We start from the raw sequence: 288,358 nt of genomic DNA, 5'->3' as shown, positions 1-288,358 counted from the left end.
GACTAATAGAGTTTTGCCAAGAAAATGCACTGGTCATAACAAACACCCTCTTCCAACAACACAAGAGAAGACTCTATACATGGACATCACCAGATGGTCAACACTGAAATCAGATTGATTATATTCTTTGCAGCCAAAGATGGAGAAGCTCTATATAGTCAGCAAAAACAAGACCAGAAGCTGATTGTGGCTCAGACCATGAACTCCTTATTGCCAAATTCAGACTTAAATTGAAGAAAGTAGGGAAAACCACTAGACCAGTAAGGTATGACCTAAATCAAATCCCTTATGATTATACAGTGGAAGTGAGAAATAGATTTAAGGGCCTAGATCTGATAGATAGAGTGCCTGATGAACTATGGAATGAGGTTCGTGACATTGTGCAGGAGACAGGGATCAAGACCATTCCCATGGAAAAGATAGTTAAATAGTGGACATTTATCAATAGGCCTGTGGTCATATCCCGATAAACATAATGGAATTTACAATTTTGCTCTGTTACAGAGATAATTAGCATATTCTTTTAGGCGATGGGAGAGTCCAAGTACAAGTCCTGAGGCTCTTTTATCTGGGGGGGGGGGGGTCTGGTTTTCCATTGGTATGCCATTTCTATACAGAGCGGGCACAAAGTTCAGAGTCCATTGGGAGGGTGAACATGCGTGTAGCCTAATGTTCGCAGCCTGGCCTAAGATGGAGTCCAGCTCTGTCTGTTTCCTCCTTCAGGTTGAAGTCCCAAGCAGGGTTTTGGCTGGGTTCGAGTCCCAGCCACGTGGGTTCAAGTCCCAAGCAGAGTTTTGGCTGGGTTTGAGTCCCAGCCATGTGAGTACGAGTCCCATACTGGGTTTTGGCTGGGTTTGAGTCCAAACCATGTGGGTTCAAGTCCCAATCTGTGGTAAATGGTTTCAGGCTGAGGCACTGGAGGGTCACCCTGTTGCCTAGAAGTCATTGCAATCTTTTAATTATTAGAATATGCTTGGGTCCATTGATTAAAAAAAATACTGATGTGGCTACAGATAGAGTAAGTTACAGGGGAGAGACAGGTGTCAGAGAGGCCAGTTCAGAATTGCTGCTTTAATCCAAGCAGGATGATGAAGCCTGAAATAAGAGAGAAGCAGAGGGAAAAGTAGGGGGAGGACTCCAAAGACCCCTGAGGGCCAGGCTGTGGGAAGCCCCTGCCTTGGGAGAGAGCAGTCTAAGACACCGCCTCTGACCCGGGAGGACTGGTTGCTGTGTCTTATTTACGGAGGTACGCAAGGTGGCAGTTCAGAGTGGAGGAAGAAACTGACTTTGTAACCCTTGGAATTTGAAGATGTATAGGACACCAAAGGGAGCTGCCTGGAGTCCCGGAGGAAGGTGGCTCCTGCAGAGACCCTGTTTGGGTGCCATCATGGGGGCAGTCATCCCTGAAAGGTGGAGCGTAAACCAGAGAGGGTGCCCCAAGCAGAGGGCAGGACGTGGGGGTATAGACAGAAGAGAGTTGAGGTCACGAGGCCAAAGAGCTCATCTAGGGAGAGAGCACGGAGGGAGCAGACAGAAGGTAGGCAAAGAGGAAGGAGGCAGCCGAGAAGTCCCAGGGAAGATGTGGTCAAGAGAAAGAGGTCCAGGAAGCTAAGGTCAGAAAGTGTCCTTTGGGCTGGGCCCCAAGAGGGTGCCTGGTCCTCCCAAGGAAGAGTGCTGGAGGCCCTGCAGGGTCTGGCAGCAACTCTTCTCCATTCTTGGTGGAAATTAGTTCCTATAAAGGACCAAGGAAGGGAAGGATACTGAAATGAAAGGTGTGGCTGATGAGTAGGAGTAGGCCAATTATGGAGTAGGGCCCAGGAGGCGGGTGGGAGGGGCTCCTGGCCCCAGGGAAAGGTGTTGTTTTAGAGAAGGATTCTAGCTTCCCTTGGGCCTTGAGGGTGGAGAGCCAGGGCCTAAGGCTGTTGTAAATGAGAAAGTAGAATGCCCTGGGGGAGGGTCTGTTTTTCTCCAGGAAGTAGAAGGTGGGGTGACTGTGGAAGGGGAAGGGTGAGGAGCCTCCTGGGAGAAGAGACTCGGAACAGATGCTGGAGAGGTGGGAACGCGAGCTCCTGGGGGACTTCCTAGGCAGCTGCTGAGGGTGGAACAGTTGGAGATCCCCGACCTGTGTCATCACAAGATTTCTCCCCAGTGTGGTCAACCTCTGGGATGTAGGAGACGGGAGAGCTGACTGGGGGCCTGAACTGCCAGCCCTCCTCCATCAGGCTCAGAGGCCTCCTGGTCCCTGTGTGGTTGGGGACCTGAGGGCTGACCCCCGAGTTGGCGGATGAAGCTTCGCAGGCTCTTGGGAAGACAAATGCTGGGTCTTTTGACTCAGGTCTCTGAGCCCCACAGGCAGTAGAGGCATAAGTTGCCTTGAGCATGAAAACATTGGCCTAAATGCCAAGCAAGGCCTGGCAGGGGAGGAAGCCCTTAGGATCCCTCTTCAGAAATCTGGCTGAAAGTTCTGGAAAGCATCTCGAGGCCTCAGGGATGCCCCAGAAGATAGAAGCAGGCCGGGTTGGTCAAGGGAACCTGGTCATCTTCACAGCCTCATAGCAGACACCCCAGGCCTCTGGGCTCCGGCAGGCTTGAGCACTGGACTTCAGGCTGTGAATTGTTCTCCTGGCAAAGAGAGGTGCCCACTGGTCCTCTGGGAAGCTTCCTTGGGTGCAGCCCTGGTCCCCCCACTGTGGACCTACCTTCAGTGGACAAGCCTTCTGGGGATCACAGTGTGTGCCTGACATTCCGTTTGGCCTCTCAGTAATCCTATCGACCTGGTAACCAACTCCCTGCATTAAACTCCTGTTTTCATTTTTGGCTGCGCCTCACAGCTTGCTTGCAGGCTCTTAGTTCCCAGACCAGGGACGGAACCCAGGCCCTTGGCAGTGAAAGCACAGTCCTAATCACTGGACTGCCAGGGAGTTCCCAAACTCCTTCTGTTTTAAATACCTGATGTGGACTTTCGTGGTGATCCAGTGGTGAAGAATATGCCATGCAATATTGGGGTTTGATCACTGGTTGGGGAAATAAGACTCCACATGCTGTGGGGCAACTAATCCCAAGTGCTCTAGAGCCCACATGATGCAAGGAAGATCCCGTGTGCTGCAACTAAAGCAGCCAGATAAATATTTAAAAATAAGTAAATATCTGATGTGACTTTTCTTTGCTGGTTGGAGCCTAATGGAGGCATTTGGCTTCTGGAGACCAGGAACTGGGAACTGGCACTAACCCTTCTGAAGATCAGCAGACTTCCTCCAAGGGCCTGGGAGACCCTCACATTCACATGAAGCCCATTGTGGTTGGGTGCGTCAGAAGAGTCCAGAACTGCCCACGGATGCCCAGAGTGGGAGCCTCAGGGCAGACAGGGGCAGTGGGTACTGGGGGCTGGCCAGGCCACGGCAGTGCGGCTGTGCCAGGCCACAAGCCGAAGAGGTGGCCCACAGCTACTCAAGTACCTCTGGGGCTCTGGGCTGGTGTCAGAAGCTGGTCAAAGTCTCCACTGTGAAAATTCAGGGAAAAGAACTAAAATGATGCCTCTAGGGGGTATGGTAGCCTCCCACCTCTCCCCCACCCAGTCCCTCCTCTATCAAGGGGTATAGTGCTCTGGGCCATAGATAACCCCAGCCGGCCAGGGCAGGTGGGATCGCTCTCAGGTGGAACTGCCACCAAAAACCCAGCCAAAGTGAAAGTGAAAGTGTTGGTCACTCAGTTGTGTCCAGCTCTTTGTGACCCCATTGACTGTAACCCACCAGGCTCTTCCGTCCATGGGATTTCCCAGGCAAGAATACTGGAGTCAGTTGCCAGTTCCTTCAGAGGATCTTCCCAACTCAGGGATCTTCCCAACCCAGGGATTGAACCCAGGTCTCCCACATTGCTGGCAGACGCTTTACCATCTGAGCTACCAAGGAAGCCCAAAAAACCAGCCAAAGGCAGCATTTAAGAAAGCATCTATCAAAATATGAAAGGCCATCCTCTTTGACCCAACTGTCCTACAATTAAGTATTCTACAAGTGTAATTTGCACATGTGCAAAATGAAGTATGTAGGAAGGTTTATTGGCCTTCCCTGGTGATCCAGTGATTATAACTTTGTGCAGGGGGCATGGGTTCCATCTCTAGTCAGGGAACTAAGATCTCACATGCTACATGGAGTGCCAAAAAAAAAAAGTATTAATAAAAGAGGAGACTTCCCTGGTGGTCCAGTGGTTACGAATCTGCCTTGCAATGCAGGGGACGTAGGTTTGATCCCTGGTCAGGGAACTGGTACCTGTGTGCCACTAACTAGAGAAAGCCCATGAGCCACAACAAAATAAATGATTAAAAAAATTTTTTAAGATTATTTACTGTTAAACTTATAATAACAAAACATAGGAAACAACCCTAAATGTCCAGCATGGAGACTGGTTAAATAAATGACCCTTCCACTCAAGGAACACTCTGTAGCTATTGAGAAGAACGAGGCAGCTCTGCATGCATTGATGCGGAATGAGTTAGGACATAAACTTAGTTACTGAAGAAGAAAGGAGAGTTCAGCACAGTGTATATAGTATGACTGCATTTGTATGAAATATAATACATATATCTAATTGTAAACACACTGGTGAATCTGAAAGGATAGAGAGACTGCTGCTGGCCCTGTCCTAGGACAGAGTGGCTAGAGGACAGGGAGGGAGGAGACAGTTCATTGTGTATTTTCTTGAACTTTCTGAACTTTGTGCCATTGGTGTGCTTTAAAACTCAACAAATAATTCACTTTTATAAAACTAAAAAATAAAAAAGGCAGATTTGGAAACAAACCTCCTACACCCCTGCCTTTACTCTGCACAGGTACTGTGGTCCTGGTTACGGGTTGGAGATGAGGGGTTGGGAGGACTCTGCTGGCCACAGAATAAAGCTGGAGGTAACTAAAGAGCCTCTTGATGAAGGTGAAAGAGGAGAATGAAAAAGCTGGCTTGAAACTCAGCATTAAGACAACTAAGATCATGGCAACCAGTCCCATCATTTCATGGCAAATAGATGGGGAGCAAGTGGAAACAGTGACAGATTTTCTTTTCTTAGGTTCCAAAATCACTGTGGGTGGTAACTGCAGCCATGAAAATAAAAGATGCTTGCTCCTTGGAAGGAAAGCTATGACCAAACTAGACAGCATATTAAAAAGCAGAGACATTACTTTGCCAATAAAGGTCCATCTAGTCAAAGCTATGGTTTTTCTAGTAGTCATGTATGGATATGCGAGTTGGACTATAAAGAGAGCTGAGCACTGAAGAATTGATGCTTTTGAACTGTGGTGTTGGAGAAGACTCTTGAGAGTCCCTTGGACTACAAGGAGATCCAACCAGTCCATCCTAAAGGAAATCAGTCCTGAATATTCACTGGAAGGGCTGATGCTGAAGCTGAAACTCCAATACTTTGGCCACCTGATGTGAAGAACTGACTCATTTGAAAAGACCCTGATGCTGGGAAAAATTGAAGGTGAGAGGAGAAGGGGATGACAGAGGATGAGATGGTTGGATGGCATCACCTACTCAATGGATGTGAGTTTGAGTAAACTCCAGGAGTTGGCAATGGACAGGGAGGCCTGGCATGCTGCAGTCCATTGGGTAGCAAAGAGTTGGAAACGACTGAGCGACTGAACTGAACTGAGACAGCATATTAAAAAGCAGACATCATGTTGCTGACCAGGACCAACTTAGAGAGCATATTAAAAAGCAGAGACATCACTTTGCTGAAAAAGGTCCATATAGTCAAAGCTATGGTTTTCCCAGTAGTCACGTATGGATGTGAGAGTTGGACCATAAAGAAGGCTGAGCACTGAAGAATTGATGCTTTTGAATTGTGGTGCTAGAGAAGACTCTTGAGAGTCCCTTACACTGTAAGGAGATCAAACCAGTCAATCCTAAAGGACATCAACCCTGAATATTCCTTGGAAGGACTGATACGAAAGCTGAAGTTCAAATACTTTGTCCACCTGCGAAGAACCAACTCATCAGAAAAGACCCCGATGCTGGGAAAGTTTGAAGGGAAAAAGAGAAGGGGACGGCAGAGGATGAGATAGGTAAGATAGCATCACTGACTCAATGAACATGAATTTGAGCAAACTCCGGGAGATGGAAGACAGAGAAGCTTGGTTGTGCTATAGTCCATGGGGTGGTAAAGATTCAGACACGACTTAGTGACTGAACAATGAGAAGCTTTAATTACACATCTGAGCATTTGGGTAGCCACCTGTTTCCCTTCCAGACTCTCAGACTCAGGTCGCTTGAGGATGTGGATTGAACCAACTCTGCCTTATTCCTAGTACATGAGCATACCCTTGCAAAAGGGAACAGGCATTCCTGCCTTCATTTAATAGATGAAAAATAGGGAGGCAGAAATCCACACAGTGAAGAAGCAACATTTCATTTCATTCTCCCACCCACTGCATGTCAGGGAGGTTCACATCTTACCATTTCTACTCCTGCAAAGTCTTGTGCATTTGCTAGGGACATCATTTCATTCTAAACAATATTCTGTTCTTCCTTGTTATGACTGTAGGCAATTTACTTCATTTGATGTTTATATACTTTTATTTTTAAAATTTTAGATGCTCTAGTTTTTTGCTTAAATTTCAGCTTTGAGGTATAATTGACATACAATATTTTAAGATATTTAAAGTGTACATTGTAGTGATTTGATAGATCTATATACTGTGAAAGGATTTCCCAAGTAGTTAATTAACACATCCAACACCTCACATTTTTATCCTTTTTGTGTGTGTGAGAATATTTAAGTTGTACTATTTTAGCAAATTTCAGTTATACTATACAGTGTTATAACTGAAATTTGCTAAAATAGTACAACTTAAATATTTAAGGCAATGGCACCCCATTCCAGTACTCTTGCCTGGAAAATCCCATGGACGGAGGAGCCTGGTAGGCTGCAGTCCATGGGGTCGCTAAGAGTCGGACACGACTGAGCGACTTCACTTTCACTTTTCACTTTCATGCATTGGAGAAGGAAATGGCAACCCACTCCAGTCTTCTTGCCTGGAGAATCCCAGGGACGGGGGAGCCTGGTCGGTTGCCGTCTATGGGTCACACAGAGTTGGACACGACTGAAGCGACGCAGCAGCAGCAGCTGCAGCATACAGTGTTATCAATCATAGTCACCATGTTTTACATGAGGTCCTCAGACCTTATTCATCTTTTCGAAAAATTCATTATTATTATTATTTTTTTGGCTGCAGTGGGTCTTCATTGCTGCATCCGAGCTTTCTCCAGTTGTAGCAGGCTAGCGCTACTCTTCATTGTGGTGCACTGGCTTCTCATCGTAGTGGCTTCTGTTGTTGCACAGGCTCTAAGTGTGAGGGCTTCAGTAGTTGCAGCATGTGGGCTCAGTCATCGTGGTGCATGAACTTAGGTGCTCCTCGGCACGTGGAATCTTCCCAAACTAAGGATCAAACTGTCTCCAACACTGGCAGGTGGATTCCTATCCACTGTACCACCAGGGAAGTCCAGACCTTATTCATCTTATAACTGAAAGTTAGTACCCTTTTACCAACTTCTCCCCATAGCCTCCACCTCCTAGCTATTGCAATAGTGTTTTAATGAACATGAGAGTGCAGATATCTTTCAGCAATACTATTTTAATATTTTGAGGAACCTCCATATTATTTTCCATAGTGGCTGCAACAATTTACATTCCATTAATTTTAAATCAATCTTCTGGCATTTAAGAAAGTGTTCCCTCCTTTTCTCCAGCCAGTTGATGCCTTGTAAATGCCCATCTGGGGTTCCCTGGTAGCTTAGCTGGTAAAGAATCTGCCTGCAATACAGGAGACCCTTGTTTGATTCCTGGGTTGGGAAGATTCCCTGGAGAAGGGATAGGTTACCCACTCCAGTACTCATGGGCTTCCCTGGTGGCTCAGAAGGTAAAGAATCCATCTGCAATGTGGGAGACCTGGGTTTGATCCCTGGGTTGGGAAGATCCCCTGGAGGGCATGGCAACCCACTCCAGTAGTCTTGCCTGGAGAACCCCCATGGATAGAGGATCCTGGTGGCTACAGTCCATGGGGTCCCAAAGAGGTCAGACACGACTGAGTGACTAAGCACCTGCACAACTGCCCATCCAGCCTCCGATTCTTCCCAAAGAAGACAGCAGCAGACAGGAATTATCCTAATTTTCATGCCCATACTCCATTCACTGAATGGACACTTATTAATGTCCATTTTATGCACTTTTATGCACTGGGAACTGTCTGGACACTTAAGAGGCATTAAGCCATCTGCATCAGTTACACAGGTACACTTACCTTTAGCGTCAAATTGGTCTGGACCAAGGGGAAGCCCCTTGGTTTGACAATCCTCAGTCAGTCTTGTCTTCTCGTGGTTCTTTCCTGAGCTTCCAAGTCCCCCTTTACTGGCTCCTTTCCCATAGGCTATAAGCCACGGAGAAACTTGTGACTACTCCCTCTCCCAGGGGCACTTCCCACAGGGGCCTTACAACTTCTCTATCCACAGCAGTGTGGCTGCTATCCATCACACTTGCCAAAACCTCTGATATCTTTTAGTACCAAATCCAGTAGACCCTCTCAGGCCTTACCTTATTTGACTTTTCTGGAGGCACTGGACACTGTTCTTTGCTTCCCTTTTTCTTAAATTCTTTCTTCCCTTGGCTTCCAAAATTCCCCTTTCCTATCTTGGCTTCTGACTCCGGGCCTTTTCCCACCACTGGACCTGGGTCTGCCCAGCCTTCTCCTCTCATTCCGTCTGCTATTCTAGGCTGGTCCCTTCTGTCATCTGTCTGCAGCCAGGCGGCCACCTTCTCAGAGCCAATTGCCTAAAGTGACTGGTATTTCTCATGCACGCAGCATGTCCAACACTGAATTCAGGAGCTTCCCCCCAAACCTGCAGCCCTGTTGGCGTCACTCCACTTACATACACACATTCAACAGATAATGGCAATAAATGATCCTTTATCCCTCTCCATGAAGTGAAGTGAAAGTCGCTCAGTTGTGTCCGACTCTTTGCGACCCCATGGACTATACAGTCCACGGAATTCTCCAGGCCGGAATACTGGAGTGGGTAGCCTTTCCCTTCTCCACGGGATCTTCCCAACCCAGGCATCAAACCCAGGTCTCCTGCATTGCAGGCAGATTCTTTACCAGCTGAGCCACAAGGGAAGCACAAGAATACTGGAATGGGTAGCCAATCCCTTCTCCAGTGGATCTTCTTGACCCAGGAATCGAACTGGGGTCTCCTTCACTGCAGGTGGATTCTTTACCAACTGAACTATCATGGAAGCCCATAATTCAAGTCACCAAGTCTGTTAATAATAACACTAACTAGTATTGAGGGCTTATTATACATCTCATTTAATACTTGTTACAACCCCAAAGTCAGGTGCTATTAATATCCCCATTTTATAAAGAAACTGGGATGACAGAGTAGGGTCTATTTCAATCCTAGTTCCAGGATTCCCTGGTGGTCCAGTGGCTGACTCCACGCTCTCAATGCAGAGGGCCCAGGTTTGATCCCTGGTCAGGGTACTAGATCCCCCTGCCACAAATAAAGTTTGCATGCTGCAACTAAGACCTTATGCAGGTCAGGAAGCAACAGTTAGAACTGGACATGGAACAACCGACTGGTTCCAAATAGGAAAAGGAGTTCGTCAAGGCTGTGTATTGTCACCCTGCTTATTTAACTTCTATGCAGAGTACATCATGAGAAACGCTGGGCTGGAAGAAGCACAAGCTGGAATCAAGATTGCTGGGAGAAATATCAATAACCTCAGATATGCAGATGACACCACCCTTATGGCAGAAAGTGAAGAGGAACTAAAAAGCCTCTTGATGAAAGTGAAAGAGGAGAGTGAAACAGTTGGCTTAAAGCACAACATTCAGAAAACGAAGATCATGGCATCCGGACCCACCACTTCATGGGAAATAGATGGGGAAACAGTGGAAACAGTGTCAGACTTTATTTTTCTGGGCTCCAAAATCACTGCAGATGGTGACTGTAGCCATGAAATTAAAAGACGCTTACTCCTTGGAAGGAAAGTTATGACCAACCTAGATAGCATATTGAAAAGCAGAGACATTACTTTGCCAACAAAGGTCCGACTAGTCAAGGCTATGGTTTTTCCAGTGGTCATGTATGGATGTGAGAGTTGGACTGTGAAGAAAGCTGAGCGCCGAAGAATTGATGCTTTTGAACTGTGGTGTTGGAGGAGACTCTTGAGAGTCCCTTGGACTGCAAGGAGATCCAACCAGTCCATTCTGAAGGAGATTAGCCCTGGGATTTCTTTGGAAGCTGCTAAGCTGCTAAGTCACTTCAGTTGTGTCCGACTCTGTGTGACCCCATAGACGGCAGCCCACCAGGCTCCCCCGTCCCTGGGACTCTCCAGGCAAGAACACTGGAGTAGGCTGCCATTTCCTTCTCCAATGGGTGAAAGTGAAAAGTGAAAGTCAAGTTGCTCAGTCATGTCTGACTCTTAGCGACCCCATGAATCGCAGCAAGCCAGGCCTCCCTGTCCATCACCAACTCCCGGAGTTCACTCAGACTCACGTCCATCAAGTCAGTGATGCCATCCAGCCATCTCATCCTCTGTCGTCCCCTTCTCCTCCTGCCCCCAATCCCTCCCAGCTTCAGAGTCTTTTCCAATGAGTCAACTCTTCGCATGAGGTGGCCAAAGTACTGGAGTTTCAGCTTTAGCATCATTTCTTCCAAAGAAATCCCAGGGCTGATCTCCACTTTCATCAAGAGGCTTTTTAGTTCCTCTTCACTTTCTGCCATAAGGGTGGTGTCATCTGCATATCTGAGGTTATTGATATTTCTCCCAGCAATCTTGATTCCAGCTTGTGCTTCTTCCAGCCCAGCATTTCTCATGATGTACTCTGCACAGAAGTTAAATAAGCAGGGTGACAATAAACAGCCTTGACATACTCCTTTTCCTATTTGGAACCAGTCTGTTGTTCCATGTCCAGTTCTACCTGTTGCTTCCTGACCTGCATATAGGTTTCTCAAGAGGCAGGTCAGGTGGTCTGGTATGCCCATCTCTTGAAGAATTTTCCACAGTTTATTGTGATCCACACAGTTAAAGGCTTTGGCACAGTCAATAAAGCAGAAATAGATGTTTTTCTGGAACTCTCTTGCTTTTTCCATGATCCAGCGGATGTTGGCAATTTGATCTCTGGTTCCTCTGCCTTTTCTAAAACCAGCTTGAACATCTGGAAGTTCATGGTTCACATATTGCTGAAGCCTGGCTTGGAGAATTTTGAGCATTACTTTACTAGTGTGTGAGATGAGTGCAATTGTGCGGTAGTTTGAGCATTCTATTTATTAATAGATATTATTTATTTTATGTTAATAGGTATTTATTTAATAAATACGTAAAAATATTAAAATTTATTTGGTTTACTGTGAGCAGCACACAAACAATATTTAATCTCAAGAAACCTCTAGTACTAGGAATTGTTCACAGTAGGAACCACCCTGGTGGTCACAGGATATTATAACTGCGGGCTGAGGAGAAGAACTTGTCAGGCCAGCCACAAACCAGAGCCTTTGACTACGTAAAAGTGGTCAAATAAATGCTCAAAAAAAATAAATTCTGGTTTCTAGCTATGTGACCCTGGACAAGTTAATCTATCTCTTTGCCTCAGTTTCTGTAAAACAGTGGTAATTTATTTTTAGAGGTATAAAGAACTGGAATAGTGCTTAGAAATTCATAATTATTATAGAAGTATCAGCGATTACTTTTTTTTTTTTTTAATCTCAGGCTGACTCCAAAGCAAAGCACTTGAACACTCATATACTCAGACTTTCTCCAGTGCTCCCTTTACCTAAATACTTCATTCATTCAACAAATTTTCACCACTACTTGTATCAAGCAATGCTTAAGGCACCAGGAATACAGCAGAGAACAAAGGTTGTATTCTTTGAGGCTGGGGAAAGAGCAAATGGGCAGTAAACAGACAAAAAATGCTAGGTAGTGGTTAAGAACCTGCCTCCATTAGGGTGGTGTGGTAGGAAGCCTCTGCGTGGCACTTTTCACTGGAGGGTGGGGGAAGGCCTCTTAAGAGGTGATATAAGCTGAGATCTGAACTGACAAGTCAGCCATGCCAATATTTCTATAACTCATCCTTGTCACTTGAGCATGTTCCCTGCTTATCTCCCTAGCCTCTTCCCATGAGTGTCCAAAGCTTGCTCTGTGCCAAACTGCTTGCAAACACTGGGGTTTTATTCTACCACGCCTTGGCTTATGCTGTTTTTTCTGTCCCTAGTCACCCAGTACGTGTCCACTTGGCTCCATCCCAGAGTTCAAAATGAAAACCTCCTTAGGATGCTCACCAGATATCAGAAAGCAGGGTGCAGACCAGAGCATGGGCCCGTCTCCTCCCTGATCAGACAGCCCCAGTGGGTAGCTGTGGGCTTCCTATTCACTTAGTCACAGGAGTGTTTTAGTAAGAACTGCAAAATAATTTGATGGCTCAGAGAATCCCCATCAGCCCTTGTTAAAATACAAAACCCTGGGCCCAGCCCCACATCTCCTTAATTAGGAACCCCAGAGGTGATTCTGAACATTAGTTCATTTGGGGAAACATCGTCATAGCTGAAGATACCTTGGTTTTGTTTCAGGTACCAGATGCCAGATATAACTTACTACCTGGGCAGCTCTAAACTGAAGAAAGTGCTCTGGGTTGTTTTACACCAATTAAGTTTTGCCAATGATCCATCTGAACAACTGGCAAAAGCACAACGCAAAGGCAATCTTCTATTCCGTCCAGGGAACCTTCCTTTAGACTCTTTTGACTAACTCCTGGACCATCTGACACTGACTTAGCAGCCAACGTTTTTAAAAAGGAGGTGCTTTAGTTCCAAATAACAAAGAGGGAACTTTTAAGTGGTCAAAGGCCCTGCTTTGTGGTTGGCCTGACCAAGTTCTCCTCAGCCCGCAGTTATCCCGTGACCACCAGGGTGTTGCCTACTGTGAAAAATACCTAGCACATGAGGTTTCTTGAGATTAAATATTATTTGTGCGCTGCTCACTGTAAACCTCACATACTAGATTGTCTGTATCAGCAGTTCTCAGGAGGCAGTTTCTGAGATGGGGCACCGGGGGAATCATCAGCAGACAGGGGTACTTTCTGGCGCGGTTCATTAGCAGGGGGAACTAAGGTGGGCGCTCAACGTGGTGGAGTCTGAATTCCCGAAAGTCTTGGGCTCTTTAGAGAGGAAACCGGACAAACTCTTTTCTGCACTGCCTCCAGGAGGCTTTGTGTAGAATGTGGGCCGGGGCCGCCCGTGAAGCCTCTCAGGAAACCCAAGCCCTCCGAGGCAGACAACACCCTCCCTGACTGAAAAATCAGAGACAACTGGTATCCACCGCCCGGGAGTTAAGGAACACGCGGCGCCAAAATGTCCGTCCCAAAGCGCAGGCGCCGAGAGCGCGGGCCGTGGATGGGCACTCCGGATACCGCGCGCCAATAGCCCAATCAGAGCTGGCTTTGCACAAAGCGAGTCCCGCCCCAGGCCGCCGCCACGAATCCCCTCCCCCTTCCTTGGCCGCGTCGGCCCGCCCACTCCGGCCCGCGCCCCGCCCCGCGCCGTTCTCAGCTAGAGGCTCGCGATTGGCTCATGAGAGGGACGCGAAATCTGGTTGGTCGAGGCGGAGTCACGAGGGTGCCGTCGTCGCCTTTCCAGAGGCGATTACTGGGCAGGCTCAGTCTTTCGCCTCAGTCTCGAGCGCTAGCTGGCAGCCAAGCGTACGCGCTCAGGGATTAGCGGCCGCCATCGACGGTGCTTAGGTTCCTCTGGACTCGTCTGCGCCACTCGCTCGCCACACACTCCGCCGTCATAAGCCGCCATCATGGTAAAGCTCGCAAAGGTAAGAGGCCTTGCCCGCGCGAGCACGGACATCAAGGCCCGTTTTTCGAGGAGCGCGCGCCCTGCGCCGCCAGGAGGAGGGCCTGCGCGCCGTCCCGGGCGCGTTCGAGGGCGCCATGCTGTGGGAAGTCTCGCGCGATTAGCTGGGAGGTCTCGCGTTTTTAGCTGCTTCGTAGCGAAGTGAAGAGCTTCGGCAGGTGCCGCGCTGGTAGTGAATGCGGCGGGGAAGGACTTCAGGGCTGGGAGCGGGGAGGGGGAGAAGGGCCTCGGACTGATGAGGCGAAACTCCTGCGACGGGCCGGAGCGGGGCCCCGCCTCCTGACGCACGTGCCACGGCGCGGGGCTCGCCACGTGGGCCGTGCCGTGTAGGGCCGGCGGCCTGCGGAGGGACCTGGCCTTGTGGGGAGGGCGGCGGTGCACCTCGTCTCCGGTCCCGGTCCAGCGGGGTGGGTGGACGGGAGCGGGGCGGGTGGACGGGAGCGGGGCGGGTGGACGGGAGCGGGGCTCCGGTAGGAGGCCCTGCCGCATGCTTTCTGCGCCAGGCTGCGCGCACGTGGTGGCCTGCGACTTGTCCCACGTGGCCGTTCCAGGGCTGAAAGGGGCGGGGTTGGTAACCTGGGAAAGGAAGTCTTAATAGAAGACTACGGGTTAGACGTGTTTGTTTTTTTTTTTTTAAACCTGCCTTCAGAATAGGGTGGTGGGATTTGGTGCCACAGTTTACCTCAAAGGCTTTTTCATGGTGGTTTTCCTCACGTGAAGGGCCTCGAATTGTTGGCAGTTACATTGGTCCAGTTGTAGTCCGCATTGAGAAACGGTGCGGTGAAGCAAGGTTCGATTCGGGTTGGAGGTGTAATTTTTAAAAAGGGGTGTGCTTAAAGAACGTAGCAAGAAAAGAGTAGCCTTTTTATCCAAAGCAGAAGTTTTTTTTTTTTTTTTTTAAAGAACTTGAGAGAAAATACGTAGGAAATTGAGTGCTAAGTCGCTTTGGTCGTATCCATTTCTTTGCGACTCCATGGACTGTAGCCCGTCAGGCTTCTCTGTCCATGGAATTCTCTAGGCAAGAATACTGGAGTGGGTTGCCATACCCTCCAGGGGATCTTCCCGATCCAGGGTTTGAACCTCCGTCTCTTATGTTTCCTACAGCCGGGTTCTTTTATCACTAGCGCCACCTGGGAAGCCCTGTGTTAACATTGGTATGAAGGATAATTTTTATGTAAATTGTAGTTAACAGTATGAAGAGGGAGTTCTAAGGGACATTAGTGCCGTTTTGCTATGAAGAATGGCTTGAAATGAGGGAGGGTGTAATGTGTCACGTCTGTTTTAGGCCGGTAAAAATCAAGGTGACTCCAAGAAAATGGCTCCTCCCCCAAAGGAGGTAGAAGAAGATAGTGAAGATGAGGAAATGTCAGAAGATGAAGACGATGAGAGCAGTGGAGAAGAGGTAATTGTATATAGTTCAATGTTGAATTGCCTTAAACTACAAAATGGAGACTTAAAGCAGGTGGTATTGGATGTCTGAAAATATTGGCAGAAAAACCAGGATTCTGTTAATTCACATAGGACCTGTTGTAATGGTCGAGCATTTCACAAAGTTGTATTGACCTGTCATGATGGCACAAGAATATTTGAATGAACTTGAGAGCAAAGATCTGTAGGTGTGTGTATGTGCATGCACATGCGTGCACACCTTCTGCAGGGCTTGGTGTGATATATTGTAGTAAATCACTAGTTTTCCACTTTCAACATGTTAATTCCACATACCAGATAAACAGTGAGTTCTACATACCAGATAAACAGGGTGGACAGTTAACTGTCCTGCGAATGGCAGCTCTGAGCATTATATTCAGGTCTGAGGTTAGCCTTATCAGATTCTTCTAGCTTCCCAGTAGGATCAGTTGGTCTCTGTTACCCTGTATGAGTTTGATAATACTAATCACTGTTACAGTGGTGTGGATTGAGAGTTGCCGCCTTTCATTGTATTAGCACTTATTTAGAACTCCCAGCTACTGTTGATTCACTGTAAAGAAGACTCATTGCTTTATTTGTTCATATTTCTTATTTAGAATTTAATGAAGGTTTTATTTTGGCACATGTTACCTGATAAAACCAATAGTTAACAAAAAGTAGTTTTGAGTCTAACTTTAAATATAGACAAGTGATGGTTTTTATCAAGCTAATGTGGTCTTTACTAACTTTGCCACTATTGATTATCCCACTGGCCTTTTTTGATGTTCATTTTCTCTTTGGTTCTAAGAATGAGCATTCATTGAACTTCCTACCTCCACCCACTGTGAGAGCCCCAAATGACTTAATAACATTTAACAGGTTGTCTTCTCTATGTGTTAAGGCTTTATGTGTCAAGTCATAATCCTTAAAGCAGTGTATAAAGAGCCAACTCAGTGGAAAAGACCCTGATGCTGGGAAAGGTTGATGGCAAAAGGAGAATAGGGCAGACAGAAGAGGATGAGATGGTTAGGTAACATCACTGACCCAGTGGACGTGGATTTGAGCAAACTCCAGGAGATGGTGAGGACAGGGACGGCTGGCTGCAGTCCAGAGTTGGATGTGATTTAGTGACTGAACAACAGTTATTTTCAGATGTGAAAACTATAGAGGCTTAAAATTAAGTTTTAAAACTTTGTCTAAGCCCATGCAGTGGCATCTAGTCTATTTTCAGGGTCTGTGTTAGAGTTTCATGCAAGATTAAGACTGTGACTTCAAGTGTACAGAACATGTTAATTTGACCCTACCTTTTAACTTGTTCACATCTGGTGCATGTGGTGGTGAACTGAGGCAGTGCTAGAGTTGAGCATTCATTTATAGGACAACTCTTTGAGTTTGAAAACAAGCTTATGTTGTTTTTTGTTTATTCTTAAAGGTTGTTATCCCTCAGAAAAAAGGCAAGAAGGCTGCCACAACTCCAGCAAAGAAGATGGTGGTTTCCCCAACAAAAAAGGTTGCAGTTGCCACACCAGCAAAGAAAGCAGTTGTCACCCCTGGCAAAAAGGCAGCAGCTATGCCAGCCAAGAAGACAGTTACACCTGCCAAAGCAGTGGTTACACCTGGCAAAAAGGGAGCCACCCCAGGCAAAGCAGTGGTAGCAACCTCTGGTAAGAAGGGAGCAGCCACCCCAGGCAAGGGAGCAAAGAACGGCAAGAATGCCAAGAAGGAAGACAGTGATGAAGAAGATGAAGATGACAGTGAAGAGGAAGACGATGATGATGAAGAGGAGGATGAGCCAGCAGTGAGGAAGGCAGCTGCTGCTTTTGGTGCTGCTCCTGCCACAGATGATGAGGATGACGAGGATGACGATGATGACGACGATGAGGAGGAGGAGGAGGATGAGGAGGATGAGGAGGACGAAGATGGTAAGGCATTGTATTGGTAGTTCCTGGACTCCTGTTTGCAAGGTACATTAGGGATGAGGTGCGGGTGGTAGAACTACATATTACTGAAAACCTGGGGGGTTAGATAAGAATCATCCCAGGGATTCTCTGGGCTGATTGTGATGCACTAGATTGGGACCCATGAAAGATTGCCTGCTTGTGTTGCTGAGTCCTTTCTATGCTTTGCAACCCCACAGACTATAGCTGCTCCTGAGTAAAATGCTTCAAACAGCTTATTCTGTGTTTTACTTATCATAGCTCTAAGCACAGTGGCATGAATAAGATTACATTTATTTTCCTTTAGGTCTTCATGAACTGGGATAGAACTCAGTTTTTGACTAGGTGGTTTCTCTTTCAGACTCTGAAGAAGAACCTATGGAGATTGTACCAGCCAAAGGAAAGAAAGCTCCAGTAAAAGCTGTTCCTGTGAAGGCTAAGAGCACTGCTGAAGATGAAGATGAAGAGGATGATGATGATGATGATGATGAAGAGGAGGAGGAAGAGGATGACGATGATGAAGACGATGACGACGATGAGGAGGAAGAGGAGGAGGAGGAAGAGGAGGAAGAGGAAGAAGGTAATGAGTTGGATTCTCAAGTACATTGATATGAGTTTTGTTTAAAAGGAGGTACTTGAGTATGTGTGGATGACGCTTGTGGATGACATAGATTGTTTGAACTCTTGTCCAGAGCCTGTCAAAGAAGCACCTGGAAAACGAAAGAAGGAAATGGCCAAACAAAAAGCAGCTCCTGAAGCCAAGAAACAAAAAGTGGAAGGTAACTTAGAGAATTGGGGGATTGGGAAATGATACCACATAGCACAAGTGATGAACAATAAAGGGACTTAATACTGAAACCTGATGTTATATTTCAATGTGCTGATGTGCTGTGTACAGAAATAATTTGATTAATATTTAAGTATACTGGAAAATTGACTAATTTGAGAAAATTTTTGTATAGGCACAGAACCAACTACATCTTTCAATCTCTTTGTTGGAAATCTGAACTTCAATAAATCTGCTCCTGAATTGAAAACGGGTATCAGTGATCTTTTTGCTAAAAATGATCTTGCTGTTGTTGATGTCAGAATTGGTGTGTCTAGGTAAGTATAGGGGGCCTGTGTCATAACATCACACATTGTTTGTGGGTCTGCTATTGCTTTTTCCTTTCAATTTTAGGACCGTAGCTCATTATTCTTAAACAAGAATATCTAAAAGTCTTCAAAAATTAGATATTATTGAATTAAATAATCTGATTATCAAATTGTGAAACCCCCAAATTGAAATTTTCATAATTCCCCTTAATTTTTGATATTACACAAACTAAACATTTCTTAGACCTGAAAAGCCATAATAGTGAATGCTTTTAAACAGGATTCTCTTAGTGCTTAAATAGGTTCTTTTATCATGTGCTATTAGTTGTTAAGCAGCAGTGTAGCTAATGAAGATCTCAGAGATGAACTTGCATCATTAGGTCTTGATACTTATAGACCTTGTTCTGTAGCCCCATCTTAAAGGGCTTAACTTAATTTTGTTAATAGTACAGGTGCTTCTTAATCTTGGTTTGCACTATTATGTTAGTGTTACTGCTTGTCCAGAGTACTTGGTAGTTGTGACTTTTGTGGGTTTGTCCCACCACCTCCTGACCTGTAATTTTTAAAATTTTTGTCTCTTCACTTTAAAGGAAGTTTGGCTATGTGGATTTTGAATCTGCCGAAGACCTGGAAAAAGCCTTGGAACTCACTGGTTTAAAAGTCTTTGGCAATGAAATTAAACTAGAAAAACCAAAGGGAAAAGACAGTAAGAAAGGTATGTAAAGCTTTAGGTAACGCTGATACTGATAGCTTGTTCATAGCTATGTATCTAATGTAGACAAGCTGGGGTAAGTAGTTTAACCTTTTTCTTTTGGCTTCCTCATATGTTGAAGATTAAATGAATTTGAATGTTAAATGTTTACATCAGTGCTTGGCAGTGCTTGCTAGACTTAAAAAATAATTGGTTCAGTATATCTAAATTAATAGTCTTTTCCTCACTGGACTAGAGCAGATCTCTTAACTACTCTCTCTGCATCTTTTACCCTTTTCTAGACACTTGTCACTTTTCAAGTGTGTGTTCATCACCTTTTTATTTGGGGCACCTGCATTGTATACCTTATGAAATCCTAGTTCCCTGACCAGGAATCAAACCGTGCCCCATGCAGCAGTGGAAGCACAAGAGCCCCAACCATTGGACCATGAGGGAATTATCTACAGTATTTTTTCCCATAGTCTGTTAAGTTAAAACATACTGAACACTTTATATACATAGCATATGATATTTAGCTCTCTTTTTAAGTGTTCAGCACATAGTTAGCTGTCAGCTGTGAAAACAGTTTGTTTTTCCATTGCTGTATCTCCATAATATATAATAGAGTGCCTTTTACATTATGAAATCTAAAAATTATAATTTTTTTGGTTGTGCCCTGTTGCAAGCAGGGTCTTAATTCCCCAACCAAGGATCAAACCTGTGCTCCTGCATTAGGAGCTCAGTCTTCACCACTGGACTACCAGAAAAGTCCATAAAAATTTTAGCAAGAACTTGTACATTGGTCAGTCTTTGATCTTTGGGACAAGAAGGGTCTTTTAAGCCATTCAGTTCATTTTTATGTTTTTTTTTTTTAAATCTAGATCGAGATGCAAGAACACTTCTGGCTAAAAATCTGCCTTACAAAGTTACTCAGGATGAATTAAAAGAAGTGTTTGAAGATGCTGTGGAGATCAGATTAGTCAGCAAGGATGGAAAGAGTAAAGGGTATGTTTTGTGTCTACTGAAATATTTCATTAAAATTAATGCACTTTAATTTATAGAAGAAATGTTTATTTAACGTTCCTATGTTTGTGATTTTGGGCAAATTATTCTATAACCTCAGTTTCCTATCTGTACAGTGAGGATAATGTACCTAATTCAGAATAATTTTATTATAAACTAACATAAAAGTACTACCTAAGGCCTAGCTTTCTAGAAGTATCGGGTAAGCTTTCTGTAGTGGGAGGAAAGTTTTAGTTGAAAAGTGGAAAATGGCAGAAACCTTGACCATTTCAATTAGTATAAAACGGCATTTTTATTTTACTTGTCTGAAATAGTCATATTGCTGAGATTAAGAGAGAATTAATATGGTTTTTAAAACCAAGTGAGTTCTTTACTTTTTTTCCCCCTATTGTAGGATTGCTTATATTGAATTTAAGACAGAAGCTGATGCAGAAAAAACCTTGGAAGAAAAGCAGGGAACAGAGATAGATGGGCGATCCATTTCTCTGTACTACACCGGAGAGAAAGGTCAAAGTCAAGACCATAGAGGTGGAAAGAACAGCACTTGGAGTGGTAAGAATTTTAAGTTTCCTTCTGGGTTCTGAAATTTAGGAGAGAAAAGAAATCCTTTGCATCTTTGTACTTTATATAGTGGATAAACTGGATGTATATCAGCATGCTATACGTCTATTTGTAATTGTCTTGAATGAGAGCTATATGAAATATTTGTGCTAGAACATAGATAAATCTAGCTTCCTTTGTATGTTTTATACTGTAAAGAACTTAGATTGTGTGCATTTAAATTAGAATATTGTTCTAGGAAGACACAGGGCTATAGTCAGCTTGCACATCTGCACAGTAGGAATGGAAGGAACCAGCATGTAAGTACTTAACAGGTATTTGATGTTGAGTAGCAAGTAGGATGGAGAAGGCAATGGCACCCCACTCCAGTACTCTTGCCTGGAAAATCCCATGGACAGAGGAGCTTGGTAGGCTGTAATCCATGGGATCGCGAAGAGTTGGACATGACTGAGCAACTTTCACTTCACTTTCATGCATTGGAGAAGGAAATGGCAACCCACTCCAGTGTTCTTGCCTGGAGAATTCCAGGGACAGGGGAGCCTGCTGGGCTGCTTGTCTATGGGGTTGCACAGTCGGACATAACTGAAGCGACTTAGCAGCAGCAAGTAGGATTCCACCTATATTAACATTGGTGTGTTACCTCTCTGAAGCACAGAAGTTCTTGGAGAACACGGTACAACTGTGACTTAAGTTGGGATGTACTGCTTCAGAGTCTTAACTTGACATCTCTTTATTTATAGGTGAATCAAAAACCCTGGTTTTAAGCAATCTCTCCTATAGTGCAACGGAAGAAACTCTTCAGGAAGTATTTGAGAAGGCAACTCATATCAAGGTGCCCCAGAACCAAAATGGCAAATCTAAAGGGTAAAGTATATTTATGTCACCAGTTAACAGGCTTTTTAAGAGTTGTCTTGTGGAAGTGAAATCATGTTCTCACATTTAGCAGAAGCTGCATTGTTTAAGGATTTGCTTGAGGAAAAAGGCTTGGTGGCAGCAGCAGAGTCATGTGCTTAGTAACTTACTCTAAGTATTGACTTAATCCTCAGGTATGCATTTATAGAATTTGCTTCATTTGAAGATGCTAAAGAAGCTTTAAATTCATGTAATAAAAGGGAAATTGAGGGCAGAGCCATCAGACTGGAGTTGCAAGGACCCAGGGGATCACCTAATGCAAGAAGCCGTAAGTCACTTTGTTAACAGGAATTTGTGGTTGGGTCCTGAGATCTACAGAAGAACATTTGCTTCTTTCTGTTGCTGCTGAGTAAATGATACTGGATATGATGACTGATTATCTGAGAAGTAACTGATGAAATCTCAAGAAAATTCCTCTAGATAGTCAAGTTCTGATCCAGCTAAGTCAACACTGAGCAGCACATTGCCCTGTGGTTCACTGTCTTGTGTTTATAGCTGCCTATTTTAGGACTGCTGTCACTTATTTGGGTTGCTGCTGCTTCTGTTTTCCATAAAAAGATTCTTAACTGCTCTGGTGATCAGTGTAAACATTATGTGGAATTTGGTCCAAACCGTTTGCTGAATTAAGCATTAATTGACCCAAGTTGCTTTAACCTGCTTTTTCTCATATAGACACTCTTAAGTTGAAAGGCTAGCATTTGCTAAGGGAAGCATTCTTAGCCAGTAGTCAGATGCTAGACTGTAACGTAAATCCAGTGTTTTCATGGATTGTGACTGATACAGTTTTTATTTTTATTTCCCAGAGCCATCCAAAACTCTCTTTGTCAAAGGTCTCTCTGAGGATACCACAGAAGAGACGTTAAAAGAGTCGTTTGATGGCTCTATTCGAGCAAGGATAGTCACTGACCGGGAGACTGGATCCTCCAAAGGGTAAGAGGCAGGAAATGTGCGGCTCTCCCACCTTGAGTCTTCTCACTGAGCTCCTTTCTGTCAATCAGTGACAGTTGAGGATTCGCACGAGAAGAAGAGATAATTCACGGAGCTAGCGTTGTTGCCTTCTGTCTTCACAGAGGCCTATTCAGCTGTTTTGTGAGACATTCTGTTTCAGCTTTCTGTAGGGAAGTGCTCTCACCTGGGTCTTCTCAGTTTAAGGCTTATGGGATCGCTATGAAACATGTGAGATTAAACTTGGCATATGTGTGCTTTATAACAGGCAATTTCATTTGGTGTTTTAGGTTTGGTTTTGTAGACTTCAACAGCGAGGAAGATGCCAAAGCTGCCAAGGAGGCCATGGAAGATGGTGAAATCGATGGAAACAAAGTCACTTTGGACTGGGCCAAACCTAAGGGTGAAGGTGGCTTTGGTGGCCGAGGAGGAGGCAGAGGTGGCTTTGGAGGCCGAGGTGGTGGCAGAGGTGGCCGAGGTGGCTTTGGTGGCAGAGGCCGGGGAGGCTTTGGAGGTAAGAAGCGTGGAGGGCCACCCTGCTGTGTTCACTGGTTTACGTGGCCATGCACTTCCCAACCTGCAGATCCATGTTTCCGCATCAGTCCCCAAGTCCTTACTCACCCTGCTGGGGAGGGATGACTGGCTTTTAGAGCCTGTTTAATGATGCCTTGCTTTTCTGCAGGGCGAGGAGGCTTCCGAGGAGGCAGAGGAGGAGGAGGAGACCACAAGCCACAAGGAAAGAAGACGAAGTTTGAATAGTTTCTTCTATCCCTTCTCTCCCTCTTCCATTTGAAAGAAAGGACTCTGGGGTTTTTACTCTGTTAACTGATCAATGACAGAGCCTTCTGAGGACATTCCAAGACAGTATACAGCTCTGTGGTCTACTTGGAAATCCGTATAGATAACATTTCAAGGGAGGTAACCCTGTTGGTGTTGACTGGATATTCGTATAAACTTTTTAAAGAGTGATAGAGCTAACCCTTATCTGTAAGTTTTGAATTTATATTGTTTCTTCCCATGTACAAAACCATTTTTTTCCTACAGAGTTTGTTTTTTTGTTTTTTTGTTTTTTTTTTTTTGCGTTGGGGGGTGTAAAGGAAAGCAGAACGTTTTATCATGATTTTTGCTTCAGCAATTTTGGGACAGATTAAAAGTCCTAGAACTCTGGTGCCAGCCTTGTACTTCCTGTCTTAGAGTGTTTCTCCTGGAATATCACTGAGAGTAGAGCATGGTGGAGCCAAGTTCTACCATTCCATATCTGTTCCACCCCTGATGAAGATGTTTCTGCTTTGGTTTTGAGTGTCCCAGCCATAAGTTTTGGTGAAATGGCTACTGAAGTAACAACTGCAGCCTTGTGTGTCTTCATATGAAAGCCTGCTATGATCTTATCCCAATTACAAAAAGTCCTGAGGGTCAGGTGTCCTGAAAAAGTGCTCTGGAAAGAGGGCTAGGAACGCTTTGGTTGAGCCTCTTAGATAAGCATACAAGAGCAGTGCCTGATGAGAATTCTTCTGGGGTGAATGGGCCAAAATGAAAGCTTCCAACAACTTTGGTTAAAACTGACAAGAAAGGCCTTCAGTTTTGCACTGGGTTAATTCAGACATTGTGCAAGTATTCCCTGCCCACCCCACTTCCAAATAAAGGTCACATGAGAGACCTAGGTCAAGGGATTAACATTTTAGTTGAAAAACAGTGCCCTAGGTGATAGAAAGAATGAAAGATACTAGTGGAATAGAAGGCCAGCTGAAAGATAGAAACCAGGGGTCACCAACCTTGTTAGGAACCGGGCTGAAAATAGGTGATCCAGTGCCATCACAGAATTACCAGCTGAGCTCTGCCTCCAGTCAGGTCAGCAGTGGCATAAATAAAGTCACTTGAATCACCCCCAACCTGTCCCCACCCCATGGGGAAAAACTACCAGTCCTTGGTGCAGATTTCTGGTTCTGAGTTGCTGGTGGAGTGAGGGTGTCTAAACCTTGACATGTGATGCACCATGTCTCGGTCACTCTGGTACACTCTTTGTGACCCATGGACAGTAGCCTACTAGGCAGCTCTAGTATTACAGGCAAGGATGGATACTAGAATGAGTTGCCATTTCCTACTCCAGGGAATTTTCCCAACCCAGGATTGAACCTTAGTCTCACATCTCCATGGCAGGTGGATTCTTTATTAGTGTCACTTCACTATCTGCCAAGTCTGTTGTACAACAGGTCAGGATAAATACCTACTTTGAAGCAGGGAAGATTGAAAATTTGGTTCTGCTAGAAAGAAAAGCCAGCATAGGGACATCATCTGATTAACGAAACCTAAAAACTAAAATGAACCCTTTGTGACCTATATTTTCTAGGTTTAAAAGATCTAATTAGTTGGAGCCATTTGTGCTAGTGCATGCTGGCTGAGTCACTTCAGTCGTGTCAGACCCTGTGACCCCATGGACTGTAGCCCACCAGGCTCGTCTGTCCATGGGATTATCCAGGCAAGAATGCTAGAGTGGGTTGCCATTTCCTACTCCATGGGAAATGCAGAGATCAAACCTCCATCTTCTGTGTCTCCAGCATTGGGAGGTGAATACTTTACCACTGAGCCATCTGGGATGGCTCATGTTGTCTGTTACCTCTTGAAGCAAACGTGTAGAATTTTTGACTGGACATGTGGAAATTTGCATCAATGGCAGCTCAGTCTGTCACAAACTGGACATTTAGGAAGGGCCTGTATGATTGGTCTCTAGGTCTCCAGGGCCTTTTCCATTATCCAGCAGCTGTCTCTTGTGGGTACCACCCCTGACTGCTTATTAGCTCAACTTTAGACAAGTTTCTGGGTTTAAACCTGAAGGTGTAATAAACAACTTGGCCATCTAGAAACATGAATTAGCATTTGCTGGCTTGCTAACCCACTAGCAGCTAATGCTGCTTATGCTGTATCCATGGTGTGCCAGGCTTTGATCTCAGTGTCTCTAACCTGCTGTGGGTCAGGATGAGCAGAAAAACAGTTCTTTAATCCTGACTGTTCTTCCTTCCCGTCAAGGGAAGGAGATTGTCAAGCACTATATACTACAGTTATTCCAGTCAGGGACGTTATGGTGATTTCCACTGGGATGAAGATGAAGGGTGGTTACCCTGTAGCACTTGGATTTAGGGAGTCCAACAAACCGCTTAATCCTAGGCCTTCTCAGCGCCTGTCTGGTCTCTTGGTGAGGGTTTTGCAGCCATTTTAGAAAAGCAGCTCCCTACAGCAAATGGTTGTCACCACTTTGATCACTCTTCCAGTAGGTGGCAGCACACCCCCAAAGATGTGGACACCTGACAGGGAGGAGTCGGGGGGGAAGCCTTAAGTTTAGTTTCAGGTCAATGCGTCTTCCAATTCAGTTTAAGTAGTGGTGGTGTTAGTCATTCAGCCGTGTCCAACTCTTTGTGACCCCATGGACTATAGCCCTCCAGGCTCCTCTAGCCACAGGATTTCCCAGATAAGAATACTGGAGTGGGTTGCTATTTCCTTCTCCAGAGGATCTTCCTGATCCAGGGACCGAACCCGCGTCTCCTGCGTTGATAAAGTGAAATTGCTCAGTGGTGTCTGACTCTGCGACCCCATGGACTGTAGCCTACTACGCTCCTCCGTCTATGGGATTTTCCAGGCAAGAGTACTGAAGTGGGTTGCCATTTCCTTCTCCAGAGGATCTTCCTAACCCAGGGATTGAACCCAGGTCTCCCACACTGTAGGCAGACGCTTTGTTGTCTGAGCCACCAGGGAAGTCCAAGAAGTCCTTCATCGGTAGGTGGATTCTTTACCACTGAACCACTAGAGAAACCCCGGGCTTAGGAATCTGCAGAAAGTCCACTCAGCACAGGAGTGCTATGGAATCCCCACAAAAAAGTGGATACTAATTGGGCCCAAGAACTAAATTTTGTTGAATGGTTGTTCTATGCTGTTTATCTCTCTGAGTTGTCACTTACCCATACTTGGCCCACTAATAACTTCATTGTAACTCAGTCTTTGTCTCCCCTCAGCCTTAAAAAGTGCAAAGCTTTTCTCATCCAAAAAGAGTTTGTCTCTTCACCCTACCTCCCTGCCTAGCTGTTCCCTCTAAACTTTACTGCCAAACTTCAAGAAGGGTCACACTGCTGCTTCCCACTTCTTTGCCTCCAGTAGGGTGGCTGCTGTCCCCACACCAGCATTGAGTTCGTTAATGGGTTCTCATGACCAAAGGCTGTAAATCCAGTGGTTGGTCTTCCCTTCAGTTATGGCTTCCCTGCAGCATCTGACAATTCCTTTCTGTTTGAAACTTCCTTTTCTCCCACTTAAGAAAGGGGTGGTGGCTCTAACAGTAGACCAGTGTGAAGAGGGACAAGAACAAATACCCCTGGGAGTAGAACCTCTCAGAATTTTACCCAATTAATATGCGTGAGCTAGTGGCTGTTCCTCCATGTCAGGTAACCCCGTAATTAGAGGAGAAAGACTTAATGATCCTTCTACTTGGAAATGTGAAAAGAACACTTGTATAACTGCTGACTTCTGAGTGGAGGGACTTGGTTTTATTTACTGTCCTGTCTCATGGCCCTAGGATAGTCTGTGACACATGCTAGGTCCTCAGTAGATAATGAATGAAGAAATCCTAGAGAAACGTCTTCCCTCAACTGCAGGAAACCTATGGCAGCAGCAGGAAGGAGTCTCTAAGGCCAGGAATTCTTAACATATATTTTTGAAGTTCTTAATCTTTTTGTGTTGGAAATTCTTGGGTAAAGCCTTTGAAAAGTTTTCAGAATAATGTTTCCCATTAAAAAAAAAAGGATTATAAGGGAAATAAGTATACTGAAAAAAGTTTTCAAAATATTAATATACATAATTTGTGATAGAATTATGTGTTCACTAATGCATTAGGTAGGTGTGCGTGCATGCTAAGTCGCTTCAGTCGTGTCCAACTCTGTGCCACCCTATGGACTGTAACCCACCAGGCTCCTCTGTCCATGGGATTCTCCAAGCAAGAATACTGGAGTGGGTTGCCATTTTCTTTTCCAGGGGATTTTCCCAACCCAGGTTCGAACCTGGGTCTCCTACATTGCAGGCAGATTCTTTACCATCTGAGCCACCAGGAAAGCCCCAGGTAAGATGTATTTACATTTAAAATACAGTTCCTGTTGCATGCGTGCTCAGTCCTGTTTGACTCTCTGTGACCCCCCCCCCCCGCCAGACTCCTCTGTCCATGGGATTTTCCAGGCAAGAATGCTGGAGTGGGTTGCCATTTCCTCCCCCAGGGGATCTTCCTGCCCAGGGAGTGAACCTGTGTCTCTTGCATCTCTTGCATTGGCAGGCGGATTCTTTACCATTGCACCACCTGAGAAGCCCAAAATATAGTTAGGGAGTTTGGTTCTGGTGATGGTGGAGTGGCTTTTAACAGATTAACCCTCCTGTTGGGAATTATAAACTTGATAAAATATAAAAATCAACTTCTGAGGTGTTGAAGACCAAACAATAGAAGCTGAGACAGGTACCATCCTTGAAAGAAGCTAAAGACACTGGGGGAGATACATGTTTAACCAGCTTTTCCCTTGAGGATATGCCCCCCCACCCCCTACGGATTGGCATGAATCTTTGGACATAGACTTTAAGCAGAAAGGGAGTCTTACTAAACTGAGAAGTCAGGTTGGAGCAAACATGAATCTGGCAACCTACCTGAAGATAAGAGATAACTAATTGCCTTCAAATTCTTGATTGAGTCCCATATTTATGAGCAGCGCAAGACTCTCATGTTGTTGCTGTTCAATTCCTCAGTTGTGTCCGACTCTTTGTGATCCCATGGACTACAGCACGCCAGGCTTCCCTGTCCTTCACAGTCTCCCGGAGCTTGCTCAAACTCATGTCCGTTGAATTGGTGATGCCATCCAGCCATCTCATCCTGTGTCATCCCCTTCCTCTCCTGCCTTCAATCTTTCACAGCATCAAGGTCTTTTCCAGTTAGTTCTTCTCATCAGGTGGCCAAAGTACTGAAACTTCAGCTTCAGCATCAGTCCTTCCAGTTGATTTTCAGGGTTGATTTCCTTTAGGATTGACTGGTTAGATCTCCTTGCAGTCCAAGGGACTCTCAAGAGTCTTCTCCAACACAACAGTTCAAAAGCATCAATTCTTCAGTCTTCTTTATGGTCTAACTCACATCCATACACATCTACTGGAAAAACCATAGCTTTGACTAGACGGACCTTTGTCGGGAAAGTGATGTCTCTGCTTTTAAATATACTGTCTAGGTTTGTCATAGCTTTTCTTCCAAGCTAATTTCATGGCTGCAGTCACTATCCACAGTGATTTTAGAGCCCCAGAAAATAAAGTCTGTCGTTTCCGTTTTTTCCCCATCTTTTTGCCATGAAGTGATGGGGCTGGACACCATGATCTTTGTTTTTTTAATGTTGAGTTTTAAGTCAGCTTTTTCACTCTCCTCCCAGGGGAAAACAGGAAAGGTGAGAAAGAGCTGGCTATAGATTCCAGCAGATACCTGGTGCTGGAGGGAAGTTTGGAGTTCAAATTTTTCCCAGTTAGAAGGGTTTGATAAACACTTCAAGTGTTTCTTTGAAACTCAGAAGGGTCATACATTAGACATACAGAATAGCACATTCCAGGCCTAAGGACTAAGGACTAGGACTAAGGGCAAAATACGAAACTGAAGTAGACTCACCCTAACAAAGAGTAAAACCTAAAACAATCAGTGGGGGAGTCTGCTGGGAATTTAACTGCATACTAGAACAAAATCTAACAGTGTTCAGGGGAAGATAACAATCCAGACTCTGCAATATGTCATTCATATTGTCCAGTAAGCAAAAAGATTAATAGACGTGCAATGAACCATGACTGTCCACAATCAAGGGAAAAAGGCAAACAACTCATGTTGAAATTTGTAAGCAAGCACTTTAATCATTGTAAACATGTTAAAGAATCTACAGGAAAAGATAAGTATATTGAATGAAGAAATGAGGAATTTCTGGAGAGAATGGAAACTCTGAGAACTGAATGGAAATCCTAGAAGTGAAAGTACTATGTTAAAAATTTAGCTAGAAAGGCTTAGTAGCAGGAAAAAGGATCCATAAGGATCCAAAAGGATTGGTCTAGAAAATAGACCAATAGCAGTATAGAGTTCAAAACATGCTACTCCTAAATATGATATCAAAAGATATTAAATATTTCAAGCTGAAGGAACTTGAGAAACAGCAAGTGCATGAAGGATTTTTGGAGTGTCCCCTGAAGCAGCTCATAAAACCCTCATATGAAAGTACCCTTGTTATACCCAGAAGAAGGACTTCCCTGGTGGCTCTGATGGTAAAGCGTCTGCCTACAATGCGGGAGACCCAGGTTCAATCCCTGGGTTGGGAAGATCTCCTGGAGAAGGAAATGGCAACCCACTCCAGTATTCTTGCCTGGAAAATCCCATGGATGGAAGAGCCTGGTAGGCTACAGTCCACGGGGTCGCAGAGTCCGGACACGACTGGAAGACAGAGGGACACCAAAAGGGAATTTTAAGGAATAGGCCTGCTGTTTTCCCCGTTTACTACACTCAGTTTATATCCTTTTTTTTTTTTTTTTGGTCCTTATTTTTCCACAACTCTCTATTATTCATCAAACCTAACATAAAAATACTCAGGTTTAACCACTTCTTCAAGTCTTCATTTCCTTATAAAGGCTTCCATGTCTCGTAAGACTTACATAAATCTGTCTGCTTTTCTCTTTTTATTTATTTGGCTACATCAGGTCTTTGTTGGTGGTGCACAGGTTTGCTCTGTGTTATGTGGGATCTCAGTTTACCCCACCAGGGACTGAACGCAAGTCCCCTGCATAAGAAGGCAGATTCTTAACCATTGGATCACCAGGGAAGGTCTGCTTTTCTTTCTGTCTCGTTAAATTTTTTAATTGCAGGATAATTGCTTTACAAAATTTTGTTGTTTTCTGCCAAACCTTAACATGAATCAGCCATCAGATCAGATCAGATCAGATCAGTCGCTCAGTCGTGTCCGACTCCTTGCAACCCCATGAATTGCAGCACGCCAGGCCTCCCTGTCCATCACCAACTCACAGAGTTCACTCAAACTCACGTCCACCAAGTCAGTGATGCCATCCAGCCATCTCATCCTCTGTCGTCCCCTTCTCCTCCTGCCCCCAATCCCTCCCAGCATCAGAGTCTTTTCCAATGAGTCAACTCTTCGCATGAGGTGGCCAAAGTACTGGAGTTTCAGCTTTAGCATCATTCCTTCCAAAGAAATCCCAGGGCTGATCTCCCTCAGAATGGACTGGTTGGATCTCCTTGCAGTCCAAGGGACTCCCAAGAGTCTTCTCCAACACCACAGTTCAAAAGCATCAATTCTTCGGCACTCAGCCTTCTTCACAGTCCAACTCTCACATCCATACATGACCACAGGAAAAACCATAGCCTTGACTAGACGGACCTTTGTTGGCAAAGTAATGTCTCTAGCATAATGAATATGCTATCTAGGTTGGTCATAACTTTCCTTCCAAGGAGCAAGGGTCTTTTAATTTCATGGCTGCAGTCACCATCTGCAGTGATTTTGGAGCCCAAAAAAATAAAGTCTGACACTGTTTCCACTGTTTCCCCATCTATTTCCCATGAAGTGTTGAACCTCCTTCCTATGTCCCTTCCCACCCCACCCCTCTAGGTTGATACAGAGCCCCTGTTTGAGTTTCCTGAGCCATACAGCAAATTCCCATTGGCTATCTATTTTACATATGATGATGTAAATTTCCGTGTTACTCTTTCCATACATCTCACCCTCTCCTCCCCTCTCCCCATGTCCATAAGTCCATTCTCTATCTCTGTTTCTCCATTGCTGCCCTCCCTGTAAATAAGTTCTTCAGTACCATTCTCCTAGATTCAGTATATATGTGTTAGAATACAATATTTGTCTTTCTCTTTCTGGCTTCCCTTGTGGTTCAGCTGGTAAAGAATCCACCTGCTTTTCTCTTTTTAAATCTTTTTTTTTTTTAATCTATTGTTACAGGGCTCTAGCCAAGAACTTAGACATATAAAGGAAAAAGATACTTTTCCTCCCCAACATGATCCAAACTAAAGGTCTAAGAGAAAAAGATGAGAGAAAAAGAAACAGAGCCTCAATGGCAATATCAAATTGTCTGTCATATGTGGAATTGAGTCCAAGAAGGAGAGGAAAGAAGGAATAGGCACAAATAAATCTCTTAGAAAAATAATGGCAGAAAAATATCTAAATTGATGAAAAACAACCTACAGAGCCAAGAAGAAAGTCACACACACCTCAGCATAGCATAACTGAGTTGTTGAAAAACAAAATAAACTTTTAAACAAAGCCAGGCAAAAGAATGAAGGCTAAGCCTCGCAGGAAAATGACAAGATAATGGATGATAGTGTTAAAGGAAAAGTATCAATCTAGAATTCTGTATCTACAAAGTGTTTTTCAAAAATAAAGGGAAATAAGTCATTTTCAAACAACTGAAGCCGAGAGAGCTCATCAGTAAGTATACTTGAGTTTCGAGAAATGCTGAAGAAAGTTTTTCATGCTGAAGGGGAATGATGTCAAATGGAAAGCTGGGTCCTCCAGAAGAAATAAAGAGCACCAGAAATGCTACATAATACCCTTTGAAAGGTCTAAAGCAAAAACCTAACACATACTTGCTGGGGTTTATAATATATGTAAAAGTAAAATACATGACAAAAGTAGCACAAACTAAGGAAGTGGGTCCATGAAGTTGTATGATTTTGAGATCCTTGTATTAGACTTAAGCTAGTATAAAGTTAATTCAGGGTAAACAGTGATAAATTAAAAATACATAGTGTATGTTTAACCCTGGTTGTTCAGTGGCTCAGTAGTGTCCAACTCTTTGCGACCCCCTGAACTGCAGGACGCTACGCTAGGCTTCCCTGTCCTTCACTCTTTCCTGGACCTTGCTCAAACTCATGTCTATCGAGTCAGTGATGCCATCCAACCATCTCATCCTCTGTCACTCCCTCTCATCCTACCCTGAATCTTTCCCAGCTTTGGGGTCTTTTCCAATGAGTCAGCTCTTCACATCAAGTGGCCAAAGTATTGGAGCTTCAGCATCAGTCCTTCCAGTGAATATTCAGGGTTGATTTCCTTTAGGATCAACTGGCTTGATCTCCTTGCTGTCCAAGGGACTCTCAAAAGTCTTCGCCAGAACCACAAATTGAATGCATCAATTCTTTGGTGCTCAGTCTTCTTTATGGCTTTATAGTCCAACTCTCACATCCATACATGACTACTAGAAAAACCATAGCTTTAACTCTACAGACCTTTGTCGGGCAAGTGATGTTTCTGCTTTTTAATATGGCATTTAGTTTTGTCATAGCTTTCCTTCCAAAGAGCAAGTGTATTTTAATTTTGTGGCTGCAGTCATCATTCTCAGTGATTTTGGAGCCCAAGAAAATAAAATCTGTCACTATTTCCACATATCCCTCATCTATTTGCATGAAGTGATGGGACTGGATGCCATGACCTTAGTTTTTTTAATGTTGAGTTTAAGTCAGTTTTTCACTCTCCTCTTTCACCCTCAACAGGTTCTTTAGTTTCTCTTCACTTTCAGCCATTAGAATGGTATCATCTGCATATCTGAGTTTATTGATATTTCTCCCAGAAATCTTGATTCCAGCTTGTGATTTATCCAGCCAGGCATTTTACATGAGGTACTCTGCATATAAGTTTAAAACAAGCAGGGTGACAATATAGAGCCTTGTCATACTCCTTTCCCCAACTAGGCCATTGTTCCATGTCCGATCCTAACTGTTGCTTCTTGGCCTGTGTACAGGTTTCTCAGGAGACAGGTAAGGTGGTCTGGTATTTCCACCTCTTGAAGAATTTTCCACAATTTGTTGTGATCCACACAGTCAAAGGCTTTGGCATAGTCTATAAAGCAGAAGTAGATGTTTTTTTTTGAACTATCTTGCTTTTTCTATGATCCAACAGATGTTAGCAATTTGATCTCTGGTTCCTCTGCCTTTTCTAAAACCAGCTTGAACATCTGGAAGTTCTCAGTTCACGAAGTGTTGAAGCCTGGTTGGAGAATTTTGAGCATTACTTTGTTAGTGTGTGAGATGAGTGCAATTGTGCGATAGTTTGAACATTCTTTGGCATTGCCTTTCTTTGGGATTGGAATAAAAACCTTTTCCAGTCCTGTGGCCATTGCTGAGTTTTCCAAATTTGCTGGCATACTGAGTGCAGCACTTTCACAGCATTATCTTTTAGGATTTGAAATAGCTGGAATTCCATCACCTCTACTAGCTTTGTTCGTAGTAATGCTTCCTAAGGCCCACTTGACTTCACATTCCAGGATGTCTGACTCTAGGTGAGTGATCACACCATCATGATTATCCGGGTCATTAAGATCTTTTTTGTATAGTTCTGTGTGTTCTTGCCACCTTTTCTTAATCTCTTCAGCTTATGTTAGATACTTACTGTTTCTGCCCTTTACTGTGCCCATCTTTGCTTGAAATGTTCCCTTAGTATCTAATATTCTTGAAAAGATCTCTAGTCTTTCCCATCCTATTGTTTTCCTCTATTTCTTTGCATTGTTCACTTAAGAAGGTTTTCTTATTTCTCCTTGCTATTCTCTGGAACTCTGCATTCAGTATATTTTCCCCTTTCTCCTTTGCGTTTCACTTCTCTTCTTTTTTCAGCTACTTGTAAAGCCTCCTCAGACAGCCACTCTATCTTCTCACATTTCTTTTTCTTGGACCTCCCTGGTGGCTCAGATGGTAATCCCCAGAGCAACCATTAAATGAAATCATACAAAGAGGGATAGCTGAAGACTCAATACAGAATATAGAATACTAATTCCAAGTGGCAAAATGTGAAAAAATAACCTAAAATAAGATAGAAGAACAAGGGTTAGATGGGACAGTAGAAAGCAAGTGTCTTGAACAGATATTTTAAGAAAGAAGCTATCTGGTTAGGAAAAAAACACATGAAAAAGTGGTCAACATTCACCGTCATCAGAGAAATACAAAACTGCAACAAGATACCACTACACACCCAGCAGTGGGGCCATAGTTAAAACTACTGACAATGCTAAATGTGGTCAAGAATATAGAGCTAGAACTCTGAAATTACTGGCAGAATGTACATGTATAGGCACCCTTGTTATTTATTTTGGGGGGGCCATGCCACCTGGCTTGTGGGATCTCAGTTCCCCAACCAGGGATTGAACCCAGGCCTCAGCAGTGAAAATCTGGAATCTTAACCACTGGGTGACCAGGGAACTCCCTAGGTACACCTTGTTTTATTGTGCTTTAATTTTTTTTTTTCTTTTCACTTTTTGGCTGCTTTGCATGGTGTGATATGTGGGATCCCAGCTCCCCAACTGGAACTACCGCAACTCCCGCAGTGGAAGCCAGAGTCTTAACCTCTGAACTTCCATGGAAGTCCCTGTGATCAGTGACCTTTGATGTTACTATTATAATTGTTTTGAGGCATAGTGAACCAGATCTACATAAGACTGCAAATTTAATGTGTGTGTAATCTGGCTGCTTCCCCTGTGGACTGTCCTTCTGTCTTTCCCTCTCCTCGGGCCTCCCTGTTCCCTGGGATGCAATATTGAAATTAGGCCAATTATTAATGATAACCCTACAATGACCTCTAAGTGTTCAAGTGAAAGGAAGAGTCACATGTCCCTCAATTTAAATACAAGACTAGAAATGATTAAGCTTAGTGAGAAAGGCATGTGGAAAGCTCAGACAGGCTGAAAAGTAGGCCTCTGGCACAGAACAGTTAGCCAAGTTGTGAATTGAGAAGAAAAGTTTCTGAAAGAAATTAAAAGTGTGACTCATGGACACATGAGTAATGAGAAAGTGAAGCAGCCTTACTGCTGACATGGAGAATGTCTCAGCGGTCTGGAGAGAAGACCAAATGAGCCACAGCATCCCTTTAAGCCAAAAAGTGAAAGTTGCTCAGTTGTAAACTTTGCGACCCCACGGACTATGGCCTGCCAGGCCCCTGTCCATATAGTTCTCCAGGCAAGAATACTGGAGTGGGGTCTTCCCAATCCAGGGACTGACCCTGAGTCTCTTGCATTGCAGGCAGATTCTTTACCATCTGAGCCACCAGGGAAGCCCTCCCTTAAGCCAAAGCCCAATCCTAATCAAAGCCCCAGCTCTCTTCACTTCTGAGAAGCCTGAAGAAGGTGAGAAAGCTGCAGAAGAACAGTGTGAAGCTGGCAGAGGTTGGTTCCTGAGGTTTAAGGAATGACGGTCTCTCCACAACAGAGAACTGCAAGGTGAAGCAGCAAGTGCTGATGTAGAAGCTGTAGCAAGTTAACTGGGAGATCCAGCGAGGATCCTGAATGGAGGGCTACACTAAACGAAGTCCCTGCTGGGACTTCCCAGGTGGCGCTAGTGGTGAAAAGTCTGTCTAACAGTGCAGGAGACCTGGGTTTGGTTCCTGGATTGGGAAGATCCCCTGGAGAAGGAAATGAAGTGACATAGCACAGCACACCAAACAATGGATTTTCAATGTAGACAAAACAAATTTTTTAAAAAATATACTTTTTTTTTTTATTGTTTGCAGGGTCTTAGCTCCCTGATGAGGGATTGAACCTGAACCCTTGGCAGTGAAAACGCCCAGTCCTAACCACTGGACTGTCAGGGAACACCTTTATAATGGAAGAAGATTCCATATAGGACTTTCAGAGCTGGAGACGAGAAGTCAATGCCTCAGAGGACAGGCAGACTTTCTTGTTAGGGGCTAAAGCAGCTGGTGACTTCAAGATGAAACTGAAGTTCTTTTACCATTTCCAAAACCCTGAGGCCCTTCAGAATTATGCTAAATCTACTCTGTCCATGCTTTATAAATGGAATGACAAAGTCTGGATGATGCACAGTACCTTACAACATGGTTTGCTGAGTATTTTAATCCCACTGCTGAAAACTACTGCCCAGAAAAAAAAAGATTCCTTTCAAAATATTACTGCTCACTGATGATATACCTGGTCACCCAAGAGCACTGATGAAGATGTACAATGAAATTTGTGTTGTTTTCATGCCTGCTGATGCAGCAGCCATTTTTTTTTTGAAAAAATTATTTACTTATTTTTGATTGCACTGGGTTTTCATTGCCACGTGTGGGCTTTCTCTAGTTGCACACGGGCTTCTCATTGCAATGGCTTCTCTTGTGGAGCACAGGCTCTAGGCACACAGGCTTCATCAGTTAAGAGGCACGAGTTTAGCTGCTCTGAAGCATGTGGGATCTTCCCGGACCAGGGATCAAACCCATATCCCCTGCATTGGCAGTCAGCTTCTTATCCATTGTACCACCAGGGAAGTCCCACAGCATCCATTCTGCAACACACGGATTAAGGAGTAATTTCGATTTTCGAGTTTTATTGTTTAAGATATACATTTCATATGCTATAGCTGCCATAGATTGTCATTCCTCTGATGGACCTGGGTAACGTACAGTTGATCCTTGAACAATACAGGGACTGGGGATTCCAACCCTCCTCACAGTCGAAAATCTGTGTAGTGCTATCTCAGTACTTCAGTGGAGGAAGTAACTGTAGATGTGGCGGAAATAGCAAGAGAACTAGAAGTAAAACCTCAGACTTGCCTGGTGGTCCAGTGGTTAAGAATCTGCCTGTCAATGTAGGGACACAGGTTCAATCCCTGGTCTGGGAAGATCCCACATGTCACGGAGCAACTAAGCCTTCGTGCCACAGCTACTGAAACCCATGCTCTAGAGCCCATGTTCTGCAATGAAAAGCCACCATAATAAGAAGCTCCCACACTGCAATTAGAGAGTAGCCTCTGTTTGTCACAGCTAGAGAAAAGCCCGTGTGTGCATGCTAAGTCGCTTCAGTTGTGTCTGACTCTTTTCGACCCCATGGACTCCAAGCTCCTCTGTCCATGGGATTATCCAGGCAAGAATACTGGAGTGGGTTGCCATGTCCTCCTCCAGGGGAGTTTTCCCAACCCAAGGATCAAACCTGCATTTCCTGCAACTCCTGCACTGCAGGTGGATTTTTTACTGCTGAGCCACTGGGGAAGTCTAGAGGAAAACCCACACAGCAACAAAGACCCAGCACAGCCCAAAATAAAAATAAATAAATAAATTTTTTTTTTTTAAAGTGGAGCCTGAAGATGTGACTGAGTTGCTGCAGTCTCATGATAACACTTTAATAGATGGGGAGTTGCTTCTTATGGATGAGCAAAGAAAGTGGTTTCTTGAGATGGAATCTACTCCTGGTAAAGATGCTATGGAGATTGTTGAAATTACAACAAAGGATTTAGGATATGACAGAAACTTGGTTGATAAAGCAGTAGCACGGTCCAGGAGGACTGACTCCAATGTGGAAAGTTTTACCATTGAAAAATGTTATCAAACCGTATCACATGCTACGAGAAATCATTCGTGAAAGGAAGAGTCAATTGATGTGGCACACTTCATTGTTGTCTTATTTTAAGAAATTGCACAACCATCCCACCTTCAGCAACAACCACCAGGCATCAACACAGAGGCGAGACCCTCCACCAGGATAAAGATTACAACTCACTGATGATGGTTATCACAACTTCTATATGCACTGGGAAACCAAAAAAATTCACATGACTTACTTTATTGTGGTATCTGCTTTATCACAGCGATCTGGAACCGAACCTGCAATATCTCCAAGGTGTGCCTATATAGCCATTTTGGAAAGCGCTTGACCGTTTGTTATAAAGTTAAATGTACACCTACACTGGAAGTTTATAATAAGGTGAAGTTAAAGATATACCTATCTGGTGCCTCATCAATTCCACTCCTAAATATTTACTCAGGAGGAAACATAATATATCCACAAAAAAATCTTGTACAAAAATGCTTGCAGCAGCTTTGTTCATAATAGCCAAAAACTGGAAACCACTCAAATGTCCATCAAGAGGAGAATGGATGAATCTACTGTGGTATAATGCAATGGAATGCTCCTCAGCAATAAAAGGGAACAAACGACTTATATACTCAACAACATGGATGACTTAAAAATAGTATATCCAGTGAGAGAAGGCAGAATGAACAAGCAAAACCAATCACTTTTAAATACAAATTGGAACAGTGGTTGCCTCTGGGGTTGGGAGGGGATTGAGTGGAAAGAACCTCAAGGGAATTTCTAGGGTGATGGAAACAGTCTAAATCTTGACTGCGGTGGGGGTTACAGATTGAGCAATTGTCAAAACTCATAAAACTGCACATTATGATTTGTGCATTTTATTGAATGTAAATTATACATTGACTTTTAAAATGTACAAGCAAATTAAAGTTAAATTTTATTTTTTAAAGACATATTGGAGTTAAAGTTGTTATTTAGTTTGAAATAAAGCACTATATTATATAACTACAAGGATATATTGTACAACACAGGAAATACAGCCAGTGTTTAATCTTACCTATAAATGGAGCATAACATTTAAAAATTGTGAATCACTATATTATACACCTGTAACTTATGTAATATTGTACATCAGTTATACTTCAATTAGAAAAGTAAATACATGAACTTAATAAAATTATAGGGTGGGCTTTGACAAGACAATACACACACAATTTTTTACACCCAATTGATTTCAATTTTCTGTTTCAATGGTATGGTGGTGGTTTAGTTGCTGAGTTGTGTCTGACTCTTGCAACACCATGGACTGTAGCCTGCCAGGCTCCTCTGTCCATGGGATTCTCTAGGCAAGAATACTGGAGTGGGTTGCCATTTCCTTCTCCAGTTCAATGGTATAAGTCTTGAAAATCTTCACTTTCAAAGATAAATATCTAAGCTTCCAGGGCTTTCTTTACTAAAAGAAGATAGGCTTTTCTCAAAGAATACCAGCATTCTTCAAGGCTCTTTTAGTTTAACTCTACTTGTCATAAGTATATTTGTTCTAAGAAAAATGAGTTCTTTAGCTAGATCACAATTCAGAAACACACTGTCTCAGAAAGAAAAGATTGTGGATTCGTGGTTCAATTTTGATGCCCTAAAGATTGAAATCTTCCCTGGTTGCTCAGCACCAGGATCAGTGCCGAGAATCAGCACTGCAATACAGGAGACACAGGTTCAATCACTGGGTTGGGAAGATACTCTGGAATTTTTAAATACTCTCACAGTTTTTAAAGGAATGGCAACCCACTCCAGTATTCTTGCCTGGTCAATCTCCTCTGGACAGAGGAGCCTGGCAGGCTATAGTCCATGGAGTAGCAAGAATTAGACAAGACTTAGTGACTAAACAACAACAACAACGACTGAAATAACTTTTGAAAGAAGTATGAACTGTTGCTAGGTGTTGGCAAATTTTTCTATGCAAAGAAGTCGATGTTTTGTGTCTGGTCTCTATCCTAAGAGAGCACTTTTCCAGCCCAGATCATTTGCAAAGGTGGATTTTTAGGAGCATCATAAATGATGACTTTGGGACCTCAGAGAAGTCTCATTCATATGGTTAAATATATCTGCTACTACTGCTAAGTCACTTCAGTCGTGTCCGACTCTGTGCGACCCCATAGATGGCAGCCCACCAGGCTCCACCGTCCCTGGGGAATCCCAGGCAAGAACACTGGAGTGGGTTGCCATTTCCTTCTCCAATGCATGAAAGTGAAAAGTGAAACTGAAGTTGCTCAGTCGTCTGACTCTTCGTGACCCCATGGACTGCAGCCCACCAGGCTCCTCCATCCCTGTCCATGGGATTTTCCAGGCAAGAGTACTGGAGTGGGTTGCCATTGCCTTCTCCTAAATTTAACTAAGTAAGCCAATTCAAGGATAAAATTTTTTTTTGTTCAAAACATTGCCAGAAGTGCCTTTCTTTTTCTTTCAGAAGACAGTAAGACTTCCGCTGTTTGTTTGAATAAAGCACTTGTCCTTTGAAAGCCAGTGAGGAGCATTTTCTGGAGTCTGTTCCCATTTCCTGACAAGCTTTTTGCAAATGGAGTGATTGAGGGACCTGATTCTTCAGAAGTTGCTGACTTTATGAATGTTGACAAAACATCTTTCAGAGACGTCGGAAAAGTCTTTACTGCCTGTGCATTGAGAGATGACGACATGGAGAGTTTCATCACTAAGTCCAAATGAAATCAGCTTTGCAGGAGGTCCATCTGGGCAGAGAATGAAGCTTTTCTTCCCAGGCAAAGTTCTATTTGGCAAAGACCCTTTTTACTGCTTCCAAAATGTCCACAGTCTTTACAGTTTGCAAAAGCCACTCAGAAAGTCAGGATTCTTCGGTACTGCCAGCATGCCAACAGTGAGGCAAACAAGAAGACCCCTCTGTTGGGATTGATGAGGCAGCTCTGTCCTCAAAGATCTGCTTCAAAATGTTGAAAGACATGCCATCTATTCTAAAACGTATCACACCACATGACAGGGTAACTGCTTCCAGTGTTTCCTTCTGATCCAATCCCCAAAGCAGCCTGGTAATTTCTGCACGTGCCACTGGAGTCTAATGTGTCCCTCCGATGGCGTGGGAGATTTTCCTCTGGGCCCCTGGTAAGCAGTTTGGAGGATGCTCCAATAAAAGCTTACTGTGACATAGCAAATCCAAGTGTTGGAAGTGCTCCAGCTTTTCTGAATTGAGTTTTCCTTACATAACCACCACCCCCACCCCAACATCTTTTAATGATTTTCAGGACAGATAGATGTGCCGTGCCCTTTCCATTTTGCTGATCCCATTCTTCCATTCACAAGAATTTTTCAGTACAGGAAACACTGAGGCTTTTGTATCCTGTCATGTTCATTACTAAAAGCGAAACAGTTATGACCGATTCATGCTGATGTATGGAAAAAGCAACGCAATAGTATAAAGCAATTATCCTTCAGTTAAAAATAAATAAAAGTGAAACCAGATAATACATCCTCTGTATTGTACTTCAGTATTACTCCTATAATGTGACTTCTTACAGAGACCTTGCTGGTCTTCTGATGTGTCAGCCTGGCCAAGTGAGAGTCCCCATTTCTTTAGTCAAGCATAAACTGGGTGTTGCAGAGAAGATGTTTGGTAGATGGGCTGAAAGTCCATAGACAGTTGATTTTCAGTCAAGGAGATTATCCTAGATCCTCTGGGTGGGACTGATTTCAAACAGTTGAAAAGCTTTAAGAGCAAAGTGTTAGATTCCCCAAAGAAATTCTGTCCATGTACTTCCAGCCCTGTCCCTTCCCAACAGCCTGCCCTATGTATTTGGGACATGCCCACCCCCATAAGCCTGAAAGCCAGTTCCTTACACTTACAATGCAATAAATCTCTTGATATATACAGCTGATTCTCATTATCAGTTTTTGATTTTTGTATTTGTAAATTCAACCACTTGCTAAAGGCTACTTGTAACCCCCAAATCCATGCACATGGTGTTTTCGAGATCATACAAGATCATTCACATGGTCCTCCAGGACATGCGCAGAACTTGTGAGACGTCTAACATGCATCTAGTGAAGTTGAATAAGGTGACCCTGCTTTGTGGGTTTTTTTTTGGAGGGGACCCTGCCTTTTTTTCTTTTTTGCCATGTCACGTGGCTTATGGGCTCTTAGTTCCCTGACCAGGGATTGAACCTGAGCCTCCACAGTGGAAGTGCGGCATCTTAACCACTGGACTGAGAGGGAAGTCCAGACTCTGCCTTTTTGGTGCAGCTCTCACACTGTAAGCAAGTGTCCTTTTGACAATCCATTTAGTGCCATGGTTTTGCATTTTTGTCCTTCTTGCTGGTGATTTTACCATTTGAAATGGTCCCCCACGCAGTGCTGAAGTGGTGTATACAGTTCTAAGCTGTGTGCAGTGTGCCTTAAGGGGAAAATGTGTTAGATGAGCTTCACTCAGGCCTGAGTTATGGTGCTCTTGGCTCTGAATTCAATGTTAATGAATCAACATATATGTGAAATTAGACATATGTACATGTGTCTTTAAACAGAAACACATGTAAGCAAGGTTATGTATTGATTGGTTGATGACATTTTCCCCAGGAGCAATGCTTTCGTGTTCACTAATCCAGTGTGTGCACCGATTTTATAGAACATAACTACTGCAAAGATGAAGCATTAACTGTATCTTCTGCTGACAGTTTCTCTGCTTAAAACCCTGATTGATAGTGACAGTCACAGAACTTCTAAGATTACTGTGGTTTGTTGCTTATGTTTGCAATCAAAGGAAACTTAAAAGTCAGTGAAGGTGAAGTTGCAAGTTTTATTCCCATCCAAGTTTATGGCTCCCCTGAATTCATGGCCCCCAGGTTAAGACACATCTAAATAGAGGGTCATGGAGAAGGATCACATCAATCCTGGCAGTCAGGTGGTGTGGGCTGGAGGTGGGGAGGTTCCCACAGGCTCTGCAGAAGCCAGTGAGGCAGAGAAGGCCCAGTCGGGCTAATTTAGCCCTCCCTAGCATGTTGCCTGCGGTTATTCTTGCTTCATATATATATAAACCAGTCGACCCTAAAGGAAATCAGTCCTGAATATTTATTGGAAGGACTAAAGCCGAAGCTGAGACTCCAATACTTTGGCCAGCTGAAGTGAAGAACTAACTCATTGGAAAAGACCCTGATGCTGGGAAAGATTGAAGGCGAGAGGAGAAGGGGAGGACAGAGGATGAGATGGTTGGATGGCATCACCGACTCGATGGACATGAGTTTGAGCAAGCTCTGGGAGTTGATGATGGACAGGGAAGCCTGGTGTGCTGCAGTCCATGGGGTCACAAAGAGTTGGACCTGACTGAGCGACTGAACTGAACTGAACTTTTAAAAACATTTATTCAGTTGCACTGGATTTTAGTTGGGACACACAATATCTTCAATTGTGGCATGGGAACTCTTAGTTAGGTATGTGGGGTCTATGTTCCCTGACCAGGGATTGAATCCAGGCCCCTCGAATTGGGAGCACAAAGTGTTAGCCCCTGGAGAAGGCAATGGCACCCCACTCCAGTACTCTTGCCTGGAAAATCCCATGGACGGAGGAGCCTGGTAGGCTGCAGTCCATGGGGTCGCTATGAGTCGGACATGACTGAGCGACCTCACTTTCACTTTTCACTTTCATGCATTAGAGAAGGAAATGGCAACCCACTCCAGTGTTCTTGCCTGGAGAACCGCAGGGACGGGGGAGCCTGGTGGGCTGCCGTCTATGGGGTTGCACAGAGTCGGACACGACTGAAGCGACTTAACAGCAGCAGTAGAAGTGTTAGCCCCTGGACCACCAGGGAAGTCTCTCCTGTGGTTATTCTTCAAAGGATGGTTGGGTGACCCCATCTGGAAGAGCAGTGTTTGCCTCCAGTGCTGAGGAGCTGCCCTCAAGGAGGGGAGTTTGGCTGGTGTAGCCCTGGGGTCCCTCTCTGGTGGAGTCTCAGAAGATACAACTGGGTGGTGGGTGAGCCTTGATTGTTTTCAACTGGAAGTAATCCTCATGATCAAGAGACATTTCAGGGCGGCAGATTTTGTCCCCACATTTTAGGGCGGCAGATTTTGTCCCCTCTGGTCCCACCTTTAAAACTTCTGGTACAAAGTTTCAAGGTCCAGAAGTAGCGCTGGTAGATAGTTGATCTCAGGGAACCGGTCTGTTGGCCAAGGAAAACAAAGGTTCATGGTTAGAACACATGATAAATCCAGATTCTTAGTCCTGAGCACTGCCATCGGGGAAGATTTCTAAATGTCAGGGTCAAAGCATCTAGAGCAGTCAGAACTGTCTCTGATGAGTTCAGCCATGAGGATGAGGGTGGTTTAAAGAGGGGCAATTGTGTGATCTCTCTCCAGAGGATGTTAGGTGTTCAACTTAACTTTTCAGGGCTTCAGGAAAAGGACAGCTTTGATTTATTTATGTATGAATTTATTTAGCTGCACTGGGTCTTAGTTGAGGCACTCAGGGTCTTTAGTTGCAGCATGTGGGATTTTTTTTTTTTAATGTTTAATGTTTATTTATTTGGCTGCACTCAGCCTCAGCTGCGGTATGCAGGATCTAGTTCCCTGACCAGGGATCAAACCGGGACCCCCTGCATTGGCAGTATGGAGTCTTAGCCACTGGACCATCAGGAAAGTCCCACAGTTTGGGTTTTTGATGAAAAAAGTGGGATGAAAAAAGCCAAGTCAAAAGTGGGAGAGAAGTTGGAAACATGAGTTGGAAGAGTGGTAGCCAAATTCTGGAGAAAGCTAGAAGAATTTAGGATATTTTCGAGTTTATAGGGATCACTTTGGGGTTGGACACCATCTGTCTTTTTTATTTTATTTTTGGCTGCCCTGCAAGGCTTGTGGGACTTCAGTCTCACAAGGGATCGAACCCTTGCCCCCCGCAATGGAAATGCAGAGTCCTAATCACTAGACCACCAGAGAAGTCCCAGACACTATTTGTCTTGATTCATCTCTTGTTCTACCTATGATTTTAAACCTCCTTCTGTGTGGACCTTTTGTCTCTTTGTGAAATTAACCAGTAAACCCTGATTCATCAGATGGGGGGGATCCTTTGGCCGCCTGTGCACACAGGACCTCTCTGCCATCCTGGAAGGTGAGGGGGGCCTGCTTGGCCAGGGTCATTACAAAGAGGGGCTGGTAATCCGTCCTGTGCAGGCCTCTGTGCCCTGCAGCTTCAGGTGCTGGGAACATGAGGACTTGCTTTTGGCATCTTTGGGTCATGAAGCTGGACCTTGGTCCTTCTTGGCTGGGCACGAATTTACCTCCAATTGTTGATGCTTCCTTAAGCACAGCTCTGTGGACCCAGGGTATCGCTCTCTATTTAGGTCTTATTGTACCCATTTTGTGAACAAGAACTGAGAGTTGCAGAGTAACTAGCTGACCGAGCTGACCCCATCTGACCTCACCCTCTGTCAGATCACAGCTTTGGCAGAACCTTTACCTCAACATCTGCTCTGTTGGGTAAGGATGTGGCTCTGCTTTTGACCCCGGGTCTGTGGCGATCCGTCCCTGAATGACCCGTCCCCAACCCCCAGCGTGAGGTTGGAGGTCTGCACATTTCCCCTAAAATCCTCGGTGCCCACCTCAGGCTCCTACCTGGGGAAGAGCTGTCACCCAGTTGGGACCACTTCTGCTCTTTCCCTGCAGGAGACTGCCTTCTCACACTTCCCAGTGTCACAACTATGCACATCCCATGACCCGTGGCTCAGGAATGAATGGATGAAAGCTTGAGAAAATACTTCACCCCAGGTGGACCTATTGTCTTCAAAGGGTTCCTCTGTGACCTGAGCTCTTTCCCCGAGGCTCTTGGGGCTTTGTTAGCATCTAGACAGCTGTCCATGAGCCTGAGGGAAGCCTCAGGTGGATCTGGGTGAGCTTCAGGTCTTGGCATCTGCAGTGTTGCTTTGAGAATCCACAGATCCTCTCCAGAAATACCCACAGAGTCATACACATAGAATCTTTAAAAAAATGTTTTATTTTATATTGGATTTTTTTTTGTATTGTTGATTAACAATGTATTCATTTCAGGTGTAGAGCAAAGTGATTCCATTGTACATATACATGCATCTATTCTTTTTCAAATTCTGCCCCATTTAGGTTATTGCAGAATATTGAGCAGAGTTCCTTGTGCAATACAGAAGGTCCATACACATAGAATCCTGCCAGCAACTTCAAGGGGCTCGGGAACCTGCCGCACCCCCGCCCCGAGTCTTTCAATCTCATCTCCTATTTCAGGCATCACTCAGTCAGGCAAAGTGAAGACAAAAAGTAAAAGGTATTGCAATTGCTCTAAGACATCAGGATTGTGAACCTAGGGGCAGAGTCCTGGCCATGGAGAAGGTCAAATAGCATGTTGCCCACTTGCAGTGGTCCCACTTGGATAAGGTAGGAATGGAACTGTCCTGCCTGCGAGTTAGCCAAGGTCCAAGGTTAAAGGCAGAGCCCTCCAGACCATCACATGTGCCTGAGACTTCTCACACCAGCGGCATCAAGTTCAGCCAATTGTACTATTTGAGGGGACAACCCCCGCCCCCGACACCAAGACTGCCCTTACTGCAGGCACCAGCTGCACGTTCAGGGGCCCTGGGACCACCTTTACTTTAGATCAGCTGGCTACAAATTTCAGGGTCCTCAAGGCTACAGATTTCATGATGCTCACAACCACTCTCAGGTCTGATGATTTGCTAGAATGACTCATAGAACTCGCTGAAAACTACTATACTCAACAGCCACATTTATTACAGGGAAGGATACAAATTAGAACCAGGAGTAGAATGGTGGCATCCAGGGATGTCCAAGTGTGGAGCTTGGCCCTTCCTTTCCCTGTGGAGACATGAGTGGCATCGCCCCTCCCAGCCATGTGTGACGAAACGCACAGGGGATTGCCAACCTGGAAAGTTCACTAAACCTCCGTGTCCAGCATTCAGACGGGAGTCTCACTATGGAGGCATGAATCAGGGGCCGCTTGGTTGGATGCTATCACCAGCCCAACCTCCTTCCCTGGAGGATGAGCTGACATCACACAATAAGTCACTTAGTTAGAATAAAGTACATACCGTGGTCCAGAGTCCCACCATGAATGACAGATAATCTCATGTTACTTAGGAGATTCCAAGAGCTTGGAGTTTCCCTCCCAGGATCCAGGACAAAGGGACCCAGGCCAGATCTTTCTCACGGGAGAGGCCAAATTTCTTAACACACAGCTCCTGACCTCAGTCTTCTGCACCTCAGTTGGCTGCTCACCTCAATTCTCTTTTTTAAATGTTAGTCGCTCAATCGTGTCTGTCTCTTTGCAACCCCATGACCTGTGGCCCACCAGGTTCCTCTGTCCACAGAATTCTTCAGGCAAGAATACTGGAGTGGGTTGCCATTTCCTACTCCAGGGCATCTTCCTGACCCAAAGATTGAACCTGGGTCTCCTGCATTGTGGGCAGATTCTTTACCATCTGAGCCACCAGGAATGGTTTAATTATTATTATTTTAAAATTTATTTATTTATTTTTGGCTGGGCTGGGTCTTCATTGCTGTGTGGACTTTTCTCTACTTGCAGAGAGCTGGGGCTACACTTCGTTGCGATGACCTCTCTTGTCGTGGAGCATGGGCTTAGGGCACACGGGTTTCAGTAGTTGTGGTTCTCGGGCTCTAAAAGCACAGGCTCAATGTTGTGGTACATGGGCTCAATTGCTCCACAGCACGTGGGATCTTCCCAGACAGGGGATGAAACCCATGTCTCTTGCATTGGCAGGCCGCTTCTTACCCACTGAGCCTCCAGGGAAGCCCCTCACCTCAATTCTCATTGTACATTCTGCTTGGTAAGTGACCCCATAAGTCTCCTCCAGGCTGTGAGCTTGCAATGGGGGAAGTGTTGAATGAAGCAGGTGGCTGAACTCAGGGTCTGGTCCACTGATAGGAAGTGACATTTGCTTCTCTACCAGTAACTACCAGTTTCTTCCCCTGCATCCCTGCTGGTTTATCTGTGGAGAGACCCAGAGTCCTGACTGGTCACTGTGGAAGGGCGACAGGTGGCCACTTTCACAACCTCCTGCTCCTAGCCTTCCCTCTGTGGGCACTCTGTGACGTGCTTACGCTGAGCCACGTCCTGTTCAGTCTGAGTCCTGCTCCATGTTGACTGAGCCTGTGGTGCTTAGAATTGGGAGGACAGAGCAGAGGACCGAGCACGGCCCAGTTTCCCATCATCCGGACCAGAGGCTGATGGGGGTGGAAGCAAGGTTAGTGGACTGAGGAGTTCACCAGAGACAGGAATGAGAGACAGGAAGTAGATGATGCTCTCAGAGGCTTGGGGTCTGAAGCCCAGACTAAGGACAGCAGTAGCTGCAGAAGATCACAGAATTGAAGGAGGCTTTTTGTTTGTATTTGTTTTTAATGTGTGAGAGACTTGAGTCCATTTAAACGAACATTGAAAAGGGGTAGGGAAACGATAGATAGATGTTGAACAAAGAAGAGAGAGATTTTGGGGCTTGGGAAGCTGGGCTTTCAGACTTGGATGGAGTGGCTACCTTAGAGAGGAGGGAGAGTGGGCCTTTCATTTCATTTTCATATATATTTTTATTTTGCTGCACTTTGAGGCATGCAGGATTGTAGTTCCCTGAACAGGGATCCAACCCATGCCCCCTGCGATGGAAGCACAGAGTCTTAACCACTGGACCACCAGGGAGGTCCCAGGGGTCTTCCATCCCCCATGAATCCTTCCATTTCCTTGTGAACTAAAAGACAAGGTCATCTGATAAGAAGTGGGTAGATGTCGAGGTCAGTGGTTTGAGAAGAGTGAAGAAGGTCTCAAATAGGCTGGTATATAGGAAGCATGAAAATAGACCCAAATGCACAGAAGAACTCAATAGATAATAAATATAGCACTTCAGATTGTTGGAAGGAAGAGGGGCTGGTATTGGGACAGCAGGATAAACACCTATCAAAAGAGACATTGTTCCTAATGCCTTACATTAAAATAAGTTTCAAGTGCATCAAAGGTATTGATGTGAAAAGTAAAATATTAAAGAAGTAGAAGAGGGAATTCCCTGGTGGTCCAGTGGTTAAGACTCTGAGCTTCTACTGCAGGGGGCATGGGTTTGATCCCTAGCCAGGGAACTATCCTACATGCTGTGTGGCCAAAAAAATACAATAAAGTTCTAAAAGAAAACACAAGAAAATTTGTTTTATAACCTCAAAGTTGGAAAGGACTTTCTGAGAATGACATAGAGCCTAGAAGCCATAAAAGAAAAGATGGGTAATTTACATAAAAATAAATATCACTGAATTATAGAAAAATTGTGAACAAAGTTGAAAGATAAATGACAAATATTGGCACAGTATGTTGGGTAAATGTCTCTGATAAAGCCCTTCCACAAAACAATAAGAAAAAGACAAATAAGGCAATAGAAAGATGGACAGGTCCAGCAGTTAAGACCTCGATTCCACTGGAGGGGGTGCAGGATGGATTCCTGGTTGGGGAACTAAGATTTCACATGTCCTTGGCCTTGGCATGGCCCCAAATAAAATACAATAAAAGACAAATTTTTTTTAATTGCAAAAAATTTTTTTAAAAAGTGGACAAAGATTGTGAACAAACCTTTCTCAGAAAAGGAAACACAGATTACTCATAAACTCATGAAATAGCTGTTAACCTCACTCAGAGTAAGAGAAATGCAAGTTAAAACAACACCATGTGCTCTTTCCTGCCTATTAGATAGTAGAGCTCACTGAGTTTGCCTCAGACTCTTGGGGCAAGTGTATGGAGACTGGGCTCCCTTGTGCGTTGATATAAGACATGTAGGTTGGTAGATCCTGGGGAGAAAGCGAGTTGGTAATAGCTTTCTCTTATGGGCTGAGTTGTGGGCCCCCTCACAAATTCATATGTTTGAAATCCTAACTCCAGTACTTCAGAACATGAGTGTATTTGAAGAGAGGGTCTTTAGGAACATTTAGGAACATTAAAAAGAGGTCATTAGGGTGGACTCTATCCACTATGACTGGTGTCCTTATAAGAGGAGGAAATGTGGACATGCACACATACACGTAAAGACACAGGAAGAAGACGGTCACCTATGAAGCCTCAGAAGAAACCACCCCTGCAGACACCATCTCAGACCCTGGGCCTACAGACTGTAAGGACATAAATTTCCATTACTGAAGCCACTCGGTCTGTGGTATTTTGTTACGGCAGCACTAGCTGAATAATACACCTAAAATTTAAATTGATGTGGAAATTTTACTCGTAGGAATTTATGCTCCAGTTAGAGCAGCCCGTGGGTTCATGAGCCCACACGAGGATATGCAAGTAGCCCTGTTTGTATCATTCAAGGTTTAATCAGGAAGACAGAAGCCACTCTAGGTATTTCGAGTAGAGAGAGGTTAATACAGGGAAGTGGAGACTTGCAGCAGCACTGGAGGGGCTGGGGGAGGAAAGGACAGAAAGACAGTGGGACTGAGGGGGTGGCAGGGAAGTGCCACCCGTGACCCCAGGTGCCAGCAGGACCAAAGCAGGGGTTCCCCAGGAGGACACCGGGAGCCTCTGGAAGCTGGCACCAAGGATCTCAGTTGCACATAGCACTGAAGTGAGGGTCTTGCAAGGGGGACCCCAGAAGCCAAGAAAGACCCCAGCAATGATTGTTGTGGCTTTTACCCATAGCTGCATGTAGAGAGCAATGGCTCCTACTTCCTTCAGCCTTTGGAACCTGGTGACAGTGCCCCTCCTGGGCAGAATCCAGCCTAGAACATACTGGAAAGGGATTCTGGGAATGCAGTGGATATATATACAAGGGGACAGAGATGGTGCCATATTACAGTAATTGATCTAGCACTTTCCTCATCAGGGCTCATCCATAGAATGGAACACGGAGCCATTTCAAATGCACTGTGACAATTCTACCTGGATTGGTGATGTGGAATGATCTTTCAGGCTCACTATTAAGCGAAAAAGCAAAATGTGGTGAGCCTCATGTGCTTCAGTTTGTGTAAAAGATAAAAAGAGGGTGAGAGTTCCATATGTGTTTGCATAAATTACCTTGAAAAGCCTCCCTAGAGCCAGGTGGCAGTGGAGGCCTGGGCAGATGGGAACCTGAAAGCCCCAGCCAGCCCCTGATGAATGTACCCCTCTGTGTGGTTGTGTGGCTTTTCTTGCCCAGGGACCGTCAGCAGCAGTAGTGGCCAGAGAAGACGCCCAGGGAATCTGAGGAAGCCAGGATGGGTCTCGAGCACAGATGTCAGCGTTCGCCAATCGAGCCCCCAGGGAAGCTCTGTCTGAAGCGAGTAGTTCCAGGCTGGAGCTTGGGGTCGCTCTAGGCTGCAGGTTTTTCTGCAACCCCGGCGAGGTGAGGTGTGTCTGGCCCTCTGCTGGCCCAGGAGCGCGGTGCAGACGTGCAGCCATTATCTGACAGGGCGGCTGCTGGTCTCTGGGGCAGGAGTGCCTGGCCAGCGGCAGGGGTGTTGAGTCCAGGGCCGGCCCTCTACCCCAGGCCCTCAGTCTGAGTGTCCTTCTACAGGTTCAGACTCTTGGCTTGCTTCTTCCTGGGTTTTTTTCTTTTGTTTTTTCATTTTAAAAAACATGTCTGGAAATGGTTTTGCTGTCTCAGGATTAGACATACCTGTCTAGCACACCTATCATTCTGAGTTTTTCTTTTCTTGTTATTATTGGGTCACACTGTGCAGCTACGGGATTCCAGTTCCCCCACCTGGAATTGAACTTCAACCATGGTAATGAAGGCCCTGAATCCTAACCTCTAGTCCACCAAGTGGCTCAGTAGGTAAAGAATCCGCCAGCAATGCCGGAAACCTGAGTTTGATTGCTGAGTTGGGAAGATCCCCTGGGGAAGGAAATGGCAACCCACTTTGGTATTCTTGCCTGGAAAATTCTATGGACAGAGGAGCCTGGAGGGGTACAGTCCATGGGGTTGCAAGCGTCGGACACGACTTAGTGACTAAACTCCCCTGAGTTTTTTCTTTTAAATTGGTTTATCTTTTTTCTTGGGTATCCAATTGCTTTATTATTTCACTTTTACATCTTCTTCTTTCGTTGAATCTTGCATGTCCTTTAATATTTTCAACACTTGTGTAGTTTGGTTATTATTTATCCTTTATTTTTCTGACCATCTTGTTTCCTATGTTGAATTGCTCATCTGGGCCAAGAGTCGTGGGGTCGCTGTGTGGCTGGAAGGACTCCGAGTCTCCAGCCTGATATCAGGGAGGAGGGCCTGGCCTCACAGGCCTGGGGGCGGGAGGCACAGGCAGTTTCCCTTCCTACCCTACCCTTGACCTCTCTCACCTCTGACTCCTCAGATTTTTCTGGCCCTCACCAGCTAGCCCTGACTACATACGCATCACTTCCCTATGCGGTGGCCACAGGCTTCAGCAGCACGAAAGACTGAACGGGGATACTCCTCTATCTAGTGTCTTGCTTTAACTTTCTCTGCTGCTTTATGCAGAAAACAATGACTTGTTCAGGACGGTTCCCACTGCTTTTGTGACATCATTATTATCTTTTACTTTTTGTCCTTTAATCCTCTGAACTTTATTATATGTTCTTTGTTATCTTCCAAATTATTATGTGTCCTCGAGCCACTTATTAAAAGAACAATTCGTCCTCAGTAAAATCTCTGCTTTGTTATATATGACAATCTTGACTGTCCCAGGGTCAGCTTCTGAGCTATTAAGTATCATTAATCTGCCCAATGTAGTCTTGTACCAGACAATATTAACTGCTGTAGCAGCTAATCTGTAATGGGTTTTCAATCTGGCAAAGCTAGTTTTCTTTTCTTTCAAATGTTCTTAACTAGCCTCGATTACTCTTTTCAGATGACTTTTAAAAGCTTTGTCAAATTCTGGAAAAAAAAAAATGTGAAAAAGAATTTTGGATGGAGTTGTGTTAAATGTTAAACATTAGGAAATTCTCTGGTGATCCAGGAGTTAGGACTCTGTACTTTCACTGCTGAGGGCATAGGTTCAACCCCTGAAGGGAGAACTAAGATCCCACATGTTGTGCAGTAAAAAAAAAACAGTTAAACATTAATATTTAGACCTCCAGTTTGAAACACATGCTCTTTAAATATTCTTTACTACAAAGAAAACATTTTTGTGTTTCTTCATACACCTCTCATATTTGTCAGGATATTCGTCACAATTTTTGTGGTTGTCTTTCTTTATACTACCAACAATCAGAAATTACAATTTTAAAAGCCTTGTCAAAAAAACCCCATTCTATTTACAATAGCATCAAAGATTTAAAAATGCTTAAATATTAATTTGACAAAAGATTTGTAAGACCTGTACTAAAAAAATTGCTGAGAGAACTTAAATAGATATACGCACGCACATGTATTTATATAGTGTTCATAGATGGATCAGATGGCTCAATATTATTAAGATGTTAATTCTCCCCCAAACTGACATACACATGCAGTATAATCCCAATCAAAATCTCAGTAGGTTTATCCGTGGAAATTGACAAGCTGATTCTAATGTTTATATGGAAATGCAAATAACTCAGAAAAACCAAAGCAACTTTGGAAAAAAAGGAATGAAGTTCAAGGATTTATATTACCTGATATCATAAAACTACAGAAGTCAAGATAATATGTACTGGTGTAAAGATACACAAATGCATCAAAAGAATAAAGTCCAAAAATAGACTCCCATACATATGGTCAATTAATTTTTCATAAAAATGAAAAGCATTTGGTGGAGAAAGCATAATCTTTCAACAAACAGTACTGAGACAATTGACAACCATGTGTAAAAACCCCAAAACTGAAAAATTAAAAATTCAACCTGGATCATGCATTCTCAGGAGAGGTGGTATTGCCTATAGGAGGCAGAAATGGGTTCTTATAAATCACTGCAAATGGTGACTGCAGCCATGAAATTAAAAGACGCTTACTCCTTGGAAGGAAAGTTATGACCAACCTAGATAGCATATTGAAAAGCAGAGACATTGCTTTGCCAACAAAGGTCCGTCTAGTCAAGGCTATGGTTTTTCCAGTGGTCATGTATGGATGTGAGAGTTGGACTGTGAAGAAAGCTGAGCACCGAAGAGTTGATGCTTTTGAACCGTGGTGTTGGAGAAGACTCTTGACAGTCCCTTGGACTGCAAGGAGATCCAACCAGTCCATTCTGAAGGAGATCAGCCCTGGGATTTCTTTGGAAGGAATGATGCTAAAGCTGAAACTCCAATACTTTGGCCACCTCATGCGAAGAGTTGACTAATTGGAAAAGACTCTGATGCTGGGAGGGATTGGGGGCAGGAGGAGAAGGGGACGACAGAGGATGAGATGGCTGGATGGCATCACTGACTTGATGGACATGAGTCTGAGTGAACTCTGAGAGTTGGTGATGGACAGGGAGGCCTGGCGTGCTGTGATTCATGGGGTCGCAAAGAGTCGGACACGACTGAGAGACTGAACTGAACTGAAGGGGAGTGAAAAAATTTACCTGTTAACAATGGCTTGTGGCCCTCCATAGCTCAACCCTACCTGAAAAAAAATCTTATTCCTTAGTATTTAATTTCTCTCATTAGGAAAAAATTAAGTTTAAATTTAAATCAATCATTGAAATTTTAGTTAATTGAATTTTTATTCTTGAAGAGGCCATAAAAACAATGATTTAGAAAAATTACACTTAGATTCATACCTCAAATCACTAAAAAAAAAAAAACCTTCAAAGTGGATCATTACACCTAAATAAAAACCTAAAACTAAAACTTATAGAAGGAACTTCCCTGATGGTTCAATGTCTAAGACTCTGAGCTCCCAATGCAGGGGTCCTGGGTTCGATCCCTGGTCAGGGAACTAGATCCCGTATGTCACATCTAAGACTTGATGCAGCCAAATAAATAAATAAATACTTTACAAAAGTTAATGACGAAAATTGTAATGCCATTATCACATCTTAAAATTTAAACATCAGTTCCTTAATAGCATAAAATATTTTGTCAGTGTTATTTTCCTGATTATCTTGTTATTTTTTTCATTTGATTTATTCAAATCTGCATTCAAAGAAGAGCCACACATGGGTCTGAAGTCTCCTTCAATTTATAAATTCTCTTTCCTGCTTTTCAGTTTTCTTGCTGTCTGTTCATTGAAGGCACTGGGCAATTTGCCCTGCAAGGATTACATAGTCTTGGTTTTGTTGAGAATATCCTTGTGGTGGTGTTTGTTCCTCTGTCTCCTAGTATTTCTAGAGAATTGATCAGATGGAGGCTCAGTTTTTTGGCAAGTATATGTCAGGGTGGTGCCGTGGGGTGGGTTGCTGGGACCCTAGACTCTGAGAGATTTGCCAAAGGAAGTTTTTACTGGGGAGGGCTCTCGGGATTGAGGCCTAGGGGAGTGGGGGAGGTGGAATGGGGCAGAAGGAGTAGTTGGCCTGTGATGCGGTGGAAACCAAGGCCTCAGCTGACCACAGGGAGCTCTGGAGCTGGGACAGTCCTTCAGAATTGTTCTGGTTGGAGGCAAGGGGTGGGGCTCTTGTGCCCTCGAGTGGGCGTGTCTTTAGGACAGGAGAATAAACTGTTAACTTAGCAGCAGCAGCAGCAGCAACCCCTGGGGGGACCCTAAGTGTCAGCAACAGGCAGGAACACCGCTCTGGCAGCTGGGGGGAATGCCTGCCAAAGTCTTGGAGGTGGCACCTCGGTGGTGTTCCAATCAATATTTCTTATTGCTTCACATGGGGAGCATGGGGGTGGCTGGGATGGGAGACATGTAGTCTCTGGCTGCCTCTCTTATGATGTTACAGTTGGTCAGTGGGTTCAGTTCTTGTCAGCTTCATCTATTCATCACAAGCTTTCCATCAGCTTTTCCTCACTAGTTTAAGCAGCCAAAGTTAGATCTTTTATTTCATGGGGCATTAGGAGATGGTGCTATTCTAAGTCTAGCATTCTTGTCTCATTTAAAAGCTGGAAGTCTTCTATAAATAACGTCCTCATAAACTGTTTGGTTATCTTGAGGTACAATTCATACAGAATAGGTGGAATAAACACTTGATTCCTTTCCTTGATTTTCCAATTAAAATACATCCATCTAGGGATGCTGAAGCTGGTGATCTATGAATCACACTTAGATTGGCAGCTCAGCATCACTAGAAATTTTGGTAGAACTTCAGACTCTCAGGTTTATAACCAGACCTACTGAATGAGGGTCTGCCATTCAATGAAATCCCACATGTCCATTAATGATTGAAAATGGCTGTAAAATAATTTCCTTTACATATATCAAGAAATATTCAATTCCATACTGGCTATTAAATTTTATCAAGCGTCTTTTCATTATATATTGAGATGATCAGCACACCTGTGCAGTGTTGAACTGCATCTTTTGATTCTTTTGTATATCAACATCCTTTTTATTTCTCAGTAGCATTTCATGGCATGCATATCCCATGGTTCATTTACCCATTCATTGGATGTTTATCCATTCATCGGATGTTTATCCATTCATCGAATGTCCATCCATTTGGTTGATGGACACCAGGTTAGTTTCTGGTTTTTCTTTTTTATTATCAGTTTTGATTGCACTGGGTCTTCCTTGCTGAGTGCAGGCTCTCTCTAGCTGTCGTGAGTGGGGGCTACTCTCTTGAAGTGTGTGGGCTTCTTGTGGCTTCTCTTGTTGCATAGCACAGGTTCTAGGCCTGCGGGCTTCAGTGGTTGCAGCACATAGGCTCAGAAGTTGTGGTTCAAGGGCCCTAGAGCATGGGCTCAGAAGCTGTGGCACACAGGCATAGTTGCTCCACAGCATATGGAATATTCCCGGACCAGGGATTGAACCCATGTCCCCTACACTGGCATGCAGATTCTTATCCGCTGCACCACCAGGGAAGTCCGGTTTCCAGTTTTGGACTATTACAAATAAAGCTCCATGAATATTTGTGTACAGGTTTTAGGTAGAAACATGCTTTTTCTTGGATAAATACTGAGTATCGAAATGGCTGAGTCATAGATTCATATTTAATTTGGAAAGAAACTGCCAATGTGTGTTTTAATTTTTGTAAAACATAAATTTATTTATTTTTGACTCCACCGGGTCTTCATTGCTGCTCGTGCGCTTTCTCTAGTTGTGGTGAGTGGGGGCTGCCTTCTAACTGTGGTGTGCGGGCGTCTCATTGTGGGGCTTCTCTCGCGGTGGAACACGGGCTCTGCAGCACAGGCTAAGTGGTTGTGGTGCACAAGCTTAGCTGCCGCGCAGCACGTGGGCTCTTCCTGGACCAGGGATTGAACTGTGTTCCCTGCAGTGGCAGGTGATTCTCAACCACTGGACCACTGGGAGAAAGTCCAGTATATTTTTTCAAATTGACCCTCAAAAAGGTTGTTTAGGTACAACTGTTACGTTTTGGTATAATTTGTTATGCAGCAATAGGTGACTTTCACAGGTTCAGTTCTGGAAAGCAGACCTGAACCCGTGATAGAAAAGAAAATAGAAATTCCTACTTCCTCTCTTCTGTCTTGGATTTCTCTTTCCTTCACTTCAAATGTGGGTTTTAAGCCACTATGCCAGATCTTCTCAGACTTGAAAGCCCCATGGAAAGTGATGGGAACTTTATTTAAATTGGGGGATCCGCCACAAAAGAACAATTCTGATGGATTTTGGTGGGTAGGGAATGGAAGCCAGATTGCAAGAAGGAGCAACAGCACCCAGGAGGAAAAAAATCTTGTAAGGACGGGGTTTGATGGAGGGTGAAGGCTTCTCTGGGGACTCCAGCATAGGAAGCACCAGCTCTTGAGCAGAATGTGAGGGTCAACTTCATCCATCCCAGACTCAGGTTTTGTAGACGGAATCCATAATTTTTATCTCCTAATAACCTTTTCTTTGGGGGAAGACACCGTCCCCTCACTGCTGTCTTCCGTTTGCTTGTGTGTGTGAGTGTGTGTGTGTGAGAGAGAGAGATATTAGTTTCTCAGTCAAACCCTCAGCAGTAAAAGTGCGGAGTCCTAACCACTGGACCACCAGGGAATTCTCGGTCCTCTTCCACTGTAATCCTGCTCACGTCATGTGGATCAAGTGGGATGAAGCCAATCCCTGGCCTCAGGGATGTCCTGATTAGAGAATTCCATTCTCCTCACTGTAGACACTGGTTCTAGCTTGGACATAAGATACAATCAAACCTAATTATTGGGTATTTGCTAGAAATATCAGAAAATACACTCTTTTTTTTTTGTTTTTCTTTTGGGAGTGAGCTGGAAAGATCACCTACATCTAAAGCAGCCTGGGACCATTTTTTCCTCCCATCTCTAGAAAGCCTGTTAGAGAATCAAGTCAACTCAGAATGAAGAAGAGCTAACCAGTGAAGAGCAATCACCTGTTAAGCACCTGGACCAGCCATACCTGAAGCCCTAGTGATTTGTTTTTATCTACTAAAACTTTATTTTTTCCCTGAGCTAGTTTGGAGTAGGGTTTCTGTCAGTTACCAGTGACTGAAACCTGAATAGAATGCTTTGTGGCAAAATTGAAAGAAACAGATTCCCCCAAGGAACTCTACTTCAGTATCCGCCCTCCTAGTAAGGGAGCATGGTATGAGAAGGGGAGATTGCATCTCAGTTAAATGAGAAAGTGCCTCTTCCTCCTCTCCCTCCTACCACTTCCACTCCCAGCTTTCTCTTATAATTTTACGTTCTACTATTTTTAAAATACTTAGTTATTTAATTAATTTATTTGGCTGCACCAGGCCTTAGTTGCAGTATGCAAGATCTTTGATCTTTGCTGTGACATGTAGTATCTGGTTCCCTGACCAGGGGTTGAATCTGGGCCCCCTGCACTGGGAGAACAGAGTCTTAGCCTCACTGGACCACCACAGAAGTCCTAATCTTACATTTTAGTCTTCATTAATTACATGAACTTGTTAATTATATTTGTCTTTTAATAAATTTGGCCGTGGTCTAGCTATTTCAATGCTTTATTTAATTCCTTTATTTATTTTATTGAAGTATAATTAACCTGCAACACTATGTCAGTTCCAGGTACACAACATAGTGATTCAATGTTTGTGAACATTACAAAGTGATCGCTATAGACCATCGCTATATCTAGGAAGCGTCTGCCATTATACAAATACATTACAAGGTTATTGACTCTACTCCCCATGCTGGACATCTCACCCCCATGCTTTGGGTGCATATTGTAACTGGAAGTTTGCACCTCTTAGTCTTTTTTCATCTGATTCTTTCCTTCCCCCAACCCCCTCCCTCTGGCAACCATCAGTTTGTTCTCTGTATTAATGAGTTTGTTCTGTTTTGTTATGTTTATTAATTTATTTTTTTTGGTAAGATTCCATATATAAGCAAAATTATACAGTATTTGCCTTTCTCTGTCTGCCTTATTTCACTACCATAATACCCTCTAGGTCCATCCATGTTGGTGCAAAGGGCAAGATTTCATTCTTATTTATGGTTGAGTAACATTCTACTGTGTGTGTGTGTATACACACTGCATCTTCTTTTTCCACTCATTTCACCATCACTCATATCGATGGACACTTAGGTTACTTCCATATCTTGGCTATAGTAAATAATGTTGCAGTGTACATAGGGACACATATATCTTTCCAATATAGTATTATCGGTTTCTTTGGGAAAAAACCCAGAAGTGGAATTGCTGGATCATATGGTAGTTCTATTTGTAATTTTTCAAGAAACCTCTATACTATTTTTCATGGTGACGGCCTCAATTTACATTCCCATAAACAGTACACAAAAGTTCCCTCCTCTTCACATCCTCCCCAACACTTGTTATTTGTTGTCTTTTTTTTTTTTTAAATAAGAGCCATTCTGATAGGTGATATCTCATTATAGTTTTGATTTGTTATTTTTTTTTGCCATCCCAACTGAGAATTTATTGGCATAAATGCAACCATATAAAAACCTAAGTAATGAAACACAGTCATGATGTGCCCTCCATGCCCCGGCACATAAAACCCCCTTTTGTGGGAGGGAGTGAGGGGTACGAGGAGCCCCGAAACTGCCTAAGAACGCCGCAGCCCCTGGGGCCTTTGCAGGACCAGCCGGACTGGGGTGGGAGAACCCAGGCACCGCCTTAGTGCATCCAGTAGTCGGTGGAGCAGGAGAGCTCACAGAGCTGGCTAGGCCAGCTCTAGGCTGAAGTCTAGGCCAATGGTGAGGTCCAGGTCACGGTTGTTCTTGGCATTGCGCCACATGCCGGTGGGGCCAAAGATCTCCTCGCCTGTCTTCACTATCAGATAGTCCTCCATGTAGAACACCGTCTGCTTCCAGGGAGGGGATGGGGACTCAGGGCTGTGCAGAAGCCAGTTCTCTTGTGGCAGCAGGTGAACTTGACGTTGAAGTCGGCCACCAGAGCATGCATGCAGCCGTTCGGCTTCACTTGCAGGCAGAGGGGGGAAGTGAAAGCCAGGTCTTCCACCTTGACCGTGTAGATGTCCACTTCCTTTATGAGGCAGGTTGATGACCAGCTGCTTGGGGTCCACCACGTCCACCAGGGGCTCCTTGATGGCCACATCTTTGATGCAAGACGTCAAAGCTGCACATGTTCTCCCGCCAGTGGACCATGTAGTCTTTGTTCTGCTGGTCCTCAATGGCTCTTACATACCAGCATGGCTCGGTCTGGGAAGATGAGGCCATTGGGCACCAGCCACTTGTCTCGGGCGTAGACCACGGTGTTGAGCATCAACTCATAGGAGAGGTAGTAGCCCATCTATGGTGATGAAATCCACCTCCTCCACCTTCCCCTTGATGATAGTCACCACGTGGTCTAACTTGTTAGCTTTCACAATCTTCATGAAGTAATCAGAGCTACTGAAACACTCAATCCCAATGACCACGCGGGCCCTGGCCTTGGCAGTAAACATACAGAGGACCCTTGTGCCTGAGCCAACGTCCAGCACCACCTGTCTTTGAAAAGGTGTGGGCCATGAAACATGGAGTTGCTGTACGTGAATTTGTGGACCTTTCGGCACTTCCTCATGGATGCTGAAGTGAGCATAGTAGTCAAAGTAGCAATCTTTGGACATCACGTCCTCAGCATTGGGCTTCTCACTGAGCCACAGGAGACCACCTCTCCAGTCTCTCTGCCCCAGTCTCTAGCTCAGCTCACAGCTGGGGAGGGGAGGGAAGGGAAGGCAGAAGTGGGGGCAGACACAGGGAAGCACAAAAGTGGGGGGGTTACTTCTTCAAGAGGCAGCTGGAGGCTCATCCCATTAGCCAAGGTGGCTATAAAATTCTCCAGGATGCAGTTTGAGGCCTTGGCTGCTGCTATCTTCAGCCATGCCTGCTCTTCTTCTGGCTGCTGAGACCCCTTCCCACTTTTGATTTGTTAATTTTTTTTCTTAAGAAACAATTTTTGGATTCTTTTCAGTTCTACTGCTTTCAAATTCATTGATTCAGCTTTCATCTTTATTATGTCTTTATTCTTTCCTTTTTACTGGCTTGGCTTTAGTCTGTTTTATTTATTTATGGCCACACCACGTGGCTTACAGGATGCTCCCTGACTAGGGATTGAACCAGGCCATAGTGATGAGAGGACCACATCTTAACCATTAGGCCATCAGGGAATTCCAGCTTTCAGTTCAGTTCAGTCACTCAGTCGTGTCTGACTCTTTGTGACCCCATGAAATACAGAACGCCAGGCCTCCCTGTCCATCACCAACTCCTGGAGTCCACCCAAACCCATGTGCATTGTGTTGGTGATGCCATCCAACCATTTCATCCTCCGTTGTTTCCTTCTCCTTCTGCCTTCAATCTTTCCCACCATCAGGGTCTTTTCAAATGAGTCAGCTCTTCACATCAGGTGGCCAAAGTGTTGGAGTTTCAGCTTCAGCATCAGTCCTTCCAATGAACACCCAGGACTGATCTCCTTTAGGATGGACTGGTTGGACCTCCTTGCAGTCTGAGGGACTCTCAAGAGTCTTCTCCAACACCACAGTTCAAAAGTATCAATTCTTCGGAGCTCAGCTTTCTTTATAGTCCAACTCTCACATCCAAACATGACCACTGGGAAAACCATAGCCTTGACTAGACGGACCTTTCTTGACAATGTAATATCTCTGCTTTTTAATATGCTGTCTAGGTTGGTCATAACTTTCCTTCCAAGGAGTAAGTGTCTTTTAATTTCATGGCTGCAATCACCATCTGCAGTGATTCTGGAGCCCAAAAAAATTAAGTCAGCCACTGTTTCCCCATCTATTTGCCATAAAGTGATGGGACCGGATGCCATGATCTTAGTTTTCTGAATGTTGAGCTTTAAGCCAACTTTTTCACTCTCCTCTTTCACTTTCATCAAGAGGCTCTTTAGTTCTTCTTCACTTTCTAACATAAGGATGGTGTCATCTGCATATCTGAGGTTATTGATATTTCACCCGGCAATCTTGATTCCAGCTTGTGCTTCTTCCAGCCCAGCGTTTCCCATGATGTACTCTGCATAAAAGTTAAATAAGCAGGGTGACAATATACAGCCTTGACGTACTCCTTTTCCTATTTGGAACCAGTCTGTTGTTCCATGTCCAGTTCTAACTGTTGCTTCCTGACCTGCATACAGGTTTCTCAAGAGGCAGGTCAGGTGGTCTGGTATTCCCATCTCTTTCACAATTTTCCAGTTTATTATGATCCACACAGTCAAAGGCTTTGGCATAGTCAATAAAGCAGAAATAGATGTTTTTCTGGAACTCTCTTGCTTTTTCCATGATCCAGCGGATGTTGGCAATTTGATCTCTTGTTTCCTTTGCCTTTTCTAAAACCAGCTTGAACATCTGGAAGTTCATGGTTCACGTATTGCTGAAGCCTGGCTTGGAGAATTTTGAGCATTACTTTACTTGTGTGTGAGATGAGTGCAATTGTGTGGTAGTTTGAGCATTCTTTGGTATTGCCTTTCTTTGGAACTGGAATGAAAACTGACCTTTTCCAGTCCTGTGGCCACTGCTGAGTTTTCCAAATTCGCTGGCATATGAGTGCAGCACTTTCACAGCATCATCTTTCAGGATTTGAAATAGCTCCACTGGAATTCCATCACCTCCACTAGCTTTGTTCGTAGTGATGCTTTCTAAGGCCCACTTGACTTCACATTCCAGGATGTCTGGCTCTATGTGAATGATCACACCATCATGATTATCTGGGTCATGAAGATCTTTTTTGTACAGTTCTTCTGTGTATTCTTGCCACCTCTTCTTAATATCTTCTGCTTCTGCTAGGTCCATACCATTTCTGTCCTTTCTTGAGCCCATCTTTGCATGAAATGTTCCCTTGGTATCTAATTTTCTTGAAGAGATCTCTTGTCTTTCTCATTCTATTGTTTTCCTCTATTTCTTTGCATTGATCACTGAGGAAGGCTTTCTCATCTCTCCTTGCCATTCTTTGGAACTCTGCATTCAGATGCTTATGTCTTTCCTTTTCTCCTTTGCCTTTCACCTCTCTTCTTTTCACAGCTATTTGTAAGGCCTCCTCAGACAGCCACTTTGCTTTTTTGCATTTCTTTTTCTTCGGGATGGTCTGGCTCCCTGTCTCCTGTACAATGTCACGAACTCCAGCGTTAGTCTGTTTTAAAGTTCTTTCCCTGAAATTTTGAGTAGAAATATGAGTTTGATTATTTGTATTCTTTTTTTCATAGATAATGAATGCATTGAAAGTTGTTAAATTTCACAATATTCAACTGCTTTAGGCCCAAGGTTTAACATGTGACACTTCTGAAGTCATAATGATGCAAATTTGTGTTATCAACATAAATATAATGATGCGGTATTCTTGATTTCAAAATAATCTGCCTCTGTACCTTTCACTTTCTCTTTGAGGCACAGGTATTTAAGAAAGCGGTTAGGATTGTTGTCATTGTTCCTGTCATTTGGTTTACTTTTGTGGGTAATTTCTGGTTTACTGTCTCATGCACACAGAGTTTGGTCTGCTCAATTTCCACTTTGAGGGACCCTTGATATTTTCTTCCTAATATACATAGGTGGTAAAAGTTTCAGGAGCAGAAAGGATGTATGTGCTGACTTGAGTATTGTACAGAGTTTGATATGAATCTTTGATTCAGTCCCACTTCCTTGCTGGCTGCTAACCAGGGCTTGCTCTCAGCTTCTATTAATAGAAGCTTCTCTCACTCTTTATCACTTGGCCAATCTTCATCTTCAGTTCCATGTTGTATATGGAATTGTTTTCTGCTTTGAATCTCTCTGACTTCTTCAAATGGCAGGAGAAAACTCTCCACTTCTAAGGGCTTCTGGGATTCATTCAGGCCCACGCAGATAACCTCCCTATTTTTAGGTCAATTGTAACATATAATGGGCTTCCCAGGTGGGGCAGTGTAAAGAATCTGTCTGCCAATGCAGGAGACACAAGAGTCTTGGGTTCAATCCCTGTATCGGGAAGATCACCTGGAGGAGAACATGGCAACCCACTCCAGTATTCTTGCCTGGAAAATTCCATGGATAGAGGAGCCTGGCGGGCTACAGTCCATGGGGTCACAAAGAGTCAGACATGACTGAGCGACTGAGCATGCGTGCAAGGGGTCAAGGGAAACACATAATGCACTGTAATTGTAAGAATGACACCTCATCAAATGTGAAAGTTCCTGGGAGCAAGGAAGATATCTTTGGGGGATGAATATCCTGTGATCAACAATGGCTCGTAAGTCTTTACTATAAAAGATACATTTTTATCGGTAACCTCTATTTTTTAAGTGCCAAAGAACTTTGGATCAAATTACATAAAACAAATCTAGCAAGAAAACTTTGATTAGGTCTGGGTGTATTGGGCTGCCTGATTCGAGTCTGGCCTTTTAACCAGCAGCTAGTACTAGCTAACTACAGGCAGGAATAATGGATGGTCAGCTGTTTTCAGACCTGCCTCAAAGTTTTTCAGGCCATCTGCCTGGGGTCGGTTGGTGGTCAATGTGCAGGTTTTGCAAACTAGCTACCTGAGTGTGGATCTCAATCCATCACTTAGGCCCTTGACCTTTCACTCATGCGAGCCAGCAATCCCTTTTAAAGTTTCAAAAAGCCTGAGCTGAATTTTATGTCATTTGCAATCAAACTTACCCTAAGCAATGCTGGCTATACATTAGCTTTTTAAAAATATATATATTTATTTTTAATTGGAAGCTAATTGCTTTACAATTTTGTGTTGGTTATATATTAGCTTTTATAACAAATGGATTGTTGCGTTGGTTGTGTAGGAGTGCTTACACAGTAAACTCTTACAAGGAGAGTGGATTGTTTTCAGATTCTAAGATTTCCTTCCTCTGACCTCAGAGGGCCTCTGAGGGTGGGCCAGCCAAGGTGATTTCTGTCAAGAGACTGTACTCCTCTCCTTGGTGGGTAATCATTCCTCCTTTTTCTGGAAGAAGCCCCCTGAGGACCTCAAAGCCACTTTCACTCCCTCCAAGGCCACCCGTTCTGTCTGAATATTGGCCCATGTCTATCTTCTAAACTTTTTGTTGTGTAGTCACTAAGTCATGTCTGACTCTTTGAGATCCCATGAACTGCAGTATGCCAGGCTTCCCTGTCCTTCATTATCTCCCAGAGTTTGCTCAAACTCATGTCCATTGAGTTGACGATACCATCCAACCATCTCATCCTCTGTAGCCTCCTTCTCATCCTGCCTTCAATCTTCCCCAGCATCAGAGTCTTTTTCAATGAGTCAGTTCTTCGAATCAGGTGGCCAAAGTATTGGTAGCTTCAGCTTCAGCATCAGTCTTTCCAATGAATATTCAGGATTGATTTCCTTTAGGATTGACTGGTTTGATCTCCTTGCTGTCCAAGGGACTCTCAAGAGTCTTCTCCAGCACTACAGCTCAAAAGCATCAATTCTTTGGCGCTCAACCTTCTTTATGGTCCAACTCTCACATCCCTACATGACTACTGGAAAAACCACAGGTTTGACTATACCCACCTTTGCCGGCAAAGTGACTTCTCTGCTTTTTAATACCTTGTCTAGGTTCTAAATTTTATCCCTCTACTAAGTGGTAACCGCTCATGGTACAAAGCCTTTTTTAGACAAATAGGCAGAAAGAAGAGAATAAAATCCCTGGAATTCCAATGAAAGTGAAAATCGCTCAGTCCTGTCCAACTCTTTGCGACCCCATGGAATTCTCCAGGCCAGAATACTGGAGTGGCTAGCCTTTCCCTTCTCCAGGGGATCTTCCCAACCCAGGGATTGAACCGAGGTCTTCCACATTGCAGGCGGATTCTTTATCAGCTGAGCCACAAGCAAAAGCCAAGAATACTGGAGTGAGTAGCCTATGCCTTCTCCAGCGGATCTTTCCCACCCAAGAATCGAAATGGGGTCTCCTGCATTGCAGGCGGATTCTTTACCAACTTAGCTATTAGGGAAGCCCATTACAAGGAAAGAATTCCTATTAAATAGTGGCGTGGAGATTTCTGGTATTTTTGAGGCATACATGCCCTTAGGGACCGCGGATAAATTGGGGTACAAGGATTCCAAGTTAACCAATTTCACATAACAGCTCTAATCGTCCTTCTCTTTGTCACTATGCCCACCGTGGTCGGCTGGGGGCGCTCTCCGCCCTGTCCTGGGATGGTTCTGGCTCCGCGGATGACTCCAGCCCTCCGGCCCCTCCCCGCCCCTTGGATCTTCTCAAGGGCCCTGCCCGGGGCCGCCTCTACGGAGCCGGCGCAGAGGGGACTGCCCAGCGCCCGGCGCCCCCAGCCTCGCTGCGATCGCGGCGTGGGCCAACAGGTAGGTCTCACTAGAAGATGCCGCACTCTCCACCTCTAGTCCAGGCCCCCGGGGTCCAGTGGATTCCACCACCAGCCTCCCCCACCTCCGACGGCAGAGCGTGATGGTCCCCACCGAAGCCTAGGTGGTTCAGCGATGGCCTCTGGGTTCCTGGTTGCGCTGACCACCCTCCGGCGCCCGAACCCTCAGTCCTGCCTGGGGCGAGGGCAGGAATTCCGGGCATTCTTGTTAGATTCGACACCAGAGAAAAACAAAGCGAGAGCAGATTCCTGACCCATCACCTGCAGGGTCAGTTAATCCCCGCCCGGGCGTCGGCCGGAGTCACCTGGGCGGGGGTTTGAAATACCTAGACTAGCGCCCACCTCCGAGGTTCGGAGGTGCCCCGCCTGGGTTGGGGCCTGAACGCCAATTTTTCCCCCAAAGTTCCGGGGGGAGTGAGGGCTTTGCAGACGAGCAGCGGGGCTGAGCCCCTTCGGAAGGGACTGAGCTCTAGGCTCACCTGAAGGTGTAAAATTTATTCCAAGATGCAAGTTTGGTATCAGAAATATATGCAAAAAATGGCATTCTCAACCATAATGAGTCTGTGTTCATTTTAATATAAAAGATGGTAAAAGATACTTTTCAGAAAAAAGAAACGCCTAACTCCTACAGGTATAAAAATTAACACGAGGTAAAGATTTATTTTATTCGTAAGAGGGTAAGCTGATGTTATAACTGGTTCACAGGAGACTTGTCTAAAAGCACAGATTTGTATGGAATGAAGGAATTGAATTGCTAACGGAGGCAAAACTGGTTTTTCCACAGTGGGGAGAGAAGTTGATGGGATCTCTCCCTTTCTGTGTTTTTTTTAAAAAAATTATATTTACAATATATTTCTTAAAAATTTTTTATTTTAGAAAAATTTAAAATTGAAGTACAGTTGATTTACAAAGCTGTGTTAGTTTTAGGTGTACAGTCGAGTGATTTAGTTTTGAATATAAATCTTCTCTTTCAGATTCTTTTCCATTATTGATTATTGCAAGATATTGAATATACTTCCCTGTGCTATATAGTAGGTGCTTGTTGTTTATCTTTTTTATATATAGTAGTGTGTGTATATGAATCCAAAACTCCCAATTTATCCCTCCCCTGTTTTCTGTGGTTTTAAAAAAGGTGCAGAATAGCTCCAAGACCATGAACTGGGCTAGAAGCAGACAGCTTGGGGGTTGTGTATTAAACAATGTATAGTGTTCCACTAAACAGAGAAGCTCGTCTTCACAATATTTTTTTAAACTATGTGGAAAGAAAGGTCTCCTATAGTGCTAGTTCTGCTGGGCTTCCTCAAACCCCAAATACCCAGTTTCCAGTCACTCACGGGACACTACATTTTTCTACTTTGGGGACTGTCAGGCAAAACCCCACAAATACACATGGAGGTTCCTGGGAGACAAAAGGGTGGGGGGTTAGGTGCAGAGACTGCGTTCAGACAGTGCTTGGTCACACAAGTGCCATGGGACCCTACTCTCGGGAGCCTCCGTTTCTTCACTTGACAGTCGTCTTCGTCTATAACCGGTTCCACAGAAGCTTCCCTCCCTGCTGAGGTGGACAGAGCGAGTCTCCCCAGAACAGGCTTTCTTTGTTAAGGGTAGAGTTCTTTGAGTGGTCTCCTTTAGTTATGTAAATGTGGCCAAGCAGCACCCATTGCCTGGCAGGAGACCTTCTGTGGCCTGACAAAGCCACCTCTTCCGCAGACCCCTTAGGAATGCAGGACTGGAGGCAGGAAAGCAGGGGGGAAGCGTCTTGCCTTTCAAGCTGGGGGTCTTTGGGGAGGAAAGCGTTTGAGACCTACTTCCCCTTCCCCCCAACCTGTTCCCCAGGATTTGATTGAGACTGACTAAAATTTATCTAAAATTTACCAGCAGCCCTGGAAAGTTGCTTCCCAGTGACAGAACCTGAGTGAATTTGTAGGGTCCCCCCAAACTCTGTGTCACTGACTGGGAGTCTCAGGACCCAGCGCTCCTAGCTGGCTGCTTCTGCTCTTTGGAGAAGAGCAAGCGAGGGTGACTAAGAGAATCATTCTGTCTCTGAATCGTGGGGCCCACTACAGCCTCTGTCAGGAAGACTGTGCCTCAGAGTCCACAGGACTGTGGGGGCCTATGGGCCAGGGTGTCACCGTGTGGGATGAGAGGCAGCAGCTGCAGAGGGCGGCTCAGACTTTTTTCCTGGACACACACTCAGGACGAAGGAAGCCCTTGAGGTTCCAGACAATTAAGGACTGAGTGGGCTCCGAAAGGGAGAGGTAGGATTTGGTGAGGAGGAATGATAATTTCCCCCTCTAGCCTTCTAGGTTCTTGGTGGAGACCCTTCTCTATATAATAAAAGACCGGTTAAGAAGAGAAAAACAAACAGAATGATATGTATACCTATTGTATGCATGGAGGATATCAGGGAACTCTCCAAAATGGCCAAGCCACCAGCTTAAATACCACCTCCAGCCAAGATGTTGTGGTGGGGGGAGCACCAGCACACCCCATCCAGCCTCATCTCCAACAGTGTCCACACCGGGCAGCCGGCAGCTCCAATGTCCCACTTTTTTTGCACTGCTGGGCTGTTGCATGTGTCCCCTGTCTGGACTGTCCTTCCCCTTCGACCACAGGCAAGGGCCTACTCCTTCTTCAAGACGCAGGTGCACTGGCAGGCCCGGTGATGAAGCCCGCTCCTCACCCTGTGCTGGGGGGGTCCTATTCCACTGGTCCCCTCACAGGTGGGCTGCCTGCCCTTCCTCCTGCTGTGCTAACGCTGGCGCCCCACCCCTTACCCAGCCCTCTCTGCAAGCTCAGCCTGGGCCTCTGAGGTCTGAAACGGGGTCAGACACAAGGGTCCCCCTGGGGCGGAGGCTGAGGGCGTTCCCATGCTGGAAACTTGCTGCTTCCACTGAGTCCCTGCGGCTCAGCTGGAGACAGGGCAAACCTAGAGGCAGGGGTGTGTACCCAGGGCCCCACTCCCGGTCCCTGCCTCTCAGGATCAAGTCTGAACACCCCCCTGCAACCCGGGAGGCCCTGAGATCCCCTTCTCACACTCCAGCTCCCCCCATCCCCCCACTCCATCCTCCCACTGTTGAGGAGCAGCTATCTGCTTCAACACGCACCTGCTCAGCATCCTTCAGGTCATTTCTGAGCAAAAATGCTGTCTCTGGGCCCCAACCTGTGCGCAGGGACCAGTGGCCCTTCCACCTCTGTCTCCTGGCTGTCTCTCCATGGCTCTTGCCCTGGCTGGACTGAGCTCTGGAAAGGCAGAGACCCTAGAGCCCCACCCTGCTGTCTGCAGCCCCCAGCCTCAGAGGGTGCGTGAAAGACAGAGAGAGCTGGTGACGTGTGCAGTCACCAGGTCCCACCTCAGAAGGGCCCTGTGACTGGTGGTGACATTCTTAACATTCGAAGATGGTGCTTTATATTAGGACCCAGCCCTTGCTCTCACTCATCTGTGGGAGAGGCCTGGTGTGGACATTAATAAGCAAGTGACTCTCTCAGGGCATCTGGCCCATTGAGCACAGGCAGGGGCTGCTGGCTTGCCCACTGCAGTCCCAGTGTCCCTCCTCCTGGGGGTGCCTGCCCTCCCAGCCTGGAGGTAAGCAGTTTCGGCCAAGGTTCCCTGCGCAGTGCAGCCCCCCTATCACTGGACCCCACGGAGCCACTGTTTCAGTGCTGCTTATCAACCTGATCTAGGCTCGAGGCTGACTGCAGGAATGTCAGGAAGCCCACCAGCCCCTGCAGGCGCCCACCTGTCACCTCACGCTCACTGTCACCCCAGCCTCAGGGGCAGCTCTGGCCCGGCCCTTACCAGAAAATGCTCTCTGAGCTGCAGGTCTCTCTTGCACCCCACCCCCCACCCAGGGGCCCATGTGGCCTCTGCTTCCCTCCTGGAGATGAAGAGGCCCTTCAGAAGGTCCTTGTGTACCCACCAGCCAACAACAAGGAACAAGCTGCGTCTTCAAAAAACCTCCAGCCACCTTGGCCCCAGACAGGCCCTCCAATAGTAATGGCGACAGGAACTTTCACACCGGGGAGGGGAAAAAAAAAAAACCAATCCCCTTTTATTAAGAAAATAAGAGTTAATCCCTCACTTTTCCCAGGGGACTTGACCCTGATGCAAGGTGACATCTTCTTCAGCCACCCCCCAGGACCCCCTGAATCCGAGTGGGGTGGGCACCAAGTCCACTCCATCCCTTCACAGGGGCCAATGCTGGTCTGCTCAGGGCCTGGAGAAGTAGGCGTGCAGGTGGGCATGGCTCTGGAGGCGCGGGGGTGGGGGGGGCTGTGATGGGCGTTGGGGGTGGTGTTTGGGGTGGGGGCGGGGCTGAGGGGCAAGAGTGGTGGAGGCAGGCGGTGTCTTGCTGAAATAAGGGAAGGGAAGAATACCACCTCTCCCCCCACCCCACCCCACCCTCTGAGGCCTGGCGCCTTCTCCCTCCGAATTCTTCATAAATAAAACTTCACAGTAATGGAGGCATATCCTTCCAGGGTCAGACCAGCTGGTTTCCCAATGCGGGAGCCAGGCCTTGCGGAGCAGCACGGGAACTGCTGGGACCGGAGCACGGCTCTCTGGCCCTGCGTCTGGGGGCAGAGGAGTCGCGGGGCAGGGGCGTGCGGTGAGGTGGGGCTGCAGCCCATCCAGAGGTTCTGAGGATCACTGAGGTAGTCAGAGCGGCTGCTCCAGCTTCCGGACAGACGGGAGCCGGACGGAGCAGCGCCGGACGCAGCCAGGAGTGAAGCCACCTGGGAGCAGAGACTGTGCAGTCAAACCCCAGGAAGGTCAGGGGCCGGAGGGCAGGGGGATGCTGAGGGCCTTCTGAGGCTCGGTCTCTAGGAGCCCCTGGAGGCGTTGACAGGAGGAGGCCTGTGAGCCTGCACAGGGTTGAGTTTCTCCTGAAAGGGCTGCCCAAGCAGCCCGTGGGGAGACTGAGGCATTTCACAGAAGCCGGAGGATCTTCTCTGTGAAGACAAGAGGGCAGCCCTGGACCCCTCGAGGGCAGGTTGAGCCGGGGTACCTGAGCACAGGGTTCCTTCAGAGGTCATCAGGGCCTCCCGCCTGGTCAGAGGGAGCCAGACCACAGACCCAGGCTAGGAGGGCTGCCAGAGAACCAGTCTCCAGTCTGGGCCATTCGGAACGTGGCCAGGCCTTAGTCCTGGTCACCCGCACCCCACCACACCCAGGGGCACGTAAGGCCCACCCCTCCACCTCCCTGCAGGGGACCAGAGGCAGTGCCCTGGCCTTGCAGCTGCAGCCTCATGACTTGCAGGGACTCTGGGGCACATGTTTCTCGTCAATCCTGATGGCCCGAGCCAAGTCAGAGCACCTGGAGCTTGCGGGAGCAGGTGAGGTTGCCATGCACCAGCTCCCACATGGCCAGCAGCTCGGTGGGCAGCAGCTTGTGCACGACAAGCATGGAGCGGAAGAAGCAGGGCTCCTTGTTCATGCGGCTGTTGCGATTCCTGGAGATGCCGAAAGTCTTGAAGCCCTCGTGGGCCATGGGCCGCACGCCCAGCACCTCCAGGCACATGCCCAGGAAGACATCGTCGATGGGGTAAAGCTCCAGGGTATCGCAGCTGTGGTGCAGGCGCTGGGCCAGTCCCCCGGCCATAAGGAAGCCCCCTCCACCTGCGTAGGGTGGGTAACTGTTCTGGTTGTACAAGATTCCGGGGATGTAGTACTTGCTATCCTTCCGGCGGATGGGTCGGGCGTGATGCAGAATGTCGCCCACAAACAGGTCCTCCTGGGGCCGCCGGTCGGCCAGAAATTCCAGCAGGTTGGTGGGGTTGACGAAGACATCGTCATCGCCCTTGAAGACAAAGCGGACATCAGGGCAGTAGATGTCGAGCCACTTGAGGAAGTGGATCTCCTTGAGGGTCAGGTTGAAGAAGCTGTCGAGGAAGTCCCATTGCAGGATGTCCCCGTAGATGCGGTCCTCGTAGGCTAGCAGCTGCTGGTAGTGGGACTGCTCCTCCGGCTTGGAGGCTTTGCCCAGCAGGAAGAGAGTGCGCACCGCGCCTCGGCCCCTGCCCGCCGACTCCTGCTCGCGGCCCCAGGTCTGGCGGATGGCCTCGCGGCGGTCATGCTGCGCAATGATAGACTTGACGACCACCAGCAGGTACACATCACCGCTGCACTTCTCCGGATGGTTGAGCAGCATGGGAAAGTAGCGGCAGTGGCGATACAATAGAAACTGCTGGAAGTGTGGCTCCAGGCCCTGGAACCAGGATTGGTGGGTTAAGTTTACATTGGCCGAGCAGTTAGTGGTGTTCACGTCCCAGGCCTGGGGCCTCCGTGAAACCACGGGAGTGGGGGTGACCACCTCCTTCGAGCTCTTCCAGAAGCTGTCAGGGTTCACCAGGAGTCCGCTGGGTTTCTGGGCCTTCTGTTGCCTGAGGGAGGCTGGCGGGGGCTCCTGCAGAAACTGGCTGGGAGTCAGACTGCGCTGGAATACTGTTACGGCCACGAGCAAGGCCAGGGACAGGCACACGCTCTTGTAGACGGTTCTCTTCCTGGGGGTAGGGGTGAGGTGGGGAGTGGATAGTTCAGAAGAGAGAAAAAAGGGTGAGTCAGTCCCCTTGTAGAGAGCTGCAGTCCCAGGTGGGCAGATGGCCCCTGTACACAGACTCAAGTCCCTGGGCCCCTGAGTGGTCAGAGGAGGTCTTGCTTCTTTTCCTATCCTGACCTCTTCCCTTCTCCAGGATCAGGGAGGCACACAACACAGAGCTTAAGTACAGGCGCTGTGGAGTCAGGCTCCTGGAGTTCAGATTTCGGTCCCACTATGAATGGAGAAAGTTCCCCTCCCTCCGCTACCCCATGGCTCAGTGATAAAAAAAAAAATCCACCTGCAATACAGGAGTCGCAGGAGATGCAGGTTCAATCCCTGGGTTGGGAAGATCCCCTGGAGGAGGGCATGGCAACCCACTCCAGTATTCTTACCTGGAGAATCTCATGCACAAAGGAGCCTGGAGGGCTACAGTCCATAGGGTCGCAAAGAGTCAGACATGACTGAAGTGACTTAACACACGCACGCACTTACTGAATACAAGCTATATGGAGACGTTTTGTGATTTCTCTTAACCTCTCCAAGCTGTGATTTTTTTTCTTTCCCCAAATGAGGATAGCATGCAATTGGCGTGTCAGCTGCAGTGCTGGGCACAGAGTGGGTTTGGAGTTGGGGGAATGCTATGATTCTACAAGGGATTGACCTGCCCTGCTCCCCATCTCTCCCTCAGGCACCCTGCTTGCTTTGTGCAAACCTGGTGAACCACTGGGGTAGACTTCCTGGAGGTGCAGAGAAGACACCTGTTCAAAAAGTATAGGGGCTCCTGGGAAGAAAGCTCTCACTAAACCTGAGGAAGCCTGTCCCTCCCCTCCCACCCCCCATCCATCTTATACAACAAAAAAAGAACAGTTCTCACTGTTGACACAAGCCTGAAAATGGGGCGAGCATCTCCCAGCAAGCCCACTGTCCCTGTAGCCCCAGTCTGAGCCCCACTCGGAGAGCTGAATTTCCCCAGCTCTGCTGCCTTGAGAGGGGCACAGTTGGACCCCACTCTCCAGGGTCCCTCATGCCAAATTAACCCCACTACACCCCTTTAAGAAGCAGAAATCAGTTCTTTTCTAGGAGCGCTCGCAGGGCCAGGGTCCTGAGTCCTTGGGCCCTGAGTCCCTGGGCCCGGGGACCCTCTCTCCTCAGCTCACAGTCTGGGGAGACCCAGGCCACCTGCCATGTTTTCTTCCGGGGAGATGCAGGAGCTGGGGACTCCAGGGAAAGGGCAGGCCAGAAAAGTGTGGCTTCACAGGGCCAGGCCAGAAGGGTGCCAAGAGGGGAGATTCGGGGTGATGGGAGAGACAGGCAGCAAAGTGGTGAGACAGGGACCAGGTGGTCCAGCCTGGGGTGGCCTCAGGACCGGCTGATGAAAGGTGCAGGCACCCTGGGCGAGTGATGCAGAGCCCAATGGAGAGACATTTTCCCGTGGGCTCCCAAGATTTCCTCTATATAGAGTTGGAGGGAGGCTGGGTCATCTCAGGTGCTGGGGTAGGGGTGTGACCCAGACCCCGTCCTCCCAGGAGGACAGGGGAGTGCTCTGGCCTGGTTTGTTGGGTTGGACTGAGGGGGTCACCCCAAAGAGGGCCATGAGGCTATGTCCCTTCACTCCAGGTTGTTTCCACTCCATTTGTTGGGGGAAAAAAGCCCCCAGTGCAAGGAGAAGAGAAGGGAAGCGATGGGCAGGCCGGAGGCCCCAGCTCCGGGAGAGGAAGGAGAGCCACTCTGGGGTTGAGGGTGGAGGACAGGGGTCGCCCAGGACGCAGGAGGCCCTCGGAATCGGGGATGGGACCCAGCTACCGGCGAGACCTTGCGGTCCCCAACTCCTCGAGTCCAGGAATGAGATCTGGGTGCCTTGGGGCCGGAGCATAAGAGAGCAGAGGGACGGCGGGGGAAGACTGAGCGCACAAGTCCACCCCGGTCGCCGAGTCGCCGACCGGCCGGCCCAGGCGTCGCGCACGGCCGGGCATCTCCAGCCATCGCCGCGCCAGCCCAGCTGCGCCCGGGAAACGGAGGCCCGCCCGCGCCCCCCGCGACCCGCGGCATCCCTCCCCGCGCCCGCAGCCCGGGTCCCCGGCCCGACGGCCCCACTCACCACAGAGACATGGCGGCCCGGGCCACGGCGGCGGCGGAGCGGGGCGCGCGGATCGCAGCTCTGGGCGCCGCGGGCTCGGGGACGGCGGGCGGGCGGGGACGAGGAACGGGACAGGGACAGGGGCGGGCGGGGGCGGGCGGGGGCGGAGGTCCGGCCGCGCCCCCGCCGAGGCTCTCCACTTCCCCGCGGCCGGAGGAGGGGCCCGCAGGGTAGGCGGCGGCCCAGGTACGTTAACCCCTTCGGCGCCCCCCCGGCCCTCCATCCCCGCGACCGCGGGGCGCAGCGCGGCGGGGCGGTAAAGGACCCATTTTCCGGAGGTGGCATCCGAGCCCCAGCGGCTCCCGGAGCCGCCTACGGTCATTCGGCCGGAGCGTGAGTGGCTGAGTCGGGACATCGGAACTCGAAGGTCACCCCCGCCACCGGGGACGGGGGCTCCTCCCGCCTTGGGGGGCTTCCCCAGGGTCGCCGGTTCCTCTGGGTGCTTGCGAACCGGGACCCCACCCACCTCCAATCTCCCCGGGCGCACGGGGGCCCCGCCATTTCCCTCCGGTCCGGTCCGGCCTTTTTCTGGGTGGGAGAAGCCGAGACAGAGCTTCCTTTCCTCCTGTCTGTTTCCCTCTGCCTTCTCCCCTGGCCCCCTCCAGGTAGGGGCCCCCACCCACCCCCGCACCCCGCTATCTTAGGTGGGGTCTACAGAGGACAGGGACTGGGGCGGAAAGAGCAGAACCCCAAGCAGAGGTCAGGAAGCGGCTGGGCTGCCCGAATGGGGACCTTCCCGAGCGGGGACAGCGGCCCACGCCGCCGCTATGAAGCCTTCTCTTTGCCCCGGACAATGGCCTTCTCCATCTCTGGAGCCCTTCCAACCTCAGAGAACCCCTCCTAACCGCCAAAAGGTCTGTCTGCTGGCCCAGCCTGCCTTTTCATCTGTCAACTAGTATTTCACTTCAAACCCCTTTTTGTCCCTAAGTCTTTATTAATCTGTTTGTGTATGCCACACCCAGCGACTCCTAGGGAGTGGGCTGCATGAAGACCGAGAACTCCCGGGGCCCAGTCGGTCCTGGGTGGTGGGTGTTCCACCCAGGTGATTTCCAGAACCCCCAAATAGGTAAAACCCTTCGTGGGTCCTGCTATTGCCCAAGGTCTGTTCTAGCCTTGTTCCACGTTGAAGTCCCATCCCTGAGCTTACAGTGCTGTGCTTAGTCGCTGAGTCCTGTCCGACTCTTTGCGAACCCACAGACTGTAGCCCTCTAGGCTCCTCTGTCCATGGGGATTCTCCAGGCAAGAATACTGGAGTGGGTTGCCATGCTCTCCTCCAGGGGGATCTTCCCAACCCAGGGATTGAACCCAGGTCTCCCACACTGCAGGCGGATTCTTTACTGTCTGAGCCATCAGGGAAGCCCTCGAACTTACAGTAGGGCCTCAAAAATGCCCGTAGTAGTGACATAAGCATTTCGCAGGCCAGTAAACAACAGCTAAGATTCATCAAGCAGTGCAATATGCAAAGCACACTTGAGGCCCATGCATGAGTGACTCAGTCCTAGAGGCTATTAATATTATTATTTTTACCGCTCCACAAAGGAGGAAATAAAAGTGCCTGACTCCTGCCCGTCAGCTCTCATAGTAAGCAAACCCAGGAGGCCTGCCTGGTTCCAGAGGCAGGCTCTTTTGCCTTTCACCCAGGGAGAGCAGTGACAGGGAGCTCCTTCCTGCTAGGAGGCCCCCAGGGAGGCCAGGAGGCCCCCAGGTACAGTCAGAGACTGGAGATAGGAAGCCTGAGCCCCTGAGGCTTGGGTGAGCAGGTCTTTCCTTTAGGCTCCGGAGCCTTAAGGATAGGAGGGGGAGGAGAAACTCAACAGTCACTAGAATTTTTTCCGGATGTTGCAAGCTTCAGTGAGGGAATGTGAAGGGCCTTTCAGGCCGAATTCCAGAGGAGGACCCTGGGACCAGTGCCCTTCATAGCAGCCCCTCCCAAGTACCAGAGCAGGAAGAAGAATCTGACCTGCAGCCCAGCCCCCTGGGCCTGGCTGCCTGCTTTTGGGGAACCCCCACAGTCCCCCTGGCCACCCATCCCACAGGGCACCAGGTAGCTCACTGCCTGGGCTTCTGCTTTGCCCTGCAGGTGTGGCCTTGAGGGGGCTTGTGCTAGCCTGGCCGAGGACAGTCCACCCTGCCTCAGCGCTTACATCTCACACAGAAGCTGTGGGGTCTTATTAGGAGCCTAGTTGGGAATGGACACAGAAATCCCTGGGAAGGGGTTTTGAACCTGGGTTTGGGGACTTCCCTGTAGCTCAGACGGTAAAGAATCTGCCTGCAGTGCAGCTGACCTGGGTTCGATCCCTGGGTTGGGAAGATCCTCTAGAGAAGGGAATGGCAGCCCACTCCCAGTATTCTTGCCTGGAAAACCCCACGGATAGAGGAGCCTGGTGGGTTACAGTCCGTGGGGTTGCAAAGAGTCGGACACAGCTGAGCGACAGGCAGCACTACTACTACTACTGGACTGGAGAGTGGAAGGTATGCAGGTTTGCACTTCCTGACTGTCACTAGGAGCAGGTGGCTTGTCCCCTTGAGACCTCAGTTTCCTGCCAGCACGGGATTACGGAGATGACGCATGAGAAGCTTGATCAGTGTCTCCTTTGTGATGGCATTGTGACAGACCAGTTGCTGTATTATTGTTGTTAATATTTACCCAATCCATAAGGCCTCAGAACCCAGGAAGGCTCAACGAGGTGGGAATGGGAGGGCCCGCCAGCAAAGCCAGCGGAGTGTTTGCCAGTGGAATCTGGTCCATTGAGAGAAACAGTTTGTCATCACGGATTCATTTGATCTGTGCCTCGGGTCGAACTCAGACTGGGAAATGGATGACAATTAAATACTCAGTGCCTGACTGTGGGGTGGGGGTGGGGGCTGTGGGCACCCGGCCAGGCCCTGGTCAAGCTTTCACTGTCAGTCCAACAGGCTTCCCTGAGGCTGCCTGGGCCTGTCCCTGTCAGGAGAGCTGGAGCTCACCCTGTCTGGCCCACTCCAACGGTCCTTCGGGCAGAGTCCCGGCAGATTCCTGCCAGTGGTCTCTAGGCGGGCTGGGGTGGTTGAGCAAGGCCCCTGAGGAGTCAGAAGGCAGCTTGCAGAGGGGATCAGTCACCTGCCCCGCTGCCCTGGCTGAGGACACAGGGCAGCTGCAGAAACAGATTCAGGAGGTGGAGGGGGTCTGTGGGTCGCCCTGGAGGGAGGCTGGGGTTGGAAGCATCTGGTTGGGTTGGGGCTGGAGTCCCAAGCGTGGTGGAAGTGGGCCACATGTCCCCTGTCCCATGGCCATTCTTTGCTCCCCTTGGGTTGATGTTCTGCCCTGAAAGAGGGGCTCAGTGAGCCCTGTCTGGGAGAATCCCAAGACCCCCCACCTTCTCCGTCCCCCTCTTTCTCCACGCACTTTGGACCATACTCCCCTTTCCCTCCCCACCTCTTCCCTTGTTCCTCTCCTGGTTCCTTTCCCCACCCTGCTCCCCACTTTCTTTCACATCAGCCTCCACCAACCCTCCAGAATGGGTTGGGATCCAGCCCCTGCTGGTTTCCCCTGAGGACAGATGCCCAGGGCCAGGGCCGGTTGAGCCCTCAGATGTGGGGGGCTGAGTGGGGGGGTGTCTCTGCCAGGCCAGAGGGTGCCCTGGGTCAGCCCCTGGGCAGACAAGGTGTGAGGAGCTCTGGGCACCTGGGAGAGAGGGGATGAAACCCAGAGCTGGGCATGGGCTGCAGGCTGGAGAGCAGCCGTGACCACAGTCACATCAGTGCAGCCGTGTGATGTGGGTGAGTCTGTGAATTCACATGCTCCCCAGCAGGATCCACATCCTGGGCGTAGCCATGGCCAGCGCTGTAAGGGTGGCCATCACACTTGCACCGCAGGGTCTGTTAATTCACACTGGAGTCTCAGAAACCATCGCTCTCTGGTGAACATGTGTGCCTGGCGAGAAACTGGACAGGCCTCTCAGTTTGAGTCTGAATAAGCCCCATAAGCCAGCAGCACAATGCCCAGGCCCAGAACTTTCTCTCTTTGGTCCTGGGTCCTTCCATCCACAGCAATCTGACTGGAGGTATGAGCTTGAGAAGTAGGGGAGAGGTGGCCACAGCCCCTGCCTGGGATCTGAGAAAGCCAGGGAGGGACAGTGGAGTGTGAAGCATCAGGCAAGAGTGGACCTGTACACCCTCAGACCCACAACTAAGGCAGGGATTGTCCTGGGCCCCTTTGGCTGCAAGTGACAGAACCCCACCTCAAAGTAGCTCAGGCTTGTTAGACAGGCCAGCGATCGTATCTGAGGGGTTGGAGTGCTGCAGTCGTCCAGGCCTGGTCACGTATCGCCTGCTGTGGTGCTGGGAATGACTGTGAGGGTGTAGATCCCTTAAAGGAAGCTGTTAGTCTCACGCAAGCAGGGGAAGAGCTGCCCAGGCCAGTCTTCCTGCTCACATCCCCTTGGACTGTTAGCCGCCCTTTGAAACAAGCTCCGAAGCTGGAGGCCCCCAGAAGGAAGAAGAAGGGTGCTGGCTGTGTGGCACGTGTCCACTCACATTTTCCTGACACGTCCTCTCCTGGGGAAGGAGCTCTAGGTTGGTCAGTGGGGACTGGGTATAGCTCCCTCGGGGGGCTGGCCACTCTCTGACTCCTTTGCTGTGCCTGGGCCCCTCTTGGGTGGTGATACCATGCAGGGCCCTGTGGAGCTCCTGGATTTAAGGCCTTTGTCCCCCATCAACAGTCCCCCATCAACAGCCTTCATTCAGCCTCCATGACCTTCCCTGAGTTCCAACCTGCAGGTTGAAGCAGTTGTCAATCAGGGAAGGGATGTGAGACCAGGGAGAAACAAGCAGTCAAGAGCAGCTTTGGGGCAGGGTCCTGTTTATCCATCAGTAGATACACACAACAGCATCTTTGAGCTACTTTGCAGATACTGAAACCCCCTCCACGTGGGCAAAGTTAATGATTAATGATGGTACGCTGCCCACAAGCCTGTAGACCCCAGGCCAGTTGGACCTGAAGGTTGATGATGTTGACTGCTACTTAGCTCCTCACCAGCCCATGAACTGATCAATCTGAACAATTATTATAAAACTTCCATCTTCCTCAAGTTGGGGCACATGGTTTTCAGGGCATTAGCCTACGTGGGCCCCTTTGCTTGGCAAAGCAATAAAGCGACTCTTTTCTACTTCACCCAAAACTCTGTCTCCAAGATTTAATCTGGCACCAGTGTACAAAGAAGCTGAGCTTTTGGCATCACTGGTCCGGGGGCAGCTGAAGCCACCCAGGCCTTTCTGGGTTGGGAGCCAGTCATGTGTGGGTGGAGCTGGGCAGACAGAGAGAGAGAGAAGCCAGAATTCAAACAGGCCCGGGGCGGGGGCAGAGCTCCCTCTGAAGGCTGGGCAGGAATGGAGGGTGCACTCCTAGGTGCTGCCCTGGACACAGGCCAGTTGGGCTGCACCGCAGGCTCCTGAGGGCTGGGTGTGGTAGGCACTCACAGCAGACACACACACAGCGACGCAGGCCGCCAAGCAAGAGACGGAGACACACACACCAGGGATAGGCACACGCACACGGACGTACTCAGAGACACACAACGCTCGTACACAGACACATTCACATGGAAGCATGCATGCTCAGAGAAAGACACACCCGTGGCAGTCAAAGTCACACACACACACACACACACGAGATACATGCACACATCGTAAGAACACACACAGGCGCACATACACGCATGCACCTACGGGGACACACATTTGCAGAGATGCACACACACACCTAGACTCACCCACAGACACACACCCAGATACTTATTACTCACACACATGTCCAGGTGGCAGGGGCTTCCCCTAACCAGCTCGTTTGCCAGCAGTGAAACCCTGCCTGGCAGGCTCTTGAGAATGGGCTCAGTGCTAGGCAGGTACCTGCTGCATCCATGAGTGACCTCTTTTGATCTCTTTCCAGGTCCTCAAGCCTATGTCCACCTCTAGGAGGCTCCAGGTACCTCCTGGAGCACTTCACATCCCAAGAATCTACCCCTATCCCTGTTTCAGCTGCCCTGGCCTTCCTTGCTCCTTCACCAAGACCCCAGCTTGCTTCTGCTCAAATGCACTCTCCCTTCTGCATCGAGTGAACTTCCACTCATCTTACAAAACCCACCTCAAAGTTTCCCTTCCTTGGAGAAGGTGCTCCCTTTCCTGGCTGGCATCAGGTCTGTCTGTCTGCACTCCCCCCCACCCGCCACCTGTCCCACTGCAACTAAGAGAACGAAGAGCAGGGACAGGCCCTTCTGTTCTCCTGGCTGCATAGGGATGCCATCGACTGAATAACGGAGGGCGTGCATTGCCAGCCCTGGCTGCCTGGAGGAGACCCTGGCAGGGATGAGGCCAGTCTCACCACGGCCGCATTCAGAGGATGATGGGGTGTGTGTCCACCTCTGGGAGCCTGGGGCGGCCCAGACAGATCTGCAGGGCCTCACCCGCACCCCCCGCACACATGTCCAAATTCACACTGACACGCATTCACACAAGGGTGGGCGTTGGGCCCCCTTGTCTGGGACAGCTGGGTGCCCCCCTCCCCCAGGCCACCAGTGACTCACATCCCCCCCGCCGCCAGGCAGCCAGCTTGGGCACACACAAGCCTCCTTTCAGCCTCTCGGTCTCCAACACACTAGCTTAGTCTTCCCTCCAGGCGCCTCCCCTCCGCGGTGAGCCGGCCTGCCCTCCCGGCCTGGCAGCTCAACCCCACGGGGAGGCCAGGCAGAGGCCGCCTTCCTCTTCTCAGCACAGGGCTCCCTGTCTCTCGTCATCCGGCTCCTGTTCAAGCCCTGAATGGCCGCCTTTTCATGGCCTAGAGCCTGGCCAGGTGCATTCTGGGCAGCCTTGCTCCCACCACCGCCCGCCGGGGAGCTGTCGGCCTTGCTGCTGCTAACACTGAGGGGCCCGGAGCCAGGGGGACCGCTGAGACTCTGGCCGAAGACTCAGAGCCCCAGAGTCCCTCCCAGGCTCTGGTCAGAGGCCTCCGCAGGTTGACAAAGACTCTTCTTGACACATAGCCTCCCGCCTGTTTCCCTAGCAGCCCTAGATAGCCTGTCCAGGCACAGGGTTTTATTATTCCCATTTTACTGAAGGAACAACTGAGGCCTGAGAAGAGTCAGCCTGCTGGCAAACGGTAGAGCTGGGTGAAGAGGAGTGAATAACACCGTGGAACTTACAGAACTGCAGTAAGCACCATGAGGTGCTGAGCTGGGTGCCCTGGAGACGGGGTCAGTGAGTGGGCTCCATGTAACAGTGGTCAAAGAATCAGTCCTGGGCTTTGTGCCCAGCACCCCTCCCTTCTTTTGGTAACAGACTTCTTTCCTCTGGTCTCAGGGTGGGCCCTCCACCAGCGGTCCACGTATGGGCTAGTCAGTCCCACACATATCTTCCTTCCCTGCCGGCGTGCTCAGTCCAAGGGGTGGGCCTGTGCCCTCCCCTGGGGTGGTCAGGGCTCTGCCCTGGGGAGTGGAACTGAGAGAGGAACACCCTTGTCCTTTCTGCTCAAAGTGCCACATGTATCCTGTGCCCCACTCACCAACGACGACAACAACAACAGCAAACAACACACAGCAAATGGAGAAACAGGGTCAGGATCCTGGATCTAGAGGCCCTGAGGTCAGCAAAGTGTTGCCCTTCCCACAAGGCTGCCCCTGTCCTAGCCCTCAAAACCTGCTACTGTGTTAGGAAACAGGCAAAAAGGATGCAGATGTAATAAGGTAATAGACCTGGAAATAAGGGAGTTAGTCTGGGCCCAATGTAATCACAAGAAGTCTTGACAGCAGAGAACCTTCTCTGACTGGAAGCAGAAGGGAGAGTGAGACTCCAGGTGTGAGAGGCATTTGATGTGTCTTTACCAGTTGTGAAATGCAGGGACCCACTTGAAGCCTAGAGACCAGAGAGGCCCCTGGGAGCTCTGGGCAGTGTCCAGTCAACAGCCAGTGAGGATTTGGGAACGTCAGTTCTATAACCACAAGGAACTGGAATCTGTCCACAGTGTGAATGAGCTTAGTAGCAGATTCTTCCCAGACCCTCCCAATAAGAACCTACCTGGCAAACACTTTGGAGAAGGCAATGGCACCCCACTCCAGTACTCGATTTTGACCTTATAAAATTCTGAGTAGAGAAACTAGTTGAGCCAACTCGGGCTTCTGATCTACAGATGTATGAGACAATAAATTTCAAGTTGCTGATTTTGTGGAAATTTGTTACTGCAGTATTAGAAAGCCAACTGTGCTCACCACTGTGCCACCAATGCTTCACTCGTTACTATACTACTGTTGTTGTTAGTCACTAAGTCATGTCCAACTACTGTGCAACTCCACAGACTGTAGCCTGCCAGGCTCCTCTTCCGTGAGTTTTCCCAGACAAGGATACTGGAGTAGTTTGCCATTTCCTTCTCTAGGGGATCTTCCCGACCCAAGGATTGAACCTGCGTCTCCTGCACTGGCTCTTAACCACCAAGCCACCAGGGAAGCCCTCTTTCTACTTTAGGAAGATAAAAATAGAGCCTGAGAACTAGGGCCACTCTGCCTCTTTTGGTTTGGTTACAGGCGCCAATAATTTTTTGTTGGTGGTCTTTGTCACTCACCCATGACCAAAGACTCTAGAGTGATGCTGTTATTGTTATCTTCCGCATTCACTGTTTCCCAAAAAGTCTGCTCTCAGGGCTGGGTAGGAGAAGGGGCGCCCAAGCCACCACTGTACAGGCTTGGGGACAGCGGAGACAGTGGGAGGGACAGGCCCTCTTGGACCTCAGAGCCTTCAAAGGTCCAAGGCAGTTCTTCCAGAAACTCAGGTGGCCCAGTCTGCCTCTTCCTCACCAGGCAGGGCTGAGGTCACTGGGGAGAGGTCCAGCGCCAGGGAGCCAGGGATGAGCGACTTGTCTGAGAATGTCCTATGGTGACTTAGTCAAAACTTGTGAAGTTTGGCAGGGTCAATAGACATAGGGAGTTGCAGTCCAAGGTGGCGAAATAGGAGGCACCTGAACCCAGCTCTTCCTGGGGACACACCAAATCGACATTGACACATGGAGCAGTTCTCTCTGAAATAAACCCAGAAACTAGTTGAGTGACAGCTACACACCAAGAAAATAGGGAAAGACCTACGTTGAAAGGGTAGGTGATGCCGAGACACAGTCTTGCCACACTCCACCTCTTGTAGAGTGATGTGTACTAGCAGGAAGCTCATAACTCCCAACTTCTCCCTCAGAAGTGAAGGGGTTGGACCCAACATATAGTCCCTCAATTTTTTTTGGGGGGGGTTGAGTTTGTGGCATGAGAGATCTTAGTTCCCTGACCAGGGGTTGAACCTGTGCCCACTGAAATGGAAATGCAGAGTCTTAACCACTGGACTGTCAGAGAAGTCTTCCTAGTGCTCCAACTTCCACCTAAGGGAAGAGACCCCAGAATATGTAGCCCTGAAAGCCTAAGGGGTTTTTGTCCCCAAGACCCATTAAACTATAGCCAACAAACAGTTCTTAACTGGCTATTTCCCCATGGTTCTACTATCAAAATCCCAAAGGCATTTTTCACAGAAATAGGAAAAAAAAAAAAATCCTAAAATTTGTATGGAACCACAAAAGGCCCCAAATGACCAAAGCAATCTTAAGAAAGATGAACAAAGCTGGAGGAATTACACTTGTGATTTCCAGTTATATTACAAAGGTACAGTAATCAAAACAGTATGGTATTGGCACAAAACAGACACAAAGATCAATGGAACAGAATAATGAGCCCAGAAAAAAGCTCGTGTACATGGAGTCTATTAATTTACAACAAAAGAGCCAAGGCCAAGAATATGCAGTGAGGAAAGGATAGTCTTTTCAATAAATGATACATATTGAGAAAACTGGACAGTTTAGTTCAGTTCAGTCACTCAGTCGTGTCCGACTCTTTGCAACTCCATGAATTGCAGCATGCCAGGCCTCCCTGTCCATCACCAACTCCCGGAGTTCACCCAAACTCATGTCCATCGAGTGGTGATGTCATCCAGCCATCTCATCCTCTGTCGTCCCCTTCTTCTCCTGCCCCCAATCCCTCCCAGCATCAGAGTCTTTTCCAATGAGTCAACTCTTCGCATGAGGTGGCCAAAGTACTGGAGTTTCAGCTTTAGCATCATTCCTTCCAAAGAAATCCCAGGGCTGATCTCCTTTAGAATGGACTGGTTGGATCTCCTCACACTCCAAGGGACTCTCACGAGTCTTCTCTAACACCACAGTTCAAAAGCATCAATTCTTTGGTGCTCAGCTGTCTTCACAGTCTAACTCTCACATCCATACATGACTACTGGAAAAACCATAGCCTTGACTAGATGGACCTTTGTTGGCAAACTAATGTCTCTGCTTTTCAATATGCTGTCTAGGTTGGTCATAACTTTGCTTCCAAGTAGCAAACGTCTTTTAATTTCATGGCTGCAATCACCATCTGCAGTGATTTTGGAGCCCAGAAAAATAAAGTCTGACATTGTTTCCACTGTTTCCCAATCTATTTCCTATGAAGTGATGGGGCCAGATGCCATGATCTTCGTTTTCTGAATGTTGAGCTTTCAGCCAATTTTTTCACTCTCCTCTTTCACTTTCATCAAGAGGCTTTTAGTTCCTCTTCACTTTCTGCCATAAGGGTGGTGTCATCTGCATATCTGAGGTTATTGATATTTCTCCTGGCAATCTTGATTCCAGCTTGTGCTTCCTCCAGCCCAGTGTTTCTCATGATGTACTCTGCATAGAAGTTAAATAAGCAGGGTGACAATATACAGCCTTGATGTACTCCTTTTCCTATTTGGAACCAGTCTGTTGTTCCATGTCTAGTTCTAACTGTTGCTTCCTGACCTGCATACAGGTTTCTCAAGAGGCAGGTCAGGTGGTCTGGTATTCCGATCTCTTTCAGAATTTTCCAGTTTATTGTGATCTACACAGTCAAAGGCTTTGGCATAGTCAATAAAGCAGAAATAGATGTTTTTCTGGAACTCTCTTGCTTTTTCCATGATCCAGCGGATGTTGGCAATTTGATCTCTTGTTCCTCTGCCTTTTCTAAAACCAGCTTGAACATCTGGAAGTTCACGGTTCACGTATTGCTGAAGCCTGGCTTGGAGAATTTTGAGCATTACTTTACTAGCATGAGAGATGAGTGCAATTGTGTGGTAGTTTGAGCATTCTTTGGCATTGCCTTTCTTTGGGATTGGAATGAAAACTGACCTTTTCTAGTCCTGTGGCCACTGCTAAGTTTTCCAAATTCGCTGGCATATTGAGTGCAGCACTTTCACAGCATCATCTTTCAGGATTTGAAATAGCTCCACTGGAATTCCATCACCTCCACTAGCTTTGTTCGTAGTGATGCTTTCTAAGGCCCACTTGACTTCACATTCCAGGATGTCTGGCTCTAGGTGAGTGATCACACCATCATGATTATCTTGGTCGTGAAGATCTTTTTTGTACACAGCCACATTCAAAAGAGTGAGAAAGGACCCATGTCTTACACTCAGAATGGATTAAAGTCTTATGTGGATTATTACCTGAAACCATAAAACTCCTAGAAAAAGAACATAAAGAGTAAGCTCCTTGACATTAGTCTTGGCAACTTTTTGGAAAGGAAAGGCAACAAAAGTAAAAATAGTCAAGTAGGACTACATCAAACTAAAAAGCTTCTGCACAGCAAATGAACCATCAACAAAGTGAAATGGCAACCTATAAAATGGGAGGGAAATATTTGAAATCATATATCTGAGAAGGGGTTAATATCCAAAATATATTAAAAATTCAAAAAACTTAATAGCAGAAAACCAAACAATCTGTTCTTAAAATGGCCAGAGGAACTCAATAGACATTTTCTCAGAGAAGACATCCAAATGGTCAACAGGTACATGACATATACTCAACATCATTAATCATCAAGGAGTTGCAAATCAACACCACAATGAGATATCACCACGTACCTGTTAAGATAGCTCATCAAAGAGGTGTTTGTGCCTGCTGAGTCACTTCAGTTGTGTCCGACTCTTTGCAACCCTATGGACTGTAGCCTGCCCAGCTCTTCCGTCCCTGGGATTCTCCAGGCAAGAAAACTGGGGTGGGTTGCCATGCCCTCCTCCAGGAGATCTATACTTAGCTAATACCTTGGCTATTGTGAGTAATGCTGCATAAACATGTGTGCAAATATCTCTTTGAAACCCTTTGGCTAAGTGACTGTCAATGTATGTCAATGGATGAATGGATAAAGAAGATGTGAGATATATATATATATATATATGAATATATTTGAATACATCAATTCAGTTCAGTCGCTCAGTCATGTTTGACTCTTTGCGACCCCATGGACTGTAGCACTCCAGGCTTCCCTGTCCATCACCAACTCCTAAAGCTTGCTCTAACTCATGTCCATCGAGTTGGTGATGCTGTTCAACCATCTCATTCTCTGTCGTCCCTTCTCCTCCTTCCTTCAAGTTTTCCCAGCATCAGCGTCTTTTCAAATGAGTCAGTTCTTTGCACCGGGTGGCCACAGTACTGGAGTTTCAGTTTTAGCATCAGTTCTTCCAGTGAATGGTTAGTTAGGACTGATTTCTTTTACAATGTACTGGTTGAATCTCCTTGCAGTCCAAGGGACTCCCAAGAGTCTTCTCCAACACCACAGTTCAAAAGCATCAATTCTTTGGTGCTCAGCTTTCTTTATAGTCCAATTCTCACATCCATATATGACTACTGGAAAAATCATAGCTTTGACCAGACAGACCTTTGTTGGCATTGTCTCTGCTTTTTAAGATGCTGTCTCGGTTGGTCATAGCCTTTCTTCCAGGAGCAAGCACCCCTTGGCTGCAGTCACTATCTGCAGTGATTTTGGAGCCCAAGAAAATAAAGTCTGTCACTGTTTCCATTGTTTCCCCATCTATTTGCCATGAAGTGATGGGACCTGATGCCATGACCTTCGTTTTTTGAATGGTGAGTTTTAAGCCAGCCTTTTCACTCTCCTGTTTCACTTTCATCAAGAGGCTCTTTAGTTCCTCTTCACTTTCTGCCATAATGGTGTCATTTGAATATATATATGAGTATTATTCAGCCATGAAGGAAATCTTAGCATTTTTGAAAATATGGATGGATCTTGAGTGTGTTGTTGTTGTTTAGTCGCTAAGTCATGTCTGAGTCTTGCAACCCCAAGGACTGTAGTTTGCCAGGCTCCTCTGTCTATGGGATTCTCCAGGCAAGAATACTGGAGTGGCTTGCCATTTCCTTCTCCAGAGGATCTTCCTGACCCATAAATTGAACCTGAGCCTTCTACATCTCCTGTACTGCAGGTGGATTCTTTGCTGCTGAGCCACCTGGGAAGCCCCTTGAATGCATTATGTTAAGTGAAATAGCCAGACAAAGATAAATACTACGTGATTATCACTCATATGTGGAATTTTAAAAAGTCAAACTCAAAAAAACAAACAAAAAAAAGTGGTTGTCAGGGACTAGGAGTGGGGGAAATAGGGAGAGGTTGATTAAAGGGCACACACTTTCAGCTATAAGATGAATAAGGGGATTTCCCTGGTGGTCCAGTGGTTAGGACTCTGAGCTTCTACTTCTGGGGGTACAGGTTCAATCCCTGGTCAGGGTACTAAAATTCTGTAAGACATGCGATGTGGCAAAAACAAAACGAACAAGCAAACAAAATAAGGTCTAAGGATCTGAGGTAAAACATGGTGAGTAGAGTTGATAATGTCACATTGTATAGTTATGATTTGCTAAGAGACTGGAACTTAATTAGAACTTATCACCAAATAAAAAACTCTGAGATGATGGAAGTGATCCTTTTACAGTGTATTAGAAAGTCTGAATTACCAAGTCCGACCATTCCAAGTGTTATTGAGGAGGTGGAGACACTGGAACTCTCGTCCACTGGTGGTTTTGGGAATGTCAACAGGTGTGACACCTTCAGAAAACAGCTGGACTTAAAACAATAGTCACAATCTAAAAGTTGAGAGTTATATTTTATTTGGTGGAAATTTTTAGGACTTCAAGTCTAGGAATAGCATCTCAAGTAACCCTGAGAGAACTGCTCTGGGAAGGTGAGGGAAGGAGTCAGCTTATATAGAAGTTTTGCAACAAGGGGCAGGTAGTCTTAACATCAAAATGTTACTGTTACTTAAAAAAAAATCAGATATCCCAAGTTAAGGAACTTAGCACTTTTCTCTGTGTGGGAAAATGCAAGAGTCTTGTTGTTTGGTTGCTCAGTTGTGTCCAACCCTTGGACAACTCCATGGACTGCAGCATGCTAAGCCTCCCTGTCCTTCACCATCTCCCAGAGTTTGCTCAAACTGAAGTTGGTGATGCCATCCAACCATCTCATCTTCTGCCGTCCCCTTTCCTCCTGCCTTCAGTCTTTCCCAGCATCGGAGTTTTTCTCATAATGCAAGAGTCTGGGCTCACTGAAATCATTCTTTGCATACGCATCTCAGCTATCCTGGGCCAGTATCCTGTGTTTTTTTCACATCTTGAGATCACCTGGGGCTCACCATAGGGAGGGGCTGCAGTCTGCTGACCGGCATTCTTCTCCTTCCTATGTGCCCTTAGAGCTTACTGGCTCACGTTGGAGGGCTGCAGTCACTGACAACTGTGACATCCTTGTTGACTGATATGGCAAGAAATATTTCATTTCCCAACGGTTTTCTAATAAGTTAAACATATACTTACCACGTGACCCAGTCATTCAACTTCTAAGTATTTACCAAAGAGAGACAACACTCATGTCCACAAAAGACTTGGACATGAAGCTCATGACATCTTTATTTGTAGCCACTAATAAACCAATGGTGGTATTATAAAATGGAATATTAGGGGCTTCCTTGATGGTTCAGTAGTTAAGAACCTGCCTTACAATGCAAGGGACATGGGTTCAAAGCCTGGTCTGGGAAGATGGCACATGCCACGGAGCAACTAAGACTGTGCCACAGCTACTGAACCTATGCTCTAGAACCTGGAGGCCACCAGTACTGAAGCCTGTGTGCCTAGAGCCTGCGCTTTGCAACAAGAGAAGTCATTTCTATGAAAAGCCCATGCACCGGAACTAGCGAAAGCTCATGGGCAGCAGTGAAGACCCAGCACAGCCAAAAACAAATCTTAAAAAAATAAAATGGAACACTACTCAGTATTGTAATACAAAGGACTAAACTCCTGATACACACCGCAACAGGAATAAATCTGTTATGTTGAGCGAAAGAGCCAGATCAGAAAGAATACCTGCTGTATAATTTTGTATAGCAAACTCTGGGAGATAGTGAAGGACAAGGAAGCCTGGTGTGCTGTGGTCCTTGGGGTCGCAAAGAGTCGGACACGACTGAGTGGCTGAACAACAACAATAACAAAAGTAATTCTAGTGAATACATAAAAATTGGGAGAAGACAAACATGCTTTTAATGACAGGGAAATCAGTTGCCAAGAGATGGGGAGCGGGGAAGGAAAAGGTTACCAGAAGCTGGAGGAAATCTCTTGGAGTGATATATCTCTTCACTCTGCTGCTTGTGGAAGATGGTGTTGTGGGTGTTCACATCTATCAGAACTGATCACATCATATACTTGACACAATCGAGTTGATTGTATGTTAATGATATCTCAGAGATAAAACCACTAAAAAGAAGAAGAAGCAACTAGACATGGGCTCCCTGAACGGATGTGTGGTTTGTGGGGAGGAGAGTTGAGCCCCAGCCAGGAGGGGCCTTAAGGGCGGGGCTCAGGGGGTTGTCCTAGATGAAGTGGCACCTTGGAGCTCTCGAGACAGGGTGTCGGCCCTGCCCTGTGACTTCTGCAAGTTCAGGTATACCATGCCCACTCTGTAGGACACTGGGAAGATGCTCAGGCCCTCTCTGCCCTCCCAGAGCTCCCAGCAAGGACCCCCAGGGTGTCTGTGTTGTGATAAAAGGAGAGAGAAAGGTCTCTTGGAAGCTGGGGTCCCAGTGGAGGCCCAAGGAGGAAAGGAGGTGAGTGGGGAAGGGCAGGAGGGGGCCAAAGCACACGTGGGATGTTGGCCAGGGAGAGAAAGGCAGGAGCAGCCCAGCCCTGTGTCTCCTGGGGCCTGACCCCTCCTCAGGGGCCCTCAGGGTCTTCTTCCATCGTGGCTGTGGGTCCCCGACTTCCACCTGGGCCTGGGTGAGCCTCCCAGCCCCAGGCCCCCCACTCCTTCCATGGCACCCCCTGCTGGTCTTGCTTTCCTCTCCCCAACCCCAGCACACGGCAAGGTCTCAGGAAGCCCGACTCTGCCCAGAAAGTGTTAACAAGTACGAGGTGTGATACATACTTCAGGGCGCTGGACCACTGTCCCAGTGGAGGCCCCAGTCTGCTCCTGGCACCGTGGAAGGGCATCCTTCAGCCAGGAATAAGAGGCTGATATGATCCTGTCCGGTGTTGAGAGACCTCTGATCCAGTCTTGCCAAGAGAAGCTGGGCACAGACATGGTGGCGCCATGCGCCAAACTGTCTGGGCTGCAGGCAGCTGCCCACCTGTGCGGCCTTCCCCTTGGGCTTGGACAGCAGAAGAAACGAAGCTGTGAGGCCTGCCTTTCTACCGGTCTTTCCTGCCTTCTTGCAGCTAGAGCTGCTTTGCGAAGGTGAAACCCCACACCCAGTCCTGCTTGACCAATGAAATTGAGCTCAATGCCCCTTCCTGATCTCGGGCGAGGCAACAGTGAGCAGTTGCCTCTCAGTGAAGTGAGATCTTAATTTTCTGCCCAGGAATTGAGCTTGGGTAGCCTGGAAGAAAACCAGGAATCCTAGCCACCAGACCAGCAAGGGCTAGAGGCTATTTTTCCCTGGATCTTTGCCCTCAGTAAAAAATGCATTTGTCACAGAGACAGAAGCTGTAAATGTAGGTACAACACAGCACAACAGCAAGTGGGAGAACGCATAGAGAAACGGTTGGTTTATTTTAGTTAAGACAGAAGCAAAGCAGACATGCACATGGGGAGAGAAAGGGCGTGGGTGTCCCACCCTGTGATGAGGAGCACAGTAAAGAGGAGGTTAAGTCATTTATATAGGGCAGTTCTTTCAGGTCCTTGTCTTCCTTCTGGCCATCTATCTGGTTTCTTTATCCACACCTGACCTACCCTGAGACCCTCTCCTGGGTACACACGCACCCCTCAGTCAAGACGGATCTCGAAGTGAAGGCTTCTGGGAGGATCAAGACTCATTAGGGCTTGGTGTTCTCTCTTGACTTTTGACCCACAAGGAGCCTTTCTGTGCATGTGTAGTGTCTCCCTTGTCCCAAAAGAGGGGGAAGCAGACATCCCTTAATCTTTTACTCAAAAAGGATTTTGTCCCTCTTTGTCCTTGCCATGACTATTGCCCTGACTATTGCCTTGACTGTTACTTCAAGGTGTTTACAAGAAACAAACAATGACTATTTATCCTGTTTCTGTTGTTACTTTCATTTCGGAGGGCAAACAGGAGGCTGATTGTACATGCCTTAACTGGAGCCCGCATATCTTGGTTTGGTCTTGGTTTGAGGCTGACATTAGACCCAGGATACCATTTCCACTTCCAGAATTTAAGGAGCCAGAGGCACCCAAGGACAGAGAAGGACAGGTGGTCAGTCCCCTTCTTGCTGCTTAGACCTCATTGCTGGATGGAGTCCCTGGTGCCCTTCCACTCTCCCAGATTGTCATCTGTCTGGAGCAGGCACTGGGAGATTGGTCGGATCCCCGGAAAGATGAGACAGGAGGGCTGGGAGGAAGCAGGCCGGTGAGGGCTGGGGTGAAGGGCAGGAGTGGATAAAACCATTTTCAGAGCTAGCCACCATCCGCCCCCCCCATATGATTCTGGACAATTGGACCCAGGATCTTTCCTTAACATGAGCAGACTTAAAAAATATCCACAACCTAAAAGTTGAAAGTTTTGTTTTATTTGGTGGGAATTTTTAGGACTTCAAGGCTGGAGGCAGCATCTCAAGCAACCTTGAGAGAACTGCTCTGAGGAGGCAAGGCGGGGATCCGGGTTATATAGAAGGTTTGTAACAAAGAGCAGGGAGTTGGAACATCAAAAGATGATTGTTAACTGAAGAAAATCAGATAACCCAAGTTAAGGAATTTAGTGCTTTTCTGTGTATGGAAGACGCAGGAGTCTGGGCTCACTGAAATCGTTCCTTTGATATGCACCTCAGCTATCTGGGACCAGTGTCCTGTGTTTTCACATTCTGAGTTTCCTCAGGGCTCACCATAGGGAGTGACTGCAGTTTGATGGCAGTTGGGTGGCAGGCCTTCTTTTCTTTCCTGAGTTTCCTCAGGACTCACTGGCTCATATTGCAGGGCTGCAATCACTGGTGGCTGTGACGTCCTTGTTTGCTGATATGGCAGGAAATGCTCCATGTCTCACACGGGAGCGTCACTGCGGGCATGGGGGAGCCACTGATTACAGATGTTTGATTATGGATGTTGGCAAACCAACAAAGGAGAAAAGAAAAGTGGGTCCTGGACCTGATGTTCTAACAGCAGAAGATGACCAGCACAGCACACAGCACAGGGGGTGGGGGTTGCTGCCTGGAGCCCCAGTCGTGGAAGGTCAGCTCCAGGACGGATACACAGAGAGAGGACAAGGCCAGAGCCGTTCGGGGTGCCGGGGGGTGTGGTTGGTAGAAACACCCGTGAGGGCATTTTCTGCCTGCCTGGCCCACCCTAGGCACCAGTTGGGTGCCTTACCTTCTGGCAGAAAACTTTTTTGTTAGCCACAGAGCCATACAGGAAAAAGGAGGTGGTGTATTTTATCCCTGGGTCAGACTGAGTTTCTGTGAAGATGTTATTTAACTACAACTATGACCTTGGACTTTTGGGTTCAGTTTGCTTGACCTGCTGCTGCTCCTGCCTTATGGTGACCTCAGGATCCTTGCGGAAACCCTGACCCTCACGATGGAAGCTGTGGAGGGAGTCTAGTCCTCACAAGACCTTGAGGTTGGCCTGCAGTGGCCTCCTGGTCCCACCTTAACTCCTTTTGCTGATTCCCCAGGGCTTCCCTTGTGGCTCAGCTGGTAAAGAATCCACTTGAAATGCAGAAGACCTGGGTTCAATCCCTGGGTTGGGAAGATCCCCTGGAGAAGGGAAAGGCTACCCACTTGAGTAATCTGGCCTGGAGAATTCCATGGACACGGTCCATGGGATCGCAGAGTTGGACACGACTGAACGACTTTCACTTTCATACCTGGCCTCATGGGTCCCATTCTTGTCCCTTCCTAGTCTTGTGTTTGTCACAGAGGGTGTGTTAGTCGCTCAGTCATGTCTGACTCTTTGTGATCCCATGGACTGTATAGCCCACCCGTCTCCTCTGTCCATGGGATTCTTCAGGCAAGAATACTGGAGTGGGTAGCCATTCCCTTTTCCAGGGGATCTTCCCAACCCATGGATCAAACATGGGTCTCCTAAATTGCAGGCAAATTATTTGCTGTCTGAGCTACCAGGGAAGCCCACAGAGGGGGTCCTCACCATTTTGCAAAAACCATACAGATAGAAAGTTGTTCTCACAAGAATTCAAGGGCGAGTGGTTTGGAACTTCGTAAGGCAGTGTTTGTTGCTGAAGCATCACCAGGGACACAATCAGATGACATTTCCTTGAAGGGACCCGAGGCTGAGGGGCAGAGTCGCAACATCAGACCACACTTCCTGAGGGCCGGGTAGGGAGCACTTCCGTGTGTGGGTGGGTGGGTGGGAGGGAGGGCGGTTGCACAAGAAAAAATTCACAAGTTGAGTTAGAGACGCTTTTCCCCAGCTGCTAAAAGAAGGTGGGTTTGGAAGAAAAATTGGGAGTAATGTGGCCAGCAGAGCCTGATGGCAGCCCACATCTAAGCAGGTGGGGTCACTGTTTTGGTTGCTAGTAAGTGACACCCTCCTGGAGAAGGAAATGTCAACCTGCTCCAGTTTTCTTGCCTGGAAAATCCAATGGATGAGGAGCCTGGCGGGCTACAGTCCATGGGGTCATGAAAGACTGGAACATGGCTGAGTGATTGAGCATGCAAACGCATACACGAAAGTGACACCCAACCTGAAGAATCATTAACCAATCAACAAAGCAGGGATTTGTTGGTGACTTACTGGCCCAGGTAAGCAGAAAAGGTCATGGTGTTGCTGGAGACATCTGCAAGCAGACTCTGCCCAGGGATCACGCCTCTGTCTCCTCCTCAGTGGCATCTCCTTCTCTGCTCCTGCAGAAGGGGACTCAGCCTGGGCAGCCAGCACTTCAGCTTTGTTGTCCAGAGGGAGAGGGGCCCTGGGGCCTGACCCCTGAGGCTCCAGCCCACCTCCTGCCATGCATGACTTCAGAGGGCAGGGGCAAGGCGGAGAGTGGGATTTCCCTTTGGACCGTGTGGTTGCTGGTAGGGAAGGAGATGCCATCCTATTTGGAGGGAGTCTGCTCAGGCATCCCGTGTGCTGCGCTGTGCTTAGTTGCTCAGTCCTGTCCGAGTCTCTGTGACCCCATGGACTGTAGCCGGCCAGGCTCCTCTGTCCCTGGAATTCTCCAGGCAAGGATACTGGAGTGGGTTGCCATGCCTTCCTCCAGAGGATCTTACCGACCTAGGGAATTGAACCCAGGTCTCCCGCATTTCAGGCAAATTCTTTACCATCTGAGCCACCAGGGAAGCCCGAGTGTACTGGAGTGGGTAGTCTATCCCTCCTCCAGCGGATCTTCCTGACCCAGAAATTGAACTGGGGTCTCCTGCATTGCAGGCGGATTCTTTACCAGCTGAGCTATCATGGTAGTATCCCAATTTCTGATCGTCAAGGAATCCCAGGCACAGGTGGGACGGCCCTCAGATGTTACGGCAGAGTGTCACAACGTCCATGTCCGGATGTTGGGTGACACTGCCCTACCCCCCAGATTTGGTGGTGCCTCTGCAGCCTGTGGGTCAAGGCTCTCCTTCGCTGGCTGGCCCCCTGCACCCTTCTTAGTGCTAAATCCTCCTTGAAGTCATTGTAATGGAAGTGCAACTACCTCCATTCTTCCCCTCTCTTTGTAGTCATCGGACAACGGTCCAGTTGCCAAGGTGCAGGCACTCAGGTTGCTCAGGGGAGGGTCTGGCCTGGCCCAGCCCAGATCCCTTTCTGATGATGGGGGACTTGTTCTCCTTGGTGTTCCAAGGTGGTCCAGTGAGAGCCAGGTTCCCACCTCCTTCCCTATTTCCATGAGCTCCCCCTCAGGGTCCCTGAAACCTCAGAAATCCTTCTTTTTGCCTGAATTTTGTGTTTTTTCACTTTTCCCTCCTCCCTCCTCTCCATGCCCTCTAGTTCAGTTCAGTACAGTCGCTCAGTCGTGTCCGACTCTTTGCGACCCCATGGACTGCAGCATGCCAGGTCTCCCTGTCCGTCACCAACTCCCGGAGTTGACTCAAACTCATGTCCATTCAGTCAGTGATGCCATCCAACCATCTCATCCTCTGTCATCCCCTTCTCCTCCCGCCTTCAATCTTTCCCAGCATCAGGGTCTTTTCCATGCCCTCAGTGAAGGGCAAGTCCTGGTCACTGACTCCCTGCCTGGGAGCCCACACCCAACACTCTCCCAGCCTCTGGGCCTCTCTGCCCAGGGGTCTTGTCTGTGGGACTTTGGGCTCAGAAACTGGGTCCCCCCAGAAAACAGTCCAGCTAGGAGGCTCACACGAGGCTATAAATCGATCCTCAAGCCCCAGAGCCAGGTGTTCCCAGGAGGCTCCAAGCCCCTAGTCACGCTGCTTCCCAGGTGGGGCCCTGGAAGACTGGCCTTCCTCCCGGGGCTCGTGTCTCCTCAGCTCATGTCCTGGCCACTTTTACTCCTGCTCTTCTTGTCTTTGGCTCAGACAACTTAACCAGGCTCTATGCCTGTCTTCTCCCAGTGCAACCAGTCTCCAGGACACGCAGACTCTGCCCCTCTGGACTTACAAGTCACTGAGACCCTCTGCCTGGCTTCTCTCTTGAAGATGCTGTTGCCTGAGGTCAAGCCTAGCCTGAGTGCTGCTGGTGTGACCAGGGCATCCACACTTATCTGCTCCTGACCCTGTCAGTGTCCCCACCTGGGCATTGAAGAACCAGATCACAAAGTCCTAGGAGTGTAGCTAGGGAAGCCCTCCTGGCTCCTTGGGAGGGTGACCCGCCATGATGATGGGTGGGCAGGAGCAGTGTCACACCCTTGAGCACACACAGTGTGTGTGTTTCTAGGTGGCACGGAGATTGCTGAAGGGCAAGCAGCAGCAGTGTGCCAAGAGGGAGGTGTCCAAGGACACCCTGGGTCACTGGACATCACCCTCAGTTGGCACATGACTCAGACGGAAGGCTCCGGCAGGGCAAAGGCCTGGTCGTGGAGTGATGTAGCCATCACCTGTCCCTTTTACTTGCCATCTTTAGGGTGTGCCATGCCAGGGAACACACTGCCCTGCTCCTTCCACCTTGTCTCTGATCCACCCAACCTTCTGCTTCAGGCTGCACTGAGGGTGGGGAGGGCGGGGTGCCCTGGTTTGTGAAGTGAAAGTGTGAGTCACTCAGTCACGTCCAACTCTTTTGTGACCCCATGGATCATAGCCTGCCAGGCTCCAATGTCCATGGAATTTTCCAGGCAAGAATACTGGAGTGGGTAGCCATTTCCTTTTCCAGGGGATCTTCCCAGCCCACGATTGAACCCTGGTCTTCTGCATTGTAGGCAGATCCTTTACCATCTGAGCTGTGAGGGAAGCCCTATCTCCCCCTATACGGATGTTAATACAACACAGTGTAAGTACCCTCCAGGATGCAGACAATGGTAAATGGTACAATTAGGAAGGGATGAGATTTTAGCATTTATTACTTTTATTTTTAACAGAAATTATTTAGTTTTTTTCTCCCAGCAATCTTGATTCCAGCTTGTGCTTCATCCAGCCCAGCATTTCCCATGATGTACTCTGCATAGAAGTTAAATAAGCAGGGTGACAATATACAGCCTTGACGTACTTCTTTCCCAACTTGGAACCAATCTGTTGTTCCATGTCCAGTTCTAACTTGCTTCTTGACCTGCATACAGATTTCTCAGGAGGCAGTCAGATGGTCTGGTATTCCCATCTCTTGAAGAATTTTCCACAGTTTGTTGTGATCCACATAGTCAAAGGCTTTGGTGTAGTCAATAGAGCAGAAGTAGATGTTTTTCTGGAACTCTCTTGCTTTTTGTATGATCCAACGGGTGTTGGCAATTTGATCTCTGGTTCCTCTGCCTTTTCTAAAACCAGCTGGAACATTTGGAAGTTCACAGTTCACGTATTGCTGAAGCCTGGCTTGGAGAATTCTGAGTATTACTTTGCTAGCATGTGAGATGAGTGCAACTGTGCAGTAGTTTGAACATTCTTTGGCATTGCCTTTCTCTGGGAAAGAAACTGTGGCCACTGCTGAGTTTTCCAAATTTGCTGGCATACTGAGTGCAGCACTTTCACAGCATCATCTTTCAGGATTTGAAATAGCTCAACTGGGATTCCATCTCCTCCACTAGCTTTGTTCGTAGTGATGGTTCCTAAGGCTCACTTGACTTCGCATTCCAGGATGTCTGGCTCTAGGTGAGTGATCCCGCCATTGTGGTTATCTGGGTCATTAAGATCTTTTTTGTATAGTTTTGTGTATTCTTGCCACCTCTTCTTAATATCTTCTTCTTCTGTTAGGTCCATACCATTTCTGTCCTTTATTGTGCCCATCTTTGCATGAAATGTTCCCTTGGTGTCTCTAATTTTCTTGAAGAGATCTCTAGTCTTTCCCATTCTAATTTTTTCCTCTGTATCTTTTCACTGATCACTGAAGAAGGCTTTCTTATCTCTCCTTGCTATTCTTTGGAATTCTGCATTCAGATGGTTCTATCTTTCCTTTTCTCCTTTGCCTTTAGCTTCTCTTCTTTTCACAGGTATTTGTAAGGCCTCCTCAGACAACCATTTTGCCTTTTTGCATTTCTTTTTCTTGGGGATGGTCTTGATCACTGCCTCCTGTACAACACCAGGAATCTCTGTCCTGAGTTCTTCAGGCATTCTATCAGATCTAATCCCTGGAATCTATTTGTCACTTCTACTGTATAATCATAAGGGGTTTGATTCCAGCACAAGCTGGAATCAAGATTGCTGGGAGAAATATCAGTAACCTCAGATATGCGGATAACACCATCCTTATGGCAGAAAGCAAAGAGGAACTGAAGAACCTCTTGATGAAAGTGAAAGAGGAGAGTGAAAAAACTGGCTTAAAACTCAACAATCAAAAAACGAAGATCATGGCATCCTGTCCCATCACTTCATGGCAAATAGATGGGGAAACAATGGAAACAGTGACAGACTTTATTTTCTTGGGCTCCAAAATCGCTGCAGATGGTGACCACAGCCATGAAATTAAAAGACATTTGCTCCTTGGAAGAAAAGCTGTGACCGACCTAGACAACATATTAAAAAGCATAGGCATTATTTTGCCTACAAAGGTCTGTCTAGTCAAAGCTATGGTTTTTCCAGTAGTCATGTATGGATGTAAGAGACCATAAAGAAAGCTGAGTGCCAAAGAATTGATGCTTTTGAACTGTGGTATTGAAGAAGGCTCTTGAGAATCCCCTGGACTTCAAGGAGATCAAACCAGTGAATCCTAATGGAAATCAGTCCTGAATATTCATTGGCAGGACTGATGCTGAAGCTGAAGCTCCATTTGGCCACCTGATGCAAAGAACTGACTCACTGGAAAATTCCATGATGCTGGGAAAGATTGAAGGCAGGAGGAGAAGGGGACGACAGAGGATGAGATGGTTGGATGGCATCACCAACTCAATGGACATGAGTTTGAGCAAGCTCTGGGAGATGGTGCTGGACAGGGAAGCCTGCTGTGCTCCAGTCCATGAGGTTGCAAAGAGTCGGACATGACTGAGTGACTGAACTGAACTGACTGATTTAATTTTTTAAAATGATTCTTTTTGATGTGGACCATTTTTAAAGTCTTTATTGGCTTTGTTACAATATTGCTTCTGTTTTGTTTTTTGCCCTTGAGGCATGTGGGATCTTAACTTCCTGACCAGGGATCGAGCCTGTACCTCCTGCATTGGAAGGCAAAGTCTTGACCACTGGACTGTCAGGGAAATCCCTAATTTTAAGTTTGTAAAATTGAGCTTTGGAACAGGCTGTCTTCAACACCAGCTCATGGAACTCCTGAAAATGTAGCGAGCAGGTACGAGCTGGCTCCAGAATACCACTGTCTCCCTCCAGGTGGACCTGGCTCAGGTCCTGGTGGACACCCTGCTCCCAGCGACTTAGGTCCACTGCTCGGTGGCCTTGGCTCCAGTTGCCCCTCTGAGAGGTCATGCCATCACCTTGTCCTTCTCCAGCCAAGCTCCCCGACCTCAACGCCTCTAGCATCTAACTGGTCACCTCAGTTCTTCCCGGGCCAGGCTGACCTCTGGCCCAGGACTGCTCCCTGGAATGTGTCCTCAGGCAGCCCCGCCTCCTCCGGCTCTGGCCATGGTGACCACCCGCCATGCACTGCTTTCCTCCCCTGGTTCTACAGCGCGTGTTCCCAGGCCGCCCCCTCCCCGGAGACTGTCTCCTGCAGCAGGCCCTCTTTCTTCTCTCACCCCTGGTTCTGCCCCAGGTTTCTTATTTCTCCAGTCCTCTCCTCTGAGATTCTATCCACTCCCAGGCTTCCACTGACACCTTAATTTACGACTCTGGGTAGGTGTCTCTAGACCTGACTTTCTCCAAATTCCACAACCTCCTGGAAATCTGCCCATGGCTTCAATCTGGCACTGTTGCCTGCCCTGAACCCTGGCTATCTGCAGAGTCCAGGGATTCCTCCTAGAAGATGGATGGCAACTCGCTGGCCAGCAGAACTGTGTCTCCTGCTTCAAGTTTAACCGAGCTTCTGTAGGATGTTGCGGTGGCACATGCTCTGTGTGGCTAAGGGAGGCTGCAGGGTCCTGGAACTGATCCCAGCCTACTCACCAGTGCATGGCCCAGTGCAGCCTGCAGCTTGCAGCTAAGTTTCCAACAGGGCTTCCCCAAGGGCCTTGAGACACAGTCTCCCCCGCCTCCCGGGACCCTCCACTCCCAAGACAGCCGTGTGTCTCCCCCGGACTGTCTCCATTGCACTTTCCCTTCACCAGAGTTCAAGCTAACCGATGCTAATTTAACACAATCACAACCCCCCACAACCCAATGCAGAACAGTCCCCCAGGATATGTTGAACTGAATTAAAATGGAGAGGTTATGCCATGGTGGAAAATTCATCCGGGAAGATTCGATTCTGAGATGTGTAAGTTCTGAACACCCTCTCTGGGGCAGATTGTTGCAGTCCTATCGGGTTTGTCTTTGTTTCCTTTTAGTCCCTCTGCAGAGACTAGGCCTTGGCCGTGAGACCTGCATTGGCCAATAGGAGAGCAGCAAATGTGGTGCAGGTAGAAACCTGAACAGCATGCGGGCTTGATCTCTCTCATTGCAGATGTCCTGAGAGCACCAGGCGAACGAGCCTGAGCTAATTTGCCGGAGGGTGAACCCAGGATCCAGCCCACAGCCAGCTGCCAGACCTGAGTGAGGCCCTCGACTGCCCTCTCATCACAGATGTGCACCTAGGTCCAGCTGAGCCCGAGAGAGCTGTCCATCTGGGCCCAGCCCCACCACGGATCCACATAACTGCGACACTCACAGATTTTTAAAATATTTATTTATCTGGCTGTGCCAGGTCTTAGATCTTCGTTGTGGCATGCAGGATCTTTAGCTGCCACATGTGGACTTAGTTGCCACATGTAGGATCTAGTTCCTTGACCAAGGGTTGAACCTGAGCGTTGAGAGCTCAGAGTCTTAGCCACTGCACCACCAGTGCGTCGCTTTAGTCATGTCCGACTCTTTGCAACATTATGGACTGTAGCCCACCAGGCTCCTCTGTCCATAGGATTCTCCAGAGACGAATACTGCAGTGGGTTGCCATGCCTTCCTCCAGGGGATCTCCCCTACCCGGGAACTGAACCTGCGTCTCTTATGTCTCCTGCATTGGCAGGTGGGATCTTTACCATTCGTGCCACCTGGGAAGCCTAGGGAAGTCCCATAAATTGTTGTTTTAAGCCATTAAGTTTTGGGGGTAGCTTTTTCGTGCAAAGGTGAACAGCATTGCTCCTTTAGTCTCTGGAGAGCTGAAGATGGTCAGACAGGCAGGTCCAGTGCCTCAGCCACAAGGCTATGCCACAAGCACCCTGGGAAGCCCTGGAGGATCCCCCACCCCCAGATCCTGGGTGAGGCCAGTGCGGCTTCACCTTGCACACAGAATGGAAGGGGTGCCCTGAAACTCAGTAACGTTTTCATGCAGTTCAGCAAACTATGGCTCATGGGCTGTCTGCCTATTTTTGTAAATAAAGCTTTATTGGAATAGGTGCTGGATCAAGGTTCTGCAAGCAGGGTAGGGTCACAGAAGCACAGGCTCAGATCCTGTTTGTATTAAAAGTTTGAGACTTTGTCATGGATTTTTTGTGTTAATCTTATTTATTTGTGCTTTTTTTTTTTTAAAGCTCCTTTGATTTGGGCCAAGTCCTTTCCAATGTCCTGAGTGAGCCCTTTTATCTGCTGCTGCTGCTACTGCTAAGTCACTTCAGTCGTGTCCGACTCTGTGCGACTCCATAGACGGCAGCCCACGAGGCTTCCCCGTCCCTGGGATTCTCCAGGCAAGAACACTGGAGTGGGTTGCCATTTCCTTCTCTAATGCATGAAAGTGAAAAGTGAAAGTGAAGTCGCTCAGTTGTGTTCGACTCTCAGCGACCCCATGGACTGCAGCCCACCAGGCTCCTCCGTCCATGGGATTTTCCAGGCAAAAATACTGGAGTGGGGTGCCATTGCCTTCTCCCCCTTTTATCTGACTGGATCTCAAATCTCTACCTGATTATTACATTCCCACCAAGGGTCATCATTTAGGCTATTGCTGGACATTTACATCCTTTTGTGAATGAAGATCAAGTCCTACTCAGGAGAAATCAGAGGGCCAGGTAACCAGAGAGCTGGGGTCAGCTTCCAGGGAAAGAAGGGCTCTTCCTAAAGGTCCCCATTTCTTAAAAGTTCCACAGACTCCTCTCCGTGGCCTCCCTGGGTAGGTGTCATGGGCAAAGCCTAGGAGCTGTAGGATTTGGTCTCCAGATGACCTGTGAAAACATTTCGGTTTATTTGTGTATTTGATTCTCGCCCCTCTCCCACCTTAGACTGTGGTTGTATCTGGCTCCCCATTGGGCCTACACATAGCTGGAATATTTATGCTAGTTGGTATTTTCTAAAGTCTCTTTTGCACCATCAGCCCTGGGATGCATAAGTGTGTGTTTGCAAGAGGGCTCTCCCAGAGGCCATATTTACTCCCCAGAGAACCACCCAGACCGCACCTGGTGACCTCAGTGTAGTCTGTCCACATTTTTTTTTTACCCTAAGTGGCCAGACATCTTCAAATCAGACTTGAGCTCATCTATGGGCCTGAGGAAGAAACAGAAGTCACCCTGGCTTCAGGGAGACCGTGGGCGGTAACGGACAAGTCACCCACTCCCTCTGGATTCTGGAGACAGGACTGCTCTCTCGCCACGGCAGGGCCAGGCTGTGTCAGTCGGAGGCATGTGAGGAATCCGAAGGGAGTGGATTTGCTGGGAGAAAGGGAGAGATCTTTCCATGATGCTCCTCTGCTGTTCATCTGCAAACACTCTCTGCCTTTTCAGGGTTTCTCCAGGAGCGCTTCCATTTCAGGGATCCAGTCTCCACTTCTCTTGCTGGTCCATTATCCACACCAAGAGAAGCGTTTGCGTTTCTCTTTATCCCTCCAGAGGTCAAGCCAGGAGTTCGGAGGGGCTGGAGGGCAGTGTTCTGCCCAGCCTTCTTCCCCCTGGAACAGAGAGGAACTCACATATTTCCAGAGGATCAAGATGGGCTAGTCACATGACCACAGAGTTCTACTGTGCCCACCCTGGCACCACTGCCAAGCACTTGTGAAATTAACCCAGGGCCCGGCTCACGATGTGTCTACGGTCATCACAGGGCCAACCTGGCCTCTCGCCTGCTCCAGCGTTCTTCTGTTGGCCTCTTCTGCCTGCTCTCCTCTGGAGTTGGGAGGATACTGAAAAACGCAACATTGTCCTTTATTTATATCCCGTGGGGCCACCAAGATGACTCCCAGTGGGCCTGGCCAGGGCAGATGGACTGCCTGGGGGACAGCGCGCGTGCACACATACCCACACACACACACACACACACACACACAAACTCACGCAGAGGCACATACACAAGTGCCATCTCAATACTCATCATTTTAGTTCAGTACTTCTGTTTTAGGCGAGGTCAGACCCTGCTACAGGCTTGTTAACAGTGCTGACTCTGCAGGGACACGTTCTTTCTGTCCCAGTGTTGTGGAATCCGGAGTCGCAAAACACACCTCGGAGGACACTTTAGACAGTGGAGTACGGTTCATTATGCCAGCATGTCCAAGGGGGACTCGGTTCCCAACAAGGACCCTGAAGTTTCTGAGAGGCCCAGTTTTATACCCCCCACTATGTGACAGGTTACATGTTAGCAACCTCTCTGTTGCATATGATTGAGTTTACAACAAGTAGGTGCTAGGAGAACAAACAATTAAGGTTAAAGGTGGGGGCGGACAATGATTATACATCAAGGGGGGATGTCTCCATGGTTAATCTAACAGGGGCAGCCTGACTTCAACTACAATCTCTGTTTGCCATCTGTAGGGAGGGAAGTCTCCAGGAGACCTGGTTTTCACTACCGACCATTTCCTCACTCCAGGGCTAAGGTCCAGGCCCAGTTCACATCCTGCCTTTAAGACGGATGACAGGCTTCAAGATGGAGGCTCTCCTGCTTTCCGCACACGGGCCCCAACACTAGGACTGGCCCTGATGTCACCCTTGGCAAGGAGGGAGCAATGGGCCTCCCCCAGCGGGGACCAGTCACCCTGCTGGGGGCACAGTCTGTGCTTGTGGTCTTAACGGACGGAGGGAGGGAAATGGCTTTAAACTGGTCAACCCTCTGAGCCCTTAGAACACGTGTGCAGAAGCACAGGGCCGCTTTGGAACAGCCACATTCCAGCCACAGAGGGGAACACCCCATATTCTTTCCAGGTTTTAAGAGGAAGAAAATACCAAGTCTGCCGCTCAGGCAGCCGATTTGAGAAGGACTTTCCTGTATTCTAACCCCCTTCTGTTTCCTCATACTTGGTCTGGGTACGGAGAACCGGTTTCCTCCAAGGTCGAGGGCCTGCCTCTGGCTGAGCTGTCTGGCCCTGGCTCCCTGAGATGGACGAGCTCCCGGCTTTGGCTCTGCTGTCCCCTGCTGCCCTCCCAAGCTGGGTGCCGGCGGGGAGGGTGGGCAGGAAGGGCAGCGGCAGGACCCTGGGGCAGGGGCTACGGTGGGCCTGCTCCTGGACGCCTGGAGGGCTGTCCTCCTCGGGTCCTCGAGTCACCTGGTGGCGTGACAACAACCGTCTCGTCACTTTTGTCGTCTGCAGCTGCCAGCTGGCTGAGAGCAGGAAGCGGGCTGGTCACTGGGCGAAGGGACGGTGACAGCGGGGAAGAACCCGTCCTCACTTCCTGGAAGACGGGTTGCCTGGAGAAGAAAAGCCAGGCAAGCTGCCAGCGCCAGGGCAAGCTTGGGCACAGAGACCCCCTCTGTCCCTGCACAAGCCCTCCTTTCAACGGGCCCTGTGCAAACCGAATGCAGAGCGCCTTCCTCCCGGTCACCTGCACTGTGGCCGGGGGGCCCTGACTCACTGGGGTGGCCATGCACTTTCCTGACAGGAAGCTTGGTGTGGGGACTCAGTGAGCCTCGCTGCCAGCAGCTCCTGTGTTTGTGGAGGCCGAGGGGGTGGGTATGTGCTGCTCCCCACCCTGTGCGGCCAGCCAGCCGGGCAGCCCGCCTGCTCCTGGGCGCTGCTACTGTGGTTACTTCAGTGGGGGCGTCCAGCCTGACGGCCGGGCAGGGCCCTGGGGAAGCCAGTCTGCTTCGCTCCTGGCCGCTCTCTCCCTGTACTTGTTGGCGTTTCCTCGGGGCTCGTGTGCAGAAGCACTGTGGTGGGGAGATGGGGCCGGGGCTCCGCTGTGAGTTTCTCAGCAGAGAGGTGCTGAGAGCAGAGGGAGGCCTGCCCACCCCCACGGGCTGCCCAGACTTGGCCCATGAACCACGGTCCCAGCCCAGTGCTCCCTGGTTGGCCAGAGCGCCCAGGGCCCTGTCAGGAAGGAGGGGGCGGCCAGGACGCAGGACTCACACATCCTGAGTGTGACTGATTTTCTGCCGCTTGATGTCCTTTTGTTGGGTTTCTCTTTTGCCTTCCCTTATTTTTAGTAAAGCCCTATTGGAAAGTTCCAGGCTTGGGTTGGGGAGTGGGAGGGGCGGGGGTGGTCAACTGGCTGACTGGGAGGCTACACAGAAGTGGTCTTTATCAGGAGCAGAAGAGTGGGAGGGTGGCCCCAGGGACACAGCGGGGTCCCCTAGGGCCCACCCCACCCTCAGGCCCTCGGAGGGGGCCTCTCCACCCAGCCTGTGAGGAAGTACCTGCTTCTGTTTCCCACCAGAAGGTCGATTCTGGTTTCAGGGCTGACCCATAAGCCCCCGGGCAGGGGGATCTTATCCCTGAGTGACTGTCTGGAAGGGTCTCCCTCTGCCAGCTTGTGCCTGAGCCGCTGAAGTGTGAAAGTCGCTCAGTCGTGTCCGACTCTTTGCGATCCCATAGATTATACTGTCCATGGAATTCTCCAGGCCAGAATACTTGAGTGGGTAGCCGTTCCCTCTCCAGGGGATCTTCCCAACCCAGGGATTGAACCCAGGTCTCCTGCATTGTAGGGGAATTTTTACCAGCTGAGCCACCAGGGAAGCCCACGACCCGCTGAGGCCAAGGGCAATTTCTTAAACAGAAAGATGAGTGAAGAACCGGTCCCTGGGGCAAAGGAAGCGGGCAGCTAGGGCCCTGGTCTTGTGGGGAGGGGAGATGGGCCTTTCCCCTTGGTCTGGTGGGCATGGAAGGAGCACGAATCAGATGGGGAAGCCCAGTGCCCTCCCGTGCAGGGTGACTTACTCTGCAGGCTCCTTGTGGAAGAGGTCTTGGAGCTGGGACGGCTGGCCTGCTGGGGGCCACATGAGGAGAACTGAGGGCCCAGAGCCGATGACTTGACCTTGGGTGGGTTCATGTCCAGCATCTCCAGGGTGCGGGGGGCCCGGGGCTTGCAGGAGAAGCTTGATGTGAATCCCCTGGAACAAAACATCCAAGCTAAAGTCACAGGAGGAAGAAGGAAGGACTCCCCCTTCTGGCTCTAAGAGATGCCAGCCAGGCACCATCCTGGGCACTGGGGGGTGGGGTGGGGTAGAGCAGGGCACCTGGTGGCATAAATCCCTGCCCGTGGAGCTCACACTTTGGGGGAGGAGGGAGATGATGAGAGAGGAGATTGAAGGCAAGGAGCAGAATAGGGAACCTGAGAGAGTATTACAGTGTCAGATCCAGTGGCCAGGAAAGGTGTGTCTGGCTCCAGTTAGTTCCATGTCCCAGTCCCTGGAACCCTACATGACAACAGGAAATCAAGGCTGCAGGTGTGAGGTTATCCTAGATTACTGGGATATCTGTAATCACAAGCGTCCTTAAAAGTGGGAGAGAGGCAGCGGAAGAAAGAGAAATAGGCTCGGCTGTGGGAAAAAAGACACAGAGGCAATGCCACTGGCTTTGAGGAGGTGGAAGGGGCTACAGTGCTTTTCAGGTGGCGCTAATGGTAAAGAACCCGGCTGCCAATACAGGAGCCGTAAAAGACGCTGGTTTGATCCCTGGTTCGGGAAGATCCCCTGGAGGAGAACATGGCAACCCACTCCGTTATTCTTGCCTGGAGAGTCCCATTAGAGAGAGGAGCCTGGCGGCTGCAGTCCATAGGGTCACAAAGAGTCAGACACAACTGAAGCGACTTCACATACGCACGCAGGAAGGGGCCACAGGCCCAGGAGGGCAGGAGGCTTCTTGAAGCCAGAGGGGATAGCAGAGAGATTCTTCCCTAGGCCTCCAGGGTATAACCTGTCCTGTGGACACCTTGATTCCAGCCCATGAAGACCCATGTGGGACTTCTAATCTACAGAACTGGAAAATAATAAATTCGTGCTTATTTAGTGACTAAATTTGTGCACCTGGAAGTTTATTACAGCATCAACTGGAAGCTGACTTTAGATGGGGTGACCAGGGAAGGCCACAATGAGAAGATGACATTGAGCCCCCAAACAACCCTGCGAAGCAGGCATTACTACCCCATTTTTCAGATGTCGAAACTGAGGCTCCAAGTTGGTCAAGTTTCCCAAATTTACACACATAACAAGCAGGCAGTGAACCTGGTGGGATCTTACAGCCAGCCATTCTCCAGACGCCCTCAGGACCCCAGGCCAGTGGGTCGGCTTCACAGAGACAAGAGGCCACATCTTAGAGCCTGTTCCCTCCTTCCTACCAGCGCCCGCAGCCACTGCAGCTGGGGTTGTGGACATGGTTCCCCCACCCAAACCTTTGCTCTCTGGCTGTCACTGAGGTATAAACATGCTCAACTTTTATTCCCATCTCGACTTCTGTTGCTATTGTTGTTCTGTCGCTCGGTCGTGTTGGACTCTGTGACCCCATGGATGGTAGCACACCAGGCTCCTCTGTCCTCCACCATCTCCCAGAGTTTGCTCGACTTCTGGGGACTTTGCTATGTGTCCGTTTTTCTGACACCTAACTCTGAAGACTGGAGTCCTGGGGGCCGTCACCCAGGGCTGTGGTCACCACTGACTGAGCTGATGTAAGCGCCATCTCAGCTCCCAGCAGGCAGCAGGGGCTCCTGGTCTGACCTTCCTTCAGTAGGTGGGCATCTCGGTCTGCAGGCTGCAAGTGTGAGTGGGCAGCAGACACTGTGAGCGTGGCTAGTAAGGGGGGGTGGTCTCCCCACCGCACCCTCAGGACAGAGAGATGCTGACCGGCTGCAGGGCTCCTAGTGGGCAGTGTGTGTGTGTGTGTGTGTGTGTGTGTGTGTACACCGTGCTGGGGGCTGAAACTGAGGACTGGGGCAAGTGAAGGATCTGGTGGCAGGGAGGAGGGTGAGGGCCCTGGAATGGCCTGGACTCTGTCTCGCTCTGTTGCTTTCTAGCCGGTGAGGGAGTGAGCAATCTGCTGACATCTCAGGAGCCTCAGTTTCCCCACCTGTGAAATGGCTTTTATAGCACAGCTCTGAAGGTTCCGTGAGGTGGTATCCCTGGGCCAGCTGTGGTAAAGCGCCCCATGAACGGGGATGATGGCTCTGGGGAGTGAGACTAGGGAGGCAGCTGCATAATTTGTTGATTCATTTCATTATGCTTCCCTTTTTTTTTTTTTTTTACATTGAGAATCTATTACTTTAATAATCAGAAAAATAAAACTTAAATATTTGAAAAGTCTCCAAATTCAAATTTAGAAAAAGACATGTAAAAAACTGCCTGTACTTTAGACAAGAAATCTTTCATACCTGGTTGAAAAGGATAGAGGAGATTTAGCCCTCTTACAATTTTTAAACTTTTTTTTTCCTTTAAAAAGCAAATTTATTTTCATGTCATGTATAACATTGTCTTTCCAGGTGAACTGCCTCAGAGCAGCAATTTGGTCTAGTCCACCTTTGATATCCACTGTCCAGCACAGTTCTGAGCACACATGTGCTAAGCTGCTTCAGTCGTGTCTGACTCTTTGCAACCCCATGGACTGTAGCCCGCCAGGCTCCTCTGTTCATGGGATTCTCCAGGCAAGAATACTAGACTGGGTTGCCATTCTTCCTCTAGGGGATCTTTCTGACCCTGAGCACACACCCATGTGCATTATCAGTGAATGAAAGAAATGTAAAAAGTTAGAGTATACTGATCAGATGAAAGAGTATGCAATCATTGTAAGTAACTGTGGGGGCTACTCAGGCACATGAGAGAGAATGTAGTGAGGCTCAGAATAGAGGGAAAAAGCTGCTGTATAACACAGGGAGCTCAACTTGGTGCTCTGTGACAACCTAGAGGGGTGGGATGGGGTGGTGGGAGGGAGGTTCAAGAGGGAGGGGACATATGTATACTTAGAGCTGATTCACACTGTTGTACAGCAGAGACTAACTTACCAATGTAAAGCAATTATCCTGCAATTAAAAATAAATTAAAAACAAAGTAAACACAAACACACACACCCAAAAATCCCAGAGCAATACAGCGTGCTCAGTTGCTAAGTCCTGCCTGACTCTTTGTGACCCCATGAACCGCAGTCCGCCAGGCTCCCCTGTCCATGGGATATACCAGGCAAGACTACTGAAGTGGGTTGCTATTTCTTCCTCCATGGGATCTTCCCGACCCAGGGATCTAACGCACATCTTCGGCATTGGCAGCCGGATTCTTTACCACACAGCCACCTTGGAAGCCCTTGGAGCGACACAGAAAGTGAAGGTGAAAGTGGCTCAGTTGTGTCCGATTCTTTGTGGCCACGGTTCTCTAGGCCAGAATACTGGAGTAGATAGCCTTTCCCTTCTTCCCAACCCAGGGATTGAACCCAGGTCTCCTGAATTGCAGGATTCTTTACCAGCTGAGCCACAAGGGAAGTCCAAGGGAGTGATACAGAGCAGCATGTAAATCTGACTGCAAGTGTGTGAAACAGGCATGCACTGCTGACACCTTTCTGACACATACAATGAAGCTTTTCTAATTTTGAGATATATATTCTTTTGTTTGTTTGTTTTTGGCTGTGCCACATGGCTTGCAGGATCTCAGTTCTCTCTCCAGGAGCTGAACCCAGACTACAGCAGTGAAAGCCCAGAATCCTAACCACTAGACCTCCAGGGAACTCCCTAATGTTGAAACTTGTTATCATTGTTATGGTGGTAAAATATACATAACATAAAATCTTGATTGTTTTAAAATGCAGCCCCTTTACACTTTCAGTTCAGTTCAGTCACTCAGTCATGTCCGACTCTTTGCGACCCCATGAACCGCAGGATGCCAGGCCTCCTTGTCCATCACCAACTCCCGGAGTTCACTCAGACTCACGTCCATCAAGTCGTGATGCCATCCAACCATCTCATCTTCTGTCGTTCCCTTCTCCTCCTGCCCCCAATCCCTCCCAGCATCAGAGTCTTTTCCAAAGAGTCAACTCTTCACATGAGGTGGCCAAAGTACTGGAGTTTCAGCTTTAGCATCATTCCTTCCAAAGAAATCCCAGGGCTGATCTCCTTCAGAATGGACTGGTTGGATCTCCTTGCAGTCCAAGGGATTCTCAAGAGTCTTCTCCAACACCACAGTTCAAAAGCATCAATTCTTCAGCGCTAAGCTTTCTTCACAGTCCAACTCTCACATCCATACATGACCACTGGAAAAACCATAGCCTTGACTAGACGGACCTTTCTTGACAAAGTAATGTCTCTGCTTTTGAATATGCTGTCTAGGTTGGTCATAACTTTCCTTCCAAGGAGTAAGCGTCTTTTAATTTCATGGCTGCAGTCACCATCTGCAGTGATTTTGGAGCCCCCCAAAATTAAGTCTGACACTGTTTCCACTTTTTCCCCATCTATTTCCCATGAAGTGATGGGACCAGATGCCATGATCTTCGTTTTCTGAATGTTGAGCTTTAAGCCAACTTTTTCACTCTCCACTTTCACCTTCATCAAGAGGCTTTTTAGTTCCTCTTCACTTTCTGCCATAAGGGTGGTGTCATCTGCATATCTGAGGTTACTGGTATTTCTCCCGGCAATCTTGATTCCAGGTTGTGTTTCTTCCAGTCCAGCGTTTCTCATGATGTACTCTGCATATAAGTTAAATAAGCAGAGTGGCAATATGCAGCCATGAAAAGCCTACATGCAGGTAAACTTTATGTGGCAGTGTCGTGGGGCTGCGGCGCCCAGGTATCTGATCAAACACTGCATATTTCTGTGCAGGTGTCTCTGGACAAGGCAGGCATTCCACAGGGGGGACGCTGAGTAAAGCAGACTGCCCTCCAGTAAGCGAGTGTGCCCCATCCACTCGCTCTTGGGTTCTGGACTTGCCTCTGCAGCCACATGAGCCGATTCCTTAATTAAATCTCTTTCCACACACACTTCCTGTTGGCTCTGTTTCTCTGGAGAATCCTGACTAATATACCTAAGAGCGGGCCTCCTCTTGGCTCTGGGACATGACCTTTGTTTGACTGGGGTCGTGTTGTTGCCATGAAAGAACATCTCAGACACATCCTCCCTCTGGCTGGCACCTCCCTCTGGCACTGGGGAAAGTGGCCCTTGGCAGACAACAGGGAACCACCCCTTCGGCTTGGCAGATCCTTCCCCTCCATGGGGTCCCCACCTGGGCGGCTGCAGGAGGCAGATGTGTTGACTGAGGGTGCTGGTCACTGTCGCTGAACTCCGGGGGGTGATGAGTTTGGGGCCCCCTGGAGAGGACACTGTGGGAGGCAGGGAGGGATGGCTGTCGGGAAGGGTCAGCTTGGCCCCTGAGCAGCCCCCCAGCCCCCTCAAGCCCCTGCATGGTGTGAGCTTATGGTCTAGGGAGTCAGGAGCTAGAGCCAGGAAATGGCGATGGTCTGGCCGGGGATGCAGCCAGATTAGGGCAGAGCAGAAAGAGCACATGGGAAGCACACGTGGATAGCAGTCGCCTCCAACTCAGGAAGATGTGACCGGCTGCAGGAACACACAGTGCTGGGTCCTAGAAAAAGGCGAAGGTCGATCGATATATTGGTAAATTGGGAGGTGCCCTGCAAGGTAGGCAGTTATGTATCAGAGAAGCCTGGCTGGCTGCTATGATCTCTGCTCGTCAATAGGAACATTGTGTTGGAAGGGAGTCACAATAAAAAGCTTCTGGAGATATTTAATCTTTACTTGTGTTTGGAATGCTGCTGAGTCATAATCCCAGAGCTGAGATTCCCACGGCAGAACATCCCCGTCTCCCTTCATTTCTTCGGAGGGAGATACCGTCTGCATTAAGATACGAATCAAAGCGCTCAGGGCTTGCCTAAGTGGACTCTGCTCATCAAAGTACCTAACTTGGTCATTGCTGTGGAATTTCATCTGGACTGCAACAAAGTCCAGAGGGGAGAAGGGGGGCTGGGAAGAGCGTGGCGGCTGGGGAGGGAGCACGCCGGATGAAGGCAAATTTCACACACGGATATTCAGTGAGGGTGCATACATGTCTGTATAAATACTCAGGCTACCCCAATTTCCCTGACCTCCTGGTTCTGTAGTTTCTTTTAGCTCAATATTGTCATATATCCTTTGGGAACAAATGTGAGGAGGGAAAAGCATATATGGGACATATATGTAAGGGCTTCCTGGTGGCTCAGTGGTCAAGAATGTGACTGCAATGCAGGAGATTCCCGGGTTTGATACCCGGGTTGGGAAAATCCCCTGGAGAAGGAAAATGGCAACCTGCTCCAGTATTCTTGCCTGGAAAATGCCATGGACAGAGGAACCTGGAGGGTTACAGCCCATGGGGTCGCAAAGAGTCGGACACAACTTAACCACTAAACCACCACCACAGACATACGTAAAATCTCGTTCTTCCTTATTTTTTAAAAGCCACAATACTTGTGGCTGGGCAGAATTTTGACAGTTTGCTTCCCATCTCAGGCTGGCACTGGTAGACGTCTGTGGGGCAGTGAGAGCTCTGACTGGAGGAGCCCACTCCCTCACCCGCCCTCGGCCACACGGAGGGAATGTCCAGACAAATGCCATCCTGGTCTGGCTGGGCTCCTCGGCATCTCTGTGTGGATGACGTGCCAATGCCGTGCAGAGCAGGGCCCCAGCAGATGGCGGGCGGCCAGTGGGCGGGCAAGGCCATGTGACGTCTGGGCAGCCTGGCCCCTCACCTTCCCAGAGGTGACAGCTGGAAACCAACCCTGTACTTTCCAAGGTTGGGGGGTCAGCCCCTCCAGGTCGGGACTGACAGATTTCCCTGGGAAAGTGCCTTGGTTCTCCTTGGGATAAATGCTTGTTTTCTTTGAAAATGCATTTTCATAGTCTGGTTAACATTTATTCAAAGCTAAGGACTGTAAGAGGCGGAGAGAAAAAGGAAAAGGAAGACGTGGGCTGTGGGGAGGCTGTGCACTGGTAGAGTCTGAACCTTTTCACTCCTGGCTTCCAGGAAGCCAATTTCACAGCAAGATCAGTTGCTGGAAGCCAATGGAGCTGCAATTATCTTTACGCCACCTCAAAGTCAGGGCTAAGCAATGCGGGCTATCATTTTGTCTACCAACGACCCACATCCAGGGCTCCAGGGCCTTCCTTCTCCCCACAAGTAAGGGCCCAACCCAGCCAACTCATCTTCTGAGGCCAGGGGCTGCCCTCCTTTACAGACTGAGAGAGTGGAGCTGTCAAGCCAGACAGAGAGCCACGCTCTCTTCTTTTCTCCTAGGGATTCATCCAATGTGTATTTTGAGCTCCTGCTCTGTGCCAGGAACACGGGGGATAAACACCCTACACATGGCCCCCGTCTTTGAGGACAGTGGGAGAGTCATGGAGCACGTGACTATACAGCGGAACTCTGGCTCACCATCTTTGACACCTTCTGCCCCGTAGACACATCCAGGACTGTCCCCTCCCCAGTCCAGATCCCAAGGTCCTTGTGGCTTATCCCTATACAGCCCTGCCGCCCTTCTGCCCTTGAAGCAGGAAAGGAAGGTGCAAGGTAGCTGCCTGCTCACAGAGGGGTAGGCTTTGGCAGTCTCCCCGCCCCTCCTCTCCCTGACTTTCTCGCCAGTGGGTGCAGCGCTGCTGGGCCTTCTGCCTGTCCTCAGGGGTCCCTGACCCCTCCAAGGTGTCCAGCAGCTTCTAGAACCCAGCAGGAATCCCTGTTTCTGTGGCGTTTCCATCAGTGGGAGACTGCAAGAAGGCAGGAAGGTCCCTACAGGGGAGGGCCGGTGGGCTGGTTTCTCAGACTCCCCTGCACTGTGATGGGGGCCACATCTGCAGGGGGTGGGTAGTTTCAGGCCTCGAGGGGCCTAGAATGCAGGCCTCCCACAGCCTCACCCAGCTCCACAAGGCCCCACTGCTGGAGGAGCTGCAAGTCAGCTGTGACCACAGCGGAGGTGGGGGCCTGCTCACTGCAGACACAATAACGGACGTTCCTCCCTGTTCTAAGGGGAAAGGGGCACGGATGGCCTGACCGGTCACCATGGCAAAATTCCTCTAATCAGAGACTCCAAGGGTGTTGTCATGATGCTCAGCATGACTCTCTAGAGCAGTGTTTTAGCACAGGAGCGAGGCTCCTCTGTATTGAAACTTGCAGCCTGCAGGGCGCTGTGGGGCCGGGAGGAGGAAGTAGTGGGCGGCGGTCAGGAGACAAGTTGGGTCTGAGTCCAGGGCCAGGCCCCTCCCCCAAGCAGGTTCTCTCAGATCTGAAAGAAGGAGCCTGTAAGATCATTAAAAAAAAAAAAAAAAAAAAAAAGTCCTTTCGAGATTCTAAAGAATCCCTCCTCACCCACTGAGTGCCGGTTTGTGCTCATTTGACACAGAGGAACAGAAAACATCTTTTTTTTTTTTTTCTTCCTGGGGGTCCAGTTTCTGTTTTAGGAAGCTGACATCTGAGCCAAACCCTTGTACTGACCTCAGGCCTCACCTTTCTCCCCTCCACAGCCCCCTCTCCAAAAGCGAACTGCTAAGAGAGGCCACTGACCTCAAATTACTTCTCTTCACTCACCCTCCCAAACGTGTTCACCCAGCAGTTCTTAAAACAAGTCCCTTGGGTGTGTTTGTAAGTTTTTCTCTCCTTCCGGCCTGACGACTGGTGATTCTCAGGAGGGCAGATCCCTCCCCTTGGGCTCTGAGGTTGTCAGACGAGCTGACCACACTCCCCTGAGGGTCTCAGAACCGCACTTGGGCCCCCAGTGGGAGGCTCCTTTGCCTCCATCATCAGAGGCTGGGCCTCAGAGGAGCCCTTCCGGGACACCGCTCCACCCCTACCTGGTGGTGTCTCCACTTTCTGGGGCCCGGGGCCCCTCTCGAGGCTGGCTCGGGGCCCCTGCTGGGGGCAGACGAGGCTCTCCCTGACGTCCTGCTGGCGACCACTCTCCTGGCTTGGCGTCGGTGGCGGCTGAGAGGAGTCAGGAGAGAGAGCTCAGTTGACCTCTGCTCTGGAAGCTCTTTGAAGATGCTCTTTACTGGGCTGGACCCCGGAGCCAAGAAAAGCACACAGCCCGGGGGCCAGTCCCTCACGGCTCCCCTCCCCGGCGCCTATGGATGGGGACTTGTTTACTTGTGCAGGTTGGGACCTTTCCAGATGACCACTTCGGGTACTTGTAACCTGAGGGTGCAGTGGGCACACTCTGGTTGGAACACACGCAGGCAGGGAAGATCAGACCCTCTGCCCTGTGGCCTGCCCCCTCCCCACCCCCGCCCCCACCTCTTGGGAAAAGCCAACAAAACCTGGAATTGTCTCCTGGGCCCCCTGCTTGGCACTGATGCACAGTTGCCCAGAGGCACACTGAAAAACTATTCATGTCTGTTTGAAATTCAACTTCAGCTGGGTGTCCTGTGTTTTTATTTGCCAAATCTGGCAACCCCAGAGGTGAGGCTCTCTGAGCCTCCCCTGGATCCTTCAGGGCTGAATCCCTGCCCTCCCACAAGGGCAGGAACCTCCCTAATACTGCCCAGCAAGGACCAGGCACCTGGGTCACCCCCAGATCACAGGGAACAGTGGGAGAAGTTCCCGATAACACTGCTGAGGGTCCCTCCCCAGGGTCTGGGGACGGGCCTGTTCTGTACTTCAAATGACATGCACCCCTCCTTCTCCAGCTCAAAGGGGTTCATGTCACTGTCACAGCAACACTGTGATAGTTTGAATTCACTGCCCCTTTAACCCAAGCTCCTTTCAGCTCATTAAAAAAAAAAAAAACAAGAATCTCTCTAGCACCTTTGCAATGGCCTCAGCTTTATCTTAAATAATCTTCCCTACCTAAACAGACATTTCTCTAAAGAAGACATTCAGATGGTCAACAGGCACACGAAAAGCTCCACATCACCAATTATTAGAGAAATGCAAATCAAAACTACAGAGTGATATCACCTCACGCTGGTCAGAATGGCCATCATCAAAAAGTCTACAAATGACAGATGCTGGAGAGAGTGTGGAGAAAAGGGAACCCTCCTACACTGTTGGTGGGAATGCAAATTGGTGCAACCACAATGGAAAACAGTATGGAGATTCCTCAAAAAACTAAAAACAGAGTTGCCATATGATTCAGCAATCCCACTCCCGGGCATATAGGCAGACAAAACTATAATTCAAAAAGATAAATTCACCGCTATGCTCATAGAAACATTATTTGCGATAGCCAAGACACAGAAACATCAATGTCCACTAACAGATGAATGGATAAAGACGTGGCACATGTATGCAACGGAATACTACTCAGCCATAAAAAGGGACGGAGTTGGACCATTTGCAGAGATGTGGATGGACCTAGAGACTATCACACAGAGTGAAGTCAGTCAGAAAGAGAAAAAGAAACACCATACGATATCACTTGACATGTGGAATCTAAAATATGACACAAACAAACTATTCTATGAAACTGAAACAGGCTCCTAGACATAGACTACACACTTGCGGTTGACAGGGGGAGAGGGATCAGGGAGGGGTGGACTGGGAACTTGGGATTAGCAGATGTAAACTATTATATATAGGATGGATAAACACCAAGGTCCTACTATACAGCATAGGGAACTATATTCAAGATCCTGTGAGAAACCATAATGGAAAAGAATAGGAAAAAAGAATGCATATACATGTGTAACCGAATCACTTTGCTCTAAGAGCAGAAATTAACACAGCATTTTAAATCAACTATACTTTGATTTAAAAACAAAAAGAATCCTCCCTGCAGGTTTCCTCAAACCCACGGCACGGGGGCACAGCTTTGACTTCCAGATAACTCTCTTTTGACCCAAACAAGGACTCTGTTTCTGGTACGGAACCCATGGGTGGCTTTATTTACAGTCCACACTGGACAGTCTCTGGGCTTCTCTGATAGCTCGGTTGGTAAAGAATCTGCCCGCAATGCAGGAGACCCTGGTTCGATCCCTGGGTTGGGAAGAGCCCCTGTAGAAGGGAAAGGCTACCCACTCCAGTATTCTGGCCTGGAGAATTCCATGGACTGTATAGTCCATGGGGTTGCAAAGAGTCGGACACGACTGAGCGACTTTCACTCACTCATTCACTGGACAGTCTCCACCCAGAACTGTGACTGGAACTAGGATTTCAGCCTTCTCTGAGCTGCTCTTCAGTGGATAACTGGCCTGCTTGTCTGTGCTCTCTGCTGACTGGGCTTATAACAATGCTCAGGAGACCACACTTGGGTGTATAAAATAATGGTTGAGTGGCACCACACATAAGAGCTGGGCTGCACATGGAAAACCCCATGAGGGTCAATGGTGTTCCAAGATGGCGCCCAGGGGTAGGCAGCTCTACAGGATCATGAGCTTTCCTGGGTGGGTGGCAGTGGGGGATAGGTGCCAAAGCCCCCTGGCAGGAGGGAGGAGGAACTGAGCTGGGCTCTTGGGAGAACTTCTTGGGTCTTCTTGGTTCAGCCACCCCTCCAGCCTCCCCTGCTCCCTCTGCTTAGGCCACATGGCAGACTTTCAGAGCAACCTCTATGGCCCCTGATGCCATCCTCTGATGCCATCCCCCGCCCGCCAAAAAAAATATATCTCCACTGAAAGAGCTGGGAGCTGGGAGGAGGAGGGCAGCTGCGTGCGTGCACCTGAAGCTTCCTGGGATAAACCACTGTTTCTCTACCTCTTCATCCATTTCAAACAGGGCTGGCATTTTCCCTCAGGGTCCACTGACAGGACATGCGATTTTGATATCCCAGCCTTGGTGGATGGGGAAGGAAATGAGAATAACTTTCCTCAGGCCAAAATCATACAAGATTCCAAGTCACATTCTTGGCTTTTCTTTTTTTTTTTTCCCTTGGGAGCTATTTCCTTTTGGCTCTGTGGGCCTGAGTCCTTTGCTTAAAAATAATGTATTTTCTGGCCCCTCACAGAACTGATGGAGCCATGTAAGGATCCCACGGCCTCCTCATTCCGAGTCCTGCCTTAGTGCTGACGGAATGCACAGCCATGAAGGGGGGTGTCCTGAACAAACCTGATGTTTGGGTCGGGGTGCTGGGACCCCACGGGTCTTGAGTGGGGCATTAATTCTCAGCAGGGGTGAAGGTCATGTGTGAGGGGACCTGTTGGGGGGTTGGTGGCCTGGCGAGGCCAGAACGGGCTGAGGGGACAAGGTGAGCAGGTGCAGAGACCGGGGAGAAAGGGCTGGAGGAGCAGGACTGGATGGGTGGAAGGGTCAAGAGGAAATCAGATCAGCTCTCACTGGGGAAGGAAAGAAATGGGACAGCAAGGATCAGGAGGGTCCTGCCATACGCTGCTGTCCTCTTCTTCCCTCGACCGAGGTGCTTGGTTGGCCGAGCCCAGATGCGGCCTCAGAACTAGCCTCAACACAGCATTTGAGCATGTTGGCTGAAGCCGGTCTGCACCCGCCCCCTCAAGGAGGTTGAGTGAAAAGAGGAAGAGAAGGCGGTGGCCAGACCAGATGGAAAGCTCACACTGGTCCACGGAGGAGGCGAGGGCCTGCGGTGGTTGTGCTGGGCAAGGAAGGAAGAATAGAAATCTACACCAGAAATGGAATCCATGCTCATTAAATGACCCCAGGAGTGGGGAAGGATCAGGGGGAAGGGATAGTTAGGGAGTTTGGGATGGTCATGTATACACTGATATAACTCAAATGGATAACCAACAAGGACCTACTTACTGTACAGCACACGGGACTCTGCTCAATGTCACGTGGCAGCCTGGATGGGAGAGGAGTTGGGGGGAGAATGGACACATGTATATGTATGGCTGAGTCCCCTCGCCGTTTCCCTGACACTATCACATCGTTAATTGGCTATGCGTGCTCAGTTGCTAAGCTCTCTGTGACTTCATGGGCTGTAGCCCACCAGGCTCCCTTGTCCATGGGATTTTCCAGGTGAGAATGCTTGGGTGGGTTGCCATTTCCTCCTCCAGGGGATCTTCCTGACTCAGGGATGGAACCTGCATCTCCTGTGTCTCCTGCAGTGGCGGGCTGATTCTTACCCAGTGTGCCACCTGGGGAGCCTATCCCAATACAAAATAAAAAGTAAAAAAAAATTTTTTAATAAATAAATGACCCAGGGAAAGCCAATAAGCTGGACCCTTGGCTTCTTCAAGGGGAGAACATTTGTCCTATAAAGGGGTTTTGAAGGAGAACTAAGTAAGGGTGCTGGCCTGAGGAAGAGAGAAGGCATGGGGGTGGGTGTGTGCTCAGGTGTGTCTGATTCTTTGCGACCCTGTGGACTGCAGCCCACCAGGCTCCTCTGCCCATGGAATTTTCCAGGCAAGAATACTGGAGTGGGTTGCCATTTCCTTCTCCAGGGGATTTTCCTGACCCAGGGATCGAACCTGGGTCTCCTGCATTGGCAGGCAGGTTCTTTACCACTAGCAATACCTGGGAAGCCTCTGCGGGTGGGGGAAGTGATTAATATGCCTGGTATCTGGCAGGGGGAGTGAGGATGGACTGGGGGTCAGTGTAGGGGAGTCCACTGAGGCAGGAGGGCAGCAGGTGGGCTCCCAGCCAGGCCTGAGTGAATGAGAGTAGGTGGAGGATGGGACTGAAAAGTATGGCCTCAGTGCTCAGAGCAGGCTCCTGGGTGCAGCGGTAGCATGGCTCCAGGTGGCCCATCTAGCAGGGCAGGTGAGTAGCTGCTGCCTCCCCAGGGAGAAGCACTGGGAAGGGCTGGTGATCCCAGGCATGAGTGCCCTGGTGGGTGCCCACCGTTTTCAAGCAAGGAACCAGAATTTGCCAGGGTCAAAAGTAATTGTTCTTGAAAATAATAACGTCTACATCACCAGCAACATCAGCCACCACTCAGCTTCCTCCACCCTTGACAACCTCCAGTGACTCTACCCTACAGGTAATACCACGCCAAATCTTCCTAAAAGATAAGGCCACACTTAGAATCAATGCAAGACAGAGGGTCACCTTGGTGGCAATTTGGGTAAAACAAGGATGTTACTGATAAATAAATTAGCCTAAATGCAACTCTTTGGAAGAGTGGTGCTGTGTTCAGTCGTGCCCAACTCTTAGAGACCCCATGGACTGTAGCCCGCCAGGCTCCTCTGTCCATGGGATTTTCCAGGCAAGAACACTGGAGCGATTATTTCCTATTCCATTTCCTATTCCAGGGCATCTTCCTGATCCAGGGATTGAACCTACGTCTCCTGAGTCTCCTGAGTCTCCTGCATTGGTGGGCAGGTTCTTTACCTCTGCACCACCTGGGAAGGCCAGCCCTATAGAGTTTGAAATCATTTTTAACTCAACAACAGTAGGTCAAATTGGCAAAAATCAGTAGACCACCTAAAACCTCCACCCTGGCAGCAGAAATCTCTAGGTAAACGACTGAGCTAACCATCTTTTAAAGAAGGCATATTAATGTTTGGAGCTCTAGCAAAACACATGTAAAATAACAAATGATCAAAGCTGGCATAAAAAAGCAACCCTCTAAAACTGCTGTAATCAAGAGACCCTTTCCCAGGGTAACCAAACAGCCTGGCTTTCTTCCGACTCTGTGACAGGTCTACTGCTCTGAATCAGGGATCAGACGCATTTGAATCCAATTCAGAGCAGATTAGAAAAGCTCACAGATGTTTCTCATACTGGAATCTGACCTGCTCCTCTTGTTGTTTTTCCTTTTTGAATGGAGAAATTGGAGTCTTATCTGATCTGTTCATATCCTTTTAATTTCCTCTTGAAAATTAAAAAAAAAAAACTTTGTACATTTCTAATTCAAAGCATATATATATTTTTTTCTAGCATATAAAAAATACTTTTATTCCCCATCAGTCTCTAGTGAGCTCAACTAGAAGCTCTCTGGAGAGCTTCCCTGGTGGCTCAGTGGTAAAGAATCCGCCTGCCAATGCAGAAGACACGGGTTCGACCTCTGATCCGGGAAGATCCCACATGACGCCTGAGAATCTAAGCCCGTGCACCACAACTATTAAGCCTGTGCTCTGGTGAGCCCTGGTGGCTCAGATGGTAAGGGATCTGCCTGCACTGCAGGAGACCTGGGTTCGATCCCTGGGTTGGGAAGATCCCTTAGAGGAGGGCATGGCAACCCAACCCAGTATTCTTGTCTGGAGAATCCTCACGGACAGAAGAGCCTGGCAGGCTACTTGGGGTCTCAGAGAGTCGGACACAACTGCTCGACTAAGCACACTAGAGCTGGGGAGCCGCAACTACTGAGCCCATGTGCTGCATCTGCTGAAACTGCCAGCACTTGAGTCCGTGCTCTGCAACCAGAGGAGCCGCTCCAGTGAGAAGCCCGCGCACTGCCACTGAGAGCAGCCTCTACTCGCCGCAACTAGAGGAAAACCCAGCACAGCCAAAAATAAATGAATAGAATTATTTTAAAAAATGTGTTTGGATCCCACACTAGCTTTTGCTCCTGGCTGCACATTTCTAACTCTGTTCAGCCTTCTACCGTGTGGCTGACCACCTCAGCGATAGAGCTGGGTCACCAGAGTTTTGGTCAAGGATCTACATTGTTCGGAGAGTTCTACTTCAAAGTCTCACATTTAAACGTGGCTTCCCCAGTCAGAAATCTTGCTCAAATAGCTTGCAGAGGGGAGCACTGGACACAGTGCTCTGAGAGAAGGGAGTCTGGAGGAAAACCCCATGGTCAGGTCTGGCTGTGGGGTCACATGCCTGTGAACCTCTGTGACAGGGGGTAATGGTTGAGATCAGAGGGCTTTTCAAGAGCAGGTGTGAGGCTGAGGCCTTCCAGGGTTTGGAACTGCTGCAGTTTCATAAAATCCTGGGCATCACCAGGTCCAGAGCTGCCCCCAGTCCCAGAGCTGTCCCCAGTTCTGGAGCTGCCCCCCCACAGGCTGCCAGTTTTCTTACATGAAAAGGAAGGGCAAGGCTCAGGAGCAGCAGGTTTGCCCCCACTGCAGACTGGAGTGTGGGTGTTTGGCAGGGACAGGAGGCAGCCATTTCTGGTATGCTGGGCCATCTGGGGAGAACTGAGATGATCTTCCAGCCTGGAGGAAAAAATGAAAAGCAGCAATCAATACAGAGAGGAGATACCTGACTGCCGACTACTGTGTAGCATCACAAACAAATACAGGAAGTGGAAGCACCTGAATGCCTTATGTTAAGCTAGTATTAGCAGATATTGGATGTCTTTAAGAAATAGGAAGTGCCCCTTGCCTCACTCATGTGAGCGCTTACACATTTTAAACATGGCTATTATTTTTCTAACACAGAGTTGGATCTATTGACTTTGGGTGATACGAGGACATAACATTTCAACCAAACAATTTAATTAAAGTATCAATCTTCTGGGCTTTCCTCCAAGGATGAAGCAGATTAGTGCAGGGATAAAATCAGTCAGAAAAGATGGGATGTGTCATAGCCCTGACAACAAGAGTTACTAGGCACAGGAGTGGGGAAGAACTTGTTCTCTGGAACACTATAATGGTGTGTGTCATGTTTAACGCTGCCACCTGGGTCGGTGGAGACTGGTCCACCCAGCAGACGTGCGCTGGGCGCCTGCAAGAGGTGGTGGCCTGGGCAAGCACATCAGAGAGAGGCAGGATACCTTCACAGCAGATCCCGGGAGGGTTCTGCAGCGTGCACACAGCAGCTCGGTACTCGCATTCCATCTACGAGGAGACACGAGCCACCTGCTCTCAGCAAGGGCTTGGTGGGGACATACCATGGCAGGCCTGTCCCCACTCTGCCCAGAGTGGTACCCCATGAAACAGCTGTTCTTGAATGTCAGTTCCAGCAGCAAAGATAAGCAGACACCTAACTGCCCTGCAGGGCAGAAAAGCTTGTGTGTGTGAATGTGTATGTATTTCTATGTATATGTATGTGTGTGAGTATATGTGTGTGTGTATGTACCTGTGTATATGTATGTGTGTGTGTGTGTATATGTGTGTATATGTAGTGTATGTATGAGTGTATGTGTGTATCGGTGTGTGTGTGTGTGTGACTCAGTCAGTTCTGATCTCTGGGCTGGGGTTTGCCAGGGGGCCGAAGAGGGAACATTTCCCAGCAGAGGTAGCACCATGAACAAGTAAGATGAAGCAAGAGGAGGCAAAAAGAAAGCATATATTTATACTGCTTTGTTACAGAGAGATTTAGGGCACCTGAAAAATGCAGGCCAGAGGGTACATAGTGTCCTGGGGAGCATGTGACTCTGAGGGTGGAGATGGGAGGGTGTCAATTAAGAAGGACCTGATCGGCCAGGGTTTGAATAGTTTGGTCTTGAAAGAGGGGTTCCCAAGTAGTTCAGAGGTAAAGAATCTGCCTGGGAATTCAGGAACCAGAGGTTCGATCCTTGGGTCAGGAAGATTCCCTGGAGGAGGAAATGGCTACCTGCTCTAGTATTCTTTCCTGGGAAATCCCATGGACAGAGGAGCCTGGTGGGCTACAGTCCATGGAGTCACAAAGAGTCAGATATGACAGAGCGACTGGGCATGCACACCCTAAAGGAAATAGAAGACGCAGAAATGAGATTCCATGATGATGTGCTAGAAGGATCACTGTGTCTATGGTCCTGGAGGGCGGACTGTGGCAGACAGAATGGTTTGGAGGCTCTGCCCAGGCTGGGGAGAAGGAGCTGGCTCAGGAGGGCAGAGAGGAGGTGCCAGAGCCAGGAGAAGGGGTGGCTGGGCACCCTGGGGTGGGATCCTGGCTCTGTGTCTGGGAGTATTAACTCCGTTCTCTGAAGCAGGGGGCTCAGAAGACAGGGGTGTTCACCTGAGAGGTACTGATCTGGGGGTGATGTGGGGACACACGTAGCTCTGGGGGCAAGAGTGGGCTGGAGTGGGAGATTTGGGTGTGAGCAGCGTGTAATGGAAACCAGAGGACCAGCAGGATGGGATGGGGACCTCAACACAGGACGGGGCCTGCACAACAGTGTTTTAGGAGGAAGAGGGCAGAGAACTGGGGGACCAGCACACAGCGGCCACAGGGCAGAAGTTCGAGAGCTCCCAGGAGGGTGGTCAGCAGGGTCTAGGAGGTCATGGGTGTGACTGTGGCAGCGTTAACTTGAGGAAGTCACTGCCAGACCATGTGGGCTTCAAAGAAAGGAGGATGGCCCAGGGAAGTAGCCAGAGGGCCAGAAGGGAAGGGAGCCCAGGAGACACGGAGCCTGGGGACAGGCCTTGGGGAGGGGGTTGGGAGGCACCGTCAGATGCAGGGTGATGGAGAGTCCTGCATTGCACAGGGGCGACTGTAGTTGTTATTTTCAACCTTTCTTTTCTTGATTTTAAAACCAGCATTTATCACGAGAAATCAGGAAAACATAGAAAACAGATTGCCCTGTCCTCCCAATACCTAGACATGACTCCTATTAACATTTGATATCTTCTTTTATTTTGGTATCTTCTTTTAAAAGAGCAAATATATTCCTAAAAAAAGAACCAAACAAACAAAAAACCAAACTCAAAACTTAGGATTGCTATATTTGGCCAGCAGGTTAGATCCACAGTTTCATAATTTGCTTTTTCACTTAGTAGCGTCTTGTGAGGCTCTTCCCATTTATTAAATATTCTTCTAAAATGTTATTCTCAATACATTTTGTGTGGATAATAATTTAACCAGCCTCCTTTTTTGGGCATTTAGTAAAACAGTAACTCCTGTTGTGTGCACGTATGTATCTGATTATCTCAGTGTAAAACCCTAGGAATGGGATTACTGACTGCTAAAGTACTAGTGTCTGGAATGCGTGTAATGCATATTGTCACTAAGACTCTTGCTTTATCTACACATCTGGCATCACTAGGTTATCAGAGGACACTGGTTGGAAATGGAGACTCATGTAATCTTTTTAAAGAGGCGATCTGAAGATCCTGAGTCTTAGCCTTGTGCTGCCTGCCTGAGGGGAACCCCTATGCTCTGCCATCACCTACTTACCAAATTACGAATTACGAGCACTGTCTCTCTTCCCTACTAGGTAGCTTGCTCTGTGTGCTCCTGAGGGCAGGGACCACATTGTTTATTTTTGCACCTCTAGCAACTTTCCTAAAGGAAATCAGTCCTGAATATTCATTGAAAGGACTGATGCTGAAGCTGAAACTCTTAATACCTTGGCCACTTGATGTGAAGAACTGACTCATTTGAAAAGACCCTGATGCTGGGAAAAATTGAAGGCGGGAAGAGAAGGGGATGACAGAGGATGGGATGGTTGGATGGCATCACCGACTCAATGGACATGAGTTTGAGTAAGCTCTGGGAGTTGGTGATGGACAGGGAAGCCGGGTGTACTGCAGTCCATGGGGTTGAAAAGAGTCAAGACACAACTAAGCAACTGAACTGAACTGGGCAATTGGCACACAGAAGTGTTATAAATGTTCGTTAAATTGGCCTAACGGATGGAGTTGGTTATGGGGCAATGGCTTCGTTAGAATCAGAAGGTTCAGGGACTTCCCTGGTGGTCCAGTGGTTAGGACTCCACCCTTCCAATGCAGGGGGTACAGGTTCGACTCCTGGTCGGGGAATTTCAGGAAAATGAAGGGCTCTCATTCCTTGCAGGGAACACTTCGACAAGTCAGGGGAACACCATGTGTGCTCCCCAGGCAGGGAAGAATGTCCTCTTTTTCCTCTCTATAAGGTAGAACATTTGACCCAATTCACTGTGCCCATTGGTTGGATCTTGTATTTATTAGATTATCTTTGCCCTCCTTCCTGATTAAATATGCATAGGTTATTGTTGCCTCTCTGTAAAGCCAGGGTTTTAGTAACTTAAAAAAATTTTTTTAAATGATAATTCAGTGTCCTCTTTCCCATTTCAAACAAGATGAATTTTATTAGTTCCTCTTACTTCTTCCATTCAAAAAGATATTATATTTATAAACTGGATCTACTCATAGTTGATACTTGGCTATGGTCTGAATCAAAAGGTCGAGTACAAAACTTCTTAGATATAAATGATATTTGGGGGACAATTAGGGAATATTTATATGCTCATATTTTTAAATTAATGTTAACTTTTTAGGGTGTGACTATATGGTTAAAAATTATGGGCTTCCCTCGTATCTCAGCTGGTAAAGAATCCACCTGCAATGCAGGAGACCCTGGTTTGATTCATGAGTTGGGAAGATCTCCTGGAGAAGGGAATGGCTACCCACTCCAATATTCCAGCCTGGAGAATTCCATGGACTGTATAGTCCATGGGGTCACCAAGAGTCAGACACGACTGATTGACATTCACTTTCATGTGGTTAAATAAAAGGATATTCTTATTCTTTGGAGATGTGGGCTGAAACTATGCCACCTGCTTTCAACTCAGCAAAAAGAAAATGTGTATGTGTGTAAATTATATTTTATGCACAGAACGAGACCAAGAGAGTGAGTAAGCAAGAGAGCACATTTATTGCAGAATGCTAACAGCTGGAAGCTCTTTATTGTTAATAATTCTTTCAACTTTTCTGTAGGTTAAAAAATATTGGTTGTAGGTTAAAGAGAAAAACGCATATTAGTTTAGACATTAATAATGAAAAATAAAAGCCCTGAAATATGAAGCACATGGTAACTAGTTGTGAAGTCAAATCAAACAGATCTCAGCACTGATCCACAGCATGGGCCCTGAAATATTCACAGGTCAGGTCCTGGACGGGCAGTCAAACTCCCCGGGTCTGGGTGCAGGGTCTCTGGCGTCCCTCAGCATTCATGCACCCAGATCTAACAGGGCAGGTGCTTCTGCGTTCTGTCTGCTGCTGTAGCCCTGGTGCCTGGTTGTTTGTTACAAATGCCTATAAAGCAAACCTGGAAACAAGCAAACTGCTCGGCTATAGGGGATAATGAAGCAAAATATATCATATTCATTTGAAATATTTTAGGGCCAATAATTCAAAGAGAGTGAAAAAGTTGGCTTAAAGTTCAACATTCAGAAAACAAAGATCATGGCATCCAGTCCCATCACTTCATGGCAAATAGATGGGGAAACAGTGGAAACAGTGGCTTGACTTTATTTTTCTGGGCTCCAAAATCACTGCAGATGGTGATTGCAGCCATGAAATTAAAAGATGCTTACTCCTTGGAAGGAAAGTTATGACCAACCTAGACAGCATATTAAAAAGCAGAGACATTATTTTGTCAACAAAGGTCCATCTAGTCAAGGCTATGGTTTGTCCTGTGGTCATGTATGGATGTGAGAGTTGGACTATAAAGAAAGCTGAGTGCTGAAGAATTGATGCTTTTGAACTGTGGTGTTGGAGAAGACTCTTGAGAGTCCCTTGGACTGCAAGGAGATCCAACCAGTCCATCCTAAAGGACATCAGTCCTGAACATTCATTGGAAGGACTGATGCTGAAGCTGAAACTCCAATACTTTGGCCACCTGATGCGAAGAGCTGACTCACGGGAAAAGACCCTGATGCTGGGAAAGATTGAAGGTGGGAGGAGAAGGGGACGACAGAGGATGAGATGGTTGGATGGCGTCACTGACTCAATGGACATGGGTTTGGGTGGACTCCGGGAGTTGGTGATGGACAAGGAGTCTTGGCGTGCTGCAGTCCATGGGGTTGCGAAAGTCAGACAGGACTGAGCGACTGAACTGAACGGCCAATAATTGTTGCATGAACAAACGTAGGTTTTTGCCTGCTCTCCATAGCCCCCTTTTTGTGCACCTGTTTATCTCCTGTGTTCTCTCTAGAAAGGTGAAGAGGTCACCCAGACCTCCGAAGAGGCCCAAGCTGGACTGCCTGGCCTAAGGCTCCCCAAGAGTCCACAGGGGTCTGGTCCTCGGGTTCTCAGGGAGACCAGAGGCTTTGGGTAACCAGACTAGATTTGTTTATATAAACAGGGTTGGAGCAAGGCTATCAAGAATGAATACAGGCTTGGCAGCCAAAACTGCATATAGTTCTTTTAAAAAATCATCTAGAAAAAAAGGCTGGTGGCATTTTAAACTGTGACACTCCTTCCCAACAAAGGGCCTGGTACTGCGGTGAGAGGCTGCAGAAAAGACTGAGAGTCCTCTCTGGGTAGACATCTTGCCCCTTTCTGGTCCTTTCCTTCAGAATCAACACTGGCCAACACCAGGCTTCTCCTAGATAAAGGCTGTAAGTGCCTTGGAGACCCTGAGAAACATGGGGGGGAAGAGGGAGACTTGACCTCTGTCCTTTCAAAAAATCCCCCAAAGATGAATAATAAAGAGAGAAATGCTTTATAGTATGAACATTTTATTTTGACTTCTTAAATACGTACATCTTTCACTGCAGTTCATCAAAACAAAGCTTAGGAAAAATAAATCCCTGCCTCCTTTAGCCCGGACTTACGCTGGGTACCCGGTCCTGTGGCCGCCGGGGGTGACAGGCCGGCGCAGGGGCTCCGGGCCACCCCACTGCACGCCAGCTGTCCCCCTCCGCCTCGCCTTCCCCGTGTTGGTCATGATCTGGTGGAAGCAAAGAGGAAACAGGGCTGGAGAGGTCATCTGGCTGAGAGCAGACCACACATTCTAACTCACTGTATTTAATACATTCATCTATAGGAATAAGAGACTTTGAAATAAGTAAGGAAGGGTCATGACACAGATTATTCAGATAAACAGAAAATGTCAGGAAAAATCCCTTTAACTTGCATATTATACCATCTAGCAGTATAAATTAAAAAAAAATCAAACCATGGAAAAAGTGGAAGAAAAGAGTTGAATATAGTAACTTATCGCATCTCTGGAGTATACTGACTTTTGAAAGTGAGAAGGAAAAAAAAAAGATGGACAGATTTGGTTTCATAAAAAGTTAACATTTCCATATATACAGTATTTGAATGATAAACCAAATTAACAGGTAAAACAATGAAGAAATACTTGCAGCACAGTTAACAGATTAAAGGTTAAGATTTTCATTAGATAAAGAATTCTTATAAATCAGTTAAGTAAAACACCATACAGATAATAGGGCAAAGATTTTGAACAGCCAAGTCACAAAATAAAGAGTATCACCAGTCAAGAGAAGAAAAAAATCATCAACTTTCCAAGTAACTAGAAACTACAACTTTACAAAAACCCGTATCATTCTTAAATCATTAAATGAATGACAATTAAAGAACTGACCCCATCTGCTTCTGGCAACAGTTTAAGATGGCAGTGGCGTGGAAATGAGAGACAGTGCTTTTGCAAAGTAATCTGGCATTTTACATCAAGAGTCACTGAAATGTTCATACCCTTGGGTGTTAAACTCTGGAGTGTTAGTTGCTCAGTCGTGTCTGACTCTTTGTGGTCTCACGGACTGTAGCCTGCCAGGATTCTCTCTCCAGGGGATTCTCCAGGCAAGAATACCGGAGTGGGTTGCCATTCCCTTCTCCAGGGGAGCTTCCGGACCCAGGGATTGAACCTGGGTCTCCTGCATTGCAGGCAGATTCTTTACTGTCTGAGCTACCAAGAAAGCCCCTAGAGGAAGACTCCAAAATATGGAAGTTGTTAAATAAAGCTGTTTGTTACAAAATCACTGTAGAGTAAAACTGCAACAATCTGTCTAGTAATAGGGTAGCAATGAAGGAAAATATGGCATATTCATTTGAAATATTATATGGCCATTTACAAGGATAAAGACTAGGTTATGAAGAAAAATGTTTATTTAAAACATTGTAAGTCAGGTTATAACATGGTGCATAAATGATGCTTTCCATTTATGCTAAAAGTACACAAAAAGACTGGAAGGAAAGGAACACTAATGCTTATAGTGGCCACACAGGACAGTGAACCAAGAATCATTTTTCTCTATTTTCTGTAACATAGCTATGTTAGTAATTAAGAAAATTTGTTTAAAAAAGAAATCACTATTTTGGTGAAATCTGAATGAAGTCTGTGGACTGTGCCGACATCGACCCCCTACATGCTACAGTTGCCACTGGGATGCTGGGTGAAGGGTGTCTGGCACTTCTCTACTACTGTTTCAACTTCCTGTGAATCTATAATTACTTACAAATAAAATGTAAAAAAAAAATCAGAAGGATTTCCCTGGTGGTCCAGTGGCTAAGACTCTGTGCTCCCAATGCAGGGGGTCTGGGTTCAATCCCCAGTCAGGGAACTAGACCCTACATGACACAACTAGGAGCTCATATGCGGCAACTTAAGATCCCATGTGCTACAACTAAGACCCAGCGTGGGCGAAGAAACAAATAATTATTTTTTAAAACTCAGGAAATATATGAATGGGAGTTACATCTTTGATTTCTTGATTTTTACTTGAAAGTTATTTGGGTTTATCTGTATTTGAGGTTCAGTTCAGTTCAGTTCAGTCGCTCAGTGGTGTCCAACTCTTTGCGACCAAATGGACTGCAGCACATCAGGCCTCCCGGCCCATCACCAGCTCCCAGAGTTTACTCAAACTCATGTCCATTGAGTCGGAGATGCCATCCAACCATCTCATCCTCTGTCATCTCCTTCTCCTCCCGCCTTCAATCTTTCCCAGCATCAGGGTCTTTTCCAATGAGTCAGCTCTTCGCATGAGGTGGCCAAAGTATTGGAGTTTCACCTTCAACATCAGTCCTTCCAGTGAATTTTCAGGACTGATTTCCTTCAGGATGGACTGGTTGGATCTCCTTGCAGTCCAAGGGACTCTCAAGAGTCTTCTCCAACACCACAGTTCAAAAGCATCAATTCTTTAGTGCTCAGCTTTCTTTGTATTTTTTTTATATTTGAGGTAGGAAGAAGAAAAAAGGGCCAGTTTCTAGTGGGAGGGAATCACCAGGTCTCAGCTGTGCTGTGGGGACAGCCAGCAGCTGGAGGGGCGGGCAGGGCAGGGTGGTGAGGGGTGGGGGAGGGGGGAGGGGAGAAAGGCAGGGGAGAGGAGATGGGAGGCCTCCACTCTTGTGGAGGAAACGATGGGCCATAAGCTTCCCAAGTAAGAACTAGTGCAGCTTCATCTCCCTTGTCCTGTGAAATACGCAAAAGAAGGCTATCCTACCCGCCATCACTAACACTGCCCTCCTCTGTCTGCTGTTCCTCCCATCTCCCTTCTGACCCGCTGTCCCCATCGTCAGGGCAGGTTCCTTAAGTCCAATATTCAGTGGTACCTTAGGATTCCCTGGGCCTTCTCTTTCCCCCTCCCTTATGCCTGGGTCCTTCCACAGGAGCTAGGAGAGGGAGGCTAGGGCTTAAGCGCTGGAAAAGGGAGATGGCGAGTGTGTGGGTTGCGCACCCCATGCCTCCTCCCTGCTCCAATGTCCTTCCCAGGTCACCCTTCCAACTCCTTCCTCAGGAGAGAGAATACAGCACATACTTGTGTTTCAGCCTTTGGAAACCCCACCCCCCCACCATACCATCTCCCTAAAACTCCACAGGCCTAAGAAATCACCTAAGATGGGTGGTATTTGTCCTCTCCAGTGGATGAGGAAGGGGCTTCCCAGGAGGCACTACTGGTAAAGACCCCGCCTGCCAATGCAGGAGACATAAGAGATACAAGTTCCAGCCATGTGCTGGGAAGATCCCCTGGAGGAGGGCATGGCAACCCACTCCAGTATTCTTGCCTGGAGAATCCCATGGACAGGAGAGCCTTGTGGGCTACAGTCTGTAGAGCTGAAAAGAGTCAGACATGACTGAAGCGACTTAGCATGCGCACACCCATGCACTGGATGAGGAAACTGGGTCAGTCTGTGGGCAGAATCCGGTGTCATCACAAGGCCTCAGGAAGGGTCCCTGGTGAAGAGGGTTGGTATGAGGGCCCAGAATGACTGCCTTAGGTGCTGGGTGTCTCAGAGGAGCCCAGAGGGCTTGTTTCCTGTTTACCTCATAACCCCCTGTGCTTGTGCGGAGCTCCAGGGCCCTCTCTGGGTGCCTCGGCTGCAAAGGAGCCTTTTGGGGATGGAGAGGTCTTAAAGCATATCTGTCTATACTGAGTTCCACAGAAATGCTTCAGGAGCTGCTGGGAGAGAAGGGAAAGGGTTCCCAACAACCACCCTCCCCATTACAGAACTCAGCATTCATCTGGGTTACACACGGAGATGCTGTCTGAAAAAGCATTCTGCTACAACAACAACAAAAAGAGCATATTTAACCACACACACACACACACACACACACACACACACACACACAAACCCCCAAAAATGCAGCATGTGATTTAGCTGAATGTAATTTATTGTCAATCCTAAAGGAAATCAACTCTGAATATTCATTGGAAGGGCTGATGCTGAAGCTCCAATACTTTGGCCACCTGATTTGAAGAGCCAACTCACTGGAAAAGACCCTCATGCTGGGAAAGATTGAAGGCAAAAAAAGGGCAGCAGAGGATGAGATGGTTGGATGGTATTGCCGATTCAATGGACAGGAGTTTGAGCAAACTCCAGGAGATAGTGAAGGAGAAGGAAGCCTGGTGTGCTGCAATCCATGGGGTCACAAAGAGTTGGACATGATTGAGTGACTGAATAACAACAACAATTTGTTCTGTAGCAAAAGATGGTCAACACATATCAATTTAGGTAAATTTCCCAATACTAGTTTTTGAGTATTGGTGAAATCACTTAAAGCAATTATGGTATATTATAAACAGTACGCATTTTTGTAAGAAAATACAGGCATACAATACATCTGTCTATCTATACACACAGAGAAAGTCCTGGAAGCTGAAGGAGACACTGCTAGCTGTCCACTCAATACTCATTCTTTCTTGACCAACAGCCCTCTGATTTTGTTGGCCCAAAAATGCGTCTACTTAAAAACACCTTTCCAGACCCCCTTGCAGCTAGGGGCCAGGGGACCCAGCTCTGACCAGTAAGCAGTAAATGGAAGTCTTCAGATGGAGCTTTGGAACCCTAGCAATGTGTTCAAACAGTCACATGTTTTTGTAAAATTTGCAAAAGTAGCAAGTTTTAATTGCAGTCACTTAAGAGTGCTGTTTCTTTCTACTCCAACTTCTGTTGTTATACCTCCCCACAAGGTGTTAGAACGGCCAAAGACAATTTGGAACTTAGCTAAGGGGACACTGAACCCAGGTGACATACAATTTGGGCTTAATGAGAAATATCATTCTCAGTCGCTGCTGTGCCTAGCCAAACGATGGTGAGCTGTCCTGGTGTAGAAGTGACTACAAGGAATTCCCCAGGTCATCAGAGTATTTATGAAGAGTCAGTGCACAAGGAAACTTGAAATGTCCCTAGTCTTCCATTTTCAGAAGTTTGAGGAAGGTTTTCTCAAATTTAATAGAAATACTAAAAATTTACACAGCATTACCAAAAACTAAATGTGAAGTCGAGAGAAAAATTTCTAATCTCTCAATAATAATAAAACTTTTCTTTCACTGTAGAAAATATTACAAACTCCTCACATATGTAGAAGCAATCAAAGAGTATAAAACAAAAAATATCCAGAAAGAAAACTATGAAGCATGTGTGGAGTCCTGCCCCAAGGCCACAGGTGCAAGGCCTCACACAAAGGCCTCAGAAGTGCAGCTCAGAACCCAGGTCCCCTCTGAAGCTGACTGAGCCCCTTTGTAACCACTGCCAAAAGCCCTGGTGGGGGCTTCCTTCACCAGCAGGCTTCCTGACCCCAAATTAGGCAAAGATGCCCACCCCGGTAGTCACCCTACAGTGCCTTAACCGAGCACCTAATGCCAACCTTCCAGCAGGAATTTTCTTTGTTTTGAGGCTATAAAAGTTGACTACTAACCCTCGAAAACTGTCAACTCTCCCTCGTCTGTCAGGAGGTTGGTCCACTGCGCTCGCAGTGCCCACATTATCTCTGCTCTTTGTTCTTAATAAAATCACTCCCTTCTGAAATGCTCTGTGTCTGGAAATTCTTTTCCAACCCATGTGGATTACCTCAACAGCATGTGGCAAGCCACTAGTTAATAAAACATTTTTCTGATGTTGGTACCTGTCATTTTTTTTTTCCTTTACCTACTTAAAAAAAATGAACTACAGCTGATTTACAATGTTGTGTTATTTTCAGGTACACAGTAAAGGGATTCAGTTATACGTATATCTATTCCTTTTTAGATTCTTTTCCATTATAGATTATTATAAGATACTGAGTCTAGTTCCCTGTGCCATATGGTAAGTCCTTGTTGATTATCGATTCATCAGTAATTAAAATTTGAATTTGTGATTTATTTCTCTAATTCTCACTCTGGACACTCGCTTTAATACCTAAACTTTATATTCTGTTGTTTTACAGAAGGCCTCCACAACCCTGTGACTGGAGGGCCCACAAAACCTGGATGCTCCCTTCTTCCTGATAGTCTGGGTGAAGGAAGGCGAAAGATGAGCCTTGGGTCTGGTAAGGCTGGATTCCTGGCTCTTTGCAGTTGAACTCAATTGCAACTGACAAAGGAAAGATAAGACACAGAGATAAATGGAAGGAGAACAGAGGGAGCGGTGGTTGTCGCTGGGCGGACAGAATTATTACGGTGGCTGTTTACGCTGTGTTTACTTTTGGCTTTTCAGTAATAAGTACATACTTCATTTGTAACCAGAAAAAGGAATCCCAGAAACAAACTGAAAAAGAAAAAGGACTTGGAATCTTTGGGGGTTGGGGATCTTCCCCCTGCTCATTTGGTTGTGTTTTCACAGCACATGGATTTTAAGTTAGTTCCAACTGACTTTTCAACCACAGGGTGAGGCAGAGCACAAATAACGGGTGGAAATGTGAGTAGAAAGCACCCCCACGGACTTCCCTGGTGCTTCAGTGGCTAAGACTCAGCACTCCCAATGCAGAGGGCCTGGGTTCGATCTCTGGTCAGGGAACTAGATCCCATGTGCCGCAACTAAAGATCCTGCATACTGCAACTAATAGCCGGCACAGCCAAACAAATAAATACTCACAAGATAAAACAAAAACCCAGAGTGAAGACAAATTTGAAAAAAAGAAAAAAAAACTTGGAAACTACAGCCCTTCCTTTCCTGGTTTTGGTTTTGACTGAGTAAGACAGGGTCAGCTGCAGGCACCCCAGCTTCTGTCCTGTCTCTGGGGGGCTGGGCCCTGCCCCTTGGCAAGTTGCACCCACTTCCCGTGCAGAGGCCCATTCACCTGGAGGTCTGCACACGTGGCAGTGAGTTTCATGGCGCAGACTCTGGCTGCAGAAGCACAGAGGGGTGTAATAAAGATGCAGATTCCCAGGGCCAGGGCCACACTCTCAGTCTCTCTGGGGGTGGGGCCAGGACTCCTGCTTTAGCCAGCTAAGAGAACTCTGGAAAACTAAATGAACTTGGGGGAATAAGAAAGTGTGGAAAGTGAGAAATTAGCATTGACAATAGGCACCCCCCCCGAAAACTGAGCCTATGCTTAAAAATCGTTGCTGTCGCTTCAATTTCAAGAAAATCTATGACAAACCTAGACAGCATATTAAAAAGCAGAGACTTCACTTTGCCAGCAAAGGTTCATCTAGTCAAAGCTATGCTTTTTCCAGCAGTTATGTACAGATATGAGAGTTGGACCATAAAGAAGGTTGAGTGCCAGAACTGATGCTTTCAAACTATGGTGATTCTCTCAGAAGACTCTTGGGAGTCCCTCAGAGAGCAAGGAAATTAAACCAGTCAATCCTAAAGGAAATCAATCCTGAATATTCATTGGAAGGACTGATGCTGAAACTGAAGCTCCAATACTTTGGCCACCTGATGTGAAGAGCCAACTCACTGAAAAAGCCCCTGATGCTGGCAAAGACTGAGGGCAGGAGGAGAAGGGGATGACAGAGGATGAGATGGTTGGATGGCATCATCGACTCAATGGACATGAGTTTGAGAAAGCTTCGGGAGATGGGGAAGGACAGGGAAGCCTGGCGTGCTGCAGTCCATGCGGTCTCAAAGGGTCTGACATTGACATGGCTTAGTGACCGAATAACAACAGCATTAGACCATAAAGTAACTTTGAGGAATCTCCACGGAAGATTTGGAAGAATGGCATTGAAACGCGTAAAATATCATGTATGAAACGAGATGCCAGTCCAGGTTCGATGCACGATACTGGATGCTTGGGGCTAGTGCACTGGGATGACCCAGAGGGATGGTATGGGGAGGGAGGAGGGAGGAGGGTTCAGGATGGGGAACACATGTATACCTGTGGCGGATTCATTTTGATATTTGGCATAACTAATACAATTATGTAAAGTTTAAAAATAAAATAAAAAAATAAAAAAAAATAAAGTAACTTTGAATATTTCATACAGTCAGAGACTCTAAACTTTCAAACACAGTTCACTGGAAAATCAACAGCTCTCCCAGAAGACAGCACAGCTTAGCGGTAAAGAGTGAGCAGGCTCAAATAACACTTGACCATGTTCCTCAACCTTTCTCAGTCTCAGCTTCATCATCTATAACATGCAATGTGAGCAGAATTCACCCCATTGTTGGTTTGGAAGATTATATAAATGCAATCAGACGTGTGAAGCAGTCAGCACGGGACTTGGCGCAGGACGCATGCCCAACTAGTTTAAGACACACCTATGATTGTTAAAAGTAACTGAACAATAAATTTAAACTTCAAAATAAAAACAAAAAAACTGAGATTCTTTGAAAAATACCTATAGCCCTTTAACCAAGGTATTGAAGATATTTAAAATTAGGGCACTTTTTTTAGGAAGCATTAAGTGGCATGGTATGGATAATTCTGAATTCAGTTCAGTTCAGTCGCTCAGACTCTTTGCGACTCCATGAATCGCAGCACGCCAGGCCTCCCTGTCCATCATCAACTCCCGGAGTTCACTCAGACTCACGTCCATCGAGTCAGTGATGCCATCCAGCCATCTCATCCTCTCTCGTCCCCTTCTTCTCCTGCCCCCAATCACCTCCAGCATCAGAGTCTTTTCCAATGAGTCAACTCTTCACATGAGGTGGCCAAAGTACTTGAGTTTCAGCTTTAGCATCATTCCTTCCAAAGAACATCCAGGACTGATCTCCTTCAGAATGGACTGGTTGGATCTCCTTGCAGTCCAAGGGACTCTCAAGAGTCTTCTCCAACACCAAAGTTCAAAAGCATCAATTGTTCAGCGCTCAGCTTTCTTCACATTCCAATTCTCACATCCATACATGACCACTGGAAAAACCTTAGCCTTGACTAGACGGAACTTTGTTGGCAAAGTAATGTCTCTGCTTTTCAATATGCTCTCTAGATTGGTCATAACTTTCCTGCCAAGGAATAAGCGTCTTTTAATTGCATGGCTGCAGTCACCATCTGCAGTGATTTTGGAGCCCCCCAAAATTAAGTCTGACACTGTCTCCCCTGTTTCCCCATCTATTTCCCATGAAGTGATGGGACCAGATGCCATGATCTTTGTTTTCTGAATGTTGAGCTTTAAGCCAACTTTTTCACTGTCCACCTTCACTTTCATCAAGAGGCTTTTTAGTTCCTCTTCACTTTCTAACATAAGGGTGGTGTCATCTGCATATCTGAAGTTATTGATATTTCTCCTGGCAATCTTGATTCCAGCTTGTGCTTCTTCCAGCCCAGCGTTTCCCATGATGTACTCTGCATATAAGTTAAGTAAGCAGGGTGACAAAATACAGCCTTGACGTACTCCTTTTCCTATTTGGAACCAGTCTGTTGTTCCATGTCCAGTTCTAACTGTTGCTTCCTGACCTGCATATAGGTTTCTCAAGAGGCAGGTCAGGTGGTCTGGTATTCCCATCTCTTTCAGAATTTTCCACAGTTTATTGTGATCCACACAGTCAAAGGCTTTGGCATAGTCAATAAAGCAGAAATAGATGCTTTTCTGGAACTCTCTTGCCTTTTCGATGATCCAGCAGATGTTGGCAATTTAATCTCTTGTTCCTTTGCCTTTTCTAAAACCAGCTTGAACATCTGGAAGTTCATGGTTCACGTATTGCTGAAGCCTGGCTTGGAGAATTTTGAGCATTATTTTGCCAGCGTGTGAGATGAGTGCAACTGTGCGGTCGTTTGAGCATTCTTTGGCATTGCCTTTCTTTGGGACTGGAATGAAAACTGAGCTTTTCCAGTCCTGTGGCCACTGCTGAGTTTTCCAAATTTGCTGGCATATTGAGAGCAGCACTTTCACAGCATCATCTTTCAGGATTTGAAATAGCTCTACTGGAATTCCGTCACCTCCACTAGCTTTGTTGGTAGTGATGCTTTCTAAGGCCCACTTGACTTCACATTCCAGGATGTCTGGCTCTATGTGAGTGATCACACCATCGTCATTATCTTGGTCATGAAGATCTTTTTGTATAGTTCTTCTGTGTATTCCTGCCACCTCTTTTTAATATCTTCTGCTTCTGTTAGGTCCATACCATTTCTGTCCTTTACTGAGCCCATCTTCGTATGAAATGTTCCCTTGGTATCTCTAATTTTCTTGAAGAGATCTCTAGTCTTTCCCATTCTTAATTCTGAATTAAGAATTATTAATTAAGACTTATTTAATTAAGACTCATTTGGCATAGTACGGATGATTTTTAAAAATTTAGACATCATCAAGCACACAGAAGTTGGCAAGTCATTAATCTTGCCCTGCTACTGAAGAAGAAACATAAAAGGGTGCTGTTCTTCACCAGAATTATGAGTAAAGGATATATTTGACGTGACCACTGCTATTCTCAGGGACTCTCTGAGCTCCCTGTGGTCGTCAGTATTTTCATGGCCCCCAGGCTCTGCAGCGCTCAGTGCTGTCTGCTTATCCTTGAGGGGGTGCAGACAGGCAGCGAGTGTGGCCTTGTAGGGTTCAGGGGAGCCCATCAGTGCTCAGAAGGGGAGGAGCCATGAGTCCAGGAATCCTAGGAAAGGGCTCCCTTTCACTCTCAGAACATCTGAGAGGGGGGGTACCCTCGTACTCCATCCTCACCTTCAACATAGATAGCAATTTTTCAGTCACTGGTGTGTACAATAACCACTCCTGAGATTATGGTAAGGGGATCTGGGATGGGGCCTAGATTCTACGTGAACCCACACTCAATGGTCTGAGAAGCCCTGGGCCAGCCACACAGGACGAGAACCATCAACTCCCTGATCATTCCTCCTTGTTATCTCCAGCCCTCATCAACAGCACAGATTTATCTGCTGTGTCCTCTTTTATAAACTTCTGGAAGATAACAGCTTGTCAGACTTTTCTAGGATTCTGTGGAATGTTCAGCAAATGACTCAGGTTCAATAAAATTTTTTTGAATACAGTTTTCAAAAAAATCAACATTTTTCTACTGATCTTGATAGATCGCCCTGGCCCATCAGAATGGGAGGTACAAGTTGTGATTTGGGGGAACATTCCCTACGGAAATGCAGCTCCCGTCTCTGGCAGGTTCCCTCCTTCGGCACAAGCAGTTAGCAGCCCCATGTGAACAAGCGCACAGGGCGCCTCACCCAACCCTCCCTGGTGTGAACCGCCAGAGCCCAAGCAGGGCAGGTGAGGTGAGCTGCAGTGCTGGCCAGCTGCCAATTTCAAATCAGGACTGTGTGTCTGGGACTTCTCTGGTGGTCCAGTGGCTAAGATTCCGTGCTCCCAATGCATGGGGCCTGGGGTTCGATCCCTGGTCAGGGAACTAGATCCCACATGCCACAACTAAGAGTTTACATGTCACAATTAAGGATCCCAGACCCCACATGCTGCAACTAAAACCCAGCACAGCCAAATAAAAAAAAGAAAAAGACCAGGTGACTAAGGGCAGCTAAGGAGATCTAAGAAACTAAGACACAAACAGGGAGTGTACGTACAACCTCAGCAATTATTGCTCGACAGTAAGTTTTCTAATAAAAACTTTACACTGCTTCCACAGGGGATCCTCTGGTGATCGGGCCCAGTGGGTGGCATGGTGGCCGCTCACAGGTCTGTCCAGGTACTAACCCCAGGAACCTGTGCATATGTGGCTTGGTTTGGATAAAGAGTCTTTGCAAATTGTAGTTAAGCTATGGCTGTTGTTCAGTTGCTAAGTCATGTCTGCCTCTCTGCGACCCCATGGACTGTATCTTAGATTATCCTCAGTCCAGTGACAAGTGTCATTATAAGAGACAGAGAGAACATAGGGACTTCCCTGGTGGTCCAGGGGCTATGACTTCGTGCTCCCAATGCAGGGAGCCTGGGTTCGATCCCTGGTTAGGGAACTAGATCCCACATGCCGCAACTAAAAAAAAGATTCCAAGTGCTACAACTAAGACCCAGCACAGGCAAATAAATTTTTTTTTTTTTTTAAGAGAGGGAACATAAAGAGAAGAGGAGAAGGTTATTGGAGATGGAGGCACAGTATGGAAGTTCACAGCCACAAGTCAAGGAGGGCCTGCAGCCGCCAGAAGCTGCAAGAGCCAGAAAGGTTGTGGGACAACTTAATTTTGGATTTCTGGCCTCCAGAACTGGGAGAGAACACATTTCTGTTATTTGAAGCCACCCAGTACAAATACACTGGGGCTTCCCATCTCTGTACTGAGTTCTTTCTGTACTTCATTCTTACCACTCACATTGCCACTGAAAAGAGACTGACACCGATGAGATAAACAAGCATGCATGCAACTTTTCTAAATATTTCCTTCTGGTAAAAAGGACAGTACCTATGCCTTAAGGAGATTAGAACTACAGACTGTGGTAGTGACACCATTTCTGGATGCCATTAAGTCGGGCCATTGGCTGATTTCAAAACTCTGTCCCTTTTGCGTCTTGCCAACCTGCATGATCCAGCTGGGAGTCACAGCATGTTCGGGGTCTTGTTTTTGTTGTTGCTGTTAAAAATCTTCAGTTAACAAGTTAACATCTTCAAGTTAACATCTCAGCCACGGCATTTCATTGTGCAGAGGTGCTAAAAGCTATTAGGGAAGGGGCCATGGTGGGGTTTCCGTCTGAACATCCCTGCTTGTGTGCTGGGAAGACCCAGCATCTGAGGGCTGTGTTCTCAACAGCTCCGCCACCACCCTCCAGAGAAGCCCCACTGGTGTGCCTTCTGCTTTTCTCACCATCTTGCTTTTCAACATGCACATCCTCTCCAATGCAGCTCCGTCCTTCCTGACAAACCCAGTGTCCTCCCAGATGTCAGGGCTCAATGACTTCCATCAACGGTTCGGAACCCAGGTGCCTCACTCCCCGCCCTTCTCGAGCACCTCCCCGCTTGACCTGTCTGCGGTCAGTTAGGGTCCTTTGATCCCTGAGTCATTCTGAGGGGTAGTGGCGCTTGTCCGTGACTGGGGGCCAGTGGTCACCCAGCCTCCTACGTCATCTCCCTTCTTTCATCCACTTTTGCCCCTCTATGTTCTATTCTTCACAAAGCAGCCGAGTGAAAACAGAAGTTAATGTAGTATAAAACATGAATCAAACTGAGTCACTCCCCTGCTCTGCGCCCTCCGACAACCTCCCAGCTCATCCAGGGTAAACTCCAAAACCCTTACCAACAATGTCCTCATGCCCAGCCTTTGGCTGTCCTCCAAACTCAAGTTCTGCCAGCATACACTGGCTCCAGCCGGGAACCCCTGGAAATTCCACGAACAATGAGGTGATCAGAGAGACCAGTGCCCAGAGAGAGGTGGTGAGGGCCTGGGTGGGGCAGCAAGGGGAATGGACAGGCTTTCTGCTTCCGCCTGCCCCTGTGAAAGCTCACGCACCTGCACCCACCATCTTTTTCCTTCCCAAGTCACTGTCTCTGCTTCAGTTGTTGAGAGCCTGGCTCCCAGCTCTAACGCTGACCTGCCCAATCTGAGAAGACTTCAGGGTCCACGTAACTGACCCAGTCAACCACCAGCATCAGAATTTCAGGAGTCCTTTTAAAAGCCTTCACTCCCATGTGCTCAGCTTTCCGACATGGGGCTTCGGTCTGAACTGGCCTCAATCTTTGCATCTGCTCCTCCTTTCAGATCTTAGCTTTGAGCACCCACTGCTCACCCATGCACTCTCAGATTGAGGTTCCGTGACACTGCCATCCTCTCTCTGCCAATCGGTAGCTCCCCCGACTCACACCTTCCCCGTGGGTCCCACAGCAGCAGAGTCTTTGGGGAGCTCAGATCATGGCCCCTCACAAACGTGTGACTCCACAGGCCTCTCAAAGCTTTGAGTGACTACTCAACCCATCCGGAAAGATCTCTCCCTCCTGTTTTCCACGGCACTGTTGTCTCCTGGTTCTCCTCAAGCCTCTCTGACTGTTCACCTTTCTGTCCATCTCAGGGGCCACCTTTTGTCTTCCCTTAATCCCGACATGCTGGTGGGCCCTCTGTATTCAGCACCGCCTCCCTCCCTGTCCAGCCTCTGCCTCAGTGGGTGACTTCATCTGGTCTGATGGTTTTGGCCATCCCCTGTGTGCTGGTCCATCTAGTCAAAGTTATGGTTTTTCCAGTAGTCATGTATGGATATGAGAGCTGGACTATATAAAGAAAGCTGAGTGCCAAAGAATTGATGCTTTTGAACTGTGGTATTGGAAAAGACTCTTAAGAGTCCCTTGGACTGCAAGGAGATCAAACCAGTCAATCCTAAAGGAAATCAGTCTTGAATTCTCATTGGAAGGACTGATGCTGAAGCTGAAACTCTAATACTTTGGCCACCTGATGTGAAGAACTGACTCCATGGGAAATCCCCTGATGAAGGCAGGAGGAGAAGGGGATGATAGAGGATGAGATGGTTGGATGGCATCACCAACTCGATGGACATGACTTTGAGCAAGCTCCGGGAGTTGGTGATGGACAGGGAAGCCTGGCGTGCTGCAGTCCATGGGGTCGACTGCAAAGAGCCGGACATGACTGAGCGACTGAACTGAACTGAACTGAACTGTGTGCTGATGACTGACAAACCTGCAGCAGCCTTCCCTTCTCATAGATAAGCCACAAAAAGCCCAGGAATCTAGATGGGTAAATGATTGCTCCTAAGGATGGGCATGGGCTTCCCAGGTGGTGCTAGTGGTAAGAACCTGCCTGCCAATGCAGGAGACACAGATTTGATCCCTGGGCTGGGAAGATCCCCTGAAGGAGAGCATAGCAAGAATGCCTGGAGAGTCCCATGGACAGGTGGGCTACAGTCCATAGGGTCGCAAAGAGCTGGACACGACTGAAGCGACTTAGGATGCATGCACACACACAAGGACGAGCATACCTTTAGACACTGCGAAGGCTCTAGAGTGTGCCTTTTAGCTATACTCTAACCGCCTTCTGTTTGCCAGCGGGTCTGTTTAGGATAGTAACTAGGGCCTCTGTGCCCTTTGGGGGCCCTGGAAGCAAGTTGGCCACGATGGAACTTCTCATAAACATAGTATCATAATAGATCAAGCCAAATCCTCGTGTGTTACTGTAAACACTAAGTCCATCAACGGCCCATCTCTCCTTTCTATTATGGGGTCCTTACTCCCTTCACATGGTACTTACTCCCAAGTACTCCGTGGTCAGAAGCTTCTCCCCTGAGAGCTCTCCAAGCTGGGGCTGGATCAGTTCATCCTTGTCCAGATCGGCTTCCATAGTGTCATGGTCCTCCTGTTTCAAAGGAGACATGAAGTGAGAGCTCTGACCCCTCTGGCAAGTCCCCAGAGGGTGGCTCTCTGAGCGGCCACCTGTCATGAAATGGGAAGGCCTTGGGTTGGCATTTCAAGGGTCTCAAGGGCAGAACGCCCTCTGCTCATGACCTCCATGAAGATGAAAAGGAAAATGCCAACCCACCTCTTTAAGATGTCTCGTGTCTAATGACCACTTCCACAGCCACAGGTGGGAACGGATTCAACAAGATGCTATTGAACGGTTTCTCCTAGCTACAGTTCTCAGAATGTTTTTCTCTGTGAGGTCAAGACCGTGTGAACCAGCCGGCCTACAAATAACTATTAAGCCCCTCCATATGCACAGGCCTTACAGGGGATACAAAACTGTATACTGTAGGCTTGTTCTTCTCATGAAGTTTACAGTCTCTAAGTGAAAAAACTCAATAAAAAGATAAGAGTTGTTCTGCTTCCGAGAAGAAGGAATGGACATGTTTTCCCTTGTTGCTCCCTCTAAGCAAAACCAAAAATACTGGACATTATGTACCAAATAAACCTAGGAGACTCTGAAAGGTGGCGAGGAGGAGGCAGACTGGCTGGCTGTTCTGGAACACAAGGAATGAAAGGTGGTGAGTTCCCGGCTTTACTTTTTGCCTTAGAGATTCTAGACTTGGCGTTGAAAAAGGCAGCAACCCAGAAATGAGAATGGGAAGACAAACGCTTGCCCTCTCTAGCCAAAGAACCAGCAAAGGGGGGTGCCCAGTGTGATGGGACTTTTAGACACTAAGCAGACACCGGAGCAAATGCTGCCACCCCTCCTGCCCAACCAACCCCCAAGCTCACCAGCAAAGGAGCCGAGACTTCTGCCCTCGCCTGGCTGTGATATCACTGTGTGGGGGGGTGATATCAGAGAAGGACAAGTAGGGAGGGGGAGTTCCAACCCTGCTGGGCGGTAATGAGCCACCCCCACATCCCAGCACCAGGGAGAGGAGAGACCCGGTGGAGAGCCTGGACTTCCACCCCAACTCGGCGGTAATGGGATGTCCCGTCCCCCAGCTGGGGATGGGGTCAGAGGAGCCCTGGTGAGACTCAAGATGTCCACCACTGTCTTGTTTCTCCACGCTCCTGCGGTGTCGGGGGGCCGTGTGGGGAGCAGTAACACGCCGTTCCTATGGCAGAAGCCTCGTAGGGATGGAGAACTCCCACCCCCATTCTGCACTAACGAGGAGTCTCCTCCCCGCTCCCCCCTCCACTGGGTCTCCACAGGGACCAGGGGCAGAATCTGGACTTTTACGCACTTCTAACAGTAATGAAGAGGAGCCCCTGCTCCCCTGCCAGAGCAGCGTCAGAAGAAGCCAGATAAAACAGAAGATTTACATAAGACAAAAGTTTCATCACATAGTATCCAAAATATTGGGGTTTAAATAAAAAAATCACTCATCATACCAGACATCAGAGTGTTCTCAAACTTAATTAAGAGAAAAACGATAGATGCCAATATCAGGATACAGAGATGTTAGAATTCTCTGAAAAAATTTTAAAGGATCCATCATAAAAATGCTTCAGTGAGCAGTCACAAGCACTTTGGAAACAAATGAAAGAAACCAAGTCTTGGGGCTTCCCTGGTGGTCCAGTGGCCAACGCTCCGAGCTCCCATTGCAGGGCACCTGGGTTTGAACTGCGTCCCACATGCTGCAGCTAAAAAGATCCTGAACACCGCAATAAAGACCGAAGATCCCATGTGCTGCTACTAAGACTCAGCGCAGCCAAATAAATAAATAAATATAAAGATTAAAACAACAATTTAAAAAAACCCAGCACGTCTCAAGAACATAGAAAAGGAAGAACGAAGTAAACCCGGGGCAAGCAAAATGAAGGCAAGAATAGAGAGAAGAGCAGAAATCAATGAAAAGGAAAACAGAAAAACAAGAGAAAATTGGTGAAACTAAAAGCTGGCTCTGAAAAGATGAATATAATTGTCAAAACTCTAGTGAGACTGACAAAGGAAAAGAGACGTAAGTTACTGATATCAGGTATGAAATAGAAGCTATCACTACAGACCTGCAGACATCAAAAGGGGTGGGAGGGAGGTTCAAGAGAAGGGGGTATGTATATTTATGGCTGATTCACACTGTTGTATGGCAGAAACCAACACAACATTGTAAAGCAATTATCCTCCAATTAAAAATAAATTTTAAAAAAGGATAATAGGGACTACTATGAGCAACTGTATATAAATTTGACAATTTAGATAAGAAACACAAATTATTACACTCTCATAACCCGAGTAATCCTATAACTATTAAGAAAATTGAATTCATAATTTTAGAATCTCCCCCAAAGAAATCTCCAGGCCCACATGGTTTCACTGGAGAATTCTATCAAACTTTTGAAAAAAAAAAGTAACATCACTTCATGGCAAATAGATGGGGAAACAATGGAAAGAGTGACAGGTTTTATTTTTATTTTTTAAACTTAATTATTTTAATTGGAAGCTAATTACAATATTGTAGTGGTTTTTGCCATGCATTGACATGAATCAGCCATGGGTGTACATGTGTTCCCCATTCTGAACCCCCCTCCCATCCCATCCCTCAGGGTCATCCCAGTGCACCAGCCCTGAGCACCAGCCCTGAGCACCGTCTCATGCATGGAACCTGGGCTGGTGATCTGTTTCACATATGATAATATACATGTTTCAATGCTATTCTCTCAAATCATCCCACCCTTGCCTTCTCCCACAGAGTCCAAAAGACTGTTCTTTACATCTGTGTTTCTTTTGCTGTCTTGTATATAGGGTCATTGTTACCATCTTTCTCAATTCCATATATATGCATTAGTATACTGTATTGGTGTTTTTCTTTCTGATTTACTTCACTGTGTATAGTAGATTTCAGTTTCATCCACCTCATTAGAACTGATTCAAATGTATTCTTTTTAATGGCTGAGTAATATTCCATTGTGTATATGTACCAACAGCTTTCTTTTTTTTTTTTAATTTAATTTTATTTTTAAACTTTACATAATTGTATTAGTTTTGCCAAATATCAAAATGAATCCACCACAGGTATACATGTGTTCCCCATCCTGAACCCTCCTCCCTCCTCCCTCCCCATACCATCCCTCTGGGTCGTCCCAGTGCACTAGCCCCAAGCATCCAGTATTGTGCATCGAACCTGGACTGGCAACTCGTTTCTTATATGATATTTTACATGTTTCAATGTCATTCTCCCAAATCTTCCCACCCTCTCCCTCTCCCACAGAGTCCATAAGACTGTTCTATACATCAGTGTCTCTTTTGCTGTCTTGTACACCGGGTTATTGTTACCATCTTTCTAAATTCCATATATATGCGTTAGTATACTGTATTGGTGTTTTTCCTTCTGGCTTACTTCACTCTGTATAATAGGCTCCAGTTTCATCCACCTCATTAGAACTGATTCAAATGTATTCTTTTTAATGGCTGAGTAATACTCCATTGTGTGTATGTACCATAGCTTTCTTATCCATTCATCTGCTGATGGACATCTAGGTTGCTTCCATGTCCTGGCTATTATAAACAGTGCTGTGATGAACATTGGGGTACATGTGTCTCTTTCAATTCTGGTTTCCTCAATGTGTATGCCCAGCAGTGGGATTGCTGGATCATAAGGCAGTTCTATTTCCAGTTTTTTAAGGAATCTCCACACTGTTCTCAAGAGTGGCTGTACTAGTTTGCATTCCCACTAACAGTGTAAGAGGGTTCCTTTTTCTCCACACCCTCTCCAGCATTTATTGTTTGTAGACTTTGATGGCAGCCATTTTGACTGGCGTGAGATGGTACCTCATTGTGGTTTTGATTTGCATTTCTCTGATAATGAGTGATGTTGAGTATCTTTTCATGTGTTTGTTAGCCATCTGTATGTCTTCTTTGGAGAAATGTTTGTTTAGTTCTTTGGGCCATTTTTTGATTGGGTCGTTTATTTTTCTGGAATTGAGCTGCAGGAGCTGCTTGTATATTTTAGAGATTAATTCTTTGTCAGTTGTTTCCTTTGCTATTATTTTCTCCCATTCTGAAGGCTGTCTTTTCACCTTGCTTACAGTTTCCTTCACTGTGCAAAAGCTTTTAAGTTTAATTAGGTCCGATTTGTTTATTTTTGCTTTTATTTCCATTACTCTGGGAGGTGGGTCATAGAGGATCCTGCTGTGATTTATGTCAGAGAGTGTTTTGCCTATTTTTTCCTCTAGGAGTTTAATAGTTTCTAAAAATATGGAACACTTCACGAATTTGCATGTCATCTTTGTGCAGGGGCCATGCTAATCTTCTCTGTGTCATTCCAATTTTAGCATATGTGCTGCCGAAGTGAGGACGACAGATTTTATTTTCTTGGGGTCCAAATCACTGCAGGTGGTGACTGCAGCCATGAAATTAAAAGATGCTTGCTCCTTGGAAGAAAAGCTATGACCAACCTAGAGAGTATATTAAAAAGCAGAGACATTACTTTGCCAACAAAGGTCCATCTAGTCAAAGCTATGGTTTTTCCAATAGTCATGTATGGATGTGAGAGTTGGACTACAAAGAAAGTTGAGCGCTGAAGAATTGATGCTTTTGAACTGTGGTGTTGGGGAAGACTCTTGAGAGTCCCTTGGACTGCAAGGAGATCAAACCAGTCAATCCTAAAAAAAATCAGTCCTAAATATTCATTGGAAGGACTGATGCTGAATCTGAAACTCCAATATTTTGGCCACCTAATGCAAATAACTGACTCCGTGGAAAAGACCCTGATGCTGGGAAAGATTGAGGGCAGGAGGAGAAGGGGACAACAGAGGATGAGATGATTGGATTGCATCACTGACTGGATGGACATGAGTTTGAGCAAGCTCTGGGAGTTGGTGATAGACAGGGAAGCCTGGCATGCTACAGTCCATGGCATCGCAAAGAGTCAGACAGGACTGAGCGACTGAACTGAACAGACCATCAATTCTACACAATGTTCTCCAGAAAATAGAAGAGGAAGAAATATTTCCTAATTCATTTTATGAAGCTAGCATTACCCTGGTACCAAAACTAGACAATGATAGTATCTTCATAAAAAGAAGTGTGTGGATGTATGCTCAGTCATGTCCAACTCTTTGTGACTCTGTGGACTGTAGTCTGCCAGGCTCCTCTCTGTCCATGGGATTTTCTAGGCAAGGATACTTGAGTGGGTTGCCATTTCCTTCTCCATGGGATCTTCCCAACACAGGGATCGAATTTGCAACCCCTGTGCCTCCTGCATTGGTAGGTAGATTCTTTACCACTTGAGCCACCTGGGAAGAAATACTTGGGTATAAATCTAACCAAATACATATAGGACTTGTATGCTGAGAACTACAAAACACTAATGAAAGAAATCAAAAAAGTTTAAATAAATGGAAAGACAAATCTTATTCATGAATTAGAAACCCAACATAGAACTTCCCTGGTGGTCCAGTGATTTAAGAATCCGCCTTGCAATGCAGGGGATGCAGGTTTGATCCCTGGTTTGGGAACTAAGATCCTACATGTGGAGGAGCAACTAAGCCCATGCCTGGCAACTACAGAGCCCAAGCGCTCTGGGACCTACACGCCACAGCTACAGAGTTCGTATGCATGACGCAACAAAGATCCCATCTGCTGCAGCTAAGAACTAACACAGCCAAATAAATAAATACATATTGAAAAAAGAAACCCAACACAGTTAAAATGTCAATTCTCCCCAAGTTGATATCTAAGTTTCATGTAGTTTCTATAAAAATCCCAGCAGGATTTTTCTGTAGATGGACCCAAGACTATTCTAAGATTTATATGGAAGGACAAAGGAAGTCAAATAGCTAAGATAATTTTGAAAAAGAAGAATAAGGGAGAGGAATCAGTCTCCGATGTTTCTGTAGATGGACCCAAGACTATTCTAAGATTTATATGGAAGGACAAAGGAAGTCAAATAGCTAAGATAATTTTGAAAAAGAAGAATAAGGGAGAGGAATCAGTCTCCGATGTTTCTGTAGATGGACCCAAGACTATTCTAAGATTTATATGGAAGGACAAAGGAAGTCAAATAGCTAAGATAATTTTGAAAAAGAAGAATAAGGGAGAGGAATCAGTCTCCTAGATTTCAGGACATTATTGTTGACAAAGAACACTGCCTGCCATTTCAGTAAACGAAGGATGTGTATGTACCTAGTTACTAAGCTTGATTTAACTCCTGTGAGCCCATGGACTGTAGCCCACCAGGCTCCTTTGTCCATGGGATTTCCCAGGCAAGAATACTGGAGTGGGTTGTCATTTCCTTCTCCAGGGGATCTTCTTGACCCAGGGATTGAACCCATGGCTCCAGCCGCATCTTCTGCATTGCAGGTGGATTCTTGACTACTGAGTCACCGGGGAAGCCATCAGTACTCATAGAGCTATCAGCCAGTGCAGCTGGTTCTACATAGTTAAGATGACTATCACAGGAGTAATTTCAATGAGTCCAGACACTTGCATCTTCCCAGACACAGAAAAGCACTAAAATCATTAACTTGAGATGTCTAGTAAAACTCCTCCCTTATCTCTTTGGAACAATTCTTCAGAGCTGTCTGAGAGGCTGTCTCCCAGGCTATAGTCCTCAGTAAGGTCCCAAATAAAACATAACTCTTAACATTTAGGCTGTGCATTTTTTTTCCAGTTGACATGATGCATGTACTACAATTACGATTGATAATCTTGATATTGGCAGAGAGAGAGACATACAGATCAACTGGACAGAACAGAGAACTTCAAAACAGACCTACACAAATATGTCCAACTGATTTTTGACAAAGATGCAAAAGTAACTCAACAGAGGAAGGACAATCTTTTCAATAAGGAGTGCTGGAGCAACTGGATATGCACAGGGAAAAAAATGAACCTTACACTAATTCTCACACCTTATAATATAACAAAATAACTCCAAATGCACCATGGACTTACATGTAAAACTATCAAATCATCAGAAAAAAAAACCAGAAGAAAATCTTTAGGATCTATGGCAAAGCAAAGAGTTCTTATACTTGAAGTACAAAAGGAAAATTTGATAAATGGGAGTTTTATTGAAATTTTAAAAGCTTTTGTTCTCTGAAAGACCCTGTTGAGAGGACACAAAGAAAAGCTATAGACAGGGAGAAAATATTTGGAAACCACGTATCTGAAAAAGGACTAGTATCTATATATAAGAACTCTCAAAATTCAACAGTAAGTTCCCCAAACAATCCAATTAGAAAATGGGCAAATATATGAAGAGACATTTCACTAAAGAGGACATGTGGATGACAAATAAGCACAAGAAAATGCTCAACATCATTCACCATTCAATTCAGTTTAGTTCAGTCGCTCAGTGTGTCCAACTCTTTGTGACCCCATGAATGGCAGCACGCCAGGCCTCCCTGTCTATCACCATCTCCCGGAGTTCACTCAGACTCATGTCCATCGAGTCGGTGACGCCATCCAGCCATCTCATCCGCTGTCATCCCCTTCTCCTCCTGCCCCCAATCCCTCCCAGCATCAGAGTCTTTTCCAATGAGTCAACTCTTTGCATGAGGTGGCCAAAGTACTGGAGTTTCAGCTTTAGCATCATTCCTTCCAAAGAAATCCCAGGGCTGGTCTCCTTCAGAATGGACTGGTTGGATCTCCTTGCAGTCCAAGGGACTCTCAAGAGTCTTCTCCAACACCACAGTTCAAAAGCATCAATTCTTCGGCGCTCAGCTTTCCTCACGGTCCAACTCTCACATCCATACATGACCACTGGAAAAACCATAGCCTTGACTAGATGGACCTTTGTTGGCAAAGTAATGTCTCTGCTTTTGAATATGCTATCTAGGTTGGTCATAACTTTTCTTCCAAGGACTAAGCGTCTTTTAATTGCATGGCTGCAGTCACCATCTGCAGTGATTTTGGAGCCCCCAAAAATAAAGTCCGACACTGTTTCCCCTGTTTCCCCATCTGTTTCCCATGAAGTGATTAGGAAAACCTAAATTAAAACCACAATAAGTCACTCCATACCTATCAGAATGGCTAAGTTAAAAAAGAGTAACAACATCAAATACTGGTGAGGATGCAGAGAAAGTAGATCTATTCCTAGCGGGAACACAGAACTGGTACAGCCACTCTGGAACACAGTCTGGCAGTTTCTTAAAAAGCTAAACATGCAACTACATACAACCCACAAGTGTGCTCTTAGGCATTTATCCTAGAGAAATGGAAACTTACTGTCACACAAAAATCTGCATATGAATGTTCACAGCAGCTTTATCTGTAAAAACCAAAACCTGGGAACAACAGACGTTCGGCCACAGGAGAATGTTAAACAAACTGTGGTCCAGCCACACTACGAGCTACTGACCACACACGCACCTGGATGAACCTCCAGTGAAATACGTTGTATGAAAAAAGCCAGTCCTTAGTGGTTACATACTGTGTGACTCCATTTACATAACATTCTCGAAATGACAAAACTCTGGAAATGGAGAACAGGTTAGTGGTTGCCAGGGTTTAAGGAGTAAATGGGATGTGACTGTAAAAGGGATCTGGTGGTTATAGAAATCTTCTGGCTCTTGAATGCATCCGTGTTAATACCCTGGTGGTTGTTATACTGTAGTTTTGTATGATGTTAGCGGTGGATGGAACTGGGTAAAAGGTATACAAGATTTTTCTCTATTATTATGTGAATCTACAATGATCTGAAAAAAAAGTTTTCAAATATACAAAAAGAGGAGTTAAAAACCAAGTAGTAGTATATATGATAATAATAATATATAGTAATAGTATATATATGATGGTGTTGGAGAAGACTCTTGAGAGTCCCTTGGACTGCAAGGAGATCAAACCAGTCCATCCTAAAGGAAATCAGTCCTTGGAAGGACTGATGTTGAAGTTGAAACTTCAATTCTTTGGCCACCTGATGTAAAGAACTGACTCATTTGAAAAGACCCTGATGCTGGGAAAGATTGAGGCAGGAGGAGAAGGGGAAGACAGAGGATGAGATGGTTGGATGGCATCACTGACTCCATGGACATGAGTTTGAGTAAACTCTGGGAGTTGGTGATGGACAGGGAGGCCTGGCGTGCTGCAGTCCATGGGGTCACAAAGAGTTAGACACGACTGAGTGACTGAACTGAACAGAGTATATATGAACCGTCCCCAGCCTGCGTCTAATCAAATGCCAGCTGGCACTGGGGAAGCTGTGGTACTCTCCTCCATTCCCTGCCAGCACTTCGGAGACCACACTGTCCTTTGTAGGTTAAATTATGAAGATCCATACAAGACAGACCAGGGACTTACCCTGTGGTCCAGTCGTTAAGACTCCATGCTCCCAATGCAGGGGGCACAGGTTTGATTCCTGATCAGGGAACTAGAGCCCACGTGCTGCAAGTAAGACCCGGGGCAGTCAAATAAATACATGAATTAAAATAAGCTATAAACAAATAAATAATACGAAACTGACCATCCCGTCACCTGACTGAGGTAGAATCCAAGGAAAGAATGTGTCCATGTGAGGGGAGCTGGCCTGCTGTGAAGTGAGGCCAGAGGAAGGAAGAGGCCCTGGAGGGGCAGCAGGCCCAAGACCCGGCACTCTCAGGGCAGAGGGCTGCCCCAGGCCGGCATGTCTGGGTGACAAGGGTCCCTGACATCCTCAAGCCAGGCCTTCTCCTGAATCTTCACCCACTCAACCACGTGGAATTTGCTTCCTCTAAAACTTGCCAACAGGAAGAGGAAGCTCTGCTCTGCAAACCTAAGTACCCGTCCTTATTTCCAAGCTGATTCCTAACCATTTTGGTGAATGTGATTTATCTGAGTCAGTTTCGAAAAGATGCCAAAGCCCCCGGTTCCCATGGGGACTGCCTTTGAGGGGTTGGGGCAGAGAGGCTGTTCCAGGGCGCACCCCTGTCTCCACAGGTCTCTTCACCACACAGTCAGTCAGCGCCACCTGCCACCACTAGATCCTGTCACCCCGGGGTGGGGCAGGGGAGGCTGTCTTAGGAAAAGGGGATTCGACTTGTCCTATGTGGCCCCCAGAGCAGACCAGAACCAGCAGACTCAGGAAGGTTCCAGTCCACCCGGGAGCGTGTCCTCGCCCTCCGCGCTGTCTTACTTGCTGCGGGGGCTGCTGAGGAAACACTACCCACTCCAGCTTACATGCGAGCATGGAGGAAGCCACCGTGCACTTCCACATCACTCCACCTCAGCTCTCACAAGGACTCCGTGGGGGTTCCTTTCACGACACCTGCTTTGTGTGATGTGGAACCTGAGCTGGAGAGGCGTGACAAGCCCACAGGGAGAGCCTGGCCTGGAGGGGGAGGTCTGGACTCTAAGCTCAGGGCAGTCCCCTTCCACCCAGAACTTTCTGACTCAAGACCTGGGGCCCTGCAGAGAAGCCTGTTTTCAGGGAGGCGCAAGCTGGACCTTAGTGCCTGGTGGAGATTGAGCACAATGGGGCAGAGAGAGGGGAGAGGAGGGCCAAGGGCTGGATCCGCACCCCCTACCCCCCCATTCCTCTCCCAATCCCCCCACCCCACCCCTGCCCCGTCTTGTCCTCTCTCTTTCCATCCATCCTGTCTCATCGTGGATGGAGAACCCATTCTTGACTGAACTGGAACACCAGGTTCATGGTCATTCAGCCCCTTGTCCTGATCATTCTCCACACAAGGGCTACTGCCTTCTTTTGCTGTTCACCTGAGTTGGCAGCTCTGCCAAGTGTGGTGTACCCGCCATCCTGAAATTTCACTCGGGGTTCCTTAAAGGTAATGCTATGTGAGGCCCTACCCGAGGTCAGGTCTGGGACAGCCAGGTAAGGTTTTACTGCTGCCCGGGCTTCAAGTTTAGCTTTACTTAAAACACCAGCATCTTGGTGATCAAATATTGTGTACATTATATGACTATTTTAGGAAAATGATTGCTCTTTGTGGACGACAGCACTGGGCTCTGTGGTCAGAGTGAGTGGCTACGGGTGCTGGGCGGTGGAGTAGGATTTCATTTCTTTTCTAGGGAATGAAGCCGTGGAGGCACCAGCTGGCAATAGGCACGTGAATCACAGTTTCACAGAGGTATTGGTGATACACCACTTCCCTGCCAGGATGAAATAGGAGACCTTAAGAAACAAAACAAATGTCCACATTCCATTTCAATGAAAAATAAAAGGTCAATGGCTAAGCTTAATCAACACCAGCAAAAGTATTTCTCTACTCTGGACAACAAGTACGTATGTAAGACACTCACTTGCAAATACACAAATCAACAAACATATTCTCGATCATAAGTTAAAGCCTGACTTACTAGCTTCCTGTTGATGTTTGACAAAAAACAGTAAAATTCTGTAAAGTGATTATTTTTCTTAAAAAATAAATTAATTAAAAAACAAATTAGTAAGAGATTCACTGAGATATTCAATTTTTTTAAAAAAAGCAAATTGATGCTTTTTAAAAAAAATTAAAAGTACTTCATAGTTAAATTCATTGGTAACTGATAAATTTTGGAAAACACAGGACAGCTTCTACATTGGCTCCCTAATATATACGACTCTGTAATAGAAGTGGACTTAAGTCACAGTGTCATATGCAAGTGTGGGGCCCGAGAAAGAACCAGGGTACCTCAGCCAGCCTGCTTCCACCTGGAGACTTTGCTTCTTCCGCCACAGTTTTTCTATTGCCAACATACAGGCAAATACACTGGGTGCTTTCAAGAATATCATGTTAGTGTAAGATGCAGAAATGTAAGAAAATGGATGTGAAAGTCATTATTAAATGAATAGCTAGCTCCTGGTTAAGAGAGTTAGCAGTGAGGCTCTGATTAGACCTGATTCTTATCAGTGCCTGAGCTTCTCCCTCCAGCAAATGAGATCATTTAAAGTCCTGCCCCTTTAAAATCAGGACTTACTGATTAAGGAAATTTCTTAAGCTTTCCATATACTGTATAGACATAAAGAAGTCACTGTCATGGTTTTTCTAAGAAACACACTGATATCAGCAAAAAGGAAACGGAGGCATTGTCAAGACTCCTGAAACGTAAAGACAGAAGGAAAGGGGCTGTACTCAATGAGCTGGAAGGTACTATTAGACAGAGTTGTTGCTGTTGAGTCCCTGAGTCTGTTCTCTGCGACCCCACGGACTGCAGCCTCCCAGGCTCCTCAGTGCATAGAATTTCCCAGGCAAGAATACTGGAGTGGGTTGCCATTTCCTTCTCCAGGGGATCTTCCCTATCCAGGGATAGAACCTGCATCTCCTCATTGGCAGGCAGATTTTTTACCACTGAGCCACCAGGAAGCCCTTTAACTTCAATACTATTGAGGCAAGAGCTTAATTCAATACTTGTCTGTTTCCAGCAACACTTGGGAAACCAGATGCAGAGGGAGGTTCGGGAAGGCAGAGGAGATCACGAGGTGTGGTGGGAAACGCAAAGAGAGAGCCCATAGGACTGATGCCTGCTGAAAGCAGGGCACTGGGACCACCTGTGTTGGGGCCGAGTGGGTGGAACCACCGAGGACGTGTCAGAATTTTCTGAAATGGGCACACCTAGGAGACACTCAGGGATGACCTCACAGCGTCAGCCTTCTCTCTGGAACAGGAGAGACTACTTTCCACCATTTCCCCCCGATTGAAGTGGGTTTCATTTGTTTAGAAACAGTACCAGCCACACTGCTGGCTTCCCCCGGCTGCTTGTGAATTCCAAACGACGCATATTTTGCAATCTACTCTGTGAAGTAAGCAGGTGATGGATAAGGGGCACTTGGAGAATAAATGCCTCATTAGGGTGGGTTTTAAATACCATTGTCGGGAGGAATTTTACTAACATTACTGGTCTTTATGTACTTGGGCAGAATGCATCAGATTACTAAAGGGAGAGCCCAAGGATAACTGATCACGTCAAGAAATTAAGAATGCCTCAATAAAAAAGGCACTTGAGCTGAGATGAATTTAGATGCTCTAATACGAAGCTTCCCCATAGTGGCTCGGTGATCTTATGACACTACAAGATTCTTAACTGAAGGCTTTAGATACATAATACTCCAGACAAACCAGATTCTAAGCAGTTGGCCTGAAAGCAAAACTAAGGTTGACCACTAAATGCATTTGAAAACTCAGATTCTTGCAGATACAATGCAGAGCGCAGAATGTATTCAAGTGGTTTTACATATGACAAGCGAAAGTATCGAGTGTATTTTCCACTTGAAATAATTATAGGACTTCTAGCAGCAGTTTAAACTTGAGATACCTTCTCAGAACCCTGAATTGGAAATCTTGCTCTTTGTAAAAATAAGGAAAAAACACTCCACATGGGAGAGAAAGGGTGGACCAAGGTGACCAGGTAGGCAGTATAATCAACCTATTTCCCCTAGCAGAATGGATTTTTTTCCAATTTTGCAGCTTTATTTTACGTGTGTGCCAGGACTGCGGATGCAAGGAGGTTCTGAGCCCTGGAGGACTCGTTTTGTGGCTGAGCTGTCTAAACAGCAACTTCCCATCCACGAAATGACATTCCTGGGGGGCAATGACAGCTGGTTTGACAACCAGCCCAGTTCATTAACTAACCACATTATAGGAACCAGATAATCCGTAACACCCTTCACTTCCTTGATTCTTCTAGTCCAAGGCTTTAGCTGCCTAATGTGCTTGCTTAAACATCCCTGAAGTCTACGTGAAAATGACAAGACATGTGGAAATGACAGTCGTGTTGCTCTGAGAGAAAGTGAAAAAGAAAATGAAAGTGTTAGTCCTGCAGTCGAGTCCGACTCTTTGCAATCCCACGGACTGCAGCCCACCAGGCTCGACTGTCCATGGGATTCTCAAGGCAAGAATACTGGAGTGGGTTGCCATTTCCTTCTCCAGGAGACTCATTCCAACCCAGGGATCAAACCCGTGTCTTCTGTGTCTCCTGCATCGCAGGTGGATACTTTACTGCTGAGCCACAGAAGCCGAGAGAGAGGCCGAGCTTACAAAAATATGTTAACACAGAGAATCGGAGGCGACTGGGAGGATCAACACCTCTGGAAGTCAAAGACAGTAGAAAGATTTGGTGGGACAGAGAAAGGGAGCCACCATCACAGCAGTGTCTAGACACCGTGCTGAAGGCAGACAAGAGGACTCAGGTAACTGAGTTCCTTCTTTAATTTTAAAAAATTAATTATTTTTAAATTTTTGGCTGTGCTGGGGCTTCGTTGCTTTGCAAGGGCCTTCTCTAGTTGCAGAGAGTGAGGGTACTCTTTCTCTAGTTGCAGAGAGCGGGAGTTGTGGTGCATGGACTCCTCACTGTGGTTGCTTCTCTTGCAGTGGAGCACAGGCTCCAGCCACTTGGGCTTCAGTGGTTGTGGTACCCAGGCTCAGTAGCTGTGGTGCACAGGCTTAGTTGCTCCTGTGAGGCACATAGAATCTTCCCAGACCAGAGATGGAACCTGTGTCCCCTGCACTGGCAGGCGGTTTCGTATCCACTGCACCATGAGGGAAGTCCTGAGTTCCTTCTAAACAGGAGTCGCTAAGTGTGCTCAAGACATGCGGGGGTGGACCTGGCACTTGGGGAATCAAAACATCTCGAGTCTGGGTGTGTCCCTCCTCAATCCTGAGTGACTAGGGAGGGGCTAGCTAATAAGCAGAAACCACCACCCCAGATATGGAAACGTATCTGACACAATGAAGGTACATCAGCAAGCAAAGTCACAGGGAAAAACTCTTATTCTATAAACCATGTCAAGTTCTGAGATAATGTTTAGATGAACTTCAAAGTCCTCAAAGAACTAGATGAAGGAGATTTGAAAAGTAAGGATTTGTCATTATTTCTCAAGCTCCCTCGGTAGGGAGGATGTGTTTGTGGCGGGGTTGATTAGGAATCTGAATTTGGTATTTTAGGAAAAACAGGGAAATTTATGAAGAGTTAAGAAAATTTTTCACAGGCTGGCTGTTACGAGAAGTTTGCTCTGGGAACAGTGTCCCTCCCCTCCTTTCACCCATTGAGGGTATCCAACCCCTTCTTCCCCATTCTCCACCCCCAGCTCCATCCTGGCCACCCGCTGACAGGCTCCAGCCCTGGCCAGGCACCGCACCAGGGACTTCCACTCTAGCAGATGATACTGAAATGTCAAAACTGACTAACAAGCTCTGAGTCTGTGCCAGTAGTTCACGTAGATCATTTCATTTGATCCTCCCAACCACCTGATGAAATGGATATTTATAGCTGTACTTTACAGGTGAGAACACCGAGGCCTGGGGTGCTGAACCGTGTGCCCTTGGCCACATGGCTGGTGAGAGGAGGGGCTGGGCTCAAACCCTGGCAGGCTGATTATGGAACCACTTTCTCTGTATTGAGATTCAAACACTTGCTATTTTCCCATTAAGTATTTGTCATTTCCAGGGTCTGTTGGGGCTACAGAGAGGCTTCTGTGCTTGGCTCCTCTTACCTTGGACTTGAAATGAGGACACGGGCAGCACATACGATCAAATGCACCCATGAAAGGAGACAAGAATGTGATTCAAGACCCCAGGGGCTGTAACAGTGAGATATCAGCAGATCAAGAGAGTGTCCTAGCCTTGGCTTTAACATGTCCCCTTACCCACCCCCCACCCCCAGCTTTTCTGGATTATACTTACTCCGCATAGCTCCAGAAGGCACAAGTGGATATTATACAGACACAAAGGAAGAAATGGAAACTATCCACTTTTGTGTGTTCATTGTGTGCCACAGACTAATTCACTGATCTCAACAATTCAGTAGTAATTATCTTTATCTTTACAGATGAAGAAACAAAGCTAGTAATGAGAGAGAAAATATAAACCTTGACTAGGGTCTCAATGGAGTGGACCTTTGAATACCACCGTTAGCAACTTAATTTTCTTAGATGATACGGGCATGGGAATGTTTTTAAGAAGGAATCGAGTGAAAGCAAAAATGGGTTGAGCCACCTTGGAGAGCAAAGTGGCAGTATCTATTGGTAATAAAGACAAGACCCTTGTGCAGGGGTTAAGAGGATGAACTAGGGCGGCACATCTTGGTATGAACATATCTCTAACATGTAATGTTGAATGAAAAAAAGCAAGTTGGTAAATGATTCATAGAGCATTATGCCATTTATGTAAAACTGAAAACCACAAAACAATAGTGTACACGGTTAAGGGAGACATAAAGATATTATAGAAGCACAGAATGCCCATGGAATGTTACACACCAGGTTCCGAAAGGTGGTTAACTCTGGGGAAGGTGGGAGAGGAGAGCAGGGAAGAGATGGAGCCACAGCGGTCAGGTTAGTTTCTGGACTTTCTGGTAAGTTGAAAGTGCTCCAAAATTTAAGAACAAAATGATCATGGCCCTGCGTGATCCAGGCCCTGTTCTGGGAAGATGGTCTGGTGGCCACATGCAGGAAAGGCTGGGAAGGGAGGAGACTGAGGCTTAAGTCAGGATGTGGAGCAGAAAAAGGAAATGAAGGGGAAGATGAAAGTGACTTTTAGAACCATGAGCCATAGTGTCTGGAGGATGATGGCAAAGGATGAGGGAGAAGGTAAAACCAGATTCCGGAGCCACTGAAAGAGTACAGGTACCTGGACAAGTGGGCAATTTAAGAATCTCAGTTTTTGTGAATGTCCACATTTGATTTTTGGGCTTTGCTGGTGGCTCAGATGGTAAAGAATCTTCCTGCAATGCCGGAGACCCATGTTTGATATGTGGATCAGGAAGATCCCTGGAGAAAAGAATGGCAACCCACTCCAGTATTCTTGCCTGGAGAATTCCATGGACAGAGGAGCCTGGCAGGCTACAGCACAAAGAGTCAGACATGACTGAGTGACTAATACTTACTACACTTGATTTAGAGCCACTTATTGACCACACATGTTAGACACTAGACAGCTGGCTCATTTAGAGAAACTGAATCTTGTATACGGCAGAGTCCAGACCTCAATGAGGGTCCCTGATTCTAAGATGAATGATGTTCGGTTAAGCCCAGATGCCACTTCAGCCAAGAAATTCACAAGGTCCACAGGTACCTGGTCCCAGTGCCTCAAAGCTCAGTTCAAGGACACAGATGCCAAGCCCTGTTAATGACTTCTTGTATTCAGCTGGCAACTGCAGTTCTCATTGTGATGCGGTCAATGGGCACTCTGAGTGACCCTTTAACACAAGATGAGTGCTAATGTCACTTTTCACTTAATATTTTCCAGCAACTTCCCTCTTCTCAGAAAAAGAGCTAATGTCCTTAAATACATTACCATGTGTAAAACAGATAGCTAACGATGGGAAGCTGCTGTATAGCACAGGGGGCTCAGCTCGATGCTCTGTGATGAGATAGAGGGGTGGGATGGAGAGAGTGGGAAGGAGGCTTAAGGGGGAGGGGAATACATATATATACTTAAGGCTGATTCACGTTGTTGTAGGCAGAAACCAACACAACATAAAGCAATTATCCTACAGTTAAAAATAAAAATTTTTAAAAAGAGCTAATGTCCTTCTCAAGGCTCCAGGTGATCTGACCCCATCCTCTGACTCTGTATCCTATTCCCTCCCCATTTCTTGTGGGTCCCCAGGAGGTTTTGACCTTGACATTCGCTGTCCCCAGGGTCTACCTTGGGGCTTCTCCCTCAAGTCCTTCTTACTTTTATTGTTCTTTGAGGCACCTACCACCGCTTGAAAAAGTAAGGAAATATTACATTTCTATTTCCTTATTTGTCTAAGGTCTGCTTTCTCCTGATAAGGTATCTATTTTGCTTACTGCCACGCCCGGACAGCTTCTGGTAAAGGAAAATGAGTAGGTCAGGCAATTCCCCTCTACACACATCAAGCACAAAATGTGACAAATTTATTAAAAACGATCATTTCAGGACACTGGAAAATGACCAGTGGCAGATCACAACTGCTCACTGGGTAAGTGCTACTGCACGTGGGGCAAGCGTGGCGCTTTGCTGGGAAAGTTCCTGTCTATTTCAGGCAGTGAAAATCCACAGCTTTATTAACTGAGGGTGTGGACTTGGGGGAGGGCAAGTAAGAAACCAGCTAGAAGCTGAAGAGGGATTCCCAGAAGCAAGGGAGCCACAGAAGGCCTGCGATGATAAAACCTCCAAGCGTCCCCAACGGACTGTTAACTACAGATGTGTGCAGAAAACCCAGGGAGCTCAGAGAAAATTAAAAGCTTGGGGGAACTTGGAAACTTTCTAGACTTTTAAATGAATTCTTCAACCTACAGGTAACTCAAGTCACAGAAGATGGTCACTTGAGATGGGTAAACATAATCTTTACCCAAATCTCTCACTGACAGTGAAACTATGCAGGGAGACCCATATGTCAGGGAAGGTAATAAGCAGAGACACCACGAGCTGCATGCCACAGGGGGAGAGGTTACACAGAGACCAGCCAAGGTAAATGATTACTCAACAACTCTCAAGAAAGCAACACATAAGCCAGAATCTTTGCAACGTATTATCTGCAATGCCTGGTTTTCAACCAAAGGCATTATCAGACGTGGCCCAAGAAACAGAAAAAATGTGACTTGCGCTCAGGAAATATTGAGTAGCCAAGAACTAACTTTGAGTGGGCCCAGATGTTGGATTTAGCAGACAAAGATTTCAAAATAGCTATTATGAAAACGTCTACAGAATTAAAGGAAAATGAGCTCAAGAGCTGAAGAAAAAGATACTAAAAATAAGTGAAAAACAGGGAAGTGGACCCTGTAAAAAGGAATCAGATGGGGGTTCTAGAGCTGAGAAGTATAATAACTGAAATGAAAAATTCAGTGGATGGGTACAACAGTAGATATGAACTGACAGAAGAATCAGTCAGTTGGAAAATGGAGCAACACAAAGTATCTGGCTTAAAGAACAGAGAGAAAAAACACTGAAGAAAATAAAGAAAGCCTCAGAGGTCTGTCACATAATATCAAGTATTCTCATACATGTGTAATTGGATCTCTAGGAAGAGAGGAGAGAAAGAAAGGGGCAGAAAAAATACTTGAATAGATAATGGTTGAACTCTTCCCAAATTTGGTGAAAAACTGTAACTTACAGATCCAAGACAACTTCCCTGGTGGCTCAGACGGTAAAGAATCTGAGAATCTGCCTGCAGTGCAGGAGACCCAGGTTCGATCCCTGGGTCAGGAAGATCCCCTGGAGAAGGGAATGGCTACCCACTCCAGTATTCTTACTTGGAGAATTCCAAGGACAGAGGAGCCTGGCGGCAGGGTATAGTCCATGGGGGTGGCAAAGAATTGAACACCACTGAGAGACTTTAACTTCCACTTTTTATAGACACAATGGATCCTAAAAAGGATAAATACAAAGAAGACTACATCCAAACACATCATCATCAAACTGCTGAGAGCCAAAATTGAAGAAAAGAATCTTAAGTTCCAGCAAGGGCAAAACAAGCACTTTCAGGGAAAGAATGATAAAAGGTACCATTAACAGCTGGCTTCTCATCAAAGACAAAGGAAGCCAGAGACAACGACATAGTCAAAGCGAGAAAAAACATACCCAGTGTAACTGTCCTTCAAAAATGAAGGTGAGATAAAGACAATTCCAGATTTTAAAAACTAAGAGAATATAACAGACTTGAGTTACAGAAATGCTACAGGCAGTGCTTCAGGCAAAAGAGAAACGGCGTCAGATGGTAACTTCACAGGAAGGAACGAAGGACACTGAAAATGCTAAACATGTGGACAGGCACAGAGATGGACGCTTTCCCCCGAATTTCTTTAGAAGATTCATGACGACTGAAAGCAAAGACTCACAATACTGGGTTGATAATAAATATAGAGGTAGTATATGTGGCAACAAGAGCACGAAAGAGGAACAGAAATAGAGCTGTACTGGTGCAAAGTTCTATTTTACCAGAAACAAATCAGTATTAACTCAAAGAAGATTGTGCTAAGCTGTATACTGAAATCCCTAGAACCAACTCAGAAAGAAAAAGGAAAATACGGCTAAAAAGCTAACAGAGTAATTAAAACGGTATACTAAACAATACTTGTGCAATACAAAATAGGGTAAGACATGTATTTGTTTAAAACAAAGGAAGGGAGGAAAAAGAGGAACAAAGATCGCATAAATAGAAAACAGCAACTAGCAGAATTAAACCCAACCATGCCAATAATTACATTAAATATGAATAAATATTAAATAAAACAATTTTGAAAAAGAACAATGTTGGAGAACTCATATTTAAAAACCTATTATGAAGTTAAATACAATAATTAAGATCATGTGGTACTAGCACAAAGATAGACATGTAGGTCAAGTGAACAAAAATTAGAATCCAGAAATAAATGCTTACATTTATGGCCATTTTTTTTTTAAAGAGTTTCAATTTGACAAAGTAATTCAATGGGTCAAAGCATAGTCTTTTCAACAAACTCTATTGGGATAACTGGATATTCATATGTAAAAAGATAAATTTAGATCTTTGCCTGAAATCATATATAGAAATTAACTACAAATGGTCCTACATCTAAATGTAAGAGCTAAAGTTATGAAACTCTTAGGGAAACATGGGAGAAAATCTTTGCAATATTAGTTTAGGCCAATAGTTTTCAACTGGAGGTGATTTTGCCTCCTGGGGACATTTAGCAATGTCTGTAAACATTTTTGGTTGTCACTACTTTGGAGTGGGGTGACTAATTCTGGCACCTACTGGCCTGAGATGCTGTTAAATATCCTACAACACACAGGATAGTCTCTACAACAAAGAATTATCTGGCCCCAAATGTCAGTAGTGCCCAAAGTTGATAAACATTGGGTTGGTCAAAGAGTTCTTAGATACAACAACAAAAGCATAAACCATGAAAGAAAAGAAAAAGGTAGGTAAATCAGACTTCATCAAAATAAGAAACTTGGGTACTTCAAAAGATGCCATTAAGAAAATGAAAAGACAAGTCACGCTCTGGGAGAATATATTTACAAGTCATATACATGGGGAAACAATGGAAACAGAGACAGATTTTCTTGGGCTTCAAAATCACTGTGGATGGTGCAGTCATAAAATTAAAAGATGTTTGCTCCTTGGAAGAAAAGCAATGACAAACCTAGACAGCATATTAAAAAGCAGAGACATTACCTTGCCTTCAAAGGCCGGTATAGTCAAAGCTATGGTTTTTCTAGTAGTCATGTATGGATGTGAGAGCTGGACAATGAAAAAGGCTGAGTGCCTTTGAACTGCAGTGTTGGAGAAGACTATTGAGAGTCCCTTGGATTGAAAGGAGATCAAACCAGTGAATCCTAAAGGAAATCAGTCCTGAATATTCACTGGAAGGACTGATGCTGAAGCTCTAATACTTTGGCCACTTGATTTGGAGAGCTGATTCATTGGAAAAGACCCTGATGCTGAGAAAGATTGAAGGCAGAAGGAGAAGGGGACAACGGAGGATGAAATAGTTGGATGGCATCACTGACTCAATGGACATGAGTTTGAGCAAACTCCAGGAGATAGAGAAGGACAGGGAAGGCTGGCATGCTGCAGTCCATGGAGTCTCAAAGAGTAAGACATGTCTTAATGACTGAACAACAAATGATATGTTGAATTCCTAACTCCCAGTACCTCAGAATGTGACCTTAATTGGAAATAGGTTTGTTGTAGATGTAATTAGCTATAATGAGGTCATACTGCAGTAGGGTGGGCCCCTAATTCAATGTGACTGGCGCCCTTATAAAATGATGTGAAGACACACAGGTGAGAAATACACCTGCAAGTCAAGGAATGCTAAGGACCTCCAGCAACACCTGGAGCTAAGAAGGCATGGAACAGGCTCCCCCAGAGAGAGTGTGGCCCTGCTGACACCTTAATTTTGGACTCCTAGGTTCCAGAGCTGTGAGAAAACACCTTTCTGTTGTTTGAAGCCAACCAGTTTGTAGAACTTCGTTAGACCAGCCCTAGGAAAGGAATGCAGCTGAGCAAGAACATAAAAAGATGCTCAGCATCATTAGAAACTGGGGAAACACAGATTAAAAACGCAGCGTGGGACTTCCCTGCTGGTCCAGTACTTAAGAATCCGCCTGCCAGTGCGGCAACTACTGAAGCCCGCATGCCCAAGAGCCTGTGCGCTGCAGGAGAAGCCATTGCCACGAGAAGCCCACTCATCGCAATTAGAGAGTAGCCCCTGCTCGCTGCAACTAGAGAAAGCCCGAGCACAACAGTGAAGACCCAGCACAGCCAAATATAAGTAAATAAACAATAATTTAAAAATCATGATGTAATATCACTTCATATCCACTAGGATGGCTATAATTAATTGAAACAACAGACAAATAAAAAACACTGGTGTGGATGTGGGAGGGCTTCTCAGGTAGCACTAGTGGTGAAAGAACCTGCCTGCCAGTGCCAAAGCAGGAGACGTAAGAGACTCAGGTTCGATCCCTGGGTTGAGAAATCCCCTAAGGAGGACATGGCAACTTCAGTATTCTTGCCTGGAAAATCCCCTGGACAGAGGAGCGTGGCGGGCTACAGTCTATGGGGTTGCAAACAGTCCGATATGACTGAAGCTACTCAGCACAGCAGAGGATGTGGAGAAATTGGAGCCTGAAAGCCTTCTTCAGCGATCAATGCAAAGAAATAGAGGAAAACAACAGAATGGGAAAGACTAGAGATCTCTTCAAGAAAATCAGAGATACCAAAGGAACATTTCATGCAAAGATGGGCTCGATAAAGGACAGAAATGGTATGGACCTAACAGAAGCAGAAGATATTAAGAAGAGATGGCAAGAATACACAGAAGAACTGTACAAAAAAGATCTTCACGACCTAGATAATCACGATGGTGTGATCACTCACCTAGAGCCAGACATCCTGGAATGTAAAGTCAAGTGGGCCTTAGAAAGCATCACTACAAACAAAGCTAGTGGAGGTGATGGAATTCCAGTTGAGCTATTCCAAATCCTGAAAGATGATGCTGTGAAAGTGCTGCACTCAATATGCCAGCAAATTTGGAAAACTCAGCAGTGGCCACAGGACTGGAAAAGGTCAGTTTTCATTCCAATCCCCAAAAAAGGCAATGCCAAAGAATGCTCAAATTACCGCACAACTGCACTCATCTCACACGCTAGTAAAGTAATGCTCAAAATTCTCCAAGCCAGGCTTCAGCAATATGTGAACCGTGAACTTCCTGATGTTCAAGCTGGTTTTAGAAAAGGCAGAGGAACAAGAGATCAAATTGCCAACATCTGCTGGATCATGGAAAAAGCAAGAGAGTTCCAGAAAAACATCTATTTCTGCTTTATTGACTATGCCAAAGCCTTTGACTGTGTGGATCACAATAAACTGTGGAAAATTCTGAAAGAGATGGGAATACCAGAACACCTGATCTGCCTCTTGAGAAATTTGTATGCAGGGCCAGAAGCAACAGTTAGAACTGGACATGGAACAACAGACTGGTTCCAAATAGGAAAAGGAGTTCGTCAAGACTGTATATTATCACCCTGTTTATTTAACTTATATGCAGAGTACATCATGAGAAACGCTGGACTGGAAGAAACACAAGCTGGAATCAAGATTGCTGGGAGAAATATCAATAACCTCAGATATGCAGATGACACCACCCTTATGGCAGAAAGTGAAGAGGAACTAAAAAGCCTCTTGTGGAGAGTGAAAAAGTTGGCTTAAAGCTCAACATTCAGAAAATGAAGATCATGGCATCCGGTCCCATCACTTCATGGCAAATAGATGGGGAAACAGTGGAAACAGCGTCAGACTTTATTTTTCTGGGCTCCAAAATCACTGCAGATGGTGACTGCAGCCATGAAATTAAAAGACGCTTACTCCTTGGAAAGAAAGTTATGACCAACCTAGATAGCATATTCAAAAGCAGAGACATCACTTTGCCAACAAAGGTTCATCTAGTCAAGGCTATGGTTTTTCCTGTGGTCATGTATGGATGTGAGAGTTGGACTGTGAAGAAGACTGAGCGCCGAAGAATGATGCTTTTGAACTGTGGTGTTGGAGAAGACTCTTGAGAGTCCCTTGGACTGCAAGGAGATTCAACCAGTCCATTCTGAAGGAAATCAGCCCTGGGATTTCTTTGGAAGGAATGATGCTAAAGCTGAAGCTCTAATACTTTGGCCACCTCATGCGAAGAGTTGACTCATCAGAAAAGACTCTGATGCTGGGAGGGATTGGGGGCAAGAGGAGAAGGGGACGCCAGAGGATGAGATGGCTGGATGGCATCACTGACTCAATGGACGTGAGTCTGAGTGAGCTCCGGGAGTTGGTGATGGACAGGGAGGCCTGGCATGCTGCAATTCATGGGGTGGCAAAGAGTCGGACACGACTGAGTGACTGATCTGATTTGATCTGATACCTTGGCTGACGTGAATATAAAAATGGGAACAGCCAGTTTGGAAAACATTTGTCCATTCCTTTAAAAGTTAAACAAAAATCTGCCATACAACCTAGGAATTCCACTCCTGGGTAACTGCTCAAGAGAAATGAAAATGTACGACCAAACAAAGACTTACTCACAAATGTTCACAGCAACCTTATTTATAATAGCCAGAAAAGTGAAAACAATGCAAATGTCTATCAAGGGAAAAACAAAAAGTGGTCTATCCATACAATGGAATATTATTCAGCAATAAAAAGAAATACTGCTTTATTCTATATGGTTAAACCTCAAAAAAATCATACTAAATGAAACCCACCACGTGCAAAAGACTACATACTATATGAAATGTCCAGAAAAGGCCGATCAACAGAGCTAGAAAGCAGATTAGTAGTTTCTTGGGGCTTGAGGGGAGGGAGACAATGGACAGGGATTAACTACAAAAGGGGGCTTCCTTCATAGCTCAGTCAGTAAAGAATCTGCCTGAAATGCAGGAGACCTGGGTTAAATTCCTGGATTGGGAAGATCCCCTGGAGAAGGAAATGGCAACCACTCCAGTATTCTTGCCTGGAAAACCCATGGACCGAGGACGTGGCAGGCTGCAGTTCATGGGGTCGAAAGATTCGGACACGACTACAAAAGAGCCTAAGGGACGTTTCTGGGTTGCTGGGAATGTTCTACAGTTGAATTGTGGGGCTAGCAGTGCAACTGTAAATTTACTAAAAATCATTAAATTGTATGTTTAATTGTACAGGTGAAGATCATGGTATGTAAAAAGTGCTTAAGAATAGAAATGCTCTAATCAAACACTGCAGTCAAAGGCAGAGATTGTCAAACTGGATATAAAAGCAGGATCTAGCTATAGCCTGTCTACAAGAGAAGCACTTTATTTATTTATCTTTTTTTGGCTGTGCCACACCGCATGTGGGATCTCAGATTCCTGACTGGGAATTGAACCTGCATGCCCTGCACTGGAAGCTTGGAGTCTTAACCACTGGACTGCCAGGAAAATCCCAAGAGAAGCACTTAAATTCCAGGACACAGATAGGCTGAAAGTAAAAGAATGGAAAAAGATATACTGTGTGAACAGCAAGCACAACAGAGCTGAAATTGCTGTATTATTATCAGCCAGAGAAAACATACCAGGAACATTACTGGAGACAAAGGCTTTCCTAATGATAAAGGGGTCAACACTGCGACGATACAACAATCACAAATACGTGTGATTCAAACAAAAGAACTTCAAAACAGATGAAGCAAAACTGACAGAACGGAAAGGGAAAATAGGCAAGAATACAATTATAATTGGAGATTTCTATAGTCCTCTCTTAGTAACTAGTAGAAAAGTAGACAGAAAGATCAGTAAGGACATAAGACTAGTTCCTGGCATAAAAGAGGTGCCTGATAAACACCTGTAAACTAGGTGAGTTTTCATTAAATCAGTTTTTGAAAGATTCCCAAAGTTTGATCAACTCGGATGAAGCCGGAGAACACAGCCCGCTATTCGACACCACTGGCTGAGCACAGACTACACACACCAGGCCTCCGCTCAGACTTGGCACAGACATTCCGCCACCCCTGACAACACTGCTGTCTGCTTGGTAGAAATGAAAACTAGGTTTCTGAAGTTAACACCTGAGGGTAAACCCTGGTAAGGGGAGGGCAGTAGGAGACTCAGACTGAAAAAGGCAGTTGGCTTTTCCCATCTGGTAAGGCTTAGGTGGTAACAGATGTCAATTTAGATCGCTAAAACTCTAAATGGAAGGAACTTCTTTCTTGTTTATTGTCAAGTCTTGTGTGTGTGTGTGAAACCACAAAGTTATTTTGTTTGTATATGAAAGCTACCTTAAAAGGGTTTGTTCTGAGATAAATCTGACTATGGTGGACTGTTGCAGACACCAACTCCCCTAGGGCCAGCAGGCATACTCCCTTGCAAGAGGCCCGGTGGCTTCGGCCCTCACCTTCTTAGAGCCTGGCAATGACAGTGCTGTGAAGATGCCCAGCACATTCACTGGAGGAGGGGGCCTGGCCCTGCACCAGCCTATGGGTGAGACCACTTTGACCTTCCTGCCCACCTGACCTCCAGCCAACTGCAGATACAGCATGGAGTCCGGGTGAAACCACAGACAACCTGCCCAGTTAGCCCACAGAATTGGAAGGAAAAGACTGTTGTTTTTTTTTAAGCCATTAAGATTTGGGGTGGTTTTATCAATTAGCAAAGGCTAACGGGACCTGTCACAAATATAACTGAGCCAACGGTTCAGACTCAGTGTGCTTCCCACTGTATGATTCCCTTTACATAAGTGTCAACAACAGGGCGAGAACTCAAGGTGGGGCTCCTGAGATGCAGAGGGTGGTGGGTTACACAGGTGTGTGCCTTTGGGCCAGGTGAACGTGCCTGTGTCTACTCTTTTGGGGGATTCTCGGCAGAGAGGAGCTATCAGAGCTCCTGTGGGCATCCGCCCTGTCGGCATCCCTCTCTGACAGCCAGTATGTGCCACGTGCCGTGCGAGGTGCCGAGGGTGCCCTGGAGAACAAAGCTGACACTGTCCCTGCCCCAGGGGCACTTACAGTTCACTGGTGGAGAATAAAAGGCAGTGCAAATAAACAGCAGCTAAAAGAAGATGAATCCATCATGAAAGGTAATATCAAAATAAAAGCCCAAGAGTAGCCACAATCAGCTCTTGCCTGGAAAATCCCATGGATGGAGGAGCTTGGTAGGCTGCAGTCCATGGGGTCGCTAAGAGTTGGACATGACTGAGCGACTTCACTTTCACTTTTCACTTTCATGCATTGGAGAAGGAAATGGCAACCCACTCCAGCGTTCTTGCCTGGAGAATCCCAGGGACGGCAGAGCCTGGTGGGCTGCCATCTATGGGGTCGCACAGGGTAGGACACGACTGAAGCGACTTAGCAGCAGCAGCAGCAGCAGCAGCAGCCACAATCAGAGGCAACAAGGGCTGCATAACTAAATCCCTGTAGCATGTCTCCCACATACCACATAGCAATGTTAACTTCCACTTTGCTTCTGCTTTTTTCTATTTCAAGTAGGCTCCCTCTGTTTTTCCCTTTCAAACATGTGACTTAATGTCTGTCTACTCTTAGCAGTAGATCATAAGTTGAATATGCCACGCCTAACCACAGCTTCAAGAATATCTGTCCATTTCGTAGTTCTTATTCTACAAAACTGAATACGACACGTTGCTCATTTTGCTCACTACTAACAGAAAACTGCTTCTATTTCTATGTTTTACATCACAGACATATTTAATATTTTATATCACTTACGTGGCACACAGAATTTAGACACAAACTGGCTGAATTTGAGTCAAACAGCTCCTGAGCCCTTACAACTAAATGACAGTGATACGAGCAAGGGCCTCGGTTACTACCTGGAGAACCGATGTCTTGAATTAGAAAGTTAGAAGGGATGGCAGCTCATGTACTGTTTTTCTTCTAGTCACATTCCCAGGCCTAGGACACTGTGTCATCTTTGAATGCCTAACTGAAAGTGACTTGATTAGGTAAGTAGAAACAAGTTATTAAATAAAATTTTTAAAATAATGCAGAACGCACTTGAGTATAAGGATTTAACAAAGAGGTCAAAATTAGAAATATACATGTCTCACTACATAAGATGTACTATTCCAAAAATCTGTGATAACAGGAAAAAAGCCATGCACTGCTTTGGTATTTGTTAAAAAAAAAAAATAGATAAGAGAAAAAAATTTATTGTAGAGTACTGGTTGGCCTTTTCTGCATCTGTTTCCATGGCAACAGATGGTGGACAAATAGGGTTTGTAAATGCCTTGGAATCAGGAGGTGTCTCAGAGCCCTCACCTTGTTTTGAGCCAGCTGATGTCTATTTCCATAGAAACCAGAGTGGAAACGAGGGCAGCAGCCATGAGTCAGCCTGTTGGGTGGTTAGTCCCCGCCAAGGTATGAGAGCATGGGAGCCGTGTTACAGAAGTTAACGAATTTAGAACCAGAAAAAAGCAAAAATCTTAATTGGGAAACACTGGTTTCTTTATTGACTTGGTTAAGTAATGGAAAGGCCCTGCAAGTAACACAGACATAAAACAGACGTTTCTTTGCTAATTAGGTAGCAGGGACTTAAACTCCCATTTGCACCGGGCCAAGCAAGCGAATCACAGAGGGTGATCCATCAGAGGTGATTCACCGAGAACAGCTGATTCTCTGAACGTGGACTCTGAAGCAGCTTCAGGTGGGTCAACCATCTCATAGGTTGTGCATAAAGGTGGCCAGACAAAAAGGGCTTCCCTTGTAGCTCAGTTGGTAAAGAATCTGACTACAATGCAGGAAACCCAGGTTCAATACCTGGATCGGGAAGATCCCCTGGAGAAGGAAATGGCAACCCACTCCAGTATTCTTGCCTGGAGAATCCCATGGACAGAGGAGCCTGGCGGGCTACAGTCCATGGGGTCGCAAGAGTTGGACATGACTTAGCGACTAAACCACCACCACCAGAGAGAAAGGAGTTCACGGCCCAAGCACTCAAGATGTCTCTCTCTGTGGAACACAAGGTCACTCGAAGGAAGTCTGGTCAAAAACTGACTGGTTCTAGACCCCACCACTTTCTCGTTCCAGCCAGATCATGGTAAGGGCCTCCCACAGAAAATCAAGTTCCCCTAACACATGGTATATCCTACACCCCTAAGGCTGTGTGCCCCATTGTCGTTAAATGCATCACCACCCTTCTGGCTATCTAGGGTCAAGGTTCCCAGCCTTCAGTTCCTAATGACATACCAACTCCTGCCAGTTTCACCTCCAGAAGCCTCCCCCAACCCCCGAAAAACATCGTCTCCCAGCCATAAGCCAAGTCAGCACCACTCCTCTTGCAGCTCCCCTCTTCAGCATCACACAGCAGAGGAGGGTGGGCGCACAGGCTCTCACCCCAGCCTTGGTTCACCCTTTTTCTTATATTTTGTTCAGTGGGAATGATCTCCACCATTCTGTCCTCCAGGTCGTTTATCCATTCTTCTGCCTCAGGTATTCCGCCACTGATTCCTTCTAGTGTATTATTCATCTCTGTCTGTTTGTTCCTTAGTTCCTGTAGGTCTTTGGCAAACATTTCTTGCATCTTCTCCACTGCTTTCCCGAGATCCTAGATGATCGTCACTATCATTAGCAGGTTGATATTAGATTCTATCATTCTATCATTAGATTCTATCAATAGAATCATTCTGAATTCTGTTTCTGGAAGGTGGCCTATTTCCACTTCATTTAGTTGCTTTTCGGGGGTTTTATCTTGTCCCTTCATCTGGGACATAGCTTTCTGCTTTTTCATCCTGGTTAACTTCCTATAATGTGATTTTTGTTCTAGCTGCTGTGGAAGTGTGGTTCTTCTTGCTTCTTCTGTCTGCCCTCTGATGGAGGAGGCTAAGAGGCTTCAGTAAGCTGATGGGAAGGACTGGCAGTGGGAAAAACTGCTCTGGTGGGCAGGGCCTTGCTCAGTGAAGCTTTAATCCAATCATCTGCTGATGCACCGGTGGGGTTGTGCTCCCTCCCAGTTAGTTGTCTGGCCTGAGGTGACCCAGCCCTGGGGCCTATGGGCTCTATGGCAGGGTTAATGTCAACCTCCGAGAGAGCTCACGCCAAGGGGAACCTTCCAGGACTGCTGCTGCCAGTGCCCCCATGCCTGTGATAACCCCCTTGCCAACCCATGTCTACGCAGGAGACCCTCCAACATCAGCAGGTAGTTCTGGTTCAGTCTCCTACGGGGTTGGGAATCCCCAGGGAATCTGTCCCTGAAGGCCAGCAGGATTTGCTTATAGGACTTCCTCAGGACTGGGGGAAATGGAGACTCCAGTCTTGGAGGGCACAAACAAAATCCTGTGCATACCAAGGCCCAGAGGAAAGGAACAGTGACCCCACAGAAGAGTGAAAGTGAAAGCCGCTCAGTCGTGTACGACTCTTGGACATCCCGTGGACTGTACAGTCCATGGAATTCTCCAGGCCAGAACACTGGAGTGGGTAGCCGTCCCCTCCTCCAGGGGATCTTCCCAACCCGGGGATCGAAGCCAGGTCTCCCGCATTGCAGGTGGATTCTTTGCCATCTGAGCCACCAGGGACGTCCATTCAGATGATACTGGGTTTTAATTAAGTCTAAGCTTTCAGTGGAAACAGTGTCAGACTTTATTTTGGGGGGCTCCAAAATCACTGCAGATGGTGACTGCAGCCATGAAATTAAAAGACGCTTACTCCTTGGAAGAAAAGTTATGACCAACCTAGATAGCATATTCAAAAGCAGAGACATTACTTTGCCAACAAAGGTCTGTCTAGTCAAGGCTATGGTTTTTCCAGTGGTCGTGTATAGATGTGAGAGTTGGACTGCGAAGAAAGCTGAGTGCTGAAGAACTGATGCTTTTGAACTGTGGTGTTGGAGAAGACTCTTGAGAGTCCCTTGGACTGCAAGGAGACCCAACCAGTCCATTCTGAAGGAGACCAGCCCTGGGATTTCTTTGGAAGGAATGATGCTAAAGATGAAACTCCAATACTTTGGCCACCTCGTGTGAAGAGTTGACTCATTGGAAAAGACTCTGATGCTGGGAGGGATTGGGGGCAGGAGGAGAAGGGAACGACAGAGGATGAGATGGCTGGATGGCATCACTGACTCGATGGACGTGAGTCTCAGTGAACTCTGGGAGTTGGTGATGGACAGGGAGGCCTGGCATGCTGCGATTCATGGGGTCGCAAAGAGTTGGACACGACTGAGCGACTGAACTGAACTGAACTGAATCTCCTGTTAATTTGAACGCACACCAGATCAACCTTCCTATAGCACAGCTCTGTTCACACCCTTCCCAGGCTGACAAATAGAAATTTCAGTTCAGTTCAGTTCAGTCGCTCAGTTGTGTTCAACTCTTTGCGACCCCATGGACTGCAGTACACCAGGCTTCCCTGTCCAACACCAACTCCCAGAGTTACTCAAACTCATGTCCATTGAGTCGGTGATGCCATCCAACCATCTCATCCTCTGTTGTCCCCTTCTCCTCCCGCCTTCAATCAAACTTAGGGCTTCACAAATTTCTGAAGACTTGCTCAGCCATACATATACACCTACACATATATATACATATATCCATTCTCCCCCAAACCCCCTTCCATCCAGGCTGCCACATAACATTGAACAGAGTTCTCTGTGCTATACAATAGGTCCTTGATTATCCATTTTGAATACAGCAGTGTGTACACGACCTCCCCAAACTTCCTAACTATCCTTTCCCACACACCCGCCCCCCTGCCCCCACCTTCAACCATAAGAGGACAATTGTTTTCTGATCTGTTAGCCTAGCTGAAGCTCACACCTTCTATTAAAACACTGCATTTTAAAACATCTGAGGCCATATCCTTCTGTAAGGCTCCTCTATGGCACATCGCTTCCACCAGAGCCAGAGTACAAGGCATGCCAGAAACACCAGGACTTAACCTGTTCTCTGCAGCCAGGCATGGCAGGGGCTGAAGCTGATAACATCACCATCATCACAACGAGAGCCAACATTCACCAAGGCCCTCCAGTATCTCAGGAACTGGGCCAGAGGTTTTGATGTGATTTCTTAGTGACATCAGAACATACTCGGATTTTTATAAAAGCCACTGATTCTGCTCTGCTGCTTGAGCCTGGTCTTTCTTTGGATATTAATGTTTCTCCCCACATGCTTGTATTGGTAAAATGCATCTCAACAGAGTATCAGTTGAAAATTAGTGATATAAAAGCATTTTTTTAAGGAATAAGACCTAGTTTTCTGCTTTCTGCACTGATGCTTTAGGAAGTACGATTAAAAAAGAAAAAGGCTCACTTTCCTTATGTCACATCAGTCACATGGGATGGTCTCTGGGTTTGGGTTAACAGCATTGGACCCCCCTCCCACCCCCACCTGGCCAGCTTCACTTACTCAGGAGCACACAAGCATATGCCATGGACCAGGTAGAATGGGTAGGGGGAAAAAGAAATGATAAAACAAAACTAATTCCAGTCCCTAGGACAAGATGAAAACTCTTCTGATCTATATTATGAAGTCAGAATAAATTTTAATAACCAAACACATAAAAATTGTAAACCCACGGTTCTCAAAGTGTGGTCTGGGGACCCTTCAAAAGCCTCAAGATCCTTTCAGGAGGTTTATAAAGTCTATACTATGTTCATAATAGAATGTTTTTATATATCACATAAACTATACTTATATATTACCATTTATAAAATATAAAATAGTACATGTCTATTTTAATAGTAATACTGTTTGCTGTTTTCACTCTCATTCTCTTATGATACAGAGAGGTTTTCTGGAGGCTATATGACATACGATGATATTACTCTGACAGTAAAATGTATGTTTGTTTGAGTATTCTTGTGTTTCTAGAAACTTCTAAGGTTTGGGGAATAGATACGTGCCTTTTCATAACTAAGTTTGTTTCTAGTACTTTTACTGTGCTTGTACTAGCTATCTTTGGTTATATTTACTATAACTGATATAACTTCATCATTACCCAATAAATATTTATTTTGAAATTATGAGGTCTTTCCTGCTCCTATGCAGGAACAGACTAGAAGTATTTCCTGTTTTATGTTGCAATGCGTTACGTGTGTGCATGCTCAGTCACTTCAGACGTGTCTGACTCTCTGTGACCCCATGGACTGTAGCCCACTAGGCTCCTCTGTCCATGGGATTCTCCAGGCAAGAGTACTGGAGTGGGTTGCCATGCCCTCCTCCAGGGGATCTTCCCCACCCAGGGGTCGAACCTGCACCTCCTGCACTGGCGGGCGGACTCTGTACCAATGAGCTGCCAGTGAAGCCCCATGTTGCAACAGTATTCTTATAAGTTTTCAAAAGATTTTCTAATTTTAAAATTTCTCTCTAAAATTTATTTCAAAATTTAACATTTATTTTAACAGAAAATCTGATTATAAAATCTTTTTGCTACACTTTTAAGGATGGATCATTGGCTTAAAAAAGGATGATCAGGGGACTCAATTTCTCAACCCACAGCTGCACCACTTATATGAAAAAATGCTGAAAAAAATGAAACTGACTTATCAAAGACTTCTCTGACTCATGGAAGGGAGGAACCTATTCCAGAGAAGTTGGCAAAACTTCAAATAAAAAACAGAATTATGATGGAAGCTATCTTTCCTTCAGTTTTAAAGATGTCAATAATTTACCTTATTGGGTCTTAGGTGACAGGACACCTTTGTACAGTATTATGAAGCTTGTGAAGGTGAGGTATAATTTTGAGGCCAATCATTCAGAGTCTAATGAAAAAGAATTTAAATATTTTAAACACAGGTATGATTGAGTTCTTTAAAAGCGAAAAATCAAAAATATGTTAGAACTTTCCAGACTAGAAATTTAAAAGCCACTGAAGTTGCATTATGGGCAAACAGGAATTGCCTGTATTATTTGTTTTCTGTAAATCTAAAATTATCCCCACTCCCAAATAAAATTATTTAAAAAACAAAGACACTGAAGACCTTAAAGGGTAAGTTATTACATGACTTTGGTCCAAGAAAAATACACAATAGCCTTGTAGAGCTACTACTACTGAATGCCTGCTGGATGGAAAGTTTCCAAAATAAATCATAGCACACTACTTTCCAATGAGTTTGAGCAAACTCCAGGAGTTGGTGATGGACAGGGAAGCCTGGCATGCTGTAGTCCGTGGGGTCGCAAAGAGCTGGACATGACTGATCGACTGAACTGAACTGAGTTTTCCAATGAAACCGTAGCTTGTCAAATTAAAGATTTAGCTGCAAACAAGAACGCTGGGTTAATATCTCATCTGCAGAGGTATGCTTGGACTTGCTATGGGGCTTGTACTCATCCAGTATCAACAGTAACTAGTCTTTAAAGATCTTTTATGTAAATGCTTGGCAACAAAACACAAGTGGTGCGGGCTGAAGTACCATACTGAACGCCTTTATTGATTTTTATGGTTTATCCTGGTATTTGAGCTTACGGTACAAAACCAACAGGAGGGTAAAACCACAAGTGCGACAGCATCAATCAGCGCATTGCTAACAAGCTCTAGTAGTAGTCACTGCATTCTCCATGACCACCACAGATAGACAGACAGACTTATGGATGAATAACAGAAAAATGATTGGGAGATAGATAGATAAAAGAAAGATGACAGCGTTTCATCTAAGAAGTCCTCAATGAAGCAGCAAGAATTAATTTGATTAAAATCCTGATTTTCATGACCCATTTTTTAACATTCTGTGTAACAAAAGGATGCACGTGATCATTATCTTGAGGAAAAGCATTTGTGAAGTTATTTGCATTGCAAGCTGAACTACCACTTTGTTCAAAGAACATCACTTTTACTCAAAAGAATGACAGAAGAATTATGTTATTCAGACTTGGGTATTTGGTAGACATTTTCCCCAAAATTAATGAGGTGAACCTGTCACCTCAAGGAAAACAATGGATGGTATTAGTTATCAATAATAAAAAATGAACTCTCAAGAGAAAACAATAATTTTTAAAAAACTTATACCTGCTACAGTAAGCTTGTTAGCTTCCCCAAACCTAAAGATTTTCTGATGACATCAGTGGTGATATTAACTAATGCAATTCGGAGGGATGTTTTATAATAAAATACAGCAATGATTGGAAGAACTGCAAAATGCAAAACCATTATTTCCCCAATTATCAATGCATGAAAATACAAAATCAGGCCTCGTTAAAAGAACAACTGAAAGTGCAAGAGGCACTTGTAAAGTTCTTATAAAGTAAGAGCTTCGGAAAATCCATTCGCCATAAAAGCAAGAACACTGGCAAAAACTGTCAAAATCAATTTCTTCAGAACTCTGAAAATCAATCAAAGGCTCGTGGTAATCTGAGGAGTGTTTATTCAAGAAAAAAAAAACATCCTCACTCTTAATAAGAACAGCGAACGGGGACTTCCCTAGTGGTCCAGTGGTTAAGAATCCACCTTGCAAGGCAGGAGACTTGGGTTTGGTTGGTCCCTGGTCAGGGAACTAAGATCCCACATGCTGTGCAGCAGCTAAGCCACGTGCCACAACTGGAGCGTCCATGCTTCGCAAGGGAAGATTCTGCATGACCTAACGAAGCTCCTATGTGTTGCAACTAAGACCCGACACAGCCGCAGCCAAATAAATAAATAAATAATAAGCAGCAAATGTTGTGCCTTTTAAACTTGACCTCTTCCTCTCACTCCCACTCCACCTCTCTGAAAACCACCAGCTCTTCAATCAAAGTGAAAACCAGCATCCACGCAGTCACTGGAGCAAGAAGACAGGTTCTGAGCTCCCAAAAACCTCGCTCTCAGAGGACTGTCATTATTTGACCTGTCTGGCAATTTCCTGGAAACCCTCCTGATGGAACTTATCCTTTTTTATCCCAAGAGTTGACGTGGAGCCAACAGCATTGTCCTCACAGGCTCTGTTGAAAACATGTTCTTGAGTAATCAGTGGGTGAAGAAAACCACAAGAAAAAGTAAAAAATATTTTGAGATGAATGAAAATGAAAACACAACCTTCCAAAATTTATGAGATGCAGCAAAACAGTACTCAGAGGCAAATTTATAGCTCTCTATATTAGATGTATTTAATGCCTAGATTAAAAAAGAAGAAAAATCTCAAATGAACAAGCTAACTTTTTACCTTAAGAAACCAGAAAAAGAAGAGCAGAAGGAAAGAAGTAATGAACATTAGAGCAGAGATAGAGAACAGAAAAACAATAGAGAAAAAACAAAAGTTGTTTCTTGTAGAGATCACCAAAACTGACAAACCTTTAGCTAGACTGACTGTAGAGTCAGCTTGGGCCACCATCATAAATTACCACAGACTGAGTGGCTTAACCAACAGAAATTCATTTCTCATAGTTCTGGAGGCTAAGAAGTCCAAGATGAAGGAGCAAGCTGATTCACTTCTGATGAAGGCTCTCCTCTCGACTTGCAGACAGCTGCTTTCTCTCTGTATCCTCACATGGTGGTGAGAGAGAGACAGAGAAAGTGCTCTGAAGTACTTCTTTATAAGGACACTAATTCTACCAGATCACAGTCCCACCCTCATGATTTCACTTAACCTTAATTACCTCCTTTTGGGCCCTATATTCAAATAGAGCCACACTGAGGGTTTGGGCTTCAACAAATGAATTTGAGGAGACACAATTCAGTCCATAGCACTGACTAAGAAAAAGAGCTGACTCAGATTAGTAAAATCAGGAATGAGAGGTGGAATACTACTGACTGAACTTACAGAAATTAAAAGGATCATTAGGAAATACTATGAACAAGCATACCCCAACAAATTGATGTCTTAGATGAAATGGAAAAATTCCTAGAAGGACACAAATTATAGCAACTGGCTCAAGAATAAATAAAAATATGAATAGACATGTAATAAGTAAAAAAGATCAAATTAGTAATAAAAAACTACCCACAGAGAAAAACCCAGGCTACCAAGAAATAACATAAACTCTGCACAAACTCTTCCAAAAACAGAAGAGGAGGGAACACTTTCCAACTCATATATAAGGCCAGTATTACCCTGATATCAAAACTACAAGAGGATAGCACAAGAGAAGTCAAACTATAGACCAAAATCTATTATGAATATAGATACATAATTCCTCAACAAAATACTAGCAAATCAAATCCAGCACATATGAAAGGTATTATAAATCATGAAGAAGCAGGATTTATTTCAGAAGTAAACCAGTCAATGTCATATACCAGTCAACGTAATGCAAGAAAACTCCCTCACATGGTCATCTTAACTGATGTAGAGAAGGCATTTGACAAAATTCAACACTTAAAGTTGGAAAAGGTGGGAGCTTTATCAACCTGATGATGAATATCTATGAAGAACCCATAGCTAGACTCATACTGGACAGTGAAAGACAGCAAACGTTCCCCCTAAGATAAGAAAAAGGCAAGGGGTCCACTCTCACCACTTCTATTCAACACTCTACTAGAAATTTTAGAGAGGGCAATTAGGCAAGAAAAAGATATAAAAGACATTTAGACTAGAAAAAAGATGTGAAATTATCTCTATTCATAGATGACATGATGTTGTAAACAGAAGAGCCTAAGGAATTCATCACAAAGCTAAACAAAACCCAAAAACTTTTAGAGCTAATAAATGAGTTCAGTAAGCATGCAGGACACAGGGTCGAAATACTAAAATCAGCTGTGTTTCTATAAACTAGCAATGAACAACCACAAAATAAGATAAACAAAATGCAAAATAGATGAAGATTTTAATTAACAGAATAAAAAAGATGACTTGATATGGTTCTCGATTCCACACTGTGACTCACCTTTAATAAATGATCACTTGTCTAGTTCTAAAGTAGTATCAAAGAAAAATATTTCTATCCCAACCCTTTCAACTACATAAATGTATGAGGCTGGATTTTCTTCATATCCCTTGATGAAAACAACATATTGCCCCAGAGGTGGATTTGAGAACCTAATTATTTTCTTATCCAGACATTAAAGAGATTCATAAAAATAAAATACAATGCTACTCTTCTTTTTTTTTTTTTTAACTTTTTATTTCAAATTGGAGTATAGCCAATTAACAATGCTGTGATAGATTCAGGTGCACAGCAGAGTTTTATTCTGTTTTTTAAATTGTTACTTCCTGGCTGTGCCATGTGTCATGTGGGATCTTAGTTCCTCAATTAGGGATCGAACCAGCACCCTCTACATTGGAAGCACGGAGTCATAATTACTGAACAGCCACAGAATTTCCAAAATACAATGCTACCCTTCTTAACAGTTATTTGCTTTTGATAATAATTCTTTGTTACATTGACATGTAACAGGTTTATTATTGTCATTTTAAAATTAGTACATTTTATCGGTTTTAAGTTCTAATTTAGCAAACATCCATAGGCAAAATAAACATAAAAGATTTTTGCAATATTCAATGGTTTCAAGAATATAAAAATGTCCTAAGAGCGAAACTTTGATAATAGTTACTTCAAACCTACATAAATATGTATTTTTCTCTTATATGTATAAAATAATTAATAATTTAAATTTTAGATGAAAAGGGAATTCTCTGGCAATCCAGGGATTAGGACTCTGTGCCAATGCAGGGGTTGTGGGTTCAATCCCTACTGAGGGAACTAAGATCCCATAAGCTGCATAAGCATAGCCAAAAAAAAAAGAAAAGAAAAGAAAGAAAAAATAAATTATTAGAAGAAAATCTAGGAAACTACATATAAAATTTAGGGTTAATGGAAACCTTAATCAGGATAGAAAACCCAGAGGCTATCATAGAAAAAGCTAAGATATTTATCTTAAAAAATTTTTTTTGGGGGGCTTCCCTGGTGGTACAGTGGATAAGAATCCGCCTGCCAATGCAGGGAACACAGGTTTGAACCCTGGCTGGGGAAGATTCCACAAGCCATGGAGCAACTAAGCCCATGAACCACAAGTACTGAAGCCCTCACACCCAGGGTCTGCCCCGCAACAAGAGAAGCCTCTGCAACAAAACACTGCAACTAGGGAAAGCCTGCACGCAGCAATGAAGGCCCAGCACAACCAAAAATAGTACAATCATTAAAAAGGTTGTTTTTTAAGATTTATGACAAAAGCAGTTATAAAAATATGTCAAAAGGTAAAAGATACATTTTAAAATATTTGCAACTAAGGTGAAGAAGGATCATTATCTATAATATACAGAGAATCCATATGAGCTGACCTGGAAAGACAAATGCAATTTTAAAAATAGAGAAAGGACAGAAATGGGAAAATACAGCATAGCAAATCCAAATATCCACTCTGATAAACATAAAGACACTCAAACTCACTACTCATGGGATGCAAAATTAAAATAATGAGATAGCTAGCACCTTACCACCATTATCCTTTAACTGTTAGTCCCTCAGTTGTTTCCAGCTTTTTGGGAGCCTGTGGACTGTAGCCTGCCAGGCTCCTCTGTCCATGGAGTTCTCCGGGCAAGAATACTGGAGTGGGTAGCCATTCCCTTCTCCAGGGGAATTTTCCCAACCCAGGGATTGAATCTGGGTCTCCTGCACTGCAGGCAGATTCTTTACCATCTAATCCACCAGGGAAGCCACCATTAAATAAGCAAAAATACAAAGAGTCATGACACCTACCACTGGAGGGAAATGGAAGGAAAGCCTCCTCTCCTGCTCTGCTAGCAAAATCTGAATTGTTACAGCCTTTCTAAAAAGCTTCCCTGGTGGCTCAGACAGTAAAGAGTCTGTCTGCAGTGTGGGAGACCCAGGTTTGATCCCTGGGTTGGGAAGATCCCCTGGAAAAGGAAATGGCAAACCCACTCCAGTATTCTTGCCTGGAAAATCCCATGGATGGAGAAGGTTGGCATGCTACCATCCATGGGGTTGCAAAGAGTCGGACACAACTGAGTGACTTCACTTTCTTTCTTTCTAAAAAGCAATTTAGAAAAATGTATTACAATTAAAACACACATACACTTCAACCCAGCAAAAAAAACCCATGTAAATAAAAAAGGATATATTTACAAAAATGTTAACTGAGGTATTGTTTGAAGTAGCAAGTATTGGGGAGACTGCACGAGTTCACAGCATTAAAAAGAATCAGTTGTGATGCTGGCTGGCTTAGAGGGATTTCCAAAAGATATCAACAAGGGAAAAAGGCGACCCTGAGGATGCGTGTGCTTGTATTTCTGTGTTATCTCATTGTGTAAAACAAATCCTGACAAAAACACACATGAACATGTGTACCTGTATGTGTGTTCTTTCTGTGTGTATCTTATCAGCGAAGTATGAAAGCATATACACATACTAGGTGGTGAATATGGGTTTCAGGGGGTGTCGATGTGCGCTGGGGAGAGGCAAGGACAAAGCTCATGCTGTCTCCCCTGGAAGATGCCTTTCCTACTTTCCTGACCACATCCTTCTCTTCAGCAGTCCATTCCACCCACCCTTCACCCTCGGCGAGGCAAAGCCCTGTCCAGACAGCCACTTTCCAGTTTTCTCTGAGTACTTAGAATTTCTGTAACACTTCCTGGTTCTACCACATTCATGAAGCTATGAGTGTTTATTTATTTTCTATTACTTGCTAACTGTTTATATATATAAATATATATGTGTGTGTGTGTTTATATATGACTTCCCTGGTGGCTTAGACAGTAAAGCATCTGCCTACAATGTGGGAGACCGGGGTTCAATCCCTGGGTTGGGAAGATCTCCTGGAGAAGGAAATGGCAACTCACTCCAGTATTCTTGCCTGGAAAATCCCATGGATGGAGAAGCCTGGTAGGCTACAGTCCATGGGTCACAAAGACTCGGACACGACTGTTTTTATATTTATATATATATATATATATATATATCTATATATCTCACGGGAGACAAAATCTTGTAGTGGTTAACAGCATGGACTGTCAAGTCAAACCACCTGGGTTGATTCCTGGCTCCATCACTTAACTCATCAGCTGTGTGAACCAGGCAAGTGACATATTCTGTTTCCTCAAATGTGAAATGGAACAGTAACAGTACTTATCACGGGGTTGTTGTGAGGAGTAAATGAGTGAATAGTGCCAAGACAGGTACCCAGAGCACTGGTGAGGATACACAAGCTATTATCAGGGTCTTTATTATCTCACCTATCTAGATTTTAGAATACACAGAACTATACAACAAAGGTCTTAATGATTCGGATAACCATGATGTGGTCACTGACCTAGAGCCAGACATCCTGGAGTGTGATGTCAAGTGGGCCTTAGGAAGCATTGCTACGAACAAAGCTAGTGGAGGTGACGAAATTCCAGCTGAGCTATTTCAAATTCTAAAAGATGATGCTGTGAAAGTGCTGCACTCAATATGCCAGCAAATTTGGGAAACTTAGCAGTGGCCACAGGACTGGAAAAGGTGTTCATTCCAATTACAAAGAAAGGCAATCCCAAAGAATGTTCAAACTACCACACAACTGCGCTCATCTCACATGTTAGCAAGGTCATGCTCGAAATCCTTCAAGCTAGGCTTCAACAATACGTGAACCAAGAACTTCCAGATGTTCAAGCTGGATTTAGAGAACGCAGAGGAACTGGAGATCAAATTGTCAACATCCGTTGGACCATAGAAAAAGCAAGAGAATTACAGAAAAACATCTACATCTGCTTTATTCACTATGCTAAAGCCTTTGACTCTGTGGATCACAACAAACTGTGGAAGATTCTTAAAGAGATGGGAATACTAGACCCACTTGACCTGCCTCCTGAGAAACCTGTATGCAGGTCAAGAAGCAACAGTCAGTACCGGATACGGAACAATGAACTGGTTCAAAATTGGGAAGGAGTATGTCAAGGCTGTACATTGTCATCCTGCTTATTTAACTTCTATGCAGAGTACGTCATGCAAAATGCCTGGCTGGATGACTCATAAGCTGGAATCAAGATTGCTGGGAGAAATATCAACAACCTCAGACATGCAGATGATACCACTCTAAAAACAGAAAGTGAAGAGGAACTCAAGAGCCTCTTGATGAGGGTGAAAAACCAGAGTGAAAAAGCTGGCTTAAAACTCAACATTCAAAAAACTAAGATCGTGGCATCCGGTCCCATCATTTCATGGCAAACAGATGAGGGAAAAGTGGAAACAGTGAGAGATTTTATTTTCTTGGGCTCCAAAATCACTGTGGATAGTGACTGCAGCCACAAAATTAATAAACATTTGCTCTTTGGAAGAAAAGCTACGACAAACCTAGTGAAAGTGAAAATGTTCACCTCCCATCCAAGTACTAACCAGGCACTCATGACTCCTTAGCTTCTGAAATCAGACTACACTGGGCAAGTTCAGGGTGGTACGTATGGCCGTCGCTCAGCTGTGTTCCACTTTTTGGGACCCCATGGACTGTGGCCTGCCCCGCTCCTCTGTCCATGGATTTCTCCAGGCGAGAATACTGGAATGGGTAGCCATTCTCCTTACTCCAGGGGATCTTCCTACCAAGGGATCAAACCTGCATCTCCTGTATTGCAGGCAGATTCTTTACTGTCTGAGCCCCCGGGGACCTAGACAGCATATTAAAAAGCAGAGACATTACTTTGCCAACAAAGGTCTGTATAGTCAAAGCTAAGGTTTTTCCAGTAGTCATGTATGGATGTGAGAGCTGGACCATAAAGAAGGGCAAGTGCCGAAGAATTGATGCTTGTGAACTGTGGTGTTGGAGAAGACTCTTGAGAGTTCCTTGGACAGCAGGTAGATCCAACCAGTCAATCCTAAAGGAAATCAGTCCTGAATATTCATTGGAAGGACTGATGCTGAAGCTGAAGCTCCAATACTTTGTCCACCTGATGTGAAAAGCCGACTTACTGGAAAAGACCCTGGTGCTGGGAAAGATTGAGGGCGGGAAGAGAAAGGGGTGATAGAGGATGAGATGGTTGGATGGCATCATCAACTCAATGGGCATGAGTTTGAGCAAACTCTGGGAGATAGTGAAGAATAGGGAAGCCTGGTATGCTGCAGTCCATGGGGTCATGAAGAGTCAGACACGACTGAGCAACTGAACAGCAACCATCTAGATTTCAAACTCTTGGAGGCATTTAAAACCATAGATCCCCTTTTAAATTTCTTTTGGATCTTTTCCCCATTACTTCCTGGTATAATGTTATTTTAAGGCCCTGAAATATTAATATTTGTGGTACATGTGTCTCTTTCAATTCTGGTTTCCTTGGGGTAAATGCCCAGCAGTGGGATTGCTGTGTCATAAGGTAGTTCTATTCCCAGTTTTTTAAGGAATCTCCACACTGTTCTCAAGAATGGCTGTACCAGTTTGCATTTCCACCAACAGTGTAAGAGGGTTCCCTTTTCTCTACACCCTCTCCAGCATTTATTGTTTGTAGACTTTTTGATGATGGCCGTTCTGACCAGTGTGAGGAGATATCTCATTGTGGTTTTGATTTGCATTTCTCTAATAATGAGTGATGTTGAGCATCTTTTCATGTACACAGTGGAGTATTACTCAGCTATGAAAAGGAACTCACTGGAGTCAGTTCTAGTGAGGCAGATGAACCTGGAGCCTGTTATACAGGATGAAGTAATTCATAAGGAGAAAGACAAATACTGTACATTAATGCATATACATTAACACATATATATGGAATTTGGAAAGACAGTACCGACGATCCTACATGCAGGGCAGCAAGGAAGACACAGATGTAGAAGACAGACTTTTGAACTCAGTGGGAGAAGGCAGGGGTGGGAGAATAGCATTTGCGAGAATAGCACTGAGACACATACATTACCATATGTAAAATAAATGACCAGTGCCAGTTCGATGCATGAAACAGGGCACCGAAAGCCAGTGCTCTGGGACCACCGGGAGGTGGGGGGAGGTCAAGATGGGGGGAACACATATATACCTGCAGCTGATTCATGTTGATGTATGGCAAAAACCATCACAATATTGCAGGTAATTATCCTCCAATTAAAATAAATAATTAAAAATATTAATATCTGTGGAATAAACAAGTTAATGGCTTTTAGATTTGAGATGCCTGCTGAGAAAGAAACTGCTGAGCACATGATTGTCACTTTCATGGCAACCAGCAAGTAAATGTTCATGGCTGAGCTAACCTGGTCTTTCAATCTACTTTGTTAAGAGGGAACAATATTTATCTTAAAATCAATCTTCTGGATTAGCACAGAAAGGCCTTTCATCTCCACTTAGAAAGCCACGGAGGAGCTAGACACAAGGAACTCACCTCAAACTGTAAGAAAACCTGAGCCTTTTGTGGTGAGAATACTGGAATCAGGGCTCTTAATGATTCATATGGGGCTGCCCTGGTGGCTCAGTGGTAAAGAATCTGCCTGCCAATGCAGGAGATGCAGGTTTGATCCCTGCATCAGGAAGATCCCCTGGAGTAGGAAATGGCAACCCACTCCAGTATTCTTGCCTGGGAAATCCCATGGACAGAGGAGCCTGGTGGGCTATGGTCCATGGAGTCAAAAAAGAGTCCAGCATGACTTAGCACCTAAACAACAAGAAAGATTCACCCTTTGGGAACATATTATATATGTTCAACATAAAATAAATTGTATTAGATAATAACACATTTCTTCAAGCACTAGGTGAAATACATCGGAATCCTTAAACAGTAGTTGTCATCTGTCCAGTCTCTTGTCCGTACTACTCAAGCTTATCTAGTGATAGTTTTTCTCCTCTGGAGCTTTAAATGGGCTAAGAAGAGTGTAGACAATTTTGAAAATAATTGAAACACCTGTTCTTCTGATGCCACCCTCTCTCCTCTCACTCTCTTGTTCAACCTTTCCCTCTCAAATGAATCCTTCCCAATGGCATTTTAACATGCTTGGATATTTCCCAAATGAAAACACAACAAAAATGCCCTGTTCAACCACGATCCAACTCTCTTCCCCTGCTCACAGCCAACTCAGTGGAAAGAGCTGTATTATTACTTATTAGCTCCATTTTCTCACGTCCCACTCGCTCCACAACTATTCACTTTGGCTTTTGCCCCATTAAGTCTTCACAAATGCTCAGCAACTGACCTCTGTCCATTAATTCCAGGTGCCTTTTTCACTCCTCACCTCACTGGTGAGCCTGCTCATCTGGGCCTCTCTTCTCCTCTCATCCACACTTCCTCATCCCTGGCCCTCACCCGGGAAACTTCCAGTGTCAACAAAGAGGGTGTAACTTCCACACCTTTCTGCTATGTGTATATACACAGATATATAATTCATCAGGATGTGTGTTTATAAGTTTGCTTTTCTGAAGTTGACTCAGACTCATACGTTACTTTGCAATTTCCATTTTCCACTTGACGTCACAGCCTAGACAGTCTGTACTTTACTCAAGTTAAAAAGCTTTTTATGTTGGTATGTAAATGTATATATATTCAGACATAACTAAATAAGTGCTAATACACCAGGGCAAGTAATTATATTTTTAGAAATAAGAAAAATCAGATTATGCACATGGGGATCCTTGAGAGTCTTCAGCGGGGCAGACTAGTGGCCAAAGTCACAAGGGCACAGATTTCAGCTCAGTGTCAGACGAGGCAGCCATGATCCACCCCGGCCTTCAGCCCCTCCTAGAGCCATTTTACCTTTAGAGGCACTGGCAGCTAACTGAAAACAGTCTTCGTTATCTGTGTTTGGGGTTTAAATAATTTTGCCGTCTCCTTCAAAGTCATCACCTTGGGAAGTGACAGCCACATTCCAACAGCAGTGTGACTTGCACAGATGCTTTTTGGAGATTTTTCTTTAGTCTAAGCACCCTTCACTTTCTCCGAACCACACACCCCACTTAAAAAAATAACATCTGGCCTTGGGGGAAGCTGAGTGAAATATAGACCTGCTCATTCCTTGTCAGGTTGTCCTGGCTAATCCTCCACAGCGAGAGTCAGGACCAAGGGGGAGGATAAGCCCAGAATATGCTGACTTGAGCTCATCACAGAGAGTCAAGTTTTGGCCCCAAATGACAGGTCCTTTCTTTATAATTTTCCAACTAAACCCTTTCAAGGATCTTCTGAAAATTCTAGTTATCACAACAAATATTTTCACACACTATCTTCTTTCTTTTCTATTTAAAACAAAAAAAGTTTATTTATGTGTCTGCACTGGGTCTTAGTTGTGGCATGTGGGATCTAGTTCTCTGACCAGGGATCAAACCTGGGGCCCCTGCATTGGGAGTGCGAGGGAAGTCCCCATACACTATCTTCCTAAAATAAAAATCTGCACAGAATGGCAAAAAGTTCAGAAAGCTAAAAGATCTCTCTGTTCTCTAATTTACAGTAGACTATAACTGTAGTTCTATAGTTATAGTCTACTATCACTTTTTAATTGTAGTTATAGTCTACTAAAACTATAACTTAGCTATCGTCTACTCTAACTTCCACAGGGAAATTGCAAAAGTTGAAATTCCACCATTAACAGAATAGTCGAACCAAATGAAATTTCCCACGCAGTACAAAAACAAAAGGGTTAATAGTAAGAAAAGAAAACGACCCCAAAGAGATAACAGGGGGAACAAAACCAGATCTTTAGGGAAGCTTTATGTGGACAAAAAGTTATTGGAATGAAATAATTAAGATGTTAACTCAAAATATAAAACGGTGCTGAAGGCCCAGGCACACAGATGGTATTTTGTCATAGTGCTGAGAAGCCCCAGTGAGTCCGGGAGCTGAGTCCTCTCCGGGGTTGGCAAACAGCGGCCTGTGGGCCAAGGTGTCTGTTGTTGTAAGGCCAGTAAACTAAGAATGGTTTTCACATTTTAAAATATTTGAAAAAATATTAATGACACAAAAATTATACGAAATTCAAACTTTAGGACACACTGAAAAAAGATTTATGGGAACACAGCCACGTTCATGCATTTATTTATTGTCCATGGCTACTTTGTGTTACAATGGTCCATCTGGGTGAATGAAACTGTGTGGCCTGCAAAGCTAAAACATTCACAAGTTTCCTCCTTGTAGAAAAGGTCTGCCGATGCCTGTTCTAAACCAGATTTTACTGCCATCAACTCCGTGTGACCTGAGGCTGGCCTCCTGCCTTATCTGGATGCACCTTTGAAAGGAAGGGGCCTGGAGAAGGTGCTGGCTGGGCCGCCAGAACTGCAGGGAGCAGGAGCACCCGCTGGCGCCACCTACAGCCCATTAGGAAAACGGCAGGCAGGAGGCTGGCTGCAGTGGGACACTCTCTCACAGGTCTGTCCCCATCTTTGGTGGAGCCGCCCTCTTAGGTTGAGGGCTTTTAAATGAACTCTCTCCCCCAACTAATGCCGTTAATGAACAAAAAACCTCGCCTTTACACACCTTTTAAACGGACAGCCCACAACTCCAAATAGCAATACATCTTCCAGCATTCATTTCAGGAATAAATGTGCCCCACAAAATAGAAGAAAAGCACTTATTTCCACAGAGAACTTATTACCACATCTGGCTTTTTAGTTCTGAAGGAAAAATAATGAAAAAGCTCTGCAGCTCATGAGTCACCATTCTCACTCACACCACTTCACAAGGCCCGCTCAGACTCCTGAACCTTCATGCTCTAAAAAACACAGGTGAGCAGACCTCACAGCTGAGGAAACCCACAACAAAGGAATGCAAATGACTGGGCCAAGGGGTTCGTCTGCCGGCTCTGAACCAATTCTCCCTGGGCCAAGGTTCCCGCCCATGAGGGAGACAGGCCAGACTCTCACCCCTTCAGAGCAAACAACCCGGCTCAAGACCTGTCATCTTTCAACCTCCCATCAACCCCAGTGCTGTAGAGAGTGGTATCTCCTGTTGAATGCAGCGAACCCACCAAGGCAAGGCCAATATCTCCAAAGACGCCACCCCCGAGTCCTCCCGCCCTGCCCGTTGTGTGGGTGGGGTCTAACTGCTGCCCCCCATGTGGGCGGGTCGGCCAGCACCCGGAGCAGCAGTGATGTTCTGAGACTGCTGAGCCCACATAAGGGCTGGAAGCTTCCACTTTTTTCCCCTTGGAGCCCAGTCCCCAACCAATATGGAAGTCCAGGCTGGACAACTGAGGGATTAGAGGCCACATGGAGAGGGAATGTGGAGGACAGGATGCCAGCTTGGACACCTGGATACAGCTACCAGACACACCAAGAGAGGCCACCCCCCTGAGCTCTAGCTGACCCACAGAATCATGAGAAGTAACGCAGCAGGGACTGAAATCTCCATTTCCAGGCTAACTTTTCAAGGCAAAGAAAAGACTCAGCAGAGTTGGCCCAAGCTTTCTATATGGTGTGAAGAGCCTCCAACTTACTTCATCATCTTCATCTTCATCATCATCAGATTCAAGAACACCATCCAGTAGCTCTTCTACAAAGGGAAAAAAAAGTCAATGAATAACTATAACCACAGTTGGGAGCCTGGGTCAACAAAATCCTTCAACTACTGCAGAGATGTGTAAATACCCTTCTGAGAGTTATTGTTGTTTTAGTCTCTCAGTCATGTCTGACACTTTCGTGATCCCATGAACTGTAGCCCACCAGACTCCTCTGTTCATGGGATTTCCCAGGCAAGAATACTGGAGTGGGTAGCCATTTCCTACTCCAGGGGATCTTCCTGATCCTGGGATCAAACCCGAATCTCCTGCATCCCAGGTGGATTCTTTACCACTGAGCCACCTGGGAAGCTCCTCTTGAGAGTTAGGTTACAGCAAAACAATCCTGTTCCTGGTACCATTTCAGCATAGTTTGATATTATGCTAAGCAGTTATAAATATCTCTCTCCATTTTTGTCAGCACACACTAGTCGTGGCATGAGAAAAATTAAAGCCAACATATATTTTGAGAGTAATTTTGGAGGAAGAAAGTAGACTAGTATCAATATTATTGCTAAGCATTATTCTAGATGGTGTCACACATGCGATTTGACTTAATCTTCAGTAGAGTTTGTTGACTTTTATCTGTTTTATAGCACGGAGCAAACAGAGGCATGGAGGATAAAAGACACATTATGGTAACATTCCCAGTAAGTGAGAGTTGAGATTCGAACTACACCTATTTCTAAATCCCACCATTTTCCAGAGGGCAGGCTAGTGGTCCCGGCAGGCTGAGCTCCTGAAGGCTCCTGTGCTTCACTGTTGTTTATTCGCTAAGTCGTGTCCGACTCTTTGCGACCCCCTGGCATGCAGCCCACCAGGCTCCTCTGTTCACGGGATTCCCCAGGCAAGAATACTGGAGGGGGTTGCCATTTTCTTCTCCAGGGGATCCTCCCAAACCAGGGACTGAACTTGCACCACCTGCATTGCAGGTGGCTTCTTTACTGCTGAGCCGCCAGGGAAGCCCTGCTATTAATTTCCCCTTGAGGATGGACCCTGGACTGGATGAAAACTCTCTAGCTCTCCCTCTTCTAGGTTTCAGCACAATGCTTACAGATTCATTCTGACTTGATGCCTATGACACGTATCCTAAGGTATTTGTGTGTGTGTTTCTGATCCTCCACCCAAATGTTCAATGATTTTTCTAATTTGGTTATAAAGCAGCAGACTCCTGGGTAATCCTCTCTGGGGTCCTTCCACTGCCTGATGGATACAGAACAGCTTCCGTGCTTGAGACGAAAAAGAACTACTGTAGGCCCTCTATTTAAACTGGAATTTCCGGACCTGAGCAGGTAGATCCCAAGTTTGTCCAAAATACACAAGGTTGTAAGGCTTTAGCTCCATCCACGACAACTTCCTGCCAAAGCGCATCCCTTACACAACAGTAGACTGACCCTTCCTCCTCACATCCATTAGCACGCTGGTCCAAGAGCTAGCTCTGTGTTAGAAAAAGAGGTGCTTCTTGGCCAGGGAGACAAGACACCATGCTTCTTGGCTGCCCGGGAAGAGAATATTGAAAAGGACACAGAAGTGTGTCTTGACAAAAATCAGCCCTGAAGAAGGTTCCCAACCAGAACCTGACCCTGACCCTGCAGAGGACCCCTGGCCTGGGAGGGAGGTCTCAGTCAGTGACCACAGAGCAGACAGGCAACAACTTCTCCAGCATTCCCCCACCTTCCCAAACTGTTGCAGACCCAGAGAATGTTAGGGAGCAACCTCGGCTCCCTTTTATTTATTTATTATTACTTTTATTATTTATATTTTTATATTTTATTATTTATATATTATTATTTTATTTATAAAAAATCATTTTATGATTATTTTTCAACATGCCTGCCTAGCAGAATGGAAGTCAGAAATACAGCAACTGCAGAAAATATAGTTCTATTTGTTGCTCACCTGAACTTGGGATGAATCTAGCTTGCCATAATAACCAAAGGGGAGGAGGTCTGAATGGAAATGGGTCCCCCCGTCTGAAGACAGCAGAGGTTTAACCTCACCAGCTGCTCTCCCAACCACCTTCTGTTGCTGGGGAGCCCTCTAACCTCCTCCTGTGCCTCCTCACTTCTGTGTCTGTCCAAGGGAGGGAGGCGCCACCTTGTCTGCATATGGGAATCGCCTAGGAGTTTTAAACACTATTTCTCCTCTGGGGCTCCCCCAGAGGTTCTGATTTAATTGCCATGGGGTGCTGCCTTGGGGGTTTTCAGATCTCTCCAGGTGACTGCCTGGTTCAGCCTTGGCTGTGAACCTGGGAGAGCCATCTGTGGCGTCCTCCGGGGAAGGACTTTGGGCATCTCCCTTTTGCTTGGCCTTGGTCAAACCTGGCCCTGGGGTTAGAGCAGGGAACAGATGATTCATTTCTTACCTCCACTCAAGTAAGAAACAGGATCTATGCACCTGGATGTTCAGTGATGGGATGAGGGCGTGCAGAAAAGACGTAAGTGACAAACTTGGCCCAGGACCTAAGCAGCACCAGGTGCCTCTGGCACACGTACCAGTCAGGATCAAGGCATCAGGAAGCCACAGAAAGAGCTAAGAGACTCCCCACCACCTGGTCCCATCCAAGGCTTCCTTTCTTGCTTATGGGATTCAGGTGGGTGGTCGCAGTAATGAAAGAAAGGAAGAAATATCGTCCCGGGTAGTTGGTTGGCAACATGGATTCTTCTGGAGTGGATATACGTGGGAGGATGTGTTCACTTTCCACAATGGTTCTGGAAAGACTGGCATCTTTTTTCACTATCTGACCCTTGGGCCCCATTTTATTATGGTTCATTGACTTGAGAACAGCCACCCTACTGAGCCAGGGGAAATACAGTAATTAGGAGGGGGAGGCCCACACAAAGAGAACTTCCAGTTAGAGTTTCTGCAATTGCTTCTGAATGCTTTTTTGTTGACTTAGGCCAAAAGTGTGACAAGAGATTGTTGATCTTGAGACAACATGGCCTTGACCACCTGGCTGAACTTTTGTTTGTTCATTTGGACCACGCCAGCTTCCTTAAGGCCTCTTGAATGAACTCTGAGATAGGACAAGTCCCTTGAAGAAAGCCTGTGTGTCTTTCTAGCACATGTGAAAGACTCAAAAGATAGATGATAGATTCTTGCAGTAAACGGACCTGCATTGAGCTGCTTGATGATAAACTCGATCTGGCGGATCATTTCGGCGTTGCCCTCTTTGATGAAGCAGCGAAGGATGTCTTCCATTCCCTGGAAGCATTGGAGAGAGGAAGAGTGAACATTTCAGTTTGGGAGAAAACTACTTTTTGATGGATAGTTCCACCTAATCAAAAAAAAAAAAAAAAATCCACCTCCCCCATTGTTTTAATGAGGAAAGGATATGCAGGATAAAAAAAATTCCTCTGCTTAGTTCATTCTTTTTTGTTGTTTTTACAATTCACAATGAAATTATTTTATTTTTGCTTGACTAGCTGACTTAATTATAACGCATTTACTTTTTAAAAAGCTATTGTACAATTTTACTGTGTAAGTGCTCCTTTTAGTTTTGGCAATATGCTGTTTTGGGAGGTGGTTTCTTTCCTGTGTTTTCCCTATATTTATACACTGTCATCTGGATTTTAGGGCCAAAAATGGTCTTTGAAAAGTGGAACCATATGCTCAGAGAAGTAAATGAACAAATAGAACCTCTTTTTAAACAGCCATCATTCCCTTTCTATCAAAATAATTATAAAGTCACTACATTGTGCATTACTTACTCTACGACAAAGCACTGACATGAGTTTTCTATTTTGACTAACAGAATTCCCGGGAAATGTAGAGGTAAGATACTGACTGACCCATAAGTATGTATTTCCCCTCCTTCCTCTTCCCTCGTGAGACGTGAATGTGCGGATGCGTATGTATGTGTGTGCTCAATCGCTCAGTCGTGTCCGGCTCTTTGCTACCCCGTGGAATGTAGCCCGACTCCATGGACTGCAGCCCACCAGGCTCTGTCCATGGAGTTTTCCAGGCAAGAATACTAGAATGGGTTGCCATTTCCTTCTCCAGGGGAATCTTTCCAACCCAGGGGTCGAACCTGAGCCTCTTACGTCTCCTGCATTGGCATTGGCAGGCAGGTTCTTTTACCATTAGTCCTGCCTGGGAAGCAACATGGATGTATGGCTGGAGCTAATGAGGCCTTCTTGCCCCTACAAGGAGAAAGTGTATCTAATACTGAACTCAAAGCTGAGGAAACAGAGTCCAGAGGTGCTGGTTGAAACATGAAATCAAGTGACATGTGAACTCTGATCAAGATGTGCCTGAAGCTTATGCCTGTACTTTTCAGTTACATGAGTCATAAGTTGCCTTTTCAGGTAGGCCAGTTTGGAATCAACAGCTCTAACAGAATCAGAGAAGAAGGGCCAAGTGTAGTTTTGAACACAGTGAGTTCCCATCACCTAAAGCAGAGCACTATCTCCTAGAAAGGTTCAATCTGGATCGTAATTCTAGTTTCTCGATCAAATAGCCGTGGGACCTTGGTCAAATGGCTTAACTCCTGCCAGCCTGTTTCCTCAACTATAAAATAAGGATGGCAACTCAAGGCAACACGAGATTTTTAAAGGATGTATACTGGTGTTGGTTATGTAAACGTATGTTTGTGTAAATGCACTGAAGGGAGGGACTTCCCTGGTGGTCCAGTGGTTAAGAATCTGCCTTGCAATGCAGGGGATGGGGGTTCATCCCCTGGTTGGGGACTAAGATCCCACATGCCTCAGAGCAACTGAGCCTTCTAGCTACAACTAGAGAGTCCGTGCGCTGTAAGCAAAGATTCCGCATGAAGCAATGAAGATCCTGAGTGCTGTAGCTATGGCCCAATGCAGCCAAATAAATTAATAAATTTTAAAATGCACTGAGCTATATATGTCAGGCCTGTGTATTTCACTGTTCATAAATTACAATACCTAAAAAAATAAAAGCATCTAATCCAATGATTGACACATAGGAGATGCTTAATAAATGACTGAGACTGCACTTGCTGTGTCTGGTAGGGCTTTGTGGCTCAGAACAGAAAGCTGGTAGGTGAAGCGAGGGAACAAGCAGGGTTCCTGGTGGTCACAGGTGGAGAGGGTTACTACAGAGCATGATAACATTTACCTGGGGGGCAGAGACAGACCAGTCCACGGAACAGAAGGTGAAGGAGTGGCCTGGGAGGAAGAACTGGACAGTCGACAAGGGAAGAGAGTTTCACAGAGGGTGTGGTCAGCAGCACCCAGGCTCCTGGGGAACCAGTCAGACACACCTGGGCTTGTCTATTGTCAGGAGGGCTGCATTTTCTATTTGCCTCCTAAACTGACCTCTTCCCCAGACTCCATCCTGTCCCAAAGTAAGGGCCAGAGGTAGAAGAACGTGGTCAAGTGCAAGCAGAGGGATAAACCCTAAAACACCAAAGGTTAGGATCACCGCCAACCAGCTGACCACTGTCAACATTTTACCTTTTTGCCAGTGGAGTGAGACAAATGATTCATTCAGGCTCTCCATTTTTTTTTTTTTTTTAGCTAGAGTTTACTCTTGCAAATGATTAACTGTTTATATATTGAAAGATCTTTTAATTCTCACTTGATCTCTCTCTTCTGTCTCTAGCTCAGTTGTTACTTGGGGGTTAAAAAAAACACACAAATTCCTTCTCTGTAATTAGGAAGATTATTGGGGGAAGATTTTTTAATAGAAAATTTCTCCATAAGAAATTTCACGTCTTTTAAATATATATTTTTATGTGTGTAGGTGCATGCTAAGTTGCTTCAGTCCTGTCCAACTCTTTGTATGGACCATAGCTCGCCAGACTCCTCTGTCCATGGGATTCTCCAGGCAAGAACACTGGAGCAGGTTGCCATGCCCTCCTCCAGGGGATCTTCCCAACCCAGGGATCAAACCTCGGTCTCTTACGTCTGCATTGGCAGGAGGGTTCTGAACCACTAGCACCATCTGGGAAGTCCATATATTTTTATACTTATTATTAAATGTATATTTAAGAGAAGTGAAATTTATTTTATTAAAATAAGTGAAGTACATAAACCATATGTTTATTTTACTAAGCTAAAATGTAAATTATAGGAATAATAAATCATAAAAATATTTTATCATGAAAGCAATAACATGTCATTTCAGATAATCCAGGCCAAATAAAAATGCCAAGGCAGATGTAAAGGGTAAGAGAGCAGGTATTTGTATATCAGCCAGATACGTGAAAATAAGAATATGAATGTGTGCTAAAAGCAGAGAAACAAGGAATGTCCATTTCTGCCAGCTCGCTGAGATTAGAGACCGTCATAAAGACAATCACACGGAAGACTGTATCTGTATGCAGTACTGAAGGAAAGAAAAGGATGGATCACATGCAGATTCCTCGTTAGGTAAAGGTTCGGGGGTGTGTCCCAAACACTGGAGCCAAACCACCCAGACCAGCTGCTCACTGGCTATGCCACCGGGCAAGGGTTTTAACCTCTAAACCTCATTTCATCACAGCAAAATGGGCACAACTACAGGAACTGCTTTGGGGGCCTTTTGGGAATGAAATAGATAAAGCCCCTGTCAGGGCCTACGACATGCACCAAATACCATCCAGTCCAAGTAATTTCTAACTCTCCTTTCACGCTCAGCAGGTCAGCTCTCTCTAGTGTTCTATTTTGTTCCGACCCAAACAGTCCACACTTATATCACTACGGGTCTTCACGAGAAATTTCTCTTGGGAAATATAAACAGAACTTCCCTGGTGGCCCAGTGGTTAAGGATACATGGATTCGACGCCTCCTCTGGGAAGATCCCATATGCCTTGGAGCAACTAAGCCTCGAGCCACAAGTACTGAGCCCACGGGCTGCAAGCAGAGAGTAGCCCCGCATGCTTCACAACTAGAGAAAAGCCCATGCAGCAACGAAGACTCAGAACAGCTAAAATAATCAACTAATTTAAAAAAACACATAAACATATGTGTCAGGTGCACATGAATACTTTCTTTTAGCAGGGAAGGTATATAGGTTCTCTGCAGAAAACTGGTAAACTAAACTCAGCAAGACCCCCTGGAGAAGGGAAAGGCTACCCACTCCAGTATTCTGGCCTGGAGAATTTCATGGGCTGTACAGTCCATGGGGTTGCAAAGAGTGGGACACGACTGAGCGACTTTCACTTTTTCACAAACAAAGGAAAAGAATTAAAATTATCCACAAGCCCCTACACTCAGACATTAAAAAAACTGTGGACGTTTTGAGATATGCCCTCCTTTTATGGGCACTGTTTACATAACTGACATCATATTGACAATATAAGACTGACTGCTGTTTTTCAACTAAACCCTATGACTGTTTGAATGTCAGTAAATTCTTTATAAACACAATTTTAATAACTATAACAATAATAGCTAATATTTTCCCAATATTTGCTATGTGCCAGGCACTGTTCTAAATATTTTACATGTGTCAGCTCTTTTAATTCTCATAATGGTCTTATGAATTTGATACTAAAACAATACCCACTTTGCCACTGAGAGAATAAGTCATAAGCCCAACGATACACCATGAGGTACTGGGAAGTCGCAGAGGCAACATTCAAACACCGCCCTGGGCTCATCAGCTCCCGATTGACCCTCTGCCTCTGTTCTGACTTAACCAGTCCCTCCTTAACCATGCCTGGCATTTAGTTGTCTCCTACTTTCCACTATGATCAGGAATGCAGTGATGGATATTTTGATACATGAATCTTTGTTCGTGTTCTTGTATGGAGCTCCAGAAGTAGAATTCCTGGGCAAAGAATGTTAATATTTTTTAGGACCGTTATACATATCACTAAATTGCTTTCTAAAAAGGCTGTATAGGGACTTCCCTGGAGGTCCAGTGTTTGGGACTCTGCTCCCAAAGCAGGGGGCCCAGGTTCAATCCCTGGTTGGAGAACTAGATCTCACGTGCTGCAACTAAAGATCCCGCGTCTGCAGCTAAGACCTGGCGCAAACAAATAAATATTTAAAAGAAATACGTAAGTAAAAAAGCTGTATCAATTTATCCTGTCCGTTTTGAATTTTGAAAGGCCCCCTCATCATGGAGGCCATGGAATACAGCAAGCAGGCCTACCATCCATAAGGGACAACTGCTGCAGCTGGAGCTGATGAACACCTGACACAGCTTTCCTACGGTGTGTTCATTTCCCAGAGTGGCAGCCAGACTCTGAGCATTCCCAGGCTCCCCTGAGCGAGGGGCATGCGGGCAGATGACCTCTCGGTCCTGCCGACAAACAGACGTGCTCGTGTGAGACTGATTCAGCAGTGGGCCATGGGAAGAATCAGGCACACAGGGACACACATCTTTGGGAGAGTTGGCTGGGGTGGCATCCGGCCTCTGGGGACAGCAGGGCTGAGTTTCCCGCATGGCAGTGCGAGAATGGCCTGGGGCCAGGGTGCAAGGCACAGCAAGGGTATCTCTGGAGCAGCCCCGTGGGGGTGGGTGGGCATTCCTCCCAGCTCCGTGGCATCTAAGCCCAGCTCCCTGGCTCTCCCGGAGACTCTGAGAGCCTTCACAACTGACCGAGCATCTGGTCTGCTCCAGCCCAGGGCGCCATGTCTGGCTGAGGTTTAGATCCCAGGGAGGAGGTCTGACGCCAACAATTCCCTGGGGGCAAGAAGGCCTTGGAGTTGGCATTAGAGCAGCCCTCTTGATTGCATCTGCTCTCCAGCCCCAGACCCTGAAGGGATCTTAAATTTCAAATAGGCCTCAGGGCACGCATCTATCTTTTTCTTTTTTTTTTTTGGCATTAAGACCACCATAGTAGCATTTGGTACTAATATAATTTTTTTTTTTACTAATATAATTTTTATGTATTCTTTGTCATTTCCCACAAGCACACAAATGTTTTACACAGTTGCAAAAACAGAGTTATTGTAATAATAATGCCATATTCTTCTTTTATCCCCCATTACACAATAAAAAGTTTCCATACTGTCTCATACTGCTTTTTCTAATTATCATCTTCAGTAGCTACTAATACTGTGAGCAAAAGAACTGTAATTTCATGAGCAGGCATTACCACACATTTACATTCTGTTTTTTCACTGTTACAAAAATCCTGGAATGAGCAACTTCATGTGCAGAACTCTTCTCTGCACTGGTAGAAGAAAATGAATGAATCCAAAGCATGGAGGTTTTCATAATTTTTCACATATACTGCCAAACTTCCTTCTGGAATGACTGCGCTGACACGTATTGCAAACACTGGCCTGATCTGAACATCAGCCCTGCCCCATCTTGGCTTTGTGTGTGAGCAGATGCTAAGGTGGGGAGATGACAGACCACGTTCTCCTCACTGTCTGGTTTCCTTTATTACTGTTACATGGAAAAAGGATGTAATACTCTTTTTCAACCTAAAAACTCAAGGATAAGAGTGAAATGAGGGGAGACCTCGGGGTTTTAGAAAAACCCTGTTGAAGCTATAACCTCCCTTAGAGGCCTCTCTTCTAAATAAATGGGCAACTGCTTAGATGATGTGTCCAAAAGAGTTCTCCGTTTGCTTAGGCTTGGATCCCAGTTAAAATGCCAGAGGGAAGCTTACGCTGCTTACACCTTCACCGAATCAGTCTATGCTTTCTGTCTTTCATTTGTTTGGCCGTGCTGGTTCTATTAGCAGGTCGGATTCAGTTCCCTGTTTAGGGACTGAACCTCGGATCCCTGCACTGGGAGCGTGAAGTCTTAGCCCCTGGACCACCAGGGAAGTTCCCCACATTTTCTTTTTAACGTTAATAATTCACAGGGTGTATAGAAACTTATGTCAGAAACTATAAAGGACAATATTAATAGATTTAACTACAGAGTTAACTGCCATATGACCAAAGTCCCATAACTAAAAGACAAATGAAAAGTTGGGGAAATATTTGTAATATATGTCAAAAGATGCTTCCCTGGTGGCTCAGATGGTAATGCACCTTGTCTGCAATGTGGGAGACCTAGGTTCGATCCCTGGGTCAGGAAGATCCCCTGGAGAAGGAAATGGCACCCCACTCCAGTACTCTTGCCTGGAAAACCCATGGATGGAGGAGCTTGGTAGGCTACAGTCCACAGGGTCGCAAAAGAGTCGACAGGACTGAGCGACTTCACTATGATGATGATGTCAAAAGATTAATAGCCCTAATTTCACTGTGATTTCTCTGATCCAGAGATGACTTAGAAGCGAGTGGCAGACAGGCTCCAACATGACCCCACCTCCTGGAATTCATACTCCTGAGTGTCCCCCACACTGTTCCTGGGCTGGTCAATGTAGTGGGAATTCCTAATAATGTACTTTCACAGCCTTGAGAAATTCTACAGAAATAGAATCTAGAAAAACAGCATATATTAAGAAACTATGGTAATCATTATATTTCATGTTTTTCTTAGAATAATCGCCTTGCTACAAACTCCAAGGCCAGACCCAGAAGGGAGTATGGCTGGGATCATGAGTGCATGGACCTTGGAACACCAAGGCGTCAGGCATGAACACTGCTTAAGCACTTGCTGACTGTTTCTGGGACTAGCCCAGAAGGGAATGGCCTGGGGTAAAAACAAGGAGATCTAGACTATGTCAGTGTAGTGTCTTGAGAAAGATAAGATCAAAGAAAGTCTGCAATTAGGAACAAAAGCTGGACCCAGAGTGGACTCTGCACCTCAGGCCAATAGAGGCTGCAGGTCCCTTGACCCACTGTACCAGATTTCGTGTTCTGTCTTCATTCTTGTTGCTCGCTCCCAGGACCATTAGGGCAACAACTGGCGCCCAACGTGGGGCCGGAGCGGAAGACAGCTACAAGCGAAAGTAAAACTACAGCGATGCAGAACCTGGGATAGTTAAGAGGCCTCTGAAAATTCCCACGGGTAAATCCTTCTGGCATTTAATCAGGGTTAAAATGGGAAATGTTGAGAGTGCAGAACACCATTGCCTGTATATTTGTTTACTAAGACAGCTCTCAAAAGTGGGAGGAGCTTCTATTAGTGAAGGGCGATTATTAGAATTGTTGCAAGCAGTGGATAAATATTGCTGCTGGCTCCTGTCAAGAGGGACCTTAGATTTGAAAGTCTGGGAAAAGGTTGGAGCTGAGTTAAGAAAAAGAACATGCAAAAGGAACTCTGCTCCCTGTTTCTATTTGGAGTACGTGGGCATTAGTTAAGTCAGTACTGGAACCTTTGCAGACTTCTGATTGTTTTGATGAAAGTGATGATGACTCTTGAAAATCCAGAATATGTAAAGACTGGGGAAATGGGCAAGCCATCTTCGAAACCTGTTTCCTCGGCTTCCGAAGAAAATGATGAGGGATTTTTTTTTCCTCCGGCTCCTCCCCGCCATCCTCCACTTCCACAGGGGACAGTTGGATTATTGTGAGGAAGATCGGGGCTGACTTCCCAGGGAGTTCAAATTCATACACCGAGTTACAGACAATGATTATGAAAGAGAATTGAAGGTGATGGCGTCTACCACTCTTCCCTGGAAGGTTTCTAAAGTGGATAGGATTGCTCAGCCTCCCTCATTGCTCAGTTGGTAAAGAATCTGCCTGTAATGCAGAAGACCCCAGTTCGATTCCTGGGTCAGGAATATCCACTGGAGAAGGGATAGGCTACCCACTCCAGTATTCCTGGGCTTCCCTTGTGGCTCAGCTGGTAAAGAATCCACCTGCAATGTGGGAGACCTGGGTTCCATCCCTGGGTTGGGAAGATCCCCTGGAGAAGGGAAAGGCTACCCACTCCAGTTTTCTGGCCTGGAGAATTCCATGAACTGTATAGTCCATGGGGTCGCAAAGAGTCAGACATGACTGAGTGACTTTCACTTCACTATGTGGACATAGGACAGTCAGACAAAAAAGAAGGCTCCAGGGCATTTGGAAGCACAGCCAAGGCTGGTATTTTTCTCACTGAAAAGATTTTGGAATCCAGACCCACTTGTCAAGTCAATATAAGTGGCAAAAACATTCAAGGTTCAATAGATGCTGGAGCCAAGGTTTCTATCATCAGCTCTAAACACTGGCCTAAAGCATGGCCACTGGGCCTGCTCCAATATCTATTGCAGGTCTAGGACAGGCACAGGATTAAAACAAAGTGCTATGGTGTTGTCTTGTTCAGGGCCTGATAAACAACCAGCCACCATCCAACCTTATATGGCTGCTATACCTGTCAATCTATGGGGTCGTGATCTCTTGGAACAATGGCATGCTGAGATACATATTCCTCCAAATCAAGAGATCAAGGCCAGTTGCCAAATTGTGTTCTGTCAAGGTTATATACAAGGATTGAGACTGGGCAAAAATCAACAAGGAAGACTATCCTTTGACTACTCAAGATTTCGAACCACCCCACTGCTCGTATTAATCTTCCCCCACCCACACCCATACCTTAATTGGAAAACTGATCGACCTGTGTGGATAGAGCCGTGGCCTCTAAAACAAGAAAAATTGGAGGCTTTACATGAATTAGTTAATGAACAACTGAGCAAGGGACGTATTATTGAGTCCTTTAGCACTTGGACTTCTCCGGTGTTCATTATACAAAAGAAATCTGACAAATGGAGAAGACTTACTGATCTGAGAGCTGTTAATGCTATTATTGTTCCAATGGGTGCTTCACAGCCTGGCCTACCTAATCCTAATATGATTTCAAGAAATTGGCATTTGTTTGTTATTGACCTTAAAGATTGTTTTTTTCACTATTCCTTTACACCCTGGTGATCAACCTGGATTCACCTTTTCAGTTCCTTCCATTAATTTAAAGGAGCCACATAAAAGATTTCAATGGACTGTATTACCTCAAGGTATGCTTAATAGTCCCAGTATTTGTCAAAATTTTGCACCTAGCACAGCAATGATTCCCTCATGCATGTATTATTCATTATATGGATGATATATTATGTGCCTTACCTAATATTGATAGCCTATAGGAATTGTTTTTAAAGCTAAAAGGAATGCTCAGAATGTGCTGGCCTGTATTCGGCTCCTGATAAACTAGAATACACTGAACCTTCTCAGTGCTTAGGAAACACAGTTACCCGTACTACAATCAAACCACAAAAGGTGCAAATACGCAGAGACTCAATGAAAACTCCAAATGACTTACAAAAACTATTAGGAGATATTAACTGGATTCAACCTAAGTTAGGGATTCCAATGTATCCTTTATCCCATGTATTCTCTCTGTTAAGAGGAAATCCAGAGCTTAATAGCTCCTGACAGCTAACTCCTGAGGCTGAGAAAAATCTAGCAATTATAGAACAAGCAGTACAAAACCACCAGAGAGACAGAATAGACCCTTTAGAGCCTCTCCAGTTGTTTGTCTTCCCTACCCCTCATTCCCCTACTGGGTTGATAATGCAAACTGAAGGGATATTCTTAGCTAATTCACAAAGAAAATCTATCACCCCTTATTTACACATACAGCCACTATAATTCTAAAAGGAAGAGAACGTGTTCAGCAACTTACTGGACATGATCCCTGCCTTATTTGCACTACACTAACCTCCAAAGAATTAAACATTCTCTTCAAAAGCCACTAACTTGGCAACTACCTTTAGCTGACTATATTGGACAAATCGACAACCACTATCCTGATTTACCTATCTGGCAGTTTTTAAAACAAACAAGATGGATTTTGCCTAAAATTACTAGTGTCAACCCCATTCCCATTGCTCTTTTCATTTTTACAGATGGCACTACCCGAGGAAAAGCAGGATATACAGGCGCATTTATGCTAGTTATTGCAACACCTGGATATTCCGCACAACAAGCAGAAATTCTGGCTATTACACGCGCATTACAAAATAACCCCCAAGCAATTAATATCTTATCTGATTCTCAATATTCTGCACATGTCACTAAACATAGAGAAACAGCAACTATTACGGATACTATCCCATCCACATTATACACGCTTTTTACAAATTTACAATGGGTGATAAGGCACCGACAATTTCCATTCTACATTACTCAAATTCGGGCTCATATTACTTTACCAGGGCCCTTAACAGAAGGAAATGCTCAAGCTGATGCCATTTTATTTCCAGTCTTTACAGAGGCATCAGCCTTTCATGATCTGACACACTGTAATTCAAAATGTTTAAAAACCAAGTCTCATATCACTTGGTCTCAACCAAAACAGATTGTGCAGACTTGTCGTACATGCCAGACGGTTGCAATAACCACATCTCCAACAGAAGCCTTGGGAGTTTCGCCAGGTGATTCAGAAACACCCGTTTGGATTCCCTCGTGTCATCTGAAACCATATCATATCCCACGGGAGAGACACTTCTCATGAGATGTAGAGGCCCCAGTAATGAGTTTCGAAGGCTTGAGTCTGAGACAGACAAAGACAACGATTCCCCTCTCGTTGACGCATTGGAACAAGATCCCCACTTGGGGACAAATTAAAAGGTTAACACAGAAATCAGAGGAGATCTTAGAAAATGAAGGGAAAGCTGTCACTCCTAACAATCTGGCTGTTTCCATGTTTGCTCATATCACCACCGCAGTGAGTATATCCCCTAGCAACAGCTGAATCTAAAAATTATACTTATTGGGCATACATACCTAGCCTCCCACTACTAAAACCCATTGTTTGGGGGGATTCTATGATCTCCGTTTATGTTAATAATTCTTTCTGAATACCAGGACCTGAAGGTACATGCCCTCCTCTTTTTAAACAAGAAAAAAGGACTCCCTTCAATGTTACTTATGGGTATGAATCCAGGCCAATTTGTATAGGACCGGCTACAGGATGTCTTTAATTATCTATGCAAGCCCGGCTGTCCACTAATTCTTTAAATCATAACTATCTTAAGGTTCAGCTACATCTTCTCTCTGGTCTGAGTTTTGCTTATGACAACTCAGAACCCAATAATGACACCAAATCGGACAGACCTTTAGGCAAGCATCGTGACCTGTGGACTGAAAAACAAGGTCGTACTCAGAGGGATAACTGCCACAGGGCTGAGGGAGTAATTGTCATGAATGGTTCCTACGGAATTGTATGGGACTGGTCCCCTACAGGGTATGCAGTCTCTAACTGCTCTCATCAAAATCAGTCCTGCAATCCTCACAAAAGGCTGCATTGGCAGGTGCATAAAGTCTTTAACCATACCAATGCTACCACTCATTCAGATCATCCAACTATATGACATGGTATTGGCATGTCACTCCCCTTCCCACAATTAGATCAAGGAAGAGGGCAAGAAGGGAGTTGGGAATTGGCTTTAGGTCTTGAAAAATTCCAAATTTGGGATGGACATTATTCCAATAAAACTAATTATTCATTGACATTTAACACCAGTACAAACTGGACATTCTATATTCATGCTTGTGTGAGAGATCCTTATGTGTTCTCGAAAGGAACAATTTCTATCAATGAAAGTGTATAAGCACTTTCTTGCCAGGATTGCAAATTATATAGCTGCTTAAATTCTTTGTAATTCTCATCACTCATTTGTTATACTAAGAAGGAGATTGGGAATATGGCTTCCAGTAAATCAAACCAGACCCTGGGAAGGCTCCCCTGAAACACATGCTCTTTTAAAGGTTATAAAGAAAGTACTACAATGTTCCAAAAGGTTTATTGGACTACTTGTAGCAGCTATTATGGGAATTATTGCTATAGCCACCACCGAGGTAGTAGCCGGGGTGGCAATGCATCAAACTACACAAACAGCTACACTGGTACAGCACGGCACCAAAACGCAAGTTCTGCCTGGAGAAGTCAAACCCACACAGACCAAGAAATTAACGAATGATTGATTGATTTAGGAAATGCAGTTCTCCTACAAGGGGATGAAGTACAAAGTTTCAAATTACAAATTCGTCTTAAGTGTTATGGGAATATCTCTTCATTTTGTGTCACACCTCATAAGTAGCATCAAAGTGCATATACTTGGGATCAATTATCTAAACATTTGAGAGGACACGTTTGTGATAATCTATCCTTGGATATTTCCCAATCACAGGCTACTATTTCTAAAATACAGAATGCTCACTTACAACTACTCCCAGAAACTGATTTATTTGAAGAAATTGAGGAAAGCTTACATAAACGTAACCCTATGATGTGGATTAAAACTTTAGGAGGAGGATTGCTTGGTACCATAATATCAGGATGTCTATTTTTGACTGTCTTGTGTCTAGTCCTCAGATGCACGAGAGAAACCGTCTGAGAACTGATGAAGAAAGAAGTTGCTCAGTTGATGTATCTACTCCTACAAAAACAAGAAGGGGGAGCTGTAGTGGGAATTCCTAACAATGTACTTTCACAGCTTTGAGAAATTACACAGAAACAGAATCTGGGAAAACAGCATATATTAAGAAACTGAGGGATTATCAGTTAATGATTATTGTTCATGTTTTTCTTAAAATAGTCGCCTTGTTACAAACTCCAAGGCCAGACCCAGAAGGGAGTATGACTAGGATCATGAGAGCATGGACCTTGGAACACTGGCTTGGAGTCAGGCCTGAACGCTGCCTAAACACTTGCTGATTGCTCCCGAGACTAGCTCAGAAAGGAACATCCAGGGGTAAAAACAAGGAGATCTAGACTATGTCAGTATAGTGTCTTGAGAAAAATAAGATCAAAGAAAGTTTGTAATTAGGAACAAAAGCTGGACTCAGAGTGGACTCTGCACCTCAGTCCAATAGAGGCTGCAGGGCCCCTGACTCACTGCACCAGATTTCGTGTTCTATCTTCATTCTCGTCTCTTGCTCCTGGACCATTAGGGCAACAGGTCAATGTAACCACTTCTTTATATACGTATAATTAATTTTATTTATTTTTAATTGAAGGATAGTTGCTCCACAGTATTGTGTTGGTTTCTGCCAAACATCAACACGAATCAGCTATAGGTATAGCTGTGTCCCCTCCCTCCCACCTCCCTTCCACTTCTCTGGGTTGTTACAGAGCCCCGGTGTGAGTTCCCGGAGTCACACCGCAAATTCCCCTGGGCTGTCTATTTTACACATGGTAGTGTGGATGTCTCCATGCTACTCTCTCCACACATCCCAAGGAGACTGTGGCTGCTGTCTGGCTCACTCTCTGTCTCTCTAGGATCCCTCAGCGGGTAAGCCAGCTGCCATATAGAGACAAGCCCTGTGGAGAGGCCACTGGCTGGGAAACGAGGTCCCCGGACAATAGCCAATGTAACAACGGGCTTAGAAGTGGATCCTCTGCCCTCAGCTGAATCGAAGGACAGACTCTTGGCCAGCACCACGCAGCTAATGTGCTCCCCAACTTCTGTCCTCTAAAAACTGTGAGGCGTTAATTTTTCAAAAGACGTTAAACTTTGGGATAGTTTTTTATGAAGCAATAGAAAACTAATACAATTGTGCTGTTTAATTTCCAAACATTTGGGGGTTTCTCATTCCCAGATACCGTATTACTATGGTTATGCTTTTTCATCATTGTCTGTTCAGCCCTTTTTCTCTTCATTACCTCTCCCCTCTCCTCCTGGGGCTCCAATGACAGGGTTGTGACACCTCTGGATACTGCCCTCCCTGGATATAGGGCTCTGAGGCTGTCCCTTTCTCCACCTCTTTTCTCTCTGGGCTGGATGATCTCCAGGATGATCCCCTCTGTGTCCAACAAGAGTGAGTCTCTTTGCCCCACTTGGTCCCCTTTCTCCACCACCCCCCACCCCCATGCTTTCTCAACCCCTGGGCCCTGGATGTCTGGCCTTTGTGCTTTCAGATTCCATGTCACCACCATTCTTTCCTTTTCTTCAACCTACGTGCTTTCTTCCTTGTTCTCTGCCTTGGCTGACAAGCTCTCTCTTTCACCTGAATGACCATAATGCAGAATTTAATAAAAGTTTATTTTTCCCTTGGTCTGTATTGAGAAAGCAATTTTTTTTTCTTTAAAAGCAGTAGGTAATTCAGTTTTATTGTTTACTGTGACCACACAGAATAAACCTTAAGTAAGTTTGTGTTTCTGGCATAATTGCTGATGTAATTGTAGCTGACCCATTAGAAGATATAGCAATTCTTCTAAGTAAGCAAAGCCAAGTGGAAGAGCATGCTTCATTGATCTCAAACTGAATTTAGCCTGTGTTCTGACAGTGGAAACATATTTAACCCCTTCATCCTAGGCATTTAACACACACACACAATTAACCTGGTTTCACACGTTGTAAGGAAAAAGGACAAAACTCCAGTGGTTTTGATTAGATCTAGAAACATCTGTCATCACGAAAGAAGATGCTAATCACCTGAGGTTTGTTTTATGTCTCCAATGCAAGCACTAATGTTAACACATTAAATATTCAATTCACTCTTTTCCAACCAGCTAGTTGGATCATCTTCATCAGCGCCTCTGTATCACTTGGTTGCTACCAGATGCCTGAGGATTACAAGGAGTGTGTTGATTGCCCCGGGTCTCACTGCCACAATTCCTCCAGGAGGCCTAGACGTGAATCTGAGTGATGATTTCATCATTTTCATCATTTTCTTGCTAAGCTTCTCCTGCTATGAAATCCATAGGCATTCCCAAAGCCCCCAATTAAAATGTCACTAAAATTTTTAAAAAGGTCTACAACTTTCCAAAAAATAAATCTGCTAGGAACTTCAACCCTGAATATGCATTGGAGGGACTGATGGCAAAGCTGAAGCACCAATACTCTGGCCACCTGATGTGATGATCTGACTCACTGGAAAAGACCTTGATGCCAGGAAAGATTGAAAGCAAAAGGAGATGAGAGCAGCAGAAGATGAGGTGGGTTAGACAGCATTACCAACCCAATGGACGTGAACTTGAGCAAACTCTGGGAGATAGTGGAGGACAGGGAAGTCTGGCATGCTGCAGTCCAGGGGGTCATAAAGAGTCAGACATGGCTTAGCAACTGAACAACAACAAAGGAACTTCTGATGCTGTAGTTCTTAATTCTGTCAGCCGAGATCCCTTGAGAATCTGATAAAAACCACAAACTCTGGCCCCAGAAAACGGCAAATATGTGTTTCGGATACAATTCCAGGGAGTTTAGAAACCCTTCGAAGCCCTCCCTGGGGCCCAACTGGGAAGTTCTTGCGCTAACAGCCTCTGAACGTGGCACTGACGGATGGTGACTGACCCCACGAGCACGTTTTCTTACCATTGCTCTAGCTTCCTCGCGAATGGATGGGATGGAAAGGATGCTGTACAGAGCTCCGTTCACATACGGCTGTATCTTTAAGGGGAGAAAACAAACAGTCATGTGCGAGTTCTCAAACACCATACAATTCAACTATCACACACCACCCTGGAGAGCAGCCTGGCTGGTGAGGAGGGTGACCACTGCCATCTTCACAGCCCCTTGAGCTCCAAATGACAGACACCTCTGCTGGCACGTCGCAGGGCAAAGGTTACAACTGAGAGTTCAAAGCAGAGCATGCACCATTCCCTCCCACAGCTTACTCCCGCTACATTTCACTGTTTAACTGATGTCTTCCTGACCACTCAGGCTAGAACCCCTGGAGGCATCCTTGATTCCTCTCTTCTTCCTCTCCAATACTGAGTCTCCAAGTTATCCTTGATGGGAATCCTTCCTATAAACATGTGCTGCCACAGTCCTTGTTCAGATGTCATTGTCCATGACCTGGGCTACATCGAATCTCCAAAAGGATCTCTCTGCCTTTACATTCACCCTTTTATCCAACCATCATATCATTGCTGAGAATCTACAACTTGGGCCGTATTAATCCCTCTTCCAACCTCGGAAACCTTCCATAGAAACTCCCTGCGTGCGTGCTCAGTTGCTTCAAGTCATGTCCGACTCTTTGTAACCCCATGGATTGTAAGCCCACCAGGTTCCTCTGTCCATGGAATTCTCCAGGCGAGGATACTGGAGTGGGCTGCCATGCCCTCCTCCAGGGGATCTTCCCAACCCAGGGACTGACCCGCATCTCCTGCATTGAGGCAGATTCTTTACCACTGAGGCACTGGGGAAGCCCCCTAGGAATGCCCTGGGAAGTTCTAACTCCTGATTAGAGAACACAAGGCCCTTCGAGGTTTGGCCTCCGTAAAGTCTTCCTCGGCTTCTTCCTTCCTGCCACTTGAAATGCACACTGCACAGGTTCCACACTACTTAAGAGACTCCCTGATATACACAGCACCTGGGACATGCCCTGGGCTGGTCCTAACAGCTCACCTTGCTGGGGATGCTATTCCCACATATGTCTCCTTGGAAAGTTATGGCTCATCCTTTAAAACTCAGTTCACACATATCTCAGAGGAATCCTTTCCTGAGCGCCCAGACAGAGTACTCTACCCTCCTTCCTGTACAGCCCTCCACTTCTGTGCTGGACTCAGTGTATTTTAAGATTTATACTTATGTCTCCCCTATGAGCTCTTCAAGGATAGGACCCATGTCTTAATCACACAGGTAACCCCACCATTAAGCCAGACAGGATTTGATAAATGAGCCCTCCCTTTGGAGTGGACTGTATGCTCTGCTCTCTCCATACCATGGATGGGGAGGAGGACTCATTTCCCACCACCCTTTTCTAGCACTGGATTTATTATCACTTTTCATTTCTGCTAATATAACAGGTAAGAGAGGGCATTGTATAGTTATCTTTATTTTCATTTCCCTGATGACTAGCAGAAACTGAACATCTTTTCATGTTTATAGTAAATCATCAAGATTTACTATTCTGTAAACTGTCCTTTTACATACTTTATCTTTTTTTTCCTATTTTTCTCTGTTTGACTCTTACTTATCAATGTATAAGAGCTCTTTACATGTAAAGGATATAAAACTTTTGTCATATGTGATGCAAATCTCTTTCCATATGATTATATGATTGAAGTTCATATATTTAACTATGGGTATTTTTTTCTTTATGGCTTCTTGATTTTGTTTTTCAAGACCATGACTATCTCATAAGGACACGTGTGTGAGAATTTTATGTAGGAAAGACATTTCTAGGCTCCAATATATTATATATATATTATTATTATTATTAACCCTGAATATTCATTGGAAGGACTGATGCTGAAGCTGAATGCCAGTATTTTGGCCACTTGAGGCAAAGAGCTGACTCATTGGAAAAGACTCTAATACTGGGAAAGACTGAAGGCAGGAGGAGAAGGGGACGACAGAGGATGAGATTGTTGGATAGCATCACTGACTCAATGGATACGAGTTTGAGTAAACTCTGGGAAATGGTGAAGGACAGGAAGCCTGGCTTGCAGGTCACAAAGAGTTGGACATGACTGAGCAACTGAATAACAACTATATATATATATACATGGATTTTCCTGCTCATTTTCAAAGCAGATCCTTTGGCAAGAGTTAATGACAAGACCTGACTCCTTTGGTCTATTCAGTTTTCAGAGCTGACATGGTTCTGACACTTGGAACCAAACTTTTCTGTTAGGTGACAGGATATAATTCCCACTGGCTTCAACTGTCTGAGTTGAATAAAATGGAACAGAGAGTTCACTCTGGTCTAGAAGTAGTTAAGAGCTCGCTGATTTTAAAATATAAAGGCATGGCAGGCGCTGTAAGGGCTTTCCTAATAGCTCAGTTGTTAAAGAATCCGCCTGCAATGCAGGAGACCCTGGTTTAATTCTTGGGTCAGGAAGATCCGCTGGAGAAGGGAAAGGCTACTCACTCTAGTATTCTTGGGCTTCCCTATGGCTCAGCTGGTAAAGAATCCACCTGCAATGCAGGAGACCCGGGTTCAATTTTTGGGTTAGGAAGATCCCCTGGAGAAGGGAAAGGTTACCTACTCCGGTATTCTGGCCTTGAGAATTTCGTGGACTGCATAGTCCATGGGGTAGCAAAGAGTCTAACACGACTGAGCGATTTTCACTTTCAGGCACTGTAAAAATGAATAAGCCTCCACTCGCTAAAGCAGTCCAGGTCACTCAGCTGCGGGGGTGCTGGGGTAACATGAGATGTGAAAGGAATGGCCAGGATACAGCTGTCTGAAATGGGAACAGATGTGGGGAGACCGAGGGCTTCTCTCTGATCCAGTGGGACCCGGTCCCCCTGCGGAGACAGCCCTATGCCCGAGCTAAGGAGGGCAGAGCTCTGCGGAGATTAGGCTTCAGGTGCAAAGTGATGCCATGGTTTCTGCAAAGGCATTTGTAGCAAGCAGGTGAGAGAAGAACCGCACTGTGTGTTAGCTCATCCAGACCTCTGTTCCATTTAAAAAGGGCTTGAGCCCTATAGGCTAGAAAACCTCCCCAGGGCTGGGGAGGACACAGGCGAGGGTAGAAGCGAGGCCGGCCACTCCGCAGGACAACCTGGCAGGACCCTGACGTACAGGGTGAGCAGGCAGTGACCAGTGTCTACACCTCAGGGACGCCCTGGCCTGGGTCAAGGGGTAAGGGTGGAGATGTCCAAGGAGGACGCAAAGGGCGGGGAGGCGCACCCCTGGGGGCTGGACGAGTGAACAGAAGGGCTGCCAACAGGGGGCTGTTGTGTGGTGGCGAGAGTGAAGGCTCTAGATGGACAGAGAGCAACGGAGAAAGGACCTAAAGACGCGGGGAAGAGAGTAAGAAAAGACCGAGATGGAGAGGGCACTGCTATTTATACAAATTAATCATGCCCACAATATTAAATACACTACCAGGTTATGTACACGTCCAGGGCCATATATTAAACTCAGTAGAGGAACGCCATAGTGGAGGGGAGGGGTGAAGGGGAGGGGAGAGGGGGAGGAGGAAAAAAATAACGCCCAGGAGAAAGCCGCACAGACCAGCGATGGCGGCTGTGCTCACACACCGGAAGCTGGAAGCCGCCTCCTGCTCCAGGTTCCAAAATTTGACAGAAAGCTCTGGCACAGGTTATACAGATATTTGAAGGAAGGTGATGAGGTAAGTACCCAGGACCAGCCCTCCCATGAGCCCGGGGCCAGCGGCGCTGACTGGGTACCTCGTGGTTTTCATGGCCGAGCAGATCCGAAAGGACTTTCAGCACCAGGCCCGCCACCTTGGCACACATATTCTTCCCTTTAGGAGAAAAACAGCAAAACAGAACAGGTCACGTCTAAACTCAGAGGCACAAGTCAGGCAGATTTAAAAACATATCTCGGCTTCTCTGCTTATGAGCTGGGTGATCTTGGGTGGGGCCCTGTTTCTCCCTCTGGGGTCCCTTGGAAATCATTAGGGTCCACCTCAAAAGGCGATGTGGAAGTTAAGTAGCTCAGTACAGGGCAACATGGTCCCAGTGGTTCTTATCATTCAGGCAGAGCACAGAGCCGCTCACTACAGGAACCACAAGGAATCGAAGAGCGATGCCCTCCTCCCAAGCGCACACACCATCACAGAAAAACCAACGGCTGTCTCAGTGGTTCTAAACATCACAGCAATCACTGAAGATAAACTGATGATAATCAAGAAAAGCTGATTATAACCTGATAAATGCTTTCAAGCTAGTAAATTTGCATATGCTGTTTTTCAAAAGAGAACTCTGAAAGAAGTCCTTTAGTCAGTCAACAACACACAGGTGGTTCAGATTCCACAGCATCTGAGGGGGAAGGTGCTTCTCACAAGTACCCCTGAGCTATTTATCTAGGTAGCCTTCTCCTAACACTGGGACTGCTCAGGGCAGCTCTTCTAAGGAGGCTTCTTCCATTTCAGGAAACAGATCATTTAAGTGGGGTGGAATCTGTTGGAGAGTGAAAATCACTCCCTTTATTGATCAAGACATAAATGACCAGAGATGTCACATGGGAATTCCCATCTCTAGGAGATGGAATGGAAAAGGCGACTGTGATTAAGAGCAGGGAGTCTGGTTGAACGTCACTGCTCTGCCGTAACGTCAGATTAATGCCACAACTTAATCCCATAGAATCTTAGGAATGTACTTCTCTGTCTTCAGATAAAACAGGTCATAATTCTTCATTTCCTACCTTTGAATAATGTAACAAAGAGGGAGAAAAACATAATGTAATTCAATTTTCTCTTAATATATATATTGCATATAATTGAATAACATAAACTCTTCTTTCCAAGGCCAGGGTGGCATGTTGGCTTTAGGGATTCAATAGCTTTACACCTAGTTGGATATGCTTCACACTCTGTTTTGAGTTTTTCTAAGAGGGAAAAATGAAAGCCAACCCAGAGCTGGGGGAGGGGAGTAGGGCTGTGAGACCTGCGCTCCTGAGGCAGAGGTTCATGAGCAGGGCCACCGAATACTCGAGCGTGTAGTCAGACAGGCAGTCGGGCTCCTTCAGGATGTCAATCAGCCAGAAGATGAGGCCATCTTGAATCATCGCTGTCTGCAGTGGGCGCCTAGGATGAGATAGCCGACAGGTGATTAAAGCCGGTAAGAAACCTTCCATGTAAGAGAACACAGTAGTGTGAGTGCATATCAGAAAAGGAAGTTTATAGAGGTTACAGACTCAAAGGACTGCTTTACTTTTAGACCTATACAACTGAAACTACAGCAATAAATTCTTTTTCTTCTTCTTTTGGCCACATCACGTGGTTTGTGGGATCTTAGTTCCCTCACCAGGGGTTGAATACATGCCCTCTCGGCAGTGAAAGCACAGAGTTCTAACCACAGGATCTCCAAGGAATTCCTAACAATAAACTCTTTACCTTTCAGGGGTATCATTAAAAGGTTAAAGAAAAATAAGGCAGTAAGGAGACTTCCTACTTTGAAAGTTTCTATTTCAATATATAGAATTAGCAGAGCATCACCTCAAATACTTCATAAATATTTATTGATAGCTTTTGGTCTACTTAACCCAGGAAACAGAGTCACAGAAATAGTTCACTGACAAACATATTTTTACTTAAAATCTAGTCTGTATAATCCAGTGTAGGCACTCTGAGCTATATAAAAATACAGAGATACAAAAAAGAACATAAAACCAGCTTAATACCATTTTGATTCAGATCTCTATAGAATAAGGGTAGTTTAATAACCTGGATAATACAATTTATATGGAATTACTTTCCACCCAAAGTCCTGGTGTAAAATCTTACAATACCAAGGCACCATCACATTGTTATGGTGGATATCATCATGTCAGCCTTAAGAACTGATGGGACTAAGCACTACAATAACTATAGTTATTAAATTTCTGCAAATTTTTCAAATACTGTCAACATTAAGCTAAATTATCTCTATAAACAAACAGAATTATGTTCCTGTGATCTAATGAAGTAATAACTCTGCAGATCATTTGTAATTCTTAATTCATACAGGTAGAAAAAGAAACTTTCATTAGCAGGGACCTGGAAAAGAGAACTTTGCCAGGTCTATATATCTACAGCCATAACTACAGCTTTCCCCCTACAAAACATATATACACTCAGAGTATGTCATTTTTCAGGTGTTAGGTTATTAGTGTGTGTGCTAAGTCACCTCAGTCATGTCTGACTCTTTGCAACACTGTGAACTGTAGCCCACCAGGCTCCTCTGTCCATGGGATTCTCCAGGCAAGAATATTGGAGTAGGTGGCAATTTTCTCCTCCAGGGGATCTTCCTGACCTAGGGATCGAACCAGTGTTTCTTATGTCTCCTGCATTATTGGCAGGCAGATTCTTTATCACTAGCGCCAGCTGGGAAGCCCAGGTTATTAGTCAGAGTCAGTCAAATATTGACCACATCTGATGGGAAGGCAATGTGTTCACAAGAGGACTTACAGAAAAAGTTAGGTACTCAAGGTAATAAAATTCTTAATAGTCAAATAAAAAGTCATGTGTCATCAGGGAATATAAATGCTGGACGAATTAGCATATGACCCAGCAATTCCACTCCTAGATACCTACCCAGGAGAAAAGAAAACAAAGACTTGTATGCAAATATTCACAGCAGCACTACACATAATAGGCAAAAAGTAGAAGCAAGTAAGGTATCATCAACTGATGAATGCAAAGGCAAAATGTGGCCTATTCATATGATGGCCTATCACTCGGCAACACAAAGGAAGAAAGTGCTGATACATGCTATCTCTGTGTGAACCTCAAAAGCAGTATGCCAAGTGAAAGGAGCCAGTCATAAAAGAACACACCAGTCGAGGTAAATCTACAGAAAACAGTGGTGGCTGCCCAGGTGAGGAATAGAAGTGAAAAGTGACTGCAAAGAGGCATGAAGTTCCTTTTGGTGATGATGGAAATGTTCTAAAATTAGACTGTAGTAGTGGTTGTACAACTCTGTAAATATACCAAAAATCATTGAACTGTACACTTAAAATGGGTAAATTTTGTGGTATGTAAAAGTACACCTTTGGCTTCCCAGGTGGCTCTGTGGTAAAGAATCTGCCTGCCAATGCAGGAGACTCGGATTCAATCCCTGGGTCAGGAAGATTCCCGGGAGGAGGGCATGGCAACCCACTCCAGTATTCTTGCCTGGAGAATCCCATGGAGAGGAGCCAGGTGGGCTACAGCCCATGGGGTCGCAAAGAGGCAGACATGACCGAGCAACAACAAAGTATACCTTAACAATGCTGTCAGCTAAAAAACAAAACAAAAACGCTCTGGGAGGACATCAGTTCTGCTTCAAGAAGAGGTGTCTGATTTTTAAATTTCTAATGTGGAACAGTTGCATGTCATGAGGGGGTCCAGGCTGAGACCATAGGGTGGCAGGCTGAGATGAATGGACAAGGAACCAGGAAGCTCCACTCTGACTTCCAAAGGGCGACTGACCCCGCTGACTGTGCCTGTGCATTTATATGCCTTCTCCCACAATGAACTCTGAGCATTTGGCAGGCTGAGGCTCTATCGGGTTTTATTCCTGTGTTTATTTCCGAACCTTGCACATGGCTTAAGACACAATCTAGCATCTAGCATCTTGTCAGCATGAGATAACACTCATTGGGAGGATACAATGGTGCTTTAACATGTAGGAGCAGGATGTGAGAGTTGGACCATAAAGGGCTGAGTGCTGAAGAACTGATGCTTTCGAACTGTGGAGAATACTCTTGAGAGTCCCTTGGACAGCAAAAAGAGTCAACCAGTCAATCCTAAAGGAAATCAACCCTGAATATTCATTGGAAGGACTGATGCTGAAGCTCCAATACTTTGGCCCCTTGATTTGAAGAGCTGACACATTGGAAAAGACCCTGATGTTGGGAAAGATTGAGGGCAGGAGAAGAAGGGGGCAACAGAGGATAAGATGGTTGGATGTCATCACCAACTCAATGGACATAAGTTTGAGCAGACTCCAGGAGATGGTGAAGGACAGGGAAGCCTGGTGTGCTGCAGTCCATGGGGTTGCAGAGTCAGACATGACTGAGCGACTGAGCAACAACAACAAAGGATGGTTTAGGGGATTCAAGATAAGCTTTCTAGTTGGAAAGTCACCCAATCTCTTCTAAGTATTCACTGAAAAATATCACCCATCCCTTAGATTGTCACTGGGAACAAATAAGCACAGAACAGTGGCTAAGAACCCCCCAAGGTGATCTCATGGGAGCCACCGTGACCTATTGCATGGTCAGCACCTGAGGCTGAACTTCTGCAGGGCCCCAAGAACATTCTCCCGGGTGATGACATCCTTGTCTTCCTCCTTCAGCCTTTCCTCCAGCATCCGCAGCACCTTTGTGCTCTGGGCGAGGTAGCGGCGACCTGGTAATATGACAAGAGATGAACAAGTAAGAGATTCATCTTGTGTTAAGTTTCTGCTCTGAAGCCACTTTCTATGAAAACTGTGCATATAACACATGTAGAGTTTGGGATTCCTTGGTGGCTCAGTGGTAAAGAATCTGCCTGCCAATGCAGGAGATGCGGGTTTGATCCCTGTGTCGGAAAGATCCTCTGGAGAAGGAAATGGCAACCCACTCCAGTATTCTTGCCTGGGAAATCCCAGGGACAGGGGAGCCTGGCGGGCTACAGTTAGTGGGGTTGCAAAGAGTCAGACACAACTTAGTGACTAAACACAACAAGAATGCAGGTGGTTTTATGTTCTAGAAAACTTAGTAAAGCATATTTAATCTGCAAGTTGGTTTCATTCAACCAACTAATGAATAGAAAACCACTTTTTCTGTCATCTGAACATGATTCATCACTGTGTTCTTGTGGGGAGCACTGTCTTTTATTTACCCACGATCTTGAGCCCAAAAGTCAAATCACAAGGCGATGATGGATCTGTGTTTTATGAGCCCTTTAGTCTTAACATTAGAGGCAGCCAAGTAGTACTTTCTGGACATACCAATGGCCTGGAGAAGTTAGGAACCACACTTGGGACCCTATTATAAGCCTTGAATTGTCATTAGCCTATGGTAAACTTGTATCTTGATATAGATTACATTAATTTCAGACATAAATTTCAACAATATTATATCAATGGTCTCTGGCACATACGCTGGCTAATCATAAAATGTTTGCTAAATGGATGGAAGAACAAACAAATGAGAAAATTTTTGGAGTATCATATAGTCACAATCTAAAACTCCCTTTATTCATGTTAAAAAGAGCTCAAACAAATGAGAATTTATTGAAGATAATGGCATTTTGTAAAATCATTTTGAATTCTGTTATGGTGGCATTTTAGTTTTGGAATTTTCAAATCTTGATTTAAGAGGCTTAGTCTTTTACAAGAAATGGTACAGTGCTTATTGGAATCACTTTAATTATTCCAACAACCTTATTTTGCCTTAAGTAGAAAATGGCAGAGAATGCATTACCCGCTATCTTGAGAGCAATCTAAAAAGTACTACGTTATGATACCAGAAAGCTTACAAAACAAAACTGGAGGCTGACAAAATAAACTCCGAAACCATGAAAATTTGCTCTGACAACAGCTAACTTTCACAAAAGACTTTAGAGGCATTTAACAGTAATACATTAAGGAAACACATGTCATTGCTAAGAAACTTGGGGGGGAATGTTTCTTTTCCCAGGGAAAAACATAGCCACAAGACCTAGCTCTTCTCTTTGAAGATATCAATGAAAAAGGAAAATGTTGCTGCTGTATCAGTAAACAAGGGATGCTGGAGCCATCAAGTCGCTACAGCCACCCTGGACGGTGAGCCCTGAGGGGGCTCAGGATGGAGAAAAGCGGGACACTGGCCCCAGACAGCTGAGGTGCACAGCAAAGGAATGACTTCAGTGAGCCCAGACTCCTGCATCTTCCCATACATGTTTGTCTCTAAGTTGTGTCCAACTCTGCAGCCCCCAGGATTGTAGTCCTCCAGGCTTCTCTGTCCTGGGATTTCCCAGGCAAGAATACTAAAGTGGGTTGTCATTTTCTTCTTCAGGGGATCTTACTGACCCAGGGATCAAACCCACGTGTCCTGCATTGGCAGGCGAATTCTTTACTGCTGAGCCACCAGGAAAGAATTCCTGAAGAGATCTGGCTTTAACAGTCATCTTTTGAAGTTTCAGCTACCAGGTCTTTGTTGCCAAAAGGCCTATATGTCCCGGCTCCTCCCTCATCTCTTCGGAGCAGTCTCTCAGAGCTATCTGACATGCCGTGTTCTGGCTTGTCCATTTTGTCAGCCAAATAAAACATAATCCTCAACTTTTTTTTTTTCCAGTTGACAAGAAAAGCTGACATCTTACCTTCTGCTAGGGATGCGAAAGCATTGATGAGCCTGGCCGTGTACTGCCGTACCACCTCACTCTTGGATTGCAGCAGCTGAAGCACACTCCTCTGTGTGGGGTGGGGGGCGGACATCAAAACGTCAAACGAGGAAAAACAATGGAGGTAAACACAAGTGAGAGAGAAGCCTGTGTCTGCTCTGAGGGTCTGCTGTAGTCTCCCTCTGCGTGAATTTATTAGGTGATTCAGTTTTGATTTCCAACTGATCTTTTCTATGACTTGGCAAAAGGAAGTTGTTCAAGTCTTTTGGACTCTGTGGGAGAGGGTGAGGGTGGGATGATTTGGGAGCATGGTACTGTAACATGTATATTATCATATGTGAAATGAATCGCCAGTCCAGGTTTTTTGCATGATACAGGATGCTCGGGGCTGGTGCACTGGGATGACCCAGAGGGATGGGATGGGGAGGGAGGTGGGAGAGGGGTTCAGGATGGGGAACACATGTACACCCGTGGCGGAGTCATGTCAATGTATGGCAAAACCAATACAATATTGTAAAGTAATTAGCCTCCAATTAAAATAAATAAATTTATATTAAATTTAAAAAAAAGTTGTTCAGGCCCAGAGTAGAAGAGTTAAGTATTCAAAGCATTTACAATGATGACTGACTCCAAGGAGGCAATGCTGTTTGCTATTATTGTTGCTGATGTTTTTCCAGGTAGAATGAATGACCCAGCACACGTCTAATTTTGCTCCTCCAAAACCACCATAAAACCATCAGTAAATGGAGTTTTTAAGGAGACAGATATTTTCCAGGACAGAGAAGATAGCACCAGAAACCATGACAACACAATTTTGGGATCAGGAATGCAGGATGATAACACACTCAGCAGACCCAAGAATGCCAAACAGGCAATGAGGAAGGAATTACCCGGTTTACATCACTTAATTCTCAGAAGTCACCAGAACTGGAGGAAAATCAAGAAGGAATGAAAGCTATAGGATCAGTAGCTCAGTCCCACATGCTGCTCCTGCTCTGTGTCCTCCTGTGCACCCCACACCACACACCTGGGACGCTCTCTTTTGAGGGCCACACAGAAGGTCTCTGGATGGAGAACACCAGATGCAGGTGAGCAGAGCTTCCACGTCAAAGCAGCAGAATAAATGCTCAACAGCCACCCCCTCCTCCTCTCCTAGCTGGCTCCCAGAATACTGGCAACCAAACCCTTACCTACCTGCCTATGAACAGAGAAAACAAGAGAAGAAATCAACAAAATAACTCGAGAAAAGTTCCCAGAATTACAGCTGTCAGATTGAAAGGGCTCAAAAAGTGCTCCCCCAAAATGAATTAAATACATATCATGAAAGACATCAATGGGAAATTCATTAACACTGGTGAAAAGGAAAAGACTCAACATGCTTCTAGAAAGAAAAACAAAAACAGTTCACATACAAAAGGTCAGGAATTAGAAAGGCTTTGGACTTTTCAAGAGCAACATTGAAACCTAAAAGGCAGTGAAGCAATATCTTCAAAATTCTGAAGGATGATTATTTACAACCCAGAGCTCTACACAAAGAATAAAGGTATTTTCAGACGTACACAGCCTCGAAAAATATACTCCCCCAATCTATCCTTTCTCTAGAAGCTATTAACTAAAGGCTGTGCTCCACCAAAAAGACAATTATAGAATGTTGGAAACAGAGATCCAGTTCAGGAAAGGGGTGAAAGGAATCAATATATGTTTGGTGGAGAGAGATTTCCAGAAGGCAGCTTTGGCCCAGAGGTGGAGGGCCACCAGTGCAGGCTGAATGACTGACTCAGGAGAGTGGCATACTGAAGGCTGTCACCCCCAAGATGCCTACTGCCATTGTGCCATCTTTGTTTAGGTAAAAATTTTATTGAAATATAACACCCATCAGAACATTGCCCAGATCATGAGTATACAGCTTGACAGGTTTTCACAGAGTGGACATGTGGCTAATGGACAGTCACATCAAGAAACAGAACAACAACAACAAAGGAACGGATTATCCAAATCCCAGACGCCCTCCGAGGGTCCTCATCTCAACCAAGGGCAACATCTCTCCTGGCTTCTTATATCGTGGGTTAGTTCTGTTTTAAATTTTTTATTAAATAAAGCCATGCTTTGCCAGGAGCCGGCGAGAGACATTCCACTTGTGACAAGCAGGTCCAGCCCCGGCTATGCTTTATTCTTTTATATCTGACTTTTCTCATTCAATATCATGTTTGTGAGACTCATCCATGTTGTATGCTGTATGCTCCCTCCCATGGCTCAATGCATGAAAGGGAAAGAAAGTGCTATTTGCTCAGTCATGTCCGACTCTTCGTGACCCCATGGACTGTAGCCTGCCAGGCTCCTCTGTCCATTCCCTTCTCCAAGGAATCTTCCCCACCCAGGGATCAAACCCAGGCCTCCTGCATTGCAAGCAGATTCTTTACCATCTGAGCCACCAGGGAAGCCCAATGGCCCAATGGCTCAATATATCCCATCTTAAAAATATATCGCAGATGACTTATCCATTCTACTCCTGATGGACATTTGGTTATAGCCAATGTTCTGGTTCTTATAAATACTGTTGCTATGAACATTCTTATACCTCTTACAGTTGAACATATGGCATACTTCTGTTGGGATTATACTTAGGCATGTTTCTGCTAGGACACAGACTATGCAGTTGTGGTAAATACAGCCAGGGTTCCACAGTAGCTCACCATGTAACACATTTGCAAGCAGAGTGCGACATACCTGGACTGGTGAGCCCAGACTCATGTGCACTTGGACAGCCCTGCCCACATGCTGGTGAAGTTTCAGCTCCCCTTCCACACCCTGCTGCGTGGACCAGCTGTGGAAAGTCTGTTCACCCGACAGAAGTGTGATCAACTCCTGAGAACTATGAGCAGACCAGGAGAGCTTAAAACCCAAATTAGAGCGCCTCACCATTCCCCTTGGCCATACATACTGCTGCCAGATAACCAGTGCCTGGGCTACATTTCAGCCCTGCCAGATGCCCTGTGCTTCCCCAGACTCTCTCCTGATTCTAACTACCAATGTCCCCAGAGGAACCAATAAGAGCCCAGGGGAGCTATGTCTAATTATAATCTAGCAATTTTGTTCATGTCACCTTCCCCTAGGTGCCTTCATCTAACCTGGAAATAGTACCCATTCCTTGCAGAGTAAGGTTTGTACTTGATACTCAGCAAACCCCAAATCAAACACTATTATTCTGGGGACATATGCAAATGAGGGTACTATAAAGAAAAATAAGGAACTGATTAAGACAAGAGTGAGGATGTGCACACCCATGTTCAAAGCAGCATTATTCACAATAGCCAAAAGGGAGAGGCAACTCAAGTGTCTGTTGATACATAAACGGATAAACAAGCTGCGAGACAAATACTTATATCCCAATTTATTTTGGTGTCGTGGTGACATGGCATCCATGTTTCCCAAGGAGTTTCCCCATTCTGCAGATTCTCTGACATCTTAAGATAACTCCAGCTCATTTCTTATTGAAAAGTAAATAAATAAATAAGCCATACCAATAAAAAAAAAGACTTGAGGAAGATATGATATCTTCAGTGGCTATAAAGATTACAGCCTTTTGACAAATATCATGTATCATAAAATCTAAGACACTTTTTATTAGAGGACGTATTTTTTTATGCACAACCAAGAAAGAAAACTGCACTGCCAATTAAACTGTAACAGGCCATCGGCTATTCTTATAGATGCTAGCGTGAGGCAGGGGGAACTGCATCTTAGATTCAATGAAATATCATAATTCAGAAACAATCAGTATTGAATTCTGATTCAATTCAACTGGATTTGAGTGTATAAGTCAGGAGAGTATAATTCAGCTGCTTCAGTGCCTAATTCAGCTAGATTCAATGTCATTGCTGCTGCTGCTGCTGCTAAGTCGCTTCAGTCATGTCCGACTCTGCGCGACCCCATAGACGGCAGCCCAACCAGGCCCCCCCATCCCTGGGATTCTCCAGGCAAGAACACTGGAGTGGGTTGCCATTTGCTTCTCCAGTGCAGGAAAGGGAAAAGTGAAAGTGAAGTTGCTCAGTCGTGTCCGACTTTTAGCAACCCCATGGACTGCAGCCTACCAGGCTCCTCTGTCCATGGGATTTTCCAGGCAAGAGTAATGGAGTGGGGTGCCATTGCCTTCTCCGAATGTCATTGCAAATACCAACAAAAAAAAAAAGGTTAAAGAAAATAACTCTAGAATTTGAGAGACTATTTTTCATACTTAACACAACTCTTTCATGGGAGCAATAAGATTATGTACAAAGAAGAAATGCAAAACCCTTCAGGGTTGCCACGTGTGTACACAACACATCATGTGTGACAAGCATCCTTGAGGGGCTGTTTCATCAGGTTTCAAAGAGGTACAGATACTCCACTCCCTTAACAGTAGGGAGATGAAGGTTTTAGAGCATCCTAGATAAAGATGCAAGTGAAATAATGAGACACGGTATCCTCTCATGTAGGCCACAGCCAAGCTCTCGATGCTCCTCCGGTGTGGGAACAGGTGCTGAGAATGTGGAAGGGGCTGGGGGTGGGGAGGAGAACCACCACTGTGGACCCCTCTGCATTGGGCGCTGAGTCACGTCCATCCCCCATGTGACCTCGCACAACCATCCCACAACCTCCCAAGGCAGGTGACTCAGTGGTGGGAAAGCTCCCTGAGGCGAGAAACTTGCTTAAGGGCGTTAGCCAGCTGTTGGTGGGGCAGAGATCTGAGACCAGTTCATGTCCTTTTAAACCCCATACTTCCCCCAATGCACCATTAGACCCATCTGGTCCAAAGCTCTATACAAATAGTGTGGAAGACATGTGTAAAAGTCAGGCCCAGATGAAAACTGGAATCTGCTTCTTTACCTTGCCCATTCTAAGTCCTGCTGAGTTTTCAGACTCATGGTAAGCAGTGGCATGAGGGCAAGAGCAGAGACTTTGAGGAAAAAAAAAGAAAAGAGATGCAGAGTTGAATCAGGCAGTACTAGCTTATTTATTAGGACTCTGCATTATAAGTGAAAAGTGGGCCAAAGTCCAGGGTGGACAGCAGATCTCAGAAGCTAACAGAAGCCCCAGGCTGACATATGATCACTCTGCTAAAGACATGCATAGAAACGAAGGGCCTCCTCCTTCTAAGACCCTCCCCAGAAGGGCAGGCCCCGGCTGGGCGCTGGCCCGTCTCCCACCGACCTGGCTGTGGCTGTGACAGTCCAACAGGTCGTTGCTGATGTAGGCCTGCAGGACGGTCTCCCTCTGCTCTCCAGGATGTGATGTGGTCAAGCGCTAGGATGAAGAAAAACAAGAGTAGCGAGGTCCAAGTGTGAATGTGGGGAAAAGGCATTTTCTCATCACAGGTGGCACCAGTAACCGTGCCTTTCACCAAACCAAAAGAGTAACACCCAGCTGGGCAGCTGGTCAACCAGCTGACATATCAGTGAATGAAAAATTACAGCGAACCTCCTAATGGGTGATGTAGGAGTCACCTAACACACATACGCTCCTGAGCAGTGAAAGTGGAAAATGATGGGACTGCAAGGGACCAGATAAGGGAGAGCTCCCCAATGCACGGAGGGTTTTGTGTTTTTTTTTTTTTCCCCTGAAAGTGGCTCAAGAGTTGGTCCTTGAAGGATCAGCAGACTCTCAGGCTTCAGGGGACGTGTGAGCGTGGTGTGGGGCTGGGATGCGTGGTCCGGCTGAGGGAGGTGCCCGACGGGGAGGGCTGTGAGTGAGCGCCGGGCCCACAAAGCACACTCATTCTATGGGGGCCTGCACAGCACCGCTGAGGATACTGTGTGTGCGTGCATGTCTGTGTGGGGCACCCCTGGCACTGCCTTCCCTTCTCTTTCCCAGTGCCCCTCTCCTTGGTGGCTTCCTTGATAGCTCAGTTGGTAAAGAATCCTCCTGCAGTGCAGGAGACCCCAGTTCAATTCCTGGGTGGGAAAGATCTGCTGGAGAAGGAATTAGGCTCCCCACTCCAGTATTCTTGGGCTTCCCTTGTGGCTCACCCAGTAAAGAATCCACCTGCAATGCAGGAGACCTGGGTTCGATCCCTGGGTTGGGAAGATCCCCTGGAGAAGGGATAGGCTACCCACTCCAGTATTCTGGCCTGAACAATTCCATGGACTGTATAGTCCGTGGGGTCGCAAAGAGCTGGACATGACTGAGGGACTTTCACTTTCTCTCCTTGGCCGCAGCGGGTCCAGTCTCTCTGACACCTACCTCTGGGGACCTGCACCGTTCAGTTCTGGGTAGTCTGCCACTCTGTCTTCTCACCCACGTGCTGTTCACGGTCACACCTAGGGGCCACCGCTCGTCTGTTGAGTTTGGAGGCCTCTGCCGGGCTAGTGTGGTGGGGCTGAGGTAGGGTGCTGGAGGGGTCTCAGACAGAATCTTATAAGGATCAGTGTGTTTTTCCTGCTTGTTCTATGACAATGTCATTCAGTAAGCAAAGGAACACCAGGTCTCACCATGAGGCTCACTAGCGTAGACCAACAGCGAGAACACAGTGGATAATCCAAGAGCCCCGGGGAGGCTGGTAACCAGAGCAGTGGCAAACCTCCAGGCAGGTTACTCTCGTCGCCTCACCCACTCCAGTCAACTGGACAGAGCAGACATGCTGACTGGTCGCTGGACTCTTCCTGCTAGTCTGGATGCATACGCAGAGTGCTCCCCCAAAACACATTCCCGGAAGTGCTACCAGCCATCAGAGTGCACGTGAGGAGAGCTATTTTTATCCAGAGATGGGGAAATGACACAAAGGCATTTTGATGTCAAGATAGCCTAAAATGTGGGGATCCCTGAAGATGTCTGACACTACTGTGGGTCAATCAGAGTAGACTGTTCAGTTAAGGAGTGAACTGGTGTTGGCTTGCACCAGTTGTTCTCAAAGTGTAGTCTGGGGAACCCTGGGGGTCCCCAGAGTCCCTTCAGAGGGATCTACAAGGTCACAATTATTTCTATAATAATACTAAGATATGTTTTGTCTTTTTAATGATCAGTTTCTCAGAGGCTAGATGAAGTGTGATACTGTGACAATGTAGAAGCAGAGATGAGAATTCAGCTGTCCTCCATCAAGCCAGACATTAAAGAAATGTATAAAAATGCAAAACAATGTCAGACTTCTAAATTTTTTAGTTTGGAAAATAGTTATTTTTCATAAAAATGGTATTTATGTTATGTCCTCGGTTTATTAGTGTTTATTTATTTATTTTTATTCTTTGGTCATGCCACGTGCACGGCATATGAGCTCTAATTTCCTCAACCAGGAATCAAGCCTGCTCCCTCTGCAACGGAAGTGTGGTATCTTAACCACTGGACCACCAGGGACGTCCTATTATTGTTCATTTTAAATGAATTAATAAATATACATTTTCTCAGTTTTAACTGCTAATACTATAAATTTTGGCAGAGAAAAATTCACACAAAACCTCTTTGAGTTCCTCAGTAATTTTTTACCATGTCAAGAGGTTTGACACCAAAGGCTTGGGAGTCAGTAATTTTTGACCCTGTCAAGACGTTTGAGACCAACAGACTTGGGAATCACTGCCTTAACTGTGATCAATCTGAAGACTGGGAAGAAAAGCAACCCTTTATTTATTTACTTGTTCATTTTTATTTATTCATTTATTCATAACTGGGTCTTAGTTGCAGCATGTGGGATCTAGTTTCCTGACTAGGAATCAAACCCAGGCCCCCTGCACTGGGAGTGAAAAGTCTTAGCCACTGGACCACCAGGGAAGTTTCCATTTATTTTTTTAATGACGCCTTTTTTTTTTTTTTCTTTTTTTGCTTGCCCCTTGGCAGAAGCAGTGCCCTCTGTAGTGGAAGTACGGAGTCCTAACCACTGGGACCCCCAGGGGATTCCCAGAAAAGCAGCTATTTAGGCTTTATTTTCCTTAAAGACTTAGTAAGTTTTCTCTCTTGATGTGGCTACATGGGAATACCTAAATCCAGAGGTCTCTGTGGGGGCCAGTATGAGAGGGACACCGAGCTCTAACATGCTAACGCCACCATCTGCGGGTCTGGCTCACAACCAGGGAAGGGCCAGAGGACAGGGTGGCTTCAGGGCCTGGAAATTGCATGTATCAGATCATCAAGTGAGGGTAATGGCAGCTATGATGTCAATATAAGGGTTTGTTTTTTTTTTTTTTTTTAGAGACCACAGTGATCATCAGAAGCTGGTTTTTTAATTTTAGCTCTTGGTATCAGCAGGCAGCAGGAAGAAAGATTTTGAGAAGATGGGTTGAAAGATACAAGCAAGGGAGCCAGTCAAGAAAACCAGCGTGGTCTTTTTTTTTTTTTCACTTCAAGAAAAAGGTACGTACCCAGCGTAGAGCCTGCAACAAGAAGGCTTTCAAGCGGTCACTCCCCAAAATCAAATCCTTCTTCAGTTTCTCATAATCCAAAGAGGGCAGTAATGGGACATCCTTCAGTTTCCTGCTCAGCAACACAAGTTCAAAGAGAAAGAAAAGGGCACAAGGGCACATTCATTATACCTCCTGAGTATCATGACGTCCCATCTCAAGTGGCTCTGACAGACTGGACGGGCAGGGGTCCACTTGCTCTCTCTGTGCTCCTGGCATCAACTCCAGGCCTCCACTGAGAGGGCTGGGTTCCAGGCCCCCATCCCAGCTTCAACGGGCTCAGCTCTGCCTCTCGTTTATGTACCAAGATCTATAAAAGTTTTCCTAAAACAAGGAGTCTGCCTAATGGCTATGGAAATGACTGCATGCACAATAGACCAGGGCTCCACCCCATGGGGATGAAATAGCCTTGGAGACCTCTTAACTTCCCATCGAAGTTCTAAGATTATGAGCAAAATCCAAAGTCTTATTAGTGTCAGCAGGCCCCTAGGGTCCTCCCTAAAAACCTGTCCCCCTCAAGCCTGAGGGACAGGCTTGGGGGGATGCGAAGGATAGTGAAGTCAAAGTTGCTCAGTTGTGTCCAACTCTTTGTGACCCCATGGACTGTAGTCCATGGCATTCTCCAGGCCAGAATACTGGAGTGGGTAGCTTTTCCCTTCTCCAGGGGATCTTCCTAATCCAGGGATCAAACCCATGTCTCCCATATTGCAGGCAGATTCTTTATCAGCTAAGTCACAGGGAAGCCCGAAGGACAGACCAGGGGTCAGAAAACAACCCTGAAGATGAGGAGCACCTCAATGACCCTCCAGGAGGTAGGAGGATGTGGCCAGGAAGCGGCAGTGGGGACATGCCGGTGAAGCGGGTAGTAAGTAGGACAATTTGCAAACCCTCCTCGAGAGGACCTGAGTCAGACCTCAGGCTAAGGCAGGTTTCAAATCAGACAGCTCTCTGTTCAGAGATCTATAAGGTGTTGACGACCCGACAGCTGCATTTGGTTCACCAGAAATGGAAGGAACCATCTTAGATGCCTTGTCTTTAAAACAAGCAACCTCACATTTTGTTTTGTTGAACAAAAGGACATTGGAGTGTACAGAAAAATTGAAAACTGAATGATGTCTGGACTGTCTCAACGTTAATTTCCTCACTTGAGTGTTTTACTACAGCCAGATGAGATGTCACCACTGGGGTCTCAACTTCAGGTGCATCTGTAATTATTTCAAAACAAAAAGACTAAAAACTAAACAAAATATGAGTCTTCTAGTACTGTGCAGAGAATATTAATATTCAATGAGGATTCATTGAGAACTGAGTAAAAAGACTAAAGATGTAGGGTTTCATTTGTTTTTAAGGGTGGAGTAAAAACTGGGTTAATATTTCTGGGAGGTAGGATTGGGGGTTCTTTAAATTTTCTTCTTCATATGTTTCTGTGGAGTCAAAATTTCTATAATGAGCATGTATTACGTACATTATAGAAAAAATTTACATGCTAGGTTATTTTTTGGCCACACCATGTGGCTTACAGGATCTTAGTTCCTCGACCATGTTGGAACTCACACCCTTGGCTGCAAAGTGCAGAGTCCCAATTGCTGGACTGCCAGGGAATTCCCTTAATGTTAGTTCTTAAAAGACAAAATGAGATCCTCTTACAGTGCCCGGAAGAAAAAGCTAGAAAAGAGGCATCGAATGGGGTCTCAGTTAACATTCTTGGGAAAGATCATCTTCAATTTAAAACAAACAAGTGGTAAACCTCTGTACATGGCACATTGATTATTTTGATCTTTTTTCCCAGAGGCAGATACTACTGTGAGTTTAAAAAGTAATACAAATATTTTAAAAATTACAATTATAAATAGCTGGCCAGTATTCTTCAAAAGTGTCAAGGCCACAAAAGACCAAGACTGAAGAAGGATTTCGAAGTAAAGGAAACTAAGATGTGACAGGACTAACATGTGTGATCCTGGAGTGAATCTCAGTCCACAGAAAGGACACAATGGAACAACCGGTAAAGTGTGAGTCAGGCCTGCGGGTCAGCTGACAGTGCTGAGGCAGCATTAATCTTCTCATTTTGATAACTACACTGGGCTGGTGTAAAACAGTAGCACTGGGAATCTGGGTGAAGGATATATGGGAATTCTCTGTTTTGCAACTCTGAAATTATTTCAAAAGTAAAAAAAAAAAAATTTAAATTCAAACAGGCTTTTTCTAGACAAAAAAAAGTTCCATTTTAAAAACCAAGTTTGATGATGTTCCATAGCTGGGGAGCTTCTACTGGAAAGAGGAAAAACTGTCCTATTTGGGCCATATTTACTTGCCAATGATGGACTGATGCTGATGCCAAATCTCCAACACTTTGGCCACCTGATGCGAAGAGCCAACTGGGAAAGACTAAGGGTAGGAGGAGAGGGGGCGACACAGGATGAGATAGTTGGATGCCATCACTGCCTTGGTGGATATGAGTTTGACTGAGCTCTGGGAGATAGTGAAGGACAGGGAAGCCTTGCATGGTGCAAAGAGTTGGATATGACTTAAGAGACTGAACAACAACGGCAATATTACCAACTAAGTTGCTCAACAACCTGGCATTTCTGTGGTCCAGCCACTCTCCCAGGGTCCCTGAGGAAACTGAGGTATAGAGAGGTATAAAAGTGGTCCAAGGTCACAGAGTCTGTGGCCAAGGGGGTTTTAATGCTGATAGTCTGTGCTCATAAGCACCACATTCTAGAGCTACCAACCAAAGTGAACCAAGTGCAGGGTCCATGTCGGGCTCAGGCAGGATGGAGGGAGGAGGAATGCTGTATGAAGCGCAGGTGTCTGTGTAATCTCACAGCACCCAGCCCACCGCATCCCCCACTTCTCGCCACCCAAGGCTGGCTCACAGAGTCACCAGAACCCACCCTAATCCTCATGTCCACGCCAAAGGTTCTTGACTTCCTTGCTACTGCAACACACATGCCTGATGAAGCCCCCCCTCCCCCGCCCCTGGGGGACAGCCTAAGTGACCTGGGCAGGAATGCTCCAGCACAACACAGACCCACCCTGCGGCCCTGGTCATGGTGTGAATCAGCAGAGAACGTGAAATGTAAACACTGCAACACTCCGTTGACTGCCTTATGACAGGAAATTAAATTGATCTCTATAAAACATTATAGGAAAAATTCAATGATTTTTTTCCATTTGATGCTATCTTTCCAACATAAATAGAAATAACTTTAAAAGACATTTTTATAAGTATTTTTTGGGACTTAAAAAAAATCTTTATTCCAAACATATTTGATAAGTATTACTTATAATTACTGGTATTTCCTTTAATACCTACATGGAGCTCCAGCTAAGTAAAGGAATTCATCTAAATTAGGCAGTTAAAACGAGAATTGATTAAAAGCACTTGGAATTCCATTTTTACCCACAGCCATTCCCCTTAATAACAGTTCCTCAGAGCAGTTACTTACACGGGTGCCAAGGAGGCTCTTAACATGGTTGAAGCCTGCGGGGGAGGGGCAGAAGGAAACAGATTTTGTGTTAAAACACTGACAGCAATGTGCTAACGCCCAGTCACTGTGGTGGTACAAAAACAACAGATTTGCAAAGTTTTTTATCCACCAGATTCTCCAACCATAATCAGATTCAATTTAAAAATCAGCCCAAGTTCAAGTTCAGTGACACCTTACTGATGCATTTCCCAAGCTACGTACCCTTAACTTGTTGCTAAACTCCACTCCAAAGAGCACGCTATAAAACCGCGGGTGGGTTCACCCTGACCAAGCTCTTGGAGGAACTTAAAGCTGCCTGGTCAAAGACATCATAAAGAATAAAAGCAATGGAAATCAGTTTATTATCCTGGTTTTATTAAGATTTTTATCTTTGAATATGAAAATAACACATGCACTTTGCACCAAGTCAAACACTATAGAAATGTTTATAGGAAAAATTCACAAGCCCCCTCCCATACCACTCCCTAAAGGGGATTTAAAGATTCTGTCTATAGGCCAAATCACAGCCTACTTTATGGGCATGTCCCATTTATTGTCTTCTTGCTTTCTTTTTGCCATATTAAGCATGCACTACAATAGACAAACAACCAAGTGCTGTGAATGGCACTCAAACCAACCATAAAGGACGTTTGAGCAAAGAAGGGAAATGTGAAAATCTCACTGGTATTACATGATACTAAGGACTTAGTGTTAATTATATTTCGCACTGTGGTTATGTTTTGTTTGTTTTTTAAAGCCCTTATCTGTTTGAGATGTACACTGAATTATTTATAGGTAAAGTAATAGTCAAAGCTATGGTTTTTCCAGTGATCACGTACGGATGTGAGAGTTGGACTATAAAGAAAGCTGAGCACCGAAGAATTGATGCTTTTGAACTGTGGTGTTGGAGAAGACTCTTGAGAGTCCCTTGGACTGAAGGACATCCAACCAGTCCATCCTAAAGGAAATCAGTCCTGAATATACATTGGAAGGACTGATGCTGAAGCTGAAACTCCAATACTTTAGCCACCTGATGCGAAGAGCTGACTCATTGGAAAAGACCCTGATGCTGGGAAAGATTGAAGGCAGGAGGAGAAGGGACGACAGAGGATGAGATGGTTGGATGGCATCACTGACTCTATGGACATGGGTTTGAGTAAACTTCGGGAGTTGGTGATGTACGGGGAGGCCTGGCGTTGCTGCCATCCATGGGGTAGGAAAGAGTCAGACACGACTGAGTAACTGAACTGAGAGTGATAGAATGTTTGGAATTTGTCGAAGAGAACTCTAGGAGGGAAAAGCTAAGTAGAGCAGAAGAGAGGAAGTCTCAGCTGTCTGGGGGGCCTTTCCAGAAGGGGCAGGCGTTGGTACCCTGCTTCCTCTATGTTACCACAACCCTCTAACAGAGCCTTATCCATGCTGATCATATTCAATGGTGGTTATTTTGCAGCCACTTCTGTGTCCTTTCCACAAAGGCTGGAGATATAGCACCCTCGTGTCCCTAACACGAAGCACGGTGCCTGGACCACAGAGACACTCAGTCAGCGTTTGCTGATTGAATGAATCAAGACTGACTTCCTAAAGGGGCACTTGAGGGAATTTTCTGGTGGTCCAGTGGTTAGGACTCCGTGTTCTCATTGCCAAAGGCCCAGGTTCAATCCCTAAGATCTAAGATCCCTAAACCACATGGCCAAAAAAGTTTTTTGTTTTATTTTAAATCTTCAAAAATGGGCACTCTAGGGCTTCCTCGGTGGCTCCGTGGTAAAGAATCTGCCTGCCAATGCAGGACACACAGGTTTGATCCCTGGTCTGGGAAGATCCCACATGCCGAAGAGCTGCTGAGCCTGTATGCCACAACCACTGAAGCCTATGCTCTGCAACAAGAGAAGCCCACACCCCTCAACTAGAGAGTAGTCCCCGCTCGCCACACTAGAGAAAAGCCCGAACAGCAACAAAGCCCCAGGACAGCCAAAAATAAATAAATAAAATTATTAAAAAAAATAGAATCCGTGTCAGAATGCTTGACAAATGTAACAAACTCCTGTAATAAATCAGCCCTGTTGTCAACTATTTCCCTTCAAAGTATTACAGACCTCTCAATTCTCACCTCGAAGACAGAAAGCCCTGCTTTTAAATGACTCATGACCAAGTACGTTTTGCATTTTTTAACTCTTCGACTTTTTTTTTCCCTTGGCCACACTGCATGGTTTGTGGAATTTTAGTTCCCTGACTAGGACTGAACCTGGGCCCTTGGCACTTGTCAGTAAGAAAGCGGCATCCTAACCACTGAGCCACCAGGGAATTTCCTTTTCTTTTTTATTTTTAAACCTTTGACATTTTTTTCTTAATCAAAGAAACTACCTGTTATTCCTGTTACTGGCTTAAGTAGCAAGGAATTCAGAAAATAAGTTGGAAACGTCATCTAAATTACTCATCTAACACACTAAGAGGATCAAGGAGCCTGGAATGAGTCAGTTAAGGACACAGCCATAGTAAAATATTAGCATAATATATGCACAAAAGAAAAATATTTTAAAATTAGTGATATTGGCTAATTCATATTTCCACAAATAAAATTCACTTACATACACCCCCTTTTTTCATAGCCAAGAAAACCTTTTCTATCTTTCAAAAATTGATTCTTTTCCTCTTTTGCTAAATTCTACAACATTCTATTTGTCCTAGGAAGAAATTAATTGAAAAGTAATAATAACTGACCCTTTTATGAGAAAAGCCAGTATGTCAAATAATATCAAGACTTTATTATCTGTGCGTGGGTGCTAAGTCGCTTCAGTTGTCTTGGACTCTTTGTGACCCCCTGGACTGTAGGCTGCAGACTCCTCTGTCCATGGGATTCTCCAGGCAGGAATACTGGAGTGGGTTGCCATGCCCTCCTCCATGGGATCTTCCCAACCCAAGGACCGAACCCATGTCTCCCGAGTCTCTTGCACTGGCAGGCAGGTTCTTTACCACCAGCACCACCTGGGAAGCTCCTTTATTATCCAATCAAGTAAAAGAAAACAACAACACCCAAAAAAAAAAAAAAACACCCAAACTGGTGAAGAGCTGTAGGAAGAATGGCTGAGCGCGCCCTTAATGAGAGAGGAGAGGTTAAGGTATTTCGTTAAGTCCCTACTGATTGCTCACCCAATAGGCCTCTGCAGATAGCATATTCAAAAGCAGAGACATTACTTTGCCAACAAAGGTCCGTCTAGTCAAGGCTATGGTTTTTCCTGTGGTCATGTATGGATGTGAGAGTTGGACTGTGAAGAAGCCTGAGTGCCGAAGAATTGATGCTTTTGAACTGTGGTGTTGGAGAAGACTCTTGAGAGTCCCTTGGACTGCAAGGAGATACAACCAGTCCATTCTGAAGGAGATCAGCCCTGGGATTTCTTTGGAAGGAATGATGCTGAAGCTGAAACTCCAGTACTTTGGCCACCTCATGCAAAGAGTTGACTCATTAGAAAAGACTCTGATGCTGGGAGGGATTGGGGGCAGGAGGAGAAGGGCATGACAGAGGATGAGATGGCTGGATGGCATCACTGACTCAATGGACCTGAGTCTGAGTGAACTCCGGGAGATGGTGATGGACAGGGAGGCCTGGCGTGCTGCGATTCATGGGGTCGCAAAAAGTCGGACACGACTGAGCGACTGAACTGAACTGAACTGAGGCACTGCTGATACTGGTGAGCAAGACAAAGGCCCTCTTCTCAGACAGCTTGCAATTCAGTGGGAAGAATCAGTGATCAAATAACTCTCCGCACCAAATCTGCAAGATGGGGACAATATCATACCAGTGGGTGCAGACGCCAAGAAGAGCACGTGGAAGTCAGCCTCACTTCCCCCCTTTTTCTGCCCGTCCACCCTGAGCTCCCTGAACTGACGGGGGTGCTGGAGCTGAGAGGCACTGAGCTGAAGTTATGCACTGGGATGTTGACCTTTAACATTGATACCCTGGTAGAAGCTTGCCCACAGAATGGAGAGCTCACTGCAGGTGACAACGACCACTTCCTTCCCCGACGTGGAGGCGTCAGTAAGAATACTCAAACACCTCGGGTGGGTGGGTGGGTGGGTCTTGCTCTGACCTCTTGACCAGCCTTTACACTGGATGGGATTTCTAAAGGTCACCGCCACCAGCTGCGGGCGCTGCTCTGCAGGCAGGTGGGGTGGACACAGATCCAGTGGTCTGGCCAAGGAAGGAAAGCCCCAGGGAGAGAAAGCTGGGAGAGAAAGGGCCCAAGTCCATCATCAGTTGGAATCATCCCCCTCTCGAGCAAACACTGGATTCTGAGTCTGGACGATGGGCCCAGACAGCATCCCCTCGCTAAGGGTCCCGACTGCAGGCCACGTGGGCGGTGTGTGACGTCTGGTACATTACGCTGGGTGGTCAGGGCGAGCACCCCCAAGGCCTGGGGCACCGGAAAGAGACCGGCGTCCTAGCCCACAGTGGACGTTGGGCGCGGGCAGGCGGTGCTTTCCCAGCTGGGGAAGCACAGTGTGAAGGTGCAGCAACCCTTTCCGGGCCCAGGCAGAGGCAGGAACAATGAACGTAGGAACGTGTTGCTGAACCTGTCATTAGTCTCTGAGCACCTCTCCCGTGCCAGGATAAGGGCAGGGCTGGCCGGAACGCTTGGGCGTGGGAGAGATAAATCGATACCTGGGCTGAGAGTGACAGGTCAGAGCTACGCCTCCATCACTTCTCAGCCTGCAGGCCAGGGACCTGAGCCTGGCCCTCGCGGTAGAGGGGCCAAACGAGCCTGAGACAGCTCTTGGTGACAGCGGCAGGATGAGGAGCTTTGCTAATGACCCGTGACATCAGGAAGTGTATTTAGAGAAACTGGTATGAGGTGTGAGGTGATGCAAGTATCCCTTAGTCATGGGGACTGGAGAGTCACTGGGTTGGATGGGGTAAGCAGTCCCTCACCGTGGGCCTTCTCCAGATGCCGGTGTGCGGCTGTGAACCTCAGGACAAAGTGTGTCTCAAACTCGCGACATCAACGCTTTGTCTGGGGATAGGGCCAACCTGTGGGGCTGGCTTACGGGCACACATCTCGGAAACTGCTGTTCCAGAGGACGCAGTCAGGGGAGGGTCAGGAAGAAAGAGCTGCAAGGGTACCAGGGACAAGAAGGCCCTGTTTGGGGCCCGAAACCTCCTCGGACCAGGCCGGTCCGCAGAGGACCAGCCCTGCTTCCCAGGCTCTGCTCACACAGGACTAATGCTGACGCAGCGGCCGCCTGTGCAGTGCAGACAAAGGCAGGACCCTTGTCAAGAGACCTCACGGGGCATGATCGTCAGGAGACGTTAAATAACCACAGAGGGACACTTGAGGGACTGTGTGTTGGCCAGCGGGCAGAGAGGCCATGGGAGCCAGAGACCCAGGGGGTGTCCCCACCACCTGGGGAAGGGTGGCTGCTATGGCCAACCCTCTAACAGGAGGTGCACAACTCGAGAAGGCAGGGCTGTGGCCGCAGGAGGGGAGCGTTGCCATGGAGCATGGGGCGAATGACATGTGGAAACAGAGCTAAGCGTGTGTGTGGTGTGGGTGTGCCCGAGTGTCCGAATGTGCCAGTGAGTTTTCCAGGAGCCTCTCGGGAAGGGTTCTCTCTGGCTCCCCAGGTCGCTGAGGGCACTGCCCTTGGCCCTGTCCCTCCACCCCATAGCCTGGAGGTGTCTGAGCACCTGGGGCCAGGGGCGGGCATGCTGGGGCTCCTCGGGGTTTCTGTGACCAGAGTCGGGCCTGGATAGATGGACAGGCATCACATCATGGAGGGCTGAGGACTCACGCGGAGCACTTTGGACTGCAAGCAGTGACAGACAGCTATTACGCAAGGTAGAGTGACAAGGTCAGGTTCCTGTACATACCTAAATACTTCCTGAAACCTTTGGGCTAAATAAATAGGACACAGCCAGGAGCTTCCCTGGCCCAGTCCAGTGGTTAAGACTCTGTGGTATCTTATGCAGGGGGCGCAGATTCAATCCCTGGTCAGGGAACTAGATCCCATTTGTGGCCAAAAAAAAAAAAGACACAACCAAAAAGGTCACTCCAGCTCCCATGAGAAGGAGCCATCAGAGATTTAAGGGCTTTGAGACTGAGACCAGGCAGAAAATGTTGCTTTAATCAGGACAGAAAGAGGGAGACCCTGAACAGACAGACACAAAGCCAGGAGGCAGGGCAGGGGGAGCCACAGCACCCCCTGCTGGAAGCTTCAGGAAATGCTCTCCTTCGTGGAACAGCATCACAGCAAGGCTTCCTGAACAACTGCACAAGGCCCCATCCCAAAAGGGTCACTGTCACGGCCACCACCCCAGCTCTCTGCAGGTTGTTACTGCTAACAAAGATGGGTGATTTTGGAAGCAGATTCCTCCAAAGAGTCACATGTCCTGAGCTTTTAGTATATTTAATGCTTTTAGTATATTTAAATATACTAAATTTAAATTTAGTATATTTAATATTAATACTATATATATTTAGTATATTCAGATCTGGAAGTATTATAACTTACATTTCTTTTTTTTTTAATTTTATTTATTTGGCTGCACTGGGTCTCAGATGAAGCATGCAAACTCTTACTTGCGGCATGGGAACTCTTACTTGTGGCGTGTGAGATCCAGTTCCCTGACCATGGGTTGGACCCAGACCCCCTGCATTGGGAGTGCAGAATCTTAGCTACTGGATCACCAGGGAAGTTCTTATACTTCCAGTGGGGCCTACTGGGAGTTGTGTGAGAAAGGGAGGGTTAATTTCTAAATAAGCCATTTTCTCCAATAAGGTTGGATTTAAATGGAAACTTTCCCATCTGAAGAATCACAAACCCAGAGGTGCCACTGGGTGGGCTTTGGGACTCACCCAGGGGGCTGTGCTCAGGTGTCCACCTTGAGAGTGTCTCTGCATTCAAGCTTACCCACTGCAAACAGGTGGCTAAGAGGAGAAAGGTATTCCACGGCATTTTTAAATGCTGTTTGCAGCACACAAAGACAGATGTTGCACTGTTAGAAATGGCAAAAAACTGACAATGTCTACCAGAGGAATGGTTAAATGAACCATACTGTTGTCAAATTAAGATTCTAAAAGATAAGGAAAAAAAAAAAGATAAGGAAGATATAAATATGCTAAAAGGACATGAAAGACTCTTGAAAATGTACCATTAAGTTAAAAGAGACAGCTGCAGAAGGACGTATCTAATAAAATCTCAGTTTTATATAGTTTTTAAAGGTTTGGAAAATGCATATAAAACAGTGTCACCTGTGGAGGAAGCGGGAGGGGGTGGGTGTGAGGCAGGGAAGGGATTTGTGCTTCACTCCATTTCCTGCTAAACTGTTATACATTTTCCAGCTGACACATATTTGTGTAGTTCTTGTACTGGACATGGAACAACAGACTGGTTCCAAATAGGAAAAGGAGTACGTTAAGGCTGTATATTGTCACCTTGTTTATTTAACTTATACGCAGAGTACATCATGAGAAACGCTGGGCTGGAAGAAGCACAAGCTGGAATCAAGATTGCTGGGAGACATATCAATAACCTCAGATATGCAGATGACACCACCCTTATGGCAGAAAGTGAAGAACTAAAAAGCCTCTTGATGAAAGTGAAAGAGGAGAGTGAAAAAGTTGTCTTAAAGCTCAACATTCAGAAAACGAAAATCATGGTATCTGGTCCCATCACTTCATGGGAAATAGATGGGGAAACAGTGGAAATAGTGTCAGACTTAATTTTTTGGGGGTCCAAAATCACTGTAGATGGTGATTGCAGCCATGAAATTAAAGGACACTTACTCATTGGAAGGAAAGTTATGACCAAGCTAGATAGCATATTAAAAAGCAGAGACATTACTTTGCCAACAAAAGTCCGCCTAGTCAAGGCTATGGTTTTTCCAGTGGTCGTGTATGGATGTGAGAGTTGGACTGTGAAGAAAGCTGAGCCCTGAAGAATTGATGCTTTTGAACTGTGATGTTGGAGAAGACTCTTGAGAGTCCCTTGGACTGCAAGGAGATCCAACTAGTCCATTCCAAAGGAGATCAGCCCTGGGTGTTCTCTGGAAGGAATGATGCTAAAGCTGAAACTCCAGTACTTTGGCCACCTCATGCGAACAGTTGACTCATTGGAAAAGACTGATGCTGGCAGGGATTGAGGGAAGGAGGAGAAGATGGCATCACCGACTCAATGGACATGAGTTTGAATGAACTCCGGGAGTTGGTGATGGACAGGGAGGCCTGGTGGCTGCAATTCATGGGGTCCCAAAGAGTCGGAATTGAACTGAACTGAACTGAACTGAATAATCTTAGAAGACAAAAAACTCTCCTTCTCGTGCTCTTAGAAGAAGCTTCTCCTTTTACTATTTATCACTAGATACTTGATAGTATGAAATCAGATTCATCTCATGCATGTGTGTGTGCTAAGTCGTTTCAGTGGTGTCCGACTCTGCCACCCCATGGACTGTAGCCCGCCAGGCTCCTCTGTCCATGGGGATTCTCCAGGCAAGAATACTGGAGTGGGGCTCTTCTCAACCCAGGCATTGAACTCGCATCTCCTGCATTGGTGGCTGGGTTCTTCACCACTAGCACCACCTGGGAAGCCCCAGATTCATCTCATATCCCAGTAAATCATGGCCCAGGGTTTGGAGCCTGACAGTAGGGACCACGGCATGATAAGCCTGGGGTTAGGGTGGTGACAAGCAGCCCAACTGGAAGAGGCTATGTGGGAGAGTTCTCATCTCAAAAATTTAACCTGTTATTAATCCTAGGAGCATCCAGATCTGTCAGCCAACTCTGATAATGCTTCTCAGGTGGTACAGTGGTAAAGAATCTGCCTGCCAATGCAAGAGATGAAAGAGATGTGGGTTCAACCCCTGAGTCAGGAAGATCCCCTGGAGGAGGAAATGGCAACCCACTCCAGTATTCTTGCCTGAAGAATCCCATGGACAGAGGAGTCTGGTCGGCTACAGTTCATGGGGTTGCAAAGAGTTGGACATGATTGAGCACGGCACAGCAACAGACAACTCTGATAATGCAGCAGACTCTGGGATAGTTACCTGGGCAGGAACGAGGTAGGGTAGAAACACATCTCTGGGTTCCCCATGGGGCCCTCCACCAGGGTAATCTTTACACACACTCCCCAGAGGGGGTGACTGGCTGGATTTGCACTACCCTCTGCCCCCTTCCTCTGGGCAGTGAGGTTGTGTGGGTGGAGGAGGTTGGGTGAGGGACTGGCCTTCACTGTCCATGACTGAGTGAGAATGTTTCTTTAATTCCAGGGCTGAAAAGTAGGTAACCCACTTGCCTACCAAAAACCCCCCCACATTCTCCAATATAAGCTTTCTCAGAATCAGCAGCAATACCTTCAGTTCCATTTTCCTTCATTCTATTTATTTTTCAACTGGTTCGGAGCTCCAGGGGAAGAAGGGTGCGATTTACTGAACCCTTCGGAACTTTCAACAGTGAATGAGGTTACAGAGGGCCAGATTCTTAGTAGTCAGATTTAAAAACCAGATCAAAGTACTACATTTTGTAGAAGATGCAGCTGTTTTATGATGGGTCCTGGCCAGGCTTCTCCATGAATACAGTGAATAAGCCCGAAGAGAAGTTGATCAAGGACCAGGCTAGAAAGAAGGCTGGTCTGTGCTCACCTATTTATCTTGAAATTGATGACATTCTGTTTGGACTTAGAGTAGAATTTTGTTGTTTAGTTGCTCGGTGGTGTCCAGCTCTTTGCGATCCCATGGACTGCAGTCCACCAGGCTCCTCTGTCCATGGGATTCTCAAGGCAAGAATACTGGAGCGGGTTGCCATTTCCTTCTCCAGGGGATCTTCCCGACCCAGAGGCTGAACCCATGGTCGCTGTCGTGTCTCCTGCATAGCAGGTGGGTTCTTGACTGCTGAACCACTGGGGAAGCCCTTAGGATAGAATATATTCCCCTTAAAAAAAATAAAAAAGCAATCTCCTTCCAAAGGGCTTCCCTCCTGGTGGCTCAGATGGTCAAGAATCTGAGGAGACCTCAGATGAGGAAGTCTGGGTTTAATTCCTAGGTCGGGAAGATCCCCTGGAGAAGGGAATGACAACCCACTCCAGTATTCTTGCCTGGAGAATTTCATGGACAGAGAAGCCTGGCGGGCTACAGTCCATAGGATCTCAAAGGGTTGGACACAACTGAGTGACTAACACTTACACGCACTTATCCTCCGAATCCTAGATCCTATCAGCTCAGTCACCGGACAGCCCATCTAAATTGTATCCTAATTTCCTCTCCATACGTTATAAATCTGATACTACACACTGATGTTAGGCATGCCTGATCAACGACAATATCCTGTACACTTTCATAATGACCCCTTATCTACTTTTTTATCATCGTGTAAGAAAAATATAATAGGAACAATAAAAGACTTTGCAGCTTTTATTGCCTGGTAAGTCAATGACTCAGTAGGAAAAAAAAAACGGTCATGAGTGAAGATAAGCAGAGTTCACCCCCCTCCTGCGATTCTGAGGCTTCGACTCTGTACCTCGGTGTCCCTGCAACACGGGAGGGTGGCAGGCCCAGCCTCTGAGCAAATGAAGGCGACCTCTCGTGGGGTGAAATGTCCTGTGTGTTGTGCGCCATCCCCTTTTATACTGCTCCTTTTAAATATGACATCAGTTTGTTTTGTTTGTTTGTTTTGTGCCCTGCCTCAGGCATGTGGGGTCTCTTTCAATTTATGGTTAAAAATTTACCTTAGTTGTAGCATGTGGGATCTGTGAATAGTTCCCTGATGAGGGGATTGATTGAACCTCGGCCTCCTGAACTGGGAGCATGGCGTTTAGCCACTGGACCACCAGGGAAGTCCCTAGAAAGCCACTGTTTTTGGTAAAGACACTCTGATCCTTAAAGTCATCCCAAGGCTGATGACTTACAGCCAAGCATATACAGGACATAAAAACTCAACTCAGCCAGTCCTCAGGGAGGAGGCTTGAAGCCCCCCATCCTAGAGGGCCCACGAGGAAGTCACTTGTTTGAGACTCAGATGTCTGTGTGTACTTAACTGACATTTAAGAAAAATGGCCGACTCACTAAGATTTCTGTACACAGACGTCATTGCAGCCATATCCTAAAGCACAGACGCCACAGCTCCTATCCTTCACTGTCCACGTGTGGCGCAGCCGACACAGCAGTGGCTGGCCAGTCCTTCCACGTGCGCCTCAAGGACACGGTCAAGGACGCTGGCTCACAAGGATGGTACCACATCCTTTCTACCAAGATCCACGAGAGGAACTCTCCTCAGGTCTGAGCTACAGCATTGCCCATGCAGTGGTTTTTTTGACCTGTCAATCTTCAAAAATAATGTATGTAACAACTTGCTTTTAAACTGTGAGTTGGAAAAAGTTCATGGTCTAAAGGGCACCAGGGGACGTTGGCGGCACTGAGATGGTCTATTGTGGGCACGTGTGAGGGGCTCATGGGCGTTCATTTTACCGTTGTGCTTCGGAGGCTGCATGTTCAGCACAAATGTCTTTGATGCAATGAATATCATTGTCTCTTCCTTTATAAATAAATCATGTAACTGCTTTCTGCCCTGGCTACTGGAAAGCCGGCGCCAATTCTAGGCCTCCTTCCCCACATGCATTTTTTATACCAGCCTTAGCCTGGCTTACTTTTATTTTTCTCACCCTCGTTTTCCTTTAACCATCATTTTTCTTTTCCCTCCAGCATCACTGAGATATAACGGACATGTATCATTGTGTGAGTTCAAGGTGTACAGTGTGATAACTGGATAAAGGTGTGTATTGTGACATGATTACCACAATACACAGCTGTCACCTCACCTGCTTTTTCTAGTAAGAACATTTAGGAACTATTCCTTTAGAAACCGTCAAGTTCACAATAGAGTATTGTTAACTATAGTCATCGTGCTGTCAATTACATCCCCAGAACATAATCGTCTTAAAACTGGATGTCTGTGCCCCTTGATCAATATCTCCCCATTTCCCCTACCCCTTGGCAACCACCAATCTACTTTCAGTGTCTATGAATTGTAACCAAAATTTCTTTATCTTTATTTTCTATATTTTTCATTTCTCATATGTGTGTTTTCTTGTAATAATAAGTTGCTTCAAATCTTTTTAAGAATGAGGTAGATTATTTTAAAACTAAAAAAGGACTCTGTTTATGAAGAGAAGATCCTAGCGTTAATGTTGAAACACTTCAGTAAAAACCAGGGCCCTAAGCCGCAGAGGGAGTGAGGAGGGCTCTGATGTCAGGGGGAGGGGCTCTGACCCTGGAAGGGGGCTCTGAATGTAGGGAGGGCTTTGATCTTCAAAGTGGGGGGCAGGGGGGCTCTAACCCTCGGGGGGAGGGGCTCTGACCCTGGGGTGGAGGGCTCTGACTCTGGGGGGTGGGTCCTCTGAACCTGGCGGGGAGGGGATCTGACCCTGCGGGGGAGCTCTGACTCTCAGGGGGTGGCTCTCACCCTTGGCGGGAGGGGGCTCTGACTGTTGCGGGGGCTCTGGCACTCAGAGAGAGCCTCTGACCCCCGGGGACGGGCTCTGACCCTCATGGGGGGGGGCTCTGACCCTCGGGGGTGGGCTCTGACCCTGGGGAGGGGCTCTGACCCTCGGGGGTGGGCCCTGAACCTGCGGGGGGGCCCTGAACCTGCGGGGGAACCCTGACCCTCGGGGGTGCCTCAGAATCACCTGGCGCTTCCCTCCTAACTGTTCAGCTCCACACATTCGGCCTCTGGACCAGGCGGCAGGTTGGTGTTTCCCAAGTTAGTTGGGTCCTTAACCAAGGGGCAGACAGAGTACACCAGTGTCTCCCAAGGGAGTTTTCAGTTCATGGACTCCTGTCCCGGGCTATTTTTGCAACTTTTCTGTAAGTTTGCAATGACTCTAAGTATAAAGTTAAAGAGAGAAAAAGAAAGGCCCTGCCTGAGACCTGGGAGTTGCCTGTAAAAGATGACGAAGTTGCCTTGGGTTCCTCCTGACCTGCTGTTACCAGCCCTGGTGCCCACAGAGCGGCCCCACCTGGAACAGACCAGCCTGTCTCCCCCTGCAGGAGGCTGCCTTCCAGCTGCTCACTCTCCAAAAACAGCTTTCTTTTCCTTCTGGGAAAGTACAGATCTCCAAAGCCTGCTGAAATGCAGACTCCCGAATGTATTTTCTCCTGCTCTCTCATTTTTTAAAGTTATGGCATGGTGAAATCTATGGCAACCCACTCCAGTATCCTTGCCTGGAGAATCCTATGGACAGAGAAGCCTGGTGGGCTACAGTCCATGGGGTCACAAAGAGTCGGACATGAGAGCGACTAACACACATGGTGAAATCTGCGGGCCTCACCGTGCCAGGCCTCGTGAAGTCCACGCTGTGCGCCAGGCTCTGCCGCATCTGGTTGCTGAAGAGGCGGACACAGACGCTCTGCAGGTACTCGGGGGTGATCTGCAGGGAACAGAGGACGGATGGCTGGTGAGTGTTGCCCTGGCTGGTGTGGGCACTGACTCTCCACAGCCGCGGCTGCGGAGGTGAGATTTTGCTTTAATATCGGGGCTCTGGAGAGTTGAGCCTGATGAGAAAACTAACAGTCTCCAGGTGTGACCACGGGATAGCATACTTTAAGTCATGTAATTGCACTTAACATACTCCCGCTGTCCTGCAAAATAAACTTTTTTTTTTGGCCACACTGCCTGGCTGGTGGGATCTTAGTTCCCTGACCAGGGATTGAACCTGAGCCCTCTGCAGTGAAAGCGCCTAACCACTGGACAGCCAGGGAATTCTCATAAAATAAACTTGATTTTAAACCAATTTTTTGTTAATTCAAGCAGTGAAGTCATGGTAGGGCAGGGGGAGGAGGGAGCGGTAAGAATGGATGGAAAGTCATGATAGAAAGCATGCCAGGCTTAAAATCTAAAGATCTGGGCTTAAGCAGTGGACTCAAGAAAACCAACAGGTCTGCCTCCTGCTTTCCGGACCTATGGGAAGAGATGAAGGAGGCCTATGGCTCTGTGTCTCGGGGATCAGGGGAGAGCCCAGCACATGGTAGATGCTCAGTAAACCGTAAATGAGTGAGTGATGGAGACTTGTTATGAACCACCCAGCGCTTGACAATGGGATCTGGGTTACTTCTGCATCAAAGCAGTTGACACAATGGCCTCTTTCTTCAGCTCTCATGCCTCTCTCATTAGCCACCATGATTCAGGACTGATATCCAGCATCTAAGGCGGTAATCTCTGAAACGTTTTCTTCTCATCTTACGTCTTTTTTAAAAATATATATTAAAATGAGAATTCCCTGGTGATTCAGTCATTAGGACTCTCCTCTTATTGCCAAAGGTCTGGGTTCCATCCCTGGTCAGGGAATTAAGATACCACAAGCCGTGTGGTCAAAAAAAAAAAGAGGTTAAGAGTGCCCCAATTTAACTTATATGCAGAGTACATCATGAGAAATGCTGGACTGGAAGAAACACAAGCTGGAATCAAGATTGCTGGGAGAAACATCAATAACCTCAGATATGCAGATGATACCACCCTTATGGCAGAAAGTGAAGAGGAACTCAAAAGCCTCTTGATGAAAGTGAAAATGGAGAGTGACAAAGTTGGCTTAAAGCTCAACATTCAGAAAACAAAGATCATGGCATCCAGTCCCATCACTTCATGGGAAATAGATGGGGAAACAGTGGAAACAGTGTCAGACTTTATTTTTCTGGGCTCCAAAATCACTACAGATGGTGACTACAGCCATGAAATTAAAAGACGCTTACTCCTTGGAAGGAAAGTTATGACCAACCTAGATAGCATATTCAAAAGCAGAGACATTACTTTGCCAACAAAGGTTCGTCTAGTCAAGGCTATGGTTTTTCCTGTGGTCATGTATGGATGTGAGAGTTGGACTGTGAAGAAGGCTGAGCGCCGAAGAATTGATGCTTTTGAACTGTGGTCTTGGAGAAGACTCTTGAGAGTCCCTTGAACTGCAAGGAGATCCAAGCAGTCCATTCTGAAGGAGATCAGCCCTGGGATTTCTTTGGAAGGAATGATGCTAAAGCTGAAACTCCAGTACTTTGGCCACCTCATGTGAAGAGTTGACTCGTTGGAAAAGACTCTGATGCTGGGAGGGATTGGGGGCAGGAGGAGAAGGGGATGAGAGAGGATGAGATGGCTGGATGGCATCACTGACTCGATGGACATGAGTCTGGGTGAACTCCGGGAGTTGGTGATGGACATGGAGGCCTGGCGTGCTGCAATTCATGGGGTCGCAAAGAGTCGGACACGACTGAGTGACTGATCTGATCTGATCTGAAACTGTCACCAGTCCACCCTGCCCCACAAGCCAATCCCTAGAGGTTGTTGCTGTTTAGTTGCTAAGTTGTGTCTAACTTCTTCTGCAACCCCATGGATTGTAACCTGCCAGGTTCCTCTGTCCATGGGATTTTCCAGGCAAGTATACTGGAGTGGATTGCCTTTCTCTTTTCCGGGAGATATTCCTGACCCAGGGATAGAACCCGCATCTCCCGTATTGCGGGTGGATTCTTTACCACTGAGCCACCAGACAGTTTTACCTCCTTCCATACTTCTATGCCTGACTGTTGGAGGGACACTTCTTTTCCCAGTCTCCTGACTCTGTCTGGTGAACTCCCACATGCTAATGTAACAGGCATCCCTTCCCAATGCTCACTCACTCATGCCTACAAGAGGACGACTACTCAACCGACTGGTGGGTTGGAAGGAGCAGGAACACTGGACTAGACCCCTTCTCTCCCTGTGGTTCTCCTGTCTGGCCCCTGGAAACCTCGGGTCTGTTTCAGCCACAAGAAAGACTGTTCCTCGTGGAGAACTTCTCGGGTTGTCTGGGCTCCATCTCAAGCTGCACCCCCTACATTATCCTCAGCCCGTCTCCTCTGAATGCCTGCAGGATCAAAATTCAAACACTCCTTGTTCATCCTGTGCATCTCGCCTTTCCTTTTATACCAGTTCCATCCCTACAACCTAGAAACGTGTCCAGATATGTTTCATATTTCAAAAATACCTTCCCCTCGCTCCTTCCAAGGTTCTCATCTATCAACCACCCTCTCGATGTTCCTTCTTTACAGCCACGGTCCTTAAAAGAACAGCCGACATCTGCTACCGCGCCTTCCCTTTACCTGTCCACACACCCCAGCGGAGCCCCCGTCTGCCTGGCCCCCACGGAAACTCCCATGGTAAAGGCCACCACCAGTGACTTTCTAAATGGCAGACACAGTGGACACTTTTCAGTTCGGACTCCTAGAGTTTTCTGTGATTTCTGAGACTTTGGAGCAACCCTTTGCTTCTGAGATTGCCTCCTCTCCTTTGGTACCAGAACCATTTCTTTAACGCGGAAATCTGATTCTGTCACCTTCTTGCTTAAAACAAAAGAGGACAGGACATGTGGCAAAAAAAACATATGAAAATATATTTGGCCTCACACATAATTAAAGAAATGTAAGTTGAAACATTCAGAATACCAAGTTTTACTCAATGGACATGGGTTTGGGTGAACTCCGGGAGTTGGTGATGGACAGGGAGGCCCGGCGTGCTGCAGTTCATGGGGTCACAAAGAGTCGGACACGACTGAGCGACTGAACTGACTGACTGACTTACCCAACCAGCAAAAATTTCAAAGTATAATCATGCCTAATGTTGGCAAGTGTGTGAAGAAATAGATATTCTGATATGCTACTAGGGGTGGAGGGTGGTAGACATTGTTGAAATCTTTGAGGAAATAATTTGGCAACATCTATCAAAACTTTAATGCCCATAACTTCTGACCTAGCAATTCCATTCAGGTGCTTATCTTCCCTACATTCAAGGGTATACTGTATATATAAGGATATATACAGTATGTACAACATTTTGTGTTATAACAAACAAAAAAATCTAAATGTTCATCATCAGAGATCTGACAAATTATGGCTCACCCTTACAGTGGAATAATGTACACGCATTAAAAACAATTAAGCAGTGTGTGGTCATGTGGAAAGATTTCCAAGATATGCTGAAAGTGAAATACCAAGTTTGAGAAGGATAATGGGTTCCATAACCCCAAGTAGTATGTATGTATGCACATGCGCACACATGTATGTTCTGAAGTAAAACACAAGTGTTAATCTTCCAAGAAAACGAGACTAAGGAACTGTGTGTGGAAGGGGTCTTTTGTTCTTAACTATATACTCCTCTGAAGTGTTTCAGTTTTTTACTATGAGCATGTATTTCTTTTACATTAAAAACAAGCTAGTTCAGATTCCAGTGCTGCCCCCTGCCCCAAGCCCATGTCTCCCTGTCTTGATACTGGAGGCCCTTTTAACCCCCTGCCTGGTGGTGTGTGGGCCTCTGCTCCCACATTCCAGCAGTAAGAACTCAGGTCCCACCTGTGGTCAGCGGGCCACGCCTGGCATCACATCAAACCTGGCCGTGGCAGCCACACCACGACGATGGCAGTTATTGTCTAATAGGAGAGACGGCAAAAGGAAAACACGTTTTCTTTTATTTCTGTACTATTTGAATTTTCAGTGTACATGCCTTCTTTTCTTCATTTTTTTGTTAACAGTGATTATATAAGCCATCTTTGTTTTGTTTCTGGTACTTCTCTGTACTAAAGAAAAGTCAGTTTTAGTTTTTCAAAACTAAAAAACCCGAACAATTTTCAAGATACACATTTCAAATGCTCCTCACTAACTGCAGGGTGAAGCACAAGTTCCTAAGCACAGTCTACAAATCTCTCCGTGATCGTCCCCGATGCACCTCCCTCGCCTCGTCTTCCAACACACGCCACTCCCCACCCCCTAGCTTCGGCCATTCCAGCCACACCATGCAACTTTCAGCAGTTCTGTGAACGTTTGTCTGCTGTGTTTTCATCTGGACAGAGACGTTTCAGTGTAGGGTATTAAAACATATTTAAAAGAATCCACCTGCAATGCAGGAGACCTGGGTTTGATCCCTGGGTTGGGAAGATCCCCTGGAGAAGGGAAAATACTGGAAACACTCCAGTATTGTGGCCTGGAGAATTCCATGGACTGTGCAGTCCATGGGGTGGCAAAGAGTCAGACAAGACTGAGTGACTTTCACTTTCACAAGCTGTTATAGCAAAAAGCAATCCACAGTTGTTGCTCTGGCCTAGAGTTCTGGGGTAATCCCAGGGAACTGCATAACTGATTCCTTTCAAGTGGTGACTTAAATGAGCCCTTATGAAAGTAAAAATCTAGAAACAACGCTAATGTCCAACAACAGAGACCCGACACGCTAAATAACCTGATAGAAAACAGCCACAAGAGGTGAGCATCGTAGGAGGATATTTAATGACTTCAAGAATGCATGATTCGATGCCATTCACGTGTATACCTAGGGCAGATTCATGTTGATATATGGCAAAACCAATACAATATTGTAAAGTTAAAAGATAAAAAAAAAAAAAAAAAGAACGCATGATTCGGTATTTAGGAGAAAAGCAGACCAGAAGACTGTGTGAACTGAGCCCATTTCTGTAAAACACATGTATCCAAGTTTTGGGAAAAAAAAGTCTGGAATGTTAACAAGTGTTATTACTAAGTGAGATAATGGCAGGTAATTTTAATCTTATTTTTGCATAGTTCTATATTTTCAAAAATTTCTAGAATACATTTCATTTTGTAATCACATTTTTAAGGTGTTAAAGCAAGTTGAATACATTAATCTATATTGGTGACAAAGTTGTATAAAGCTTAAAACACACACATATAGACACACACAGGAGTACAAGTAAAACTGGGGAAATTAGGATAAAGCAATAGATTGTATCAGTGCCAGTATCTTGGCTGAGACACTGTACTATCGTTTTGCAAACTATTACAACTGGTGGAAACTGGGAAGAGGGTACAAGGACTCTCTGCACTATGCCTTAAAATCACACGTGAACCCACAATTATTTCCAATAAAAAAAATTCTATTTCCAGAATGTGATTTATTATGCTTTCTATTTTTTTATTGAGTAAAACACTCAAGTCACTCCCATTAAAGTCAGAAATAAGACAAACATGCCCATGAGCTCATTCAACTCCCAGGGTCTTAGCTAATCAGTTAAGTGGGGGGAAAAAGAAAGTTGGGATATACAAGGGAAAAAAAAAATCACTATTTGAAAGTGATACGACTGCGAATCTAGAATACAGGAAAATTGATCAAAACAATCTCTCAGATTAATGGAGTTCAGAAAGGTTACTGGATACAAAATCAGTATATGAAAACCTATAGGTCTCCTATATACCAAAAGAATATCTCCCCTCGTTTTTATGCTACAACATGATTTTTTTTTCTGCTGCCCATTTATTCTTTGCTAACACTAAGAACAGGCTAAAGAAATAAAGACGCAGTAGGTAATGTGTCAGGAAACATGGACGAAATCCTGCAGCGGCGTGATAAACAGCTGCACCCAGCTTTGTAAAGTTGGGGGGCAAGTGTCACTGGCTGGGGGTGGCGAGGAATCATCCGTGCCTGCGACTCTTCTCTATCTCAAGAAAACACGTGGACGATGGGGGACCTCCTTACCATCTTGCCACTGACCGTGGCCTCCAGAGAATCCACCAGCTCTGCCGTGACTCCGATGAGGTTGTGGTAGTCGGCCTGGATCCTGTTGTACCGTTTCAGGTACGTCATGGACCTCCGCTCAGCTTCTACCAGCTGCTGGTGGAGCTGCTGCAACACGTCTAGGAAGACAATTTACATTTACATTGAAACAAAACAAAAAAGCGATGGTTAAAAAGAAAAAGTCTACAAGGGGCTTCCCTGGTGGCTCAACGGCAAAGAATCCGTCTGTCAATGTGGGAGACAGGGGTTCCATCCCTGATCCGAGACGATCCCACGTGCCATGGAGCGACTCGGCCCATGGGCCACAACTACTGCGCATGCGTGCCGCGGGTACTGAAGCCTGCGTGCTCCAGGGCCCGTGCTCCTCAACCAGAGAAGCTGCCACAGCGCAACTGGAGAGCAGCCCCTGCTTGCTGGAACTAGAGAAAAGCCCGCAGCAAGGAGGACGCAGCACAGCCATAAATAAATAAACAATTTTTTAAAGAAAAAGACAACATTTAAAAAGATTTTTAAAAAACTCTACAAAGTAAAAAATACAAAATACAAAATAATTATATTCTTCTCGAGTGAATGCCACGCCTCCTGTGAGAATATCTTACTGTAACAATGAACTCAGCACTATGTATTCATCACTTCTGTTTATGCCACATTTACTGACAAAGTGCTTTGTCATCACCGATCTTTTAATTTCTTCTTTTTGGCCGCACTGCATGGCAGGTGGGATCTTTGTGTTCCCTGACCAGAGATCGAACTTGCGCCCCTTGCATTGGAGGCACAGGGTCTTAACCACTGGCCGCTAGGAAAGTCCTTGATTTTTTTAATGTTTCACCCTGATAGTTCAACTGCTCATCACTGACTTTCGTAACAAAATCTATTTCCTTGGCTGAATCCCATACAACTTCAGTTCCTCTCTCTGCATATATGAGAAATGAACTCAATGTTTCTTTCTATCATGAGTTCACAAAATGGCTGAACCAAAACTGACTCATTTTCTCTGTTTGTGCCCTGTGAGTATGAGGGATAAGTTCTTCCTTTTAAGTAAAAGTTAGGGCTGTGTGACGGGTGCTGAGAAAATTCAAATCCACAATTAGGTAAGACGCCAGGTGTTCACTCTGCCAGTTTGAGAAAGCATAAGCCACCCCACTGGGCCTTAGAGCAGTAGCCGTGAAAGGTTCTAGGGTTCTCTTCCTGGAAGCCCACCACCACCCTGCCCCCACCCCTCACAGCAGCACAAGACGGCCAAGCCACCCTGGGCACAGCTGGACTCTTCATCAGGGTCCACCCTCCTTGCCTCTGTCCTACCTTCTCCCTTGCCTGGAAGATCACTTTTGATGGAAGGACCTGTTGCTGCCCCCACACCCATGTTAACTCACTGTGTCCCAATCCAGGTGCTGTATAATATGTAAAGTCTTCATTTTAGAACACATTTCATGCATAAAGAGAGACTTTAAAATTATAAAGACCAAACACAGGCATTATTCTATAATAACTTTAAGGAATACAACCTATAATAATATTGAGGCACTATGTTGTATATATACCTGAAACTAATATAATACTGTAAATCAACTATGCTGTGCTATGCTTAGGTGCTCAGTCGTGTCAGACTCTCTGCGACTCCATGCACTGCCTCACACCAGGCTTCCCTATCCTCCACTATCTCCCAGAGTTTGCTCAAACTCATGTCCACTGAGTCGATGATGCCATCCAACCATCTCATCCTCTGTTGCCCCCTTCTCCTCAATCTTTCCCAGCATCAGGGTCTTCTCCAATGAGTCAGTTCTTTGCATCAGGTGGCCAAGTATTGGAGCTTCAGCACCAGTCCTTCCAATGTTCAGGGTTGATTTCCTTTGGGATTGACTGGTTTGATCTCCTTGCAGTCCAAGGGACTCTCAAGAGTCTTCTCCAGCACCTCAGTTAGAAAGCATCACTTCTTTGGCACTCAGCCTTCTTTATAGTCCAACTTCCACATCCATATATGACTACTGAAAAAACCAAAGCTTTGACTTTATGGACCTTTGTTGGCAAAGTGATGTCTCTGCTTTTTAATACATCTAGATATATCATGGCTATCTTTCCAAGGAGCAAGCTATCTTTTAATTTTGTGGCTGCAGTCACCTGGTGGGTCATACATGGCAGCTATTATTATTATTTCCTTTCATGAAAAAGGGTCAAAGATTTTCTAAATGTATTTCTATATAAGTAGATCACTTGAAAAAATGGCAGAAAGGTTATGTCCTAAAGCAGTGGTATGTAAACTCTGAAATACATCAGAATCATCCAAAAATAAAAATGATCAAGCTTCAACTTCAGAGACTGATTTTGTGGATACTGGATAGGGGCTAAGTACCTACATTGTTAACAAACTCCTCAAATGGCTGACACATAACTGCATGTTTGAGAAACACTGCCCTAAAGTATCTATTCTTCTTAATTTGTATCCTAAACAGCTACGATGATAACCCACATCCCAACTGTATTTTAAAAACTTTCATGTTTCACAATTGTTGATGTGCAGAAGTAAAATACTTTAACTATTAAAACCCCAAATATCATATAATGAATTATTATTATTATTTAATACCCATCAAATTTCAGTATTGAAAGATAACTTTAAAAAGTCATCTGAAACAAATTTATATCCAGTATTTGAACCTCTGGAGAATATCCCTGGAAATCATTTATCATTCTCCTAATACAATATTGAGAGTCACTACCTTCTTTTCCCACTACGTATTGTTTAAGCTTTTTCATACATCCAAAACTCAAAATTACATAGATAAGAACTTTCAAGGATGAAAATTTAGATTATTCACAGTCCCATTTTATGGTAATAAATATTAGAGAGAATCTATGAGATTTTTCTCAACAAGTACCGAGTGGCAGATGAATGAAATACCAAAACCCATTAGCTGGGTCAAACGACTTCTCAAACCATCAATGTTAATGTCACCCAAGTAGTCCCTCTTGAAATGGGACTGCACCAAAACACTCCCCTCAGAAACTCACTGTCGATTAACTAAATGTAAGGGACTATTTCTGGAGTTTTTACCTTGAGAACAAAGAAATGGAATTTATGACAATTTCAAAGTATGGTAACCTGAGAGAAAAGAGCCCTAACTACCAGCAGCCTACAGAAAAGACTTGCTGTTTAGTCACTCAGTCGTGTCTGACTCTTTGCGACCCTATGGACTGCAGCCCACCAGACTCCTCTGTTCATGGGATTCTCCAGGCAAGAATACTGGAGTGGATTGCCATGCCCTTCTCCGGAATCAGGAATTGAACCTGTGTCTCTTCGTCTCCTGCATTGAAGGTGGATTCTTTACCGCAGAGCCACAGGGGAAGCCCATAAAACCCATTATTTACTTATAAAAATTAGTTTCATTCATGGAGAAAAATATTCAAATTTTATAAACAGGAGAGAAGTGGGAAACTCCTTCTCTGTTAGCAAAAACAGTCTGCTATCCAGAGACATCAATGTGCAGAGAACTTAACAGTTATAAACAGGACCTGACCATTGCTTTAAGATATCTGGGTTACAGCTCAAAATATCAACTCTATTTCTGAGTATTAAACAGAACTCTCTTTTCCCTGTCAAAAGTTTTATGAGAGAAGGACAACTAAGCCAAGATGCCTTGCCTTCCAAGATGTTAACTTTTAGTGGAGATGTCTTGGCCCATGTTATTTTAATGAAACTGCCATAGTTATGCCAGCAATACTTATTGAGATGCTTTATATTTCAAAGTCACTGACATAATTTGTGCAAAAGTCCAAAGAACTGCATTCTTTGTCCATTCTTTGGACAAAGAACTGCAAGCTTTAAACAAAACATATATACAACTAAAAGAATGCCAGTTAATGTCACAGACAGTTTTTTTAATTCCAGCATGAAATGAAACAATAACAAAAGTGATGGAGATCTTCAGTACAGTACAGCAGTCAAGTTTTCTTGACTTGTATAATGTATAAAAGTTAACATTTATACTTCATTTAGATGCATTGCTTTTTTATAAGAGTAGATGAGATTTCACTTTGGAGACCCCCTAGGCTGCTCAAGACAATACCTTTCAAAATACAGAAATTTTTTCTAACCTAATATAAAAATAAATGCTGAATATTCATTGTAAGGACTGATGCTGAGGCTGAAGCTCCAATAGTTTGGCCACCTGATGGGAAGAGCCAACTCACTGGAAAAGACCCTGATGCTGGGAAAGATTGAGGGCACATGGTGAAGACGGCGGCAGAAGATGAAATGGTTAGATAGCATCACTGACTCAATGAACATGAATCTGAGCAAACTCTGGGAGATAGTGCAGGACAGAGGAGCCTGGTGTTCTGCAGTCCACGGGGTCATAAAGAATCCGATACAACTCAGCGACTGAACAACAATATAAAAAACTAAATCAATCACCCTATTTTTACAATATATACACTTTTTTCTTTGTATTTAGATATAAATCAGTTCTTTGTTCTTTTGCTAATCCACAAAAGCTGGATGAAGAAAGTTAAGACTAGAAAGAACTAGGAATCAGTTCAGTTCAGTTCAGTCACTCAGTCGTGTCCAACTCTCTGTGACCGCATGAACCGCAGCACACCAGGCCTCCCTGTCGACACATCACCAACTCCCAGAGTCCACCCAAACCCATGTCCATCAAGTCTGTGATGCCATCCAACCATCTCATCCTCTGTCATCCCCTTCTCCTGCCCTTAATCTTTCCCAGCATCAAGGTCTTTTCCAACGAGTCAGTTCTTTGCATGAGGTGGCCAAAGTATTTGAGTTTCAGCTTCAACATCAGTCCTTCCAATGAACACCCAGGACTGATTTCCTTTAGGATGGACTGGTTGGATCTCCTTCAGTCCAAGGGACACTCAAGAGTCTTCTCCAACACCACACTTCAAAAGCATTAGTTATTTGGTGCTCAGTCTTCTTCACAGTCCAACTCTCACATCCATACATGACCACTGGAAAAACCACTAGTCTGTCTGACTAGACAGACCTTTGCTGGCAAAGTAATGTCTCTGCTTTTTAATATGCTGTCTAGGTTGGTCATAACTTTCCTTCCAAGGAGTAAGCGTCTTTTAATTTCATGGCTACAATCACCATCTGCAGTGATTTTGGAGCCCAGAAAAATAAAGTCTGACACTGTGTCCACTGTTTCCCCATCTGTTTGCCATGAAGTGATGGGACCAGATGCCATGATCTTCGTTTTCTGAATGTTGAGCTTTAAGACAACTTTTTCACTCTTCACTTTCACTTTCATCAAGAGGCTCTTTAGTTCTTCTTCACTTTCTGCCATAAGGGTGGTGTCATTTGCATATCTGAGGTTATTGGTATTTCTCCTGGCAATCTTGATTCCAGCTTGTGCTTCCTCCAGCCCAGCGTTTCCCATGATGTACTCTGCATAGAAGTTAAATAAGCAGGGTGACAATATACAGCCTTGATGTACTCCTTTTCTTATCTGGAACCAGTGTGTTGTTCCATGTCCAGTTCTAACTGTTGCTTCCTGACCTGCATACAGGTTTCTCAAGAAGCAGGTCAGGTGGTCTGGTATTCCCATCTCTTTCAGAATTTTCCACAGTTGACTGTGATTGACACAGTCAAAGGCTTTGGCATAGTCAATAAAACAGAAATAGGTGTTTTTCTGGAACTCTCTTGCTTTTTCGATGATCCAGTGGATGTTGGCACTTTGATCTCTGGTTCCTCTGTCTTTTCTAAAACCAGCTTGAACATCTGGAAGTTCACGGTTCATGTATTGCTGAAGCCTGGCTTGGAACTAGGAATATCAGTCATTTTCAGAAACACTATTTATAGCTCTGAACTCCAGAAAAATGATCAGTTGCCCATTTTCTGAAGAGGCCAAATGGATAATACCAGGAATGCTGAAAGATGCTATTTCTATATCCTTTTTTAGATGGCTAGGTAAAAATAATAATCCAACATGCTATGCTGCCAACCTAAGTTTTTATTCTTAACACCATTTTTAATATAATTCCTCTTGAGGGACTTTTCCATACTCCAAACACTTTGCCTACCCTTCTTCCAAAGTTTAGGGAAATAATAACGAATTAAAAAGAGAGAACAAAAAGAAGAAAAGAAAAAGTTAACGGAAATCTCACTGTGCCCATGAAACCTTCCTATCCAGACACATAATGATATTATCCAGTCACTCAAAGTGGTGACAACTAGCTGTGGTGATGCTGGGCCTGGGCCTGAGCCCCTGGCACAGGTGCCCTACTGGGTGCTATTCCCTCATCTCCATGGCGACACTGCATTTGGGGGCTATTCTGCCACAGACACATGCTGTGCCTGCCAGACTCAATTTCACAGACATCCTGCTTAGCTAGCCTCGGAGAACTCAAATCGAACTTGAAGAAGGCTCAGAACCCTGGTCTCCTTGCTGAAATACCAAATGAAAGGTCTGTAGAAAAAACACAGGCTCTTCTACGTGCACTCCCCCCACCCATGTTTATTTCTGTCTGCAAAACTGGGCCGCTTACTGGAGACATAACTGGTTCCTGGCAAGAAGCTATCCCCCTAAACCGCAGGGCATGCCAGGTGACAGGGGCTGGCAGAAACTCGGCAATCCGGGAGAAGTTTCTCACCACCTTCCTGCCTTCAGTGCCTAGGAGTCCAAAGGCTGAATGTGAACAGGGACTGAACAGACTCGGTCAAGCATTGAGGCAGTCCTCGGGGACCCAAAGACACAGGTGGGGCGGTGGCTTTAAAACATGACTGCAAAGTCTCTGACACTCCTTCCCGTCAAGAGGTGGAACATAATTCTCCTTCCTTCGAATGTGGGCTTCAGGAATTTGCTTGTAATGAAGAGAACACATGAGAAACAATACCAAGTTACTCGGCGCCTGGGTGACGAGGTGAAATGGCTTCCATCCGCACCCCTCTGGGGACATTCACCCTGGGTGGGAACCTGGCCGCCAGGCCCTGAGGAAGCCCGGGCCACAAGGAGAGTCCACTTGGGGGTCCCGGCCCAGGGCCTGTGCTGAGAGCTCAGCTGACAGCCAGCATCAGCCACCACACCCGTGCTCGTGGAAGCCTTGGAGGTGGCTCGACCCGACCCAGTTCTGTCTACACCCGGGAGAAACCCTAAGGGAGAACTGACTGAGCCCGTAACTCCCAGACCACGCAAGAGGATAATAGTAACAAATGGACATTGCTGTTTTATGCCACCAAGTCTGAGGTGGTTTGCTAGGATGGCTAGAGAAACAGAAGTAGTGAAGCACAAGAGCATTCCCAGGAGGTGCACGGCGAGGCCTGAGTGCCGGCCCAGCTGAAGAGTTCCAGCTGTGCCAAATGGGAGAAAACCGGGCAGGATCCGCCCTGGTCAAGGCCCAGACTTGCGCTGACCCAGTACAGAGCCGTCCTGGGGGCTGCACTCGTCCTCGGGGTCACTATGCCAGAGGTAAAGCTACCCCGACAGTTCAAGGCTGTGGTCTGCGACCCTTGGAGAGGTCCCTGTTGACCCCATGAGAACACATCTGCAGCCCGCTCCTCCATGTTTGGGCAGATGGACAGGAGGGGTCCTGAGACCTGCCACTCCTCCACGTGGGGCCCTCGGAGCTCCAGGAGGGGCAGCCTGGCTGCGGAACTGGCTGTACAGTTGGAACCTCCGGGCTGGAGGCCACAGGGCTCCCGAGGTGGAGAACAGACACCCCAGGGCTTCCCACCTGAAGTTACTGAAGCCCCCGTCGGGATCTCAGCACTGCTCATCCTCCTAGTGCTGGAGAAGCAAGAGCCAAGTGACAACCTCCTAGCGCTTTTGTTCTTTGGAAAACTTTAACTCTCTAAAAGGAAACAAACAATGGCAGGAAGTTTTGGAATCCTCTCTGGCAGGACTGCTGTGAAAAGGACAAACGTGCTATTTCACGTAGTGAGACTCCACCTGCTGGGAATCGAGGATGATGCCATCGGTACTTAGCAAAGGCAAGAAGCACCTCACACACCCTTTCCAACAGGGTAACTTCAGCCATTTTCATAATCATGTCGTATCAGAGACAAAGCTCCTACAAAGAACCCCACTTGCGGCCACCACGTTAACTAAAATTTTTCTCATCTTTCTGAAAAATGAAGGGGTCTGGTAAAAATGACTCATCATGGAAAAACCATCAGTTTATGCTAAAAATTTAAGACTGGAATTCCTACTTTGAATGTGAAAAATGGAAACACTTTATAAGAATGGACACTCCACAAGCTGCTGAGATAAGACCCAGTTAGACTAGACTAGTTCAAGGTAAAGGTGAAAGACACGGAAATAACTCTCTCCCCACTTGTGCTGCACTGGGCCGTCTACCTGCTGCTGCCCTGACATTTTCTGGCACCTGAGTGGATTCTCCCCGTCTTAGTCATCTGACATACCAGACAAAGCTAACAGTACCAGCCACCCTGAGAAGCGGGCCTCAAGGAATGCAGACAAAAAGGACTGCGAAGCACTTCATAAGTATTTAGACTTTCCAAGCCCTCTTTCGCCAAGTCTGTGGAATTCTCTCCATTTCATTACTTAAAACTTGAGTTGGCGAAGTTGTTATTTAAAAACGGTTAATCTAGATGATTTACCTTTGTTGCTTTGTCCATTCTCCTTCTGGGATGAGAAGAAGTTCAGGAAAACAGGCATTCAGGGAAACAGGCATTCAGGAGACAGTACTCAGGGTATCCCTCTCATTGTGCTGGGCAATCTGGGAAACAGCCCCGGTGCGGTGAAAAAAGAGAAATCTCAGGACAGGGAACCGGAACCCGATGAACAGAGAAGACAGTTAACCGACTATCTTAGGACAGGTAACCCGAACCCCATGAACAGCTGAGACGGTTAACTGCTCAGGACAGGTAACTGGAAGCTGATGAAGAGCAAACACAGTTAACTGACTTCTCAATCCTGGGGTGACTACCCTTAAGGAATCCTCCTCTCTCCATCTCAGGAACCAGTCTGTGCGTCCAAAAGCCCCCTAACTGGCCTCCTTACCAAAACATTGGACTGAAAATGCAAATCTGTGTTCATACCCTTTACCTCTGGACCTTCAGTGCTAAAGCAACTAGCCTAAGGAAACTGAGATTTTGATGAAAAGAACATGGCACAGAACAGAGACTGTGACCACAGACGCTAGTGCGGTGTGGCCTGGGTTTGAACCTCAGCTTCTACACATCTGGCCACATGACTGAAGGCCGAGGTGTTCACCTATTTGGGTTTCCTTACTTTTTCTGGTAACAGCTTTATTGAGATGTAACTCACATATTATAGAATTCACCCATTTAAAGTGTACATTTCCGTGGTTTTCAATATATTCACGGAGTTGTCCAACCATCACCACAATCAGGAGTGGAATATTTTCATCACCCAAGAAAGAGACCCTGTGCCATCAGCGGTCCCCACTCCCTCTCACCACCCGTCCCCCATCCCGCCCTAGGCAGCCACTTACCCACTCTCTACAGATCTGCCTTTTCTGGCCCCTTCACACAAGTGGAATCATACAGTACGCAGCCTTCTGTGTCTGGCTTCTTTCATCTCACCATCATGTTTTCAAGATTTCTCCGTGTAGTAGTACAGATCAGTAACTCGCTCACTTGTATGGCCACGTAACATTCCACTGTGAGCACCTGGTCAGCCCTGCATCAGAGGATGGACATCTGGACTGTCTGCACTTTTTGCCTCTTTTGGATAATGCTGCTGTGAACATTCATGTACAAGCTGCTATGGAGACGGACTCTTTTGTTTCTCTTGAGGATACAGCTAGGAGTGAAATTGCTGGGACATAGGTAATTTCTGTTTAAACTTTCAGACCACCTGTTTTTGAGGAATATTTTAATGCTATGAGGGAACATTCTCTTCATTTAAGAAAAATATGCATGCATAGAGATGTCTCTCCTTGCTTATTATAAACATTACATACTTTGAAGTGTATGTGTGCAAACAAATGCACTTCTGTGCTTTCTAAACTTTCTATAAGGAATAGGATCAATTTTATAATCAGGAATAAAAAGAGAGTGATTTAAAAAAAATGTAAACATGACCATGTTTTTCTCCTCATTACTTAGGGGACCTCACACGAACCTCCATGACCCAGCCCTGCCAGGTCTCTGACTCTCTCCATCTCAATCCTTCTGCCCCAACAACACTGAATCCTTCAGTGTCCCAGAAACACTGGCTCAGCACTTGGGCACAAGCTGTTCCCTCTACCTGGAACTCCTACCCCTCATTCTGTCTGCCTCACAGACACCCATTTTCATGTTCAAAACTCCAGCTAAGACAATGATCTTGGCTTTTTCTTTTATCCCTAATTCCTAGCACACTATTCAACCTAATATAAGTGTTGAACTGAACTCCAAATATGTAAGAAGGAAAAGAGAGGAATAATGTTTAAAGTTACCTGCTGGACTTCAGTGTATTTGCCTCAAAGCAAATGTTGAATGGGATAAAAGGTGACAAGTGTTTGCAAACTATAACACGACAGCTAACAGCTAACAGTAACACAAGTGCTTACTATGTGTTGGACAGTTCTAGCAGGTTTTTCATGTATTAACTCAATCCTCATACTATTTCTATGAAGTGGGTGCTATCATTAATATACCAGTATCATCTATTATGTAAAAATTTTCTTTTAGGATCTTTACATAATGGTTGGTACCTGTTACCTTTAAGGAGAAAGGCTTTTTATTTTTAATTTTTTAAATTATTTATTTGGCTGCACAGGATCTTTAGTTGTGGCAGGTGAACTCTTAGTCGTGGGATGTGGGATTTAGCTCCCTGACCAGGGATTGCACCCAGGCTCCGTGCATTGGGAGCACAGAATCCCAGCTACGGGACTACCAGGGAAGTCCTGAGAAATACTTCTTAAAAGTGTATTAAAAAAGCCATAAGCCAAGTTGGAGAAGTTCTAATTTCACTGAAAACTGTCCTTTTATACAAAACTCTAAGAGGGAAAGGAACTGGGTATGCAAACATGTGGGCAGAGGGAAGAACTTGAAGAAAACCTTAAAGGATATAAAAGTGGAAAGGGGAGGTGTACTAAGCCCGTCTGGGGGCAGTCTCAGGGCGAGGTGAGGAGCTGAGTACAGGCAAGAGGGAGCCACTGAACGTTCAGGAAGCAGAAGCAGGAGAAACGTGTCATGAAATCCTAGGGATTTCTATTCAGAGTCCAACTAGGAAAAGAGAGTCCAGTGTTTTGGAGTCAGAATAGAAGCAGAAGTCATTACCCAGCAGAGTGGCCTAAATTTTTTATTATGGTAAACAAAACAAGCACCAACTTTACAATTCAAAATGCTAACTCTTATCATGAAATAACTTTTGCTACATGCTTGTTCAGAATAAAATGCTGAAAATAAAATGCTTGTTCAGAATAAGATGCTCAGACGAGCATCCTTAGGGACCAACCAGCTCTAGGAAGGGAGCCTCCATGGGCAGGCAACGACCTTGCTCCTCCCTGGACAGCCTCCACTTACACTTGGTCCTGGGCCTCTGTCTGGTCAGTGTCCCCTTCTACTCTCAAAAGTGATTCTGTTTAAACTGGATTGTGGTGATGGCTGCACAGCTCTGGGCATTTGCTAAAAATCATTCAATAACATACTTACCGTGGGCAAATTTTATGGTATGTAAATTACACTTCAACAAAGTCGTTTCTTAAAAGTCCTGATTGGAAGGACAAGTTATATATGAGTTGATCCATACATCATGACCTCAAGGCCTTAAGTGACTTCCAAAGAGTTCTTTTCCAAGAAGACAGGCATTATTTTTTTCCTACTCAAGACACCTTCTTGGCACATGACAGAAAATAAGACCCTCGCCAAGTCTCAGAGACCCAATGCCATAGAAGTCAACTCTTTACAGGCCTTGGCACGTGCTCTTGTTAGTGCTTCATTCACTCTTGAGTATAGAAGCAGCACAACCACAACCATCCCTGTTTGAGGCCATCTAAGCCATTCTTGGGATTCCCAGGTGGCGCTAATGATAAAGAACCCACCTGCCAATGCAGAAGATGTAAGAGGGTTTGATCCCTGGCTTGGGAAGATCCCCTGGAGGAAGAAATGGCAATCCACTCCAGGATTCTTGCCTGGAGAATCCCCATGGACAGAGGAGCCTGGCAGGCTACAGTCCATGGGGTCACAAAGAGTTGGACACAACAAAAATGAGTTAGCGCGCACACACACACACACACACACACACACACACACACAGGCGACTATTAATTCCATAGGTGGTCTCCATTTGCTTTAAAAGGATACATACAATGTTAAAAGCTTTGGCGTATTACTGGCTTTGAACATTAAAGCCAGAAACTTTTCCAGTTTCAACTTTAATTCTGAAGTCCAAGAATCCTAAAGGTAAGGAAAAAAGAAGGAAAAATAAGAAAAGCACCAGATCATTAAATGCCAACAAACATTGTCAAGCTGTGGCCTTCAGGATAAAGTAGCTCTGCCACAGTTACTGAAACCAGAAGCAAGATGTCTTGTCAGTGGTGTGATGCTGTAAAAAAACAGGTTTTAGGACATTTGACCAATTCACTTATAGAAGATTCAAGAGCCCACGTCAGGAAGAAAGGACAGAGTCCTTTCATAATCAGGGAAAAAATAACTCTGTACATGATTTGAATATTTCAAGGATGCCAAGTAACCTTATTAGGCTGAAAACCAAAAATATTTCAGTATGGTTTAGGCATATGTGGCACTGGCAGGCATATACAATTATCGCTAAGTTACGGAAAGTCTCCGGAAGAAAGGGACTCATTTCCATAAACCTCACTCAGACAAGAAAAACAGAAAGAAGCAGTTGCCTGCCTCAGATACTCCATTGTGTCCAGCATTCTGATATGTGTCTAGTTTGATTTCTTCCTTAAAAATAAATTATTTACCTCAAACAACGTTCACTGAGAAGGGAAAAATAATGACTTACGTAGTGAAAGAATAAGTATCACAAGCAATGACCTTTCTCGGGACAATTTTCCTGAGGGTTCTTAGACAAGAGTATCTACCACTAAACCGGGAGGTCCCACTAAAAGAAGTTCTGCTGCTAAAAACTCACGGCCACTTGGCTCTGAGATCCTGTCCCGTCTCCCTCCGACCTGCCCATTCTCCCCACTTCTCCCTCCAGCTCTCATCACCCACACCCCCCACCCCACTCCACTGGTCTATCCTGTGCATTCTCTGACTCTTCAAAAAAATACTGCCAAATAAGCAGAAAAGTTTGATTCTCTGACACAGCATGATGACTCTATTTCTTTCTTTTTTTTTTTTTTGGTGACTCTATTTCTAATGGGTCTGTTGTGGGTTGAACTGTGTCCCCTAAAAAGACATGTTGAAGCCTTAATCTCCTTGGAATGTGAGGTCAGGGGAGCGGGGACGCTGCAGAAGAAATTAGCTCAGAGGAGGCTGAATGAGAATAAGCTCTTAATCCAATATGACTGGTGTCCTTATAAGAAGAAGGACATTTAGGCACAGACACTGAGAGAAGACAGCCATGCAAAGACAGAGAGGAGATTTAGAATCACGCAGCCACAAGCCAAGGGACACCTGAGGCTACTAGAAGCTGGAAAAGGTAAGGAAGGATCTTCCCCTAGAAGTTTCATAGGGAGCACAGTCCCTTGACACCCTGATTTCACACTTCTGGCCTCGTAAACTGTGAGACAAGCAATTTCTGTTGTTTTAAACCACCCAGTGTGTGGTCCTTTGTTATAACAACTGTAGGAAGCTCATACGGTGTGCTCCAGCTTGAGGCTTTCTGTGCTCAACCGTATAGAAATCAATCTCAGGAAAGGACTGCTAGGTTGGCCAACATAAACCAAGACATCTTAAATAAAAAAAGAAAAATAAAATATTTGGGTATCCCTAAGACACTCCTATGGTTTTTCCAGTAGTCACGTATGGATGTGAGAGTTGGACTGTCAAGAAAGCTGAGCGCTGAAGAATTGATGCTTTTGAACTTTGGTGTTGGAGAAGACTGTTGAGAGTCCCTTGGACTGCAAGGAGATCCAACCAGTCCATTCTGAAGGAGATCAGCCCTGGGTGTTCTTTGGAAGGAATGATGCTAAAGCTGAAACTCTAGTACTTTGGCCACCTCATGCGAAGAGTTGACTCATTGGAAAAGACTCTGATGCTGGGAGGGATTGGGGGCAGGAGGAGAAGGGGATGACAGAGGATGAGATGGCTGGATGGCATCACTGACTCGATGGACATGAGTCTGAGTGAACTCTAGGAGATAGTGATGGACAGGGAGGCCTGGCATGCTGCGATTCATGGGGTCGCAAAGAGCTGGACACGACTGAGCGACTGAACTGAACTGAAGACACACTAGACACACTAGAGTGAAGTGATACAATCAGAGAAAAAAAGACAGGGGACCTGCAAAGGAACAGCAATCAGACTGATGGCCAACTTCAAAACTGCAACAGTGGGAGCCAGGACACAAAAAACCTTCAGTGTCCTGAAAGAAAATAACTGTCAGGACCTCCCTGTGGTCCAGTGGTTAAGACCCCACGCTCCACTACAAGGGACATGGGTTCAGTCACTGGTCAAGGAATTAAGAGCCCGCATGCCACACGGAAAAAAAAAAAAAAGAGCTATAAACCTACTACTTTAACCCTGTTTGAGAAAGCAGTACAGATGCTTTCAGACAACAAGAACTGAAAGAAGGGAACCTCAGTGAAAGGAGATTCTAAAGGAGCATCTTTCAAGTAGGGGTGAAAACGATCCTGGATGGAAGGCCTTCTACACAAGATGGAATAGTAAACAAAAATACTGGTGAATCTAAGGGTAAATCGATACACATACTGACTGCATAAAATTTTTAAAAGTTCAGATTTTGTGGGGCTAAAGTATATACTAAAATATTTGACAACTACAGCCCGTAAGTTAAATGAGGTCCTTGTAATGATCAGGAAGAGAGTAAATACTAACTTTAGATTTTATTATGTACACTGAAGTATCTGTGATGACCACTGAAAGAATATATTTAGAGATCAGTAAAAGGAAAAATTCCAGTTGAGCTATTTCAAATCCTGGAAGATGATGCTGTGAAAGTGCTGCACTCAATATGCCAGCAAATTTGGAAAACTCAGCAGTGGCCACAGGACTGGAAAAGGTCAGTTTTCATTCCAATCCCAAAGAAAGGCAATGCCAAAGAATGCTCAAACTACCGCACAATTGCACTCATCTCACACACTAGTAAAGTAATGCTCAAAATTCTCCAAGCCAGGCTTCAGCAATATGTGAACCGTGAACTTCCAGATATTCAAGCTGGTTTTAGAAAAGACAGAGGAACCAGAGATCAAAGTGCCAACATCCGCTAGATCATTGAAAAAGCAAGAGAGTTCCAGAAAAATATCTATTTCTGCTTTATTGACTATGCCAAAGCCTTTGATTGTGTGGATCACAATAAACTGTGCAAAATTCTGAAAGAGATGGGAATACCAGATCACCTGACCTGTCTCTTAAGAAACCTATATGCAGGTCAGGAAGCAACAGTTAGAACTGGACATGGAACAACAGACTGGTTCCAAATAGGAAAAGGAGTACGTCAAGGCTGTATATTGTCACTCTGCCTATTTAACTTATATGCAGAGTACGTCATGGGAAACGCTGGGCTGGAGGAAACACAAGCTGGAATCAAGACTGCTGGGAGAAATATCAATAACCTCAGATATGCAGATGACACCACCCTTATGGCAGAAAGTGAAGAGGAACTAAAAGCCTCTTGATGAAAGTGAAAATGGAGAGTGAAAAAGTTGTCTTAAAGCTCAACATTCAGAAAACGAAGATCATGGCATGTGGTCCCATCACTTCATGGCAAATAGATGGGGAAACAGTGGACACAGTGTCAGACTTTATTTTTCTGGGCTCCAAAATCACTGCAGATGGTGATTGCAGCCATGAAATTAAAAGACGCTTACTCCTTGGAAGGAAAGTTATGACCAAACTAGACAGCATACTGAAAAGCAGAGACATTACTTTGTCAACAAAGGTCTGTCTAGTCAAGGATATGGTTTTTTCAGTGGTCATGTATGGATGTGAGAGTTGGACTATAAAGAAAGCTGAGCACGGAAGAATTGATGCTTTTGAACTGGGTGTTGGAGAAGACTCTTAAGAGTCCCTTGGACTGCAAGGAGATCCAACCAGTCCATTCTGAAGGAGATCAGTCCTGGGTGTTCATTGGAAGGACTGATGCTGAAGCTGAAACTCCAATACTTTGGCCACCTCATGTGAAGAGTTGACTCACTGGAAAAGACCCTGATGCTGGGAGGGATTGGGGGCTGGAGGAGAAGGGGACAACAGAGGATGAGATGGCTGGATGGCATCACCGACTCGATGGACATGAATTTGAGTGAACTCTGGGAGTTGGTGATGGACAGGGAGGCCTGGCGTGCTGTGATTCATGGGGTCACAAAGAGTTGGACATGACTGAGTGACTGAACTGAACTGAAAAGGAAAAAAAGGGGGGAATAAAATGATTCTGTGAATGCTGATGATCTCTAACCTCCTGAACTCTGAAGAGGAACTTGAACTCAGTCTTGGAACATCAGACCTGCCGAGGACTCAGTGGGAACCTTTCCCTGACTCTCCCAGCTCTGCCTCGCCTTGACCTAAGCTGTAGCCACACCACCATGTCATGACTCTCGTAAACAGAAACTTGACTGTGAGAACATCTAACCTTCCATTGCAAAGTTCATCACCTTTGTAACCGTTTTATATTTTTAACCTTTTAGGAGAAGACAGTAAAACTAAATTGGTACTGACCAGAAAAACAAGCACAGAATTCAACCGTGCTACTGTATAACAATCTAGCTTTGATAAAATGAGTCAACCACCTGAACTTCAATTTAGCAGCTGCTATTCAGGAGTAACGAAATTGGTTTTACTGAATTCAATAAACAGAGAATAGCAGAAACTGAAATGTAATTGTTTGGAAGAATTGCGTCCATTGTTCAGTGGTTGGGGAACACATACAAATTTTTGAAAACAGTGTGAGATCTTTAGAAAAACTATCTAGTCATATCAAAATATTTGTTTCTAAATGCATTTCAATAAACCTCTCAGTGGGATGTATTAATTTTAGTAAGTCAACAAAAATTACCTTAATAGGTAAGTTTTTATTTATAAATACTATGCTAAAATGTCAAGTAAAATGAAATAAAACAATTAAAAGAGCTATAGACAAATAGTCTGATGGAAATAATGTAGTACAAAATCAGATAATCAAATATATACTGAGTAAGTGAGAATTTTAACACAAATCAAAATATACAAGGCCAGTGATTGTGTAAAGTAGCCTAGATTTTTCTCTGGCTACTAGTTTTCATTATAATTGAATAGGTTATTGTTTCAATACTGTAAAAGTTTACAAAGAATGACTGAAGAGGCTAGTGTATTTTACAATATTTTGTCAGTCTGAGTTAACAAGTCTTGGTGCAATAACAACAACAACAAAATCACATTTTATACCAGAAGAAAAGTTTGTTAAAGCAACTTACCTGTACTTTCTTTTAAAATACAACATATGCAAACGTTAGTGTTTTTTTACAGCATGCTTCAGAAATCAGCAGCGTATAAAAGGTGGAACTGCCATGCTGCCCAGGATCCAAGATCTGGAGACAGTCGCTTACCTGGAAGAGTTCTTTAAATGACGGGTGCGCCATGGGGTTGGGAACAAAAGGCAGGGCATAGAAAGGCAGGAACTCCGTGGTCTGGCTCAGGGCCGCCCCTTTGGTCTCCAGGAAGGTTTTGAAATAAGAAATCCTTTCATCCAGGTCCTCTTTGTCCTGCAAGGAAGAGAGGATGTCTGAGATCTCCGGCTTGACGCCGGCTCACCGGTTCACCTGTCCTCCCCTCAAGGCTCTCTCGGTTCCAGCCATGTTGCTGCCATCCTCCTCACCTGGCCCAGCCTGCGAGCTGTCTGCAGTCATCCGAACATCACCCCCTGTTTCACCCCTTCATGAAATTGCCAGAATATCAGAGAACTGCATGTATAATATATATAGTCCAAGTGCTGCCTTTTCACTTTATCATTACCATTTTCTGATATCCTTAAATTCATCAATGTCTTTCTTAATGGCATGACAAAACCTCATCTTGTGAGTCTATCATAATTTATTTAACCAATCCCCCATTATTAGATATGTACATCGCTTTCATAGTACAGATAGAAAGAAATATTTGTCTGCATTCCTGTGATTTCCTTAGGAAAGGTTTTTAAGGGTGAATAGTTTTTTTTTTTTAATATGGAACGCTTTCAAATTTGCATGTCATCCTTGCACAGGGGCCATGCTAATCTTCACTGTGTCGTTCCGCTGTTTTTTTGAAGAGTATATGTGCTGCCAAAGCAAGCACTTAAGGGTGAACAGTTTTTTCAAACAGCAGTTTCCATATCATTATTCCCTTCTTTTATTAAGCTAACCAGGAATTGACCTTGCCAGCTTCACTACTTCCGGGTGTAACCCCAGGCAAGTCGGGTTCCCATCCCCACCCCGATGGGTCTCCACCTCCCCCTGGGCCTCAGTGAGAAAGTCTTCCCTGGCCTCACCTGTTAGGTCCCTCACAGCCTCATACACAGGCCAGTTGTTCTCATCAATGTATCTCCCTTCACCTATACCATGAAGCCCACTGGACTTAAAAAATTTATTGATTTTTTTATCTTATAGCAAAACAGAAAAAATTAGTAAAAACAGATACAAGGGCAATTAAAATCTCCCACAATGGCACCCACCTGAGAACCATCTTTAGGAACAGCCTTCCAAGAACAGCTACTACAATTTGCTATATAGCTGCTCCCTCCACTCTGACCCCTCCTGTGGCCACTGACATGTTAGGAAGTTAACACAGGTCCTCGGGGCAGTAGCTAGTACATGGAGGAGTCACAAAACAAAGGTGGATGGTTCGATGTCAGCCTGGCTGGCCCCCCTCTGTCATTCCCTCCGCACCCCGAGGTTCATCCGCAGAGCAGCCTGTGTCTGCTCTCCTCTCTTTCACACCTCCAGGAAAAGACTGCAGAAGCTCAATTCAACCCATCACTCAAACTTTCACAAACGGGCACACCATTTTCCCACTGTTTAAGCTTAAATTCATCTTCTGGTTGAAAATGTGGTCTAAAGATGCATTCTCTTAGACATAGCCATCTTGAGATAGTCAAGCAAACGAGGACATAGCTTTCATTACAGAAATGACTTTCCATACAAATTAGAAAAGAAACTGCTGGGAATGAGACAGAAAAAGCATGCATCAGGACATATGAGGCCTACTCCTGAGAATAATATGATAAAAGGGGCAAAAAACTAACGTAATCTCATTTGCAAAAGGTAACGGCTAACATCCTCCTTTAACACACCCCGTGGACCAATCCCCCAGCACAAGGTGAACCTACAGGTCTGCCTGCAGAGTGCTTCAGAAGATAGATGGCAAAGTGGATGTGAAGGTAGAACTCCAGCTTCTGGGCCAGAGAGTCGCCGTCCCGGATGGGCCTGGGGATGTGCTCCTCCCACAGCCTGAAGAACACCTTCTGGTCTCCACTGTCAAACGCAGCAAGGAGATCCCTCTGTGGAGAAGACATCGGAGTGAAGCCTGGTCGGTTACAAGGGATGCCACATCTCCCAACACCCCTGATTCTCACACCCTCCCAATGCCTTGCTGTTTTTCAGTCGCTCATTTGTGTCCGGCTCTCTGTGACCCTGTGAACTGCAGCATGCCAGGCTTCGGTGGCCTTCACTATCTCCCGGAGCTTGCTCAAACTCAGGACCATTGAGTCAGTGATGCCATCCAACCATTTCATCCTAGACACCCATATACTCCATCATTTCAGTGTGAGCAAAACTAAGTCTCCTTTTCAGAGGTGAGGGACAGGAAAAGAGAGATCCGGAAGGCTTCAGACTGCCTTGGCTGACATTCCTGCAGACCGCCCCTGGTTTTCCACTGCTCTGCAACATCAAATCTGAGCATACTGAAGAACAGAGGGCTTCCCGGGTAGCTCAGTTGGTAAAGAATCTGCGTGCAATGCAGGAGACCCTGGTTTGATTCCTGGATCGGGAAGATCCCCTGGAGAAGGGATAGGCTACTCACTCCAGTATACTTGGGCTTTGCTGGTGGCTCAGCTGGTAAAGAATCGCCTGTAAAGTGGGAGACCTGGGTTCAATCCCTGGGTTAGGAAGACCCCTTGGAGAAGGGAAAGGCTAACCACTCCAGTATTCTGGCCGGGAGAATTCCCTGGGCTGTATAGTCCATGGGGTCACAAAGAGTTGTACACAACTGAGCGGCTTTCACTGAAGAACAGATGCAATGGTGAAGGTCTCTGAAATGGAAGGAATCTGCCACCAGCACAAGAATACACTCAGGTTGCCCTTTGGACTTGGTGACCCACCGCCTAAGACTGATGAGAATAGCTCGGACCCAGAGCCCAGCCAGACCTCAGCGGAGCGACCTCATACTTACAGAGAGTCACTGACACCACAGCTGCCAAGATGTGGCGTGCGGCCAGGAGTTCAGCCACGTGGAATGGTCAATCCCAGGCCTGGGAGGTGGGACTGAGCGTCGTCACAGGCTTGCTGTTGCCAGAAGTGTGTCTGGTGGAGAGGGCAGCGCAGAAAGTGACCACAGAGCCCAGCTCCCCCAGAGTGATTGCCTCCAGGTCCAAGAATAGGACGCCTGGGCTGGAGACGGAAGGGGAAACACAGGCCCGGCTCCAGGCTAACCTCGGGGTTGCGCCAGCCTGACAACGTGGGGCAGCGCCCATGGCCCGACTCACCACGTGGTGGCTGAGACAAAGAACTCTAGAGAAAGGAGGTGGCAGTCAGCACATCACCTGTCTCACAGGAGGAGCGATAACTGACCCACCACCAACACCTGCTGTGTGACTTTACAGATTTAGGCAAGGTGGTTCGGCGGTAAAAGAATCTGCTTGCTGATGCAGGAGATACAAGACATGCCAGTTCGATCCCTGGGTCGGGAAGATCCCCTGGAGGAGGAAATGGCAACCTACTCCAGTATTCTTGCCTGGGAAATCCCAAGGGCAGAGGAGCCTGGCGGGCTTCAGTCCATGGGGTCGCAAAGAGCGGGACACTACTGAGTACGCATGCTTGCCTTCAGGACCAAGAGAGCTTCCTGCTGTGTTTTCCTTTTTGTATCAAATGCCCACAATACCCAGACCTCCATTTTGGGCTCAACTGCAGAAACTTTTTTCAGAGTTTTCTGATTTTTTTTTTTTTCCAGATTTTCTGTAGAATCTCCAGTTCCCCCATCCTTCACCACCATTACTTACCACCATTATTGGGTCACTGTTCTTTTATGCTTTTAATAGTTTTACATTTTTTTCTGTAAATTTTTTTTAAGGTAAAATATTCTATTTGTTTATAATCAAGCTTTTTAACATAAGATAGAAACCTACAGAGAACAGGGCTGCTGTGTTTGGTTTTCCTTAAGTCAGAAACATTCTCTGATAAGGAGTCTTCCGACATGACCCCTACAAAAATGTTCTCTGTATCATGTGACCGAGAACAATGGTCTCTGAATATTACCTCACTCAGGAAGGGACTGGCTTACACTGGAAAGAAACTCAGAAGTTTTCAAAATAAGCCCCACAGTGAAATTCTACCTCTTCAAAACTGGCCTCTTTGGGGGGACCTGGCCAGAGGATCCCATGTTCTTGTCACTTCCTAATACAAAGGTGAGAGGGACGTGCTGCTGGGGCCTGGCCCCACCCCAGGCTCAAGTCTGCTGAGCCCTGAGCAATCCCTGCTGACCACCCAGGGGAGGACTCTCCCTCGAGGTCCAGGAACTGTGTACAGACTCTTGAGGGTGTCTTAAAGCCTGGAGTCAAGTGTTTTCTTAACATGGTTTGGCAAAATATGCCTACGCATCACATGGCCCATTTACAGTTTATTCTAGACTCTGCATTTGTAGACCTGGGACCACAAACCTTTGCTGTGCCATGACACTCCCAATTTATAAACCATAGTCTGAACCTGGAAATGGTCCCTGCGTAGGGCACCCGAAGCTGGTGTTCTGTGACAACCTGGAGGGATGGGGTGCAGAGAGAGGTGGGAGGGGTTTTAGGATGGAGGGGACACGCGTATGCCTATTGCTGACTCATAATGATGTATGGCAAAAACCATCACAATATTGTAAAGTAATTATCCTTCAAGAAAAATTTAAAAATAAATAAATTTTTTTAAAATGACCCCTGAATTTAAAATAATATCTACACATAAAGCAATCCGACTTAATGGACATGAATTTGAGCACACTCCAGGAGATAGTGGAGGACAGAAGCGCCTGGTGTGCTGCAGTCCATGGAGTCAGACACAGCTTAGTGATAACAACAAATAGAACAATCCAGTGTGATAACTCATAGGGGTCACAAAAAATATTAACTTCTCTAATGTAAAGTGTGATCTCAGCCACAATTACCAAGATCAGAAAATTACACACCACCAATAATCACCCATACACACAGGTTCTTAAAGAACTGTAATTAAGGAAATTTTGTCTATTGAGGGCCACTGACACTTGGCAAGTATCACTAAGCCACCGCTCCAGGTATTTTTGTTTGGGAAATCTATAAAGGCGGGACATAGCTGTTTACTGAATGGGCAGAAAAGACAGGCTTCTCACAATCACAAAGTTTCAAGACCTTTCAAGTTAAGTAGCCTCTGTTTGCATGTCTAATGATGACCAGACTCTCTTCTCCTGCTCTGAAGTCTACTCTGGGGTTGGGAGGAAGCCTCAGGCTGCCCGGTGCAGCACTGGCAGAGGAGCCCGTGTCTGAAGTGGTGCAGGCTCGGCACCCAGATGCCCAAGGCCTGGAGGGGTGCTGGGCAGGGCACAGCCCCACTCCAACTCCCTGGGCCACTTCAACAGTGTCCCTGCTCGGTGGTACCCATGCCAGGTCATGGGGGAGTCAGGCTGTGGCCTGACCTCCAGCAACTCGGTGGGACTCTCAAACCAAGTCTCTGATTTTTCTTGGAAGTATGTATATTGAAACAAATTTATTAAAATAATCAAATCATGTTTTATGGGTTACCAATGGAAATTCTGATTTGTTTAATACTGACTTAGCCTCACTCCATGTAGTGTTTAGGAAAATGAACAAGAGAGTTATAAGAGGATAAAATTTGTAAATTCCAAAAAATAAAAATATTATCAGGCAAAGCTGAAACAAGCTGCCTCAGGAAATGGTATGTTCTCTTGTCATGGGTTGTACTTGAGATGAACCAATTCCTTACCTAGAACATTTTGAATGGGACGCAGAATCAAATGACTGAAATGAGGACTTTTTGTTTTTGGCCACACACGTGGAATCTTAGTTCCCTGATGAAGGACTGAACCTGTGCCCCTTGTATTGGGGGCACAGAGTCTTAACCACTTGACCACCAGGGAAGTCCTTGAAATGAAGACTTTCAAGGCCTTTTCTGATCCCGCTGCAGCCCAGCGCCAGGGGCTCCCAGCCACCCAGGCCTTCCTTTGACAGGGTGCTGCCCTGTATATGGCTCTTGCCCACTTCGACCTCCCCAAACTAGATGGCAAGCATCCTGAGGGCAGATATTTTGTTTTATTTTGTTCACCATAGTGTCCCCAGTACTTAGAATTAACCTAAACTTCCTCAGGGTGGAGATCACATTTGTCTCTGTTTCTAAGCATTGCGTGGTTTCTTCTTCCTACCAAGAAATATGTATGGAAAAACCTTGTGTTGCCATTCATTTTCTAGGTCAGTCAAGAAAGGATGTGAAATCTCTCCAGAGATTTGAAGATGATATCACCCGTTTATCCATAAACATCGGCACAGTCTAACAAGTTGCTCTGCCCAGGTCCCCAGAAATGATTCCAACATTCTCTAATGGTGACGTATTTTAGAAGTTGGGAGCATCTTGATTACATACGAAAATCAAAAAGTAAAATGTTACCTGGAATTTCAATGATTTGGGGTCCCTTAAAGAGCCACATGTAGATTTAGATAATGGTTTTCCTTTTATTTTGCATTCTTTCAAAAATGTTTTCAAGGTGTCTTCAAATTCAGCAAAATCTAAATACTGTAAAAAAAAAAAAGCATAAATGAGCATACATTTCTCTGTTCTAACATCAACAAAGTGACTGTCTTTAATGTAATTGTATCAGCTCAATATTATCACAAATATATAATGGGATTAATTAACTGTCATCTTTGGAGAAGTAATGTGGGATCAGGAATTTACTTATTGATATACATACTAAAGGCCTAGAAAGACAGTATCATAGAAAATATTCATTTCAGTTCAGTTCAGTCACTCAGTCATGTCTGACTCTTTGCGACCCCATAGACTGCAGCATGCCAGGCCTCCTTGTCCATCTCTAACTCCCAGAACTTGCTCAAACTCAAGTCCATCGAGTCGGTGATGCCGTCTAACCATCTCATCTTCTGTTGTCCCCTTCTCCTCCTGCCTTCAATTTTCCCAGCATCAGGGTTGTTACCAATGAGTCAGTTCTTCGCATCAGGTGGCCAAAGTATTGGAGCTTCAGCTTCAGCATCAGTCCCTCCAATGAATATTTGGGACTGATTTCCTTAAGATTGACTGGTTTGATCTCCTTGCAGTCTAAGGGACTCTCAAAAGTCTTCTCCAACAACACAGTTCAGAAGCATCAATTCTTTGGTGCTCAGCTTTCTTTATGGTCCAACTCTCACATCCATACATGACTACTGGAAAAACCATAGCTTTGACTAGACAGACCTTTGTTGGTAAAGTAATGTCTCTGCTTTTTAATATGCTGTCTAGGTTTGACATAGTTTTTCTTATAAGGAGCAAGAGTCTATTACTTTCATGGCTGCAGGCACCATCTGCAGTGATTTTGGAGCCCAAGAAAATGAAGTCTCTCACTGTTTCCATTGTTTCCCCATCTATTTGCTATGAAGTGATGGGACCAGATGCCATGATCTTAGTTTTTTGAATGTTGAGTTTTAAACCAGCTTTTTCACTCTCCTCTTTCACTTTAATCAAGAGGCTCTTCAATTCCTCTTTGCTTTCTGCCATGAGTGGTGTCATCTGCATATCTGAGGTTATTGATATTTCTCCTGTCAATCTTGATTCCAGCTTGTGCTTCATCCGGCCTGGCATTTGTCACGATGTACTCTGCATATAAGTTAAATAAGTAGAGTGACAATATATAGCCTTAATGTACTCCTTTCCCAATTTGGAACCAGTGCGTTGTTCCATGTCCAGTTCTAATTGTTGCTTCTTGTCCTGCATACAGGTTTCTCAGAGGCAGGTAAGGTGGTCTGGTATTCCCATCTCTTTCAGAATTTTCCACAATTTGTTGTGATCCACACAATCAAAGGCTTTAGCATAATCAGTGAAGCAGAAGCAAATGTTCTGGAATTCTCTTGTTTTTCCTATGATCCAATGGATGTTGGCAATTTGATCTCTGGTTCCTCTGCCTTTTCTAAATCCAGCTTCAACATCTGGAAGTTCTCGGTTCATGTACTGTTGAAGACTAGCTTGAAGGATTTTGAGCATTACTTTACTAGTGTGTGAGATGAGTGCAACTGTGTGGTAGTTTGAACATTCTTTAGCATTGCCTTTCTTTGGGACTGGAATGAAAACTGAGCTTTTCCAGTCCTGTGGCCACTGCTGAGTTTTCCAAATTTGCTGGCATACTGAGTACAGCACTTTCACAGCATCATCTTTTAGGATGTGGAATAGCTCAACTGGCATTCCATCACTTCCACTAGCTTTGTTCGTAGTGATGCTTCCTAAGGCCCACCTGACTTCACACCCCAGGATGTCTGGCTCTAGGTGAGTGATCACACCATCGTGGTTATCTGAGTCATGACGATCTTTTTTGTACAGTTCTTCTGTGTATTCTTGCCACTTCTTTTTAATACCTTCTGCTTCTGTTAGGTCCATACCATTTCTGTCCTTTATTGAGCCCATCTTTGCATGAAATGTTCCCTTGGTATCTCTAATTTTCTTGAAGAGATCTCTAGTCTTTCTCATTCTATTGTTTTCCTCTATTTCTTTGCATTGATCACTTAGGGAAGGCTTTCTTATCTCTCCTTGCTATTTTTTGAAACTCTGCATTCAGATGAGTATATCTTTCCTTTTCTCCTTTGCCTTTCACTTCTCTTCTTTTCTCAGTGATTTGTAAAGCCTCCTCAGACAACCATTTTGCCTTTTTGCATTTCTTCTTCCTGGGGATGGTTTTGATCACCAGCTCCTGTACAATGTCACTAACCTCCATCCATAGTTCTTCAGGCACTCTGTCTATTAGATCTAATACCTTGAATCTATTTGTTGTTTCCACTGTATAATCGTAAGGAATTTGATTTAGGTCACACCTGAATGGGATAGTGGTTTTCCCTACTTTATTCAATTTAAGTCTGAATTTGGCAATAAGGAGTTCATGATCTGAGCCACAGTCAGCCCCCAGTCTTGTTTTTGCTGACTGTATAAAGGTTTTGTTTTGTTTGAGCCCTTCAAGTGGCTCTGGAGGGTATGGGGTTTGATTCTAAATGTGATTTCACCCCTCCTACCATCTTGTTAGGGCTTCTCCTTTGTCCTTGGACATTGGGTATCTTTTTTTGGTGGGATCCAACATTCTCCTGTAGATGGCTGTTCAGTGGTTAGTTTCTCACAGGAGAAGATGAGCATACATCCTTCTATTCTGCCATCTTGTGATCAGAGGAGAAAATGTTCATTTACATAAAATAAATGTGCTTTTAGAAGGAAAATGTGAGTTGTAAGATTCATTATAATTATTCATAGAAAATAAAATGAAAAAAAGAAACAAGAAAAGAATATGTGCAGCAGCCTGAAAAAAGCAAAAGTGATTGGCAGAAGGCTTGATGGCTTTGGGTCTAGTAGGTCACTGGGAATTTGTTACCTGCAACAGGGATTAGAAATAATGCCTGTCCCTAAGAAGAAAGGTAAGTCATTAAACCTGGGAAACACCATCTGTGATCTTCAAGTAGGGCACTAAGGATCACCCTCCGTCTTTAAACATCATGGACAGAAGAGCCTGGCTACAGTCCATGAGGTGGCAAAGAGTCAGACAGGACTGAGCATACACACACACACACACACACATACATACACACACACAGGGTGGCAAAAAGTCAGACGGGACTGAGCGTACATACACACACACACACATACACACACACACACACACACACACACACACACAGAGCTTCATGTTAGTGACACAGACTACTACTGCTGCTCTCCACTTCTCTGCTCATCTCCTCAGTTTGTGGCAGTCACACTTTTCTGTTTCCACCTCCTCTAACTCTGGCTATTTCTCCGGGCCCTGTCCACCACCCTCTGCTGTGACGCCTCTGAAAATTTATTCATGATCACACCAAATTTCAAAGCTGCATCCCTCAGGTGGATGCCTCATTCCTGCTCCATGGTCATGTCTCTCATGTGTGACTAAATGCCTAACGGACACTCAGTCACACTCCAAAACAGCAGCAACCATTGCTTTAGCATCGACTCTATGCCGGTCCCCTGATAAAAGTAGCTATTGTTGTTTAGTCGCTAGGTGGTGTCTGATTCTTTGTGACCCCATGGACTGTAGCCTGCCAGGCTCCTTTGTCCATGGGATTTCCCAGGCAAGAATACTGGAGTGGGTTGTTATTTCCTTTTCAAGGGGATCTTCCCGACCCAGGGACCGAACCCATGTCTCCTGATTGGCAAGTGGATTCTTTACTGCAGAATCACCTGGGAATCCAGCTAAAAGCTGTAGAGAATATCAAAAAGCATAAGGCGTAGGCCTATCCTTCAAAAACTTTCAGTGTGGGGCACATAAAGGTCCATTAATAGGCAACAAGTTAACTAGATGATGACGCAGCCACTCAGTGAAATACTCTACAGTATTCAGAAGTCTGAGGCAGAACATAGGAAGATGTTTATACTGTATGTTGACAGATAAAAGGCAAGCTACAGGGAGAGAAATTCAAGAGGGAGGGGACATCTATGGTTAATTCATGCTGATGTATGACAGAAATCAAACCAATATTGTAAAGCAATTATCAATCAATTAAAAATAAATGAATTTTTTAAAAAGGTAAGCTACAGAACAATGTGCATGGTATCACTACATTTTGTAAAATAAACTATTTAGTCATGTGAATATATTTTGAATATTCAAAGGAAAAAAAGTCTAGAAATGTAATATACTAAACCATTAATAGTGGTCACTACAGGAGCAGAGTAAGAGAATTCACTGTTTACACTTCTATACTGTTTGAATCTTTTACCACGAGCATGTATTGCTTGTATAACTTTCTTTAAAGGAAGTCTAAAAAGCAGCTCTAAGATTTCAGCTTATTATGAACACACTGAAAATTATAAAATGGAAAATAGATAACAGTAATGTAATGATATAAACATTACAAGGCATCATAGAATTTGCTGCATTGTAAAACACAAGCGTCGCAAGTTTTCAAGATCTCTTTCTCTGTGACCTGTGTTTTGTGAAACATACCTCTTTCACTAGTCCAAGTAATTCTGATTCATGAGCCAGAACGTCTACCATATTGAACAGATACTGTTAATTCTCACAGCAAAAATCTCTGCAAGGCAAAAACATAAAACAAAGGCTTTCATTTCAATCATCTGTGAATTAACAAAAGAGAGCTGTAGGGGACTTCCCTGGTGGTACAGTGGATGAGTATCCACCTGCCAATATAGGGGACACAGGTTCCATCTCTGGTCTGGGAAGATTCCACATGCCGCACGGAACAACTAAGCCCACAAGCCACAGCTGCTGAAGCCCACGCACCCTGGACTCCAGAGGCCACAACTACTAAGCCTGAGTGCTGCAACTGCTGAGGCCCGCGTGCCCAGAGCCTGTGCAACAAGAGAAGCCACCAAAATGTGAAGCCTGAGCACCACAACAAAGAGAAGCTCCTGCGTCCTCGACCAGAGAAAAGCCTGCGCAGCAATGAAGACCCAGCAGAACCAAAAATACATAATAATAACTTTTTTAAAAAACAGGTAGCTGTAGTGGGCAGAATAATGGCCCCCAAAGTTGCCTGTGTCTTAATCCCCAGAATGGGTGAATATGTGATGTTGCTTAGAAGGGGGGAATCAAGCTTCTTCCTACCTCAGGGCCTTTGCACATATTGTTCTCTCTGCATGCAACACTTTTCCCCTTTCTTTCTTCACCTGGCTGACCTCTGTGCTTAATAAACATCACTTTGTCAGAGAAGTTCTTCACGACCATCATCTGAATAAGATTCTGTTATGATCATCTCTCAGTGAACATGAGCCATCATTGGGTGTTCTATTACCCTGACATTCTTAAAAAGTACAGAATTTTCTGTACACCTTTATATCATAATAGGCTCACTTACTGAGGACTTATCATAAGCCAGGCAATGTGCAAAATGCTTCACATTTAATTTTCACAATAAACCTGAACAATGAATATGATTTATATTCTTCTTTTACAGATGAGGCAACTGAGGCCCAGGGAGGGTGAAGTGTTCCCTAGAACTCAACTAATAAGTGACAAAGTGGAAATTTAAATCCACACTGATATTAACCACTACAGTATTACCCCAAAGTTTGGACCATCTGAATTAGAATCCCCTGGGATGCTTGTGCAAATGAAAACTCCTAGCATCACTCTGATCTTACTGAACATAATGTCCAGAAACTACTTTAAACAATCTCTCCCGATGACTTTTATGCACGTTCCAAGTTTGAGAACCACAGCTTTACTTTATGCAAAAACTAGAGAAAATTTCTTCAGTCACTTTTGAGGGTTGCAGGGGCAGCTTCGGAATTTCTATATGATAAGGATTTAGGGCCTACGAGCTAGTTGAATAAAGGTAAGACTAAGGCATTTGTCTGGAGGAGGAATTTGCAAGGAATTAGCAAGCATCCTGTTTTTGCTTAGATTGGAACAAATCTGGACTTAACCTAGGTGCCTGGGGAGAGGGGTTGGCTGATGGATAACGGAAGGGATAGATCTAAAAGCCCCAGGCCACCCTCCTGTGCCCCCACTACCCAAATGGACGATCTGGAGCCCCCTTTGTCCGGCTCACTGGAGCAAAGATCGGGGACTACTTGTGGCAAGCAGCTGGCCTGTCCTCGGGATGTCCGAGCAGCCGCCTCAGGCCCGCGCCAGAAAAAAAGTCCAGGATAGCAAGCGAAAAGTCGGGGCATCCGGCTGCGGCTGCTGAGTTGGCGCATCGGGGTCTTCCTCTGGGAAGGGGGCTCAGCAGAGCTGCGGCCCTCGGGCCCATCACTACTCCTCCCCGCCCGGGGACGGCGGGCTCTGAGATCGCCCGGCCCTGTCGGGGCGGGGAGGACGCACTTACCTGCTCCTCCGTAGCGGACGCACGCGCCTACCCGGCCCGGCCTCCACGTCTCCAGCCGTCGCCCCGGCAACCACCGCCGCCAGCCTGGCACCACGTGGAGCAGAGCAGCCAATCATGGGGCGTGACCTGTGCGGAGCATCCTGGGAGGAAAGGCGGAGCCTGGGAGGCTACGCTCCGAAGTTTACAGGCGTCGGAAGTGAAGTTGGAACTCGCGGAGCGGTGACGGCTGCGGATGTCGCGCTGCAGAGCCAAGTTACCCGTCCTCCTTTCCACAGTTTCCCATTGGCTCATTTCCACAAATATTGTGCCTGGCCCTGCGGATAAGCCCAATCAGGGTGGAAAATAAACTGGCAAGAGATTGCAGTGTGGTGTGAGTGGAAATAGATGGGCGTCGTTATTCCCATTCCAGAGGAGCCTCCTTCAGTTCAGTTCTGTTCAGTTGCTCTGTCGTGTCCAACTCTGCGACCCCATGGACTGCAGCACGCCAGGCCTCCCTGTCCATCGCCAACTCCTGGAGTTTACTCAAACTCATGTCCACTGAGTCGGTGATGCCATCCAACCATCTCTTCCTCTGTCGTCCCCTTCTCTTCCTGCCTTCAATCTTTCCCAGCATCAGGATCTTTGCAAATAAGTCAGTTATTTGTATCAGGTGGCCAAGGTATTGGAGTTTCAGCTTCAGCATCAGTCCTTCCAATGAATATTCAGGACTGATTTTCTTTAGGATAGATTGGTGGGATCTTGCAGTCCAAGGGACTCTCAAGAGTCTTCTCCAACACCACAATTCAAGAGCATAGATTCTTTGTCGCTCAGCTTTCTTTATAGTCCAACAATCACATCCATACATGACTACTAGGAAAACCATAGCCTTGACTAGACGGATCTTTGTTGGCAAAGTAATGTCTCTGCTTTTTAATATGCTGTCTAGGTTGGTCATAACTTTTCTTCCAAGGAACAAGTTTCTTTTAATTTCATGGCTGCAGTCACCATCTGCAGTGATTTTGGAGCTGCCTCAGAACCAAAAATGTAGCCCAAGATCTGCCTTAAAGCTCCAGGCACTAGAATTCCACCCCACTGCAGCAGTTTCCAGGAATTTAGAGAAACTGTTTTTTCCCCATGTGAAATGTAGGTTTGTAAAAATGAAACAGGATCGCACATCTTCCCTCACCTTGCACGTGGTGCTTTTGAATTGAAGTTCACCAGCACTGAAGAAGCACCCGTGAGTCTCTCTCTGGGCTGGATGCTGGGGAGGTGGCCGGAGATGGAGAAAATCCCTCCCCTCCAGGCACTGCGGGCCAGATCTCGCATGTGTACATCCCCAAGAAGGTGGAGACCACCCAGGCCAGAGACAGGGAAAAAGGCGTGGAGAAGGTAAATGAGCCTGCCTTTGAAGAAGCCCTGAGATGGTCTGTTGTCATCTCCCCAGGACCCAGGCTTGCCAGTGTTCTCTTGGCTTCTGAGATTGTTTTCAAAGTAAAGGTTGTATTTAGCAGGAAGAGACACCCCTCCTGGTAATATGAATTGAAAATAAATCTCTCTGTTCATGATGAAAGTTAATATTTATTATCAGCTTACTCTGTTCTGGGGTTGCCAGACAAAATACAGGACAACCAATTAAGCTTTAATTTCTGGTGAGTTTTTAGTATAAGTATATCCCCAATATTGCCTTGTTTAATTGTGCGTACAGGACATTATATTGTCTTGTATTTTCATTTGCTAAATATGGCAACCCTATTTCCTTGCATTGTTCTGTTAAGAAGGCTTTCTTATCTTTTCTTGCAGGGAAATAGAGGAAAATAACAGAATGGGAAGGATAGAGATCTCCAAGAAAATTGGAGATACCAAAGGAACATTTCATGCAAAGATGGGCACAATAAAGGACAGAAATGGTAAGGACCTAACAGAAGCAGAAGAGATTAAAAGGTGGCAACTAGTGGGAAAGAACCTGCCTGCCAATGCAGGAGATGTAAGAGATGCAGGTTCAATCCCTGGGTCTGGAAGATCCTGTGGAAGAGAACATGGCAAACCACTCCAGTATTCTTGCCCAGAGAATCCGATGTCAGAGGAGCCTGGCAGGCTACAGTCCATAGGGTCATAAAGAGTTGGACACAACTGAAGCAACTTCGCACTCACGCAAGAATACACAGAAGAACTATACCACGTGGACTCTGAACCAAGAAGACAGGTGGCTCTGAAGTTCCCATGAAACAGTAGGATCCTATGGTCCTTGACCGCCCCCTCCCCGCCTCCATGTCCTCTGCCTGCCTTTTGCCTGTGGAAAACTTCAATCAAAGAATAAGTTTAATCAGAGAAATGAGAACATGTGAAAACAAAGGAAAATAGGCAAAGGAGACCAAATAATACTAATGTAGGCATTGAGCATAGTCAAGGACCTTTAGTTCTTTCTCAAGGGCTATATATAATATTCGGAGCCATATGCTGTGAGCTGTATTATAGATACCAGAACACCAGGTGGAGAAGTTAACTACATGATGACCAGACTATACCTGGGACAGGAGCTGCCACAGTTCTGAGAATTGGCCCCAAAGAATTGGGAACAAATGGACCCTGGAACATGAAGATTAACTGTACCTAAAACAGCCAAGATCACATTGGTCAGATCACTGATGACCAATTTGAAGATGACTGTTAGAGATAACTGTGCTGTTTCTGTATGTCTATAAAAGCTCCTGCCTGTTGGGGGTATCAGGGAGTCTGCCTTTGGACAGATATCTGCCCTGAATTAAAGCAAACTTTCCTTTCCATCATCCTGGCCTGTTTATTGGCATTTGAATGGCGAGCAGCCAGAGCCCACACACTTCAGAGCCACCTGTCTTCTTTGCTCAGAGTCCACGTAGAAATAGAAGAACTGGGTCTTGGGTCTCCCAAGAGCTGCTTGGTTTCTTGGAAGGAGAGCACAGCCGGGTGGGAATGTACATCCCCCCAGGAGAGCTGTCTATAGGCAGGGGAGTAGGGAAGTAGGAAAATGGGGGAGACCAGAGCATCCACCCTGGCCTCAAGTGCTGTCCTTCCTCGCCCTGACCCAGGGGTGTGAGTCACATCACAGCCCCTGATAGGTTTTTTTTTTTTTTAATTGAGACACTTCACTTTTTAAATGATCCTTTAAAAATTACTTTTATTTATGTATTTATTTATTTAGCTGTGTTGGGTCTTCTTTGCTGTGTGGGCTTTTCTATAGTTGCAGCAAGCGGGTCCTCCTCTCTAGTTGCCATGCAGGGGCTCCTCATTGCAGTGGCTTTTACTGTTTGTGAAGTACAAGCTCCAGGTCACTGGCTTCAGTAATTGCAGCACGTGGGCTCAGTGTTTGCAGCTCCCAGGCTCTAGAACACGGGTTCAATAGGTGTGACGCCCAGGCTTAGTTGCTTCACAGCATGTGGGATCTTCCTGGATCAGGGATCGAACCTGTGTCTCCTGCATTCGCAGGTAGATTCTTTATCACTGAGCCACCAGGGAAGCAGCCACCCCCAGTAGTTCTGTGGCCTAGATGAGGTTGGTAAAAAGATGCAGGCCTTCAAATGGCCTTCTCAAAGGGCAGACCTGGATCCAACATCATTGCAAAGGAAGTCAGCTCCTGCAAGAAATCCTCAGGCCATTCTCAGCAGTGGTGTTCCTAGGTACAGACACGATTTTTAGGGCAGAATAAAACTAATTTCTAAGCAAGTTTAAAAACACTCATTGTAAGTTAAGGCACATGATGTGAGCACAGAAGGTGGTATGTTGGTTTGAACTTGAGAGTAGATGCTACAGTGACTGCATTTGGGTTGCAGGTGGACACATCCTAAGGACCAGCAAGACGTGGCTCACAGGGAACCTCTTTAGTTAGGTGGCCAACCCTGTCACTAAGCATTTCCTGACCTGATTGTTGTCTCAGCCTAAACACTGGCTCACTCGCTCCAAACCAAATTTACATTATGATTATTGCTTTCACAGTGAAACCTATATGTGGACTTCAAGGGTGTGTATGAGACAAAGTGACAACCCAGCTCCTAAATAAACAGTTGATTAATTGTAACAGTAAAAAACAAACAAACAAACAAAACAGGGACTTCCCTGGTAGGCCAGTGGCTAAGACTCCAGGCTCACAATGCAGGGGGCCTGGGTTTGATCCCTGGTTAAGGAACTATTAGATCCCACCTGACGCAACTGACAGTTTGCATGTCACAACTAAAGCTCCTGCACTCCGCGACTAAGACCCAGCACAGCCAAACTGATAAATAAATATGATAAATAAATAAATATAAAGAATAATTCATGATGATAGATGTTGCAGGTAGTAACAGTAAATCTCTCTTTTTACCCTTCTCCCCACCTGTAATGCATGTCCCCTGAGTTCAAATGATCCTGAGGTCACGGGTAAGAGGAAGAACTCCCGTTCAGCTCTTGGGTGAACCCTTTTACTGCTAATAGACATTTGAAGCCCAAAGTGAATGTATGGCCCCTAAGGAAGAATCTGGGAGGACGAGGGTCCCCAGAGCAGCTGCCACAGCAGCATATGGGAGCTTGTTGGAAACGCACACTCTCAGGTCCCACCAGATTTGGCAAATCAGAAACCCTAGGGTGACGCCCAGCAATCTAGGCGATGGGGACGGGTGGGCACTCCAAGTGTGGGTCCCGCTGGGCGGGCTCGGGAGGGAGTATCCGCCCCGCCTCCCCTCCGCGGCCACAGAAGGGAGAGCCGGCCACTGCAAGGCCAGATCTGCGACCGCTTCGCAGCGGGGATAAATCTATTAGCTGAGCAACCAGGCCGCAGCCCGCCCCGCCCAGGAAGCCGCGC

The 288,358-nt window shown here is 45.9% G+C and overlaps 3 protein-coding genes, 1 long non-coding RNA gene, 7 other non-coding genes and 1 pseudogene across 18 annotated transcripts; 6 read left to right on the top strand and 6 right to left on the bottom strand.

Moving 5' to 3' along the window:
• Positions 1-13,659: 13,659 nt before the first annotated feature.
• On the top strand, positions 13,660-23,640 carry NCL (nucleolin). Its single transcript, XM_019978518.2, has 14 exons — positions 13,660-13,864; positions 15,188-15,304; positions 16,742-17,231; positions 17,608-17,826; positions 17,939-18,025; positions 18,209-18,350; positions 18,932-19,056; positions 19,914-20,037; positions 20,450-20,607; positions 21,357-21,480; positions 21,663-21,796; positions 22,332-22,458; positions 22,764-22,987; positions 23,156-23,640. Exons 1-14 carry the CDS (start codon positions 13,847-13,849, stop codon positions 23,230-23,232), a joined length of 2,166 nt encoding a protein of 721 aa, XP_019834077.2. The 5' UTR covers positions 13,660-13,846; the 3' UTR covers positions 23,233-23,640.
• LOC139179117 (small nucleolar RNA SNORD82) lies at positions 18,066-18,135 on the top strand. The gene has a single exon (XR_011563526.1). It is a non-coding gene; the product is annotated as a small nucleolar RNA SNORD82 (small nucleolar RNA).
• Positions 21,889-21,968, top strand: LOC139179128 (small nucleolar RNA SNORD20). Its single transcript, XR_011563552.1, has one exon. It is a non-coding gene; the product is annotated as a small nucleolar RNA SNORD20 (small nucleolar RNA).
• LOC139179100 (small nucleolar RNA SNORA75) lies at positions 22,495-22,628 on the top strand. The gene has a single exon (XR_011563506.1). It is a non-coding gene; the product is annotated as a small nucleolar RNA SNORA75 (small nucleolar RNA).
• A 24,789-nt stretch (positions 23,641-48,429) lies between the features above and the next one.
• TRNAG-UCC (transfer RNA glycine (anticodon UCC)) lies at positions 48,430-48,502 on the bottom strand. Its single transcript has one exon. It is a non-coding gene; the product is annotated as a tRNA-Gly (tRNA).
• Positions 48,503-59,852: 11,350 nt separating this feature from the next.
• On the bottom strand, positions 59,853-63,919 carry LOC109575943 (protein arginine N-methyltransferase 1-like; annotated as a pseudogene).
• A 3,429-nt stretch (positions 63,920-67,348) lies between these two features.
• B3GNT7 (UDP-GlcNAc:betaGal beta-1,3-N-acetylglucosaminyltransferase 7) lies at positions 67,349-75,664 on the bottom strand. Its single transcript, XM_019978509.2, has 2 exons — positions 75,133-75,664; positions 67,349-72,999 (listed from the first exon to the last, which is right to left on the bottom strand). Exons 1-2 carry the CDS (start codon positions 75,141-75,143, stop codon positions 71,805-71,807), a joined length of 1,206 nt encoding a protein of 401 aa, XP_019834068.2. The 5' UTR covers positions 75,144-75,664; the 3' UTR covers positions 67,349-71,804.
• Positions 75,665-94,850: 19,186 nt separating this feature from the next.
• LOC109571976 (uncharacterized) lies at positions 94,851-102,567 on the top strand. The gene is made up of 2 exons (XR_002182715.2): positions 94,851-95,215; positions 101,553-102,567. It is a non-coding gene; the product is annotated as an uncharacterized lncRNA (long non-coding RNA).
• Positions 102,568-104,513: 1,946 nt separating this feature from the next.
• Positions 104,514-283,666, bottom strand: ARMC9 (armadillo repeat containing 9). 8 transcript variants are annotated; one of them, XM_019978475.2, is made up of 25 exons: positions 283,567-283,665; positions 281,724-281,811; positions 277,169-277,294; positions 272,641-272,811; positions 270,887-271,042; positions 265,518-265,610; positions 261,861-261,885; positions 253,253-253,410; positions 247,065-247,163; positions 233,736-233,770; positions 230,248-230,359; positions 227,114-227,206; positions 221,903-221,993; positions 219,844-219,967; positions 216,543-216,682; positions 215,322-215,398; positions 211,551-211,625; positions 195,625-195,715; positions 192,452-192,507; positions 144,332-144,436; positions 129,408-129,523; positions 123,026-123,162; positions 116,008-116,137; positions 107,148-107,320; positions 104,514-105,682 (listed from the first exon to the last, which is right to left on the bottom strand). In XM_019978475.2, exons 2-25 carry the CDS (start codon positions 281,772-281,774, stop codon positions 105,660-105,662), a joined length of 2,457 nt encoding a protein of 818 aa, XP_019834034.2. In that variant the 5' UTR covers positions 281,775-281,811; positions 283,567-283,665; the 3' UTR covers positions 104,514-105,659. The 8 variants fall into 8 exon arrangements, 7 of the variants coding, with proteins under 7 accessions (XP_019834034.2, XP_019834037.2, XP_070630002.1 ...); XM_019978478.2 differs by lacking the exon at positions 283,567-283,665 and adding an exon at positions 283,253-283,557; XM_070773901.1 differs by lacking the exon at positions 283,567-283,665 and adding an exon at positions 283,291-283,557.
• TRNAG-CCC (transfer RNA glycine (anticodon CCC)) lies at positions 131,087-131,159 on the top strand. Its single transcript has one exon. It is a non-coding gene; the product is annotated as a tRNA-Gly (tRNA).
• Positions 148,676-148,782, bottom strand: LOC139179352 (U6 spliceosomal RNA). Its single transcript, XR_011563728.1, has one exon. It is a non-coding gene; the product is annotated as a U6 spliceosomal RNA (small nuclear RNA).
• Positions 271,496-271,599, bottom strand: LOC139179083 (U6 spliceosomal RNA). The gene has a single exon (XR_011563492.1). It is a non-coding gene; the product is annotated as a U6 spliceosomal RNA (small nuclear RNA).
• Positions 283,667-288,358: the final 4,692 nt, after the last annotated feature.

The sequence above is a fragment of the Bos indicus genome, chromosome 2 (assembly GCF_029378745.1).
Source record: "Bos indicus isolate NIAB-ARS_2022 breed Sahiwal x Tharparkar chromosome 2, NIAB-ARS_B.indTharparkar_mat_pri_1.0, whole genome shotgun sequence".
In the NCBI taxonomy this organism is placed as follows: Eukaryota; Metazoa; Chordata; class Mammalia; order Artiodactyla; family Bovidae; genus Bos; species Bos indicus.
Note: the sequence above shows the minus strand (reverse complement) of the source record. Positions and strands in the feature narration are given on the sequence as shown.

Coding starts and splice junctions, on each gene's coding strand:
- ARMC9 (XM_019978475.2), bottom strand. CDS start 281,774: ATGGTAGACGTTCTGGCTCATGAATCAGAATTACTTGGACTAGTGAAA. Junction 233,771..247,064: donor ACTTCACGAGGCCTGGCACG/GTGAGGCCCGCA, acceptor CCTCCCCCGCAG/GCTTCAACCATGTTAAGAGC. Junction 129,524..144,331: donor TGACCACGGAGTACTTGGGA/GTAAGTACCATG, acceptor TGCTTCCACCAG/ATCATGACCAACACGGGGAA.
- NCL (XM_019978518.2), top strand. Junction 17,232..17,607: donor GGATGAGGAGGACGAAGATG/GTAAGGCATTGT, acceptor TTTCTCTTTCAG/ACTCTGAAGAAGAACCTATG. Junction 19,057..19,913: donor GGGAAAAGACAGTAAGAAAG/GTATGTAAAGCT, acceptor TTTTAAATCTAG/ATCGAGATGCAAGAACACTT.